This window comes from Falco biarmicus, chromosome 6 (assembly GCF_023638135.1).
Source record: "Falco biarmicus isolate bFalBia1 chromosome 6, bFalBia1.pri, whole genome shotgun sequence".
NCBI classification, from domain to species: Eukaryota; Metazoa; Chordata; class Aves; order Falconiformes; family Falconidae; genus Falco; species Falco biarmicus.
The window spans coordinates 61,751,532-62,039,889 of NC_079293.1; the positions used below are offsets into that span (position 1 = coordinate 61,751,532).

General features: G+C 41.7%; 5 protein-coding genes and 1 long non-coding RNA gene across 10 annotated transcripts; 4 read left to right on the plus strand and 2 right to left on the minus strand.

Moving 5' to 3' along the window:
* Nucleotides 1-8,640: 8,640 nt before the first annotated feature.
* Nucleotides 8,641-36,835, plus strand: GOPC (golgi associated PDZ and coiled-coil motif containing). 3 transcript variants are annotated; one of them, XM_056343076.1, is made up of 11 exons: nucleotides 8,860-8,995; nucleotides 21,377-21,475; nucleotides 22,213-22,380; nucleotides 22,545-22,709; nucleotides 25,278-25,301; nucleotides 28,676-28,851; nucleotides 29,115-29,280; nucleotides 30,553-30,648; nucleotides 31,431-31,595; nucleotides 32,277-32,457; nucleotides 32,986-36,835. In XM_056343076.1, exons 3-11 carry the CDS (start codon nucleotides 22,333-22,335, stop codon nucleotides 33,102-33,104), a joined length of 1,140 nt encoding a protein of 379 aa, XP_056199051.1. In that variant the 5' UTR covers nucleotides 8,860-8,995; nucleotides 21,377-21,475; nucleotides 22,213-22,332; the 3' UTR covers nucleotides 33,105-36,835. The 3 variants fall into 3 exon arrangements, with proteins under 3 accessions (XP_056199049.1, XP_056199050.1, XP_056199051.1); XM_056343074.1 differs by lacking the exons at nucleotides 21,377-21,475; nucleotides 22,213-22,380 and having other exon boundaries at nucleotides 8,641-8,995; XM_056343075.1 differs by lacking the exons at nucleotides 21,377-21,475; nucleotides 22,213-22,380; nucleotides 25,278-25,301 and having other exon boundaries at nucleotides 8,651-8,995.
* Nucleotides 36,836-37,089: 254 nt separating this feature from the next.
* Nucleotides 37,090-39,262, plus strand: LOC130151420 (uncharacterized). The gene is made up of 3 exons (XM_056343668.1): nucleotides 37,090-37,107; nucleotides 38,273-38,763; nucleotides 39,088-39,262. The coding sequence occupies exons 1-3, from the start codon at nucleotides 37,090-37,092 to the stop codon at nucleotides 39,260-39,262; spliced, it is 684 nt and encodes a 227-aa protein (XP_056199643.1).
* A 5,279-nt stretch (nucleotides 39,263-44,541) lies between these two features.
* LOC130151613 (uncharacterized) lies at nucleotides 44,542-48,022 on the plus strand. Its single transcript, XR_008822642.1, has 2 exons — nucleotides 44,542-45,556; nucleotides 46,488-48,022. It is a non-coding gene; the product is annotated as an uncharacterized LOC130151613 (long non-coding RNA).
* On the minus strand, nucleotides 46,453-96,087 carry DCBLD1 (discoidin, CUB and LCCL domain containing 1). 2 transcript variants are annotated; one of them, XM_056344097.1, is made up of 15 exons: nucleotides 95,727-96,087; nucleotides 79,677-79,889; nucleotides 69,300-69,437; nucleotides 68,701-68,752; nucleotides 67,897-67,966; nucleotides 65,941-66,074; nucleotides 61,163-61,203; nucleotides 59,664-59,879; nucleotides 58,810-58,940; nucleotides 56,843-56,990; nucleotides 56,637-56,753; nucleotides 54,621-54,711; nucleotides 53,523-53,572; nucleotides 51,854-51,973; nucleotides 46,453-48,798 (listed from the first exon to the last, which is right to left on the minus strand). In XM_056344097.1, the coding sequence occupies exons 1-15, from the start codon at nucleotides 95,965-95,967 to the stop codon at nucleotides 48,281-48,283; spliced, it is 2,280 nt and encodes a 759-aa protein (XP_056200072.1). In that variant the 5' UTR covers nucleotides 95,968-96,087; the 3' UTR covers nucleotides 46,453-48,280. The 2 variants fall into 2 exon arrangements, with proteins under 2 accessions (XP_056200072.1, XP_056200071.1); XM_056344096.1 differs by having other exon boundaries at nucleotides 67,897-67,969.
* Nucleotides 96,088-113,466: 17,379 nt separating this feature from the next.
* On the plus strand, nucleotides 113,467-185,164 carry ROS1 (ROS proto-oncogene 1, receptor tyrosine kinase). Its single transcript, XM_056344015.1, has 44 exons — nucleotides 113,467-113,589; nucleotides 115,594-115,647; nucleotides 117,334-117,393; nucleotides 118,077-118,103; nucleotides 120,965-121,025; nucleotides 121,730-121,878; nucleotides 123,023-123,161; nucleotides 123,658-123,859; nucleotides 124,519-124,595; nucleotides 126,952-127,074; nucleotides 128,079-128,263; nucleotides 129,439-129,536; nucleotides 130,076-130,587; nucleotides 131,212-131,424; nucleotides 132,288-132,398; nucleotides 132,900-133,081; nucleotides 134,039-134,230; nucleotides 138,213-138,313; nucleotides 139,903-140,117; nucleotides 140,443-140,607; nucleotides 141,202-141,363; nucleotides 142,199-142,461; nucleotides 143,324-143,387; nucleotides 144,049-144,251; nucleotides 144,961-145,172; nucleotides 145,676-145,962; nucleotides 146,895-147,071; nucleotides 149,497-149,714; nucleotides 150,382-150,520; nucleotides 155,573-155,805; nucleotides 158,652-158,828; nucleotides 159,843-160,017; nucleotides 160,499-160,616; nucleotides 162,680-162,867; nucleotides 163,503-163,592; nucleotides 164,300-164,435; nucleotides 164,846-165,008; nucleotides 165,278-165,342; nucleotides 167,972-168,101; nucleotides 169,114-169,211; nucleotides 169,868-170,071; nucleotides 171,172-171,306; nucleotides 176,556-176,719; nucleotides 185,019-185,164. Exons 1-44 carry the CDS (start codon nucleotides 113,467-113,469, stop codon nucleotides 185,162-185,164), a joined length of 6,936 nt encoding a protein of 2,311 aa, XP_056199990.1.
* A 12,997-nt stretch (nucleotides 185,165-198,161) lies between these two features.
* VGLL2 (vestigial like family member 2) lies at nucleotides 198,162-204,133 on the minus strand. Of its 2 annotated transcripts, XM_056344673.1 has the most exons (4): nucleotides 204,053-204,133; nucleotides 201,537-201,828; nucleotides 199,305-199,811; nucleotides 198,162-198,202 (listed from the first exon to the last, which is right to left on the minus strand). In XM_056344673.1, exons 1-4 carry the CDS (start codon nucleotides 204,131-204,133, stop codon nucleotides 198,162-198,164), a joined length of 921 nt encoding a protein of 306 aa, XP_056200648.1. The 2 variants fall into 2 exon arrangements, with proteins under 2 accessions (XP_056200648.1, XP_056200649.1); XM_056344674.1 differs by lacking the exon at nucleotides 199,305-199,811.
* Nucleotides 204,134-288,358: the final 84,225 nt, after the last annotated feature.

Genomic DNA, 288,358 nt, shown 5'->3' on the forward strand with positions numbered 1-288,358 from the left:
AAGCAGCCTGTCAAATTGGCATGTTCAACAAGCTATGCAGAAAAATCCTGCCTGACATATGCCATCATGATCAATTGAGCAAAAATGAGCGGGTAAGCAGGATTAGCAATGGTGCTTTAAAACAAATATTTTAACATACCTTGATCTAGTGTTTGGTACCTGGTTTGTGTCCAGAGTAGAGAGTCAAAGTACCCAGACAAAAGTGTAAACCTGTCTGCACACTGACAGCTACCTGTGGTATATTTCAGCACACCCTGGAACAGTCTTTGATCCATTCTTTCCACTGAGTTTAAATGTCACTAAGATAATACTGCTCAGGACCTTATGTAGAAATCTGTGTTCCTCAGAAATGTCATCAAAAAGCAACTGCTTTTTGTTCAAGGAGGGTCAAAAGAAATGCAGAGCAAACCCTACAGTTTTAAGTTTAGAGCTCTAGAGTACTGCAGAGTCAGTATGAGAATCCCTTTAAGTAAGAGCCGTATCTTGCATCCTTCCCTATTTTGTACATTACAAGTCACTCAGCCGATGTTAGAATTCACAGCTGTAGTTACAAGGTAATGCCACAGCAAGGTGCAATATTCTTGGCTCTTTCCATTTTTGAGCAATACTTATATCCTTGGTCTTTTCAAACTAATGAAGGGAAACTTACTGGATTAATAGTTCATTTATGGGATATTAACAACGACTTAACCAAGATGACAGTATGTATCCATTGACTTCTGATACATGTCTGCTTTCAGCAGCTAGGTATTTTCAAGTGATAGCTATGAAAGACGATCTGTTAAAACCTATTCTGTACAAATTCTGACATGTCTGATGCCTTTGCTTTTGCACAAAACTATGACCTGTAGGTTTTTTATTGATTCTAGGAGACCTGGTGGAAGTGGAACTGATGAAGAGTCGCAGGACTGTATGTGCATAAACCTAGTGGGAAGATGTGAGCACAAAGAAAAAAAGGCTGAATAAACATTCCAGGATCTCTGTTTTGGAAGGAGCACGGCTGCCTATGAGTTGCATAGCTTCACAGGGGGATGTTAAGAATGGCAATCACTGGTGGCCATTTCCTGCCAGCACTTTTTATGCAAACCCTCCATGCCTTTCAATAGGGATTCCTGTGCGGGACTAACGGCATGACATTCCCCTCCATCATTTCTCTGTCAGAAAGAATGAATGATAGTACCTGTAACTTGCCCACACAAGAAGTCCCAGGGACAACATAAGGACATGGACCAGTTAGAGAGTCCAGAGGAGGGCCACAGATGTGATCAGAGGGCTGGAGTAACTCCCCTATGAGAAAGACTGAGAGAGCTGGGGTTGTTCAGCCTGGAGAAGAGAAGGCTCTGGGAAGACCTTACAGCAGCCTCCCAGTACCTAAAGGGGGCCTACAAGAAAGCTGGAGAGAGACTTTTTACAAAAGCAGGTAGTGATAGGACAAAGGGGAATGGCTTTAAGCTGAAAGAGGGTAGATTTATATTTGCTATTAGGAAGGAATTCTTCACTGTGAGGGTGGTGAGGCACAGGCACAGGCTGCCCAGAGAAGCTGTGGATGCCCCATCCCTGGAAGTGTTCCAGGCCAGGCTGGATGGGGCTGTGAGCAACCTGGTCTGGTGGAAGGTGCCCCTGCCTATGGCAGGGGGCTTGGAACTAGATGATCTTTAAGGTCCCTTCTAACCCAACCCATGATTCTGTGATTTTACATGGTATGTGCTTTAACCAACGGTAAACACTTAAAATCAAAACCTGCTAAACCCAGAGTCCGTGACAGACTCTTTTGTGTTGTTGGCATTTAATATGGACACAGGTTACAGAGTGTCATGGCAAAGTGGTAAAATATATTCTACAAATTTGCATAAAACATAAGCTTGAGTTAATGGAAGTTAGAAGGTCTTTCAAGGTTGCTGGTTTTATTTCAGATCTGAAGAAGGGCTCAAAAATGGCTGTAAAGTTTGGTTTGGGTTTTTTTTCCCAAATATATCAGTTAGTATAATAAAAATATCATATTTTTGTACAAGTCATGCCTCACACAAGATTTCAGCATCTACAGTACTGGTTATTTCTTCACCAAAGTCTGAGGATTGAGAAAAGCACAAGTATGTATGTCAAGACATAATTTTTTAACCTAAGATGACATTTAGAAAACCACATAAAAGTAAGGTGACATTAAAATTAGAAGAATGAATGTGCAAAACTCTAGTTATGGAGTGTTTAGAAATGTCTGAGTCAAGACAGCCCATCAAATGTGAAGGTGGATCCCTTGCAACGTACATGAGGGCACAGACCACAAAAGGGAAGATGCAGTCTTATCACAAAGGACATAGAGAAACTGAGTTCTTATAGTCAGGGTGTCCCTTGTCTATGAAAATGAGAAATTGCAGGAAGGGATCAGCTTAGGGTCTGCAGAGGGCATGGGTAGGAACTTGGTCCCTGAGGGATGTCACAAGCACAAGCAGTTTGGCAACTAGGAGTTGCTAAGTGATGGCGTATGCTCTAAAGAATCCTTGGCATATTTAGCTGCCATATGCTATCAAGTGCCTGCCACTGACTAAGTGTGAATTCAAAATTATTTTTGCTGGAGGTTTTCAACTTGGATTTGGACTGTTTTTTTATAGGGACAACAAATGGCATTTGTCTGCTGCAAAGGTTACCTCCAATCAAGCACTCCTCTCCAGAACGGATTGGTCTGCTGAGGGAAACAATAATGATACTGTCTTTAAAAACATTATGCTTCCCTTAATCATCTTGAAATAATCTGAACTGCTTTACAGAAATGTTTCTTAAACAAAGAGCCTCAGAGTATTACACTGAATGAAGAATGTCAACGTAGATGCATTCTAGGCAAAGTAATAATACCTAATTAATATAAAGATTATAAATTTATCAAAAGTGATGTTTTGGTTTATTCATACAAAATAAGACTGCAGGTAGAGTTTCACAAAAACAGTTAAGAGACCTGTCTGAAAAGGATGTCTCAATCTTCTTCATAAGCCAAGAATTTTGTGGAAATATTTTTCATCTGCTTTCATAGTATGTGGAGAATGTGTTTTCTAACTCCAGGCAAGGTCATCTTCGTACAATGGAAACAGCTGCTGGATGACTTAAAGCAGACTTTTCCTCCACACAATAAGGTAGGTTTCCTTTTCTTCCTCCATGCTGGCTACACAGAGGAGATGAAAGTGATAACCCTTTATGAATTTCTCACATTTTGCCTGTCCTTGGCATGTTTGCATTCCAGAAGAACTAGCACAGTGAAATCTGTTGAAAGGAATGAAACTTTCTGAAACAAAAATTCACATAGCAAGGAATTTTAGTCATTGCCAGTTTTATGATAGTGCTGTGAGGGGTGCTAGGCAAGATCAGATACATCTTGGGCAGGCACTCCACAAACAACAAATAAGCAGCACCCACGTGAAGCAGGTCAGTTTAAATATTTACATACACATATGCCACTAGTGCTGCTATAATTGCCTTTTGAAGTATTGTTGCTAACGGCATCCACTTGATGGAGAATTGTTCTTCATTAATAACTGAGCCACACAGAGCAGTGCCCATGAAATCACAGATTATGATATGGTATAATGACAGTTTTCCTAGTAATGATATTCCAAATTAGTCCCAAAAGGAACAAAGAGGGCAGATATGATGGCTGAATCCATTCTCAACCTAGAACTTAAACATACAGGCCTTTTGTATATGAACATTTACGTAAGATCTGTAATTGACCTATGTGAGACTGCGCCTCGTGCACCACCACCTAAAAGTTAAGTGGCAGGGATGGATCATCCAATCAATAGTGGAACCATGACAATTCTGTTTCCAGGGCTTTTTACACACAAAAGTGTTTCAGGTCAGTGGTTAACAACTGTGACCTGTAAGGGAAGCAATCTAGTTCTGGCCCTTCCATTTCCTGTGTCTTTAGCCTTTAGGAGCAGCCTGCTAGTGACTGCACATCCAACGGAACCAGAATGGAGCTTAAATTGCACAAATTGTCTACTCTTCAAATGGCGAGGCACAGTTTCAACAAGTTTAGGACTCTGAAACAGCAGTTTTCTAAATCATACCCACTGTGTGCACAAAAAGAGGGTTTCATTCTTCCACGCTATGAAAGCTGAACGTTTTTGGAATGTGTTTTATTCATTTTAAAAAATTCAACAAAAATCCAAAACGTAAAGTTAAGCATAAGTGTACACATACAAAGTATGAGAATAAGACCACAATAAACACTGTAAAAAAGAAAAGCTTGCCTGAAGAAGTCAGGAATTCAGGAAGTTGTCTTGTGTAAGAAGAAACCAATAAGGAGTGAACGTCCCTTAAAACAGTAGTGAGTGAATTGTTGGACTTACTGCATGGACTGTAAAATGGAGCTAACTATGAACTCTCTAGGACTTCAAGGCAGGAGTCCCCTACTGTAAAAAACTAAAAAGTCTCAGTTTTGTTAGCAGAAATTTTCTGTAATGACAACTGAAAATATATGTTCCTTTAAGTATCAGCGCAGATGGATATCTTCCTCTAACTTGCTTCAGAAAGGCACATTCTATTATAGCTCCTTTTTCAGAACATGAAAATCTTGTTTTATCATCTCAGTTTTCTCCCATAATTTGATACAGCAAGATACTCTTTTTTGTTTTCCTCTTTTGCCCTTTGGTGTCCCCACTTGTGACTGTACAACCACCCATGCAATCAAACCACTCAAGATGCTTCAGCGCTAACTACACAGAAGATGGCCTTGACATGTGCACACACTGCAGCCTGGCATGCACAGCTGGGCAGCTGCAATTACAGAAGTTTCCAGGTGAACTGACACTCGTGCAAACACATGTGTTTATATTGTAAATTCTTTCTGCATAGGCTAGGTTTGTATAGTATCTCATACAACACTTTCCCAGTCTTGGCATGGACACTAGATGCCAAATATACAGCAATGGAGATGTCGATCAAAGTTTTTGAGTTTTTTTCTTTTGATTTAGGTATTACTTTGCTTTGTTTTGTATGAAAATGTGTCCTCCTCATGTTTAAGGTAATCCACTCTTTAAGCACAAAATAAGTTTTCAGATAATTTATCAGGTACTCCAGTAATCAGTTCAAGTATGTAGGTTTAAATTTATGAAGTATTGTTTGTACTCAAATGTACTTAATAGCAGCACAACACACCTCACATTCTCTATACCTTGTCTAAAAGAACTGAAGTTATGTGCATAAATTATATGTGAAGAAATTAGCTGGTGATTAGCTACCACATCAGCTCTACCACACCATAGATAAGGTCAGATGAGCAGATCAGGAAACTTTCAGTGACGTACCTTTAACATTAAAATTATTCAGCGAATTTACATTCTTTTTGATATATAACTTGCTGCAACTATTTGATTGTTATAAATGTCTCCTGGCTGTAGAAGTGATTCTTAGTGCTAGACCAGTTGACTCAAACTACTGCTGTTCTTTAAATGTTAATTATTTTGTTGATGTTATCAGGGTAGAATATACTACAGTTTACTTTAAATCGATTTTATCTAATTGAAGGGCAAAACTACTAACCTTTCTTAGGTTCAATTCCATAATTACTGCACAGCTTGCTTACAGAACAGAGTTACAGTGGTCTGTGGACTTTTGGCAGGCATTTCAAGGGTAACTGGAATTGATCAGAATTTTCTAGGGGATTTACAAGTATGCTTTTGAGATAATTAAATTATTCATGTGTTTACCCTTATATTAGTGATATCTGCTTTTAATTTCAACCCCCCTTTTACACAGTGTTTGTGCTGAGGGATAAATAGTACCTAATGATAACTACATTTACTAAGATACAGTGTCAGAACTGCAGACTTTCTTAATATATAGCATTCCTTCTTTTATCCATAGCCTAGCAAGTATTAGACTGATATTACACTGCAGGTAGGCTTCTAAAAGAATTGTATTTAAGAAGCTAATCTTTGAGTGGAATAAGCAGAGACAAAACCTTGTTTGACTTGTGAAACGTAAGGGAATGCAAAACAAAAGTAGCACTGATAAGAGATGAAAGAATTAAAACTAATGACCACAAAACTCCAATACCACAGTAGATAAAGACAATTTAAGACAGAGCTGGACCAACCCCTAAGCTAAAGGAAAAGGACACTAAAAACCTGATAATATGTGATTCCTTAAAAAGAAGCAGTCATACTTCAATTACATTAAGTATAAGGGTTTTAAAGGCAGTATTTGCTATAGATACGTTAGGTAGTAACTATGGGAAACTTCCTTCTCAAGATAAGCAGGCACTACTGTCCAAATACATGCTAGAGGTATATTAGCAGAAAATTCTAATGTTTGGCTAAGTGATAGATTACTGTTCCTTTTAAAAAAAGGGCAATGAATGTAATGTAATTCCGTAGGTAGCTCTCCATTGTGATATCTACCAGAATCAAAGCCAAAGCTAACATAAAAACTGATAGTCCTGAAACAATTTTATTGTGTGGCTGAACTAATTTAAACAATAATAATAGTTTAGCTTTTGATACAGCAAATACTTTGATTTTCTGTCAGACCCTGTTGTGTAAAAAAGACAGTCAACACGAATGTGGAGAATGAACATTAGAATGAAGGTCAAACAAATGCTGGTCTCACTCAGAAGCACTTGGGTGACTTTAGACACTTAAACCCTTTGCTCAGCTACTATTCTGAATACACCAATTTACTAAGCCAGATTTTTTTCTGTAGCTATATCCAAAGGTGTTTGTAGATTTTGTTTCCATCATAGATGGGCTTAACAGTAAGAGAACCTGTTAGGTGCCCAGTTCATTACTACCTACTTCCAATTACAGTGCAATTTGAAGGGCAAAAGAGCAGGTTTGTAATAACAATCGGTAGGCTTCTTGTTAAGCCTATGATAGCAGAACCAAGAGGAAACATGGCATCTACTGTTAGTGGTGAAGTTTGCTTTTATCCAGCTCTTCTGAAAGCAGAGTTGATGGAAGTACAGTTCTTTCCTGCTTTGACATACCTCTTCACATTCCAGGTGAGCGGTCTAACCATTGAGCTGTAAAATGGTATCTTTCTGTCCCTCTGTGTCCCAATCAATTATTTATGCAGAGTGGAGCAAGGGAAGAAACACACCCCAGGATGCCCTACAGGCCAAGGGCAGGGCGTGCAGGGGTCCTGGTAGCTTACCATTTTCTTGGTCTCCACTCCTCTGCTGACTGGAGGGCCTCTGTGCCTCCCTTCTTGTTGTGCTGGCAGGGTAGTTTGTGGGGCCACATTGTAGGCAGGATTAGGGTCCTGATCTGTGTTAAAATTATCTTTTTCCTCTTTTGAGGTGGGATTACAACTTTGATGCAATGAAGTCAAGCTGTGCTAGATCTCCACAAGACCTGCTAATTAAACTTGCACTGAAATCAACATCAGAATCAATTGCAGCACCCTGGAGAAAGCACCTGTGTAGAGATAGCTCATTCCCTGAAATTTATTGCATTTTCAGAACCAGGATGAGCTAAAAAAAATATGCAAATATCTTTTACATGGGTATAAACTGCATTCATCAGTGCTTCTAGAGATACAAAGGTGCCTGGGGCGCTCCTTTTCATACACGACTTGCAAGTCGTGCACGAGCAATGAACGTGTAACTGCAAATCCCGCTGTGTGGTTTGCACCTGCGCATGTTTGTGCACACAGCAGCAAAGGCTTCTCTTTCCTCTCCTGCTCACGCAGGAGGGGGGAAACACGTACACTACTTAAGTAATATACCCAGCTATTGATACTGCAGCCTCTTGAACCTGAAATACGGAGCTTTCCTGGGAGATACGGACGACCCGGGGCCGGGGCCTGTGAGGGGCGAGCTGTACGGCAGCTGCCAGGCCCAAGCGCCTCCTTCGGGTACCCGGTCACCGACCCGGGCTGGCTCCGGCGGGGACCCCTCAGAGCCAGCAGCCAGCTTCCCCAGGGCGGCCGGCGCGCCGCAGCGCCAAGGCTGAGGTGGAGAAAAGGTTGAGAAACGCCTAACGCCCCGCGGAACGTCCCTCGTAGGGGAACTCTGGTCAGGTCGCGCCAGGCGCCGCGGGCATTTCTGAGGGGCTTTTTTGGAGAGGGCAGGGCGGGAGGAGCCGTCACCGGCAGCCAGAGGGGAAGAGGCGGGTCGCACGCCTCGGCCCTGCCTGCGGAGGCCAAGCGGTGGCCTCACCGGCCGGCGACAACGCTCCCTGGACACGCACCCGTGGCGGCTCCGTGAGGCACGGCGGGAGGGACGGCGCCGAGCGCCGCGGGAGGGCGGGGCCTCTCGCACCCCCTCACGGCCCGGCCCGGCGCACAGCGCCCCCTGGCGGGGCAGGCCGTGAAGCGCGGCGGCCGCGATCGGGAGTTCGGGGCTCGGCCGCTGCTGCCTGGCGCCGCTTGGACTTGTGGCAGGCAGCACGAGCCGCGCGCCGCTGGCCGCCGGGCGACAGCGCGCCGCCTCCGAAGCCGCCTGTCAGCGCTGCCGCGCATGCGCGCCGGGCACACTGCTCTTGCTTCCCTGCGTGGCTGCCCCGGTGGAGCGGCGCTGGGCTCGCTGCTGCCGTTGCTGCCGCCGCTGCCTTGTCCTGCGGGGCGGGAGGGAGCCGCGCAGGGAGCGGGCCGCGGCTGAGGCGGGGCGGAGGCTGAGGCGGGGGGCGCCAGCCGTGCCCTGCCCGGGGGGCTGGGCCGTGTGAGGGGAGGGGGCGGCGGCGGCGGCAGCGGCAGCGGCAGCGGCGGCAGCATGTCGGCGGCGGGCGGCGGTTCCTGCGGGCCGGGCGCCGCGGCCTGCGGCGGGGGAGCGGCCGGCTCGGCCTCGGCGGCGGGCGGCGGGGTGTCCATGTTCCGCTGGCTGGAGGTGCTGGAGAAGGAGTTCGACAAGGCCTTCGTGGACGTGGACCTGCTGCTGGGCGAGATCGACCCCGACCAGGCCGACATCACCTACGAGGGGCGGCAGAAGATGACCAGCCTCAGCTCCTGCTTCGCCCAGCTCTGCCACAAGGCGCAGACCGTGTCGCAGATCAACCACAAGCTGGAGGTGAGGGGACCCCCGGGGGCCCCTGGCCGGAGGTGGGGGCGGGGGGCTTTGCCCTCGGGGTCGCGCTGGCCTGGCGGCGCGGCCCCCGCTGCGCCCGGCGGGAGGGGTGGGGGCGGCTGGCGGGGCCTGTGCCCTGCCCGCGGTGGCCGTGAGCGGCCCGGCCGGGCCCTGCCGCCCCTGGGCGCCGTGCTGGAGCCGCTGGGCAGGGTTAACCCGGCCCCGCGTTCGGGGAGGCAGTGTCCGCCCCGCGGCGCTCGGGTCTGGCCCTGCCGCTCCTCTGGTTTTGGTTATTACAGCGTGGGCACGAGGCGGTGCGTGCCAAAAGAAGTTCTCTTTGATGTTGAAAACAGCAGTCTTGAGCAACAGATGTCGCTGACTGGTCTTCGATTTATGTTAAGTCCCTAGTGAATTTGGAAAGCCCTTTAAAAACGGGACAAAGGCGTAACGATCAGGGTGCTTAAAGCTTATAGTTAGTGGTCAAAATGAGGACATTATTCCGCCTTAGCGGTAAATGAAACAGAAAATGGGTTGGAAATGGACTTTTGACAGGTTCTCTTGTCCCTTCATACTCCGTGGCAGATCAGATGGCTCTCTGCCAGACTTGGTGTCAGAAAATTGATGGCAGAGACGGCACATTCTATCAGACAAATAATAACTATCCTTACTGTTAGGAAGTTTTCTTCCCACCTAATCCAGAATTTCAGTTAGGGTGGGAAGAAAGAAGCATCAGCTGTAGCCAGGCTGGCTGGTGCTGCTCAAGAGGCAGGACTGCTAGTCCTTTTGACTTGTGCGAGAACTGGAGCGCTCTGGAAGGAGATTCTGGGGGACTTTATGGTCAGTTTGTAACTGTCCAACCTGAGTCATCTTTGGTTTAGTAGGTGATGTCATTTGGCTTGTCCTTAACAGTTGTGGATGTTAACCACCCTCTTGTCTTCCTGTTACATATTAGAAGACTTGATGTGTCTTCCCTCATTTAGCTTTCCCCTGGGCTAAACCCCTTCAGTTTCATCAGTATCTCTTGTAGGCCATGCCTTTTTAAGTTTTATTGTTTGTTCTACTAATTTTTAAATATATGGGAGTAAGAGGGAAAATGCTGAGAAACCGTGAAATACACGTGCTTTGTAAGAGCTTCGGTAGACAAGTAAACTACAGAATTCAGTTCTTTCATTCCTTTGTGTTATACTTATTATAATAAAGGAATTTAAGAGTCATCAAATGGTAACCTGTTCTTCTGAAGGTCTGCCTTGCAGTAGGAAGTAAAGTAAGTAAATTGGCTTTGGTTTTAATCAGGTTTCTTCCTGTATGAAGACATTGTTATGCACAATAATCCATAGAGTTTATCAGAGGAACAGGACATTTCAGAGTAGAACCAAGACCTTGTTAAACTAGGAGCTTTTTTGTTGCAGTCTTTAGTTCACCAGCATACTTCCTGTAGCGATGTTTATGGTATTCTTTGTGTTTATGTTGCTATGCTTTCATGTACATTTTAGTATTGGGTATGTATATGTACTATCAGCCTATACAGTAGGCTTTATTATATAGGCGTAGTAAAATAAGATTTATGAGTTTATAGTAGACAATCAGCATTTATTGCGTATTGCACAGGGATGGTGGGTGTTTTGCACAGACTTGTAAAACAGATGAGTTTTCAGGTTATTTTAAGAGAATGAGTCAATGCTTGGTAAATATTTCTTTGAAAAGTTGTTTCAAGCTTAAATACTTTGAAAGGAAATTGTAAAACTTGGATCCTGAAAGGGTTTTGGTATCTTATTAAAATCATCAGGAACACCTAAATAACTGAAGATCTGTGCCTCAGTTTCAAATGAGTTGAAAAGCAAAGGAACACAGTTAGTAGTTATAATAGCATAATTACTGTGTATGTCGAAGTGCATGAAGTAATTGTTTGCTGAAAATGATACTGAGAATCTAGAGTGAGTGCTTTAAAAGTGAATAAAAAGCCTTTTATTTTGTGAAATATTTTTATTACTGGTACTAGTATTAGGCTTCATACCTATAATGGCATTTTTATCTGTCAAACAGACGTTTAGAAGGTTGTAGTATTGTCTTGCAGGCTGTTAATTTTAGGACCTCATGATTATTAGAGTCATAAACATGAAATGAAAACTGCCATTTAAAATCTCCAAAAGATGGAGCTGCTCTGTTGAGAATGAGTGTCTTGTCTTTTTACATGCACAGATGTCTAGTCAAAAGTGTCCAGAATGAAGGATAAAATTCCATATTTTGAAAGAAGTTATGAACATTAATACTTGAATTTATGATGTGATCAGTGATTTTACTTTTTTCATGATGCAAGTTACTGTATTTCATATAACTTAAAATTGCAGTGATTTCTCAATAGCTTACAATTGTAACTTTATAGTGCTTGTGCATTTTGATACAGTGCTTTCATTGCATTCATGAAAGTGTCATTAGTCATAGTTTACTTAAGTACAAACACTTATTCAAACCAGTAAGTTAAATCCATTTTCAGAAATATGTGTTTATTTGGATAAAATAGTACTTTGACTGAATGTGTCAAGTGACTGTTAAAAACTGAGACTTCACTCCTACAGCTGCATTTGTCTGCGGTTGTCTTACTGAACGAGTGATATTATTTCATAAAGGAAAACCAAATCAATAATAATAAAAAATGAATATCATTCTGTTGTTTGTGGGTTCCATTTTCTTGGATTTGTCAGGTCTTACTATAATATTACATACAAGAATAAAGAAATGCAGTTCAGACTTTATCAACTTTATCATGAACGAGTGATATTATTTCATAAAGGAAAACCAAATCAATAACAATAAAAAATGAATATCATTCTGTTGTTTGTGGGTTCCATTTTCTTGGATTTGTCAGGTCTTACTATAATATTACATACAAGAATAAAGAAATGCAGTTCAGACTTTGAGTCTGAACTTTATCAGCTTAATATGCAACCTCAGATTGATACAGTTGCTTTTAAGAGGCACAACTTGAGCTGTTTTGGAGGATGGAAGCTGCTGCTGTAGGACTTTGCTGTGAAAAATGTTTTGGTGGCATTGCTGTATGCCTACTGCTGGAGAGATGAGTCTAGGTAAAATATTATATGAAGGATGTTTCTGAGCAGTGAAACTATTCCAGGAAGATGGTAGTTTCCAAAGAGGGATATATATGTTGCCATTTCAGGGGTAAGTTATTTTTAGAAGGAACCTGAAGGTATGTAGATGCACAATATGCAGATTAATTTACTTTTGCTTTAGGGTTGTGAAAGGTTATAAGCACACTACTGTGCTAATAGCATTTGCAGTCCTAAATTAAACTAATTAAAGAAAAGGGGAGGAGGATTTGTTTTCATATTTTTCCTGCTGGTCACAGTAGGACAGAGGTGAATTATGTAGCTAATCGAAGAGGAAAAAAAGTGTTAGGTGATAGAAGCCACTGTCTTTTCTGAGCTTGGCTTCACTTCAGTATGAACAAATGAAGAAGTGTATCTTGATGGAGGGCAGTAAGGCCTCAGGCTGTTAGAACAAAAGGAGATGACTGCCATTTTAAAGGAGATTTTTTTTGTGATGCTCTGCTCTCAGAAAGCATTATAAATCAGCAGATGCAGGCTGGCAGTCAGTGTGAGGTTTCAGTGGATTTTTAACTGAGAGGAAGTTCGTAGGATTTGTTTTTTCCTGTTTGGCTATCACTTGAGGTCAAAAAATAACATGATGCTGACTGTGACATTGTCTAAACATCCATTGCAAAAAAAAAAAAGAAGTTCTGTATAGTGCAGTTTTGTAGAAGTAAAAAGAAGTAGGTCAATGTGCCAGTGAAAACTGAGCTTGACTTCAACTCTGGCACTTTGACTGCCAATCTGATTCTGTAATTTTAAATGAATAAGCTAGAAAGGAACATCTAATAGAACACACCCTGTGTCTTGGCAGTTGTGTTAGGCCAATGTACATGCTTAAGTTAAGGAAAACATTTAAGTATATGCCTAAGAAGGTAATTGTCTATGTAGTTTTATGTCCTTGATGAACTCGGAATCAGCTGATTTAGAGGGACATGTTCCTATAAGCTGAAATCTTTTGTAACTTCTTGCTGTATCAGCTAAAGCATACATAGTATTATGTAGTTAATCTGAAGATCCCTATTAAAAAAAGAAAACCAAAAAAGCTAACCATAGGTGGCTTTATGTTCATGGTGACTTTTCATATAGTGTGCAAGTCCATCTGATGGAGCACACTACAGAATTATAGTCCTGCTTTTTTGTTTAGCAGTGTTTTTTAAACTAAGGTAGGACCATACACGTTCTTATGAGGGTCTGTTTGGATTTCCCCCCCCCCCCCCCCCCCCTCTCTTCTTTGTCTTTTAGTTAGAAATGCACCTGTTGAAGACCAAGGGATTTCTTTGCCCGTGACAGATGTCTATAAAACTGGGAACATAGTTGCAATAACTTCGTAAGAAAAGCAAACTGTTTATTTTTTTCAAATGTCATAACATTTTCCAGTATTTACTAAGATGTTACTTTGTTTATTACACTGTTAACTGAATACTTTTTCTGGTTTTTTGGAATAGAAATCTGTTGATACTGGGTAGAATGTGGTCTTTGGAAAATAAATTGAATGAGATTTGATCCAGCTAATTTTATATCCTAAAATGTAAGCAATTTTCAGAAATTCAGGAAGTAGAAGTACAAGTTTACACAAACTTTCCAGTTGTCTTGTGTACTAAATTGTCATTAGTTTGATACATATAACTTCTGTCACAATAATTACACATGTTTTGAAGGGGTCACTTAGACTTATTTCATATTTTCTGGTATCAGAAGCCCTGGAATTCTATAGAAGTTTAACTAGCTTGCTTTAGTTTCCATCAGCATGTAGTGAAGTCTTTTCCTTTTCTCTGTCTTCTTTGTTGGGAGCTGCCAAAGAGTAAGTGATAGGGAACCAGTATTTTAGTTTATATTTGTTAGTTTTATTTACTGAATTATGTTGCATAGCTAGTAAAACTTTCAAAATAATGGCAATAATAAAACTACTAATATGACTTCTAAAAACAGATTTGTGTCTTAATAACTAGAAGCATGGGCAGCCTGAAAAAAATGTCTTTGTGAGGCAGAGGGAAATGTAGCACTGGTGAAGTGTAGGAGCAGTGACTTAAAAATCCCAAATGTAATTTGTGCTGCTCTAAGTAGGTGCAAACAGAATGATACACTTGAATACAAAGTAAAATAGTGGCAAGAAACTATGTAAAGCAAAGTGAAAACAATTGGTTGCTGCAGTAAAAGGTCTTTTAATGACAGATGAAAAAGGTCAGTGACTGGCATAAATGTTGGTTGATGTATCAATCTATGTAAATGGAAACCACATTTTTAAGAAGATTACATGTATTATTATTATCTTTTAGTTGTTGGCAGGAGAAGTGTGCGGATAATTACATATCCAGAATGGTCTTCAGCAGAGAAGATAAAGAAATATGAACGTTATTTTGCATTCTTTTTTATTTGCTGACCAGTCTTCTGAATGTTTTGTCAGGACTAGAATGGAATCTGAAAAGTGGAGCAATTAATTTGTAGATGTCTCATGTACTTTGTGCTCTGTATGGGACATATTAAAGGTGGACTAAATTAATACTGCATTTGTACCAAGACAACCTATGTAGCTACGCTACTGTAATGTTTATTTAAGGAGTCAGTAGTCCTAAATTTTGTTATTAACCATGATAAAGACTGTTTTGTTAAAATTAAAGCTTTAACTAAAAACTTAAGTCACATATGTCCTGTATGGAGGTCACAATAATAATGAAATAAAGGCTTTTAATTTCATTGAAAGATTTGTAAGTACAGTCTTTTTAAATAATTTTACAGGCTAGTCATTTTCATCATTGACAAGTGGCAAGCATTCTTTGGTTGTGTTGAAATCAGGGGTGTTTTATCAACAAAAATTGTAGTTTCAAAGTGTATCATTTATTCAGAAACTCATTTTGTACACTTTAGTTTTGCAGGGAGCACAGTGAGATAAATAGGGCTCTGATATGTTTCATGATTTGTCATTCAAACCAGCCCATTAAACTTAATAGGGTTGTGTGAGAAATTACAGCAAATGCTAACAGGCAGCAAGAATCAAATAGTCAAGACTGAGGAAGGGTTGAGTGTTGTCTTTTGGAGAGCTGTAGTCAAAGTGGTGAAGTGACACTGGTGAGATAATGGAGACAATCCTTTCTTCCAGCAATTAGAGAAACCTAATAGGTGAGAATTTTGGATACTTCACATCTAGAAGCTGATACCAAAGTTAGGGTCCCCATAAAAAAATTATTAGTACGTGGGCTGCGGGGCTCCTAACTGTGCACAACAGGCTCTTCTGTTATTGAACCAACATTACTTGAGTATCTGGTGTCTGTGAGCACGTTTAGGCCCCAAGCTGTAGGAGCTGCAGCTGTCGTGTCCTGAAAAATTGTCTGCGATCCTGCAGTTGTGTAATGATATGGGAACACTTAGGAATAATAATTTCATTGTTGGTAAAGCATAATCAGGGTTTTTTTTTAACCTACTTTTAAGTGAGACTTCTGTCTTTAAAAAGATGTCCTCAAAATGTAATGTCATGTAGATAGGCTAGTGTCGAATCTTGATATTTTATTGCTTTCTTTGTGCATATACTGGGGTGGAAGCCACAGAGTAATTGCAGCATTGAAGTGTGCTGTGTTTTATGATCCTAGATCCTTCAGCCTTTAAATCAGAAGGTTAATAGTCCCAATCAAGAGTGAATTTTTAAATACATACAACTATGTTGATAAACTTTCTGGAGTCTAGCATAAATTACATGAGGACACGTTGCTGAAGAAGTGAAACTACTTAATATCTTTATTTGTCTATGCATTTTTATTTGGTCTTGTGGCAAGATTCATAGGGACCTCTCTTGTAAATTTAGCTATTAAAAAATCTATATACTGGAGGTGTTTTGTGGTAACAGAATCAATGCAGCTTGGAAACCTCAATTCTACTTATTTGTGGGGAATGACTTGTTGTAAAGCAAATGTCAAGCACTTTCTCAAGTCACTAAAACCTTCCAATTTAGGCACTCCCCTGTCTTTCCCATGATCTGTGAGTTCCCACGCCACAGCATCATTTGCCTTTTCATCTACCTACAGTTTTGCTTAGTCGGCTGGACAAGAAGCAGTAGCAGAGTCACTAGCTCAGAAGTGTGTCTGTGCTGCCTGGCCACCAGGCTGTTTGCTCCTGTCTCTGGGTAGATGAGCTGAGGTCTGGCTCATCCTGGGCACTAATCTGCCACTTTCTTCTACTAGCAGCTGTTTTGCACAAAACTTGAAGGAACTTTAATCATATGCACCTTTACCCCTCTAACAGATCTGTTTGAATCTCAAAAATCGATTCGATTCAAATCAGCAGGGAAGGCAAAATAGGAAGAAATGTAAATGTACAGATACAATGATGGCACTAGACTTCTATGTTTAGGAAACTAAGAAATGTTGAAATGTTATCAGTTTTGTGGGTTTTTTATTGCTAGTCTGCTGGTTTGCTATTTCTTGGAGTCCTAGCTACTGGCATTTAGAGATGATATGGTGGAAAAAAATAATCTTTCATTTAAAAAAGACAGTTTTCAGACTTTTATGACTTTAGAAGGGCTGGTATGAGAATGAATTAGGTGTAGCCTAAAGGCCTGAAATTAAAGGAAAATGAAAAAAATATTTAAAGAATGTTTACTACTTTTAAAGGCATTTGATGAGTGCTTGGCTTATGACTTTTAGTCACTGGAGGCTGATAATATGGGTATTTTTGCATGTATCTAGTTGTCCTTTGCTGAAAAATCTTTTTTGGTAAGTCCATTATGCTTAGTCTTTTTTTGAGATAGAAATTGATATACCAAAAAGTGCATCATTACAAGCCTTACAAAGCATTCATTACACTTTGCTGAAGGTGTTCAGGTCTTCCTTTCATTTTTGTTTGATATGGTGAATAATGCCACTGCCTTGTCCTAGCGTTATTCAGGCCTATGACCTCATTTTCCAGTTCAGCTCAGCTGTGTTTTATGTCCTCATGTCTGGGCAACAGCTAAGTCTTAGATATTTTTTTATATCTATTAGCTCAAATAAAACTCTTGTCAATACTGCAGACGTTAATTGGAATGATAGCTCAGAAAATGAAAAAGCATTTCCCAGAGCTAAAAACATTGTCATTATTTTACCTGATGGTGCGACCTCTCTGTTTGCCCTCCACCCCCCGGCAACTGGTTTCCTTTTCAGTAGTGAGAGGTAGATTGTTTCCTGTTAGCATGGTAAGTTAGTCACCAGCATCCCACTTCATGAAGTTTTCTCAGTCTCTGTGCTCCCTCTGATGCTTTAGATCTCAGAGGTTGCAATGTTGCCATCTTTTAATGCTGCATTCAAGCAGTGATGGTTATGAGAAATGGTAACTTGTGGTTTTAGCGTGCACTCTGTCTACGTCCTGTTGCATGGTTCTGTACACAAGCACCTCTGTATTCATCCTTCATGTTACGTTTATTCCTAATTTCCTTAGTTTGTTTACATTGTAAGTTGGTTCTGGACAAGGTCCACATTTTTATTCTTTCCTGTGTACAAAGTTAGCATAGGATCTTTGAGTATGGCTGTGAGATCTTGCAGAAATAAATGATTTCTGGTTGGTTATTCTAATACTTGCTTTCCTATGAAAAATGTACAGGTGGATGAATGAGTATTTTTTTCTCAGAGTTCAGACCATCATATGAAAAAAAATAAGATATGATATAAAATAATGGGAAGAGACCTCAGTGGTATTATTTTGTTCAGTGAAACTAGTGAAAAACACTAGTTAAGACTAAGAATTCCATGACACTAAATACAATCAACCCCAACATTTAAGCTGACATTTACTATATTGCCAACATAAAATACATATTTAGCATAAGATCTTTTATAACAAATACAGCTTTTTGATAACTCATTATTGCTTGAACAGGCAAAAAAAAAAAAAAAAGGATGTTATGTCTGGATTGTTTTGCCTAGTTTTTTGTTTTTCTTAGTTTTTGCAATAACATTTTTGAATGCTCTGTGGAGTAACTATGCCTGTTGCTTAGTGCCATGACTTACTTTCTTTTCTCTCCTATGGAAGAAAAAAAGAGTAAATTATAAATTCTTGAGTTATTTCAATTGAAATTTGGTTTTAATTTTCATAGGCTAAAGATCTCTGAAATACAAAATACCAGGTCAATGGCAAAATATGCCCCAAAATGAATAAATATTCAGTTAGCTGTTCAAAACTATTCTTGTGGTATTACCTGTGTATTATATTGTTTGTAAGATAAATATTGAGGTTTACTATTTGATTATTTTGACCAGGATCTTCAGTTTGCTAAAGTTGTAGACTTTTACTTAGAGTTCAGAGGTAGCTTGATTATAGACCAATGTGGTGGTAATCTGAAGCAGTAGCTTTTTTCTGAAATAGCATGTGTTTTCTGGTACTTTGTAGAAGAAAAAAAAACCCAGATGTATGAAATTAACTTTTCGCTCCCCACCTCAGACAGATCAGTCTTAATGGTTTTTTGTGTTTTTTATTCAGAACATTGAGGAGAAAAAAGGTAAACCAAGTAGTATGTCTTGTGTAGTTGACAGTGTATAGATTGTAATTGGGACAGTAAATACAAAGAAATTAACGGTAATGTGTCTAATAATTATTGACAAATTGGAGAACAAGCTTGAATAAGATACTCTAGAAAAAGAAGTGATTCTGTCAGTAATGCAGTTTTTGGTTTTTTGTTTTTTTTTTCTGAGTCTTTTCCATGCTGACTCATGAAGTTTATGGAACTTCTCCAAGTTGTCAGTTAGCAGCCAGAGCTGAACTGAAGCCATTTCTCAGAACACTTCAGGAAAAGTTAGTGATTGTGGTCCATGACAAGAGAGGTGGGAAAAGCGGAGCATTCAAGCAAGAGGCCTGACTTCTTTTAATAACGAAGAGCCTTGGTTATATTCTGGTTGATATCAGTAAGCTTTGGCTTCCCTTGTAAGGCCCAGACCAGGCACTTCCCTTTGCCATTGGCACCAAATTCCAGTGACAGATCTTGGTCTGAGAGAAGTGTCCAAAACTTCAGTGAGTCAGAGAGAAATGAACATATCTCAAAAGGCACTGACCTCGTCAAGACATGTCAGAATAAAAGGAAAAAAAGAGCTGTGCGTATTCAGTCTCTTTCATGTCCTGTCTGCTAGATTCCTCTAGGGCTAGATAAAGGTTTTCATGACTAAATCATACTTCCATGAGCCACACAGTCACGTTCTGCTGCTAACCGTGAGTTGCCTTGGTCATAGACTCTCAAATGAGTTAGCAGAGAGAAACTAAGGTGTTACCTTGCAGTATGATACTTGCTAATGTGTGATAATTACTAGTCTGCACAGTTGTATACTGCCCTAAATATAGAAGAGTTCCTCTTTTGGCTGAATCGGCAAGTTACTATTAAAGGGTGTTTTGAAAGTAAACGTACCACCTTCTCTTCAACCTCTGCCCCTTATTGTTCCCCAATGAAAGTTTCTGTTCTCTGTTTGTTGTTTGGTGGCTCTTCCTAAGCTCTCCTAACCATGAATCTCAATGGTCTCCTGTGGGTGGGTGTTTGTTAATTCTGCTGCTGACTGACCTCTCCGGAAATTCTAGGGCAGTTGCAGGTGACCTTCAAAATACAGGACATCTCTCCTTCAACAGTCTTCTTGGAGAGTGCACTGAAAAAGCTACCAATTAAAGGATTGGTACAGCTGCTTGTGCAGCATTATGTGTCATCACTGTGTTTATGCAAACTGAAACATAATTATACGATCTGGCACTGTTTTTTGTAGAACCCCTGCTTCATGCAGTGAATGGTGCTCTTGGAAGGAATGGCCTTACCAATAGTTCTTGTTTGTGCTTGTCATTTCCTCTGCTGTCTCTGCTCCCTCTCTGGTTTTTACTGAGTAGCTTCCAAAACTGAATGTAGAGCTGTTGAATTTCCATATGATTCCTTTATAACCAAGTGAGGGAATGTGGATAAAAATTGGTGCTAGTAAGAGTAATACAAATAATTAAGTGAGCTGGCCAAGCTGAAAAAGGCAGAACTTCTGTGAGAGGTAACAAATCTTTACATTATTTCACAGAAGCAGATTGCAAGATTTGAAACCAGCCTACTGTGTTTGCTTTTTGGTGTGACTCCTGTATCTGCATCTCTTCCTGAAGATAGATTTATGACTTTTCATAATGTGTAAACACATTACTTCCATGATAGGCACTCACACCATTGCTCATTTTGTTCTCTATTAAAAGAGCAGGATACGAATTTAAATCCTGGGTTATACGCAGAGATTTATTTATTTATTTATTATTAGTTTTACAGTCTCTTTGTGATCCATTTGGAGCATCATTCATGTTGCAAAACTAGTAGCCATCATTCTCACCGCTTTGTAGATTTCACAGGGAAATAACTTTTTTGTTGTTTTTTTTCCTCCGGAACTCTGTTCTGTTTCTTATATGCGATTTTCTACTAGTTGAAACTGGACAATATTAAACTGGTGTAATTTACCTGTTTTGCCACTTTCTGCTTCTCCAGGCATTTTGAATTATGAATGTTTGTGTGTGTGTGTATATATATATATATATATATGTATGTATAAAAAAGCAATAAAAGCCAATACATTAACTGATAGTACCTGTCTGAAAGGAGGAAGGCATTAGTGGTCTTTTTTTAAAAAGTAGAATATCATTGTGCATTATGTAATAGTAACAACTAATAATAAAATAGAAGTAATATTGTTACACATTATGTGAAATTGTGACTGGGTCAAACTGCCTTCATTATTAAGGTCTTAGTTATCTGCTCTGTACTATATCATCACCTCCTTTCACGGGCAATATTTTCTTTTGCTACTTTAGTTTAGACCTATCTGCTTTTGTTTGAGGGTAGATAGTCTATGGGAGAGAGACTTTAGCAGTGGCTGTTTGTTGGTGAGAATAATGTGGTTTTGTAAGTAACCCGTTTATCTAAAATTATATGACTTTCTAGTATGTTAAATATCATTGTACTATAGAAGGCAATTTCTGCCTTAGAGTTCTGTGAGGGTTTACAAATTATTCAAGTCTTTTGTCATTTTGGCAGTTGGAAGGTGAAAATGCGTGCAGCCTTATTCCTTGACAGAAAGTAAATGCTAACCTGATCTGTTGAGGCTTCGTTTAAGCCAGCAGGGAGAGGTGATTTTTCTCTGTTCTGGGGAGTCTGGTCTGAAATCAGCAGAGCTCACTGGCAGGACTTCTCCCACTCTCCCGTCCCGGAGATATCGGGTGATGGGGCATAGCCAAGGGGCTGGAAGGGAGATAATTCTACTTCTTAGCAGCAAGCTGGAGATCGGCTTGATCCATCTCATCAAATTGCGCTCTAATTTAGGTGCTCTGAATCACCTTGGGAAGAGCCTACTTCTGTCTGAATTTTGCTGGAAGGTTAAGGAAGCTGTCCATACAAATTACGTACCTAAGGTTAGGCCCAGTAAGTACTCCCCACTGATAAATCCTTCCTGCCTTTTTTAAAGTTTGGTTGGGTTTTTTTAACTGATACAGAAATTTTAAAGCAGTGATTTACATAGTTGAATGGGGTGAGTGCTGTCTTGCAACTTGATATTCATTGTGAATTTGAACATTAGTATAATGTTGTTAAAATATCTAAAATACCCTGCTTTAGTATGAGGGACATTTTAAAAAAATTAGTGGCTTTTCAATTTGCTTTTTAGTTGCAGATTTTTGGAAGCAAAAATATACTCTGGGAATTTATCTAAAAATTCTCTGAGATAATTTTTTTTTTTTTTGAGGAAATAGTAGCTTTAAAGCTTATATAAATGCAGTTTATCTTACAAAATGCTACTTGAACTTAAGGATAACAAGTAACTTGGTAAACACGTTAGAACTTTTTCTTCTATCCCAGATATAAATACTACATGTAAACTGTATTTAAAATGTTTCAAAACCACTTTTTAAAGAGTTAATAACTATTCCTGGTTTTCTACATAAGCATTTTAGGGGCATGTTAATTCATGGCTTCTGGTTTGCCCACCTCATTTACTATTTCAGTTAAGCTATTGATAATAGACCAATTGTAAATTGGGTTATTTGATTTCAAAACTGCATTAATAATTGTAATTTTACTTTGATACATTTTTTCCCAATAAGATTTAATAATTTTAAAATTTTAAATTGTATTTACGTTGCTATGGTTTTATTCCTACATAGGTTTCATGCCATTGCCCTGTTTTGGAGTGGACAACAGCATCACATGCCACTGTCTGCATGAGGCAGTCAGCTATTGTTACTTTCAGCAGTATGGTTGGTTGATGCTGGGTCTGTGAATGAATGAATTTTGTGGCAGTCAGGGAGAAAAGCCTGCAAATGATCCAGTGCGTAAGTTGGGCTATAGAGGAATTTGTGATAGCCTGTACTCCTCCCTGTATTACACCATGTGTAGTGTATATGTACCAGCAAATGATGTATCTATCTATCTATCTGAGTTCTGATGATCCCATTAATCATTGCTCTAATTACTATGATGGATTATATCTTCACAGGCACAGTTAGTTGACCTGAAGTCTGAACTGACAGAAACACAAGCAGAGAAAGCAGTATTGGAAAAGGAAGTGCATGATCAGCTTTTGCAACTCCATGCTGTTCAACTTCAGCTACATGCCAAAACTGGTCAGAGTGTTGATTCTGGGGCTATTAAGGCAAAACTGGTAAGTATGGGTGACTTGCATGGAGGATTATATTACAGTTTTCCCTCTCCTGGCTAAAGTTCTGCCTTGGCCAGTGTGAATAAGCTGGTTATAAATTCTCACATTAAAACCGTTAGAGTGTGTTAACTTTTTAAAATAACATTTAATATTTTAAAACAATTTAATAGCAACCATTAGTAATAACATAAATAACACCAGAATAATGAATAAGAATTTTAAGAAGTTGTTTCTATGTAAGCTGTTTTTACTGGTTTCTTAAAGTAAAATAAGAAAATAGTTTGATGGTTTATGAAGCTTTTCTGGAGACAGAAGTTGTGAAAGATAATAACTTCTGATATACAAATACAACCAGAGTTTCACGTATCTTAAAAAAAGCCTAAAGTGAAGGAAGTCTATTGCTTTTATTGTAGTTACACTCTGACAAGAGTAAGCATGGGGTTGTTTTGCCATACAGAGAGAGGGTAGATGGCATCACAGACCTCTCTATGTTGTCATTCTTTCTCTTTAAGAATGCTGCAGATGCATCTGTGGTGCTACCCATTGCTACATGCAGCAGACTGTTGTGAAAGAACTCAGTAAACCACTGATAATTTTGTTTGATACGTTTTCAAAAAACTTAGGCATTTACAAAGCCCACCAAAAGTTAGCAGTGATTAATCTGTGGAATTGGTTGACATTGACTGATAACCAGAGTGTAATCTGCCTTGTTATTAGCCGCAGCACAGATTCAGACTCTCATACTAAGACTTTGTAAATTAGAAAAGTACTGTTGTATAGATTTTGGTTTCCAACTGTTGGTATAAATCAAAGTCTAGTTCTCTTGTCTGTTTTTAAAATTGCTTTGCAGGTTCATTAACAAATACCTAGTCTCAACATATGTGGAACATTAGAATAGCTTCCTCTGCTATTTTGTCCTGTTAATTAATGTGTAATAAAACACAGTAATAGACTGTAAGGTTTAAAGGCAATCTAAGGTAATCACTGAATAACAGGAGTAACCCAAATTCTTCCTGTTTCAGATCCAGAAGCTGTAATTGAATTAGAGCTATGTTCCTAAGTCTACATACTTGCATATTCAGTATGAGAGTAACATTTTCTGGATTGTTGGCACATATTTTGTTCTGTATTGAATTATAGCTTAAGCATGAAGAAGTTCCTTTTGAGCTGTTAATAATTTTTGTGGCTCTGTAAATAAGCATTAGTTATGTTTTGTAAATATTAAGCTGCAGGTTCACATGTAGCACATTTTCTAATCCAACACATCACTGTAAGTGTTTTTGGGTCCCTAAATTTTATTAGTGAGACTTAATTTCTTGAGTGACATAAAGAGTAATACTTCTAACCTTTTTGCTTCTCCTTACCTTGTTATGAAAAATTTCTAAAGATACATTAAATCTCTATGCTATTGACAGGAGTCTTTTTCCTACAGGTGACAATAAATACATTTTACTTGCATTGTTTCAGATTTTATCTGTGTCGAAATTTAATTTAGTAACAGCCTAGACCGATACGCTGTCCTTAATTCCATTTAGTTCCTCCTTTTTTATAAACATTTAGCACTAATCTTTGGGGTTTGGTTTACTTTGCCTTTAGGGATTTCATAGGTTTAATGGATAGAAGCTCAGCTTAAACTGTTCTAGATACAGAAAGCTTCAAAGGTCTCGGAAGCTTGAACAGCCAGAACTGAGGCTGCTTAAATGACAGTAAAATGGGAAGTCTGAGTTTTAGGTAAATAAAAATTGTCACGCTGACCTTCTGGCAGTCAGAAAGCCTCTGAGGGCAAAGGAGGACTGTGTTTACAGAATATGTGATGGGGAAATAAAGTTTTGTACTAGTTAACTTCCTCCTTTCTTTGTTAAGGGCAACCGCTTTTCTTTTGTATGTAGACTCTTAGCATAAATGTATACTAAATGTATAAATTTTACAAACTCTAAAATTGTACATAGTGGTGAACTAAGACATTTTTAGATGTTTCTGATTGCTGAGCGGTTGATAAGATCGTGTAGTTTAGGCTGAATCCCTTTTTAGGAGCAGTGTATGTGCTTAGTCCAAGCACGATTAACTGTATGAAGTTGCCTGGTTGAATTTCTTTTTTCTTGAGTTTTACAGTTGACGTTTGTTGGTTTTTTTTGCTATTTCTCCCTGTCTTTTACGTCCCTTTTGTAATACTTTGTTATCCTTTCTGAAAGGAAAAAAAATATCTATTATCTGTACAATAGATGGTGTATTATGGAATGTTCTTTCAGTAATACCTTCAAAATTGCTTTCATGCATTTCACATTATGTTGCTATGCTTTATAAAGATTCTTGGTATTTTAGGAGAAAGTATTGTTTTCAATACTACAATAAGGTTAAAATCTTTAATAAGATTTTTAATAACTTTCACTGCAAAATACCAAATTGCTGCTAAGTACAGTTATAGCAGTGTGCTTGTTCTTTATGCCTTCTAATAAAATAAACAATCTGCTGGTAAATTTCTTTCAGAGTAAGTCATTTATGTTGTTGCATTTTCTTGATGTTCCTATTGCCTGTTTTTCTAATTATGGAACTCTTTTCTTCTGTCTTAAGTCTGTCGTTTCTGTGGATGAAATGGTAAGTATGCTGATTGCCTTTTTTGTTATGTTTAAGCAGTACTTTTGTTTTGTGCAACACCTTACATATATATTGTATATGTATATGTAAACTGGCAAAACAGATCTGGCTTGTTCCTTCTTCCTGTCACTTGGCAAGATACCTTGTAAAGAATTTTCTTTGCATTTTAGTTTTTCTTTTCTAGTTTTGGTGCCCTCTTTCCTAAGTCTGTATGTGTTTTATTTATTATTGTTACAGCTAATTTGGGGTGATTATTGGGGTAATTGGGCAGTTTGACATTCTGATTGTTCTGGCAGTTTCTAAAAATGTTTAGGTGTTACAAAATTTCTAAAGCATAAACACTGTACATACCTATCAATGTAATACGAAGTATTGTGTGTTGTATTTTAAAAAAAAACACCTGTCAACCTTTTATATATATATATATATGAAGAACAGAAAATACATTTTTCTATCTTGCAGAACCTATGCAATACTGTGAACACTAGAAAGTATGAAACTGTTCTGTAACTTCCTCAATTTTTTAAACATTTTTGAGAGTTTTGTTGTATCTCTCTACAGTGGTTCAAAACAAGACATGTTCTTTCAGTACATCATCAGAGATTCCGTGTTGCAAACCTTTTGATTTTTTAATTAGTGTAGTGATCAGTTGGAGCCAGTTCAGAGAAGAATGGCTTCTGAGTGTAATTTTCCACCTTAGTCACAGAACAATAGTCATAGTAATGGAGAAAATAGGAAGAAAACAATTCTATGGGATTACATTGTTCCTTGTATTTTAGGTGTAATGTTTAAAATGCATGACTAAAAGTGATTCCACTTAGAAATGTAACATTTAACTTTCCGTTTAAATATAATTTAAATGACAAACCAAAATCGCAGAAAATCAATGGAAGATTTCAGTCTTGAGAGTTCTTAAGCTGGCTACTTTTGTATAAATACCATGCAGTGTGCTATATGAAATTTGCTAGTGTAATCAAATATCTTTGAACACTTCAGCAAATCACTTTCCTGGGGGAAGTTAGAATTCTTCTCCCCAGTTGTATTTCAGATACGTGGAGGCACTCATGCATCTGTAAAGCTTTTTTCTGAATAGAAGACAGGGCTGGCACATTCTACATTATTGGCAAAGATACTATGAATTTTTAGTTTATCACTTTTTATTCAGTAAATGAAGCATAAAATTATCCAGTGGGGAAGAAAATGAGATTTGGGTGTGAATAATGTACCTTAAATTCTTATGTCTTAAATTCTAGTCTTTGTGTTCTGATATTTGTCAAATAAAAGATGTTCTAAAAGTGAGTACATATAGAAACAGGAGGCCTTATACAATTTAGGGCACTTTGATGCAATATTGGCAATGTTAGAGGAACACCGTACCTGTATACGGACCCTCCAGCAACTGTAAAGTGTTATGTCTGAACTGTGACCCTTCTTACAGCTGAAGTGTGTGGCAGAGCCAACACAGTACGTTGGCACTCCTGAATGCTTGTAATTGCCCTACTGGCAGTGGATGTGAATTAAAATAGCCCAAGACCATCATAATAATAGAGAGAATTGGAATAATTTTAGAAACCTCTATTCTTGAAATGTAGATGGGTCAAAATTCTTGGCTTAAGAATGATCCTGCAGTTCAGAAAGAGATCTGTTGAAGAGTCATCTCACAAGACAACTCCGACTGAAAGGCTAGAGACCAGAAGTGGCTCAGTGTGACATGTTTTCTGACATGCATACGGAGTCAAACCTGGTCTGAAACTGGGTCAATATGGGAATTACAGGAAGTGAAATGCCAGCTATTTCAAGCAATCTTTGTGCTGCTCCTCCTGAGCAGTATGCTAGGCAGTCTTGGCCAACGTGTACGTATCTTTAATGTACTCTATGTATCTAACCTAATACAAATATTTAACAGATAGCAGAGCCCATCAAATTCAGACTTGACTTTCTGGCAAATAGCTATAAATGCTTACATAGACCTGTTATGAAATACCTCTCTTTGGAAGGACCAACCTTGCCTAATTTCTCAAATGTGGTAATATCGGCCATATTCATGGTTTTATATTCAGGCTTGGAATAGTAAATAAGCATATTCACAATTTGGTGACAGATTTGTCTTGCCAGTTCTGTAAAATTTTGTTTCTGTCCTATTGCTTCTTCAGTAGCACTCCCTTGTTTTATTTGTTTAACAATGTAATTAGTACAAGTACAAAGTACAAGGGTTTTTAGGTACTCTAAATGTCTCACAAAATGCATTATGTTGAACTTAGTTTTTACTGCTGTCTCAGTTGACAGCCATTTTGAAAAGGAAACAGTAATAGATCCTGTGGTTCTACTATTTTTCTGTCTTGAGGTGGGATTTTTTTCCCCACTTTGTAAAAGGGATATAAACCACAGGTAGTCAAACATGCTCTTTTTAAAGCAGATTTTGTAGAATAGCAACCTGAGCATACTAATTCCTTTCACTTAAGTGGTCTGAGTATTAGAAGAGGTAAAGGTTTTGCATTTTCTGTACATTTGGGATGGAGCACAGTGGGATTAATTTATATTTCCATAATTCCTTTTTTGGGTGGGGGGTGGGGGGTGGAGAAAAAAAAAAGATACCTTGCTTAAAGTGTGGGTTTAATGTGGGAGGTTTGGGGGTTTTATTGTTGTTTAAAAAAAAAAAACAAACCAGCAAGTATTTTGCACTTATTTTTCTATAAAGTTTGTCAGGGTGGGCATCTTCATGTATAGAATCTCTGGGTTTATTTTTTTGTGGTCTTCAGACTCCTTAATTTGAAGTGTTTTTGGCTGGACATTTCTTGGTTGTTAGCATGAAAATAATTGTAATTTTAAGGACATACAGACTTTCAGAACATTTCTGTGACATCGTACTAAAAATCATATTAAAATAGCTAAAGAATATTGTAAAATTGCAATATTTAGTGGGCTTGTAGTTAATTTTTTATTTTAAGAAATAGTCTTCTCTCTCTTTGTACGAATCTTCCATTTGAACACAGGAAAAAGTAAGGATGATGTTCAGGCTATTTAAATTTTGCTACCTTTGTGTGACAGGGCGAAGCACTGTTGTCAGTTTTCATCCGTGAACTTTGAACCAGTATATGCATTTTGTGCTAAGGAGTTGTAAGCTGGATAAAAATCATGTCTGGAGCATAAAGTTGAATGCAAGACCTCACCTCCCCAGAGGGGAATATGCAAACCACTAGCTGCAGTGCCAGTGTCCCTGCTTTCATTTTTTTTCCTGCATGCATGTCTTGCGTGCAGAAGAGTAATTTCAGATTGTGTGTGCAGAAACAGTAAGTACTGTTTCACCATTAACTTTGATAAAAGCTTTTCAACAATTTTTTGTCTTTTTTTTTTTTTTTTTCTTTTTGTTAAAGGAGAGAGAACTTGAAGCTAACAAGAAGGAAAAAGTGAAAGAAGCTCAGCTGGAAGCTGAGGTGAAATTGCTGAGGAAGGAAAATGAAGCACTTCGTAGACACATAGCTGTGCTTCAGGCTGAGGTTTATGGAGCAAGATTGGCAGCCAAGTATTTAGATAAGGAGCTGGCAGGAAGGTATGTGAAGTCAACCCGTGTCTCATAGCATGAGAAGTTTTTTGTTGTTGTTTTTTTTCCTTTGCAAGCAGGTCCAAAGTTAAGACTAAGTAGGTAAAGTCTCACATTTGCAGTTAATTGAATAAAAGGAAGAAACAAAAATCCTCACAGTTCTTGCACTAGTTGCTGTGTGACTACATGCTTAGCCAGATGAAATGCGTAAGTTGTACAGTGCATTTTTTCAGTTGTAATGCAGCATGTTGTTTTACTCTGTCATTATGTAGGGTCCAGCAGATTCAGTTACTGGGCCGAGATATGAAAGGACCTGCTCATGACAAGCTCTGGAATCAGCTTGAAGCAGAAATACACCTTCACCGTCACAAAACTGTTATTAGAGCTTGTCGAGGTCGGAATGATCTAAAACGACCAATGCAAGCACCACCAGGACACGTAAGTGGAAGAGATGAGCCACTCTTCCATAATTTCCAGCATTTGTGGAAAACAGAAGTTACTTTTTTGCTTTTGTGATTGTTTTTACTTCAATATTGTGTTCTTTCAAATGTCACTTATAGATTTGTTTTGTATGCTGAAGGACAGACAGTTCCATGCTGAATAACATGTCCCCATAAACGATCATGAAAGATGATACAATTCCTTTGACTTGCCTAGGGAGCACTCAGTCCTTCTGAAAACTGAGCCTCTGCTATTTGTGTGTATAAATATGAATTTAACAGCAGAATTTTATTACCTATGTATCAAAATGTGGAGCTAACTAGCTTACAAAAAACAAGAGTAACAACAGTTTAGGATTAGATGGAGCTGAAATTAATTTTTTTAAAAAAATATTTAAAGGCCAGATAAACTGACACTCTGTGAAATAATTGATTTTTTTTTTTTTTCCTCTAAAAGGTATTTTTTAAAATAAAACCTTTAAAAGGCATTTTGCTCTGGGTAGCCTTGGTAGAACTCACCCAGCTTGGCACATGACCTGTTAAATCATGCCAGTGTTCAGTGCATAAACCCAAACATTTTTAAGGAAGTGCTTTACTTTGATCTGTTCTAAATACCTTAGCTGGTCAGGTGGATCTTAACTGATTATGATGCTAATTGCGTATAAAATATCAGTGGACAAATATGTGTATGTGTGATTTTAAGGGTATGCATAATGGCAAAAATGGCTTAACAAAAGCAAAATAAATACCTTGATTTATTTAAGTCTCTCTTTTTAGTTTTGAGTAGAACGGCTTTTGGTGTGTTTTATTCTTATTATAATAAATTTATTTGCTTATTTATAATAATTTATTATAAATAAGCAACCTCTTCCTTGTGACTGTATTACATCCTCTATCATTTGATTAGTTTTAAATTGCCATTTATATCATAAAACTTTTGAGCACTTGTCAGCATTTCTTCATGTAGTCCCTTTATATTTTTAGTACTTGGCTAATTTCCTTCTTTTGAAGTTACGTTCTGTGTTGCACATCACTCGGCACTGAAGTAATTGAAGTAATTATCAGGTGTGCATAGGGAGGAATCTTTTCTGATTTCATACCCTGTCTGTAAAGTGGCACTGAAGTTTGCCCTGCCTGGAGCTAGTCAAAAACTCTGTTGCTGATATTCTGCCTGTATATCATTTAAAAAAAAAAAAAAACAAACACGCAAAATGCATCGCTTTTTGGTTCACACATTTATTTTTGTTATGTCTGGTTTTTATCAAACTAGGATCCTGATGCCTTAAAGAAGAGCCAAGGTGTTGGTCCAATCAGAAAAGTTTTGCTAGTTAAAGAAGATCATGAAGGACTAGGAATTTCAATCACAGTAAATACTTGCATTTATTTTCAATGACACAAAAGAAGCAATTTAAATTTGTGTTTGTACTTTTGTAAAATCTGTAGATCGGCATATGTATTTTTATGAATATCTGAAAAAAAGCATACACAAATCCATAGCTATGGTCATAGAACTTGAAGACTCACTTTGATAGATTAGGAAACAGAACTGGTACTTCATGTAAAAGTTAAGATTTCAGCTTACTTTTAGGATATAGACACTTTGGCAGATTAGCCAGTGGTGAATTTCAAGTGTGGTAAGTCTGTAGAAGGACAGAAGCAATCTGAGAACAAACTTCCAAAGCTTAGCTATTGTGATTTTAGCTTTTTTTGAAAGCATTGGTATTGTCATCTCACACCTAACAAAAGCTGTATTAACTTTTTAGATCAAATTCTTAAAATTCTGACTTACACTTTTATTCTAAATATGAATATTGTTTCTTGCAAGTCAATATGTTGCTTTATATGCTTTTTTAATGAGGTTTTGATGTTGTCTCATCATATGTGTGATATTACACTTTTGGTGTTCTTCGAGATTGTGTCCTTTGAGTATATATTTGAAATTTGTCCGTTCTTTTGTGGGGCAAGAACTAAGGGAAACATCTCATGTGTTGTTCTTAAACATTCTTTTTGTCTGAAGCATGCTTTCTAATTTTCTGTAATAAAAGTTGAAATAAGCATTTCAAGAGCAACTACCAGAATGTAGATTTTATGCCAATGGACATCTTGGTTAATAAAAAACTGCTTTTTTTTTTTTTTTTTTTTAAATAGGGTGGGAAGGAGCATGGTGTTCCAATACTGATCTCTGAAATCCATCCTGGACAACCTGCTGATCGATGTGGAGGTCTGCATGTTGGTGACGCTATTCTGGCAGTAAATGGAGTTAATCTAAGAGATGCCAAGCATAAGGAAGCTGTAACTATTCTTTCCCAACAGGTCAGTTGGGACCTGTTACCTGTAGGCACATTTATAGTGCTTCCTGTATTGTGCCTATTAAATTTTAATGTTTGCACATTAGTGTTAAGCACAACGGTATGCTAAGCTACAGTGATTCCTGAAGCTGTATGACCTTACACTTAATCCTCTTATGTCTTGCAATTTAAGGAGAAAAATGCTGGGTCTGTACTAGTTCAGTTAAACCCATGTATTGGCAATGATTCTCCAGTAAGGCTGATGGAAATCAGCTCATTATATTGCCCCACAGAAATAATTATTTAGTGACATACATTTTATTCTTTTATGACTGAACAGCTCCAGCCAAACAATGTTTCTCATGTACTTTGTGGTCTAGAATCTTCTTCCTGCCTTGCACTTCCCTTTTTCAGGCAGTTAACAGGTGCACTTAGTTTATCAGAAACCTTACTCCTGAGAAGTCACTGTTTGAAATGTATTGGCACTTAACTAAAATTCAGGTAGCTTTAGCAAATCTTAGCTGTAGAGCTGTACTTCTTTAGTCAGTAAAAACTCAGTTCAGACACATATCCAGAATATTCAACATAACTGTAAATGTGTTTACAACAGTAAAATGTTTCTGTTGTAGTAACCAAATTCATCTTGGTCATCCTATTGTGCAGCTGTGCAGTAGTAAGTAAATTTGTGATTTTTGTTGCATTTTAGAGAGGCGAGATTGAATTTGAAGTAGTGTATGTTGCTCCAGAAGTTGATTCAGATGATGAAAATGTAGAATATGAGGATGAGAGTGGACACCGTTATCGTTTATATCTTGATGAACTGGAAGATGGTGCAAATTCAAGTTCTAATAGGAAAGATACAAATGTGGATGTCAAACCCTCACAAGGTAAACCTTCTAAAATGTGTTGTGCGCAGTTTAATTCTGAAGTCTCAATATGCAACCTATTAATGGAAAACACTGTTTTTATAGTCATTGCACAATTAATCTACTGTTATTTCAATTAACCTACTAGTAGGCGGTCAGCTCTTCTGTTTGGTCCCTCACTTACTGCCCTGGTTTAGTTAGATACAACTGAATTAACTGAATTAATTTGTGGGGTGGTTTTTGTGATCACTTTTCACAGAGGTTAAAATTCAAATTTGTTCTTATCTTTCCCTGACTCCGGTCTAGGAGTAGTTATTTCCCCTTAACACTTCATGATGTTGGCTTGAAATAACATCTTTTAGATCAGAGAGCTGGAGAAACAGTTCCTGTTTTCCTGTTGTACTCTGTTCTGCTAAAAAAACTATTAGCTCTTATTTCTTATTTTAGTAGTCATTTCAGCACTCTGTCCAGGTTCTGAAATAAGGCTCACTGATCTTCCTTCCCAAGATTGCTTCTCTCCCTTAAATAAAATCTCTTTTTAACTTGCAGTGTTTGATAAGAAACCAAGTATTGATGGACATGAAAATGGAGACCTGGGGAATTCAGTTGAAGCTCCGTTAGAAGACACTGCACCCAAATTAGCCCGTTCTGCTGAGTCTTTATCCTAAAAACAAAGAAACAAAAAAATCAACTGGACAGACTCCATCTTTGGGAACAATTGATAATCAATATTGACTGCTCCAAGTTGCATATACTAGTGTAGGTTGTAAAAGGATGATTAAATGTCAAAAAGAACTGTATTACTGTTGCCTGGAAAAAAGGCAGTTACCTCAGGGCTTCATTGTGAGCAATTCTAAATGTGGAAAACTGTCTTTTGCGTGACACACAGTAGATACCTAACACATGGCATGTGAAATGAATTTTCTTTTAATAACAAGCACCAAAGCATGGGATTTCTGAAAAGGATAACCTCAATACATTCAATTTTTAATCTCATTGATGTCCCCAGGGAAGCAGAATAAGATGTAGCCAGCTTCATCTTGACCCTGTGATGTTTTAAAGGGACAACTGATCTTTTTTGTTTGTGAAACAAGCTTTAACTCTACAAGGATGAGGGGGGAGAATTGTACCATTGCATCCATGAGGTTTGTACTTAGGATTTTTGAACTGTAACTTTTAAAAGAAAGGATTTTTTTTTCTCAGAATATAAAAACCAGAGCTTTTATTTGAGCAAAGACTGTCAAAACCCAAATGGGACAGTGAAGGATCCTTCAGCCCATGATCGTTTTATGAGTGAGATTTTTGGCAATGTTGTTTTAATGAATTCACTGCGAATTGTTCCATTTGAAACTTGCTCCAAAAGTATTTAAACAGAATATTATGGGTTTTTAAATGCAAAATTATTTGGAAAAATACTCACAATTTTGTGTGCCCTTTGGTATTTTTTTTTCTGAGCATCATCGGTTTAGTGTTCATTCTTGAATGGATACGGTTACTACAGATGCAGAGTGGTTTGAGTTGGTCGTCATTAGCTTGACGTTACGAAATGCTGTGTGCTTTTGATGGGTACTGAACATACTTATTTCACATTAAAATAATCTTTAAAGAAAGTTGAGCGCACAGTACTTTACAGGAGGTGCTCAGAATCATACAGTGTCTGGCCCTATCTCTGTTACGTTATGGCAGTTGTATTAACCTTTAATTGTCTTACTGTTGGAACAAAATGTTACTCCTTTTGTAAGAGCAGTGTATCTTAAAATAGCTTTTAATTGGTGTACATCTAAAGGCCCACGGCATGACTGCAAATGGGAATGCTGAGGATGGTTTCTTGGCCAGTTTCTCACACTCTTGTTTGTAGATCTTCTGGTGAAGTGCAGCAGTCTCCACGTGCAAGCTCTACATTGTAATTGCATTTATTATTTCAGTGTGCCATGCCAGCTTTCCTATTCACTGCTCTGCAGGCGGTTGAATTGTCATGTGAAAAGATAGGATTTTGTACACTGAGAGAGGAACTAATGTGAAAAGACATCTTTGCAAGTGTTACTGTGTAGGATGTACATACATAAGAAAAAAACCTCAAAGGCCTTTAGAGTAACATCAACTAATGTTTTAAATTGTGATGTAGAACACAGTTACTTGTCTCTTGTAGGAGCACTATATATATATGTTTATAGAGAAAGCCTAAAAATGTATATATTTTATTCAAAGATTTTGCTATTTATAAATCCCTTAACTTCGCTATTTACGTGATCATTTTATGTGTGTGTGCGCGCACGCATGAGTTCCACTTACTCAGTGGAATAACATTGTTTAGTTCATTTTTTATAATAGCCTTTATCATACAGCATACTGTTGAAGGTTTTTAAAATAGTCAAAGCTGTACAGTTTTCACCACACAGAAACTAGTATTTAAAAATAAAACTGTGTGAAGAAGAAACAGGTCCCCAGGCATGTTTCTTTTTCTGAAGCTTCAGAAACTTGAGGACACATTGGCGGTGTGTTAGCAGATAAATCCGCTGCCATAACTTTGTATCCAGATTTGTGTTTTTTCCCACAGTTACTCCAGCAGTGTACTCTCAAACTGTCCATGGCCTGGAACACTCGTTGTCCTCTGTCAGAAAGGATAGTTCAAAGCCAAGTAGTAATCATGTCTTTAAAATCACTGCTGTATGAAACCTTGCTGCAGTTCTAAGAAATGAGACTTGTCCAACTAGTCTAGTAGCTTTTTTAAAAGGCATTAAATTTGCCTGTACAGTTTCCCTTTATTTGAGGGAAAGATGAAATTTTTAATTTATTCATTATTCTTTACTTCTTGGCACACCTTATTTTCCACTTAATGCCCTTGATCAGTTGTAGCCTGAAGTGGGAGAATGTTTCTAGAGCTAGGTCCCTAACATTCCTATTCCACCAGTTTCTCATGCTGTGCTCTATTCTTCATCTTCTGGAAGCTGCTGGATCCTTTCTCTGCTCTTACCTTGTCTATTTTTAACCTGTATAGGAGATCAACAGAAGAAACAGTTGCTGGAGAAAATGACTAGGAGTAGACAAATCAGGTAGCAGTAAACGATCACCAGATCTTCTTCCCAGCCGTTTTTATAGTCTTTGTTTAGAAAGCCTTTGAATGGGCGGATTTTGCTCAGATACTGCAGTCTGTCTCCATATACTCCATACTTCCTACCAGCTGATTTAACATACTGGTTTATTGTAGTCATACTGAGATGCTTAGAGATTAACACTTTTTTAATCAAAGTTTTGCGAGTTTGAATTTCCAGATTCATTAGACAAGTGTGTATTTTCCCCTTTGTCAGTAACTGGAAGACTCAGTCCTGCTGATTCCCAGAGGTTGAATGAATTAGACTTGGAAGAATTTCTGAGGAAAGTCAGTGTTCAGGCTTCATTTTTGTTTGGTTTTTTTTAAGTGTAAAACAGTTTACTTGTGTGTGTGTATATATATTTTTACTGTAAATAAATAAAATAATATTCTAAAGAATTTTTGCATTTTTTTTAGTAGATCATTCCTTGCCTATGACAAAAATTCTTCAGTGAGACAATTGTATTTTAAGACGAAGGTGGACTGTTTGTTGGCACCTGGGACCAATGTTAATTAAAAGCATGTAAGTTAAGGAGAGTGCTTTATGGCAATAAATTTAACTCTGATCAAAGGCTGTATGTAGTATTTCCTTTGTAGAAGTGTATTTTCAGCAGTGAAGAGGATTTGTAGCCATCTCAATATAAGTTAATCCACAATTGTATCAAACAAAGTTCAAGTATTTATTGTACCTGTCCAAACATTATTACATCATGAATTACTGTCATTTTGGTAGCAGGTAGAACATTTTGCAAGAAATGTATACACCTAGTTAAGCTGAATATGATATATTTTTATTAGCCTGTAAATAAATATACTCTTCTGCATTGCAGTGATTTCTGCACCTAATTCAGACTGGTATGTAATTTTCTTCTGTTTTTATTTACAAATACAGACATCTAACCCTGTGTGTGATCTTTTTCTGTTAAGCATCTGGACGACACCCAGCCAAAAAGCCAATATGAGGAAAACCGAAGAATGCTGTCTTGGCCAGCAGTAGTTAATAACTATCTTTTTTTTAAAATGTAATTTGCTATAGGACGTGTCTCAAATTTCATTGAGATGCATTTTCTGCTGAATCTTTTTCAATTTAAAAAAATACATATTTGCAGTGTCTGATTGTATAATACCATAAATCTTCCAAAGCTTCTGGCTGAGAAGAGCTATAAAGACCCAGACCTGTGAAAGGATTAAGTCATTTGGGTAAAATTGTGAAAGCTGCCTTTTTTCCTTTTGTTTGTTCGTTTTACACGCATTAGGAATAATAAGTTATAATTTTTAGTCCTGATACTAAAGTCTTTTCAGATTAAGTGTCTGTTTTGTGTTTTAAATTGTATTTCTTAAAAAAAATAATCTCTCGCCTATGCTGGAGTCATTGCCTTGCCTTAGAGCATCGAGTTCATCTGAACGAACAGCGCTCAAATGCAGGGTAATGGTGTGGTGACTGTGGTGGCGGTGTATTTGCGGCAGTGCTTCAGGATTTACTGAGTGTTAAATAGAGAGTAGGAGACTCTGAGGGTAGGGACTGTCTGGATAGACAAGGCTGAGTCATGTTGAGTTAAAAGATGTATAATACACAATTGGTAAGGGCTAACACTGCAAGGACTTATTTTTTTGGCTCTAAAATTTTCACAAGCGTTTAGGTACAGGTGACTTCAGCAGGTGGAAGGAGGAGGGAAAGGAGAGAAGACTTACACTTACTTGAGCTGTCACAAAACAAGCAGAGGATTAGAGCCAGCTATGAAGATGAAAACAGATGAAAAGAGGAGAAAAAAATAATTTTATGTCACATGAGCTCAAGGAAGATCATTCAAAATTTCTTTGTGTCCCCGTGTCTGACTGAAGGACCTCTGGGGCTGCTCCCAGTGACCATGGTCACTGTGAATAGTCCTCTGCATTTTTTCTCAGAGATCCACACATGACAGAAAAGAAGAGGAATGCATCCTGGTTTAGGATGTAAGGAGTCCATTTTTGCTGGTCAAGTCCTCAGTTTAACGACCTGAAAGAGAATTGCCTAAATTATTTCAAGCTTGCCTTTTCTCCAGAGTGTGTCTTTTTCGATGCAACTTGATTTCCAGTTCTTCAGAAGTTTCACAGTTGGAAGGGAACCCAAGAACTGAGAAGTGGCAAACACACTGTCTTTGAAAGAAAAATACTCAATTTCTTTGTTTTTTTTCTTTTCTCAACAAGGCAGTTGTTGCTTCTCATGCTTCAGAGTAGCTTTACCTTACCTGTAACTCTGCCATGGATGTACTTCGGTATCTGCTCCTGATGCCCACATATGTGCAGGGCACAAACAGGGCTTCTAAGCCAAATGATTGAATAAGGCCAAGTGATATTTTTCAAGATTTTTGACTTTTTAGGGGAAAATGGAAGTCATGTGGGTAAATTTTCCACACACTTTAGAGGTGTTTAATTCAACCAGCTGTCAAAAGTATTTGGTGTCTCTTTGCCAGCCTTCTGTTTAGTGTGCCAAGACTTGTTTCTCCCAGCTGTACCAAGGGAAAGCTTCAGAGCTGCCAGCATTGTGAAGGCTCTGCGGGAGGATGCTCTTCCAGTCCCCCTGTGAGAGGTACGTTAGAAGTGCATTGATTCCTAAAAAAGAATCCAGAGAAAGTGGTTAACATTGTGCTGTTTTTTCTTTGTAATGTTCTACTGGAGTAACGATCACTCATGAATTTTTGGGCAATCTGTATTTCTTCAAATCTCCTTTTTGAAATGCAAAAGCCCTGCTCCTCTGTACTGTAGCCTGAGCCATCTCCCTTCATCAGTTCCCCTCCACCTATAGCTTCCCCTCCACCTATAGCTTCCCCTCCACCTATAGCTTCCCCTCCACCTATAGCTTCCCCTCCACCTATAGCTTCCCCTCCACCTATAGCTTCCCCTCCACCTATAGCTTCCCCTCCACCTATAGCTTCCCCTCCACCTATAGCTTCCCCTCCACCTATAGCTTCCCCTCCACCTATAGCTTCCCCTCCACCTATAGCTTCCCCTCCACCTATAGCTTCCCCTCCACCTATAGCTTCCCCTCCACCTATAGCTTCCCCTCCACCTATAGCTTCCCCTCCACCTATAGCTTCCCCTCCACCTATAGCTTCCCCTCCACCTATAGCTTCCCCTCCACCTATAGCTTCCCCTCCACCTATAGCTTCCCCTCCACCTATAGCTTCCCCTCCACCAGTTGTGGGGCTGTTGGATCTCTGCTGCCTGGTTTTCAATGCCTGGGTCTCAAACAGGAGGTTAGGAAAACACAAAAATGGGCAAAGTCAAAAGTACAGGCATTCACAGACATGTTTTGATTGCCCGAAGTCAGGGGTGCTTGGGAGACATCTGGTAACTTTTCTGTTAAATTGCAAGTCATCAAATTGTTAACAAGTGTATCTATAAATCTCTATGAATCCTGTTGATTAAATCTTAATTTTCCTATTAACTGTATAAATATTTACACAAATACTAATTTTGCAAAACGGAATAACCCAGATTGGCATGAAAATATTTTTTCTAATGTTATTTTACTTGCTGTTGTCCAAGTATTTATGTTTGTTGTAATTTTTTTTTTTTAGGGGAACAGAAGCATTAACAGTCTCGCTGCTCACGTATTCAGTCCACTGGGCTTACATTGCTGGAAAGTTCTTTGCCCTGAACGCTTTTCCTTCTGACAAGAAACGGAGTGTTCCTCTTCACGCACTGCTGGAACAACCTGTAGTGAGTTTGCTGCGTGGACCCTTCCTCAGCTAAAGGCAGGGGAAGAAGGCTGCTCCTCTTACGGAGAGCCTTTGGGTTATGTCCATAAAGGCACCAGTTCCTCTTGGTTTAATTTATAATTTGCATGGTGGTTTGTGGTTCTGTGGGAAGCAATTCCCAACGGGTGCTATGACTGAAACCCTACAATGGGTACGCACCTCAGCTTCGGGCTTGGAACTGAGGAACTGACTTTCTGGGATAAATGAGGATTTCTTTTATGGCTGTCAAGTGAGTGTTACTGCATGGTTTCCTATTTATTTGACCTCCCTGTTTGCGTGCCAGTTCAGGTGTTGTGCTAATCTATGGCAGACGTGGGGAGTTGTAAGACAATTCAGGGAGCTAGCAGAATTTTTTCAGATCTATTGTGTTCCTAAAGTGGTTATTTTAAATTCAGGTTGCATATTACTAACTTTGAAACGGATTTTATTTTAAAACACGGCACTTCTATGTACTAAGATTGCTGCATCTTGGTAAGTGTGGTAGTCTTGAGTGATCTGGTTAAACAGGCAAGCGTGCTTTGGGCTATCTCATTTGTATGCTATTTTCAACACCGAAACTTGTCTATTATTTAGTAATTGAAATCTGTGATCAGAATCCTGGTTTTGGTGCTAAGTGTTTGTATTTAGTGCCAAAAGGGGGCAGCAGCCTCCTTCAAATCTTCAGCATTAGCGCCACTCGGAGAAAGAGAACCTATATTGTTTTGTAGGTTGGTTGTTGGTTTGGGGTGTTGTGGTTTTGTTGGTTTTTTTTTTTTTTTAATTTAAAAAATAGAAAGATTTTATTTGTCAGAACAATTTCTAGTTCACATGCAGTTTTAAGATAACAAATATCCAGTCTGGTTTGCATCCCGTAGCAGGTACAGTTGCAGGTGACGTTTGTTGAGAGTAGAAAATGTCCTCTCTTTCAGTGTAGAATATGTGCAAGCACACATAAACATACACACAGCCACAATTTCATACAGCTCTCGATTCATTACTTATTAAAAAATACTTAAATATCCCCATCAATTACTTAACAAATGAGTGCTTTACTCTCTTACAAGCTCACAGCCAAGCAGTGAAATTTTTTCTCTCTGTGAGTGGGTTAAATCTTCCCAAAGGCAGGCACCAAATGCACTGATAAAACATGAAACGAGCTATCAGGCAGGTTTATAAACACTCCTGCCTGCACTTTGCCAGTGCCCTTCAGTCATGATATGCAACCAGCCTTGTGGCATTCCTGGGATCTTTGCTGGAACAGAGGGTGCCCATGTCGTGTCAAACTGTGGCAAGAAGTGCAAAAAAACGGAGGTGATGATTAGGTTTTCCTCTAGTCTAGTTTCAGACAGAAGCTTCTCAGCTGGAGGAAAGAGGACCGTCAGTTCACATTGACCCATCATCATCTTTTCTCTGCTGCTGTTGGTTTCCACTGACCACCCAATGGTAGTGCCGTCTCCAGACCTTGCTTGTTGTCGTTAGCCAGGTGATGAGTGATTTTCTCAGTGAAATGTTCTGTACCTCAGATATTTATGTCCTCTATGCTGATCCTTGTACAGTGACATGAGTGTACTATACGTGGGGGTGGATGGAGTGTGACTTCATCTGCAAAAAGTTACCCATATAAATGAAATACTTATCCTAAAGAGGTATTTTATGAATGCCATCTGCCAGGCATTTGTAAGATAGTAGACAAGTTATTGCAGCATTGTTACCAAAACTGTGGCTTGCTCTGTGTTGGGGATTGTCAAAAAAGACTTGTGCTGCTTTTCATAATGAGGCGCTGAAAGCACGTGGCTATCTGTGGAAGAGAAGTTGCATGAGCCGTCCACAACCTTCCCATGTATAACTCCGGTATTTCCATATAATGGGCATGCTTTATCCAGGTCACCTTATTCAAATTTTATAAAACTGTCTGTCAGAACAGATGGTGTCACTTAAGGATAAAAAGCTTAGCCATAGATGTGAAGAAAAGCTGCCTCTTCAAGTGAGGTCTGCTAGCTCATCTTAGTCTTTATGACCCCTGTCTTCCCTCAGTGCACGACAGAGGACTTCTCGCAGGTTTGCCATAGGCGTTTTCAGAGCCCTTTACATTTTTGGTTGCTCTTGATTTGTTGCTACAGCTCCGGACAAGTGGCAGAATATCTGCCTAAGTTGGCCCATCTGTGAAATGGCTGCCTGGGCCACAGAAATTAAGATGTATAAAATAGGTTTGTAAAGGCTGAAGTTTCTAGTGCATGCTCAAGGTGTGAAATCGCTCAGACCAGAGGCTGGGTGCTGGCTACTATAACTTACTGTCTTTCTGTGGTCTTTTCCTCCCTTCTTTTATGGCCAGCATCACCATCATCTCTGCTACCTGCCACTTCTCCTGGAGGAGGACTTCCGATAAGCTCTCTGTTGTGGGTCAGGCTTCAATTAGTGCTGTATATTTCTGTATTGTTTGTATTAAATTGTTCTTGGTGTTTCTTTTAAGCCTCAAATTTTGGCATTATTTTTTTGCCTACCTTCTAGTAGGCAACGTATGTGTGCTTTTAAAGTCTGTTATTGTTTGTCTTATCTGAGTTGGCTTGGAGAATGTCACAGGTTTTGAATCATTTCTCACTCCTTTTAGTAGCTCATCTCACACTCAGGAGGAAATGCTGGGTATTCAGGGCTACTGTTCCTCTTCAGGTGAGCAGATAATGCAGATCGTGAAGGGAGATTTTCCAGTAAGGTCTGTTAAAAATTCCCTGTCTGGTCAAAATTATGGATTCCTGAGGACAGTTCAGGGTGGTTATTCAGGACACAAAAGCCTTAGTAACAGTACTATGTCATGTATGGTAGCTTATATTTTTTGCTATGCTCAAAAATGTTGTGCTTTTACTTAATCAGGTTGTCTCCTCTCTGGATTTCTCTTTTTAATACCTGTGACTGTATAAAAATAAATGGGACTATAATCTCTTGGATGTCCCATTGCAGCTCAGTAGCTCTGTTGCAAGTGTCTGAACAAATAGTAAATAAACTTAGCCCAGGACAAGAGGTCACTGAATAACCTCTGCCTACTGTGCATGGCAAATGTTTTTCAGGACTTACAGATGCATAATAGAGGCCCAGCCTGAACAAATACAGTGAAGTCTGAGTCAAAAAGTCTCCAGATTCTCATGTCTAGACTATACAATGAAATAGCACAGAAAGTCAGATGCTAGGCGCTCTCCTTATCATGGATAACAGGAGGTTTTCCCCAACTCAGGATGTCTTCCCTCTTGCCTTTATCTAGTTTTAGAAATGCTTTATCTGACGCCTTCTCATGTGTCCTTCATGGATGGTAGGATTGTACCGGGGTGGGGGTGGGGGGGTGTTCGGTAAAAGAGGCCCTCAGGAGAGGTTTCTATTTTAAGTTTGAAAGTGATTGTGCTTAAATGGCACCTTCCCTTCAAATAAGCATGTTCCTTGAAACTTCTTCTGTCTTCAATAATTCATAGACATTGCTGCTGCTGCTTCTTCATCATGTTGTTGGTCTTGTTAACCCCACACAGCTATGGCAGGGTAATTTTCAGTATAGTGTCAACAACACTGACGAGTTTCAAATGAAACGATAAATTCTGCTTTCATTTACCCCATGCTGTCTGTTGCAGCGGAGGTTGGAGTTCAGTGCAAGCTTACATCATAGGTGACATTGGAAAGAAAAGGGCAGTATAGAATTTTTATTATGGAAAATAATAAGGAAAAAAGGACTGCAACAACATAACCTTGGCATTCCTTGGGTCCGGACTGATTACAGGCTAGGGGAGCCCTTAAGACACCCACTCGCTGAGCAAACCTAACCTGGTTTTGGAGAGAGGGTGACCAGAAGCATACTGATGGATTTCTACGAGGTTACTTTTCAGTGAGTGCCCGGCCCCCAGGACTGCTGTGAGACCACTGACTCCTTTCTTAGATGTCACAGAACTCTGTTCATTTTTGTGCTTTTTGTTACTTGCCATCCTGGGCTGAATTAGAATGCCCTGGAGAAAAATTACCTGCTTGCCTTCCCTTTGGCAAAAGCCAAGGCACAGGCAAATAATTGCACTTCATTTAGTTTTTATTAACTACCTCAGTGGTGAATTTATATGCATATTTTTGAAGGTGTTGCTGAAATGCAACACTACTGTTTCAAGGTCAGAGGATGTCAGTGTAACTTAGTGTAAACAGTAGTTTGTTATGGCAATAGTGCTTCCTGGCTATGGCTTTTAGAACCCTCAGAAATAGCGAGTGAGTCCTCATATCAGATGACTGCCACCTGTATTACGTGGATACAAAACAGGGGCTTCCTTGGGATGTCACAACAGAGCTGACTTGGAGGTTTCCCTTAATGCTTCTCTCGTTCAGCAGTGGGTGTGGGTCAGAGGTGTGGGCTCTGCCCCTTGGTGATACTGGTCAGCTGCTTTGCTCTGTGGTGCAGAAGCAGGTTAGATCTCCCAAGCCCTGAAAGGCCTCTGGTGCCTTCTGCAATTTTCTGCACAGCCACAAGATCATTTTCCTCCAGTGCAATGGAATGGAGTCCTGGAGCAGCTCAGCTTCTGGAAATGTGTCCAGAGAGTCTCGATGATGGAGCTGCACTGGGGAGGGTGCAGCGATCCTTGCCGTGTGTCTGCATGGGATAGGAGTCTCCAGCACCATGGGGGAAAAAAATCATGCATGTTTTAGTGATAGTGATCCACCAAACAGGTAAGCACAGTTAGGTATCTGTCCCCGTAACAGGACCTACAGCCTGACATTCCCCTCCTGTGTAGGGAATATTTTGTGCCTCAGACAGGGACCCACTAAAATCTGCCCATGATGTGGAGAACTGCCAAATGGCAGGCAGTGGGAGAAATCTGAAGGAAGTCTTCCTGGGTTTTAGCCGTGCCAGTAATGCAGACAAGCCATGGGATTCACAGTCTACTTCCCATAGCTGGAATCCAACCTCATGGATGGTTTTTTTTTTAGTGACGAAGCAGGGACCCCTCATTTAAAAACCCTCAGGTGCTAGAGACACAGCCATAACAGCTAAGCTAATGTGGCAGCGGTCACAATACCCATCGGATGCAGGGGATGCAGGTTGGCCCTGCTGCTTTTCCTGCCTTCCCCCATCTATGCAGAGACCGCCGCAGCCAGCGGGCTACAGAGATGATTGAACCCATCCTGTGGATGGTGTCTGGAGAGGGAGGTGGGGCCAAGTGCCTGATCCAGAGAAAGACGGTAAAAGAGAGCAGGGGATGCTATGAGTGAGTGAGTCGACATCTGTTGAGATGGGGAAATCTGGGGAAATCCTAATTCCAGTCTGCAAGTCAAGGGCTAATTTTAATCCGTTGCCTGTTGGGTGGAAAGATTCTGGTAGGTACTAAGGTAGGGCTTAATATCTGATGTTAAAACTCTAGCAACTAAAAGAAACAGGGAAATACTTTTCAGGATTACACTTGACAGGGAAAAAAAAAGCTATTATATTGAGTGTTGGAAAGCACTTGACAGAAGAAATAAGAATTTGCTATTTATTTCCCAGTCTGAGGAGGTGAAAGCAAAGAACATTTGTATTTTTGCTGTGGTGTTTAGGGAACTTTTGTTGTAGCTGGGTTTTGTAGGTTTGTGTGTTTGCTGTTTTGTTTTGTGCTTTTTTAAAAATATAAGGCACTGTCTGGAAATACATGCTAAGCTGTCACTTTTTAGATGTCACAGGCTTTTCAGATGTAGGTAGTGTACATCATCTTTTACACTTTCTTACCTCAAGAGCTGACTCCCTTGGCCAAAGACACGCGCAGTTACAGTGTGTGACCCTGTTCCTGGCAAAGGCTTGCAGTCAAATGCAGCAGGGACAGGCAGGCCCTTACTGCTACGACCAGTTAATATTTAACCGTCATGTGAACTCTGGCTTAGCTTTACTGTTCCACTTTACTGGGAGTGCCTGTTCTGGAAAGAAGTTTGATACAGAAATGCTATTGAAAGTCCCCATTGACAGTTCAGAGCCTGTTCTCATCCAACTTCTAGAGACACTGGAGAGACCCAGGCTAACACAGCACTTTCAAACATGTGAATGTCTCAAAATGGTGCACACTTTAACCTTCGCTGTGCAAGGAAGATTTTTTAAAATCTGTGATGTCTGATAAGGCTGCCTGTGTTATACCTGCAGCTGGTTGTGACGGTGAGAACAGGCTGATGTAGACAAGCTGGAGTTTGGTGTACCAGTATGCGAGAAGCCATTCAGAGGATGAGCGTGAGGATAAGCACTGCCATTGGGGAGGTTCAAGCAGTCCCCTTTCCTTCCTACACCAGGATTTAGTATCCCCACCACCACCACCAGGACAGAAGGACTACACAGGTAGGAAGTTCCCTGGCATATCTGCTGCTGGGGTCACTAAAAACTTCCCATTTCCCAGGCTGAGGTGGAGAAGCCCAAGGCTTTTTGTGTTAACTGCCCTCAGCACTTGCTCAGATGTGAACTATGAAGCACCACAGCTGTGACCCTGAGCTGTGAGCAACGGAGCTGTGGTGCTGCCTCTGTCCCTGTCAGCACCAAGACACAGGGAGGATGGAGATGCTTGGAGGTTTATTTTAACCCATCTTTTAGCAGTTTTGCAGGTTTTTTGTTGGGGGGTGGTGATGAAGGCAAGGTGCAAACTGAGACCCAACTTTTCATTGGGCTAAACCAGCTGTCTTAAGATGGGTTTGAACGGCAGCAGAAATGGGCACATGCTACCAGGAACCCTTTGACACTTGTAGCAAGCTGCAGACGTGCAAAGCACGAGGTGGGGGCATGCAAAAAATTTATTATAATACAAGTAATGTCACCTGCTGCCTTGTCCCGTTGCACTGCTGCGTTATTTAGGTGGGGAGTAGCCCTGATTACTGAACACTGCTTGTTTGTAAAGTGGTAAGTCAAGCTAATTAGCTGTGTGGGTGGAGTATTGGTTTCAGGCTCATCAGGAGGGCATCCTCATCCTTTCCTCAATTATATGCATCCAGCAGCAGGGTTGTTTACAGATGTTTGTTCGTGGGTGCTTCTTCTCTAAAGCTTATGGACAGAAAAGCAGGACTAAATGGGGCACTGAGAGAATCTTTCTTTAGCCTGTCACACTGGGCCGGCAAACTGCAGCAGTACAACCGGCACTTCTGCAGGGCGTGAGGAACGTTTCTTTCTCACCCTGCAGGATATGTGATGAGAGTGGGCGTGCAGCGATAATCAAGTCACTGAGTTAAGCAGCAGGCCTGTGTGACTGATTTACAAATACCAGTGTTCTTTATTTACACAGACATGTAAACAACAGAAGGTAAACAACACCACCCAGCTCGGTCTAACAAACAGGCTGCTGCTGTTTCACTTCAGGACCTGAGGTGTTTCAGACATTTCACAGAACCTGTATTGACAGCAAACACAGGAAGGCTACAAGGTTACCTTGACTCTCCTTTGCACGGGAATTGCATGCGCAGTGTGGCAGCGTGAGGGAATGGCACCGCTTGAGGTTGCAAAACAAGCATATGCGAAGAGCCCGCTAAAAGCCTGCCTTAAGGTTGGGTATCACTGGAGTTAGCAGTATTTGTGAGTAGTATCACTGCAGCACGTCTGGACTCTGACAGCACTTTCCAAACAGACCACAAATCTTTGTTGCATCCTTTGCAAATTATCCCCAGTTCACAGGCAAGGAAAAGGAGGGCCTTCGGATAGCTTCCCAGAGCTCAGGTTTTACTGGTCTCATTTCCCAACCCTGTGCTTTAAATATAGCACCATTCTTCCTTCTCAGAAGCATATCACTTCTCAGCATTCTAGGATAAGCTTTCAAATTCAAAGTGACTCTTCAAGTACTGCAAGTAGAAGGGCAGCGGACAGTCCCAGTTGCTACCAGAAGCTGTTTCACTTCAATGACACCTCTGCTGAAAGAGGAGCCAGCTACTGTGCGATACATTGCACCCATCCCTACGCTTCTTCAAGTTTGTCCGAAAACAGAAGTAAGGGTAACATTAGCTGCAAAAGAAAAACTATTTGAAAATAACTGTGCTGATCTGCTGTCTCGCAAATTTAACTGCAACAGTAAGCCACACGGTGTTTTACTTAGTTGAAATATTTCAAATAGAAATGTTACACTAAATGTGTAAACCAGAAAAATACCTAGTGGAAAAATGAAGAATTCAGGAAATTTGCTGCTTTATGCCAAGGAACAAATTTCCTTATAGTTTAGCAGCAAAAGCATCAGCTAGAGCTTGAATGGGATTTAATTCTCAGCCGTAAATTCACATTTTGGTTTCACACACACTCCCTGAAAAAAAACCCAAACCACCAGATTGGCAGGTGTTGGGCTCATGGTTTGGTTTTTGTTTTTTTTCTACTGCAGGGTGATCACCATGGCTTGAACCCAAAACTGGTTTCAGCCTTTCTACCTGTTTCTAACATGAACAGCAAGTTTGACAGGCTCAGCTCGTATGCTAGATCAAATTGAAGCTTGTAAGAATTGCTGCTAAAAAAGCAGCTGGGAAAAGGTGGGTTTTGAGCACGGTATTTAAATGCTCAGCTGCCTTCTCTTGTGCACATTGTTTGTTTCAAACAGTTTTACTTCTTCTACCCTCCCAGTGAGAACTACAGTGATGCCCTATCTTCAGTTATCATAGGAAAGGAGATGAATCACCACAAACATAAGATACAACATTTACAGCTGCCAGTACAACAGCAGGTAAAATAAAGAGGGAGGAGGCCTGTTTTTCTTAAATAGGCATTTCTGCAATCCTTTTGATCCCCCAGGAGAAAAGGAAACTTAAGAAATTCTCCTTAAATAAAAGCTATGTACAAATTGCACACGTTGCAAATAGAGCACTGAGATCAGTTACAGAAAATAAGATGTACAGTCTTCATTGATAACATCTCTCTTGCTATAAACAGTGATAAACAGCATATGCTTTCTTCAGATGTCAGAACCCAGCAAGACTGCAATATTATGTACACAGGGCTTGTTTGCCTTCTGCCTCCCGCAGCAGAGTCCCTCCAAACTCTGTTTTCACTTCAGAAAGCTGTGCAGTGACGTTCCGGCGCACCGCATCGCTCCTGCTCGGCACATCACAAGAGAGCTGTCATTGCTGTCTGGCTTATGGGCTTTAGGCAGTCTCTGGGCGTTGAGTAACCCTCACTTCCGAGGGCACTGGGCTGAGGTTTCTGGTAGTCCATGCTGTAGCTCACAGAGGTCAGAACACCGTTAACTTTGGGTTTGTCATAGTTTATGACACTCTGGGGTGTCTGATAGTCTCCGTTCCTGCTGTCGGTCTTACAGGAACTAGAGAAGCTGCCGGCAGAAAGGGGGTGTTTCTGAGATGAGACAACAGGTACATTGTAGCCGTTCTCAGAGGAGAAATTATTTTCTCTTGCTATGTGCCGCTCTATGATGGGGGTGGCGTATTCGGGCTCTTGGCTGGCCAGGGGCAGAGCATATTCGTGCCGGTTAGCTCTGTGCGGACAGTGATAGTGATTTTCAAACTCTGAACTCCCCCTTCTTCCCTCATCTTTGGCGTCCATGGGCCGAAAAGTAGATCCTTTCCGTGTTACCGTCCCAGTCCCAATCATGAGAGGCTGCTGATAATCTAAAAGGAAGCATGAACTGCTCAGAGTAAGGCACAGATCGGTGATTTTAAGTATATAACACTTATGCATAGATAGGTATTTTACATTGAAAAATGACTCTGCTATTGTATCAAACATGGTTATCAGGAATGTGAGATAGCCTTTCCCCAACGCTGGTCCTGTTGCAGAATGTGGCAAAAGATCTTCCACCAAGGAGCTCCAATCTGCCATCCCTTTTCCTACTCCCTGCCTGCCTTTCCCCACCTACCCATCCAAATAAATCAACATCATTTCTGGAGTGTACTCCAAAGCCCTGAAAAAAAGAGAGAAGTCAACAAAATATTAGCAACAAACCAGACAAAGGACATTGCATGAAGATCCACAAACAAGCTGTTCTCCAAAACAAGTGTTCTGCTTTAGGAATAATTAAAATGCCCGCAGGATTCTTAAACGAGCCTGACCAAGTGCCGGCTTTATTTAAAAGGCATCTCACAGTAAATGACTGACAAGAAGGAAGAAGTTAGGTGGAACGGCAGCCAAGAAAGTCAAGGGAAGTGTGAAAGGCGCTAAGCCAGCTCAGCACTGCTGCAGGCGCACAAAAAGGGATCAACTGTGGGAGGAGAAGCAGCACCAGCGCTGCTGGAGGGACGGGGCAGTCACCCCAGTCAAGGGGGGACAGCAGGGATAGAGCTGGGGATGGGCAAAGGGCCAGGGCAGGAACATGGAGAAAATGTGGCCTCAAGAAGCCCATGTTTGCACCTCTAGTCGAGGCAGATGCCAGGCTGCCGTGTAAGCAAATCTGGACTAAAAGGGTTTTAAAAAAATCCAGTAAAACTATTATGCGAAAATTCAGTGTTCTTAACTTTCTCGCTTTGGTGCTAGTGACAATCTCTTACGGATACATACAGTGGCCTGAACAGCTCTAGTAAATGACACTGCTAAAGTATCATGTTTTGACGCAGGCGTGAAGAAGTTAGCTCAGTTTCTTTTCTGGCATCGTGGTTCATCTGACATGAGCGTCGGATTCTATTCCATATGTCCTGTGAATTTTTTTGGCAGTTCCTGGCTACCTCCCAAACTTCAGCATGTAGGGTGAAGGTGTTATGATATTTCACTAAGTGGTGCAGCTCTCCCCAGCATTGCGCCGCCATCCCCAGCAATCTCCTGTGCTCAAGATGAAGCATCTCAACTTGCTCCTGGCTGCCTTTGGGAACCAGCAGGCAGCTGGGGATTCAAAGGGAGGGAATCTCAAGCAGCACGTCAACCTCTACGCAAGTTGCATGCTCTCTGCAATTACATTATTAAATGGCACATTTCTGGGCTGCATATACATTTTTATTTGATGTTTCTTATTTCTGAGGGGACTGTAGATTAAATGCTGAGGCTGGGGAGCTGCCTGGCCAGGCTGAGAGTTAAGACTTCCCATGAGTGTGGCAGGAGGGTAGGATGGAGAGAGCAGAGGCTCCCTAGACATGGCCAGGGAGCCAGACAACCAGACAACCATGACTTGTGAGCAACCTTCATTCACTCCCTTTCCTTCCTGAAATAAAACTGCTCTATAGGTCTCTGCATATTTACATTGGAAGTTTCTGTAAAGGACTGAAACCATCTTTCAAAGATATCCAGGGTAGCACTGTATGGAATTACAGTAATGTGCTGGTTTGGGCTGGGCTAGAGTTAATTTTCGTCATAGCAGCTAGTATGGGGCTTGTTTTGGGTTTGTGCTGGAAGCAGCATTGATAATTCAGGGATGGTTTAGTTATTGCTGAGCAGTGCTTGCACAGGGCCAAGGCCTTTTCTGCTCCACCCCACCAGAGAGCAGGCTGGGGGGGCAACAAGGAGTTGGGAGGGGACACGTCTGGGACAGCTGACCCCGACTGACCAAATTCCATACCATATGATGTCATGCTCAGCAATAAAAGCTGGGGGAGGAAGGAAGGAGGGGGTACATTTGGAGTGATGGCATTTGTCTTCCCAAGTAACTATTACACATGACGGAGCCCTGCTTTCCTGGGGATGGCTGAACACCTGCCTGACGATGGGAAGTGGCAAAAATGAATTCCTTGTTTTGCTCTGCTTACGTGCGCAGCTTTTGCTTTACCTATTAAACTGTCTTTACCTCAACTCATGGGTTTTCTCACTTTTACATTTCCAATTCTTTCCATCCCACTGTGGGGGAGTGAGCAAGCCAGCTGTGTGGTGCTTAATTGCCGGCTGGGCTTAAACCATGACAAGTAACCATCCATTTGTTTTTTAATTTCTCTGCCAAATGCATTGGAGAAATTCTAAGGTATTTCTAAAGTCTAGAAGCTGGAAACAGCAAATTAAATCTTTCTGGAAGACTGTTGATCACTGATCCCATGAAATGGCTGGTCTTGCTAGCCTTTCCAGACAGACTAGACTAGGCAGGGGTAAGATGTGCTAAGAGGATGAATTAAACCATCATCCCTTTGGGATGCAAATAGTACTGATGTGGGGGTTTGCTCTATCCAAACACCTGGAGCCAAGGTAGCACAGGTTTTTTTCCTTCTCTCTCACCTACCTGCTTCCACTTCAGTGGGCCTCATCTCTGAAATAATTCAGGAAAGCTGCACAGGGATCTCAGCACAACTTCCAGCTGGGCATGAAATCCCACCACAAACCAACTAAGTAATTCTTCTATTTGCTCAGCAGCAAGGGGCATTATATATTTTGTTCCATGTCCAGAAACATTTGTGTTTTGTACTGAAACACAAAAATTAAGTCAGCAAAAGCAAACTATCCTGTTCTAGGCACATTCTTGCACTGCATCCATACCTGAACGCCTTCCACGGTTACCTTCAGCTGTAACTATTTCAGAGTCAGGAACTCTTTGCCCACAACTCCATGAAAAAGTTTCCAAAACAGTAGTCGTTTTTACTCCTAATACATTTAGCTGCTTCACTGTAACATCTGGGATGAACACAGATAAATCTGTTCCTGGGTCTCAGCTTGCATGAGAGCTGGAGCCTGTAACATTGCTGGCCCATCCCTCTCCCTGTTACCTGCTCAGCATGCAGAGAGAAATGCATGCGTGGCAGCAGGAGCAATTGTTACCTGCCATGTCACTGGTGACCAGATCTAGTTTTTGTGGTGTCTCCTTCTCATTATTATAGCTAATGGTAAATTCTGTTGACTGATGTCTGGTGAAGGGCTGCTTGATGTGTTTCCAACAACCTATGATAAAGAAATAAAAATAGAAGGCTTATCAGCAAGTTAAATGCTTACAATCAGAAGACTGACCAGAAAGCTTAGGTTTTGGTGTACTCGTTATAACTATATTAAAGTAGTTAAACAGCAAGACTAAAACATGCTGTTTGTAAAAAAAGCCCCCTAGTTTTGGAGGGTGAAAGGGAAAAAGTGAATCACCAACTGGGATTTCCAAGTAAAAACAAAACTTTATAGAGAATTTTCTTGGCCAGAAGGGCTCAAACTCTGTAGGTGCCTGCACTGATGCCTTAAAGTATATCAGTAAAATACCAACTTTAAATCAGTTACCTGCTTTGCCATTGCTTCTGTGGCAAAAATAATGCTTAAAATATCTTTTTTTCACCAGAGTAGTATGGCTTCCATTTCTTGATATCTGAGCACCTGCACTCATCAATTAATTTGTTCTCACGACATCCTTGTGAGACTGAAGAGAAAAAATCCACAGTGTCAGGCACTTGCCTGGAGCCTACAACAGGAGGTCTGCAGAGAGGTGGGTTCAGCTCCCAGCTTTCCAAGTCCCCAGCCCGGTTCACGAAGGCTTAAGGAGGAGCTTGATTTACGCAGTGCACACACACAACAAATGAACTAACTGGGTAAGAGGCTGTCTCCAATTTCTTGGGATTTGTCCTCATTAGCAAGTGAGAAAGGATTATGATGTGACCTTGAAAAATCATATTAGCAAATATGATGTTAAGTACAAATTAATTTTCTAATGAGGGTGAGCTGCAGTGGGTAACAGCATTCCTTTCACTGACGTCAGCACCTGCCGAGGGATGAAATTTCGGAGCCGAGCTATTGCAAGGCACTTGTCAAGAGACATGTGAATTGCTTAGTGGTTTCTTTTTTTACAAAAAGTCAAGATTCAGAAGGATATTCCTGTACAGAGTTGGCTGGCCAGGAAATACAGCTAAACCCTAACTTCCAAGATGATGGGAGAAAGCATTACTGGGCAAGACAAAGAATATACTTCACTGGGATTTTGCAGGCATCTCCTAAACAGAGCCCTCAAGCCAATCCCCTATTCTGATTTTACACATGAAGTACAATTTGGTATTGTTAGGCTTTATAAATATAGTCCCAACCGGGGAGGGTAGCAAGATGAAAATATTAAAGCCATAAAAAGTTATTAGCCCTTGCTCTCTTAGAGAAAAGCAATCCCCTCTGCTGTGGGGAAAAGGAAAGAAAAGCAGCAATTTTCTGCAAAATAGGTATTTTAGAGGAGGGAAGGAAAAGGAGGGCACCTGGGAGCACTCTTACATGCTAATTTATGCACTCTGTATAATAGATCTTTTGCTAATTGCCTTTCTGTCATAGAAACCAAATTATATTGTTTCTCAGGGCACTGTACTAGAATGACACAAGTGGCACTACCGTTTGCTGTTTCCCTGGTATGAAGAGGTGAATTTGAACCAGGAAATGTGCATGCTATTTCATATGCGTTTCATGCTTAGTTGGACAACCCCTTCCCACTGGCCCAACAGACAGGAGAGGACAAAGTGCGTGATTCTCCACTAACCTGATTTCTGAGCACTGGATAATCCATAAGGAAGTCCTTTGGCTTCTCGCCTGAGAGGAGAGGAAAGCGTTTATAAACATCTGCACTTACACCATTTCAGCTTTATACCTTAGTTCCAGCAGAGACAGCCTTTGTGGTTAGCAGCTGAGGACAATGCTTCACTCCGAGTTCCTGCAGGCTGGTGTCTACTAGAACGTAAGGCATGCAAACCAGCATTTTGACATTTCATTTTTTCCCCATCTATATGCAAGTTTTGAGTGCTGGTGTTCAGATTTCTTGGGTCTGGCACTCATTGATTTGATGTATCCATGCCTCTATGTGTCACTCCAGGTTATGTTTCGGGTCTGCTCTTCTGAATTCTTTGGCTAGGTTATATAGATTTTCTAGGTATCCAGGGCAGAGCTGGGTACCACCAGTGATGAAGCAACACCACCATAGCATTGCTTATACTTCCAGATCCTCATCTGCTGACAGAAGCATTTCCCAGCTCTACATGCAAGTGCAGGTTCATGACTGAACATGTAGCAGGAATCACAGTTAGCAGGGCTTCTGCACGTCCTCTGACGTGTGAAATGAAGGGGCTTACTTTTAGCTGCTTACCAGCATACGTGTGCAACTCCTTACAGCTAGGCTCTGCTTTCAGCCCACTAAGTTAAGTGCTGTGACTTAAGGGACTGGGAAGAAGAAACACAACAGGAAGGAAATAAAAAGAAAATGATCCAGATAGATAGCTCAAATCCTCCCTTCAGTGAATTTTTAGTTGGCTTTGGTGTGGAAACTATTTCATCTTGATGGCTTTACACCTTAGTATTTGTGGGTATATGTAGGCTGAAGAGAACAGCTGGTTACATCGGACTGTAAATTGCAGCGTGCAGTTCTGACCTGCTTTGCCTTTGTTTTTGTCTGACTAGGGTAGATAGATGTACAGTAAGAAATACAATTTTCAGAGACACGACATGAGTTCTGCTTAAAAGGCAGACTGTCAAACAGGATCAATTTCCAGCTCCCTGGTAAAGAGGGTCTGGAAAGAGGGCACGTAGCTGGATGTGCTAGCTAGGTAGTCACAAATGCCTCCTATGACAAGAGCCGGTATCTTACCTGCGTAGGGCTGCACAGATACAGATTCCAGAGAACAGGAACAGACACAGCACGATGAGGACAGGGACAATTATAGCTGTAAGCTTTAAGCCTGCATGAGGGGAAAAAAAGAAAAGGATGAAAGTTTAAAAGGCAAATTACTCTGAGGTTGGTAATTTTTACTACAGAGAATACAGCAAAAGGCAGATAATCTTGCAGGAATGCTCCTTGCAGGAGAGCATGAAAATGTAAAACTATAGAACTGCAAGACCACTCCTCAGCCATACTTGGCAGCCATGCACCTATGTGGAACAGTGTTGAGACAAGAGTTAAATATACTTTCTCCTACACTTAACACCTAAATGTGTCCTTACAAAGAGCACTTCTGTCTTATTACACACTTAGGTAACTTTTACAAAGCCACTTACACTCTGTTTTCAGTTGCTTATAAAAATGCCAAATGAGGCTGCAATTTTACATGCCAAGTATCTGGCTCATGTTGAACTGGTTGAAACACTTCAGTCAAAGTAGTTCAAAAATTTCCAGGAATGGTGCTAGGGAAAAACCTGTTTAGCCTCTGTTAAATTCTAACACAACACGGTTTAGAGCAGGGATTAGAAAATTAGCAGTGGGGTGGCTCTTGTGTCAGGAGTGCACCGTTCACTATTCTAACAAACACCAGTCTGTGAGAATAAGGTGGTACATGTGTCCACAGGGTATTTACAATTTAGCAGATGAAATCTCAGTGGATTTAATTTTCAGTGAATGTGGATACAATTCACCATACTGCTGCACAGATGAACTGAGCTTGCTCTTGGCAAAAGCAATGCAGTTTCAGAAGAGCTTTTGTTCTTACAGTGATTGCTTCTTACAACCAGGTTTTTTAAAAGAGACATTTCTACAGCTATCAGTTACGTTTATGGGTAGCAGTGTTTGGTGTAGTGGGTGTGGTAATTCCTGCCTGGCTACGGGTCCACCAAACAGTCAGTATAAGCAACAAATTTTGTTTGTTTGCTTTTTAAGATCTAAAGATTTAGCTCCACAACATTAAAGGATGAAGACTGCAAATTCAGGGAGAAGTATGCAAATCAAGGTTGTCTGAGCCCCCATGAACACAGGCATTATGGAAAAGTGTTTAATTACATGCACTACTGTATGCTGCTTAGAGCTAGTGACCTGCTCTGGGAGGAGTCATGATTGCATAGAGAGAATCGCAGAACGGCTGGTGTTGGAAGGAACCGCTGGAAACCATCTAGTCCAACCCCCTGCTGAGGCAGGTTCTCCCAGAGCAGGTGGCACAGAGTTGTATCCAGGCAGGTTTTGAATGTCTCCAGAGAAGGAGACTCCACAGCCTCTACGGGCAGCCTGTCCCAGGGCTCTGCCACCCTCAGAGTAAAGATGTTTTTGCTCATATTCAGATGGAACTTTCTGTGCTGCAGTTTGTGCCCGTTGCCCCTTGCCCTGTCACTGGGCACCACTGAAAAGAGCCTGGCACTTTTGTGTGTCCTCTTGATACTTGCCCTTAAGATATATAGATGTAGATGTAGATCCCCTCCCAGACTTCTCCAGGCTAAACAGCCCCAGCTCTCTCAGCCTTTTCTCATAAGGGAAATGCTCCAGTCCCCCAACAATGTTCATAGCCCTCTGCTAGACCCCCTCCAGTAACATTTTTGTGAGACTACTGCCTCACGTACTACCAAAATTATACAATAAAGGAAGAGTGTGAGGAAAAGCTCCTCCAGAAAATGCTGACGAGTGTTCGGTATAGTCCCTTGAGCCACCTGCCAAGCATAGCAAACATGCCAATATGACAGGGAAACCGAACCCTGATGTTTCACACATCAAGGAAAATTAAGGCTTTCAAGCTCTTTCTGTGCCTTAAGGCAAAACCAACCTCCCTCTTCTCCCTGTCATTAACCTTTAATAGAGTCTGAAAGAAAAATTAAAAGTTTTGATTTGTGAAGAAAGTTTAAGTTCACCCAGGCTGGGCTGAAGACATGATGATCCTACAGAAAATGCAGGGCTAGGTAGTGTTACCCAAGTTAGTTTCTTCTGACGGGATGGGCTCCGTAACAGTCCTGTCTTCTTTTCCGAGGGAGGTTTCTGTGCTCTGACTTGGTTTCTGCCACATTGAATGTGTAAACGAACTATTAGCTGCAAAAGAGAAGGGGGCATCAGTGGCACTGTGGTAGCACAGGGGGATTTGGAGGCACCATGCCTGGGGAGCACTGCTTACCCCATACCTTGCATTATTCGACAACCCATCAGCTCAAGCTTCAGTGCTATTCTTTGGTTCCAAGTTTGAGGGATAATTCGCACGTAACGGGCCACTATTGGAGGGATGAAGTTATTCCGTACTATGTCACCAGAGTTGGAGTTGCCTTGGAATACCTGCAACAAAACGTAAGCACATTGTTTGCTCTGTTTTAAAAGTCTCTTTCTTCAAAGTGCTCCTGACATCTGACTTCAAAGATTTTGCATTATCCTAAAATTAATATATTGAAAATCTGAGATACAGCCACAAGATTTTTGGAATTGAGAGTTCTGGAAAGAAATATTTTTTTTTCAGTTCTGACAGATGATTGCATTTTTCTGTTAGCTCTGAGAAGAAAGGCTATCACTCTGTTTCAATTCTGTGTAATTTCTAGTTAATGCATGCTGGTATAATGCAATCATTTTTTATTTAATAGCACTGCAGCACCCTTACTTGGGCAACAGGGGATAAAAATGTAAAAAGAAAAAAATGAAGTGAAATATTTCTAGACATCTTAGTAAAATGGTCATCTTCCTGTATCAAGCTTGAAGAGCGACTATTAAACTATGTAGTTGTGTCTCCTTTTCCCTCCACTTACACAGGATTTTCCAGAATCAGCTAAGCCCATGTGCAGAACAGTAGTCCTTGCAAAATTAGTTCTTGGAGGTGCTTTTGCATGACCTAGGAAAACTTAAAAGCCTGATGAGATAGGGAAGTGAGCTCAGCATTATCTTAGATAAAATGCCAGGCACATGGGGTTCTGATGGGACAGGTTTTGTCACGCACCTTAGCTGAAACTAAGATCATATACAATACTTCCATAAGATTATTTGTATATAACAAGTCATTGTAGAAATCTGAAAACCTGCAGATTTTTAATGGCTGGCCTTCACAGTTCAGCCACGTTGCTTTGTCACTTTTTGGGTCAACACCGCCTCAGTTCAACAGTTAAAAATATTAAACCAGTTGATGTTGCGCAGTGAAATTCCTTGTCATATAAGCTAAGAAAATCAGAGCTAGTAGGAAATCTCTCCACAACTCTACCAAGTTTTTAAAAGCTGCCATCAGGACTGAGGACAAAGTAGAGCATTATCCTGAGGCAAGCCGAAATCATGAGTGAAGGTCTGACTTTGAACCCTGTGGTGGCAGGGAGGGGGGATTTTGCATTTGGGGTTTTTTTTTGTTTGAAAGGAAACAGGAGGTTTTCTGGGGAAAATGTTATCAGACAAACCTGTGTAGCACATCCTTTGTCTGCAGAAACTAGTTGTGCTGCTTTTATCTGTTCATTCTTAAAGTCACTCAGAGCCTGTGAAAGCTGTTGTGTAGACAGGTATTTTGGTGTAAGAGCAGTTACGTTAAGTTCACTTACACCAACTCCTAGCAGATGTAGGCTGTGTGCCCACTTGTGTCACAAGGGCCCCACCAGCGAGGGCAGGGAGCGGTGCAGCTCCTGGTGACTGTAGGGCGGCCAGACAGAGGCTGCGTGTGAGGGTACAGCCCCACCAGCAGCCCTCTGCTTTTACCCCAGTAGGTTGTTTTGCTTGTGGGGGATGGGTTGACCATCCCGGTGCATCCGATGCCGAATCTCATCTTTGCTGGTGCTGTACTGACCACTGCTTCTGCACTGGTACGGTGTCCCTAGTGCAGGCAAATGCTGAGCTGAGCTGAAGACTTGCCCGAACAGCCTGTTGTACAGCTTTAATTACACTGTTCTTTTAAAAGAAGGTACGGATATACACATGCCTCCCTGCGTGTGTCTCACAACTTGGATAGCTTCCTTGTTTCAACAAGCTCACTATCTACTCCATGGCCGTAAATTACACTGGCAAGGACAACCCAAGTCTAGACAAGTCTGAAACTCCTGATCTTTCCTGACAGCGAACGCCTGCCTTTCAAAGTCAAGGCGGCATACACATTATTGCTCTGCATTTTCCTGTCCCTCCCACTTACCCTTACCTTTTCTTCATTGCTCAGAATCCCTTTGTAAGTTCTCCATTTCGAGTTGTTATTTCTGTAGTTCATTGTAAATGTCTTTACGTAAAAGTTCAAATTCAGTGTCGTGGATCCAGAACCAGTAGTCTTAATCCCTTTCAACAAAATGCAAAATAAATTTTCATTTTTTAGGTGTCTGTTATAAAGGAACAATTTCAAATGCAAACACAGAAACCAAAACAATTGGGAGAACTTTGCATTCAGTCTTAATTTATTTTTCAAGCTATGTTGGAACTGAGTTTAAAAGTTGGGTGAAGAATGGGTATCAGTTTTAAATTATGACTTTAAAGCAATGGAATTTTTAATGGAGCCCAAATTAATGACTCTAGAACTAGTAATTGCTTTTTGATATTATGATCCATAACAGCAGTCTTTATATCTCTAGTAGCAACTGTAATTTACATTTTTACAAATAAACCAGGAGTTGGAAATGGGAATTTCTTTCACCTGGGCCAGTTTCAAAGGCTATGACTTTACTGTTTCTTACTGATTCCAGAACTGCACCATTAACAGATCTTATGCAGTCATTTACCAACCATCCAGACTCTACTGGTTCCTGTGTAAGTATTTTGTTCTGAGCCTAACAGCATGTTTACAGATCAGGCATACGTGACAGTTGAGTTCAATCCTGTATCCCTATAGGAAGACCAGTCCTGTAAATAGCCATGACTTTTTAAATAGGAAAATAATAGTCCTCAGTGCAGACCATTTGATTACATTCAACAAAAGAAACACTGCATTAGAGCATTATTAGCTTTTCAGCTGCATTCAGTTTCTTCTCCAGCTGAAACCCCAGCTGCTAATGACCAGTGACATACCTGTTATTCTCTTCTTCTCTCCCAGGTCTATCTCCAACCATTCACGACTGCTGCTGTGGTTAGAGGCCCAAGCTAATCCTGGGACTTGAAGCCAAGCCTTGCTGGGAGACCACTGGAAAAGTTGCCCAAATTCGTTGGTCTCCTCCCAGTAGGAAGATGCAGTAACCTGGCTCTTGGAGAGGAATCCATCTTCTAGACTGAGAGATTTGTTGCAGCCTAGGAGTCCCCACACAGACAGGCAGAAGGAGTTATTTCGCGTTTTCACAGCGTATTTTTATATTAGGCTAGCAACATATGAAGACCACCCACAACAGCAAAGTCAGATGTTGCTTAATCTAGTGCTAGCCTGATGCTCTCCGTTAGCTGTAGTGTTTGCCAGTCAATTCGTAGTGGATGATCCAGTACCAGAGCGCTGCGGTCCCTCTCCTTTACCAGTTTAACTCCTACATACATGACACCTTCCGACTACATCTGCTATTTTTGCCATTTTGGTTTTTAATCTCTGCAGTTTTGTCTCATTCCTGTGAAGATTTCTTGTATTTTAATATAATGTTTCAGAAGGAAAATTTTAATATTTTGAGATTGGCATTAACTAATTTTGCTGTACAAAACATTTCTCAGATGAAGGCACTGTACCGAAGGGAACACTTTACTGTAAATATTGCATGATTCTCACCTGCAATTAGGGCTAGAAAAGTTACTCATTAGAGTAGCTCCTTGATGCTGCTGCCAAGAGGTGATATCATGAAGATAATAGCTGCAGGTAAGTATTACAAACTCCACCAAAGAACCCACAAAATTTCTGCACATCAAGGTTCTTCACAGAAAACGGGCCAGTGGAATAAGGTTTCAATGAAGTTAAAAATAATTCCCTGGCAGTTTCAAAGGCCTTTACGTGCTCTACAGTTTTCAGTGGAATAGTAAATGATTTTATCTCAGATGACTGAAATATAATTCAAATGAACAAGCACAAAATTTCCCCCCCCCCCCCTTTGCTATGTTTCATGCAAATGAACAGCCTGACAGATTAAAGATGCTTTTGCATCTTGGAAAGTCATAAACAAAAACTCGTTCTGTATCAGTGCAATGTAAATATATTTTCATTCCTCCTATGTTTTCGTTCTCCTCTTGTATAATGAAGATGGAATTTATAAATGTCTGAAGAGAAACTGCTTTCATTTTCTGTCACCTAAAGTACATAAAAATGGGATTATCTGATTGCCATTTTTCATATGCTGGCACCAGAAATGTAACAGCAGAATACTATTTCTGTTGCTCGTCTATGTGCGTATGACCTATTCCTATTCTGCTTCTTTCTAGCTTGCTTCACATCCCTTCAATTTTTTTATTCACTTGCCAATTCTAAGAAATTGCTGTCCTAAAATATCTTTCCTAGACACAGCCTGACATTCTCCTGATTACTTTTCAAAACTTTTAGAGAAAACACTTACATAAAAAGGTAAAATTTGGATAGCTAAAAATAAAGCCATTATTCTTACCATTTGAAGTAAATATAAACCGCTTATCTGACAGCGAACCACTGCAAGAAAAGAAAACGGTAATTGAGCCTTTCGGGAGGTGGCCACGGGAATGCCGAGGTGCAGTTGCAGAACCACTGTCTATCTAGCAAAATCTCTGGCCGGATAGCTGCTCGCTGCGCTGGCTGGTTACTGACCCCAGTGAGAGCACTCCTGCGCATCTCTCACCGTGACCGAACCCAGATCAGCTCGTTAATAGTTTGGAGCATTTGCTATGCTTTAAACTGCCTCCCCGTCGCATCAGCCTGCAACTCTCGCCACATGTTTCTCCTTTTCTCCTCTGCATGGGCCCTGTACTGCTGTGGGAATGCTTTCCCCTTCTGCTCCTCTGGCCAGCAACAGAAGAGCGTTCAAAAGAGCCAGGATTGGGAAAGCGAACCCCTGGAGCCTGGAGCCCCCAGTGGTGCGCGGCTCTAGCGCTGTGCCCAGGTCTCCTGTCACCAACAGTACCTTCAATGAGAACAATGTCACCAAAACCAGTGACTTTCTATTAGTCTAAGCCCACATCTAGTGAGAAGCAAATCCAGTCTCAAGCACTGTGAAAGAGTTAACGGTTGCTTGATGGTGACTAAACAATGCCAGCTCTGGCCATTCCTACCAGGGCTACAGGTATATCATAGCCAGACCAAATAAAAACTACTCCTTGTTTTAACACAGATGGGCATCAGTTCTGTTATAACCACAACCAACAGCTCCCATCAGGAATGGTTCTTTTTGCTTCATTAATGGGAGAACATCTATGGCTCCCCTTTTCTTCCTCCTTCTGACACGCCTGCTTTGCTTCAGGAGAAAAAGCATTTCTTGGGCCGCTCCATACAACCCGGCACGATGCAGGGCAAGATAAAATCACCACTGTAAGGGAAAGCTGAGCTTTCCTTGGCCTCCCATGGAGCTGCTTTCTGATTGCCCACGAGATGCCCCTGAGGTTTCATTCCAGAACTGATGACTCTGACTGGTTGCCTATTAAAAACAAAAGCCCAGGTTTTAATGTGAAATTAGTTTGGATTTCTTGAAAATCTGACCCCTTCAACATCGCTTCAATTAGCTGCATGCATCACTTGCCCCTTTGAAAAGCCTTGGCCAGTGTGACTGAGCAGTAAAACAACTTCTGCACTTAAGCATCAAGACAGCTCCCTTTTGGGCTGCCCTTTGTTGTTGGCCAGGAAAATTTCCCCCCAGGTACTGTCTGTGGGCTAACAGCCATGCACACAGCCGTATGTTTCGAGAGCGCTGCAAACAGGGAATAGGAAAGTGGTCCCACGTCAAGGTCAATAAAAACACTGCCTCTTTTTGTCACTGAGGGAAAACTAATGACTACAGGCAAACGAAGCCCTTCAGAGACGACTGAGGGCACTGGGAGGGAGCTGATTTATTTGGGCATGTAGGCGGTAGAGCAGCTAGAAGGAGATACTCAAGCCCTGCCTCCCACATCTTCCCCCCAGGCAACCCTCAGGGGCGATCAGATGCACTCTGCTCTTTTCAAACCAGTTTGACATTACAGCCAAACCAATTTTTTCTTCCTTAGTGAAGCAAAGCAATCTGTTTCAAGAGAAAAGAAGAAAATAAACACCTATCGTGATCAGTAAGACCTACCCAAAACAGAAATCACAGCACTCCTCAAATACTCATTTATGAGATAAAGCTCGGTAATAAAAAAGTCACCCAGATTCCTTTCAAATAGAGGGCTACAATTTTAGCAAAGAAAGGGAGGAGGTCAGCATTTCTAAGGTCTATGAAGCTATGAAATCAAACTGAAACATTTCTGCTGTAATTCTGTAAGTCACCGAAGAGGACAAACTAATTCAGTAAGTGGTAATTCATCAGCTTCCTAATGTGACAGGTGGCATTTGTCACACAAATTTCACTTTGTCCTTTAAGGGGTGGTATTGCCCCATGCGCCTCATTTTTCTGACAACCTTCAGGATCCTGCCTCACCAACAGTACCAGTGGCAGGAGTGCATGGGAGACCTGTGCCAGCAGCTCTGCAAAAAATGGATGCTGCTTCCCATAATAAATTTCTGTTAGCAACAAATATTTTTTTCCCCCCCAGAGTCAGCCTCAAGCAAGCTTTTTACAAGCAGTGCAGGTTAACCCTGAATTTCATCTTTCACAATTCATGAGCATGCCGTTTCTCACATTTTCAAAGACAAATGATTTGACGTGCACAGATGTACAGACACAGCCCAGGGCACATTACAAAGTTAACCCCCCCCCCCCCTCTGTTTGTACTGGGATATCAGAACTGCCCAATAAATCCAGCCACTTGATCTTCATTATAGGATTTGCAGGTGCAGGTCCACGCATGGATCATGAGAACTGAAAACCTCACAGATGCTGGAGTGTCACACGTGCACTGAAAAACGGAGTCTGGGAGGCCAAGGTCAGCTCTTGCGGGCTGGCAAGTGAGCCATAGCTCCCCTGTCACAAAGCAGGTATTGAACAGCTCGATGCACTCCAGCAGCAGCTTCTGATGAGGTCAATTTCAGCTCAAGTCACTAAATAATTTAAATTTTTAGTACTAAAATCTGCTATAAAGGATATTTTAAAAACTTGAGTAAGCTTTTATTTAAGGGCATCTAAAAAGCTCTTAAAGCACTGCTGTCCAAGCACCAATTTTTTATCGCTGGCACTGGCTGTGTCACAGGAATTTCTTGCAGCACATATGTACCACGGGCACAGGGAAGCTGTGCAGCTTTGGAAATACCTCTTCTAAAAGCCTTTTTAAAAACATGAAATGCATTGGTTCATTTGCTTAGTAAACAGGCCCACTGTTTCTAGGAACACTTTTTCATGTTTTGAAATAAAAGGACTGATTTCCCTGCATCCTCCAAATCCCTTCTCCTGGGATAATGGGCTCACACCAGCAGTTCATCTGCTCCTGGGATTGTCCCAGCTGCCAGGAGCAGCAGAAGCATCCTGGGAAGTGCTGCGCTCATGGTCCCATTTTTCTCAAAGTCCATGCCATCTAGTTTCCAGGCATCCAACTCAGTATGAGCCCATTTACCTACGGTTCCCTGTATCAACTGTAGAAAGCCCAAGTTGTCTCCTTGGGGCAATTCAGTTCCTTCAGGATGTACATCATGCTGGAGAAGTGCCTCTGTCTGCCTCGGTATGCAGGAGAGCTAAGGGGGCTGCGCTTCTCGTTAGAATGCTCTCTCAGGGGCCTCACATTAAATGGGCTAAACCCAAGCCATAAAGGCTGGCTTCAGCCTGGAAGTGCACGTCTCAGCTCTCCTTCACATAAATGGGATTTTCCCACTTGATGTAATACAAGTAAGTTTGCATATCTGTGGGTATTTCTATTACTCACATGAAATGCATAGGATATTTTGTCAATAGCAACGTTAAAAGGATGCTTGGCAATTAAGGTGATGGGTTAATTATGCAAACAGTGGTTTTCCCCAGCACATGTACATTTGCTGTCTTACACGCTTCATTCATTGTCCACTAGCTCTTGTACTGTGAAAAAAATACAAATGGGAATCCCAGCTGCCTTTCATTGTAACATTTTATGTGCTACTGTCTAAGTTACTCCTGGGATTCTCAAGGATTGCGAACATACAAACATATGTAAACCATTCTATTACGTCTTTAGATATGGCACAAAATATTTAAATCAAGGTTGCACTAAACTGGCATATGTGATGGAAAGAATTTGTATTTTTGTTTTACAGAGGGGCTCGGTGTCTGAGCTGAGGTCTCAGTCCTGCTTTGCTTGAGACAAGTTTATATTACACATTATATGTCTTTGGCAATTAACTTTCAAGAAAAACAGAAAATACTTAGGCTTTACAGGCCTTTGGCTAGTGGTCTACATGTTACCCAGCTTTGTATACTCCAGTGCTGTTATATATAAAGCATTTCAATCTGGGCTGAAGTTTAAGCACAGCAACAGACCAAATGAAAGCGGTTCTTTTTTTTCCATGAATGAAACCATGATTCTAAAATTGTCAGAAGGGTGTAGGGAAATCATGGGGAAAACAGGAAAAAAGTATAAAAAAGACATGTTCCCTTAGCTCTTGTAGGCTATGGGACTCAGGAGATTTCCCTCCCTACAAAAAAAAAAAAGCCTCATGAAAAACCAGATAACGTTTGAAAATTAAAAAGTATAAACCAACAGGAATGACAGAGGCAGTTGCTGGAAGGACTTAATGTGCTGGATAGAGATTAGAGGATTTATTTCTACCTCAACAACAGTACAATTAAAAGTCAGAAGATAAGTGGTAAATATAACAACCTTGCTATAAATACTCTAAATGAGAAAAACTCTGCACATGTCGAAAACACAACATTTAAGAGGTTGTTCATTAAATCCCCTACGGATCAACAGCATTTTTTATTTATTCATTCTTCCTAGCTTTTTTTTAAACTTTAACATGAATTTATCATGATTTATTAGCACATTGATTAAAGGTGTTTGTTGCAGAACATCATACTTTAATGTATCTGCTAACAAAGTGATTTGCAAATATGTTTTGGAAGGAATAGAAGGCAAAGAAAGAAAATACCACCCTACATGGTACAGAGCCACTGAAAACTTGGAACATTTTCCTATATGCAATGCCAACACCATGTTAATAAAGCTGTAGGAGCAAAGGCCAAAAGCCCCTAGACCCATATCTAACACTTTTTCCTCCCCCAAAAATCATCCGCACCTGCTTCTGCTGATCTGGGCAGTGCACTGTGCCCTGGGGGTCGCTCCCCGAGCCAGCCCTGCCAGCGGTACTCACGGTACTCACTCATGCGAGGGGACACCGTTGGCGACAACGCCTTCGTAGTGGCTGATGCCCTTCTGCTGGGTGACGCTGATCTGACCGCCCAACTCATCCGCGATAACGCCTGCATGTATCGCTGACTTGCACAGCAGCGAGGTCTGAAAGGCAGAAGCCGCCAGAAGCCAAAGCTCAGAGGATCAGTCTGACAAACTGCTAATGCTTTCACTTCCAAGCCACTTTTATACAGGTGTTACAGCTCATAAAATCCAGCAAAGGATCAAGAGGAATAAGAGGCAGGGGAGCGAGAAAGAACAGTAATCTTTTGAAAAAAATAATGTTTCCAAAAGTCACCTTTCCCCCCCCCCCCCACATGAAAAAGCAAATAATCCGCTTCTAAGAAGGTGCTGTAAGATTGTAACCTAGTAAATATTGTGTCACTCCTCAGGAAAACAAAGTCAAAGGCAACGGCAACTCTTCTTTGCAAAGACAAAACAGTAATTACTTGATGGACTGGCCTGAAGGCAGACCTATCTGTTACTGGCCTTAGAATTTTGAGTCACGTTAGGAGATTTGGCTGTGATGACTGGCTACTGCTGGGTTTTAAGTACAGCCCATTTGCCAGTATTTGAGGTGGGATAATGCTGAAAAATACAGGCAGAACAACTTGTATGCCAACTAGGTAGCAATAACATACCACTGGGCTAGGTGAGAGCAGTAAAGTGCCAGTGCAAAGATGCAAAGGAGACATTCCCAGGGGCTACTGGCAGAGACTGGTTTCATTCGGGGCTATGCTACTCAACAGGCTGGGATGCCAAGCTGGGGTGCTAGGCTGTCCCCTTGAAGGAGTGCTGGGAAGTGTGGGGACACAAAGGCAGCAGGTCTCCAGGAGAGCCCTGCAGGTTCTTCCCATCAGAAAAGCTGAATCCCCCTTTAACAAAAATTCCTCAGCGCAGATAAGATCTGCATGAGGTCATGCCATGTGCTGTTTTTCTTTCCTAATCACCCGAATGAAGGGCAGGAATAACTCCAGCTAATTAGAGTGTAATGTGGCGTTTCTTTGTTTTTTCAGCTCTGCCACTTTCCAGGCTGGAGCAGTGTGCTCAGTTAACTGGAAGAACAGGTTAAACATGAACACTAACTTTTTGGAAACTCAGCAACTGCTGTATTTGTGATGGGGAGGGATTTTACTTCAGTGGTATGATTAAACTTATTCCACTGTGAGAGATGTAAAGATTTCACAGGCACCTGGTCTAGTGGAAGGTGTCCTGCCCACAGCAGGGGGGTTGGAACTAGATGATCTCTTAAGGTCCCTTCCAACCCAAACCATTCTAGGATTCTATGATGGGAGGACAGTCCAGGGTGAGGGACAGAGAGAGCAGAGCACTGTGTGGTATGAACTGTGGATAAATGCAAACACTCAGGCAACTTCTCCGCTTTAAAGAACGAGCAGTCAAAACAACCCAAGAGGTTGATAGTTATCAGTGGGATGTGATTAGGCAGTGTATAGTATTTATTTCATCTAACAGCAGATTGCTGGGATACTGCAGGCATGATCTTAAAGAAAACCCGCGTGTTACTGAAATATTTTTCCCTACGAGAGATAAATTTAGAAAAGAAATGCACATGGGCTCCAAACAAGTAAAAACCAAAGTCGCAGAAATATTTAAAATGTCAATGGCCACTGCCTCAAAAGGCAGAAACCCAATGCAGGGTTCTTCCAGAAAGCCAGAAACCACAAGTAGTCAGTAGGTGTATTTGACTGTCAGTGGACTTTGTTCTCACACAATTGATTGGTCTGTTTGAAAAGTGTCTCCGTGTGCTTATATACTGATAACATACTCATATACTGACAATAAAAGGTATACCTAACACAGCTGGGAAGAATTACTGACAAAAATCAAGCAGAAAAGGTGAAACGAAGTTGTGCTATGCTTCTCTCTTCTGTCTTAGAAATTTCCCTTCATTACTCTGTGTACTTACATCTCTGTATCCTTCTCTGATATTCCCAGAAATGTCACCTGCTATGTCCCTGCAGCCAGCAGGACAGTATCTGCTGTAGTGAGAGAAAAGAGGCTTGTTTAAAATATGAACTGTAGTGATGATACACAGAAACAAACTCATACAGAAGAAATGTTCTCAAACCAATAAGTATTCTAGCAGTAAGTTCTAGCTGATGCTCTGTTCATGAGTCTACAAGGTAAACAAATAGGCCCTCGAGTTCCTGAGTGGATTGCACAAATTAGCACACAAAGAACCAGAGAAGTTTTGCAAGGACATTTCTGTTTAATCCTCTTGTTCTAGAAATATTACCACATGAGTTTTCAGCACAGCCCAGATAAGAAGCCTACATGCACATCCAGACACAGCCAGAAAAGCACAATTTATTACCATTTCAAATCCTATCACAAAGTTCAAGGAACCACGAAATTACAGGTTGTCCTCAGATAATCTTGTATCAGCTAGGATGTGATCTGTTCTCAGGAGAAGCACTGATATTTGAGGCTACTTTGAATTTCAAAGTGGAAACTCTTTTTAAATATACGATGTATACGTATGCCCTAATGAGAATTGCTGAGAGCTCTGTAACTCCATGCCCTCATTTTTCTGGGCTGCAGACTTCCATTCTGCACTACTGCTTCCCACAGCCAGGCCTTGCAGTATTACAGCATTGGAGCTCAAAAAAATTCTCCAGAAAACCAGAACGATGACATTTTCTAACAATTGAACCAGATGACAGATAGGGCAAAGCAAGCCAGAATGCTGAGAGCTGCAAACCCTCTTTACCTGTATTCAGCCTTTGTGTAGTGGTTTGCTCGTTCCAAACACGTGATTAGATCTGTGAAAAGTTTACAAATGTCAATCCCCATTGCAGCACATAGAAATATAGACAAATATTTGGCTAAACATGAAATTAGTTTGAAAACCTGTCGGTATAATACTTAAGCAATTTTATTAGAAAGCAACAGAAAGAGGTTTTCCCTCTTTCTTTTCATCTCCTTTTTCTCCCTGTCTGTGCAAAGTTGCACAGACCCCTGGAACATTAAATGCAGGAATCGAATCTTAATGTCTCCTATTCCTTCATCCTATCACTGCGTGGTAGAGGCTGGAGCCCAGAATACAGTGGTGCTTCAAGGAGAAGGTACTGATTTTATCTTTCACTGGGCCTGTGTTGCAAATAGTCTAGGTAAGATTTCAGCAACTATTATATCTGGTTAATGTTACAACTGCTTCTGTACACATGCTATTAATATCATGGTTCATGCTAATCTGGAAATATTTAGGACAAAACATTCTGACTAAAATCTGTGTGTGTAGAGAAGATAGATAATGAAATAGGAAGGACTATGCCACTAATCCTTTACTACTTTGGCATTTCACTTTACCTGGATGATCACTGCTGGCATAGGACAACAGAAAGCCTCGTCCTGACACGTGGGATCCACTCTCAAAGTGAATAGTCGCTTCATTGCTATCCAGAATGATTTCTTTGGGGATGGGCATCACATTACCACAGTAGGGCCCTACAGAGAGAACAAAGATTTCAGAAGTTTAGATGACATAATTAGGCTGGAATATTCTCACAATTAGCAAACAGTTTCATAACACACTCATTCTCCTTCAGTACCAATCCAAATGTTGACAAAAGGGTTTTGGCTTCAGTCCTTTATGGGTACAAGCTCCAAAGTTACCCTGAGAAGGAGTGGCCAGGATCCAGTTGTCTCTCCATGGTAGCAATTCCAGCATCTACTTCTCTCATCACATAAGCCTTAAGAGAATGATTAATGCCCTTCAAGCCTTTGAAGTACAGCATGCTTACAACCAGCAGTAACTCATTACAAAAAAGAACAGAACGTTCAAAAGCAATCCAAGGGCTCTACACAGGGTCTCCTAGATAAATTCTCCAGGCATGAACAGCTCATGCTGCTGTAGCACAGCAGCCACCCAGGAAAGATGAAGATCACAAACAGGGTACCTCGTTTTCAAGGACCTGTGTGCCACAAGCCAAACTGTAGTATAAGGCAGTACCACTTGACTCAGAACCTGTCTTGATTTATTTTCCCTTAAAAACATCATCGTACTATTGAAGTACACAGGTCGAGTCCCTAGAGTTTTAAACAAAAAGAGAGGGGGAGAGAGAGAGGATGATGAAGGGAGCAGGACAGGGAGACAAGAACCTTGAGCTTACACTGAATTAGATAAGGGGTTTATAGCTACAAACTGCAGTATCTTGGAACACTTTGGGACACTCCTTCCTTGTGACAGCAGGCGCGCCCAGGACTCTTAATAATTACCTTTTCTTTTTCAGAAGTCAGTTCCTGAGGGGAGCTTTCTTTTGAGATTGCCACAGTTTTTGCTTTTGCCTCCTGTCACCACACCTGGGTGGCAAACGCTTGTCCCTGGCTGCCCTCAGGAACAGATGACACAGAAAATCCAAAGCAGTCTGGGTAGACTTTTCTGAATTTATGAGGATACTTACAATGTAAACTGCTAAGAAGAGACTTTTGTAAAACATCAAGCTGTTCTGTTTCCCAAGAGAAAAAACAAACAAGACCCTTCACAAGCCCTGAGCCCACCTGTTCTGTTAAGGTTAATGGCAGCTTTTGTGTCCTAAAGGAAATCCTCCAGATGAAAAATGATCACTTGCATTTTTCCTAGATAACCTCATTTTATTGCTGGTGGGTACTTTAGGGCAACATGGAACTGACTTTTGAAGTACAAAAAATTACAGTCACAGCACAACATGAATCTGATGAGTGGTACCCTTCCTAACAGGCTCCTAAGAGCTTCTTCATTTTGCTTGATCCCGTTGGGAGGATCTCTCCTGAATACTTCATTGGCCTTATAACAACTATAAGATCAGCCTACAGAGTAGCCCAGTCGGATCCAACGACAGCCAGTTGTCAGCAGAACTGGACAAACCAAAGGAGGAAGTCTGTCTTTTGGCTTATAAAAATCATACAGCGAAGCCAGGCAGGCAGGGAAACAAGCGACAAGTGTGACATTTCCCTGGAGTACTCGTGTTTGAAAATGACTCATGACTTAGTCAGAGAAAACAATGTCTATAAAAAGGGTTAAACAAATTGCTTAGGAAATGAACTTATCAAAAAGACAGCATCTGACACTGTGTCATACCAGACAACTGCACGAGTGATTTATTTGAGAAGGTCTTTTGTGTCAGATTGCAGTGGGAGAAGTAAAGTGCTAACTTAGATTATTTTTTTTTCAGGAGAGAGAAAAGGGAAGAAGACAGGGAGGCATCACATTTCTTCAAATTAAAACACCTGAGAAAGCTTTAGTCCTTTTCTTCCCTCATGGACTGTCTCTACATATTTTCTCACAAGTGCTCTCTGGCTCTCTCCCTCGCAGCCATTGGCAGTGACCTATCTCCTCTGTAGGTATAATTGAGATGGCTGATTCACTCAACCACACACTGGCTGGATCAGGGCTTATGTGTCTCCTCCAGCAGCAAGTCTACATACGTTCCAGATAATTATACAAAGAAATCACATGTCATGAGCAAAAACAGTAAAATAAAATAGTCTAGACACATAAGAGTTTTATAATCCAAACAAAAGCCAAAAATTCAGAAACAATCAGCTTAAGAAATCAGCCTGCAATGCCTAAAGACAAGTTTCTACTTTTAAGTAATAAATACAAGAAGAGTTACCAGGCTATTACTGCCAAGAGAAGTTCTGGTGCACTGAGAGATTCCCATCAGTAGCTCAAAACTAAGGAGGCCCAGGATTAATTCCTTAAAGGATATAGAAGCAAGAAAGAGCGTACACTTTCTGGTGGAATGGATGAATGAAGGAAGAAATATTTTCCGTAAGTTTATCGCTTTTCTGCATAGACTTGGAAAGAAAAAATAGGGGGACATCTATCATTACTACAAAACATTCACTTGTTCTTTCATTGCAAACTGAGGAAGCCTTGCAAAATATGTCAACACATTTCTTCTCAGTAATTCAGGTAATACCGTATCAGCACTACACTCCCAGGTCTTCAGACTTGCCTGAGGTCTAGCACAGTTTATTTCCATGCTATCAAATACAGAAATGAGAACTGAGAGGTAGGGTTTAGAAAAACATATAAGCGGTATCTCACCCCTCTATTGCTGTTCTCAGAGAAACCAAGGAGACACCCGTTTGCCTTAGAGGTTCTTTACTCCCTGAAAGAACTAGAGACACATGCAGTCTGTATTTAGAAAAAGGTGGTGGTCCACTCTTTTCAGTGCTTATTGTGTTTAAAATGACCAGTATAAGCACCTTTCTGATTTGATTTACCCAGAATATTGTTTTAGGTTTAGCTGCACCTCTCTCCATTTTGCCAAGGTTTTGCTGAGTAGCCTTTTTAACCTTTTAATTCTCTTCCAAGAAATTTGCCAGGAGGACAACTAGTAATGCTTAGAAAATAAAACCAATTCAGGGCCAAGACAATTCTTTGGGTTTAGTTTTGACTGATAAGAGAATTGTACGCTTTCATCTGTTTTCCAATTCTCTTTAAAAAATAATGTCTTTGTTTTTAACCACAGGTACTCTTTCCTATGCACTTCCATACAGCAGTCCTCCATTTCCGCTAATGTAAAGCCAGAGAAAGGATAGTCTCCCAGGCTCCGTGATGTGCCTGAATTAGATGCACTTTCTATATCCACAGCAACACCTAGATTTCTTCTCCACTGACTTACCCATTACCTTGAATGCACATATTGTGAGATTTTATAGACATTAGAAGATTAAAACCAATCAGCATCTGTGCACATCAGACTTCATCTTAAAACTGTATTTACTAGTCAGTATTTTCCACTTGCAATTGAGGTGACAAAACCACTACTTTATCGACTACTTCGAAAACTCACATGTTCCCTTCTTCTCTGTCCATTCCACCTAGGATTTATTGATTTCCCCAGGCTGTCTGTATGAATACTGTACAACCATAGCGGAGAGGAGGGATGATGGAGAAAGCCTTGGTTTGTGTCTGGTATGAAAATGAGAAACTTGTTTATAGGGGTTCTGCTAACTTCTACTGCAGCATTTGGACTTGACTCTGGATAAATATTTAATTCCTGAACCTGGGACTAAGCCAAAAGTTTTTTAAGATCCCTTTTGAGAACTGCCAGATCACGTTATCAGTTTTTCATCTTCTAATGTTAGTTTGAGGTGGGTTGTTTTGCATATTTGGCTTGAAAAACAAGTCATGAATGCTGGTCTCTCTCCCTGCTTCCTGTTAAAGTGACTCGGCTGGAGCTCTGCTGGGGTAAGCAGGCAGGTTTATTTACTAAGAACAAAGAAAAGCATTTGATTTAATAAACAGATGTGCTACATGTCATGGAACTGAGTAGGTATTTTCCATATTTCAGTATTGCTACAACTAGATGCCAGGTCCTTTTCTTCCTTCTGTGTCTCATTAACGAGCTGACCCCACCATGGTTCCGTCTGTTCGCTACAGATTCTTTAATATATATGTTTTTTTTAAATTATGCAGGAGAGCTATTAGGAGCCATGGGATTTCAAATGTACCTAATTTAATATTCTCGATAATTAAACTAACATTTAATGTCGTCCAGAACTTCTGATGTGTTAGTACGGTTTAGGCGGCTTACATGAAATACTTTTATTTTGGAATCACCGCCTCCAAGCAATATTAACATCCTGCAAGATACAGGGTAAATTGTCTCGTGGATATCCTTTGGCTGGTTCCTCTGGAGACTGAAGAGACTATTTTACATGTTGTTTATATTTTAAATGTTAGCAATAGTCTACTGCTTTTGTCTTTTTCCTAATAGTGTTGTTTTGCAAATCTGACGATCTTTACTGCATTGTCTGGTTTTATGAGGTCTAGTTTACTTCTCCTGTCAACCAGGCTCTGGCATACTTCCTGAGATTGCTTTGCTGAATTATGTTCCTTTATTTTTTCTACTTCCCTTATGAAGCACTGTGCCTAGAGGACCCTTCTCTCACACCAGCTGGCAATGCCTACATGCCATTTGTTTCTGTACATCTTAATACTTTCTGCCTCTTCTGTAAGGGTTTTGCTTCCTTTCAAAAGTAATTATTTCCCTCTTTAGCTATTGCATATTCACCTTACTATGCTTGTTCTGCTTTCAAATTCCTCAACTTCATTTGAAATCTGAAGCTTAACATTCACAGAGGTCCTTAAGAACTCAGTTTAGACATCAATGCATGACATCCTCTGTTCAACAGGGAATCTTCTCCCTTTTTTCTGTCTTTACTTGCAGAGTAAGCCATAGCTAGTGAGCTATGTAGCTCGCTACATGGGTGTAGCAATGATCCTATGGATTTACCTCTCCAGGATTATAATTTCCTAACTTTTGTTTGGGGGAAACAATGTTTAAATTGTGATCCTTACAGTCAGTAGCTTTTCTCAAAGAAAGCAATTTGGAAGTACCTCAGTAGCAGGGGAAGGACAGGGGATGCGAGGAACGCAAATTATACTTGCTTCACGTTAAGAGCTAAAAGCTCAGCCAGAGTGCAAGTCTTTCACAAACAGCCCACAAAACAAGCAAGGACCCATTGCATGAAAACATCTGCATTTTTGAAATTCATCCCCATTCCACCTTCACACAAATGCTTCACTTTGATAAGCAGTAATTCTTCCTCTCCCCCTTACTGAGAGGAGAGGTCTTCTCCACTCCAACCCTGCCACGCACATGCGCAGGGATAACCAATGTGACCCTACAAGGACATGCCAGGAGATGAAAAGTGCTGCTCTGTGTCCTTTGCAGAACATGGGGAAGGTGGCGTTTAATACTCAGTAGATAGGAGTTGACAAAAGTAGTCAGCATGAGACAGGCTGGTTATTCAGCGTTTAACTCTGTGCACCACAGTCTGACCTCAGCCTGAGCAGAAAGCATTTCTCATTTAAGGAAAAACAAACATAACTTTCAGTTAACATTTCCAAAGCGTTGCCAAAAACTGTGATAAAGGCACCCAAGTAGCATCAGGCCGGAGAAGTAATTACAATTTAAGAAGGGAGGCTCTGGGCCACCTGCACAGGCTGTAGGTCTGCCTGACCTGCTTGACCTCAGGTGAGACCCCCCACTTCTAACATGGCTGTGGTTTTAGCCAAACCCAAAGACAGGAGCACAGCAACAGTTAAGAATCATTAATAAAGAACTGCAGCTGTTTAACAAAAACCACAGAAAAATACACAATACATTTTATGCAACTAAGAGGAAAAAAAAAGAGTTCATTTGATAAAACAAACACAGACATTCTACGTTGCATAAATCTTTCCAGAGCTGAAACCTTGGGATACTGCAACCACTCAGGCGAAACCTAATGTTAGAAGAGTTCTGACTATTAAGAAACTGCTCAACTTGATCTTCAGCGAGAACTTGTCTGGGCATTTCCCTGGATTTCCTGAAATACCAGAAACAATACTGTAATAACAAGTTTCCTTTGAGGGGCAAAAAAGAAACCTGGACACTCCCTTTATTCAAGCAAGACACTTATTACAATACATAATAAGGAAAGACCAGTTTGATGAATCCCCTCAAGTCATAATGACAGGTAGAAGGCATCCAAAAAGCGCTCAGTTCTCCTGCACACCCACACCTGTGTGCATACAGGCACATGCACACACTCAGTCAGCATCCGTCAGACACTCATGTATCAGTAAATGCTCAATTTGTCTAACAACTCTCAGTGATGGGGTGCAGGGAGGAGGAAGCATTTTCAGTAATTTCTCTATCTATTTGACGCTACTTACAGGCTATAAATTATGCAAGAACAAGGTAACTGCACTAACTCTCCAAATTATTATTAGTCACTCAGCAGATCTGACATCCACCCCAGAGGAACACATCAACCTCCTACTGACTGCAAGTGAATGGAGAAGTAAGTAGGCACTTATCTCTTCTTTCATCTATCTCTCCAGTCAAGACTGATGATCATCTCACCAAATTAAGGGAAAAAATATTAAGCCATTAGTTGGGGAAAGCGAGGGGAAAAAGTAAGAAAGAAGGGTCAAAAGAGGTACAGAAATCTGATAAAGACATTCAAAGAAACTGACTAAAAGCAGGTCCTGTCGAACTTCTAAAACATTTTTATGTTACACCTTCACAAGTAGTGAAAGTTTTGTTCTTGAGGACTACAGGGCCCACATAGTTAATCTTGTTTTCACGTATTCCTTTAATTAAAAAATCAGAAGCTCTTATTCAGAGCTCAGTATTTTTAATATGCTCAGCTAATGCTATTAACTTGAGAAGAAAAGCATTTCAGTAAAGGTTGCACCTTGTCTACACCATGACATCATGCTTTATATTTATTTTTATTCTAGATTTTCCTTCTGTGGGACAAAAACCCTCCATATTTTCATCCAGTGCAAAGCTATGCCTTTGAAACAGAACATAATCATCTATTTATTTCCCCCAGAGACAACACGTGCAAAGCTGTGCTAATATTTAAAGGTTTGTCAGACAAAGGTGATTCAGTTTCAGCAAACCTGGTGTTAGACTACCTTTGCTAACTGATGATTAATATTTTCACATCTAAGTCTGGATACAAAGCTAACAGTTTGAAAGAAAAGGCTTGCTACAGGTTTCTTCCTCCTGTGAACATCAGAGGAATAGTCTGCAGAGTAATAACCCAGAGATACAGTGTTCAGCAACTTTATGTCTCCAGTTTTAGAGCTTCATTAAGATTATATAATGACTTCCTTTTGATTGCAATATTGGAGAAATCTAATTGCAGTGGCTGCTTTCACAGGTCCATCAAAGCTGAGAAGTATCTAAGGTGAGAAGAACTGTAGCATCACATTTGTGTCCCATTGAGCAGGGAGGCTTTAGGAGACAAAACAAGGCTTTTCTAGGAAGGAATTAGATTCATAGTACTATTCTATCAACTTAAAAATTTACGGAATGCTCTGAACTTAAATAAAACTTGCATGTAAGTCACCTAATCCGTAGTCACTGACTTACAAAAGTGAAGAAATCCATGTTATGACTAACATAAATCAATCAATCCATTCATTTATATATGACAGCTTCCCCTTACTACATGGAACATAAATACCCCAAACATGAATTGAGTTACTCCTCGCTGTACTGCGTGAATCCCAGCAGAAGGTTATAACGATGAATGAATCACAGCTAAATGTAAAGACAGCACGTGGGAGAAATCTGAAAGGAAAACAATACTTTGTCATCTGAAGACTTGTTTACACTAATTTTATATTTATGCACATAATCTAGTGTTTTGCCTATGACCAATTTCTAAGCTTCAGATACACTCCTCAACAGATGTTTGTATGCATACCAACATTCTCTTTTGTCTTCTGTAGAGCTGAAGAGATCAGCATGGTATTTAAAACATACTTCCCTTTAGACCTTATTGTCTTATAATTGCAAACCTCTTCTATAAAGAGCAAAGACTGCTTGGCTAATTTGAAACATGAGTAACATTCACACCACCAGCTTTCATACTTGGCTTTTTAGGTTTTCCTTTTTAAACCCAGGTCAAATACAGAAAACATGCAAAGATTAGTTTTTAATTGCACAGATGTTTTCAATGCCTGCAAAATCTTTTCAACTCTCCACTGTCCAGTGAAAGATTTCAATGGCAAAGGTCAATATCTTCGTGGCCAAAGGGAAGATGTCGTCCTGCCTGTAGATGTTCATGAAGAGGGGAGGGTTGCAAAGAGGAGATCTAGGCTCAGAAACAGCTACCTAAAAGGTCATTTAACAGGCTGAATGGACTTCACAGTGCTTACTCACAAAACTTCTTTTGTTTATGTAAATGCATATTAAACCCCAGAGCTATAGCAAGACTATTGAAACAACCGACTTACAGAAGCTCTTATCTCATCTATGAATTCCCATGTGTTTTAAAATACAAGTAATATTATGAATTTATGCATACAGTGCCATTTCCACACTGGTTTTCCATATGGATTTACCTGAATGTAGAGCAGAGACTCTGTAGGTATGCTAGTGGGAAAGTCTACAGCAAGCTGCAGACCACAAAAACCATTACAGATGGTATGCCTGCCTAAGCTATAAAACTTGTTTAATCATATGAGTAAAATCTGCTAATTGTGCAGTTCGTTACTGCGAATGCAAATTTACAGTCCACATGCACCAGACATTACCAGTCAGGTCTGAAAATGGGTGGGGGAATACTTTAAAGAAATTCATTATATGGATTTCATTGCATAACACACAGGTATTTCATGGTTGCAGGCTGAGTAACTGCAGACTGAACTACATGAAGATACCTTCAGGCTGACGTGTAAGGAGCCGGAATTGCCATCAACATCCAAGATTTTTCACTTCAGAAAACAATATATTGATTTATCCTTGTTTCCTAGAAAAGCCTTTGATTACAATTGTCAAGATAGCATCCATAAAAATTGTTCAAAGATACAATAATGCAATACTCATCACCAATCTCTTACTGCCAAGTACAAACTGCTTCAGCTGAACGCAACTCATTACTTACCAATCTGAAACGAAGGAAACAACATAAAAAAACCATCCCAGCACACACAGAGATGTTCCCTATGCTTCAAATCAAGCTCTATGCAAGGCTTAGGCATCAACACGTCACTACCCGCTCTTAGCAAAGGCAATTTCAAAACGTATACTCCCCCATGAGAACAATAATTACCTTTACCTTCCTTTGCAAGCAAGGCTATAATACTTCACCTGATCTTATCTTACCAGATGAGTGATAGGCCTATCATGCTCATGAATGAAAGGCAATCACCCCCTCCTACTACTAAGATATCTTATGAGTCCTCATCTTAGGAGAGCCACACAGTTTATTGAGCCAAGCAATGAGCTGGGTGAGCTGAAAACCTGCAGAGGCTCTATATAGCTCATCTCTTCATCGTCTTTTCCCATTGAATCCATTCTGCTTGTTAAGTCCAGTACAGCACATTCAGCCTCAGCTGACTGAAGGGCTAGAGCCCACTCCCAGCAGGCAAAATTTTATGAACTGTCAATCCATTAGTTTCTTTCTGCAGTGTGGAACTTCTTGCAGCCCTGACTTTAAGTTGGACTTGTGAAAAAGGGTGCACTGACTTGAAAATCAGTTTGACTCTTCTAGAAAGAGCAGATCAAAAGTTTCAGCGACAACTGGCTGAGAAAACTGATTTGAGAATGGCCTCAGGTTCTCCCTGTGGGGGATCCCGTTGTCATTATGACTGTTTTAAGTGCACAGCTGTAGCAGATTACTCACTTATCTTCCTGCGCAAATCTCTCACAGGAGTGCAGACTGGCTGCACATATTTAATGTCTTCGAGTATTAAAGCCTGTATATTAGCAAAGGTTATCAGTGTCTAATAGGTAGCATTAACAAAGGTTACCTCCTCTCTGAGCCCTGAACTGCCTAGGAAATAGAGACGTGCAGGATCATTGGCTCCAGTTTCTCATCTCGCCTCTGTCTAGCCCGTGAGCTACCCGAGAAGGGTACAGGGCCGATACAGATCCACGTACTTGCTCTACCAAAGCTGTGACAGTACGGCTCTGCAGGCCTGAGGGCAGAGCCCCTGCAGTGGATGCGCCAGAAGCAGGCACAAGCCCCGGTGGGCCCCTCCACAGAGCAGCATGGCAGCACCTCCAGCCTTGGCAGAGCAGCACACGGTGCGGTCAGTGGCCTCCCATACTGAGAACAGCACACTTGAATACAAAAAAAGAGGAGGAAAGGACAAAAGCTGACATTTCTTCCATTCTGCTGACCCAGCCTTTACTCACATTTCTACCAGTTCATGCATCAACCACTGCCTTATCTTTTACATACCATGCAATGTTGAAGAGCTCTGGATGGTAAGGTAGCTGGATTCACATTTCTGTGATTCGATATCCAGATCTCCAATTTTTAAGATGAGGCGTTTTCCCGGAGGCACTTGGATTTTCTTTTCACAAAGAGTGTAGTTTGGGTATGTCCCGGGATAGTTCTTGGATGCCAGGGTCCCACTATCCTGATACATCACCATGTGCCCACATCCATCCCCTGCAGCAGGAGAAGAAACAAGGAAGGGAAACAAAACATATTCCTCAATAAAAATGCATAAGAAAATGCTGGTCACATAATCATCTCACGTGCGCTTCCACCTTTTAAAAAAGCATTTTGTTTTACTCCACCTCAGTTATGCTATCGTTGGAACATTGGCAACAAATAAACACAGTCATATTTCTCTTGTAAAGCGGGAGAAAGGAGGGCTGGAAATACTCATGAACTAAGATGTATTTGACAGTCCTGTACAAGCAGAGTCTCTCTGGCTTTCTGTTTTACAGCCAAATCCTACTGAAACTCTGAAGGTGCAATTCCACATGTAATAGGTAGGATGGTTCCTTAAACTGTTTTCTCCCAATTCTTGTTCCACAATTTATTTCCATAGAAAGAACCATCAGAGAGAGGGTAACTGAATCACACATGAAAGCACAGACATGATTTAACTACGTACTGTCACAGACCTGACTCATCTTACTTTCCTGTTGGTTTGCTTGCACCACTTGCACAATACAAAAAGCCCAGGGGGCAAGGCAAAACCACAGGAGGGGCTACAGAAGTGGGACGTGCATTGTTAATGGTACACGGACTGCTTCATGGTAGCATGCCTGGAGATCTAAGTGGTGCCGCTTCCTTGCTCCAGGGGTGAAGGTAGGTGCCCACAAAGTGTGTTTCTGTGGCACTGTGTAGGAGCCAGCTCAGCTTTGGAGCCTTTCCTTGGTGGAGAGGCATTGGAGGAGCAGCTGCAGCAGAACGCATGACAACAGGAAAAGGTACATGGAAATACATGGAGGGATGTGGGGACGGACATGGAAAACAGGAAGCATCCATGGAGGGGAAGGAAGCAAGTATCAGATAAAAGACCTTGACTACTAAATGAAGTAATTTTTGCTGAACTATTTAAAAGTGTACTAGTAACTTAAAATGTATATATTAAAGCTTAAACCATTTCATTCTGCTGAATCTTCCAAATCATGAAAACTATTGCAACAGTGGAACCAGTCCCATAGATACGGGCATATAACAGGCAGTCCTTGGTTTTAGGTCAGTTAGGGCATCGGCACTATTTACATGAGTCTTGTATTCTGTTATCCTTTATCACTGCAAAACCAATGTTAGTTCCAGAAGTGTTAATAAAATAAAGAATCCTGCAGAGCTGGGAATTCACAATATTCACTTTAACTACCCAAAATTTTACCTTTGGGGATATTTTAGTAAAACTGTTTTGGTCTGTGCACTTCAATGACTATCTGAATTTCCTTCCACAATCTCTAGGAGGAACAAATTTAAAGTTTGATAAGATTATTTTAAAATGAACAACTAAAAATGAAGTGTTGATAAAGAAACGTGCCATACCAGGGGTTGGGGGGAAGGTGGCATGCTGTGCAAAGATAAGCTCCAAGCTATCAAACTTCAACTTGCTACTATATAATTACACTGCCATTTCATCCAACTCACTCAACCGCTTTTTCACAAGAAACAGAATTTATTTTGAAGCCTTATCTTTATCACTAGCTTTTTTGCCTACAATTTAATTTTGTCACAGGTTCATGCTTGGAATAGCGGTGAATAGAAGACATAGATCCAAAATCATATCACCATAAAACATATTAATTTTTTTTTCAGAGCTCCTTGTTCGCATACTTTAAGACACATCCATTTTTCAAGTTTTTTATTCAAGCATTATTGATTTCATAATACATAGGAAAATGCTCAGGATGAAAGGCAAACTGGCCTCTTGAGCAAATCATCTTTTAATGGAAACTTTCTACAACAGGAATAAAAATATACAGAGTAATACAGTACACAAGCTATCAACTTTATGAACCCAGAGAGGTGTCCACAAAGATCCAAGCAGTGTAAAACCAGATCATGTGCAGCAGGACACAGGACAACCTTGCTGCCTGTGTAGCCAACTGCTGCGTACTAAAAAAGAACTGCCCGTGGCCTTTAATTTACACTGTGTGTTTCTATCAGTAAGCATTTACTTTAGTTGGACTGATGAAAATAAAGTAACTACAACCCAGAACTTGGTTTGCAACTTACCCTTATTGGGAAAGAAAAGGAAAAAACAAAGGGAAAAGTTACACAACCACAACAAAATGTCATGGGGATGAACTCCTTAAAATGAAAAGTCTAGTGTTGCACAGTCTTCCCTCGCTGGGCTATGTTCTGGCCTGTGTCACATCGGTACAACCCCAAGGACCCATTGTGGTACAAAACTGAAAAGACACTGCTATCATGGTAAGACCCTGACAGCTGTCCAGGTCACAAAGCATTGTATTTCTGCAGAAAGCGTACAGGCAAAACTGGGCACCAGACACCTCAGCCTGCCAATCTCCGTTGAGGTTATACAAGGTCTTGTTCCCAGGGAAACTCCTTTTTTTTTTTTTTTACATCTGCCTTTCAGTCAGTGTTGAAGCGTATTAACACCAGAATACCTTTTGAGCTGAGAAAGCATAAATGCTATTTTCCGACTTTTCACTGATGAAGCATGGTCATTCAAACACTCCAGCTGGTGAGAGGCAAGCACAGCACCATCCTGCCTCGTAACATCCCTTGTTGCCTCTGTTCTGTCTGCCTCAAAGGAAAAGGTCATGACAAAAGCTTGTTCACCACAAGAACCAAAGCAGCGTGCAAAAAGTCAGACCAAGCCCTAGTAACTATTGCTTCTTACAGAGAAGCCTGACTGCAGCTCTAAATTTTTAATTTCTCAGCAAGATTACCACAGCAAAATAAAAATCTTGGACTGAAATTTGCTAGGAAATGCACCCTAGGCAAGGAGTGTGAAGGTATGGAGGGAAGGGGGAATAAAACTCAGGATCTGGTAACTCATTGAAAGAGAGATTTAATGACTAAATGTAATAAAAAATTTAAAAATACAATCCCACTATATATCAAGGGCTCAGAAATGAAGGCAAACTGTAAGGAATTCAAAACGTATCCCTGTTCACAGTTTCAAATGAAAAATGTGAACAATAATACCATTAGTTTGGTTCTTAACATTATTTTCCACATTACATTTTGATTTTCAATAGAGATGTATTGACCAAGCCTCAGATATGTTTCCATTTAAAACACAACTGCTTCCCCTTATGAAAACTATGGTTTAAATACCCGATCTCGCACTCTTTTCTATTGGCACAGCTCTTCTGGCTGGAAATACATGTATTCAGCTGGTCAGTTCAATGCAGGATTTCTGGCTAACACTACATTTTCACTTACTGTTTACTTCTAGGAAACTGCTTTCTATCACCCCATTTGGCAAGAAGCTGGCAGCCTTGCCTTGGACATCCAGGTTTCACCACTTCTCACTGGACAAGAGCAAAGCAAAATCTTTGGAGCACAAGAAAGACAAAACACACTTAGATTTAATAAAATCTCTCCTCAGCACCAAGAGTTACTAAAAGCACATCAAACATGCTTTGTAAACAAAGTTCCCACAGGCATTTGAATAAAGATCAAGATCATGGTCTCTGGATCGCGGGTGCCCACCTGTTGGCCTACGCACAGGTTGCACCAGAGATCACACAGCGCTGGAATGAAGGCTGTTTACCACAGATAAAAATAGCCTCCTACAGCAGAAGGTGGAAATAACTCCCCAAGTAAGAACCACAACCGGCACCTTCTGCCGTTGCAGCGGGCACGCCGCCTGCACCTTGCCCCCTCACACGGTGCTCGCTGAGAGCTGCGCCTGCATGTGAAACCAAACCTGGGAACCTGCCAGAAGACACCAGCACATGTCCCTGTGGGGAGGGCAAGAGGAGGTACCAGGTGGCTGGCAGGCAGCACCATTTCCCATCCTCAGACACATGCATGATGGATGTGCGTAGGACAAGGTGAAGGCGTAGCTCCAAGTAGCTGTGTCTGGGCTGGGTCTGACCATGGCTGCTGGCTCATGGGCACAAGGGCGCCTTCCAGGATCTACCCTGCCCAGGATGGATGTAGGCAATGAAATCGATGCCCACGAATGAGCTCCAGCCCCACACTGTGAGCTGCCCTGGACATAGCCCCAACAGATACTGTGGCTTTAGCAAAATGGAGTTGATCCCAGAAGAAGCAGAGTTAGAGACCTCTGAAAATGATGCTGGTTCCTTCAGGTACCCTCCTGCCACCCAAAATCACCTGGCTAGGCTGACTCTACTCCCACCTCTTCCCAAATCCAGTGCACAGCCAAGCCCTGGCCTCTCACTCCTGTCTCCCAGGCTTTTCCACCCCTTGCTCACACACATAAGGGCACACGTACCCTGCCTTCATCCAAGCACTCAGCACATCACCCTCTGAGTTAGGGAGAAGATTACAGTTTTTCAAATAACTGCTATAAAAAGTTTCCACATGCTGCATCTTTCATGAAACACATTTATACCACTAACTACAAAACAGCTACATAGCATGATATCAAAGTACATTTTCAGAAGCATTGCTACAACATCCTGCCAGCAAACAGCTGCTGCCTTCATCCTTCTGATTCACCCTTACGAAGCAGTTAATAACAGACTTGGACTCACTCCAGCACTAAATACGTGTTACACCTAGGTGTGCTCACACACACAGCCAGAAGCTCCCTGTCCTCTTCCACCCCTCTGCGCAAGCCCTGTCAGGCACCAGCATTTCTCTCTCAGCCTCTCTGGCTACAGGCTCCCACTACTTGCTGCCCCTTGGCTGCTGATCTCTTTCCACTGGGATGAAGACACCCAAAGCAACCTAATTTCCCTCTCCGCCTCCTCTCCCCCAGTTTGACATCCTTTGCATGCCCACCATCATGATGGTGCCCAGGACAGGGTGTTTTCTCCCTACCCTGCGTGGAGGCCAGGGTGCAAAGCTAGTGGGGCACTGCCAGCCTGTCCTTCTTCCTTCCCAACTCCTCCTTCCCTTGAGAGGAGAGAGCAAGAAAACTGAGTTTGTATACCTACATTCTTGATTCAGCCAGAAATCAGCATTTTCTGAAGAGCCACAGCTGCAAATGGACACAGCCGAAGTGAAGAAAATGCCACTGAGTTGAAGGTACGGCTTTGCAAGCTCTGACGAGAAGCCCCACAGGGAGAAGTGAAATTCGCCTCATCTTCCATGTTGCTTTCCCTCAATAACTCCAGCTTATTAAAAGATACAATAATAACTGAGTCAAGAAGGAGTTATGTGCCTGTGTTTAAGAGAAGATTTGAGTTATGCGTAAGAACAGACAAGTATCTAAAAAAGAAAGCAACTCTTTCCAGCCAAACCTGTGCCCTCCCTGCTCATGTGGGATAGGAGAAAAGACCAGGGAAAAACCAAGACTTTTTGCCAGATGCCATCCAAATCCACTGTTGTGGTCTGACAACACTTCAGGTTTTCATACGGCTGCACTAACAGAATCATGCACACTGCGAACACAAACGGTTTGTACCTTCACTGCTCTGAGGTGATGGAGTAAAACCCAGAATTAAGCATTTCATCTCCAATCCCTCCACTGCCAAACCTGCATCAAGAGCATCAGCTCTTCACTGAGCCATCATAATGGGAGAGAGAGAGAGACCACCATGCAACCATGACCTGAACCCGTCATTTCTCCAGAGAACGATGAAGGTGTCAGGCCTCTGCTGCTCCTGGCAATGGGCTCAAGCAGGTAACAAAAACAAAGGGCAACACTGTGGGCCTGAGGCATTACTGAGCAGGTGAGCAACCCCAGTCCCCGTCCCCAGTGGTGCTGGGGTACAGAGCCACGGGCGTCACAGGGAGCAGCAGTGGGGGTGACCACATGCATTTGGGGATTTCACAAACCACAATTTCGGGGCAGATGCCATTTACACCACCTGAGCAGCAGGCTGAGCCCTGTATCTAAAGAAGTATATATATCCAAGGCATTTTTTTTCAGAAGTCCAGCTTTACATTCTTCACAATATTTTGTGGATACAGCAAAAACTGTTTTCAAATAAACCACTGAAAACTAAGGCCAAGTCTATAATCATCTGAAAAAACAGTGACTGCAATCTTCCATGGTCCTTAAATTAGTATTAATATCTTTTCAAGGGAAGAAGTCCCCCACTTTGCAGTATACTTTCAAGTATACTTTGCAAGTATTACTTTGCAAAATGCAAAATAAATAGTGTGCAAACTTCTTCTTTGAACTGCATTTTCATTTGTTTGACTCCATTAGATTCCCAGGAAACATTCTAATCCCTGTGCTGCAGCAATTCCTCAGGACACCCATTTTGCTGCCCAAGCTAACCAAGCAGTGGCTTGGAGGAGGGCTGAGAGAGCAGGAACAGAAAGTAGAACAGCAAAAGAAAGGAACATTGCGGAGTGCTGATATGTTGCCCAAATTATTTACTTACCGGCTTCAAAGGGATGCAAAAGGAGAAGGTCAAACAAACCACAGTGTGTTTTTCCTCCTCTTCACAGACATTATTACTGTAATGTCCCTCTTAAAGCAGGAATGAAAAAGCAGCAAATGATCTCCAATTGGTTCCATAAATCACAAATTCCCACCGTGTGCCCAAGCTGCCACCCCTCCCGCTGCGATTCCGGCTGCGGGCGGAGGCTGGCTTTCCCCAGGGTGTCCCCTGCTGCCAGCCTCAGGAGATGCTCTGCCTCAAAAATATACAAAGTTATTTTGGTAACCACGTTGGATGGCCATCATCAAGTATAGAAAAAAAAATACTCCTAACAACCATTCTAAGTGTCTTAACCAGCAAAGTAGCTTACATCTGTACTACCGTTTTTCAAAGTTAAGAGAGTTCTACAGCAACTGCAAGCACTGCCACATGCCAGTAGCCAGGGAAATCTTTCCAGCTGTGCTGAGCTACATGGCAGTGACTTTGCAGGACTGCCACAACCAACCCAGGCAGCCTTTACTACCCCTGAAACCTCTCACCTTTGCAGAAGTCTGCAAAGACAAAAACCCAGCAAGATCTGAGATTTTATTTATTTAGCTGCTGAAATGCAAAAACAAAGCAGAAATCTCCTTATAAGCAGCTTCTTCCATCAACAGGAAGCCATGTTCCACCAAAGAGGAAACTTCACACCCAGCATTCAGGTTTGCAACCTTAACAAGTAGGAGAGTAAATCTTACTTAAATGAACACAAATGTGAGCCAGAAACTCATATACTGAAACTCTTCCAGTTTCACTGTATCCATAAAGACTGGATTAATTTTGCTGCTTAATCAAATAACTTTCTGGAGAGCAAGCATCTCATCTGCATACACATGTTAGGGACTTAATGTTGGAATGAAACCTAACACTATCTAGCTACATTCACACATGAGACCTCGGTGATATGACAATTCGGATTACCACAGAAATCACAGTGCCAAAAGGAGACAACGGCAGCTACACCCTGGTAGTCCTTTTTCCATTAATTATTTATGAGGAGACAGGATTAAGAACTTGCTGCACTTCATAAAGAACAAGATTCTGTAACACATGAGAGACAAGGTTTACACAAAAATGTAAACAGCATCATACAATTTTCTTGCTTTGCTTCTATTAAATACCCAAATAGTAGCAAACTAGTTTGTCTTTGCTTTTCAGGATCACTATCTAGTTCCATCACAATCTGTGAAAGACAGACAGTACTGGAGTACATGTCAAAAATAAGTATGTTTTAGTCACTGCTTTCAGGACTTAGGCAGTACACCCAAATGTAGTCCTCCACAGAAGTGAGTTTCAGCACTGGAATTTGCTTTTCAGCACTCTAAATACAGCACTCTCGAGCTTGTGGGTGTGAGAAAGCTTCTATGCCTTTTTTACTGCTGCAACAAAAGAGATTTGTAAATTTTTATTTATTTCCTGCATAGCTGCATTTAATATTTGTCAACGCTTTTGTTTATGGAGGTGGCATATTGCTGTGATTGACCACCTCAACACTTTATTGGTCTGTGTGTTTTTGGAAAGAGATATGAGGACAGAGCTATGCATGTATGGAAATTTCAGAGCAATCTTAAGTGCAGAGTCTTCTTTTTGTAAAAGGGAAGTTGATTTTTTGTTTTCTAACAAATACCTGCCTACTTTAAGATACATATCCACATTACAGGCTTCAAGTGCAGAAAAGGCACCAAGTTCATCCCCAAGCACTTGCTGTAACTGCATGCTCAGAGGGAACCTTGAAGGATGGTACATAAACGGGAAGATGCTCATGCTCCTCCACCAGCTGGCCACGTAGAGTAACTCAGGACCCCAGTGATACTTCAGTGCTATAAAGGCTATGCGGAACAAATATTGCAGAGACAGAGGTTTCTTCCCTGTCCTCTGCCTGCAGCATAGCAGGAACATGGGACCGCAGCGGAAGATGGAGACCCCACCCCATGCTGGGCTCCCTGTGGGTTGGGGGACATTGTGGCATTAGGGCATTTTCTCTGATTCTACTGATTTGAGGCAAACATGCAGTTGGATTTTTATTAAGGGCTTTTCAGGCAAAGTAGGAAATGCTAATCTTAACTGAGAGACATATCATATATATGCAAATTGTTTGCTCTACTTTCTCCATCTGTTTTCTTCCAAGGTTTTTCTCTTCACTGTGCTTTACTGGAGATTAACTTACAGTATATTGCACCGAATTTGGACTGTGTGGGAAACATATGCTGCAAGCTCAGGGCCAGACTCGAATATTGGGTTGCACAGGAATAGGAATATTCACAGCAGTGCTAAGGACTGACAAACCCACAGGGACAGGAAATTCAGAGACACCAGGCTAAGGGACAGGCTGAAGCAGAACTGTTCCAGTTACTGTAGCAGGTGGGAAGGCAAGACTTCAGAACAGCTTCAATTTGGGTAGGAGGAAATGGCTGAACACGATAGAATGAAACCACCATCACCCTTTTTATAATATGTAATTCCCTTGTTAGTGTGATACAAGTCAAGCAAGATAAACAGTTATCAGTAACGAAGGGTGATCTCTTTTGAAATCAAACCTGTCCCAGCTTACTTGAACAAGCACACATTCACCGTTTTCGCTCATATGCCAGGGTGGAATACATGGTTTGTTAGTAAGAAAGGACAACAGAAAGCACACCACTTTTCTCAATGCAAATTACACACACACACCCCGTTATCCCCAAGGTATAAATTAACAAATATCTCAAGTGAAAATTAATCAGTTTGTGATTAAAACAATAATTGCTATTTACTAGCCAGATGCAATTTTCTGTTTTGCTTTTTGAGTCAGTCAACCCAGCTTCTAGGAAACTAGCTATTTCCTCCATATATAATATAACAAGTGGTTCCTCACAAGCCCAGTAGAAATGGACCCCAAAATTAACTGAACTAAGACGAAAGTATGGCCAAAAAAGCTACATCAGGCTCCTGATCTCGAGTACTGAAGGCAAGAAATGCCTTTTTTCAGCATTCTCGCGCAACCAGCCTGCCTGATACTTATCATCAAGATATTAACCAGAATGGTACACTCTGAGACTGCATAAACCAGGAAATTTAGTAATCTGTCTGGTTCATTGTGGTTACATATAGTTGCTGTGAAAAATATTTGAATTTTTTTTTAAAAAAAAAAAAGGAAAGCAGTCACACTGTTACTTAAGTACTACAGTGTCAGTTGTAGAACTGTATTTGATCCACAGTGCCGTTTCTGCATGCTCTGTGACATGTTAATATGAGACTGCATAAAAGGTTATTTGCAAATGGATCTGAAAAATAGTACAGAGAAAATGTTTTGTGCTACCCTGTGTATACCACTTACACCGAAACTCCGTAATTTCATTCTATTTGACTGGATTTTTTTGATTAGCAGTTGTATCAAACAATCATGTTCTTAAGTTTTGAAACAGTGTACAGCAGAAAGGTCTGAACAGTTTTTCACTCATCTCAAGAGTAAATACCTCAGTGTAGCTGCTCGATTTAGTTTGATACAATACTATTTTGCTTTCCACCTAGAGAACACAGGGACTTAATTTCATCTAAAAAATCAGTAGATTCATTCTCAAAAACAAGCGTTAGCACTTGTTGAAAATCAGCATGTTTTAAGGTCCGTGAGTTTAGCTATGCCTGTTCTGTCTCTGACTAAATACTAATAGATCAGCAAGTGCTGACTCCTCCTTGGGTTTGAAAATGTTAATGTGACCACCCAAGTACTCACCGCATGTGGCACAATACTTCATATTACAGCTTGTCTATTGAAATTCTGTTTTAAAGCCTTCAGCTCTGTGGCTCCCAAACATTTCAACTTCAACTTCCCTGCACTGTGCTGACACAAGAAACATGGGATAATACCCCCTGGCTTTAGGAGCAAGCTGAGACAACAGGGAGGGCAGCAGCACTGGTGTGCACCTTGGATGTTGCTGCCAAAACCTCCTGGTAGAGGGAGACCCACAGGATGCTTGAATTTATTTCACAGGTTAAAATATATTTTTTCCTTCAGTTTTTCATCTGGAGAACAAAATGGACTTTGTTTGTTACAAGGTCATTTTACAAATGAAGCATAGCTGACTATTAAAGTCAAAGCAACCCACCAACAGAGAACTGGTGTGGCACCAGAGCAAAATACAAGTAGTTTCTGCAGTTACCACAGCTGCAACAACAAGGCCGAGGCACATAACAAAGCCATTCTGTTCGGATGGGTGAAGAAATCCACCCACATTTCCAATGTTTTGAGGTCTCTCCTACTACACCATGGAGAAAAGTTTTGTTTGATTTCTGACAGGACACACAGGCCTTTGTATAGCATGAGGGATCGCACCCAGAATTCTCTATGTGTTTTTGTAATTTGAAATAGAACAAATAAACATAATTTTTATTCAGTAGACATGAACATCTGGAAGATGACATCAACATGATTCCAACTTTAATGTCAAAGCGTTAGACTGAAATTCAATATCGCTGAACAATTTGTGGAGGAAGTGCCAGAAATGAACAACACAAGATTAAAACTGTGATGGAAACAAGGTTTATGCAGCAGCTGAGGGAACAAACAATGTTTTAGAGCTCTACTAAATGCCTGATGAACATTATTGTAATTATAGGAGCAGCCTGAGCCTAGATGTGTGATTCTAAATATCAAAAATAAGATCATGGTCTTCTAGGAGGCCTTAGGTCCAGGTTTCTAGCCTTGTCCTGCCCTGCTTTCCACATTTATTCTCCTGTCCCTCTTTATGGCACTTGAGAACACCTTTACTGAAACTCTGGAGACAAGCAAAGTCAGCACGGCCTGGGCACCCTCATCCTTCCCTCTGCCTACGTGGAAAAGCAGTGCAGAGCTGCCGCACAGGCAGCTGCTGCCACCGGACAGCACCCCATCCCACCAGGGTAACAGAAAAGAGTAAGGTCACGCTGGGACTGGAAACCGTGCTCAGGCAGAAAGCCTCACCACCATCAAACTAAGACTTCACGTCTTGGAAGGAACCCCCTGAGAGGCAAGTCCTGGCTCTGTCAGAAGAAGAGACAAGGAAAGAGAGAGGAGGAAAGACCAAAATGTTTCCTCCTCATAACGCTCTCAGGCTTAATTACACAGGATCAACAATCCTAACCATAACTACTGGCAGCCTCTCTATGTGCAAGCATCCAGCCAACCTCAAAAATGGGGCTTTAGCACTGACAAAATTTTCACAGGCAAAAATCAGTTTAATTAGATAGTTTGTAATTTATTCTGAAAGCTAAAATGAAGATATCTGTACTCCTAAAACTAGTCAAACAACTATCCCTTTTTATTTAAACATCACTATTAGATTGTCCCAGTTTGAAGTTTCCTACTCCCAGTTGTAACGCTAATTAAACCTTTTGGGGAAGTTGTGTGCTCATTCTTATGCGGTGCTATTAACATTTTTTATTGCAGATGGTTGGGATCCAATACCATTCCACTGAATCCAGTCAGAAGGATTTTATTTTGATTTTGTCTGGCTTGTTTTATTTTTAGCAGATGGTGCAAACCCATATGTTGATGAGTACGTGCCACAGGAGGGCATGTGATACAATACAGCCGGCCCCAAACTACAGCGACGTCTATGCTGAGGACTTCAGTGACCATCACTCAGGACCACACTTCTTGGCATGATGTGTCAGCCCTGATGGGCTTTCAAAACTATACTATTTCTGGTACCTAAAATAGCTTTAAGAAGCTACCTCAGGCATCTACACAGCAGTGTAAGCATCCTCAAAGTCAGTGTTTTTCAAACTAATTTTTACTGGGCTACACGTGTAGCTCAAGTGGACTGAAGTGACAGTTTTGATAAATATAAATTCGTGTATTTTGCATATGCAAGTCAACAAATATTTTTCACAAAATAGGTAGGATTCAACAGCCCCGCACATTACATGCATATGCAGGTAACAATTTTCCCAAGGCATCTTTCTCTCCCTCCTTTGTCAGCAAGACTCCCAGTGGCCTCCCTGTCTCTAATTTTGTTTGCAATACATCCCCTGGATAACCTAAAGAGAAGGACATATAACAGGCTTAGAGCTATTTATAACAATGTCTGTGCGACTGAAAACATTGCAGTTTTCATGTGGTGGGTACACGCATTGCTTACGAACTGCAACCAGAAAACTGTTGCCTCCTTCTTTAGTGATTCTAGTCAGCATTCACAAGGCAAGATGGAGGGAGTCAAGGGAGGAAGCAGACATAAGGAAAAATGCAAACAAACGGAAAATTTATCAATCACTTATATTCAGAAACTGGGGGGTGGGTGGGTGTATGTGTGTGTACACGAAAGATTCATCTCTGTCTGCATTTCAAACTGCTGGAAACGGGCATGCAAAGTGGACTAGCACGATCACACCAATATTCTTCAGTATGGGTTTTTACAAGCCCCTGAGAACAAGCATAATCTCTCATAATTACTGCATATGCTGTTGTCATATTAAATAACAGCCTTGCCTCAAAACATTGAAAAGTCTACTGCCCATCAATTCTTCCAACTGGGCGCTGGGCACACCTGTCAACAGACCCAGCAATACTGCAAGCAAACTTCATGTTCAGGTGCTCACTTGCAAAGCCCACATGAACTAGTTCCATTGCTGTACTTTATATGAAGTGAAAATAAATTAGTTTCAGCAAGAGCAGTGGCTTAAAACCTTCTTCTTAATAGAGTAAAAACCCCATTCCTCTTATGCCTTCCTACAAACAGTCAACCCTCAGGTCAGTTTTAAGTCCTACTGGTCAGAAATGTAATAGAAGACTCAAAACTCTGAGAAGACTCGGATTCAACTCTGATTTCTGCTGCCCACAATTACGTGGTTCAAGGTCTTGTTCAATGAGGCCAGAAGAAAAAACAAGAGAACAGTAAAAGGCAAAGATAACATGTTCAGGTTTGCCTCCCTTCTGCCTTGGGTTTGAACTGCTGGAAGGAGATTTTGAGAAGAGATACCAGGTCAGGTATGGCTGCATGAGGTTGGCAGATGGGAAGCAAGGTGTATTTTGTAGTTGTCAGCAAAGAACTGGCAACTGAAACCGCAAGAGAAGTTAAAGATTGGCATACAGCAGAATAAAAAGGGAAAAGAGCCTTTTATTATAAATCCCAAAGCTCTTTATTACTCATGGACAGTCATAGATGTGATATTTGTCCCCAGGTGAAACCTGCTAAGCTTATAAATGTTTTAATTAGAATCTGCTCACTAAATGCTGTCTTTCCTATCATTATTCCATGTTTCATAGGTGTCCTCGAACCACACACACATTTAACACATTTTCAAGAGCAGAAAAAGAGCAGACACTTGGGCTCTGCAGTCACACTCAGATAACGAGCCATGCTATGAAGTAACCAAGCCAAGTGAAAAAAAGAGGCTTTCCCTTAATTTAAAACATAAGTAAGAAAACAGAAGCTGTAACGGCAGCTTCACCCTTGTTCTGTAACATCCCTCCAGAAAAAGTGAAGAGGCAGGTGAGCTGGTCATGAAAAAAGCAGGTTGTACAGACAGCTCATGAGAAGCCAGAAAAATGTACTACTATATTTTTAAAAATGCGTATTTTTAACTCAATATATTTAAACCAGCGCATCTTTCTTTGAACCAGCTGGTGGGAGACACCAGTGGTGACAAGATGCAGAATTAGCTGAAACTCAAGCTTGATTCACTCTGGCACTTTGCGCACTCCATTACAACTTTTAAATGAAGTCAAGAAGCTTGCACAACAGGAAGTTTGTATCCACTTACCCTTATCTCCTTTCTCCACTGGTGTGACTTTAGAACACTTAGCCCCTAATTTATAGGGTAATATCAATAAACAAACAAACAGAATAACTGCTCCCCGAGGGGAAAGGGAAGACAGGGGTCAAAATTCTCTTCTGCTTTCTAGACACTGGACAGACTATCTTGCAAATTTCAGTTTGGTCCAAAGAAAACCAGGCAAAATAGTACTTGTGTTTCCATGCTGTTGGTTTGATAGTAGAAACATTTTTTAACATAGATTCACAAATAGAATTAGAGTTATTTGGGTTGGAAGGCACCTTAAAGATCATGTAGTTCCAACCACCCTGCCATGGGCAGGGACACCTTCCACTAGACCAGGTTGCTCCAAGCCCCATCCAACCTGGCCTTGAACATAAGTGCTTTTACCAATTAATTTGGGAATACAGAACAGGAGTAGGATTCATACTTAATGCTTAGTGCCACTGTATGCACTAAAAGCCCCAGAAATCTCAGCAAACTTAGTATTTCTAACTGACTTTCCAAATGACTTTATCCTTGATGTCATCACGTGCGAGACAAACATTGGTGAAAGAAGAAACAAACAAATAAAAAAACCTGCCAAAACACTGATGAAAAGAGGGGACTGAAGGAATATTTTTTTCTTTGCTACATATGTACTTCCTGGAGCGTATCAAGTTGGAGTCTCAAACGGGGAAACATATTGAGGACAGAATAGCAAAGCTGGCATGATGCTGGCAAGTGGAAGGCGACACAAAACTCATACCAAGTTCTCCCTTCTGTGGAGATCTGTATCAGAAAGCTGCATTAATAGGAAGTTACGGGAAAAACAAGTATAAATCAGCCCAACAAAGTACTTTGTACCACTACCTGGATGCAATGCTAATGCACAGCACTGGGTTCTGGAATTTGTAGCCAAGTTGCCACATTAATACGGGGACTATTAATTTATCTGAACGTGTTATCAAGCTCATTACGGCGCCTAATTTCCAGTGTTAACTACGCTACCAGTAGCTGTCAGCGAACTCTTCTAAGATGGATGCACTGGCCACGCAATGCCACAGCCAAAAGGGGGCAACTCCTCGGCAGCAGAAGGCAGATGTAATTTACACAGGAAGCTTAACCGTGAGCCGCATGAAAACACGGGGTGAGGACAATAGTACCTGGGCCCTAATTTTAGCAAACTGCAGTACCACAAAAGGGCTTACAAGGGCCCCTTGAGATTCCCACGAAACTTTGTGCCGGCACGAGTAAGGGCATTTCTCTTTCTCAGCAGAAGAGCAGACCTGCCGGTATCCAGCTGTGGGCCAAGGGCCGCCGGCCCCGGCCCCGCTGCCGGTGCCCGAGAGGCGACCGCCGCGCACGGGGCTCCCGCCGGGGCCGATGAGGCGCGGCCGGAGCCGGGCGCCCAGGTGGCAGCGGGGACCGCGGGGACCGCCGGAGCCGCTCCCTGCCTCCCGCCCGCAACTTGCCGGAGACTTTTCCTCCACTACTTCTTTGACTTAGAACAACAACAACAAAAAAATCCTAATTAACAAAGGATCAAGAAAGCCGTAGTATACATTTACCGTAAGGCCGGTTACTATGTTAATCTCGCAGCTACTCAGACACGGGGATAAACCCGGCGAGGATTAACCAGGTCAACTATACACAGCCCGAGAGCAGCTCAGGCAACGCTCCCGCAGGGCGACAAGGCGAGGGCGCCGGCACCCCCACCGCCGGTCGCCCCAGCGCGGCGCGGACCCCGGGGTCCCCCCACGCCCCCCGCACTCACCCAGCTTCTCCGCCCGCAGCCAGAGCGGGGCCGAGGCTCCCAGCAGCAGCGAGAGCAGCAGCGAGGGGGCGGCCCGCGCCCCCCCGGCGGGGCCCACGGCTCCGGCTCTCGGCGGGGCGGGCAAGGCACAACTTCCCCACTTCCCTCCGGCTCCTTTCTCTTCCTCTCCTCCTCCTCCTCGCCGGGGCGGCTCCGGGGCCAGCCCGCGCTCCCGCGGCGGGGGGCGGCTGCCCCCCAGCATCCTTCCCCCGGCAGGTGCTTCTGCGGAGGCGGAGAAGGGGCCGTGCGGGGCTGCTAGTGGCCCCGCGCCCCGCCGGTGGCCGGGCTGCAGCGCTGCCGCCTCCCGCCTCCCCAGCCCGGGGCTGGGGGTGGAGAAAGGAAGCGGGAGAAAGGGAAGCGCCACTATTCCCATTGGGCTGCAGCGCGGGGTATCTCCTCCTCCTGCCGTGGACCGAGGGGCCGGCTCGGCCCCTCCGCCCCCTCCCCTCCGCTCCCCGGGTGCTCCTTCTGCCACCCACCGCTGTTCTGGGGGTGCTGCACAGGGGGCGGGGGGGTCCCCCCAACGCGCGCAGCCCCCAGCATTGCCGGCGACCCCCCGAAGTTGGCAGGCCATATATATATATATGCACGCGTGTATACGTATACACACACACGTACATACATATATATATATATTATTAAGCAACAGGATTATTTTGCTGTTGGCATGCTAATTCCCGGGCGGCGCTCCCGCTGCCACAGCGGGGAGGGACGCGGCGGGGGGCGCGGGGACGCGGCGGGGGGTGGACACGAGTGGGGCGGGCACGAGCGGGGCCGGCGGGCACGAGTGGGGTGGGCAGGAGCGGGGCGGTCGGGTACGCAGCCGGACGGGGCGAAGGGGAGCGTCCGGCCCCTGCAGCAGAGCTGCGGTCGTGCTGGGGCTTCCCGCTCCTGTAACCGGCTCCCGGGGTGGTAACTCCGTGCGTGCGTGATGTGTGCGGGGTTTTGTGCGTTAAAGGTCTAGGCTGAGTTAATTATGGCTTTTTTTAAAGGATGTTGTGGGCAGCCCTCTGTCCGGGTGGGGCGGCCTTAGCCACCTGGCTCCGGAGACCTGTGGCACGGGGAGGGACGCAGGTGCATGGAAGGGAAGCGGCTGCAGTGCCAGCAGCCGCAGGAGACTGGCACATTAAACGGGCCCAGCGGTTGCCTTTCCAAAGTGTGCCGGAGACTTCAAAGTAGCCTGAGCCATACAGCCTTTCCAGGGGTGGATTGCTGTGCGGCAGGTGGAGTCGCACTGCTGACACGTCAGAAATACTGGGCTGTTATGCTCAACTGAAGTACGCAATTAACTTGCATGTCCTAGAGACAACTGATAATTGTTAGATTTTATAGTATTTCAGAAAAAGTCAAGTTTAGTAAACCTTTGTTCTGATCATGCTCTTGTTTTGTGTTTGTAAGTGTTAATGTCTGGTTTTTAACTTTTCAGACACCATATGTGTTAAGGCATATTTTTTACCATGTACTCGGTACATTATATTCTTGGTATATGTATTTAACGCAGGTTTTTAGCATTTGAGACTTACCCCTGCTTTGCAAAGGGGTGTTTGAAATCTGGACTGAAATGTTAGATGCGGTGTAAGGCAGAGAGTGTCCGTTCCTGCAGCAGTTTAGCAGTCAGACTAATCCGTGCTGGACCTTGTCAGCAAATGCCAGCATCCTCCTGGCTGAAGGAGGTTGTGGTGGGTCGCTTGCTTCAAAGCTCTGAAAGCTGAGAGACACTTAAAGAGGAGTATGTCCATGTGAATAAAACTGGCCTGTTCCTGTTTGTGTCTTACAGATTGTCAGGAACAAATCCATACAAATGAAGGGGATTATGGAGGGGAAGAGGCGAGAAAGTCACTCTGCAACAGCCTCAAGACTAGACTTAAAAAGAACACAGAACTGGTGAAAATATTGCAGTCATAGAAAATAGCTTTTTTCACTCTGAAAGAGTTGCAGTTATTGAAAAGCAATAAAACAACGTAAGAGTGTGCATTGTTTATATCAGTCTCAGTGGGTAATCAAAGCCAGTCAGTTATACATGGGTTGGTTCTGGGAGTTGTAGCTATTTGCATTCCATCAACTGAGATCTAGAATATATTCTTTAATAACAGGGCCAGGTTTTAGTTCCATTTGTTAAGGGTCATCATAAATATTGGCGGAAAAGTCCTGCAAGTCAATCCCTTACGGAATAGTAACCTGCAAGTAACCTTATGGAGGAGGCAGTGCTGTGATAAACTGGGTCTGGCAATCTTGACCAATTTAATATGCAGAAGCCTCTACCATGGTGTTTGCAGATAACGTTGCTAGTGCTGAGCTCTCAGCAGAACTTGGGTGGTTGGTACTCAGTACAGGCAAGTTAACGGCCTTGGAAGGCCAAAATGTTTTTTGCCTGTCACACATCTATTGGAGAATTGTAAGGAGGAGGAAGGTGGGTTTGCAGACACTGGGAATGGAGGCTTTCTCCTTCTCCTGGGTGTTGGAGGCTTGGCAATGCCCTCTGGGATAGATAGCTAGAGAATAATTCCCTTCACAGGTATTTTTATTCCAATGATTTGTACTAAAAAGATGTCATGCCCTTGAGACTGGGGCTGTAAAATATCTGGGAGCGGTATTAGTTTTCCTTTCATGTTTGGTGGAGTTTACTGTACAGGAGAGCACTGGTGGAAGAAAGGGCAGGCAGGCTGCCTTTTCAGTCTTACCACCCTGGGCTCAGCAGGGTGTCACTTGTCCAAGGCCATGTGTTTTTCGTTGCAAACATGTATAATGCTCAGGTGGAAACTCTGCACTTCTTCCAGAAGGCACGGCTTTCCTATTGACTCCAGTAGGATAATGAATAACACAATCAGTGCAGTAGCTTCTGTATTATTTATTTTGCTATTAAATTCACATTACTTTACCATGCCCTCTCCCTGTCAGTTTTCAATATGCTGTAGGCAAGGAACTTACTGTCAGCTTCCAAGATTAAATAATCATTAAGATGAATGAAGTAGTCTATAGCTCTCAAAGCTGTTATTCAAGGACTTGTGTAACCCCTGTCATATTGCTGCATTGGTTCATGTATACTTTTCCAAATTTCCCTTTGTAAGGAAGAGAATTAAAACCAGCTTTTAAGTAAACACAGTTTTAAAGGCAAGGGCTTTGAGTCAAAGTAAAAGATTAATTCAGAAAGAAGGCATACATCGAGCCTGACTGATAACTTGTGGGGTTGTCACACTTGTGGGGATGTCACACAATGGGAGCTTTGCAACATGAGAACTCCCTGGCAGACTACTTCTGACAACTTAATGCAGCTGATTCTGGTCACTAACACTGATTTAATTTGGAAGTGACAGGATCCACCCAAGGATGTAGACAGGCTACTTTTTAGCGTGAACTCGTGCCCTTCCTTTACAGTTAGTTTTCCAAGTGTACGAGTTAGGAGTATTTTGTGTGTTTAATGCAAATGGTATTAACTGAGGCACCTACAAATAGATAATGTATCTCATCTAGTATTTATTGTATGGTTACCTTTACTGTGCAGCCACGTGCAAATGAGAAATTATGTTTTTACTCCACAGATGTGTAGCCTCAGGATGAACAGCAATACAGGGCTTCAGGACAAAATCAGCTCAAAACACTTTAGAAGGTGCTTGGTCAGTATGGTGGGGACATAACCAGGTTTTATTTATAGATTTGTACAGTCTTACAGCTTCATGGGTTTGCCTTCTACCTGTACTTGTTATATAGTTATGTACTGGTATACAACATGTGCTGAAAGAACTTCTAAGCAGAGCTAAAGCAGGTAATGAGTCCTTGCACGCCTCTTGTAATGTTAAGCTGGTAGTTTGTCTGGGGCAAGGGGCAGAGGAGGAAGGAAAAACACACTGAGGAGTTTACCTAAGCTTATCTTGGAAGCTTGACACTATATGCATACTTTCTTTGAAAAGCATCCTGTGTAAGTGTTCTAGGGAAAAAAAAAAAAAAAAGCCAAAACCCTAATTTATACAAAGAGATTTAAATTTCATCTTATTGCAGCAGCCTTGCTTTTGTGCAGCTAACAGGAAGATTCCTGTTCTTCCTAAGTTGTAAGCACTTTCTTTGCTGCCTGTGTAGAAGGGGGGGGGAATCAGAAGGCACGATGAGGTGGAGAGTACCCAAGGTCACAAAATACAAAGCACAAGAACAATTCTAGACAGTGAGATGTATGTTAATCTCGTCATTTAGCAGAATGATAACTTGCAAGTTGGGAGGTCTTTTAGCAGTCTTTATACATGGGCCAGGTTTTGCATTTGCATTGGTGCAAAGAAAATAGTAGCATGAATTTACAGGATAAAGCTGAGAGCAAAATGCTCTGGTTGCTGATCTCTCTGTACTCAGGTACTACATTATGTCAGAAGCGTATGTGTTGGTTGCATAAAAAAATTAGAATATAAAACATCTAAGGTAAAAGCCTGATGTATCTAGATTCAACATTTGTATATGGTATGTGAGTAACCCTCCTCGTGAAAAATGGTTAGGCTACAGCAAAGTCAGTGCTGCTGTAAGGCTGTGGTATGGCTTAGGAAGTGTAGCAAGTTCCTTGAGACACATCTGAATTATTCTGCATATGTAGAGTATTTAATGGACACGGTATACTGTGTTGTGTTTGTATTGTTGGAAGGCTAAGGCCATGCCCACAGAGCAGTAAAGATGTTTCAGCCTGTATAACACCCCTCGCTGTTAAGGTCTGTCTGCATACCATTAAACCAGCTGGAGACAGACTGATCTCCAGGGTATTCTGACCTCTGGGCTTCTGGATATTCACCTAACTACTGCTGCAAAAAAGTTCGTTGCATTTGTAGCAGATTGTGGCACTGGGCTCTCCTTGTCAGAGCCAGCCACAGTTCTGGTGAGGCTCACATTGGCAACCTCCATCCTTGCTTACTGTTAGCATCCCTCTCCAGGTGTGAAAAAGCACAGGAGTGAAGGAGTTAGTAAAATACCATTTCTACTTTTCAAGTAGTTCTGAGCAAGTAACTAAGAGGCTATCATGACTGAGTACTTCATTAAGGGAGACATGAGGTAAAAATCAGACAGAAAAAAAACCCTACAAACAGAAGAAACGGCTTAACTTGCACTGGCACAGGTCACTGCCCACACTCATTTGAATGAGCTGGAACCATAATACTGGTATTATGCAATTACAGTGGTAGCAAAAATCTCTAGGGGGGAAGAGATCATAATTATTTTTAGACCTTAAGAACACTGAAGAAGAAATTGCAGGCAATAAATTCAGGTAATAATCTCTGGGAGAGGAGATGAAACTGCACCAGGCATCAAGACTTTTGCCTTTTATTTTCAGCAGCAGAGAATGATGGGCCTTGTGTAGGTGGGAGTGGTCGCAGGGCCCTTGCCAGCCCTGGCAGGGGATGCCTGTGGGATAATTGGATGCTAAGAGGATATGCAACCTCATTCACTACAACAGCAACAGTTGGGTGTAACTCTAATGAGAGCCATATAGGGGATGAATGTGCACTTTTCATCACTTTAATTACTGTAACCTATCCAATCATGTCACCTATTATGATGTAATTATGAGATCAAGCTGAAGAATAATCATTTGTCCCACTGCCACATATTTTACAGTTTCTTACAGCTGCTTGGTAGTCTTAGGTCATAATTTTTCTTACCTTCAAGTGAAATCAAATAAAGTTGCTAATCATCTGGATTTTGAAGACAATCAACCAGATGTGACATGCTGCCGTCTTAAATTCTGTCAAGAAATATGGGGCAGAATGTTCCTTTTCATTTAAACATATTGTTTTAGGGTTGCCTTGAAAAATATTATGATCTAGAGATTCATGACACCCTTTGTCAAAACAGATCATACTGTTCTATAACTTACTACTTGGCAGCATCCTTGATCAATTTGTCAGCAACAAAGCTCTGGTTTTGTATAGGTGTTTTAAAGAGTTTCCCTGTTCCTGCAAGGTATGAGCCCTCATACATTTAAATAATAACAACTTTTCCCCCTTAATACATAGGTAGTATGTAATTTTTAACTGTAGTATGTTTTGTTTCATTTCATTTTGCGTTAGGGGAGTTCACAGTTGAATTTGCATAGTCTGCATTTCTTTCCATGAGAAACAAGTAATCTTAATCATTTACTCATGTTTATGGGGCTGCATCCAAGTAGGAGCTAAGAAATTACTTGTGCAAAATATGAAGCAATCCTGTAGTCACTTCCAGGAAAAAACAATTACGTTTGAAACACATGCCTTTTAAATAAAGACAGCAATCTAGTTTTTCTTCCAAAAAAAGTGTGGAATAATGGAATGAATGGAATGAATGCAAGTAAGCAGAGTTTATCATTTCTAATACAGTGAGTGTGGCGCTTATTCTCATGTATATTAGAGAGTTTACATGCTGTTTTATTCATCACTATACCCCTGGCTATAGGAGGAAAAGCTTAGAGAACTGAAAGCAAATACAAGTATGAGCTGCGTCACTGCCTGATTTAACAGAGATCATCCAGCTTACACCAGATCTATCACTTTTTCCTAATTTCAAGTGTTCATGCTATGTTGCAGTTTTCCTGCAGGCTATGATACAAACTTGGGCAGAAAGCCCAAGGAGTTGAAAAGTCAGTCCAGAGATGGCCTTCTTTCCCTTCAGTTGATTTCTTTGAAGAGAGAGGGATGGGAATCATGCTTATTAATTTAGCAATTAGCGATGTGTGGGACTGTGCTTCCTCCCCCCCTCCCTGTGCTCACTTTGTGCGCTACGGAAGTCTGCAATCCTTGGGAGCTTTACAGAAGTAAGCCAGTTATGCATACTGGAAGCATGGCTCATAAATCTGCAATAATCATTATGTACAGAGAAAAAGCTTCTTATGCAACTTTTCCACATAACATCGGGGCATTGCACCAATGAATTACAAGGTCAAATTCTTGTAATTCATAACTGTCACAGCTGAGGATTACAACTGTATATATAGTTTAAGGGTTCACTGTCAATTGCTTTTAAGGGCAGGCTGTTTATTAAATGTAAAAAACTGATCAAATATAATCTGTCTTTACAAAGTCGTTGTAAAGACTGTTGTGACTTTTTAAAAATAATTTCAAAACACTGTGGGCTTAAGTTTGAATATTTTCTCATATTTTAATTACAGTATTCAGTGTATTATTGTGCTTGTTTATGAAATAAAAAAAATTAGAGCCTACCTTAGGTTCCTTGTCAAAGACAACTGGATAACAGAAAGCAAATGAAATCACATCAGTTTTAAACATTCATTCCTCATAACAATGATCAGTGATTGGGATTTCTTATCACTTAAAGTTAGATTTATGTGGACAGTGTCGTTTCTCAAATATTCCTTCCCAAAGTAAGAACTTTTGGCATCCTTCTGTCTACTTCTTTTCATTAAAGATACTATATTCTTAGTTTTGCTAGACATGCACACTGGTGGTTGTTCTTGGCCCCAGGGTTCACAAATGGTCCTAAAGGCCTTTTTTGAAATTTGATATATGTCGTTGAGACCTAGTTAGCTCTGCCTCTTAGACTTAAATTCAGTTTGTATTTTGATCGTTTGCTTTATATCCAATATGGCAGTTGTCCACCAAAATCTGATGTGATTTGCTCTCCTTCCCTTGAGTATGATGGTGTTTTTGGTGCAGGTTGGCAGGCCTGGGCTGACTGCCTATGTAGATTCAGCCCAGGAGTTCATCTGTGGGCTGCTCACCTACACCAGTGGCAGACATTAGAGCTAGGGCCAGGCTCTCAGCAGGTGAGCAGCTCTGCTGCTTAATCTTAATTTCTAGCTCTTGCTGCCTGGGTGTGTTGAGTTCCCCCTCTAAAGGCTCTGCAGTAGATGTGTTTTCTTACCTATTTCTTACACATTTGTTCACCGCAGCTTAAAAGGTTTGAGTGAACCCTTCGTGGCTTCATCTTAAGACATTCCTCCAGTGGATGAACAGCGCTGAGCATCTAGGAACAAGAAAACCTTCAGCTGGCATGACCAACCCTGGCAGAGAATACCTGTGTGTGGCCAAAGTCCCTGCAACAATCCCTGCTACCTAGTCTGGGTTCCTCAGGTGTCCAGGGAAACAGGCAGCTTTACAAAGCAGATGCTGTGGGGCAGCTCGGCTTAGTGCCACACAGGAGGATGCAGGATGCACACCCAGAAACTCAAATGATGAGCACAGTGCTGGTTCAGGCAGCCACAGCTAAGGCTGTGCTGGTGGCTGCTCAAATCAGGGCAAAAATAACCCTGATAATAATTACCTGGTATAGTCCTGCTGTGGAAACATACCTCTTGTCTCTACAGAGGACCTGAGTCTTTGCAGCCTCTGACTTTCGCACACAGCACCCTGCTCATCTGGGAATTATGAGGACTCAGTGCCTTTTCAGGGGTTACCATAGTCTTTTAGGCTCAGACTTCTTCTGTCTACGTTTGAAGTCTGTACCATTTATGCATTTTAATATGGTAACCCAGCACGTCACTTCCACCCATGTATTTGACCTACTGTTTCAAAAAATGCATGATATATTAATCAATCATCAGGATTCATGTTAGCACTATTGAAGTGTTTTCTGACTGACTTTGTAACTTTTACTTGGAAAAGAGAGAGATCAAATGGATTTTGATTCATTATCATGGCACTATCTGATCCTTTTCCCACACTCCCGCCAATATGCCCTCATTACTAGGGATCTATAGAAGCAAAACCTATCCTCTAATCGAGCAGGAGCAGGAAGCCTGGCTGCTCTTCAGCCTCCTCTCAGTTACAAACCACTGTTGAAGCACATGTAGGTCATCCCACATTGTTTTCCGCTGGTTGCAGAGGCTGGCTTTGGTGGACCATGAGCCTTCACTTACTTCCTGACATCTTAAACCTGGTAATTTTTCTTTATGTTCCGTGTTCTGTGTCAGTGTCCTGAGGATTTTTTTGTTGTTGTTGTTTTAATCTGTGGAATTTTATTAATGCAATAAAATAGCAAACACAGGTAAAAGAAACAAAACCAGTGTGACAGATATCACAGTCATGAAACAGTAATAACATTTGCAGATAGCTGTTCTACCAAGTGAAGGCTAGTTTGTTGCTACACAGAAGAAATATTTATAGCTATTTGGTTTTACTGGTCTTATAGAAATACACATATAGGCAATTTCTCATATGTATTATCTTTATTTGAAAAACATCTACAAAAAAGCTGTTTTGATTGGCATACAGACATTGAAGTGCATATGTACTTTCTGGGCCTGGAAACTCTACCAAAGGAAGCATTACTACTTCGTAGTCCTGCTTGGGCAGAGTCTCTGCCTTCAGCTCAGTTCTTGGGCCTAATCTAAAGCACCTTGAAGTTACTGGGGGAGCCTGTGTTGACAGCAGCACCAAGTGCTCCTTTGGGCCTGTACTTTCCGGATTCTGATGCTGTCATGTTTCAAGATATTGCTGTACCCATAGCTCTCCACTCTGCTCAACTTCTGCAGCTTGTGAAGCAACAGAAGAAAGCATATGTCTGCACCTCAGCTGTTCAGTCTTCTCTTAAATTGCTGTTAGGATGGGTATCCACCAGTACACCTGGACTGTGAACACGAATGCCGGGGAGGCTGAAGGATATGGTCTCTTCCGCAGTCTGTGCTGTGGATTACTGCCAAAGGGCACAGTAGCCTTTTTCACACAATAGGCTTTCTCTGGTTTGTAATTTAGTCCATATCCCAAACATTGCTGGAAAATAACAAAAAATTACAGAAGTATCTTCTTAGAAATAGTTATTACAGTTGTTTTAAAATAAGTAATTCTTTCATATCTGTTTTGATCTAGAGATTTTCTCTTTCTGGTGCATTCCTTTCTTCTGTGAGTTCCACTGAGTCCTTTCAGCACTAGAAGAGGCATGTGTGTGCTTGTGTTTGTGCGTGTAAGTAATACTGGAAAAATAATATACTTTCATAAGGCAATATAAATCTTTAATCTTGGGACTGTAAACATATGAACCAGTATGACATCTCTTGTTTAATGCTTCTCCTGTCAGCCTGCTTTTACCTTGAGGTAGTGTTTGTCATTACAGCTTAAGCATGTCATTGTTTTGCAAATCTTTGGGGAGTCCAGATGTGCTCACAATTAAAGGCCAACTCTTATTATTTGGATTATCGTAATGCAGAGAGAGGTCACAGCTCTGTTGTGCAAGATCACATTCAAACACAACATGAGCAGCCGACCCTGCTCCCCAGGCTTCTCTCTATTAAGGGAAAATGATGTGTCCTTAGACCTAAATTTAGTTAACAATAACACATGTTAGAGTGAGGGTTCAAACCCACCGGGTCAAAGGGTCCCTTTCTCAGCCTTACTTCCCCTCTTCCTGGTGCTCACTTGATGTTGTGCTGAGCCAAAGCAACTTCCTGAGCTAGCAGAACATTTTCTTGACAACAAGGTGAATGGCTTCCTGCTGTGTTGGGGGCCTGAATTAGCTCAGTAGAGGATAATAAAAGCACCAGAGCTGGTGCAATGGTGAATGACCATACTTTTACACAGGGCAGTGGAAACTGAATTCTGGAAACATGGGGGGAAGGGGAAAGGAGGGAGGGGAATGTCAGGGCTGCTGTCTTTCACAGAGTGATAAACCCTGTCAGCCTTGGTGTGCACCCTCACCATTAGTGTTCAGGTGTAGCTCTGTGTGCCTTCCCCCTGCTCGCTCTAGCATCTACCTGACTTCTTGGTGAGGAAAACTTCATCAGGAAGGAAACTTCCCTCAGCTGGAAGGAAATTTGCTCAGCAAAAGAAAAGTAAAAGCTGGTTCAACACCCAAATGACCACTTTGCCATGGGTCTGACAGCATGCCAGCACCAGCATGAGGGGCAGCACACACATCTCAGGGCAAGTAATTCTCAGGCTGTTTTAAAGCATTAATTTGAAATCAAATTTCATCTAAATTCAAGTGACTGCTGTTGCAGTCAATGGAGATGTCAAGCTTGGTCTGGTGGCCTAAACAAAGGCACCTCCTGCCTTTTGAGGTGCTTGGATAAACCCTCTGGCTCTCAGCTGCTGGTCCAGAAGGGCAGAGGTCTTCATTGCTGTGGGGTGACACCTGCCTGCCCAGGCAGTGAGGGCACCCTGGGCCTGGCTGTCCCTGCCTGGCCCACCAGGGCTCCCTGACCTGCCCACGGCCCATGTCAGCCTCTGCCCCAGCCACACCACAGCAGAGCTGGTCTCCAGCTCCCACAGCCCTGCCCTGCCTGCTGAGCCATGGGCCCACATCGAGCTCTGTCCCCAAGGAGTGCCGGATGGTGCCCCTGGCTGCCCTGCTTCTAGCTGGGGGTGCGACAGGCCCTGGCTGCTGGGCCCTGCCCTGGGGGGCCCCCGGCTGTGGTGCCTAGGCACCACTAGCCTGGGGTGAACCTCTGGGATACCCTAAAACAGTGTGGGTGTCACCAGCAACCTTTGTTTAGGCAATGGCACCCAGCCCCAAGTTCCCCAGAGCCGAGGAGCAGGCACACGGTCGTGGGGCTCAGCACTGGCCACCTCTCAACAGGGTTGATCCAGATCTGGGGGCTGTGGAGGCATGGTCAGGCCTTCCCCTCTGCCCAGCAGGGTGGGGAAAGGCCACTTCTTAAGTCACAGCAGCTGTTGGTATTCCAGGAGGGCTTGAAACTCTTACAGGAGAAAACCTGAAGACTCAGCTGGGCTGCCTGTGGTGTTGGCACACATTAGTGAGTCGAGACAAAATGTTGGCTTTCTCACAGCATGTACTTTTTTACCCGTTAATGCGGGTGGAAGTGACCTGCTGGGTTACCATCCCCAGGATTTCTCATGTCAGTAGTCCCAGCTAAGTATGGTCTGCCCAGGGGATGTTTCCCTGCCCTTCAAACAAGAAGGGATCAGACATATCTCCAGCTGTTTGCAACCAGCCTGTTTTTGTCTGTTGGAGGCTCAAAAATATTTTAGAAAACTTGCTTAATTTTTTTTTTCGTCCTATGAGTGGCTTTGCTCTTGCTTGTGTGGAGAAAGGGAGCTACTTATTCCTGTGGTACAGCAGCAGTGCCTGTGCCCAGGGACACTGCTTAGCCAAGGAGAGGAGGACAGGAACTTTTAGGGGAGAAAGACTGAAACTCTAGATATTTGTCAAAAGGTTGGTGAGCAGTACATCCAAGCAGCACTCCAGCAGCACACTTTCCCAGGCAGGTGGTTGAAATGGTCAAATCGAGCCTCTGCTAAGTCCTGTCTCCATGGTGGGTACTGTTGCTTCTCTGGCTGTAAGAAAATCCATGCAGATGGGCTGTCTTCTGGATTGCTGGATGAGCAATTTATTTTTATGAAACTACTGGGAGATGAAATGTTCAGGTATTTTGGAATACCATAGAAACCAGGAGGTGTTAGAGGTAAAGCCTTTTATGGAAGATGTTTATGCAGGCTGGGCATCTGACTGTTCTGAAGATCTCTGCAAAGATCATGTAATCTACATTACTGCTGATTCTTTTGTCTTTTCCTCCTGATCTTAGCTTCATAAGGTCTTATACACAGATGTACGTGCTCAGAGCAATAAGTCAGTCCCTCTGCAGTATGCAATCATCTTTCCTTCTGTTCCTCTCTAAAAACCTTCGCACATGATTTCCATGCAGTCCTCTTCAGACATGCTGCATCAGACCATTTTACACTTATACTGTTGCCCTGTGCATGTTGAAATCTAGTTTTCTTCAAATTTCAGGTTAAAAAAAAAATTTGCACATTTGATTAGTAACAAGCAGATGATACCTAATAGATAATACAGTTGAACAAGTCGCTAAAGAGCTTTGCAAATACCTTGCCAACCTATCCTCTTTAAAGCAATACAAAAAGCAATGCAAGCTTTATTTAACAGCCAGGGTTTTATTGTCATTTTGTGCTAGCCCTCTTTCTGCCCTGATGTCATAAAGGATTACACAAACATAGTTTAGTACGCCCTGATAAATTCTTTCTAGATTTTAGCAGCATATTTATAGATTCATGTTACCTTTTAGCATTCCTTATGTTTTCTGCCCAGGTCTAGTTTTCACATCTCTTGCCATTGTTAATCTCCACAGCTCAAATTTGCCTAGTCTGAAATCCATCATTGTACATCGTTTAATGAGACATTTCTCCAGTCATCATTACTGCAGATCAATAGAAACAAATCCCTGTCTCCTGACTGGTTTAGCTAAGTATCTCATGCATGACTGTCTTTCCAATTTGATCCAGTTTAACAGCCTGCTTCTCCCCCCTCCCCAATCCCACTTCTCTAATCTGCAGCGATAGATATAAATCTTGAGCCAGACTCCAGGGGGTTTCTCTTGTACCGTCTTCCCTCTGTTTGTGCAAAGTGCTCCCTGACCGACTGGATGCTATTGCCAGACAAACAGCTGCCTTAGCAGTTGCACTAACAAATAAAAGGGGAGGGAGGCAGGGGCAGTGGAGGGAAGCTTTTTGCCCTTAGGGTCCTTGTACTGAGACAGTCAAAAGCTAATGAGGGCTCATTGCTGGAGGGAAAATGAGAATAATCTGTGATCTTTGGAAAAGAGTGAAAATCCATCACCACTACTGAGTGCTTCACATCAGCCTATCTTTTCAAGGCTACCTCCCCCAAGACAAAGGGGTTAGAAACTCATAAGTAAAAACTGAGATTTTCCTTTTCATTGCTGTGCCCTGTAGGCTGGCTGTGGGATTGACAGTCTCTCCTTTCTCACCTCTCCCAATTTTTCCCTCCATCTACATAGGACTCATGAATGTGGTGTAACTTCAAGGAATTTTTAGTGCTATGTAACTGGACACAAACAGTCCAGATTAGACACAGACATCTGGGGGGTTTGGATGTTCCCTTCCTTGCCTCCTCAGCCACCCCCTTTTCTGTTTTTGAGGTTGTTCCAATTGCTGCTGTGTGATGTGTTTTTTTTGAAGCTACATACAGTGTATTTAAATGGTGGTGCATGGTCAAGTCTTTCATTTAATGAGATTTTAGGTGCCTGACTTGCACATGGGAACAGATAAAAATTAAATTGCTGGAGTGGGTATCACCCTGAGCTTCTTGGCCTACCTTTTTGATGGAGGTTGCTGCCTTTGGGGCGGGGATGATGGCATGGCAAGGTTGCTGGAGCTGCCCTGAAATTTGAGAGCTTTTGCTCTGGGGTATTAAAATAATCTGAAGCTGGCATGAGTTTATGCGTTGGGCTGTAACCTCTGGCAGCCCAGAAGATGCTTCCCAACTGAACTCTTTGGCTGCAGAGGTAACACCTTGTCTCTGTGCATTGGGCTGTATAATAGAGGAGGCTGCCAACGCACCTCGAGGCAACATTTTCAGTCTTCTGCTGTAAGTGCAGCGGAGACCTAAAACTTTGTGTCTTAGTTCATTAGTCTGCTTACATTTTATCATTCATATATACATATGCACAATCATGTGTGTGTCCACATACAGGAAAGATTTGCCTTTATGAATCATGATGATTTCAGGTATAGAGATGTTAATTACTTGCTTTACTGGCAGTAATAAAGTGCATGTTTCTCCCCAAGATATGATAGCCCATATTCATTACTATTAGGGCTGATCATCTGTCTGTATATATTTCTATTGTTCTCAAAGGAGTTTGAAAGATAAATCCGTAGTTTGTGAGGTGCTCTGATAAATACTGCTGTTCATGTAGGGAATTGTAATAAGAGTTTGCTTTTCTCTGTTACTCACTACACTGCTATTTTTCTCCTCATTCATAGTCTTCTCCCTTGCAGATCCTCTCCTTGTGCTGGTCTTCGGGATGAAGGAAATTGTGTTCTGTAAGTAGATCTATGGTATAAAGGACAAGGTTTATTAATGATATCTCACAGAATTTGGATCCCTAGTTCTCTGCCAGGATGCAGTTTTATGGAAGAGATGAACTTACTAAAAGTAATACTTAATGCTCCCTCATTCACAGATTTTACAAACCCTCCTTTTAAAGTCCAGTTTCTAAAGCCCATAAATACTCTCTTTCTTAAGAATTCCTGAAATTCAGGTGAAAAATCCAAAGACTCAGGTGCCTGCTAGTATTTGTTCAGACAGTGTGTTATAAGGAACATAAACGAGAAAGGATATACAGTTCGGTGCTTTTTTCCCCTTTGAAGGTGCTGGTTTATGGGATGTTACAGTGACACCTGGTGGAAAACATTGTTGGAAGGCTAAGAAAAAAATCTGCATTATAAAAGCAGTTGTTCATTTGAATAATGTCTTTAATATTATTATTTTAACTGTCTATATTGCAGTAATGGTTAGAGCTCATTTGTACAATGTATGCTGTACTACACATATATCAGTGTGCAAATGCTCACTTGTGAATTCTTGTGAATTGTCAGCATCAGTAATAGCAAAATGTTCCAGTTATAAAGGGTGAGTTACACATATTTGATAGTAACCAAATTTCCTTGCCCTAAGAGCCAAATGCCAACATTTTCAGATGCATCTTGATTACATTTCTCACCAGGATCTTAACTTGATCCCTCCTTCTCCCGCCCCGCCCCAGCTCTTCTCTATACATCCCCAAACAAGACCCAAAACATTGTAATGATCAATGAGTTACTAAAAAAACCCAATCAACCCCCAAAAAGTGTTGAATAATTCAATGCAATTAAAAGATTTTTTTTTTTTAAAACATTGAACTTAGACGTGTTTGTTTACCTGGGCTATTTATAAGCTAGTAATTCAAATCCATGCCCTTAATCCTAAGTGACCACATAGATCAACTGTTAAACTGTTAGAGTTGTCCCTGGCTGGTTTTGATCCACATCAGCACTAGTGCAAATCATTTCCAGAAACAATTTGGAATATATTGAAAGCTAGGAACCATTCCCCATAGGTATTTCAGTTGTGGCTATCATCTCTTGGAGTATGAGTGATTTTTGAAGTGTGGCTGTGGGTTATTGCATGCCATCTGCTAGGGTATGGGTGTGGGTACATTTAATTTACTAGTATAGACCTACTAGCCCTAGAGACCACATCCTGAGGGTCCTAAATCTCCTAAATATCTATCCAAAGCACAAAGTGCTCTGCCTCAGGAAGAACTTGCAGCCTACATCTGCCTGTCACCAGCTTCCTCTTCAGTTTTGCTGCTCATGTGAACTCTGACAAAGCTTCTTCAGCTGGGGTGAGCTGGATTAGCAAAGAGCTACTATTTAAGTAGTCAGAATAAACTGGCGTATTTTGGCTGGAGCTAAGGAGTTCCCTCTTGAGCAGCTTTGCTGGTAGGCTGGAGTAGGGACTTCTGGAGTGAAGAAGTGTCAAGCAAATGGGGCAGTAACTCCCTCTCACCTGTGTAGCTGAAAGCTAAGCTTACCTTAGATGAGTCTTACTCTCATCTAGGAGTTCCTTTGAGTAGTGATGAGGAGGGTGAGATAATGCACAAAGAACCCCCCAAATGCTTCCCAGGACAAGTGGAAGAAAAGGAAGCCTTTCCTTTCTCTGACCACCTTCGAGCCACATGCTTGGCAATATCCATGTCTCTCGCCAGCTTAACTTATCCTTTCCTCCTGCAATGGTGCTTTTAGCTCCTTTTACCTGCCATGCATGGGAACAGCAGCACAGGGGGCTGTGCTGCAGCCTGAAACAGAGAAAACAGCATCAGGTTAATGCTAACCAGTTCACTTCTGTTGTTGCTGGGTTAGTGTTAACCAGATTCTCAGCCTGGTTTACTGCACGACTGCAGGAATGTTTGCTTGGCGAGTGAGTAGGGCTTGGGAAGGTGTGGTAGAAAAGCAGGTCCCCTCTTTAAGCAGCAATGACAGGATGTGTCAGCTTAAGCTGATCATCAAAATGCTATGTTATTTATAAAATAACACATTTTATTTATAATGCATAATACACATGCACAAAAATGACATAGCATTTGTTTATATCTACATATATATGGGTAAGCTGGATCGATTTCCTACTGCGGTTCACAGAATGATGCTGTGAATAGCTCTGCCAACAACAGAGATGTGCCACAGATGGGGAGCTGGATGTTACTTAAACTTGAATTCCCACTGACCTCTTCAATGTGAGTCTCCTTATGTAGGACTCTTCATCTCTTTCTAAATCAGGTACATGATTTATGCATCAGCTTCAATTTTTTTCCACGATATGGGTGCAAACTTACTAATACAATTGTGACCAGTCATGCAGAGAGCCCCTGGCATGGCTCTGGGTAGTTTGTGTCTATGTTGCACCAGAAGCCAGACGGGTCTGTTGTGAGTAGTATTTTGATGTTGAAATGGAACATTTCGAAACAGTCATTAAAGTAGAGAATTAATTAACATTTTTTTATTGACTGATATGAACTGTAGTGTTCTAACAAGCTTATTCATCATCACAAACAAATTTTCTTAGTGGTATCCACTTGAAAATATTTAGAAATACTTTATCATAGTAGAAATGAGGATTAGAACAGTTTTCTCTCACTCTTTCCCTGTTTCCGCGTTGCTTGGAGCACCTGATTAAAAGCATTGCACTTAGTTTCCATTTTACGTTAATGATATTTATGTAAGGAGATACGCTGACTTTCATTGGTCAACTCTTTTGTTTCAGTGGTTTAATAAGAAACTATGAAATGGATGTTGTGCAATTTCGAGACAAATGCTCCAGGAAGCTGAAAAGTTGTTGAAGGAATGGAGAGTAAGCAAGGATTTTAAAAATATTTAACAAGCTGAAATGCACAAATTTCAGTTGTGTCTCCGTCATCTAGACTAAAAGGAGTTTGTATGGCCAAGTCAAGGAAAGAATCAGTCTGACAGATGAAATTGCTTAAGTTATGAGGAACACTTGCCTGTGGGATCCCCTGCTGAACATACTTGCTGCTTTTTGCTGTGTATGGATTTCTGCAGTGTACTGTACTTTCTCAAAAGATTGTCAAAACTTATGTACAAGTAACCTGGTAAGTTTTGAAAAACTGTACTTAATATTTTGAAACATAGATGGTTGTTAGCACTGTAAGAATTTTCTATTACGAATCAGCTTTTTCAAAATTATTTTTAAAAATGTATCTGAGTAAAAGCAGAGTTTGAGAACTAATGTTTAACATTTGAATTGGTGAAACCAATTTATATATATAAATAAATATATATATATTTTATTTATAAAAATAACCTATATTTATATATATAAAGCACCTATCACCATATTGATAAACATTCTTTGGAACCACTCTTTACAGCAGAGGTAAGAACAGGAGTCAGTCTGTTAGTACCTTAGGACTTTGGTTTCCAACCAATTTTTTTTTTAAAAAAAAAAAGCCACAAGACTGCTGCCAGCCTGCCTGACTGGTGTTTAATAGTGCTGGTAAGGTATAAATATACTGGTAAGGAAGAAATCCCATTAACCAGATTGCATGGGTGTTCGTTTCATACTTTCTTTATATACTTATGTTCCAACACCTCCTGAAATTACTATAAACACTGAAGACCCTGAAGGGTGGAGGAGAGAAACCTTTCTTCTTTCAGTTTATTCACTTTACTTATCAGTTTCTGTCTAGTCTATGACTTTTCTTATATAGATCTAGGAAAACTGTAAATTCACAAGAAATTGGCTGGGAATGTGTGGCTTGCACAATTATCCTGAACTAGTTTCAGCTTCTTTTTGAAGTCGCTTATGCTTTAAATTGTGGATATTTATTTAAGTATTAAAGATGGTGGTTGGATCCTTAATCTTATGGGGGTTTTTTTATGGTTATTATTTTTCCTTCTACTGATGCACAACAAAGATAAGCAGAACCTCTCAAATCCAAACAGTAATTCTTCATGAGACTTTAAGGAGTTACATCCTTGTTTCTATTTGCCTGAAATGTTGATGTTGTTTAGAAGACCATGTACCTTTGCTCTGTAAAAAGGACATTTTGTACCTTGGGGCTAACCAACTATGGAAACCTACTGCAGAGGACTGTCACCAGCTCCATTTTATTTCATACATTTGTCTGTCAGTTCCTTTAAAACTAACTCTTAACTCTTGCACCAGTGAAAGAGTTAATTGCCTTCTCTGATGGAAGCCTATTATGCAATTATAAGTTTAATGGGGATCCTTTAATTTAAGCCTAAATTATTTCAGAATAAGAAATAAGTTGCTCTTCCTTTCAGCTTTGAAAGACAGGTAAATCGCATTCATGTTCAGTGAACATATTATGTAAGGAATTCAGATGAGAAAAACATAATCTTGGAGCCTGAGAGCTGTAAATCTTATTTTTTGCCTCCGGTCTACTTATTGTGTTCACATTTGTTTTGTGACACCTTTGATTCTCACTATTGTCGTGGTGTGCCCAGCGTGCTGAAAATTTCTTCCTGAGAGTTGTTTTATTAAGGGTGCTCTTACCTGTTTGCTGGACAAAACTTAGGACCTAACATTCAGCTTCTCCAAGGCTGTTAGATACATCCTCAAATCATTTGCACTTCACAGGTGGTGACTGGTTTTGCACACTTTGAATGATGTGAAAAAACAGGCACCTTAGCTCAAGAGTACTTTAAAGCAGGAGAGGAAGAGCAGTCACCATATGGCTGCATAAAACCCCTTCAAAAGGAGACCAGACAAAAGGCATTTAGCTTGAAGGAAGGTCTTTCTGCTCCCAAGAGGTCAAAGCCACCTGGCTTTGCAATTAACACCCAACGTATTATGAAGTATTTGTTATTGTCTCAGTGAACCAGAATCAGGAGATGAGAGCCAAATTCCTACCTGAGATAATTTAATTAATGCCAACTGATTCTGTCAATGTTTTTGTTTGACAGTACTCTGAAATTAGTCTCAAGTGAGGAGCTACTGGTGTGTCAACAATAAATTTCTTCAAATAAGGAATCATTAGTTGAAGAAAATTTGTTTTGCAAGAAACAAATGTTTTAATATATTTTAATCAATTAATTGACTTTTTGTAAAATTGTATGTATTTCTCTTATAGGAAGGAGAAGTTGGAATTACTAGCCTTTGTAATGTTAGTGACATCACTGGAGCAGTAAGTAATGGTTTACTTTATTGATTACTGACATTTTATGTTACTGCTATTTGAATAAAATGGGTACAATGATCATATTATCAAAGACTCCATGTAAATATGCACAGTTGCCTGTCTGGTATAAGTCAGTAGGTTGTGTGCTTAGACTTGGCTTGAATTATTGAAGACAGAACTATCTTTTTTGTTTAAAGAAAATGTGTAAAGGCTTTGGATCTCTGCTTTCAGTCATGTTCACATTTGTGATCTACAAATCATAAGTTTTCGAGAAAATGATTCAAAACTAGTGTTCCCTCCAAAATACAAATCATTAAGATTGTTTTATTCAGCTACCTTTGTACAGTTAAGTAGTTTATTTTGTTTTCTCAGTGATTTGATGGGAGAAAACAACATGACAATTGTTGAAAATTTAGAGTTCTGTAGGACTTCAAATGATTGTGTCTATTATGGGGGTGGGTGGTGTCTTTAGCTCAACATGAGCTTTCCATAAGAGCATTCTTGTGAGAACTTTAGCTGATGTTCTTGTAGTGCAGGTTTCGAATACAATTCAAGCTGGTGGTTATACATATTCTTTGAAGAGTAGTGGAGAATTCAGTCATTAATATTTTTCACAGAGGCTAGTGGGAAGCAGCCTCTCAGCACCTGGTGTTTAACAAGGCTGGGTCATTTATGAGGCTGGGACCATAAATGGCTGTGTGTCATGAAAATACATAGCAAGGTTGACTCAGCTATTAGGTTACTGTGTATCTTTGTTCAGTGTTATCAAGTCTTATTGTTTTTTTTTATGAGGCTTTGCAATATTTGATATCAGAGTCTCCTTCTTCCAGAGTTGTTTCCTTCCAGTTTCCTTTTAAAAAGAAAACTGTACATGACCACTAAAAAGTGGACGGGACCGAATAAGCAAGAAAGGTTGAACATCAAATCCAACCCACATAATATTTACTACATCTTTGAAAACTCATGGTTTTAAAGCCACTGTTGGAGGGCAGGGGCCTTGTGTTGAATGGCTTTCCACGGTGCTTGGCTGAGCTGTATACTGCATTCTGTTACTATTCCACGGAGAGCAAGTGGTAAAATAAAGTTCAGAGAGCGGGAGCACTGGCCACGCACATCATGGCTGGCTGGGTGACTTGTTCCCAGAGGAAGAATGAACAAGAACTGTCTTAACCAGGTCTCCTTCTGCCCCTGAAGCTATGCATCAGCCCTTTCCCAAGGCCTATGTAAAGCTGAGCACTCTCCCCAGGTGATTGATAGTCACAATCTGCTTAGGTGTCCTGCAGTCCTTTTGGTGCTCTCAGTACATGCAGGGGTGTCAATGTCTTTACTAGAGCTGAAAAGGTAGTTGAACATCTACTGTTTTGTACAAACCAATCTCAAAGAATTATTTTTCTTTTGCTTTGTATTTGATTTTACATTAAGGAGGGCATTACATAACATAACTTACTGTAGTATATGGGTACCTATGATCTTTGGTATGTTTAATATTTTTGTTACAGAGTTTGAGTGCTGCAAATGCCTATTTTATTGCTAAGGAACCAGGGTGAGAAGGAGCTAAGTGACTTGGTCATGCAGAATGTTTTAGTGTAGCTGGAAATTGAACTGTTTTCTTCACCCTCAGAATTGGAGTATCCCTTCTCTTTAAAAAAGTGCTTTCAAAGTCCTTTTTAAAGCTACCATCTGTCTTTGCAGTGCATGAACGGATGTCAGTTCTGGAATGCCACAGTGCAAATCAGTTGCCCACTGAAATGTGTGAGTATTGCCTTAGCCTTGGCTCTGCTGCACTTGTCTCCAGTCCACCAAGTACCTTATCCAATGGCAGATGTGGGAAACCTAACCAAAGCAGTGTTTCTATGAAAAGATGTAATATCCTTATTTTCTTTCATTGCATTTATAAATTCTCTTTTGGGAAGATATTAGTTCTTGCTATGGGAGTTATCTGTAACATCAAAAGCTTTCATTATGTTTGTCAAAATGTGAGGACATTTTACAGTTCATTAAGCTCAACCATTCACTCATTTTTTCAAAATGTGAGAAAGAACTAGAGCTTTTCAGGAATTTACTGGAGTCTGTCTCAGAGCTGTATGCAGATGTAAATGAAGCACATGGTCTTTACTAGGTAGATTTCTTGCTTTTACTAAACCAGATGGATGAGTATTGGCACTGGTCTGGGACAACTGCCATTACAGTTTTAAACTGCTCTTTTTTCTGGACCTCTTGAACACCTGAAGCTCATTTAACCTTGGCATCATTTTTAATGTTGACTTTCTGGTTTATCAAGTGTGGGTTTGCCTTTTTTCATTATTTGCCGGTGATAAGGTTTTGTAGTGTACTTTCACTGTAAGAAACTTCTAATTACTTGATATTATCTGTTTGAAACACTCTGTGACTCTAGTTATGCTAATCCCATATTTTATTAATTTTCTTCTTGGCAGAACAAGACATACACTAGAGCATGTGAGGTAAGTTAAGTGCTATCAGAGCAATAAAAAAAAATGTGATTTCAGCGGTTATTATGTCCACATAGTGCTAAGAAATACAATGTAGATACACAAACTTATCAATACAGGTATAATTGTTTTGTGCTTCCTAAAGCTAAAGAATGAGTTAAGTACCTGAATCCTTTCTTTCTGGCGTGGTGGCTAAAGATGTGTTTGGATTTAAACCTGCTGTGTAACAAAGAATATTGCTTTAAAGAAAGCAGACTAATCACACCAGTATGGAACACAGAACAGACCTATTTAAACTATGTTCTAGGCTCCTACAGGAGTCTTGTTCTATCCAGTTTTTCATTAATGCCATCAAAGATGATCCAGAGAGAATGCTTATTAAAGCTGGTATGACATCAGTTCGGTGAGAAGTGGAAAAAAGGAGTGGGAGCTAGAAGGCAAAACACACTCTTGGCTGGGTAGAGACTGAATGAGGTAAAATGCAATTCAGTAAGGGGCAATGTGTTGCCCTTTAGAAAAAGATCTCAAATGGGGAGTGCCTGGTCTGTGCTGCAGGTGGACTGGTATTTACAGTGACAGAGGCAACAGAGTGCAGCTAAAAAGACTGTGTCTTTCTGGGGCTCTTTTAGCATGAACATAGAGTGTAGGATGGGATGGGGATAAGACAATTGCGGGATTGTGTTTGGGACTGCTGAGACCTCAGTATGGAAGTTATACCCAGATGGCAGCAACACACTTCAAGCAGGTGATAGAGGAGTTGGAGGGAATCCTGAGTAGAATGCAAATTCATTGGTGAACTGGAAATTCAACTGAATAGACTGATTTTTTTAATGCTTTTAAATCTGCAAAATTGTGACCATGTAAAAGGCATACAAATATGGTAAGTAGGTTTTGGAGTGTAGGAACAGTCCAAGAAATAACCAACTTATTTTTGTAGAAACACAGAATTAGTGTAGGTTTTGGGGTTTTTTTTTTGTTATTGTAGTGTTTTGGGTTTTTTGGTGGTTTTTTTTTTTTTGCTTGTCTGGCCACACAATATGCCAGTTAAATTCACTAACTCTGCAAGGGCTTTTGCAGGATTATCTTTCTACTGGATCAGCCGGCTGACTTGATTCCCCACATGGTCAGGCGAGCACCAGGTCACTGCATGCAGAGGATCAGGTCATTGCAGTCTGCAGGGGAAAGGAGCGGAGTATGAGTGTGTCATTTCCTTTGGCATTGGCTCAGCTGTGTCATGTGGCTACACCTTGGGACCAAAATCTAGCAGTATTGCTCCTGTTAGATTCTACCTCTCACCTAGGAACAGGGGAGTGCCACTAAATTCAGTGGGAATATTCACAAGAAAGGGCAGCAGAATCTGGCTCATACAAGGGCAGTTCTGATCAGTGGAGAATATGTGAGGATTTCTTGTTTTCAGGCACAGCAGATGGCAAATTTCCCTCAAAATTTCTAAGGCTAGGAGCTTTAGTAATCCTCTTACCTCAAGCAAAAATTGGATTTATGGTTCAGACAAAGATCAGAAGAAGAATAACATGAGAAAAAACAAATGGTCAGAAATGTCTGTGTTAAATGAAGCAGAAGGCACTATGAATCAGCACGTAATCAGGGGACACTATCCCCTACAAACTAAACAAATCTTGGTTGTAAATGAAAGCTCCAGTGTACAGTTGATAACTGTCATCTGCTAATATCTGGATCTTTGCCTGCTAACAGTCATGGTAATTCACTTGGGAGTATTTTATTTCTCTGAATAAGAAAACATTGGGAAAACTTTTCAAGTACTTGCACTTGGCACTGAATGCCTAGATGTGAGATAATGTATATAGAAATACACTGCTAAGCAAGTTTTTAAATCCGTCTCAGCTGCAACTGTGTTGTCTGCAATAACATGCCTTATTAGTTTCCATAGGGTGCCAGAAGTATATATCCTAGAATCACAGGAAGAGCAATTAAAAACATTTGCTCGCTTAACATAATGAATTGCTTCTGAATGATCTAAAGGTTACTCATTTGAAAGGTGGCTGCTGTATGAAGCAAACTTCAAGTTTTTATAGGCTGAGTGAACTGGCAAAATACAACGAGCCCAAATAAAATGCCTGTCTAGAAAAGCTCAAACCATCACTTCTCAAAAGTTATGGCTTTCCAGGAGACTCAGTCTTGCATGTAATTTTTATGCTACTGAAATCCACCTGGAAAATGTTACTACCTCTTCTTAAGTTATCTACCTATAAAGCAGGGTAACACTTTATCTATGTTCCCTATCTAAACTGGATTTTCTATTCTCAGGATGTGACTGTGAGGTACCCACTGCTCTGGGGTATTTGTTATATTTACACCTTGTAGACACGACTGTACTAGAAGTAACTACTGACAAGGAACTGTTGATTAGGCATTGCTGCTTTTATAAATTACTAATTTCAACTATTTTGAAAATTCACTGGAAGTACCTTTGTAAGAATGTGCCTCATTCATAGGATACATGAATGAATACATGAAGCAGGAAAGGGTGAAATCCAACATATGGAGCATATCATTAACGAGTTAAAAACCATTACTTCCTAACTCCATGGTTGTCACTGAAGTCTATTTCTAGCTTCAATGTAGCCCCATATTTGTGCTTTCCACAAAGGGACAGTGTGTAAGGAGGAAAACCTTATTCAGTGCCCAGTGAATTGATGGAAGGGCTCTCAGGAAGCTCTTTGGTGTGAGGTTTTGGTACTACTGTTTTTTGGAATGAATGTAATGATTTCCACAGAGTTTGTTTTATTCAAAATGTCCACAGCATTTGTACGTATTTAAAATGTGTCTGCATAATTCTAGGAGGAAGTTTGCCTTTACACAAAACTAACCAGTGAGTTCTGTACCCTACACAGACAGTTTCCTGTAAGTTTGGTTGTAGCCGTGCAGAGGATGCATATGGAGTTGAAGCACAGAGTAAGTCTGAATAGAGTCTTGTCCAATTCAAAAACTGATAAATTGAGTTTTAAGATTATGGTCTAGTTCTATTATCTGGATTTCTTTCAAAAACTAAAAATGTCTGGTCAGAAAATTACCATTTTGCTTTTTTCTTTTAACAAGTACAATGAAGTTAACTCTATCTTATAGTAAAACATTTTTTCCCCTCCCTTTCATGGACATGAGACTTTTTGAATCCAGTCTCAACTGTTTAAGATGATACTTTGTCAAGCACTCATCCTTGACCTGTCTGCTATCTTGAAATCATTGCCAAAAGCTCTCGCAACTTATGTGGGAACAATTGGGCCAATACAGTGCTATTGAAATAGGCCCCTTGAAAATCTCTTCAGAAGTCTCCCATAACCTTCTTTAGGTTTCTAATTAATTTAATCAAAATTTTACTAAGTACCTTTTTTGTATGTAATGTAATTAAAAGTGCATTTATACAAGTGCAATGTTGTAGTCACATTTGCTTGCATTGAACTTGGCCCAGTTCAGGCTTACTTATCAAACTGTCTTTAAAATGTCATGTGATTTATTCAGCAATGTTTTCAATACATTCTTTTCTATGGTTTTATTGGCTTCACAGCTTTCAGTTGTGTGGGGGTAATAGGTTTTTACCCTCAAGGCCCAGAGATTGCCATGAAAAGGTTTTCTTACTGGTGTATTGTCTTTCCCCTCAGACTTCTTGAACAAACCTAGCGCGCCATTTGCCTCTACCATTGGAAGCCACAGTGTCACATTAGGGTGGAAGCCAGCTAACATCTCTGGGGTGAACTATATTATCCAGTGGAAGTTCAATCATCTCCCTGGAGACTGGAGGTACACAGAGGTAAAGAAGGACACTTCCTTATACTTTGAAAGGAAATAGGTTTTTCTCTGCTTTTGATTTTATTTTAGAAAAAACATTGGATAATATGTTAAGCCCATGAAAGAGGTTTGCAAAATCATAAGTAGCATGGAGAAGCTGAGAAGTGGACAATTCTTCCCTAGTGCCTCCAACACAGGAGCTAGGGACCTTGATGGAAACTATCAGGTAGCAGGTTCAAAACTAGCAAATGAAAGCATTTCATCACAGAATGTGTAGTTATGTTTAGCTGCTTCCTGGCACGTGTGGATGTTAAATTACTAAATTTAAACTCCTAAATATTAAAATTGCTAAAATTGCTAAATTTACTAAATGGCATTTGAAAAGTGACTGGACAAATTAATGGAAGAAAAATTGAGTTCTACTAAATATAAATATTGCCATTGTTTCTTGTTGAGCCATGCTTATAAAATGCCAAGACAGTATTTGGGAGCAATATCACTGTCAGCTTTTTTTTATACCTTTCCTAGAGAAATTTTTTTACTTCTGGTCAAAGATGCAATACTTGGCTAGATGGACCTTTGTTCTGACTCAGTATGGTTATTCTTATATTACGTTCTTTTGCGTCAACTATACACTTGTTATCTTGCCATCATTTCTATTAGATCAAATTACAGAGCTTGGCAAGTTGATGTCACAAAGGTAAAGATAATTTGCTAGGCAGGAAGTTCTTGTGAAATAATGGGGAACAATGGCTTCAGACAGTAAATATTAAGGGTAACTAGGAGCCTTTGGATATTAAACCTGTATTATATGTATCAACAGTTTAAAATACGTTGCCCATAATATGCTATTATTTTAGGCTTTTTACCTTATTCTTCAAATTTACTTTTATATTGCATCCATCCTTCTATTAATCTGCTCGTTGTTTAGATTTGGTAGTGTATTCTGAAGAAAACGGAAGAGAAAAAGTTCTAAAAGGATGGCAAATAAAAGTCTATGCTGAAAACAGCACCCAGAATTTCCTTTTATTTAAACTTAGGATGCTGCATTTTTGTATCCTGAAATAGATTTGTTGTTGTATGAGACCTCTTTTTCCCTGATAACATCCTAAACAGTAGCTGCAGATGGAGGAAAAAAAAATTATTGTGCCTGTGCATTAATCTAGGTAGTATCTGAAACTTCATATACTGTCAAAGACCTTCAAGCCTTCACAGAATATGTGTTTCGAGTAGTTTGGATCATTACATCTCAACTGCAGCTCCATTCTCCATCTAGTTCCAGTTACCGGACACATGCTTTTGGAGGTAATGAACTGCACTATTAATTGCATCTTTCAGGACTGTATTAGAAACATGTAGGTTTCCTTGTTCTTTTCACAGAAAACACTGATGCTTAATCTCCAGAATGATGTTTACATTATCTGTTAGGTAGCTGCAGGAGACCAAACTGAAATACTACAGGCTTTTTTTGTATGAACTAGAAGATTTAGGGCTGCTTCCTGCTTTTAGTTTTAAAAACGTGCACAGAAAAGTACATGGTCAAAATTGTGAGGGCACACTGGATATTTTTATGCATAATTATGCACATTAATTTTTCGACTGAAATACATTTTTCAGGACACTAAAAAAAGTTGAACATTGCTGAAATTTTATGCTGTCCTTAATCGTATTTATTAGTATAAATGAATTACAGGTATGAAACCTAAAAAAAAGAAAAACTATTGATGTTATATACAGAGTCAGATGTTTTTGTTTTACAGTATTGATGTTATATATAGTCAGTTATTTCTGTCTCTTGCAGCTCCTGCAACAGCTCCTGTCATTAAAGATATTCAGAGTTCAAGTCCAAACACTGTTGAAGTTAGTTGGTCTCCACCACTTTTTCCAAATGGATTGATTATTGGATATAACTTGCTCCTGACCAGTGAGAATCATGAACTGTTGAGAGCATCAAGAGGGCATAGCTTTCAGTTCTACTCCACTTTCCCAAACAACACTTACAGGTATGAAAGGAAGAGATAATTAACATGGTGAAATGTGCTTTAGTGCTTCTTTCCCAGATGGTACCGGGTATGCCTAAACACCACTTCTGCACAATTACACAGTTTGTTTATGTTTTTGCCAAAAGCAAGAGTACCTTCCTTGAAATAATGGAGTTATTCCAGATGAGTTGGCTGCTTATGTGGAAGTCAAATGGGGAGGAAGGAAAAGCAATTTGATACAGGGCCCGTAGGCTGCATTTTCTTAGCTGCCATTTTTCATTTTTTAAGCTTGTGTGGCATGTTTTCAGTACATTCAGGGAATGATAGAGCAGTCCTCCCTAGTCCTTTAAGCATCTGTAAAAATTCCTTCATTTTTATTAAACACAAAGGCCTGCATTCTGCTTGCACTGGTAAATACTGATCTTCCTTTGAAATTAAATTGAGTTGCTCTTCTGAATCTGAAACCCCATTCTGCATTTTAATTTAGAAGATTCTGTTGTTGTCCCACCTTTGGGGAATTTGGGTTCGGGTTGGTTCATAAATTTCCCAGAGCATTATATTTAAATAGCCATTTTCTGAAAGTCACTTTTTTGGCAGCTGCCCTACTTGATAAAATGTTACTCAGGCAATCTTTCAAAGGAAACCTGCAAACCAAAACCTGTTTCTTTGGTTTACTGTAGGTTCAGGATTGTGGCGGTAAATGAGGTTGGTGCTGGACCCCCTGCCGAAGCCAACATCACAACCTCAGAATCCAAAGGTACAAGAGTAGCAGTGTCCTTATCACTGTCTGTTCCTGGGGACAAAGTCACATTTGCTGGGCTGCCATGTACCTGGCAGAAGAGAATAATATTTAGACTATAAACACCGCATGACAAGGAGTTGTTCACTGAGGAGTCAATAGCATATCAGAGGGAGTCTTGTTTTTTAGTTGTGGACATTATCAAGCTACACCACATGGTAATAACCTGAGACGCTGGTAGACCCAAACAAATTTGGTCTGAGTTGTGTTATAGATGAAAAACTCCTCAGTGGTCCGAGGCAGTGACTGGGAGGAGATGCTTCCATTTTCTAAATGAGACTTTAACAGCTGACAAACAAATCTATTTATTCTAATAATATTAAATACTTCATGTGAAATACTTCTTAAAACATCCTCAGTTATCTCATGTCAAATATGTGAAATCATATCAATTTTTGTTGCTCTTTCATGGCTGTATTTATTTTACTGTATTAATTAATTAATAATTAAAGCAATGATCCATTATAGGTATCACTCAAAGAATTGCAGAAATAGTAATTAATTGCCAGAGAAATGTACATGTTGAAATAGAGCACAAGTGAGAATGAAACCAATGTTATCAAAATGTATCTTCAGAAAGGAAAACAAAAGATGCTGTCCTCCTCCTGAAGAAATCAGTTGTCAACACCTGGAAACTCTCCAACTCTAGCAAACACTTTAAGTCTGTCTCTGAATTGCCAGTCTTCTGCTATTTATTAGAGAAATTGAACTTAAAACTGCTTTGGTTCTTTTTATGACTTCCTTTTTTCTCTAATAGCTCAGACACACTGATACGTTCTTGTCTGGAGGCTCCACAGAGGTTTTGCTCTAGGGTTGGCTGTTCCTGAGCCGTGAACATTTGAACCATTTGTGAAATGTCCAGACTGGTACATCTGACTGTGTTCATTAAGTCAAGGCAATTATCAACCAATCAATTTAAGGCAGAAAACAAACAAACAACTTTAACCCCCACAAAAAAACCCTTTCTGGGGTGGGGAATGATCCCATCTCCCCTTATTAGTCACCATGTAAAACCTCAGTTTATTCCCCTTAAATTGCAGTGGTATATGCTTTCTGTCTGTGCTAACATGAACAGGAGCAAACCTTCCTCATGTATCACATTCAGAAATGGTGTTACTGCACCAGGTACTGAGCTGTGTAGATCTGAGCCCCCGGAAGAGTCAGGAGAAGAATCTGGTCTCTGGGCTGGGTTGCAAGAAAATGTATTGTACTTGTACTGTGCCCTGGAGACATCATCACCGAAATGACTTGTGGTGTGTGCATCATGTGAGAAATACATGCAGCTCAATCTATGCAGATTATCCAGGAGTTATTGAAGACAGCATTTGATCAGTCTTGTGATACCCATATGAGGAAATGACATCTGACAGCAGACAGCTGTTTAAACTTGGGGGGGGGGGGGGGGGGGGCAGGGGGGAAGGAGAGGATTGCTTGGAAACTGAAATTAGCCAAATTCAGGCTTGAAATAATGCAACACTTTTTAAAATGACAGTAACTACATGTGAATCAGTTTAGCAGGAGATGTGCTAGATTTTTGAAAGCAAGACTAGCTGTCTTTCCCAGATCTATGCATAGCCCAGACAGAAGGTATGGATTTACTGCAGAGGCTTCAATGTAAGTTACTCAGGCCTGTATAAGCACAAAGTGAACTTATAGAATCACGGAATCACACAATCATTTATGTGATCAAAGCGCTCCTTCTTGACTTCAAAATCTGTGACTTTATTAGAAAAAAGAATTAAATTTATCAACTTTGAAGCAGATCATATTATCCCATTGTCATCTTTATCTGTGAAAACTACTTGTTCCTTGAAAAAGTCATCGATCAGCATGATGAAATAAATGAAATAAACTTACTTGCCTTGCTCTTCCCCAGCTCTGTGGGACAATATTCTACTTTGACTGGGCTTTTCAAAGAGGCCCAGAGGGGTTAAATATACCGCTTCTGCTGGATCTGGGAGTCACATGGATGCCTTAGTGCCTTCATTTCCTTAGGAATCCCTAGGGCCTCATTTACTCCAGCTTACCCCCTCAGCAGGGACTCACTGCTGTTACAGGAAATGCTGTGGAATTCATGTGGTGCATTCTCACCCTGGCTGAGGAGTCAGAAGGCATTGTAATGGCAAATAACTCCGTCCACTCTCAACAATCAAAGAATTTACTTTTTAGTCTGTCATTGATAGTGTAAAAATACATTCATACATGTACATGTGTGTGCATGTGTATATGCATGTCTATTAATGATGTATCTGAGTTAGTAATGTTCTCTGTGCTGCAGTCATCTATGTTAATTCTGAATTTCTCTGTTTGTTAGTTAAGGAAAAAGCAACATGGCTTCTTCTGTCCAGAAACCAGTCTTTAAGGAAGAGATACACAGAATATTTCCTTGAAGCTGCCCAGTGCCTGCAAAATGGTATTATACAACACAACATTACAGGTAAAATCAGATTGGGCTCTCATTCTCTCAAGTATGGCTTAGACCTCTGTGTTCACCAAGGACAGAATGCACCTCACCTAGCTTGAGTCAGTATCTAGCCTCCCTTTATCATCAATGCGGAGAAATAGGAACTTTCAGGACATGATATGACCTATGTGAAACGACAGGCACTGAGAAGAGATGTTGCACTCCCCAGTGCAACATTTTCTTCACTGAATCTAGGCAGCTACTTCAGAGCTGGAGTTTTACATAGTAGGTATCTAAACTGAGGTAAGATGAAGCCAAAGCAGATGTTTCCCTATTATTAATGACTGTATTTTCTCAACATGAATATGGGGAAGAGGTTCAAACTGGAGAATTGAATAATACCAAGTGTCGAAAGTTACTGGCTGAAGAGTATGCTAGTGTGTTAGCTACTCTGGGGCACAGAGCTCTACAACAAGCCATTTAGTAGCCCAAGTCCCTAGACAATGATGTTATCTGAAATTACTTGCCACTCTAATGTTTCTTACCTACATTGGTGCTGTGTTTGGTCCTTCAAGACAGTGTGGAAATCTGAGTTTCTCTACAGAAGTTCACAGAGCCACAAAGATGCCAGAGAACAAATGTTGCCCCTAACTAAATACCCTTTGATAATATAGGGGTGGCACAGATAATGTCTAGCTTGAATTCTAGAGTGAATGCTGCTTTGTGAGGAGATGCCAGCTGCATCTCTTTGCCGCAGAGAGGGGCAATCAGTGTCAGTTGGTTCACATGTTGCATATTCTCATTCTGTCTGATCACCTTTCTGAAGGGCAGTTGTCTATAATAATGCCACTTACATAGCAAATGGGAAAGTTTCCTTATTATGTGAAAGAAGACTAGAAGCAGAGGCGAGAAACCAGTTAACTTTTCTCCAGTGATGTTGGGTTGCAGACTGAAAAATACTTACTTTTAAGGCAAATAGAAAAAACAACTGAAAAATTGACACTTTTCTTGTATTATCTGTGTACCTATCTTTGTAGGAATTTCTGTGAATGTTTATCAGCAAGTTATCTATTTTTCTGAGGGGAATTCCATCTGGGTGAAAGGAGCTGCAAATATGTCTGATGTATCTGACCTAATGCTCTTTTACTCTGGCTGGGGGAATATTACGTCCATCTCAGTAGACTGGCTTTACCAGAGGATATACTTTGTCATGAAAGAAAAGGTAGTGCTCCAGAGCTCAATTAATCTCTTATTTCATTTGAACTATTACTGTGATTTATTTTACATGAGAAAATCTGTTTTATATATAGATATGTATACACAAAATGTAATTATAGAAATAATTTTTTTAACTTTAATAATATTCGCATATTTCAGAGCTTTAAAAAAGAAGAAAGGCTTGAATATGAGAACATATTTAAAGCAAACAGGCTATATGGAACTGTGGCTTCTTGTCTTATTTTTCTCCTTAGGACATAAAAACCTTTGGTTTTAACTGCTTTGTTTTTAAGAATGACTTCATACTCACCTCATACCCGATATAAGCAACTTTCTGTTACTTGATTCTCCATCTAGCCTGTTCAGTTCCTATTCTCCCTCAGGAAGGTGGTCAGATAACTTTATTATCTGACATTATAATGCTTTTCTTAATTGACAAAAGATGTTCAAGAGGGAAAGTGTTTCATACCAGTGATAACAGCTCAGATTACAACTGTTTCAACTTGAAGTAAAAATGGAGATGGCAACTCTGCACTTGATTCTCTACTTGTAGAACATCAGTTACACTAATGATCAGACTTTGCATGTACCTTTGTAGTCCTCCGGTGCATAAAGGACTAGAAAGTTGCCTTGAATGGTTAGTGGGAGATTTAATATTTTTTTCCCTGCAATCTTCTTGCCATGTCTGATTTTTCGGTTACTGCTCAGGGAACAGGGAGCAGGAAAAGGAGTAGTTATAAAAAGATACAAATGAGCTGTAGGTGAACAGACTGATGGCATGGATTTCTGAATCCATTGCAGATTAGAGAAGTCCCAAGGTATTGCTCACAGGATCAGAAAAGCACATCCTTTTCCCTCTTTCCCCTTCCTTGCCAGATTGTTCTGAAGTACAGCTTGCCTATATTTCCCAAATTGGGCTTTTCTCTCTAGCTTAGAGTTAGTAAGTTAAGAGGAGGATGTCTGACAGACAGATCTTTCATGCTGTCATGGATGCATTTGTTGCATTCATACTTGTGCACAAGTGTTATACTTGGGTGACTGACAACTCAGGAGCCCAGAAGGACCTAGGATTGTGAGAGAGGTATTTCATTGTCTGGTTGAAGGAATCTCAGGTCAGATTGTTTTCTCATTAGCAAACACCCTATAAATGCATCACCAGTTTTTCTTCTCATTACCTAGATATATGTCTGCCATTTAGAGAACTGCACTGCAGCTGAAGATGTCACTCCTCTTTATGTGGCATCCCCTAGGAAGGTTATAGCTGATCCCTATAATGGGTAAGTGTCCTCCTTTAAGCACTTGGTGTCAAAGGTGCTATAAAGTGCCTCTCTAATTTTCTTTACTTCATTGGTCATCTGTAGGCTCCTGTTTCAAACTTGCCTTACCAAAACAAAAGTGCAATTGGCAACAAATAATAAACTACAAAACAATTGGAACAGGAGTGATGCCATGTAGTGTTGTTTTTAGCATTTTCTTCCCTAGGGTGTTAGCAGAGGAGATAAAGTATTTCCAATGCAGAAATTTGGTATTCAGACATTCAGTGCTTTTATGAATATGAAGCTCTATGCATTTTAAATGTCCATGCTTAGCACTTGAGGTATTACAGAAGAATATTCTCCAATAGTCTGCCAGCCAAATCCCCAGAAGGTAAAAAGTGATGTGCTTAATTCTCCCAGGATGTATATTAATAGTGCCAAAAGCATTTTCCTATTGTCTGCATAAAGGCAGGAACATCTCTGAGCTGTTAAAATATGTGTGACTCATCTACAGAGTTCTTGCACTGTAGTTATTTGGGTCTATTTTGCTCCATGGCCAGCTATATTTTCTGTCTCCTGGAAGATGGCATATACAGAGCAAACCTTCCACTCTTTCCTGGCACTGCCTCCACAGCTTCACCAGTAGTGACATCAAGTGGTCTGAAAGACTTCATGATCAACTTCCAATCTAAGAGACTTATTTTCTTCAACAAAACAGAACAGGCCTTTGTGTCAGGTTTTCTTGATGGTTCAGAATTTCACACGCTGCGATCACATATACCACTTAACAACATGGAGAGCTTTGTTTATGAGGATAACACATTTACTGTCACAGATGGCTGCGCAGTTTTCCATGAGGAGGTCTCTACAATGGGGATGTCTAGCTTCAATGAGTATGTTGTGGATTGCAATTTGAAATATCCAGAGTACTTTGGCTTTGGCAACTTGCTTTTCTATGGGACATCAACTCAGCCTTTTCCTATACCAACTCCTCCTCGGCTTGTCATGGTGCTATTTGGATTGGACCAAGCTGTGATCAGCTGGAGACCACCTGAACACACTATTGGAACCAGTAAGTTCAGCTGTTTCTTCCTGAAAGTCCACTGTTTTTCTTTCTAGAGAAATAACTTCCTGGTTTCCCCTTTTCTGATGTTGGGCTTTGGTGATTTCAGTAGCAGATCCTGTTGGAAGATGTGGAATTACCTCAGTCTGAAAAATTTAACTCAAGATTTGCCAGTAAAATAGCTTGTCTGATTACATTTATACAAATTTATGTTGGTAACTCATTTGTCATTTGCAAGGGGCTTTAAGCAAGGATCCATCTTAAGTATGGTCTGAAGTAACAGTAATGTTGGTTGCTGATAGCACACAGGAAATGCATGCCAGAGATGTAATGACTTTTGATCAGTGGCTGTGCTATGGTCTTCATCCTCTGTGCATGTGTCTTTGAACATAAGAAAATTACGTAGCTGGGGAAAATTTTGGTTCTTCCAACTTCATTCTTTATGGGGGATTGAACCACTGCTCTTGGTTGGTCACAGAGCTGGCGAGTGTAAATTTTCAATTTATCCCTTTCCCAATTCCCCTGATACTGGCATTTTTGAAATGAGTCTCCAACATACAGTTTTCTCAAAGAATGTGTATCATCTGTTAGAGCCACCTACTCTGTAATAACATGATTGTTTGCATCTCACAGGTCTATCTGCTTGGCACAGCTGGACCTATGATGTGAAAGTGTCATCTCAGCATCCGTCTGAGGAGGAATGGATTGTTTCAAACATTAGTGACACTAGGCTTACTGTGAAGGAGCTAGCCAGCTTCACAAAATATGAAGTGTCAGTCAGAGCTGTGTCTCCTGGTGGTGAAGGGCCATGGTCGGAGTCATTTATAGGCAAAACTTTAGAAGAAGGTGAGAGTTGCATTGTCACCCAGGAGAAATGAAGAATGAGTTATGCATCCAGCTTTCAATCTGGTGAGACCCAGGCTTTGGGCAAAGACTGAAAAATGAGGAGCACAAAAAGGATAGTCTTAGAAACATTAAAGAATACAGGATAAGTAAATTTGCTTTTAGTTATAGTAGGATTCTCCAACTACAATAATTGTACTGTATACTCTGTATTAATACTACTTATATACATTTTTCTAATGCAAATACACTATTAACCACACTATTTGATACACTATCAAATGAACAGGTGTGAGAGGTGTTATTCCTCTCCTGTGCTCTGTAAAGCACTTTCTATGATGAAGTGGTTTGGGGAGTGCCTTGAGGGTTAATGATGATTTATGAGAAAGTGCAGGCTCACTAAAAGCTGAGAAGGCTAGGTTTGAGCATAGGTAACAGGGGAAATGGATGTGTGCATGATGTCTGAGATCTGTAGATCTTTGGAATGTTTTCTGAAACCTAGTTCACCCATAATAACCTATGTTTGAGGGGAAAACAGCTTTCAGTTTAGGGCACTGGACTGGAACTTGAGATTAGGGGTGACTTTTGCCTGACTTTAGTAGGGCCAGGTCCAAACCTGTAGTGGTTTTAAAGCATCTAATAGGGTTCCAAACCGCCTTACTGTTCTGGATTTAAACATGACCTGAATCTCTGAGTTTCTCAGATTATGATAATCTCATGCTTTTCTTTGCCCATAATTCCTTAGGGCAGGGTCAGCTTTAACTGAACTTCTGTAACTTTAGAGAAATGGGAACCCCTGCTATTGAAATACAAATATTATACATTAGTTTCTTGTTGGTGTGCACAACTGCAGTTTTCTTTATCAGCTGAAGAAGAACCGTATATGTTGGCGGTGGGGGCTGAAGGGCTCTGGAAGCAGCGGTTGGATAGCTACGGGCCAGGAGAACTCCTTTATCCCCATATAAGAAATATTTCAGGTAAATACTAAACAAGTTGCATGTTACTGCTACAGACTTGTCGGCATTGATTAGCTCTCCATAAATTTCAACAGTACTGAAAGACAAGAGCTTTCATTGCAGCAGTCTAGACTTGAATGCGGTGCAGTACAGTGAAGCAGCTTCACTGAGCCTAGCCTTTGTGTCCATCCTTTCTTCTACTGTATGGACCAAACTAATCCTTAGTGAAACCTTACTGACATCACTACAGTTACAGGAGAGCTAAAATCAACTCTCTAAAATAGTTCTGCCTTCAGCATCCCCATATATGTCATACATTTGCAATTATCAGGGCTATAAACGTACTACGTATGTACATTGTATTCCTATAAGGAAATCCCTATTTTCATGTTAACTGAGCCTAACTTCATTTGTATTGATTTTTAAATAACTGAAATGTCTGGCTACTTTTTATTCTTTAAAAAAATGGGTTTTTATTTACACATTTTTGAAATGCTTAATATCTTCCCTTTTTTCATCAAGACCTCGACTGGTATAATGACACACTTTATTGGATTAATTCCATGGGGGAAGTTCAGACCTGGTCATTGAACAAACAAGAGGGTACCACTGAGAATACTTACATATCTGATGTCAGAAATGCAAGGATGTTGGCCTTTGATTGGTTGGGTCAATGCTTGTACTGGGCTGGCAAAGCAAATACGGTAGGTATAGTTGCACTTCTTAAAAGGAAAAAAAAGTTCCTAAAGTAAAAAAGAAAGACTGTAAAACAGTATTTGGGAAGATAATCCTTACTACTTCCAACTTGAGATGAATTTGGACCTTTGCTATTGTAGTGTAGAACAATGAGGCCTTTCTTCCCTGGAGTGATTTTCAGAGTTATACAAAGGTTTGGGGTAAGATGTTCACTAATACTCACTAATGCAGGATACTGAACTCCAGGTGCAAAACAGACAAATCAAACATGCTATCAACAGTTTTGTTGGATTCAACACTGTAAAAATAAGTGAAGATAGTGAAAATGGAGGCTGCCAAGCTGATCTCAACTAAGAAGTAGATGGAATTTATTTTAATCAAATTTGACATGATTTGTTTACACAGAGATTTTCAAGATTGGCCTCTGTATTGTTATATTTTGCAGATCACTGCAGGTAAAAAAATAATTACAGTTGCACTTTGCACACTCTCATATCAGGAACACTGACATGTGAATTATTTAAAAGGTATCTGACTTCAAAACTGCAGTGCTAATTTATGCAGTGCTGTCAAATTATGCCTTCCATTTCTTGTAAGTGCAAAATCAGAAGCTGTTTTAAAAACTGGAGCTAGGAGGCCAGATTTCACACTGCCTTGCACCCTCATTTACACTTGTGAATAGTGAATATGAAGTGGGTGAGAAACTCTGTCAGACAGAAGGCTGCCAAAGCTGGGAAAGCCAAGGGGAAGAGATATTTCAGCTTTTTCTTTTGTTACTTTCTGGCAAATATTAACTAATAATTTTGCCTCGTTATTCATCCTTATACTTCGAACACAAAAGGTTTCAAAGCCTGAGACTTGCATAAGCTTCTGATAAATGGCTGTGGAAATGTCACTTACATGTACTTAATTGATCATGGCTGATGATTTAGGTGTAATGCTAAAAGCAATTCTTTTGTCCCTAGATCTACAGAAAATCACTGCTGGGAGGCCATATGGATGTTGTGGCTCATGTTGTGTTCCTAGTGAAGGATCTAGTAGTGGATTCCATAAATGGCTATTTGTACTGGGCCACAGTGTATTCAGTGGAGAGCACAAGACTGAATGGAGAGGAGTATCTTATGTTACAAGAGCAGCTACAGTTTTCTGGTAAACAGGTGACTGATTTTTTTTATTTTTATTTTTTTTATTTTTATTTTTTTAATTTTTTTTTTGGGGAGGAGAGTGTTCTGGAAGTTCAGTCTTTTAATAGTCAGTGTTCATGGCTGTCAAAATCAACATGTTGTGACCAGAAGAATAACATGCCTTTCTTGCAATATTGTTAAATCATTTTGAGAACAGGGTAAGAATTAAACCATGTAATAGCTGTACCAAAACTTTGGCTTGTCATTTCTAAAGTCAGACCCTTGCAACAAAATATGATATTAAAGATGTCCTTATGGTTGCAATGCTGCTCCTTTCCATATGTGAAAGGCACTTGCTTTTTTCCCAAATGACTTAAATCTAATGGTCAGTTTTGGCTTTCCCATCACAACATGGAGCCAGAGCTTTATAGCATCCTGCCTCCTTTGTGATGTTCCCCAGCTTGTGGGTCCTCAGAGGGCCAGTTTTGGGACTAGATATTTGCCAGGGAGACCGGAGCTGCACTTCAGGCTGCAAAGATTGCTGCTACAGAGACAGGCTTTGCCTATGCTGCTGAGAGGGGGGGGGCAGCAGCTGGTGCGATATTTGTGCTCAGCACAGCTGGCCCCTGCCACTGCCCGCCACAGCTTGCTGCTGTGGCTGCTGCAGTACAGGTGAGGGTACCAGATCTGCCACTGACAATCCCCATCCTGCCTGATCCTGTCCCTTGTGTGGTGGCAGGAATAGCAAGTCCTGTGCTTTGGGGATCTTCGAGGCTTTCCATTGCCAGTTTGCCCCTTCCCTTCCCCGTCTTCTCTTTCTCCCTTGTCTGAGTCAGATGCAGGCCTGGCCTCAGCTTGGCCCCTCTTTCTTTGCTCTGTACTGCTGGGGAGCTCCATAGGGCTGTGAAGAGGCTGCTGCAGAGCAGAGCAGCTCCTCAGGGGAGAAAGAAAGGGGACTTCTTGCAAGAGTGAGTAAAGCTAGTGGACAGTATGGGGAGGGGGGAAAGAGATGGGAGGTTGTTGTTTTAGCTGTATTAGGGTGGATGTATTAGGGTGTTCATGAGGGTTTGGGAAGGAGAGGGAAACTCTAAAGCTAAGTACAGAAGTACTGAAAAATTTTTGTCACTTGTAGGGAGAAATGTCTGTCCTGGAAAGGGTCATTGTATCTTCCAGTACTAGCCTCACACCTCTCTGTGGAAGCTGGCGAGTGTGGACTGTCTTCAAGGGAAGATCTATGCTGTCCAAGCTCAACAGCACACTTAACTTGCCACATATCTTCTGAGTGACCAGTTGCAAAGGACTGACAATTTGCAGTTTACTCTAAGCAGCAAGTGTCACCTTCCTTGCCCTTCTCTTTTTATTCACTACCTGTTTCTCTCAATGACCTCATGCTAACCTCAAACTTCTTGTTCTTGTTTTCAGGAACCTTGGCAGCAATAAGACTGCCTGTCTGCTCCTGTCATTTTTTTTCTGCACCTTTCTTTATGTCAGTGATACCAGCCTTCAGCCATCCACTTATTCACACCTCCTACAAACAATCATCTCCTCTCCTGCTTCTCTGCAGCCCCTAAACTATGTGCTGACTTCCTGAACTCAGCCTTCTGCCATGATGCATACAGGAAAAAAGCCAAGTAAAAATGTCTAGATTGAGAAGTGACCAGTTATAGCTGATAGGTGTTTGTTTATTAATATAAAAACCAAAATAAACCCATCAGAAAAAAAAGAGCAGTACGACATTTTTTAATGGTGGAGTTATCAAACTGGTCATTATTGTCACATATAAACATGAAAATACATGTTTGCACAAGTACTAATATGTATCTTCCTTGCACAATCCTGAATACCTCTTACTTCAATATTAAAACACAGATGTAATAGTTAATTGCTGTTACCCAACAGTCAGAGCATGTTCTCTACATGACTGTTCTTACTGGTATTTACTAGTTGGTTTTCTAACAAAGAATTGCTGTTCAGCTGGTCAGTACAGTATCTTCAGCAGTATATGGCTGTATCTCCTTTTAGCTTGAAACCTGAGTGATAGGAAGAGACTACTATGGAGACGTCAGTTTTCAAATATGAAACAAATCTGAAGGGAGAGCTTTGATAGTCTAATTTCTTTGGCAGGAGCTAAACCCTTTTATGACAGTTATTTTATTTTCCAATCAGCTGTTTAGCTTAGCTGGTGTATATTGGCATAGCTTGATTGATTTTGCCACAGCTACTCTGGTTTATTCTAGTTTAGGATATGGCATAGAATTTCCAATGCACTTAGTAAGTACACTTCTTCAATATACCTGGGACAAATGTAATTTGTAGGGGAGCAGCAAAGTGTGTTACATTCAGGAGGGGCTAGGACCCTCTAGGTGTGGTCTCTTATTATTTCTAGTCAAGGGGTATCTCAAGTAGCTAAATTTATGTTGCATCTTATGATGCTGAGTTACATTGCACGATCACAACTACATATCACGTCCAGAGACTAATACCTCCCATGAAATGTAAAGTTTGTCTATTTTTGAAGCATAACAGAAGGAAGGTGTTAAATTGCTGTTTAACTCGTGAAGATGAACAGTAAAACTATTTCTTTGCCTTTTATTAATGGGGATAGAGGGATCAGGAGAAAGAAAATGGGTACACCTATGGGGAAAATATAATAGTGCCAGAAAAAAAAGCAGGGCAAGAAAAGAAAATCCAAACATTTAAAAAAGCAAGGTAGATTCAGGAAGGTGTAGTTTGGTGTTATGCAAGGGAGGGAGAATAGGTAAATGGGATAAAATATAACATGGTTGACTAAATGTGCACTCAGGCACATACATACTGTGTGATATTTTTAACAGGAAAACCTACAGGAGCAATCACTCAAACCTTGATTTTCTGACATACAATGTCAACAGAAATATGTCAAGAATGTGATTACATAAGGACCAACAGACAACTTAAGTGATATGGCATTTGCTTTCCTGTCATCATCTTCTGCGGTTTATTAATGAAGAGTTGGGGAAAAAAAAAAAAAAAAAGGACTGCTCCACTTACATCCATAATGGAAAATTAAGCTTACAAAAGAATAGCTACAACTAGTGTTTGGACAAGAAGTTTGAGAGCTGCTGGAAAACGTTCAGAGAGGCCCCTAACAACTTGCAAGCTGTGCTAATGACATGACATAGGTTGAACTTGATAACATTTAGCAGACTAATTCGTAGAAGCAAATTCTTTGTTATTCACAGAACAGATTATTAGAAGTCTGAATTCTATTATTGTTGCATATGGTATTGAATCTGTTGTTTACTGCAAAAGCAAGAAAGCTCTGTTTCGAATATTAGGTCCTATTAAAAAAAACAAACAAAAAATCTTGCACCTAGCTTAAATGAGGATGAAATATTGAAGTAATGAACAGCAAGATTGTTTCATTCCTCCCACCCCCCGACTCTTTATTGAAAAATAAATAATTTACCAAAATATAAATGCTTGAATTTCCTGTTTAACCAGATACATCAATAAAATTTTTACATGTATTTTCCATAAGTAACGCAACTCATTAAATATTGCATTCATAAAATCAAAGCTAGAAAACAAAGATGAAAGGTCTGAAGTACTTCTTTCAGAAGGTGTTTCTGACTTTCAGACTGGGTATCCACCACCTGTTTTAGACTAAGAATGTTAAAATACCGGAGGTGTTTTGGGAATTTTGATAGGTAGTTCCACTAATCACTTGATACACTGTTGCCATCATATCTGAAGTGCGCAGATACTCCAGGGATAAACACTGTGACAGGTGCTCATAAAGTGCTATCTAGAAAATCATCAGCTGCTATAAATAGGTGTCCACCAAGGACTTGATGATTTTCTAGTGCTATCTCTTTTTGTGTTAAAATAAATATTCATGATAGTAGTGTTATTTTTGCCAAGAAAGAGCTACTCATGTTGCTATCTAGACAACAGTTATGCCTAAGAGCTTTTACCTCAGAAGTGAAGGTGTGTTCAAATTGCTATTTGGACTTTTGACTTTTTTTTTTCTTAGGTGTTTGGTTTAACTTTGGATTTCACCTATGGTTTTCTTTACTGGCTTGTGCGAGATAGTCTATGCCTGAACCTGTACAGAGTTGCTCTTTGCAAAGAAGGGTAAGTAAACGTGTAGCAGAGGTAAGACAGTCTATGTTTCCTAGTTTTTGTGATATTCTTTAAAAACAAATTTTGTCCAATGCTGGGCACACTAGTTATTGATTTAACATTAAACAAAAAGAAGAGCTAATGATCATAGCTAGCTGATGGCATACTATCTGTTGGGATGGTTGTTAACATGTTTTACAGTGAGAGAAACACAATATGGAAGCTTAACCAAACTGAGGTCATACTCATCAATTTTTAGACTTAGCTTTAGGAAATAATCGCCATTTATTGTCTATTTTATGTTTTGGCATTTGCAATACCTGACAGTTTTCAAGTGCCTGGAGCTGTAACTTGTTCATCTTGCATGGAGCTTAGGACTTGAACTGACACTGCTTTCTTACCTGAGCAGTCAGTACTCAGCAGACATTCCTCTCAATCATCCTAAGAATGCAATGGCACCATTATTCCTGAAGGGCAATTTTTTAAAAAAATAAAACAAAACAAAACCGTGTTTATGGGTCAGCTTTTATATATACTAAGACCTTGAGAAAAATGGTATTTTGTTCTGTAAGTACCAAGTACATGATGAGTGATAGCTCATGAAACTTTTTTCATTTTTGCTCCTTTTCATATGGAGAGTGCGATTAATCTTTTTTTTCAAGTATCATAATAAACTTCTTAAACTTAATTGAACAGTATTTGCATGTGCTCATAATGTTGCAGGCTGGCTTTGTGTGGAATCAGCTGAGTTTTCTGACTGATACTAGACTTGTTATGTTTAATGGTAAACATTTAAGGAATCAAAATATGTTGATTAGTTTTAGCTAGAACATGCAGCTCCAGTGTGAACCAATTGACAGCCATACATCATTGTTCCTGGCATGCCAGAACAGAGAGATTAGAAATAATCCACCCTAATGGACCTGATGGCATGTCAAAGCTTTTCCAAATTTGTTTTGGATAGCATGTGTCTAAGCTGATAGACATTTCTGAGATGGCAAAATGATGCCTTTTACAACACATTTAATCTCTCACCCAGAAGATAAATTTGTTCCAAAAAAGGCCTGTACGTTTTGACTAGAAGTAACATGACAGATTAAATCACCAGTGATCCCAGTGGAGGAAAATGTTAAGAGAGCTTAGTAAATAACAGAAGGTTATCAAGGAAACTAGCAGGCTCAAATTCATCTGAGGACCTGCTGTAACAAAGTAGAATGAATCTCATGTTATGAAGTAGACTCTACTGTTTCAATGCAATTGCTGAGAGAAGGTGGGCTGGTTTTTCAAAATATTCAATTTTCTACATCCGTACATCCGAATATGAAGCCATTTTACGTTTTCTAATGAAATCAAGGGAATTAAGGCTTTGCTTTTTTTTTTTTTTTGGTAAAATTTTGACAGGTCTTTCTGCAATGTGCCATTCTGAAAAGCATTCTGCTTTGGAGAACTTAAAGAAAACTTTTTGAATTGTTTCCCTACCTCCTGCATCAGTATTAAGAATCTAAATGATGCAAAACTTATCAGTGTGTCAAACATTGCATAAATCTTGTTCTCTCTACATGTGTGGTTTCAGTTTTCTGATTTTATATGTGTTTTCACAGTTGTGGTAATGCCATCATCACAGAATTTGCAGCATGGAGTACTTCAGAAATATCTCAGAGTACACTGCAATACTACAGTGGTCGTCTGTTCTGGATTAATAGTCTTCAGTTCATTACAACTCAGGAAGTCAACCAGAGCCTTAGCATTCCCTTCTCACAACCAGCAGAGTTTGCAGCCTTTACCCTTGTTCATACATCACTTAAACCTTTGCCAGGTACGTTATTTTCTTGAGCTAAACCCCTCAAGAAAGGTATTCACTGTCAGCTTGTAATTCTTTGTTCTTAGAATCCTTCAGTCATTTGACAAAAGATAAGAACAACAGCAACTTATTAATAAATATATCAGGCTATAGCTGGATAATGTGCAATTATAAAAGCTGATGGGTATGGCAAAAAAGAATAAATGGTGTTATTATTCATTGTTTCTACCTAATGACAACTTACCAGATAGTTCTTTAACGTTTCAAGTCAGGTTTGAAAAGTCTACCTAATGCTCATATTCTTTACATTATTATTATTTCTTCCTCTTTTCATGGACAGGAAATCTTTCTTTTACACCAAAAGTGATTCCAGATTCAGTGCCAGAGTCTTCCTTCAGGATTAAAGGAAATTCTTCAAGTTTTCACATCACTTGGAGTCCCTCCACAAACGTGGAATGGGGATCTGTCTTTTACTGCGTAGGATCAAAAGCTCTGCAAGTGAGGATATTCATGCAATCCCTCTCTATTACCTCCACGTATTACTGCATCTACTTGCTGATGAATCTGTCTTTAAACAGAAATACAGTTTGTTTCTGCTTTAGCATTTAGAAATTGGTCAAGCAACCAGACTAAACTGTAAATATAAAGCAAGTTGTCCTGTTTATTCATCACTGAGGCCAGCACAGGAGGAATACAGCATACAGTCTTGGCAGTAGCTCTGGGCTAGCTGCTGGGGTGTGAAGTGCCAGGCAAGGAGTTTCCAGTGCTCAAAGATGTGTGAGAAAGCTTTTCACAATAACTCAGAGACAGAATTGCCCTCTGAACTGCCAGTGGGACAGCCTTTGCCTGAATGTGAAATCTAGCCTTCATCCAGACTTTATTTTAGCACCTTTGGTGAGCTTTACTTCAAATTCAAAGGGCAGATTGCTATGCGTTGCTACAGTGCCACAGGAGTTGATGAAATAATGATCATTCACAGGAAGAGAAGCTCTGCCTTGATTTAGTTGACCAGCTTGCTGAGGGGAGTTTTGGAAAACTGAGGGCCTTTCTGAGAGGGAAAAAAATGTTTTATTTTATTCTGGTTTGTTTCATTCACAGTCTTTGGAGAGTGAACGGTGTCTCTATCCCCATAACCTGACAGTGCCATACTACAGAGTTGATTGGCTGGAACCATTTGCACTCTTTGATTTTACTGTCACTCCATACACATACTGGGGCAAGGCACGAACAACATCTGCATCCCTTCGAGCCCCTGAAGGAGGTACTAGAATTTTAAATCCCATTCCTCACCTGTAATGGGTACTGGGACCGGGTCTATGTCAGCAAGTGAAACCCTGGAGAGGAATGAGCAGCTTTCAGGGCTAGTCAGCTGCAGGCAGAGTTGCAAGGACAAGTTCCTGAGTATCTTTGCAATTATCTATTGCACACATAAATGCACATACTTGCATCAATAGAATTTGGAACAGAAAGTGTATGACTATATCTACCATGTGCCTATGACTATGAGCAAGAAAAAGAAATTGAGATCCGTTACAATGACCATCAAAGGCTGCATAACCTTTGTAATAAAGTGTAATAACCACTCCTTAAATTTTTAGTAAATGTTATACACTTTTTACTTCAGTGTTTATTTTTGCTCTCATGCAGGTCAAAGGTAAGTCAGCTAAAATAAAACGTTAAGTGACTGCAGTGCTGAGAGAGAGTTTATAAGCTACCGTAGATTTTGAAGTGGATAGGAGAGGAGGTAAGAGCACGCTCTATGTTGTGAAAATTCTTGTAGCTCCATTGCTACCTACAGGACTAGGCTAAATAGATACGTCCCAGTCTGAGTGCAAGAGTGCATTTGTCTCTGTTTATACAGGGGTTTTTTTGCTAAGTTAAAATCAGATAACCATACACCAATGGAAAACAGAAAGGAATTACCATGAAGTTTTAGATATTCTTCTGTAATTTACACTTCACCAATTGCTAAGTGGCTCTGTCAGCATCAGGGTTATGAAGTTCAGGCTCAAAACTGAAAGAGTTGATTATGAGGTAGAGTTTGTGTTTTAACAGGAGTACTTTGCTTTGTGTTTTTTATCATTTTTCTTATACAGTTCCTTCAGCACCTACAAAGCCTAGAATATATGTGTTACAAAATAACCTACATGAAAGTGATGAGAAAGTCCTTGTGGAGTTCAGGTGGGACAGACCTGAAAGGGACAATGGAGTATTAACACAGTTCAGGGTTTACTATCAACTATTGAGTCAGAGTGGCACTGCTGATGCTTTCATGGAGTGGAACGTGAGCAATGTTAAACCCACCCTGATGCTCTTTTCTCTCGGGGATGTGCTTCCCAGCCTCACAGTAAGGTTTCAGGTATGAAAAATTACTGAGCTTATCCCATGCCAGATGGTAGATATTATCAGTGCAGCCTGATGTGTTTGCCTAGGATACAGTATTGGGCTTGGGGCAAGAACTTGTGGTTTCTGCTTGTGGAACTGCTGATTGACTGACTCACCCTTGTATACTTGGCTTAACCTTTCTATGTAGTGTTGTTCACTGAATAAGGTGGAAAACAATGCTGCAATATTGTACAGATTTGTTAAAGCCCAAAAGAAACTGTTCCAGAAGTCTCCCAAAGCCACTGCTAGAAACTGCAAGTTAAATATAGATTGGGCTGAGCTGGTGGATGACAGGCGATTAAAAAGCCACAGATCAAGAGAAATTCCCCTGCTGGAGAAATGCAAGGACTCACATGGCTTCTATAAAGAGAGACTTCCATATTAAAACTTGTCAAGAGGTCATGTTTTCATTGTAATAAAAGTTTTGGAATGTGTGCTTGAAAGAAAGTTAAAAGTATGAGAGCATGTAACAGACCAGGTACTGATGGAGGAGAATACCATGTTGGTTGCAGCATCAACAAACAGTAGGAATTGCTTCAGCTTGGGGAAGGAGACAAGACTGTCTGGTGTTCTTTGAGCTCTAATTGATAGATGTAGCATGAATTGTCACTCTGTCCACTGCTTAAAATTCTCTTCATTGCCATGGTCCAAGCCTGAATGTAGCCTTTGAACTGACCAGCACAGCCTTAGGTCAATCAGAGCACATGCATATGTTCCTAGCTGTGCAGCCAGGAGATCTGGTTCTGGTTTTGTCTTTAACTATATGACTCTACAGGCTTACAAACACAATCATTTATGCTGCTACTTGACATATTTAACAAACTCCTGTCCCACAGGTGCAAGCCTTCACCTCTGTGGGTCCAGGACCTTTGTCTGATATAGCAGAGAGGAATTCATCAGGTATGGATGATTGAGATGCCATCTCATGGTTTGTGTGTAGTAGCTGCTAAAGTTGACAGTACAGGAATTTGGTAATCTGATAAATAGCCTCTGACACTTTGTGTGACCTTTGTTCCACCCTACAGTAGACACCACAGAGGAAATAATTACAGCTTCTGACGTGAAATGACTAATGCATTTCTTATCATTACACTAAATATCAGGAATCTCAAGCCTTTTCTCAAAACTATGCTAAATTAACTTTTCTAGGGAACCCCAGGGTTGTATGAAACAACAGGTTTTGATCTGTAATCTGCATACTCTAGAGATGATAGAATATTTATACTTGGACTGTGAAAGGTAACCAAGAGAGTTAGACATCTACTAGGGATCATAGGCTATTTCTAGTTGGATTGTTAAAGGTAATTAAGTGAACAAATATGTTTTTACTAGGTTTAAATTTGTTAGATAAGCATCCACAATGCCATTTAAAAAAATCTTAGGACTTTGTGTGTGATGACAACAAAGTATCTCATTATTTTATTTATTTGTTGTGACATGTGACCAAATACGATTTGTGCAGGGCCATCATTTATTTTTATCTTGTACTTGCTTTCCTTATGAATGACTGCTATTGTCTAGAATGCTTTTTGTAAATTCTGCTATGCCCTTTTCCTTCCAGATCTTTTCCCTGTCCCAACTCTTATAACTGTTTCTGCCAATAAGTTGTTTCTTACTGACATTGACAATAATCATACCACATGGGAACTTTCAGCAAAGGCAAATGTAAAGGACATCTGTTATACTGCTAATGATGACAAAATATACTATATCGTAGAAGATTCTCTGTTTCTTTTGAATATACAGACTGCTTCAAAGTTTCAGGTATTCCTTTGTTCATTCCCTTGCTTGAGAGAATCTAGGAGAATATGTGGCCATTATTGTCATTATTTTGGGGCTAATTATGTTTTTGAAGACATCAAAACTACATTTTTGAAACAGAAAAAAGTCACATGGTGATCAAAGCACATTTAATGGCAAAATACAGAACTGGAAGGACACAATTTTCTTAATGACTGCCAGTTCGTATGATATGTAATATAAAAGAGATTAGCTGGATAATTTTCCTTTCTAGCAGTGCAATAAAAATATGTATAATATAATAAAATTTGGACTTCAATTTTTATGTCAGCAATAGCTATTAGAATAAGCCGGAGTATGCCATTGGTATCCTATTAAATCATGTATGATTTTAGTGACATTTGCTTTGTTGATATTTCAACAGATATTTAATTTTAAATTCACACTATTAAATACAATTAATTTATTTCATGTATCAAATGTAATTTAATTTTATTTCATTCTAATTTCAAGAATATGGAAGCAACATGGAAGCAACAATTGATATTTGTGAAACAATAGTTTTCATTTGTATAAAAATATTGGACTCTTCATTCTATGGCATAGAATCTTTATATATTGTCTTCTGCATGCCAAGTAGAAATTATTTTGGAAACAAATATAATTTCATAATGTCAGGTGGGAAAATTCTGCTCTCAAGCAGTTTTAATAATTTTCTAAATTTTTTCTTAAGTTTTTCAGAGATGCATATCTTCACAATGCCACAGCCATCACAGTTGACTGGATTGCAAGACACCTCTTTGTTGCCCTGAAAACACCATGGAATGAAATTCAAATGTTTGTTATTGATCTTGAGGTCAAGATAAAATCTTTAAAACCCTTGAACATACAGTTGGGTAAAAGTAATTCAACTGTATCATCTCTGTTTTCATATCCTTTGTCAAGGTAAGGCATATATTACTTTTTAAAAGCATATTTTTAGTGTGATTTTCATCAAATCATCACTGTTAAGGACCAAAAAGGACTTTTTATAGTACACAAGTGTTTTGCATTGTGTAAATGGAGAAACTATCTGGACATAGTTCTACTTTTATACTGCAAGCTGAGCTTGGACATATCTAATTTCAAGATGTCCGTGTCTGAGTGAAGATTTCAAATGATACTGAAATACTAATGGGTTCTTCTGTTTAAGTGATGCAAATGAAAGTCAGCACCAGACCACAACTTTTTACAGTAACTGTTTTATCCAAAATAAATAATCAGTTATTGTGACCTTCCATTAAAAAATGCCCTTTAAACACCTGGAATCACTATGCAAGTATGCTGCTGTAGTTACTGTGTTCTAAATGTTTGGGATGTTTGTGACTGTAGTCACTACAGGACTGCATTTAGGGCAGATTGCTCAGATGGAAGTTTTTCTACTGTAAGTAATGCATTTTGTTTGATAGCCGCTTGTACTGGATGGAGGAGCTTGATTATGGCTGCCGTATGTTTTATTATGATATTCTGAACGACACCGTGCACCACATTTTGGGATACGTGTCAGCAGAAGAACAGATGAGGAACTACTGCAGCTGTAACGTGGCAGAAGCAGAGCTAGGAAGACCTATGAGTATAGATGTGTCTGACTCCAAGAATCCCCAGCTGCTCTTTATCAGAGGAAGAGGTGAAATATGGGCCTCAGATATGGATGCTTGCCACTGCTGGGAAATTACCAAAATACAAAGTTTTCAAGGTCTGAGTACTCTGTTATGTTTCTAGGTAGTTTGTGATTCTTTCTCTTGCACAAAACAATGTTCATTTCCACAAAATAGTTTTAAAGAAACACTTCTGTTACAAAATTGATTTATCTACAGGCAAGATGGTCAAAATGTGTTCTGTGTTTCTAGTTGTGTACCCTGTTGATACAAAGTAGGAGAAAGAGCAGTGTGAGGATATTTACTGATGCAAATATATATTCTAGTAAAATGTAAATCAAATGGAGATGCTACAGCCTTAAATGCTACTTGCCAACGTATTTCACTTATAGTATTAACACATCATTTTACTAGGGTTTCGTATCAGATACACCTATTACAGTTTACCCCAATGAAAAGGTACAATAACATCTTACACTATGCCTGAAAGTGGCATTGCAGACTTCAACATGTGGGGAGGGTACTTCATGCAGGTAGAGTCTTATATGACAACTTACCTATGTTGCACTTCTTGTAATGATAACACTTAATCTTGGTTGCTCAGTTTTCAGCTGGGTTCTGGAGGAGCGCTGGTAAAGCTGTTCTGTTACCAGAGGAGCTGTCTTAATTGTTCCTGGGAGATGGCAGAGCCCTGCCTGTGTGGTTTTCATCTTGGAAAAATTATGGAAGTTTCTATAGACAAAGGTGTTTTATTTCTGATGTTTCTTAATTGAATTGCAGTTCTCATAATTATGGATAATAAAAAGCCTTCAAATCAACACTTCTAAACTGAAATAACATAGTGTTTCAATGTCATGAGACCTATTGGAAAATATCAGTAATGTCTTTTCCAGGGCGGCCTTTGAAGACATGGTATGACTAAGATACTCACCTATATTGACTCACAGTGAATACAAGCACCCATCTGCTCTTATAAAATTGTGTGCTCAGGGTGTATCCTGAAGCTTAACTATACAATGTTTTCCTACAGGTAGGAAAATTGGGAGCTTGACTGTAGATAAGAAATTTATATACTGGAGCACTGAAGCAAAGGAATACACTGAAATTTGGCTAGCAAATAAAGAAAGTACAAGACACTTCCTTCAGAAGAGAGCAAATAACAAACTGAAGATCTTAGCCTACAGCTCAGCAGCCCAATTGTATCCAGGTAGAGGGGATTTGCATTGTTTTGTAAATGTAGCAAGTTTATTTCAGAGCATGTATTTGAGTTGCAGATCATGCTATGTGTATTTATGTAAAATGTGCTTTATGGATTCAGGTACCTTCTAGAGAGAAACAATTCACTATGCACATTTTTAAAAGGATGAATGTAAGGGCTGGCCTTGTGTTGAATCCCATGGAAGGTTGTGATGATGAATATTGCCTGTGTTTCAAAGGCTCAGGTTGTTAACACCAAACCACGCCTATTTTTAAACTTGCATCAAACCTGGAGATTTAGAAAAGGTTATGCACATAAAGCACAGAAAAAGAGCAAATGTCCACAAAGGATTGTAGCAAGAGTTTGATAATGATCCCTAGTATGATACAGATTTCTGGTTTTGTTCACAAGTTTGCAAAGCTGAAAAAGAATGTCTGCCTTTCCAAAGACAGAGATAAGAACTCTGCTTATGCAAACGATTTATAAAAAAAGTACCTGAGAAGCAATTACAGCTTACGTTATAGTAGACACAGGCTTTACTTAGAACTCCTAATATTTTAAACAAACCATAGTAGAATGGTAATGAAAGAAATAAAAATTAATTTTAATAGAGAGGTAGGATTCATGGTACCTATAGGGATCATCTTTGTAAATGCAGGTGTTTAGGAGACCTACTTGCATGATGAATATATTCAAAATAATTCTTTAACTTCAGTATTGCATAAAAATCTGACAAATATACAAGGTAATATTTTAACAGGATGGATTTACTTGGAACATAGGAATTTTGAATTGTTCTGGACAGCCAGTAGAGTTACCCCTGCCTGCAGCTGCTCTGGCCAGTGCCCAGGCTATTCTTACCAGTACTTTGGGCAAGTTTGTTCCCATGAGGTCTGTGTGGGCTTGGCACTGGTGCAGGAACCTGGTTTGGCTTTGGTACAGAATGTGCCAATCCCTGTCCCCAGGTATAGGGTTTCCTGCAAGCTGGTGCAGCAAAGGACGAACTGAATTTCAGTCCAAAGGGATTATTTCTACCCAGAGATTCCCACAGAGAAATTCTTATTTTCATCGAGTGCTGAAAATATTTGGAGGAACATACAGCCTTGGCATTTGGAGGGGGAGGGCAATGCACAGAATTATTCACACAAGTTTCAGATAAAAGTAAATGAACATACTAAAATAAGAAAAAAATATATTCTTCTCCTGAAGAAATATTGAAAGCAAATGGTATATATGTGAAAAAGTGATGTTTGCAAAGACTAGCTGGGTTGACTGACATGCTTTTTATTGCTTTCGTGATGTGATCAAGGAGTACTGCTGAAGTTTCCTTTCATTTTAACCTATTTAATTGCCATCCAGAGTTGTGATGTCAGTTGATCATTTAACACATCAGAAGTACTCAGTGAAAATTATTGTCCTGTCACAGATTCTGTGAGAGAATGATTTCTCTTCAGGGTTAGGAAGAAGGGGACTGAATATGTAGTGAAGGATTTTCTTGTCAGGGTAAACACATTTCTATGGAACTGCCTGACAGAAACTTTAACTCTGAAAATGACTCAATTCTTTATTCCATCTGGGACTTTTCCCATGGGAGTTTTACTCCTCTAGGTAACTGTAAAATTGACCAAGATTCAATCTTACATTTATTTCTGTTGAACAGACATCTTTATTCTCCTTCCCTTATATGCATAAACCTGACTTTGGCAGGAATGGCAGGATTGCTCATTTAGGGAGAAAGATCTCGACAATGAGGTTAGTTGTTGTGGCCTAAGGGCAAACATTTGTTCTTGTACCATCTTCCCCATGCATGTACCTTAATCTTTTATTTCTTGGCAGCATGTCCATTCAATATATTTTTAATTTGTTTTTAAAAGTACATCAAGTGATGAGGTGTTTTCTTTTGTTGCTTTTTGCTTACTGTCAGAGAGCAGTTTTTTCTTTCCAAAATTGGTCTCCCATTTCCCTGTTGTTACTATGACCTTTACACATAGGAAGCTGGTTGGAAGAAAAGAGATAACATTTAATTGCTAGAGAAAGGTACTCTCTATTTTGCATATCTGTCTTTCCTGTGACAAGCAAGTTTGGACTCATCAGTGTATACTGCCCTTGATAACACAGCAACTACAATCTGGATTTTCAAGGTTTTCAGGTACTTAAAGAAGAACCTACATTCTTTAGGAAATCTACTTTTAGTACATCTCTGTCTTATCAAAGATAAACGAGACTTTACTTTGATGACCACTGTTTTTCTGTCCATGAAAGTAATCAAATATAGTACATTCAGGTGGGATTTTTTTTGTTTCAGTTTGTGAAAGCAGGAAGAATACTTTGTGGTTATGTTTTCTCATAGGAACAGTGGTAGAATCCCATGCAAGTTTGGATTGGTATAGCAGTAATTGATTTTTTTAAATTATTTTTTTTATGTCTTTCCTAGATAAAAGATGCTTGACTCTATTGCCAGACACTGAGAAACCTACTATCCTTGATAAGACTAACACCAGTTTTATGTTAAGCTTGCCATCTGTCACACCACAGCATCTATGCCCCGACATATCACAGCCTACACCAACATACCTGGTATTTCTCCGACAAATGACTAACAACTGCAGGAACTCAAGCTACTGTTTGTCTGCTCGACAGCAAAAAACATTGGTATGGCTCTTTTGGAAGAAAAATGCACATGATACCATATATAAATAGGGAATGCGTTATCATTTCTAGTCATTTTATAAACCATTCTGTAACTTTCTACTGGAGTTTTTCCACTTCTGCATTCCCAACAGTAATTCCCCTTTCTGTCTGGTATTTGTTGAGTGGTAGATCCCTTAGCTTTCCTTTGTGCAAGTACAACTCTATTTTTTAACATGCCTCTGCTAAAATCCTGTTGAAATGAGTCTTCAGTTTCTACTTGTAAAAAGAGCAGTTGTGGTGGATATTAATCTGTTTAAATAACTCTTGAGACTGTCCAGCAACCATATGGCTTGCCTTTATGTGTTTTGTGATAATTGTACTTTCCTTCATAATTTTTTTCTGTTACATTTTACTTTACTCTTCCATTTCCTATTTTAAGTACCAGCCACTGAACAGTGTAGTATTGTAGCCATGCTAATTGCATCTCAGCTTATTTTTTGGTATGTGTTTTCTGTAGTGAGCTATTATGCAAATTATCATTTTAACGTTCTTTTTTAAGCACTAAAATATATTAGAATACAAAAGCACTACTATATTATTTTTAACACTCATTTCATTGACATGATTGATGTGCTATATGAATCTCTTTTCTAAGAATACATGTTTATTATTTGATTTTGAATAACAGGAATTTCAGGGTCCTATAGCTGTCATAGACAATCTACAGCCATTTTCAAGTTATGCCATACAAGCTGCAGTGAAAAACTACTTTTCATATGAAGAAGTGCCTATGGGAAATGAGATGATTGGCAGAACTCTATATGGAGGTTTGTTTCACATTTTGTTCTGATTTTGAACAGAATCCTCATGTCAGTTTTAAGAAGATGCGTGTAAGTTCGGGTTGCAAATCAGAAAGCAGAGAAATTTTCTGCTTAAAATGTAACCTGTGTAGAACTTTAAAAGGTTTTGGCAACCAGACAATGGATCTGTAGAATTCATAAAATATTTATGTATTCTTTAATGCTTTTGTTCACTGACTTTGTAAGGAAAGATAAACTATGGTTAAAAGTGGCTAAACAGTTGCAGTTTCTGCCTTGGACCACATTTTTAGGAAGTTGTATTTGAATGTGTATGTGGTTACATATGTTTAAATATGTGTGTTATTCATTCATATACATAATCATTCATATACATTCAGCATTAAGATTTTCCCCCTTGTCTTGACATTATTCTCATAATTACTGTTTCTTAGGGTAATGCAGGTATGATTTATTGTGAACCAGGCTGAAAAGACAGCACTTCATTTTTACTTCTGTTGGCCTATGTCAATATGTCAATAGCACATTTTCAGTTGGTTTCAAGAATTTTTGTGTGCCCTTCTCAGTCCCTGTCACACTAGAAGAAGAAAGCTGGGAGTAGTGCTCTGAACTTGAACATTCACTGTGTCATTTAGGGCAGAGTGTGGTCTGGTTAGGGATTACCTGAAAGTAAATAAATACATTGGTAAACTTATCTAACTATGGCAGAAGGAAAGTAAGAAACTTTGGTGGGAGTGAATGGGTGAGAGGTATGACTGAAGGCAAGAGGTCAGGATATGATGGCAAGTGTGGTGGGTTGACCCTGGCTGGACACCAGGTGCCCACCAAAGCTGCTCTATCACTCCCCTCCTCAGCTGCACAGGGGAGAGAAAATATAACAAAAGGCTCCTGGGTCTCTTCTTGGGGCATCCACCTGCTCTGGCGTGGGGTCCTCCACAGGCTGCAGGTGGGTACCTGCTCCAGCGTTACCCTCCATGGGCTGAGGGGCACAGCCTGCCTCACCATGGGCTTCACCAGGGGCTGCAGGGGAATCTCTGCTGCAGTGCCTGGGGCACCTCCTGCCTCCTTCTGCACTGACCTGCGTGTCTGCAGAGTGGTTGCTTTCACATGTTCTCACTCCTCTCTTCTGCCACAATTTGTTGCGCAGGTGTTTTTGTTTTTTCCCTTTTAAAATACTCTATCCCATAGGTGCTACCACCATTGCTGATAGGCTTGGCCTTGGCCAGCAGTGGGTCCGTCCTGGAGCCGGCTGGCGTTGGCTCATCAGACATAAGGGAAGCTTCTATCAGAAGCCACCCCTGTAGCCCCCCTCCAACAAAACCTTGCCACACAAACCCAATACAGCAAGGCAGCCAAATGTAATTGTGTTTAAGCAGAGCTACCCCTGTACTCTGTAATGAGGTGTGACCCACTGATGCAATGGGGGAGGACAAGACAAGAACTTGTAAGCAGGGTCTGAGGGAGCAGGTAGCTGCAGCCTAGAAATGGATAACAGGATCACAGCTCACTTTTTGGGAAAGCAGGAGGCATTCACGAAGTGACACACCAAGGCTATATTTGGGGAAAACCTGCATACAGTGTTGTCCTTCAGAGACAAGATGCAGTGTAAGTGAAAGGTGTTTTTTATTTTAAAGGTTTTCTCTTGTGTACAAGTTGCTTTTGGAAAAAAAATAGAAAGAAAGAGAAAAGAAAACATGATCAGGAGCATTCTATATAGTTTGTGATTCAACCTGGTTCTTTATTATTTGAGAGTTGGGCCTGTACTGTAGCATGTCTAGTTTATAAAACAGTTTTCACCTCACATGATACACATGTGCTATATTACCTGGTGATGTAGCTCAAGAAATGTGTCTAGGCTGCACTTTAATGCAGACCCAGGTGCTGGGTCTGTGAGTGCTCCACTGTGAGTGCCAGCATGTCTCCCATCTATCCTTGAAGCCCACATGGCCCAGAAGCTTTCCTCAAATGCTACAAGGGCAAATGAGATTTGTAGGCAGCCCAAGTTCAAGACCTCCTTATTCTTTGAGAGTACTACTAGTCTGAGCTAGATGCCTCCTGTGGTTGGAAATACTTTGATTAGGGCAGGAAGGTGTTTCTGCTCAGTCCCTGCTTCACTCTGCCTGTTGGCAGCTGCCGTCCCAGTCTCCCTGAAGCTCTTGTCATTTCCCAGAAAGAAAAGCATCATCCGACGACACATGCTATGCATTTGCATGTGGTGTCTGCCTTGCAGCCCAACCCAACAGAAGCATCTTGCTCAGCACTTTTTCTTCTTTTCTATGTGTATGTGTGCGCATGCACACTTGTAGCTGTCTTCATGAGGAGCTGCCTTTGTACTGCTCCTCAGATAGTTTCCTCATCGTTGGAGTAATGCCGCTGGACTCACTTGATGGAAACATGGAAAACTATAATGAGCTAGCTATTCCCTGTAGTACACATAGTACCTGCTTGCTCTTCTGTTGTGTCAGATTTGCTTTGCAACTGTGCTCTATTTATTGCACCTGGTGTCACCAACGAGGGTCAGCTTGGTCCACATAAATTCACCACTTGCAGAGGCATCAGGCATCTCTGATAACACCCAAGTCAGCAAGGCAGAACTGCAGCCAAGCCAACATGGCAGCCTGTTTGTGTTTTGCAGGAAAGACTGGGAAAATGGTACCTAGAGATGCTTGCTGGTGAACTCATAGTGATGTGGGAGTGCTATAGTCCCCACTCTCACTAGTTTTCCTGCCTGGATCTTGTCCTGCAGAATGGAAGTGGTCCTCCTTCAAGAGAGGATGAAGGACTGAAATTGAGAGGTGCAGAAGCACCTGGTCCTTGGGTATTTTCTCACTTAACCCAGCTACAGCACGGCTAGCTATAGCTGACATATAGCTGTGCAGATTGCACAACTATGTAGGTATTACTGTGACATGCAGTTGAGGTGCCACAGCAGGAGTCCTAAGGTTTCCCCTTCTTTCCCTTTACCTCTGCTGGGCTTTTGGCTGCTTCAGAAGATGCTGAAGCAACTGGAATTGAAATAAGCACAGCCACCACTGTGGTTTTTTCTTACGTGTCTCAATGTTTCTTTCCCTTACTTATCAACTGTGCCCAAGGAAACATTTTATTCAGAATAGCTGGCAACAAATATATGCCAAGGGGTCCTGAACCCTTTTGTTCTTCTCTTGGGGATGCAGCCTGTGGTTTCTGTAAAAGGCTCATCCGTCGAACATATAACCTCTCTTTAAGATGGACCTCTTTCCTTCTTTCAAATGAAAGTGGAGCAAGAGGTACAGGCACACTGTCACTCTTCTTTTGGGATCCAGACATACTATACTTTGGAAGTTCTCTTCCAACCATGCTGTTTTATTTTTTTCTCTTAACAGTCAGATCTCTTGGCATCTGCAGCATCAAGGAAATAAGCTCTCATCCTGTGTGGATCTCTGAATATTATGAACATATTCCTAAGGACTCTATGGCAAAGAATAAGAAAAGCTAGCCTATGATCAGTAGATTTCAACTCTTTGCATGGGAATCCACATCTGTATTGTAAAATTTGTATGACACACTGATTGAATAAGATTGACTACTATTGGGATGTGGCAAGTATTCATACTGTTGCTTCTTTGTGTGGTGAATGGAACCATCCTGCAGCAACGTACAACCTTTCAGTGATGAAATGTAAAGGCAGCATATGAAATCGGAGACTGGGTTGCTCCACTGAAATGGAATTTTTCAGTCTCAAGTTAAAATGAAACATGAAACTCAGAACGGGCTTTCGAGTTGGGGCAAACCAAAACATCAGGATCAAAATAGAGTCCTAGACAAGAAAGAAAAAGTCAACCTAAAAATCACACCAGCCCCCAAACATTTTTAATATTTACTTGCATCAACACTGAGAGCTTTTCACAAATTGTTACCAAATTTCCAACCACCTCTAAACAGTATATGTGTCCTGGCACTTATGTTCTCAATTTCATGAATGTAACTGCTAGTTTAGATTGTAATCAGATGCTGCTAGAGCTTCTTGAACTATTTCACACCTCTCAAGCTGTGTGAATTCCTTTTGTCTTTCCCTCAATTTTGTAATGAAATTGAAGAAGTTTGGATTAATCTGTACTTTCCAACAAATACTAAGATAAAGGCAAGGAAAAAAACAGGAAGACAGCTTGGAAAAATTAATGCATTGCTCTTGCCACAGAGTGTCACTCTTACTCCACGTCTTAGCTAGTGAAATGAGAAATTTGTCTTCACTAGTCTAGCTTCTGCACATTTCATTTAAATAATCTGCAGTGTTGTTACTAGGGCATAAATTATATCATATATACCCATCATTCTGATATGTTTGGAACACAGATAGTGTAATGACTTGTTAACTTTTTACTATCCGGGCAGTTCAATAGGAAAAAAAATAATATAGAGTTGGGACATGTTATATACTATTTCAAAGTCTGTGATCTCAAAGCTTCAAAGGAAGGGTTGATTTTTCCAGCACAATTAGTGAATAACCAGCTGGCATGAACATCAAACCAGCACCCCAGTTTCTTGCTTATACAGCTCAGGCCATGTATTTTTGAGCAAAATTGTAAATGATGGAAAACAATGCTTAGTTTTGTCTTTTCTTCCTTCCGACTTTTCTGTTCAATAAAGACTTTCCAATTGGAATAGTGCATGGGCACTGGTTCTAGTGTATATCCAAGTAAGTATCATATTAAACTCACATCATCTGAGACCCTTATTAGTAAACTAAGAGAGAACAGAAATTCAGTGATATGGCTATAAATGTAGAGGTATAGGACAGCCGTTGGAGATTTTTTGTCTGCTTGCATGGTAGAATAGCCAAGGAGATACTAAAAAAGTCCTCAAAATATTTTGAACCTGTCTGCAGCTGACTGACTGTACAGGAATATGAGTTTTACATGTGTAGAGTGTCAGTCCTATAAATAGATCATATTCATACACTTATAACCTTTTTTTCCTTCTTCAGTGATATTTCTTGACTTCTCTAAAAAGAAAGCAAACAAACAGGAAAACCTTTAGTAAGATTTGTACTTAAAAGTGGATTGGTTTTTCTTTCTGTTTCAGTACCAGAAGCAGTTGATTCCATTAAGACAGTGGTTTTGTCTGACACCACCATCAGTATATCTTGGAGTGAACCTCTGAAGCCAAATGGACCTCTAGAGTCCATCCGCTATCAAATCTCTGTCTATTTATTGCCTCCTGTCCCAGCAACTCCCTTGAGAAAAAGTGAATTTCCAAATGGGATTCTTTCCTGGTCTGTCAGTGGGCTCCAACCTGGAACAAACAATTTGTTCAAGGTATAGTAACAAGCCGTTTTACCTGTTTTTTCACTAACCTGCAAATCTTTAAGTTGCTCTTCTGTAAAGCTACATGTGTGGTTTGAAAATACAAGTTCAGATCTTGACAGACTTCTTTCAGTCCTTTAGTCTTAAGGAAAATTAAACATCACAGTTTATTCCTACAAGAGTTGCTCAGATTAAAACCTTAGAACTGAGATCTTTTCTATTTAGGAAACACATCACAGATCTCAAGAGTAAATAGGAGTTTCTGCTGCAATCCAGCTGTTACTACCCTGATACTTGATGCAACGTGCTAAGAGAGGGTCAACTGATGGGTATTCTCTATTCTCAAAGGAAGGTGCCTGGAACTGTGACTTACTCATGAAGGACTAGGTGAAGTGCAATAAATAGGGCTATGTGAGTGCAAATTGGTCATGGCCAAAAGATAAAGGCTTTTCTCAGGAAAGCAATGTATCTGAAACTTCCGTAAAAGGGAAACCTCTGTATATTATATCAAAGTCAGACTCAGCCATTTTGCCACTTGTTGCTTTTCTTTTAATAAATAATTTTTCATTTAGGAAAAAAAATATTCTTAGTCCAATAAACCAAAACGGAATTAATAGTTGACCGATTCTGTCTTGCATCAGTCACATTTTAAATAAAAGTATATTATAAATTATATACGCAAGGTTTACAACAAGAACTGACCATTTAACAAATGCAGAGGACTAACAATGCAAGTAGGAGCCTGGCTATTTGGTGGTCTTTGAGGAAAATTTCTGTGGGCAAGAATATTGAAGGTGGTTACAAAACCCCTGATTTTGGATTTCATTGAAATATGATGCTGTCAGTGCTATAGAGTAGTAGTTTCTTCCACTGTCCAGGCAAGTCGTAGACAGAGGAAGATCTAGATTCTCAACTACCTTATTGAAACAGGAAATTTATAGAAATAGGAAGTTTAATCATAGGTCAGCCCCAGGACAGATTGCAGAAACAGCAGAATGGGATATCCATCCATCAGCTGCTGCAATTCATCTGGACTCCCACATTGGCACTGCACAAGTAATTTGGTGGCTTGTATAGTTCTGCTGGGCTATGAACGGTCAGAATAGAGAGGCAGACACATCAGCCCTGCTGCCCCCCCCAGCTGTCACAGACTCAGGCAGCAAGGCCTTTTGGAAAGCCAAGGCAATAGGGGGAGGACCATCCTGAAGCAGAGTCTGTATTATCTGCCTGCACACATGTCATTGCTGTAAGAATGAGCAGAAAAGAGTAACTTAACATGGAGACAAAATCAAGAAGGTGGGGGAACCAAAGGAGTTGAAAGTACTAAGGACTAAAAATGTGTTTGGGAAGGCTCTGTCAGTATGCTGAAGAAGGAGACAAAAGGAAGAACAGGTTGCAGTATCTAGTGCTTTTCTTTTTCTTTAGTTTTTAGGAACAGAGGATCTGTGACTAGATATTTAATGCAACTGCATGAAACCAAAGGTAGCACAACAGATCAGGAGAAGGAAAGATCAGGTTATGTATATTTGTCAGCAGCATCTGATGGCCTTAAACTACATAAGGAGATGGTTAAAAAGTCTGTGAATGTTCACAATTAGCTTCTGTAACTTTTGGAAGAGAGTAAGTCCCATAAAACTAGCAAAAAAAAGTCACACAACTTCAAAAAGGAAAGAATAGACCACTCTGTAAGTTCAGTACCCAAACTTATTTTAAGGGCATATACAGTTTTACCAGGACTATATTAGGACATATCTAGATATTATTCAGATTATATTATGACAAATGGTAAACAGTTGGTATACAAGCATGTAGAGGATAACAGAGGAATAAAAACGTCCAGGATGGATTTGTAAGAATAAAACATACTGTTTCTCCCTTTACAGATGAAAGGTTAAAAGGAAAACAGTAAATGATGTATCTGGACATCAGGGCTATCACCAGATTGATTTTCAAAAGCAACCAAGTAAACATGTCTGCAGAACGCACACTGGGTACATCATAAATACAGTCAAAGGGTGTTTTTTGAAGTTCGTGCATGGGCTGGGAGAACATTTGGCTGATGGCTAGAGGGGATCTATTCTGGTCTTAATTTGGTTTTGTACCTACGTTAATGATTTGGATGGTATAGTGGGGAATACCTATATACACATGTCACAACGCTCTCCAAACAAGCCAGCTGCAGCAAGGTCTTTTACCATCACATACCAACATAGTCTTCATGCCAGTCCCTCTGCTGCCGTCTCCTCATCTCTCCTCACCCAGAGCACACATTCTCTCTGCTTCTTCCTCGGCTGCTCTCTTCATTGGCTCTCAACCACTTAACAAAACCAGCCACAGCTGCACCTTATCTACATCGGCCAACCCACCGCCCCTGAAGCCAGCCCACAGCTGTATATTATCAATGATAATTAACCCAGCTTCATTCCTCTACATACACACCTACCTATAAGTATGTAAGTATGTATTGGTCATATTTGATTGTGGTATAGTGGAAGGCAGTGTAGTAAGGCACCTCTTTGTCTTGTGTTTTTGTGATTCTAAAACACTGCCTAGCATGTGGTGTGACATCTGCATGTCTGTGTAAGAGTGTGCGGCATTAAGAAAGGTCTAGAAAGAGAAGAGTTTTAGTAGAGTGATGAAACAACAAACTAAGGAAAGTCACTGAGGAGCGGGACTCTAAGCCATGAAGTTCCAGCCTGCAGATGTGTAATGCTGAAGATGTAATCTTTCTACACCTATATCTATATTGCCTGAATATTGTCTTGTTCAAAAACAGCTGGTTTTCCAAACACTTTGAGTTATTAAAGCCAACTTTCCAACTGATATGGTACTGTATTGTTCATCCATTTCCTTACTAGGTTCTTGCTTTTCATCCTGACGAGAACTGGTTTTCTGAAAGTGTCTCTGTTACTGCAAAAACTTTTGAGACTCCACCTGCACCTGTCAACATAGTCCCCAGAAATACCAGTTTCCAGCTAGAATGGAAACCTCCTCTGCACGTCAATGAAACCAGCTTCTGGTTTGAGCTGTGTAAGGTAAAAATACCCCTTACTTTTTTTCCACATCAAAGCAAATTTAACCCACTCTGTCCTGGTGTGCAGAGACAGGGTGGCAGGGTGTATATGAAGAGTCTCAGTGGAAAATTTAGGCATGGTGACATCAGTCTTAGTGGCTCAAAAGGGGCAGGATGGAGGCAGTGTTTGCCAGGAACAAGGGGGAGTACAGCTGTAGCATTTAATACTCTGTAGTGCCAAAGGACATCCTGGATGACCCCACCAGAATTCCTCCCGGGTCTCCTGTTTCAGTGGAGTCTTTTCTCACTGCCCTCCTCCAGTCTGGCTTGTAGCTACAAATTCTGTGTCTGCCCTGCCCAAGAAAGAGAAGAAAAGAGTTTTCAGCATTAAATACTAGCTACAACCTAGTATCTGAATTTTATTTTCCTGTGATAGAAGACAGGAGTAAATGCTGGAGCCAAAAAAATGCCCAGTAGTGCAGACTGTGTAAGTGCTGCAGTGACAGCAGCATGGATGGAAGCTTCGGATTGTAATGCCTGGACCACTGGACACAGAAAATGTCATGTGCTAAACTGGATCACATAGATTCCTTAATATAGATAATTGGATTCATTAGGCCTACACCAAACATTTCCCTGCCCTGAAACAAATGTCATAGCACAATTCTACCAAACCACCTCCTTTCAATCGCATCATGGCAAGCTGAATGCATGGGAACATCACAGTAATCCAGAAATACAAGCTGTACAGAGATAAGCAACAGGAAGGCTCCTTTTGGCTGTGTAAAGGGGTCACTTAATCTGTTGTCCTTTGTGGCTGCCAAGACTTATAAGTCTTCTGAAAACAAATTAAAAACGTAGGTTTTGTGTCCTTGGTCTCCAAGAGGACAAAATGCTGTGATTGAACCAGCATGTGCATAATCTGTCCCTGATGATATTAAAAAGTGGCAAAGTAGTTAATCTACCCAGGAACAGAATGGTGAGACACTTTAAGCAGAGCAAGAAAGCTGACCATGATAATATTTTATTTTTCTAGTGGCAAACAACAAGTGACTGGTTTTCTCCTGCAAGCACTACATGTACAGCAGATCTTGTTTACACGTGCAATCTCACAGGAACTCTTCCTGCAACCAACTACTTTGTAAGAGTAACAGTAGTTTATGTTACAGGAGTGAAAAGCACTTCCTCTTCAACAAGCTTTAAAACCACAGGTAAGCACTTAATGTAGGGTAACAAGATTTTAAGACTATTTTCAGGATGTGAATATTCAAATACAATATTTTGTAAAATTTAGCAGGCAATTTTCTTATACTAAGAGCCAGTAGTTGTGTGTGTTTGAAAAATAAATAGCACAATACCATATTTGCAAAAGTAATAGGGAGAAAGAAATGAGATTCACTTCCAAGTGGAGCAGAAGAAAGAGTGAGGGAAACTGAAACGAAATGCCTATATGCATGTGTACTCATAACTACTAGTGAAAGGGTATATGTGAATGAAAATTTTGAAATTTGTTCATTGCAAAGAGAAGGCCAAAGATTCATTCTTCGTGGGAATTTCTGATGTAGGTCTTCCACCTTTCTGTATGTCTAAACACCCATGGTGCACATCTAAGTTTTTCTCTGTGCCTGTTAGACCTTTGTCTTGCTTTAAACACATTCTATGGGTTCTGTTTCTTCCCTCATTTGTCCTAAGCTGGTGTTCCTGGTAAGCCAGGAGTTCCAATAAGAGCAGAAGATGCTAAAAACTCTGTACAGTGGGAAAAGGCTGATGACAATGGAAGCAACCTGACCTACTACATCTTAGAAAGCAGGTAAGCTATGCATGCAGACGCTTCTCACAGGGAGCAGCCCAGAACAAATCCCTGTCTGCAGGGACTTTCCATTGGGCTCTGATGGGAACAGTGAAATATCTATGATGCAAATGGCCCTTCTCATGGGATGTCTTTCTTGGGTAAACTAAGTAGCTATCATTTCCAGAAATTCCTGTAAAACTTAGAAGAAAATACACATTAATGAGTATTCCAGACCATTTATTTGGATGTATGTTAGTGAATTAGAAGAAGATCTGGAGATATTTTCAAATCACAGATTTCAAGCATGCAGTATGTATTTCTGGCTAAAATATATGTAGAAATATCCTAGTGTTCGGAGGACTTTTGAAAAATCATTATAAAGTTGCCAGAAAAAAATCGTAAGGTACTCCCACCGACATGGGATGACTACATAATTTTTAAAGTGCTCTGTCATCACATACAGATTGCCTAGACTATACATGTCACACTCACTAAGCATCTGTACAGTGCCAATTCACCCTTACCCCTGCACTGGCATTGGAAGGCCTGAATGGACAGGTCAGAGTACATTGCTGTGTGCAGTGACTTTGAAATTTCTCATTTTGTGACCATGACTCTGGAGGGGTCTGTTTCAGGCAGTTAGTGCATGGCTTGATTAATGCATTATCTAAAAATGAGGAGAGTCCATCTTCTGAGATATTCCTATGACATTGTTTGAAATCAGGATTGGTGGAGGGAAGCAATTTTTTAAACTCAGCTATTACTCCTTTTTCCTCAGTTAAGTCTGTCCTTATGAAAGCTAAAGGCTGACAGCACTGTGGAGCTGGGCATACTTTACCTGTATAAGTTTTCACCCAGACATATTTTCCTGGTGCTGTAAGCTTCCTCCATACAGTCCTGTGAGCGTACAGCAGCACTGACCTGTATGCTATGAGACCACAATAATTTTGATATGCCGACAGCCAGTTTGTACCTGGGTTGCTCTGGATGACTAAAGAAAGGACAGTCCCTTGGCCTGTGCCAGGGTTGTGCATTAGCCACTGTGTTCTCCAGGGTCCAGCTTCTTATTCATCTCCAGAATCACAATGCATTAGTGAGGTGAGGTTTTTAAAATAAAATAAGCTTTTCTACTGCAGTCTGACTCTGCATATGCTGATGTTTTTGACTGAATTTCACTTTGAGCCTCATGGTCCTTTTATACCAGATAGAAAAATGTTAGGTCAGTTGCATAGCGTTCTAAAAAATATTTACATAGCCCTTTGAAACAACCCCTGTTTTTCATACAGCTCTGGTAGGGACATGTACACACCAAGGACATGAACACAGTTTTTCCATGTCTTTCTGGTTTAGAAGAGTTTGACCTTTTTTCTGCGTTAAAGAATGTTGGGAGAATGATCGACGTGCTTATGAAGGTCATTTCACGTGAAATATTAGTGTCTTGTGTGACATGAAATGATATTTCAGATATGGCCTTTCAAGTTTAAATACATGGTCCTCTTTTGGTTGGTGAATAATCAGCTCTGAATTTATTGTGAGCCATCAATCTCAGTCCAATGGGGAAAGGAAGAAATATACCCAGCAGTCAGCAGATGCTACGGGAAACTGGCTAGCTAAAGAATTGGGTCTTCACTGCCAATGACCTGCTTCCTGTTTAGCTTGTGAAATCTGATGCACAAGAGCCACTGAATTACTCTGGGCCCAGGAAAGCGAAAACCTCTGACAGGACACAAAAATAAATGGTTTTTTTTTTCTTCTGAAAGCTAAATAAGAAAGTTTTGAAATCTTGGCTGTGAGGTGTATGTTGAAACGGGTGAAGGAGTGCTGGAGCTTTTTGTGTCTAAAAGGTTCTAGCATTCAATGTCCAATGCCAAGCTAAAGCTGTGTGATTCCTAACATTGCTGAAGTGGCATGGTACAATTTTCTGCTCCCTATCCAAAATCCCACAACCAGATTGAGCTTTCATGCAGGCAGAGAGGTGTTGTGAAGGCTGTGGAACTGAAGTGAAGAAAGCGGGGGGAAGCAGTCAACTGCCCACCCTGTGTTAGTGACATAGTGGTGTTATTTTGCTGTGCCTGTTGCAGGAAGCAGTCTGACAACACCAGCAAAGTCAAGTCCTCATGGGAGGTGGTTTACAATGGCTCCTGTGCCAGTGTTTGCACATGGAAGGCTGAGAACTTAGAAGGAACTTTCCAGTTCAGAGCAGCAGCTGCAAATGTGCTGGGACTTGGTGAATACAGTGACACAAGCAAGGATATAATTTTGGGTGAAGGTATATCTTGTACTTTCTTACTATGTTAATCAAGCTTTTTATTCAGAATAATTATAGCAATTTATGAAAAGACCTGCTGTTTTAATAATGATGTTGCTGCACACAAGTAAAGTAATGTGTCTAAGAGGTAATAAACAGTGACATTTATATGGTGACCCCAGCTGCAGGTGCTTATCCAGACTCTTTTGTATGGAACAGTAGACCCGAAATTTGCTTCTGTGCATTCATACCGGTTTGTCTCTGTGGCCCTGCACTGTGCATTATGGTATGAATCTTGAAATAAAGGCAAGCTCCCACACTGGGTAAGGATGTGAGGTTTACTTTTTGCCTTCAGCCAGAACATTAGACCTACACTCTATGGGTGTTTTTGAAAATCCCACCTTGAGTGGATCAAACAATTCAGCATTTTCTCTGTCCGTGTACACAGTAGGTCATCACCACAGGAATGGCCAAGAGCTGGGGGAGGAGGATTACTCGGACGAAATGCAGACATCTACATACAGCCTACAAGAGAGCTTTGGGCAGAGGAAGACATTTACACATCAGGCAGCTCGAGGGTTCTAGTTTGCTCAGCTCCGTAGGATTGATATAATTTGTATACTGTCATTGATCAATTCTCCTCTTCTATTTAACAGATACTATGATCTCCCCAAACACCATCATTGCCATTGCTGCTATGATCGGAGTTGTGCTGGGCTTGACTGTGGTGATGCTATTTGGTTTTGGTAACTGGCTGAGGTTTTTGCATATCCTTGGTTTGCCAAGTCTCAGTAATCACAGTTCAGATGGCAGGAGATGATAGGCCTCTGGGTTTAAGGAAATGCTGAAGAGTCCCCAGGGTGGGAGCTGGCAGGACTTTGCATATTTTCATCCTTTGAGGCTCTAGAGATGGCTGGTTATGTTTTCAGTGTCAAGGACAGGATATTCACTCCATCCTCAGGCATTTCTCCCTGTGCAGGGAGAGCACAGGAATGCTGAAGAAACTGACATTCCTGTGTATCCTTATAAGAACTTGTACCTTGTAATTCTCAAGTTACGTACTTTGCTTATTCACCAAAGGGTTCCTTTTTCCCCCCCTCTTAAACTTTGTCCCTAAAGAAAGGATGTAGAGATTACCCTGAGATGTAGCTGTCTATGTGATGGTCCTGCCCTCTCACTCCTTATCTTCTCCCTGGGATACGTCAGCAGCCCTTCGAACTTGGGTCTTGCCACATACAGAAGTGAATGCTTGACTGATTTGTCAGTTGTAGAAGCAGTTCTCTGTGTTTTGTGGGAAAAACATGGTGGCCAGATGGAAATCTCTTGCTTACACAAGCTGCTGGGTGTGGGGGGGAGGCATCAGTTTAACAGAATAACAAGGAACCTGTAGCCTTTCAGCCTGCTTGCGATGGTCTCAGAGTGAAGTATCTGACGGTCTGCTTTTCTGTTCCAGTATGGCACCAAAGAGGGAAATCCAGAAAACAAGCCTTGCCTAGACAGACGGTATTTATCAAGGAAGATAAAGAATTAGCTCAACTCAGAGGGACAGCTGAGACAGTGGGACTAGCCAATGCCTGTTATGCTGTAAGGTATGTCCTTGGGGCAAATGCATTTTCAGGACAAAAGCATCTTAGAAGGCTTCCCTGGACTGGTTTTCATCAATGCACTCATCCCTGACACCTCAAGGTGGACTTAAGGGCTGCATCTGCGCTGCAGGGCAGGTCTGCTCTGAAGTCCACCCTGCCATGCTGGCTCTCTGCGCCCTGGCTTGCATTGCCCCAGCTCACCCTGCATGCTAACGCTGGCAAGAAACACAAGTGCGCAGGGAAGGAAGAGGACCTGGTGTTTTCCAATAGCTTCCAAAACATCCAGGCTTCACCCAAGCTCTCCTTAAATGTACCTGATAAGACAAATAGTAACAGATTCTTTTAAGGAAGAATTTTAATAACATTTCAACCATTCTTAGTATGAACAAGTGACCAGCGTTGCTGTTTTCTAGCACTCTTCCGTCTCAAGCAGAGATTGAATCATTGCCAGCCTTCCCTCGGCACAAACTGAACTTGCAAAAATTGTTAGGAAGTGGAGCATTTGGAGAGGTGTATGAAGGGACTGTAGTAGATATCGTGGCAGATGGAAGTGGAGAATCCAAAGTAGCAGTCAAGGTAATTACAGCTATTTCTCTGGCAACAGAATGGGATGGGCAGAGAGATTTGGCTCAGAAGTTATACCACAGAAACAGGTGCTGACAGAGTTGGGTATTTCCTTGCAGTATTTCTTGCAAGTCAGTTAAAGCTGAGCCTATCTCCTTGTAATGATTGCTGGAAAATAATGTGTATTTAAGGTCATGTCTATGTCTGATCGCTTTAGTTAAGCTATGTGATCATGGTGATGGTGACCTAAGTGTTTTACACTTTTCCTTTCTGTTGAATAGACTTTGAAGAAGGGTGCAACAGACCACGAGAAGAGTGAATTCTTGAAGGAGGCACACTTAATGAGGTAGGGACAGCTCTGCCACTGGGCACTGTTTGAAGCCACTAGCATGTGAGGGTGATGGCCTTCAAGAGGAATGAAAGCAACACTTCCCTCTAAGCAAATTACTGTGGTATTTTTGAGGTGTTCTCCTGTTTCTGCTAAAAAAATAAATTAATCCCTATGAATCTTATGAAAATAAAGCTATACATCTGGTTAACAAAATTTAAGATACAGAGCGCCGGTTCAGTATGCTCACATCATGGATTTATTTGTGTTTGGACTGATGTATTTCAGTATCTTTGCTCCCCTAAAAATAAGTTACCTGTAAAAGACAATTGGGCATCACTTGGCTAATCTCATTTTCCCAGATATATCAAAACAAGCTGATACCTTGAAGTTTCAATTTACTGTAGAAACTGTTTTTAAAAAATGTGCATACTTACCACTAGAGGCTGCCACATACCTCTTCTATCGAGGTAGACTTTAACAATGCATCTCTCACCGGTACCGGTGTGAGGATTTCACAGAAAGGTCTGTGTGTCAGCTAGAAATCTGGTTTTCCAGAGTCTCCACAGAAACAAGTAGAAGTTCAGCTGGTAACATGAGACTGAGAGTGTGCTTTTGGTTTCAGATGCACTTCTGCACTTCTCCGACTTTTATTTCACGAGTGCAGGATTAGAATCATCTTTTGAAAAATGAAGGATTTTATATCCTGTACAGAAAACATAGTGTTATTAAATTTGAAATTGATTTTCACAGCATTCTTTTTTTGTGTTTACATATTTTTTTTAAAATATCTTGCATTTTTTACCTAACTTTTTCTACACTTTATACATTGAACGAGGTAAGAAGCTTGTGAAAACCAAAATGGAACCATGTAATTAAAGTGTAAATTGATGAAAAAGAGTAAGTGTTGTGCATAAACTTCCTACAATCTCTCTTCAGTCTACCTAGCAGTCATAAACCCAGTTAAGGTCTCTTTTCTGTGAAGTATGGAAATTATATGTAACCATGGTTAGTCTCTGAAGCTTTCCCAGTTCTGCTTTCTTGTTGTAGCTAATAATCCAAAACCAGAATTACTGGAAAAATATATAATTGGAAATTCTTATGTTTAAATGTAAACAATGATGTGGGTCCATATATATCCACTAATACAATGAGACATAGAAATAAAGAGAATAGAAAAGTTTAAACATTATATAATCCCAGTAGTCATTAAACAATAATAAAAAATTATATGTTTTCTATTCTTTAAATCTTGCATTTTTTAAATGTGAAGAAAGAATTATTTAGTGCCCTCATGGTGACCTTAGTGATTTTTCTTGATGTTCATCATCAAATGAAACCAAGGGCAGAAATGAAAAATAAGTGTTCCTGATTGTTTACAAACCCTGTTATTAGATATTTAAATGCAACTTTTATTTTGCTTGCCTTTTTGGATGTTCATTAAAATTTGAATTGTACTGTTATGCATACTGTCCCAGTTAAGCAAGGACTATTTGTTTCTTTTAGTATTGCTATGCAGCAATGGGGAAATTGAATGGCCTGTATTTCAAAAAGTAATTTGATATAGGTTATTGATGAGACATTTGTGTACAAATATATGTAGCAAATTCTTGGGTGGATCCCATCACTTGGGAAGTCAGGAATGACAGCTCAGTGGAGAAAGGATTGCTGAACTATAAGGAAAGTGCCAGGTGCTCCTTCCCCTCTTTTGTTCTTGAGAGTGCCAAAGTTTGTCTGATTGAGAGGTATGTGCTAGGGGCTAAGTGGAAACGTCGAATTCAAAATCACACTTTGCTAGAGTCTTTGCCCACGCCTAAGATTATGTGAACTGAAAGACTTTAGAAGGAAAATGTCCCTCTTTTATTTGTTTGTTTACACTGGTGCATTTAACAGCATTTTGGACAGCACCAGTTCCCACAGTAGAGTCAAGTTTCTCTGAGTGCTGGTGCAAGTCCTTTCACACAGCAGTGTGAAGGGAAAACCATTTTCTAACACAAGAAATGTGATTGTAGAAACACAGGCACTCACACAGGCAATAAATATTCTTCATTCTATGAAAAGCACTAGATCTGAGAGTGCTAATTGCTCTGTGGTAATCCCCATCTTTTTGGACACACGCAATTACTAGCATATCTGCAAGTATTCCTGATGTATATTTTTTTTCTTTTAAAAATGTACTGTGAGAAACAGTTCTCTGAATTGTGAGAATATGTCGCACCTTGTGCTTTTACCTTTCTCTGTGCATTTCTCTGAATCATCAGTTCTACTGTGAATATAGTAGTAAAAGTACACTATTAAAATAATGTACACAGCTTTAATGTACAGGTGGCAATTCATGTATTCCTGGATGAGTTTGCCACGTTTCTTTGCTTCCTGGAAATATGATGAAGTGTGCTTTTAATACGCATGTGTGCATTAGAGTGCCCATCAAAATGCAGTGTAAGCCTGTGTTTTGAAAGGATGGCCCTGAACTCTCCCTGTGACTGAGCAAATCCAGGCACTGTGAGTTACTAAATCATGTTGTTGGTAGAGGCAGGATTGTAAAGACCAGACTACTCATTCATTGCTTGCAGCTATGTGCGCTTTATTAGCTATCAACCAACTGGATGCTCCATATGTAATCTTACAGTTGTTTGCTTCTGTTTAGTAAATTTGATCACCCCCACATTCTGAAGTTACTTGGTGTGTGCCTGTTAAATGAACCTCAGTACCTTATACTGGAGCTGATGGAAGGAGGGGATCTACTTAGCTATTTACGAGGAGCCAGAAAGCAAAAGGTATGGTAAAGACCATGAGACTTGTATTTTTAACATGTAACTGCCCACAGTTTCTCAGTTTTTCCTTTTCTCAAAGGCCATGGTGATGTTCAGCTGTTTCTGTACCTGCAAGGTCTGACCTGGCTTTGCCCTAACACCCTCAGACCTCAATGTTGAGTGCTGACCTTGCATTCAGAGTTGCTGTGAATGTCATTAGACCACTGACCAAAACTGTGTTTTCAGTTGTGAGATGTCTTCTGAGTTTCTCACTATGGATACCATGATCAGTCCTTTGAAAAGTGATCATAAATAATGATGGTCATGTACCTGGCCTATTGGGCCTCACAGGATTTTTTTTTGGTCTTTGAATAGCAGCAATATCCTTAATGTGCTAGGCACAGTCCAGGCATGTAAGAAGATGCTGTTCCTTGCCTGTATCCTCAAATTCATTAGAAGGAAAGAGGAGAAAAGAATAAAGAGTACATGTCTTTAACTAAGTAAATTTTTTCTGTAGTTAGCATGCAGATTAAGAGTATAGATGGTAGGACTGTAGGTCAAAAGGACCCAACACTGAAATTTTATAGCATTATAGCAATTGTCTAGTTCATTTATGTGATCAGATCAAATCTACAGTCAGTATTGAACTCTACTGAAATGTATATACATGTATTGTACTAGGATAATATATGATACTGATTAATACAGCAGCAAGCTAACCTGATCTGACAGTAGGAGGAAATTTTCAGGTCCCATTCCTTCCACTGTGATGAAGAAACAATTCTGAAAGTCTCGGGATAGCCTTAGTCCCCAGTCAAAGAACAGTGTTCACCTGCCTTGCAGCGCAGTGATTTGGCAGTTTACCCTGCATTTGCCCTGTTGACATACAGAGACTTTGCACCTGTGCTTCACATGTTTTGGAAATATCTTACTCATTTCAAATGAGGAAACAATACCATATTTGCATAGGGAGGTTGTCATTCTGAGTTTGTAGAGCTGAAAGACATGCCTAACCTTCTGTCTTTGTTTCCTGTAGCTCCAGGGTCCCTTACTGACAGTGACTGACCTCTTGGATATGTGTTTGGATATTTGCAAAGGCTGTGTCTATTTAGAGAAAATGCATTTTATACACAGGTACAGAACTTATTTCCTTAGTCTTCCAAGGTTTACCCACAGTATCAGGACTAATTATCTTGCCTGGGAAAAAATGCCTAGAAAGATGTCACAGTGTAATAGGGAAGGTGAGAGAACTGTGGTAAAATTTAGTTTTATGCTTTTCTGCTAAAAATCACCTACAGTTCTCTCACAAAATGGTGGGCTACTCTACAGTCTGAAGCCAGGACTCAGTGCACCCTAGGCAAGAATTATCCCATGCAACAAAAAGAAGGGCAAGTGGAGAGATTCATTTACTGTCTTATAGGTAGATATATATATATATACATATACTGCTAATAGGTAGATAGCGAGGACACAGAGCCAGACTTTCCTCAGAGGTACACAGGGAAGAGATGAGAAACAATAGGCACAAGTTACAGGAATGGAAGTTAGGTAATATTGTTCACAACGTGCAGGATCAATCACTGGAATAGGTCGTCCAGAGGGGCTGTGTCGTCCCCAGTCTTGAAGATACACAAAACTTAGCTGGATGAGGCCCTAAGCTACTGGATTGGACCTCAGGGTTGGCACTGCTCTGAAGAGAGGGCTGAACCAGATGACCTGCAGAGATCCCTTCTGACCTGAATTATTCTGCAATGCTGACTCCATCCTCCTGTTTCTGTCTTACAAATCAGGGACCTGGCTGCTCGCAACTGTCTTGTGTCTGAGAAGGAATATGAGAGCTCCTCCCGGATAGTAAAGATTGGAGATTTTGGACTTGCCAGGGATATCTATAAAAATGATTATTACAGGAAAAGAGGAGAAGGTCTACTCCCTATCAGATGGATGGCTCCTGAAAGCCTCATTGATGGTGTCTTTACAAATCGCTCTGATGTCTGGTGAGTTATAGCAGCCACACAGCTGTGGGAATAATCATGCTGAACCTCACAGCAAGAAAATATTGGTTTACAGGAGGAATGATGAAGTTGCATATTGCCATCTCTAATAATTTTAAAGCTAAAGCAGATTTCCTCCTAAGTGGTATTTTAATGAGCTAATGAAGTTTGGCACCACGACAGTACCTGCTATGGATATATTTCTTAATGCCTTGAGCTCTAGCTTTGGATTCTGGCTGGAAAGAGCTAGTGTCACTCAATCAAACAATTTTGTGTTAGGACCACAATGTGGTTCTTGCTTGATTGGGCAGTGAATTGACTGCCTGCATGCTTTTCCATTTTGTTTTCCGTTAGGTTAATTGCCATTTCCTTCCTACAGCCAAATACTTTCCCCTTACCATTTCACCCTCTTCTGGTGTCTTCTTTATTTTGAAGCCCTATTTTCTCAGCATCGTTGCAGAAGGTCATAGTACTTTGCCATGGAGGTTTACTTAGAGTCTGTATTTGGGCGGGTTTGAGTTTATGGTGAAGAAGCAGAGACTCACTGTCAGGATGCAAAAACAAACCAAACCAGATCCATTAAACCTGGGATCCACCCAAGTTTAGATTTCAGTAGCCATAGGTACTCATGGTGGGTTATAGCCCACCCCAAGTCCTTACCCACAGCAGCCCATCCATTTCACCACAACTCTTAAATCTATCTAAGCAAGGTCTTCAGTGCTCTGTGCCAAACCAATTGAGGTGCTGATTGCTTTGTGAGTGGTGCTTAGGAAAACTTGTCTTTCTCCATTTCCAGCACCTCTAGAGATTTCTAAGCACTTGTTTAAGTGAGGACATGCTCAAGCAGAGTGTTGCCCAGGGAAGCTGTGGCTATATTTGGTCTTCTAAGCTGCATGTCAGTGAGTCTGGGAAAGTGTGTCAGTTCTACACATTTATTTTAGCTATTCCAGAGGCTGGCTTAAGGACATATGGATTGTTTTACAACAAATAAAAGCTTCTTACTCCTAATTTTTCTAACCGAGTCTTGCTCTTAGGCTAGAGACATTTTAAATGTTGATAGGCAGATTATTCATGATAACTGTGGTTTTGTCTGTGTTTCTTAGGGCTTTCGGAGTCTTAGTGTGGGAAACATTAACTTTGGGTCAACAACCATATCCAGGTTTCTCCAATACAGAAGTTTTACACCATGTACGATCAGGAGGAAGGCTAGAATCTCCAAACAATTGTCCTGATGACCTGTAAGTTATTTTTGTTTAAATATATAAGAAGGAAGAGACTTATTGCCAGGTGGACATAATTTTGAATGCTACTTATACCCAAGCAGAGTTCAACATCCTCCATTTTTTTCCCAATAAAACATCTAGCACTTGTAGCTGCCAACCCGCTACTAATTAATCCAGGGAATGCAGCCTGTGAGTAATAACTTGTGTTGAAGTTGATACATGTATAGTGGTCTTTTAAGCAGGATTTCAGAGACAATATAAAGTCAGTATTGGGCATAAATCTGGTAGTAATGTAGTAACAGGCTGCGAGTGGCTGATGGTGTGGCTTAAAAGTTAAGATGGCTTTAAGAAAGAATTTACTGTTCCCTGAACACCATGTGCCTGCAACAGCAGATACAACTGGCTCTTTCAATGTATCTGCAGGAATTAGGCTAATGTCAGAACATATGTGGAAAATAAGCTGTGCTCTCTTGGCAAATAAAAGTCTTACAAAAGCCAATAAGAAAAGCTGAAACAGTACAGCAAAAGGGAAGTCTACACTTCTGGTTAGTCTTTAGCTGAGCTGGATGAACAAAGCTTTCACAATTCCCATTTGTCTTGACCACAAAATTCATGTTTAATTGTAAAATTCTTCAATTAAAATAATAAAATAAATACATATAGTGTGTCAAACCCATACTGGCCAGAGGTGTATAAAGGAGGAAGTTGAACCTGAGCCAAACAATCACTCAATATTGTCTAATTTCATGTCCTGTATCACCCACTCTGCATAAGCAGCCACAGCAATGCACTTGACAGCTGGTCCTGCAAATGGAAGAAGAGGCTACTTAAAATGCACAGTTCTTACTCATGGGGCTGAGGAAATGGCTTGAGAATAATACTGTGATTGGCAAGCCCAGATCTTTGTGATAGGTCTCATATCAATAACCATGCTCTGAGTTCCAGAGAGGGTGATTATTTATCATTATGTAGGTATAGCTGAAACACCATATTAGCAACAAAAAACCCTAAAGTTTAGCACTTGGAAGAACTGAAGAGATTAGGATTTTGAGAACAGAGTGAAAACTGGAAGTCACAGGCAAATGAGATCCCAAAGCAATTTCAGTTTCAACATTTTCTGCTGTAAATTTTTCTCAAAAAATTCCTGGCAGCTATCCTATGGGTAGAAAAGCAGAGGAGCTAATGCTTATCCATGTACTAGTTTGATATTCAAGCTCACACACAAAGGCTCATAATTAGCCTTCAAAACAAGTGACCAGATCTTCAGAAGAATCAAGAAAACTTTGCTTGAAATAATTTCTAGGGTCCCCAATATTAAATTTAGCATAGCAGGTAGGGCTTAAATGCTAGTCTGCCTGTTGTAACTTGTAGGATCAGGGCCTAATAGCAGTAACATAGTTTTTGAAAGCCAAGGGGCTGAATGAGCTCGTGGACTCTTGTACCATCTTTTATCTCATTTGGTGAACACTCAGCACCTGCATGCAGCTTCTGTCAGTAACATAAATAGCTTTTTGCTACTTTGCTAGGTCATTAATGGCATGCTGGGATTCTTGACATTCCTGCTTCCCTCCTTGTAGTTTTGAACCTGCATCAGGACATCAGCAGTCAGTAATTGTCTCCTCTGCACTTTGACTTGCTCATTGTCATTTGACAAAACAAACCATCACTGATAGGAAGAGAGTTCAAAGGCCAAACTACTTCAGCTGAGAAGTGTTTAGGAGTCTGTGGTAGGCTTACACTGCAAGGGCAAGCAGGACTGACACAGAAACCTTGGGGTGTAAAAGCCCTAAGGAAGTGGGATTGGAGGTTTTTTTTTTTCTGGCAGCAGGGAGAATTTCTCCCCTTCACCTCTAGAAGATGTTACTCCAGGGAGTAATCATCTACTTTCCCCCAAAGAAGTGTGGATATGTAAAGCTTGATAATGAATTGGTAAAGCGGCTTGGGGATCTATAAATGAGCCACATTCATTGAAATATGAATTAGATGTACAGATGGCACTACTTTTGCAGTCAGAGATCCATATCTGGCACAGCTATCTGGGTGTGAGGCTTGTATGGAAGAGCATGCCAAGGTTTGGACTGAACTGAGCTAATTTAACATAGATCCTCAAAGGTTGCAGATTACAGCCAGGAGAATTTGTACAAACATGGTGCCACTTGCTGACTTGAAGCTACAGTTTCACCAAATGTTCATTCCCATGCAAAGTTACACAACTGAGTTTGATGAAGAAACTAGTTTGGTAACTAAGAACTTTGGCTGTTTGGTTCTGGGAATGCCCCCCTGGAGGGATTTGGAGGGTGGGAGAGAAGAGATCACTCAGAATGCATCAGATGAAAGCAGGGGCTCTTCTACACCCCAACACATTTTCTCCTTTTCTAAGAAAATCCCCACATCAATTGTATTTTCCATGTCATGGGAGAGAAAACTGGTAATGTCCTGTAGCTCCTGTGCATTAAAGCACAGCCTCCAATATTAAGTACTGAATATTAGCTCTTTGGTTTTCCAGGCTCTCACATTCTTATTTGCCCCACATATGCAGCCCTATTGGACATATGGTTACCAGTTGTCCCACCCAGGTAAAACACAGTTGCGAAGCCCAGGTGTGTACATGAAGGTGTACAGGCTAGTTCTTAAACCTAACATAAGCCTTTAGTTGATGTTGTGTTTGGATCTGTTATTTTTTATCTCTTCCTGAATGGCTTTCCCCATGAAGTACAGGAATCCTCTGAGTCTCTTCCTCATGCTGAAGCAATGCACTATTTGCTACCCCATGTTTGGCACCCCCAAAATATGGGAATGTGCTCAAGCTGTCATTCATCTTGCCATATTAACCTGGCTTTCACCATCTTGACTGGTCTCGTGCTGATGCATTTCTGTGCTACTGAAAGTTTATGCCATTTGACTTCAAACTTTGTATGTCACAATATGCCTTGAGAGCTAAATATTATGCCACAAATAGCTGTCCATGCAAAATTTGCAGATATATTCTGAAAGACCGTTAAAGTTTTTGTAATTAGAAACCTAAAGCCTATCTGAATTAAATACTTTGTGAACAATATCAGTTCTATCTGGTATTAATATTTTAAGCCAACCAGCAAGTAATCTGATTTAGGAAATATGAATATGGAATATAATTAAAATGAGAAAACTCCAGTTCTGAATGTTTTGGCAGCAACGAATATCCCCACTTAATAACAAAACTGAATGACTTTATAAAGCAGATTGTCCAATAAGAAATTAATTATTTAGAAAGGTAGAGATTGGTCTCAGGAATACAAAAATATTCAGAATCCACATTTGTCATGTTCTTGCTTCATAAATGAAAAGACATTAGGTTTAGGTCATATATAAGAAAGACATTTTTACAGTGGGGGTGGTGAGACACTCAACAGGTTGCCCAGAGAAGCTGTGGATGCCCCATCCCTGGAAGTGTTCAAAGTCAGACTGGATGGGGCTGTGAGCCACCTGATCTAGTGAAAGGTGTCCCTGCCCATGACAGGGGGGTTGGAATAGATGATCTTTAAAGGTCCCTTCCAACCTGAACTGTTTTATGAGTCTATGACATATCATTTCCTGTTTCTTTCTCCCTCTGCTTGCCTATGGCTGTCTGTTTCTTCCTTTCCATTAGAAGAGCAGCGTACTTAGTCCACTCCTCATTGCACAAGGCTCGGCTTATGAAAACCCAGGTGCTAACCTAGTGGAGAATGGCACCTGAACTCATGTTTTTTCTTCAATATCCTACCAACCAGCATTACTAGAAAGCAGATTGTTTAGCTGCCAGCATCCAAGGCTGGCTTTTGAAGTCAATGTGATAGACACTTTGCTGGCAGCAGAAGGAAAACCATAGTTATTTCACCTCAGTTTAGGTACTATTCAGTACTTTTCCATCTGTATTTCCAGTGTCATCAATAACCAGTACACCTACCTGAAGGTAAGATGAAGTGTTTCAGAGCATTAGGAAGTCACTACCACTTTTTAAAACAGATTTTCAAGACTTCATTGGATCCTTTTGAAAAAACAAAATCACTGTGTCAAGCTCCACAACCACATGATACAGGTTAATGAAAAGTGGATCTGAAACAATTTTTCTACTCACATTTCTTACCCAACACCAATACTTTAATGAAAAATGTCATTGAAAAATCAGAAGTCAAGAAATTTCTCCGGCCTGTCATCAAGGGCTTTATAAAATACCCAATTGTGGTGAAGGACAGCAGTCTCTTTTTTAAGATGGATAAGCAAGGATCTGAGCAAGCCAATTCATTTCACATAACTCAGTAACGCCTGGTATCACATAGCAGCAGGTCTGGGAGGTTGTTTGTCAGGGGAGGATTTGAACTTAGGGCTTAGAGGTGAATACTCCACATTCCAGTAGCAGCTTCCTGAACCAGCCTTTCACTGGCTGCTCAAACGCTGCTCTCTGGTTTTGAGGCTAAGACCTTTCTCCGCTCCCAACACTTAACATGTCCAGGTGCTGGATGTGTTTTGGTTTTTAGCCTGGCTCCCCCTGGCTTTTGTAGGATTTGGGTTTGTGTAGCCTAGACTCCTGTTGAGTAAGCAATATAAATCAGCCCTATCCTTTAGACAAACAGGAGGGGCAGCTTTCCGCTGAATGCCACAGATAGTGTTGTACAAGGTGGGCTAGGATCCCTGCACCCAGAGGAAACTCAGACCGTTTTTGCCTTTGATGGGAAAACTTACTCCTATTTATTTTGGTCTGGAGGCAGAAGTCTAAATTAGCCCTCTCTGTTCTGGAGGGTTTGCCTTGAACTTCCCCTAAATTTGAGGTAGCATGAGTTGAAGGAGGATTAAATAAACTGATAGCATCACATTCATTTCTGGGTTTAGATATCCCGCCCCCCCCCCCCCCCCCCCTTTTTTTTTTTCTTAATTCTGTAAGAGAATTACCTCCTGTAAGAGAATTCTGCTCTCTCAGAAAATACTGGTGACTTCTTCTGCGAAAGCACTTATTAACGTGTCTTCTTTGCTTCTTCTTCTTTTTTTTTTTTTAATAGCTGCTCCCCAATCTCAAAAATATTCATTTTTGAAAAATTAAAAGCATTCGTAGTGAGTATTCCTGACAACTGATCTTTAATCTGCTTTTCCTTCCCTCAGCAGCTGATGATAGATAATATTTGTACCGCATATAAAGTTTTCAGAAGTTGAAAATCTAGGCCAAAATTGCTTGTGAGATGATTTAATAAGTGTTGAGATGGATGATTCTATTATCTTTAATGTTTGCATTGTAACAATTTTTTTTCCAGATGTGATTTGATGACAAGTTGCTGGGCCCAAGAACCTCACCAGAGACCTACTTTCTCTAATATTCAGGACAAACTGCAAGAGATAAGACAATCTCCACTGCCCTTCATCCACTACCTTGAAGACAAAGAGGCAGCAACTGGAGTTATCAACCAAGCTTTTGAAGGTGAGTCTGGGCCAGCACCTGCTGTCCCAATGACCTCCTACCCAAGAACAAAGTGGGATTCAGCAGGTTTTTTCATTGCATTTATCACCACCTCAAATTCTCTGCCTATAAAATGGGAACAGCAAAGATTTACCTCTCATAATGAACTTGTAAAGATTAATTAGGTGCCATTAGGTACAATGTGTTAGGTAAAGCACATACAAGATAGCCAAGCAAAAGGACCCCTATGAGATTGCAACTGAGCCTGCCTCACAAAGACATCCAGCATGCATCTAGATTTTTGATACTTCTTGACCCTGTTCCACTAAAGTAAATGCTTAAGTTCTATGTGCAGCCAGGAGAGCTTTGGAAGGCTTCTGAATGGAAATGTGTTCCAATGTCAAAGGCATCTACTCCCTCTCCATTAAGCAAACATGGCAGTTAGGCAATTACTTTAGGAGTCCTGATTCGGTAGTTGTCTGAAAGTAAGGTATAAATTAGGTCCCTAAGTAAGGCAGCCTGTACCCCAGTCCAAACTGTGACAGCTCCAGCCAGGAGTTGCATCGTGCCTGTGCTCTGCACACTGTGAACGAAGAAAACTAGGTGATATTAAGGAGGATATACTTAAGACATGGGACGTAACAGAACCCAATTACATAAAAACATTATTAAGGTTGTGAAGACAGGAATTAAAAAAAAAAAGGTGATGCTAAATTTGAAGTTGTCTGTGCAACTGTGATTCAAATAATCTAAATGTGGAATTGAGCATCCTGACTGGGCCAGAACAAAAAGCTTTTCACATCCGGCAGTAATTCCTGACTGGCTAAACCTTGAGAAAAATTGCAGTCTTAGTAAACAATGTCATCTGAAAATCTGCAAAAGTAAAGTTTTTATCAGTTGAAATATTTTACTTTGATTTCACAAAATATTTTGATTTTTTAATTTAACCTGTTTGCATTCTATGGTTTTCTAATGAAAAATATTTCCTGTCAAAATAATTACTCTGTAATGTACATTACATTCAGGGAATATGTTGGTGACAATCACTTTTTAAAGCAGACTCCGTTAAGCCTGTTTATAACCTAGTTGGTAAAATCTGGCCCTCTGTGTTAAGCAGGACAATTTATTGCAGACAGGGCTTTGGCAATAGCTCTCAGAGCCAGCCTATTTTGCTCAGCACAGTCTCCCTGAGCTTTACTTACCCTTTTCTCCACCAGCTGCCCTGTTCCCTCTTGTGGCTTCCCCCATGCTTCCCTTTCCACAGGCTCTGCCCAGCTGTTGTTGCCACAGACCCACTGCTGAATCTGCATTGGGTTGGGAAGGCAAAGCAACTGTTTCCATGCTTCCAGTTTCCATCCTTCAGTTCTCAAAACTCCTCCTTAACTTCTCAGGCTCATTTGGTGATTTTCATAGAGGAAATGCCCATCAGGAAACAGTATAGCTTGAATTTTATTCATCTACATGTCATCCTTTCATTTAAATGTGTTTTAAAAGACTAAACACTTGATAACCTCTTTACAGGTCTCTACAATGCACATATTCATTTCCCTGTATATTCATAGTTTGCCTGTAGGTTATCTCCCTCTTTCCCCAGTTACAGCCTTTATAAGCCTGTTGTTAAAATGTTATGCTGCGTACTTGACTGAAGGCCTAGAGTCCTGGTGATGGCTTAATGTTGCTGGATTATCTGATCAGGGACATGTGCATGTCAGTTTTCTGTAGCTCTCCAGCCTTAAATTAATTCAACAGTTTTTCTGCCTGCAATGTAAATCTCGTGCAGTGGAGTTCAGTGAAACACAGGCTCCAGAAATGCAATTGATTTAAGCAAGAGCCAACCATTTGGGTTCTAGTCAAGCTTCCAGACTAAAATGCACGCTCAGGGCATGGAATATGCCTTAGCCTGTGATTTATAAAACACTGTATAATGAGTAATTCTTTTAATTTGCATTTATTTTTAGCTGGGACTAAGTTAAGTACTTCTTGTGTTTGTAGTAGTAGTACAAAGATGACAGCTGAAGCAAATAACCCAAAAGACTGTTCCATAATGGATTGTCCTGGACAACATTTTCCAAAAACGTTACGCTGTCATTGGCCTTTGTGTGTAATGAAACTCCTGTCATAAGCCTCCTGCCAAGAAATGCTTGCTCTGACCAGGAGACTTGGTTCCAAAAGAGAGAGCCAAATGTCAAGCAAAGTGAAATGACAGGCCTCAAAATAACTGTTATACTTAGCCCTACATGGAATCATACATCTTCCAAATCTTTTTGAGCCTTACCTACTTGTAGGTAGCCACACCTTTAGCAGGTCTATACATGCTGTCGGTGCTGTTTCATAGGTGGGAGAGCTGGAAAGTGTTAGATTTTCTCAACAAAATGAATGTTGGTGCAGTATGACACACAGATTGCAAGTGGGGGTGAACTAATACAGACAGTATGTTGGTGGTCTGGACAGCATGTTAACAGGGTAGTGTGGGGATGGCAAAAGGGACATGAGCTTTGTTATTGCAAGAGTTACCCTTCTAAAGGAGGCATCAAGTGGCAATAAACATGCTTCAGCAATACCAGCAGCTCCTGGCACTGCCGCTTCAGAAGGGAGGGAAGCAAACTCAGGACCAGGCATCGGTCTACCAGTTTAGAGTTTTTCCTTCTTGCTCTTACAGGCTTTCCCAGGACATTGATCGTGGGCAATAAGCAGCATTAACAACATTTTTTTGAGTGAAGGAAGCACTATCCAGCTGGAGGACTGAGGCATCAGTGGGAGTTTTATTTCCGATGGGAACTGATTGAGCAGAGGCCCCACCACCGGAGTTCCCATTCATTGTTGAAAGATAAGCTGTCCTTTCCCCTTTCAAGAAGTTTCAAGAAGCACAAATGAAATGTCATGAATCACCGTGTTAACAGGACAGCCCTCCATTGCTGTAAAAATAATGTCCATCTATTTTCAGATGTAACTTTTTACATTTGCACGTACAAGACAGCACTATATTTTTTCAGGTCCCAAGTGTGCCCCTTTACAGATGGAAACACCTGTTTGTTTTGGCAAACATCTTTGCCGACATCAGACAGCTGGGCATTAAGCAGCTGGAGCAGCTCCTTGCTTTTATGACCCAGGAGGACTATTCTTATCAGGGCTGCTCCCCACAAATGCTTATAGACCTATAAGGAAAAAATTAATTGCTCAGAAGCTGTGTCGGAGCACCATGCTCTTACTGCTAGAAGTGGCTCCTTTGGTGAGAGGAGATGCAGGGCAGTTGGAGGGAGCCTGAGGAAATCCAGGGTAAAAGACTAAAGACCAAAGGGAAACATATTTGGCCTCAAAACCATCATTTTTAAATCCATAAGCTTGAAAAATGTGGGAAGAAAAAACAGAATTTTGCAATATTTCCTTCTCTCACTTTTCTTACAAAGCCAGCCTCTCAGTTATTTACTTTTTTCAGTAATTAAGGCACTTGCTAAAAATACCACATAGGTTTTTTTAAAATCTTTCTGAAAAACTTCGCACTGAGGGGATTTGATTTTAATATGTGGAATCCATGATTTCACCATGAATTATATGTTTATGCTGTCTTTAGCTGAGTAGTACTGGTTTGCTGTTCCCTGTGTAAAAATCATCAGTTTATTTTCCTAAATCCAGCTGCCTTTTAAAAACTGTTCTGCGCACCTTTCTGAACTTAATCACTTGGACAAACGGAAGCTTCTCTAAAGCAGATGTGTTGATAAGAGACATTTTTAAAACCTTGTATCTAGGCTCCTTTGTATTTTTCTGAAATTCAGTAATCCTCTTCCCCACTTAGCTTAGTGAGTGGCTGACCCAAAGCCAGCAGAGGTCAGAAAAAAGGCTTCTTCCGAAACAGTGAGTGGTTACAACACTGCGGGAAAAGGTGGACTTGATGGTGTGATCATTTCTTATTTGTCCCCTAGACAAAATGCTGTTCAATTCCAGAGAGTGAGCATGAGCCACATGATACTGCAAGGAAAGTCATGCTAATACTCTGCCTTGGACTGAGGTATAAAAATCAGATGATATGATGTCATAAGAGCTGACATTTGTGTAGTATGGGTGTATAGATATAAGCAACTAAGACTTAGGCGCTGTGTTTACACTGGCTGTCCAAGCTGTTTGGCAGTCACCAGAGTTGTAGACACGTTCAGGGGATGTTATTGTATAAAGGTAGGGATGTGCAATAAACCTGTCCACAATGCAACTCATTCCTGTTCTCTCTGCATTGACTGTAAAGGCTGCCTAGGGAAGGAACTTGCATTGGACATGTAAGATCTGGGTAATTAAAACTTAGTAAAATGAATCCTGCTTTGTGACCTGGAGAAGGGGGATGCTTTCTTGTTTATATATCCTTAATGTATTGCAGCAAATGTGGAAGTGGCCTTTTTGGTGCTCTTATAAGTGATAACAAACAAGATAATAAACAGGTTTATATCTGTATTTCCCAAGACAGCTTCTTGCATACAGAAGTTTCAATTCACAGATCTCTGAAAAGTCTAGTAAAAAATAAAAACAAAGACAAGCAGTCAATGCTTCAAGTAGTTTAGTGCATTGGAAATGCAGGATGAACAAAATTCTTGCTTTTAGCACCTTTAGCATCTGAGAGCATAGCAAAGCTCAGTGAGTCACTGTCAAACCATGCAAGATCATATGCTTCATTAGACAGGAAACACAGATATATCTCCACTGATATATAATCCAGAGTGGAGTATTAAAACGGATATATATTTGTTCTATTTATATCCTTACTGGCAATGTGCAGAAACTGAAACAGCAGCTCCAGCTCCAGGTGGCCAGCAGGTATCAGGAAAGTACTCCCTGCACAGGAACTACCTCCTGGAGCTAGCCAGCATAGCTGAGGTGTGGAAGTCAGGGTTCAATAGCCACTTTTTTCACTCCTAACAAAGACAGGTCACCAAGTGCTTCTTTTGAACATTCACTGTGGGGTACATCTTTCAGCCATGTAAGTCAGCCAGTCTCTTGTTTACTACAACACATGTTGTGTGGCAGGGACAAAGGGCAGAGTATGTATGAGAAAGACAAGAGAATATTAAAGGAAAAAAGCAAATGTGGCTGCACTTCAAAATACCTTACCATATTGAAGGTGCTAAGCATCGTATGGGATTATGTTACCTAGACTTAGTAACATCTCAGGCTGGCTACTTAGCTGGTGTAAATCAGCGGCATCCCACTGGTTTCTATGGAGCTTTGTTAATTTGCACTAGCTGAGGATCTGGCCCTGAAATATATGTGATAGAAGATCCGCATCTCTAGATCAGTTTGTTCAGTCTCTACCAATCAGCTTTTCTACTGACACTTTTTTTTTCTTATATGTTGTCACCTTCTGAACTTAAACACCAAAAAAACCCCGTCTGCTTATCAGGACATCACAAAAATTTGCACCCTTCCAGGCAGGACTTCAAAACATGTTGTGAGCCTACACAGCCTACTGAGCAGGCAAGGAAAGACACTGCAGGATCCGTGGGCCAGCTCGGCACCGTGGCAGGAAGCAGCAGACTGAGATGCTGAGATTGGGAAGGGGGAAGCACAGATTTTATCAGGTTAGGATCCGTCTCCTCAGAGGAGGCTAAGCAAACAAACTCCATCCCTCATTAGTATGAGTCAGGCGATCATAGTTTCTTATGTGAATTAATGCTGGGCTCTCTAAAGTAAGCTTCTGCCTACCCCTGGAGAGATGCATTGTAATTCATTTACCTGCAGTTTGGCCCAGTTATTGTGCTTTAAGCGCACCACTGCTAGGAAATGCGTCCAGCAAGGTCAAAGCTACATGCGTTTAGGACCTGAGAGACAGGTATCTATGCAAGTACAGTGCTGAGCTCTGAACATGCCATTTTAGTTATTGGAAGCAGTCTACCTGAGTCAGCACAGAGTTCAGTGGGAACCTGCTTCTCAGCAAAGTACCGCTTCAGCCCATACAAAGCTCTGGACTGCCAGAATTAGCTCGCCTCATGCCCTGAGGTAGGTTCTTTAAAGTAAATGTTGGTAACTACACTATGCAGCAGTTCGCAGTGTAGAGAACTCCTCAGAATTTAAGTGTTTGGAGTTGACTCCCCAGCACGACTTCAGATTCCATGAAGGTGTTCCTTAGACGCCTCCTCTCAGGGTGTTTTGTTGGCTCAGCCAGGCTTTGCTTGTGAAATCTGAGGGGATCACATCACATGGTTTATCCTGCATTTACTCACGTATAACCCAGCATGACTATACATCAATCAACTAATTTTAGCAATGTTAAAATTGAAGAGAAAAGAATGATATCTCATTAATATACTGACCTGCCTCCCCACTCCAGCTTCTCTCTATCTTCCCTCTAATTTGTAACATTTTTTTGGAAAGGACTTCCAAAGATTATTCAGAATTCTCTGCATTGGCTTATGGTTTCCCAGGGTGTTCGTGATGCTTCTAGCTCTCAGATTTCTGGAGTAATTTCACAACATATAGTGACTTTTTCCCTTAGTACCTCATTTTCAGTATCTTCTGTCTCCATTGTTTAACTAAGTGAGAAAAAATTATTTGCTTGCTTTGCTGACTTCCATGAGAAGCAAGCATTGTACTACATAGCTTGACATCTTGGCATGGATTTTTTGGTTTGTACAGCAGAATGGTGCTAAGCTTTCATAGGTGCCGAACACTGCGCCAAGAGATGGCACAACAGTGAAAGGGCACTTGTAGTCAAAAGTCTCATTGTGAAAATGGCAATGTAGCTTATATGTGTCATGTCATAGGAGAAAGGTCATCAGCATTATGTTCTTCATCTTTGGATAAGATAAGAATATTCTGCAAAAATAGCCTTTCTTGCTTATTTTGTTCTCAAAGCTCAAAAAGTCAAACCAAGGCAAGTTGTTTGATTTTTTTATCTCTTTTTCTCTATAATGAGAAACGCAGAGACACATAGGCTGAGAAAGGATTATAATATTTTATATATTCAGTAGTTCTTCAGACCTATTGGGGAAAGAATTAGTAATGTATCTATATATCTGGTAAAAATATCTCAGTGACCTCATACTCACATTTGTGTAAACATCACCTCATCAGTTCCAGATACTTATACAGGAAACAAATCTGAATGCTCCTCTAGCGTTCTATACTTAGGCAGGTCAGCCGGCGTATGTCTGGTCTGTAAATACCCAGTTTTACTTGGGTCCTTATTTTAAGGTTTCTCTCTTAAGAGTTTGCTGCAAACATGCCCTCAGCATTTGCCAGTGCGCCTTTCCCAAAGCAACTTGCCCCTGAGGGTTCCCATTAAAAGCTTTATTAAACAAAAAACAAATACAAAGAGCAGCCGTACTGGTTGGTAAAGGCTTAGTCGGGATTGGATTACTAAATATTGCCATAATAGTCCTGAACGGACAAAGTGAGTATCAAATGATTTTTCGTAGCTGTCAGTCACTGTGGTATGTGACCACAGTTTGCTCCATGCCTCAATCCCCATCTTGCTGATAGGTTTCTAAAAATCAAAATTCTCCTTCAGACTTTTCCTGATAATCTTTCTTAATGGACTCTAGCATGTGGAACAGACTTCTGACTTCATAGCTCAGGGGAGTGTGTGATTATAGTGACATAACAAGTTGTATGTTGCCTGGTGCAACAGGACAAAGCTTGTGATTCTTTTGGACAAATAACCCTGAATTTCACATGCTTAATTTTCCAGTTGTGAAGTAAAATAAGGAGGGACAGTAATAAAAGAGGGTACATGGTACAAAAATAAATGCAGAAAATATCAACAGTTATGACCTGAGCCTTCAGTTAATAATTTTTACATTTTTTTAAAAGACATATCCCCTGCATTAGATTTCAGGCAAATCTGTATATATGAACAGAATCAAATTAGGGAAAACATATAAAGTTTTTCAAACTGGGAAAACCACTCTGGATGACCAAGTTCAAGCTTCTAGAAAAACAGAATATTACAAGTTCTTTAGAGAGACAGTATATAATGATTTAGTACATAGAAAACTGCCTGTGTTACAGGAGTCTTTAGCAGTATTATTACAGGGTTACACAAAGGTAGAGATTAAAATCACTTTGGGTTTATGCAAGCTATCTGTACTACCAAAAGAAGCAAGTCATGTATTCATAACTGTATTGCTGCCTGTTGGTATGAACGGTGACGACCAACCTTCCCTAAGTGATTTGCTTAAAGCTACAATCCACACAGGCAATAGCAGAAAATAAATCTGATTCATCAGTCACTCTTTGTGCGGTCAATAGACCAACTTTCTCCAACAGCTGTCTGATTTTGTTTGCTATCTAACATTATATGTGTATCACTGGTCTGTTGTTTTTTTGTTTTTAAATGCAGATAGTGATGTTCCTTGTGCAGATTCGGATAGTATTCTTTCAGCCATGCTAATGGAAACAAGGAATCAAGAGGGCTTAAATTATTTGGTATTAGTCAAAGAAGGCAACCAAGATCAAGGAAGTATCAACTCTGCTGAACTTAGTTAAGTCTCATTCCCTCTCTTTGAAAGAAAGAGGGAGAGAAGAGAAAAAACTACCAAAGAAGACAAGCCAAGGAAAATATTCTGGATATCATCATACTTACAGAGATGCCTTTAAAAAAACAGCAACTCCCTAAAATACTAAAACTACCAGATAATATCATAAGGTACTGAATGATGTGTAGCAGAATAAGACAACAATTATGTTTCTTTTGATTTTCTACATGTTATGGTTTGGGTGTTTTACAGGAGATAGTTTAAGGAAATAAAACATGTAATTAGACAGCAAGTGATTTTACTGTGGTGTTTGTTAAATTTATACAATCTTATATGCCCCAGACACAGGCAGTCTTTCCAAAAGGGAAGAACTAATATACTGCTTCAAAGAAGGGACCAACTCATTCATGAAAGGAAAAAACAGTTGAAATCTAGCTTCATGGTGCACAAACAAGATTTTTCTAATCAAAAAACTAACATAAGTTCTTGTTGTATTTTTATGAACTCCAAGTCAGAAAGAAGGGTGACTGGGTTGTCCACTGCTGGGGATAGTCTATTTCACTATTTAATTTAAACAAGTACTTGCAATCATCTTTAATGTTAAGTTGCACAGCGATTGATCTGTGAATCTGGACAGTCCTGTTTTCTTACATTTCTTTTCCTTTCCCTTTCATCATCCTTGCTTATTTTTTATTAGACTGTATGAAGGCAGAAGCTTTTCCTCTATGTGTTTGGAGATCAAGTCAAAGTATATAATAAAATTATATATAAATCATTTCTGAATAAAAGACACCAATAAGCTTTTTGGAACATTTAATCAAAAACAATAGTCTGCAAATTATGCAGAGCTATTCACTGACATCTGTCAGGAAGCTAGAAACATGCTCTGGTTTAATGCAAATATTTGATAATAGGGGACACTGAAGAGTAGTAAAAGCACTATCTGATGTCAGAATGTATAAATTTTTAAGATGCAACTCCGCTGAAATCAAGCTTCAAAAGTTCCTTAAATGGAGATCCAACACAGACAAACAAGAAATTTGGCTTTTAACTTTTACTCAAGCGAAATAGAAATCAAGAGCTTTTGATTTAGGATTCTTCAAAGTTTCTGACAAAGCTTATTCACATAGTTTACAATTACATGAATATTTTTTCTTCATCTGCAAATCAGTGTAAAAGCCAGATTTGCTAATAACAACAATTGCAGCACTTCGCTATGCTCACTAGACCATGAATGTCAGACAAATAAATAAATAGTTTCCTTCCTCTTCAAGTGCTGCTCGATTGATTGTACAGCCACTCCTTCCATTTCAATAACATAAACATGAGCAGTGTTTACTAACCAGTAGCATGTGCTAGCCAGAAACCAGGAGGATCCCAGTTCTATGGTCACCACACCTGGATGACTTCATACATCAAGAAGACTGCTCAGTCAGCCAGCCACAAAGGTTTTGAAAACCAGCAGCATTTCATATGATATCTTTTTCTTTAGCAGGAAAAGCCTTCGATACTGCCACGATTTTGTCTAGGCAAAACGTTTCACAGGCCTCATGATTGCATCTGTGATGTGATAACCCAAGTTGATTCAGATTTGTGTAGGTCCGAGTTGGAAAGAATCATGCAAGAGCCTATCCAACATGGGTAAACTGGGTTAGAGGGCCAGGTGAGCATCAGCCACAGACAGCAATCAGAAGTAACACCCCTGAGATCTTGAAGTAGCCACAAATACCCAAAGCAGCAGAGAAAGGACAGAGGGGAAGGTAAGTTTTGTTTTGTCCACATTTCCTAAGTGTTGCAAGACAAGACTAGTTTTAATGGAGGATTTATCACAGCATGATGACGAAGAAAACGTCAATTTTCATGCATTGCCAATAAATGAACTCTCAAGATATTGACCAGTGGTCTATGTCTTTTGCACTTAATAGTATGAAAAATGTATTGGACTGGGTAAACCACAAATCTCTCAGTCCAAATCTAAGGGTCCTGATCTGTAAATTGCTGAATTCAGTGGAAGACACAGTACCAAACCTTCCCCGTAAGTGCAGTGATCTGAGGCACGGCTCAGTGATACAATGTCAGCTCTGAGCATGGCCCTCCCCATCACTCCGTTCTCCCTCCCTCATTTCCCTGCCTTAGAGGAATAAGTACGCAAACGCAACTGTTCCACTGAGTTGTGGTAAAGCTGAATTTAATGTGTGCAAACTTGCCTCACTTGTATCCACTCATAATGCTACTTGCAAAGAGTTTCTTAATCCCTCATGTTTCTGTATCACACTTCCTTACACATGTTCATCTTTTCGCCTTCCCTATCTTGTTGAAGCGATGCTTCCTCTTTTCATTCAAACTCTTCATGATTCAAATTTTAGTCATAAACTCGTACTTGCTATCAGGAGGACACCGCTCACCTTGAAGCAGCCAGCCCCTAATAACAGTTTTCATAGCTACTTTTAAAGACAGCAGGGAAGATACATAAGAGTGACAAGAATGAAAGACCTTTTTGGCACATTCTTGGGCAGGAAAATGGGTGCTACCCGGCCTGTATTTGTCTGGGATAGTTGGTACCTCCTCCCGTGGCAAATCAAGGGAAAGAGTCAAGAAAGCTTTAAGTTCAAGTGTCTTGACTTTCAAGGCTATATGTTTTTAAATAAGTGTAAATGGGTTCCAGGGTGATAATGTCATTTCAAGGAAATATTACTTTGGGGGGGGGAAAGACTCTTGACATATCAGGAAGGTTGAGATAAGGGTACTAGTGAAGCAGTCATCATGATCACACTTGTGTAACAAACTGCTGAGAGACTCATCCTCAAGTGCAGAGGCAATAACATACACTTTTACCTTCTTCATTTAAAGTGTACAGGGAGATGAGTCTAGGGTGTGATAACCATGTAGTAAGATGAATTCTTTCTAGATTCCCTTGTAAACCAGAGGAAGCCACCTAAATAAGATGAGAAACCTGTCCTGGGAAAATTCCCCTCTGCAAGAGCTGGAGGAACTAGAAAGTGAAGTCTGAAGTCCCAGTCATAAATGCATAGGGGTTCCTGTCAGCAATTCCAAAAGCTGCTTAACAAAACCCTCATTCTCCAGCCAGTATAAAACAGATAGACCCAAGCTACAACAAGGTCTTTTACCATCTCATATCAGCATACACTTCATACAGTCCCTCTACTGCCTTCTCCTTGTCTCACCTCATCCAAGACGTGTGTTCTCTCTGCTCTTCCTCTCCCTCCTTCTTCCTCAGCTGCTCTCTTCATTGGCTGCCCAACCACTTAACTTAACCAGCCGCAGCTGCACCTCATTTACATCGGCCAGCCCGCTGCCCCTGAAGCCAGCCCACAGCTGTATATTATCAATGATAATTAACCCAGCTTCATTCCTCTACAGACCCACTTTTCACCTGCTGTAAATCAGATTAAATATGTTAAGCTATGCTGATGTACAGCAGTGGAGAAACTGCTTCCAAGTCTTCAGCTTCTCAAGATTTGGCCTGAGACAGGTAGACCTATGCCCAGTCAGTTCCCGAACAACAGATGGCTAACCTCCCTAAGCCTCCTCCTTTCCATTTTATTGCTGAGCATGACATTACATGGCATGGAGTATCTCTTTGGTTAGTTTGAGTGATCTGCCTGGTTGTGTCCTCTACCCAACCCCTGATGCACCCCAAGTCTATTCACTGGGGCGGGCAGAGTGAGAAGCAGAGAAGGCTTTGATGCTGTGCAAGCACTTTTCAGCAATATTGTTTTGGTTACAAACCCAAAACATAGCACAAGACGAGCTGCTATGAAGAAAATAAACTCCAACTCAGTACAGCCTGTAACCTGCGCTGGGAAGAGTAGATGTGCCCCCGGGCACTGATCAGGGGATGCCCTAGGTGAGTCTCTGGGTTGCAGCCGGTTACTGTCTCAGGCTCTTCCTTCTTCCTTGATGCCAGCACAGACACTTGGCGAGATCACTGAGCTACGATAGTGAGCATGCTTCAGGATGTGATACCATACACAGCCCGCTAGTGCTGGGCTCTCAAATGGCAATGACTGAACTTTGAGCTGTGCTTGGACAGACATGGACATACTGTGTGGCTTTAGTTGGCTTATTTAATCTCTCAGCTGCAGACTTGACATCCATATGAATGGATGAAAAATATTTACTGCTACCTATGAATAGTATTTACTACAACATAACACAAATGCTGTGGTGATTAATTAAAGTTTGTAAATTATTTTGTAAATGTGAAGGGCCAGGGCAGATGTTACTTATGTACTAAGGCAGCATTTTCAACTGCATCAATTCTAGGTCTGCTGTCTCAGTTTCCTTGGTCTACAGTAGGTGGTAACACCTGACCATCAGCGCATTCCCATTTTTCAGGGTTGCTTGCAAGGGCTTTTGAGCCAGTACATACTGATGACCAGATCTATCTAAAAGCTGTGTACCTCATGCTTCCATTCGGGACCACGATCAAGATCCTACAAGAAAAAAAAATGCTTTATGACAAAAATATTGAGTCTTGACTGGGTCAAAGATAAAGTTATGGAAAGTTTGCATGTTTCTGCTGCTGAGAGATATGCCAGGCTTCAGTAGGATCACTTGCTTATCCCCATGTGCCACAGGAGTGCTCAGCAGTTTGCCATGAACTATGGGAATGTGGCTGTCAAGAGCTCTGAAGGGAAAACTTACACAGCTTGAAAAGAGCATTTTTTTGAGATATGAAAGGCAAAAGACACATTTCCTTTTATCACGTAGGACTGAAAAATATGGGGTGTCAAGATGATTCCTTTGCCTTTTTTATACTTAACGTTCATGTCTCGTCTTCTCTGGGAGATTTTGTTGTCAGTCATTCAGTGGCATCAGCCCAAGATTCAGAGAACTTAAAAATGACCACCAGAAAGGCAAAAGGTTTATGCAGCTACAAGGCTGATGCAAGTGTTTTCTATTAGTCTTTGTCACCTGAAAAAACTAGTAAGTGGTGGGGTCAAGAAAGGCAAGATCTGAGTTTACCACAACCTGACTTATCTTAGAAGCTCAAGCCAGGGCCCAGGGCTGAAAGTGAAGTTGTTGTTCCTCACCTTTCCTGGTACCCTAGATAATACAGACTAGTAACATCCTCCAGATCACAAGGTCCCTCAGAATTTCCTTCCCTCACCACTTGCATGGAAGGGCACAAATATCCTTACAGCAGGGCCACTGCACCTTTTCTTGCCACAGCTGTTATCAGCAGAGAAAGTTTTACTATCTATTTGAATTTAGTAATGTCTCCAGGGTTTTTTTTCTTTTTTTTTCTTCTTTTTCTTTGACATCTGCAGCATGCTGTCTATGATGGTTTGAGTCCTCAAGTGTGGTTTTACTGAGCACAACCAGGTGAAACTGATCCTCTGTGATTCAGGTTTAGGACTATGCATTTTAATAACTGTGAAGGCAGCTTTCCTCTAGATTCAAATTTACCTCTTTCTGCACAAAGCTGATCTTAATTCAGCTGTAACAGACCTGAAAATTGTCATTACAGAAAAGAATGTCTGTAAAATAGCCCTGACATGTCTGTTAATGATTAAAAAGTTCTAATTATCTTTCGTTTCTTTTAACTGATTCTTCAAAGTTTTTCTTACACAAACACACTGGAGTGAGTTGCAGGAGCTTGCATACCAGGTGGATTTTTTAAACGATCATGGCTCTATTTATAATGACACTTGGCACCTCTAACTGACATTATGTTTTAACTCTAATAAATAGCCAGAAACCCAGTGCACCAAAGCCAACTGACGATGCCAAAATATTATCATAATTGCCAGTGACATTACTGATACTGCCGTGTAAGATAACCTTTTTTATAACGTGTTAACTTCTTGTTCAGATGATGTCTTCCCTTTGGAGGATGTTCATCAGTGCTTTCTATCTTTTGCAGTAAAAATGGAGCTGTAAAATAGACACTCTCTGTTCGGATACCAATCCCTTTTGTAACGCTGTTGACATAGCTGGATCTTCTTTTTCCTGTTTTTTTCCTCTCCTATCTTTCCTGACAGTACAAGTCACCCAGTGTTCATTAGAGATGAGGCCACTGAAATGCCTCTGTTGTCCTGTGCAGTACAGTAAGCAACTACAGCTGCCTTTTCATCCATCTTGTAGGAAAATCAGTGGAGTTTCAATATCATTTTGTAGCACCAAAACCTTATGACTCTGATCAATCCCTGGTGTATTTCTGCTCAGATATCCAATTTTCACACCTTTCCAAGAGGGCTGACCATGTGTATATTCTTGGTAATTTCCAGTCACAAATGTATTTAGCTTTCTCTTACAGAGAAACAGGAGAGGCAAAACTCTGGGAGTCACAGAATTAACCTTTTATGAGAGTATCTTCTCTCACATCTTTGTATTTCTTCAGTCTGACATCACCACATCTCCAAGGATAGAAACCTACTCACACAGTGCAGCAGAAGGTTCAAGTAGAACCTTCCAGCTTTATGCTTTCCTCAGTTTGTCTGCTGACATAGCCTTTGTTACCTTAACAGGTATAACTCCACAATTTTTGAGTCTGCTGCTTAAGGCACGAAGAATTATCCTCTGCTTGAATCTACTAAAACAAAATTGGTGGCCATGGTAAACCACAGTCAGCTGGCAAACACATCCTCTTGCCTACTGCACTCAGAGATGGCACGTGGCTTTAGTGGTGGCATCACCAGGTTAGATGCTGTCATTTCTTTTCACAGAAGCAATCTGAGAAGGGACTGTTTCTCCTACACCTTGCCAGCATTCAAGGTTGGCATTAAATAATTAATACAGGCATCAAAAATGAGGGGGAAATGACATGTTTAGAAAGATCTTTAGAAGTCTTTGTACACTTAATCATCTGGTCTTGCAGCAGAAAGTTTAGATGGTCACTAAGGGTTAGGTGAGGTGTCACCAGCAAAAGGGTTTGACGTTACTGTAGCTCAGGTGTCTTGCCTGCCTGCAGTAGTCATACTTCCACCAAAATCAAGCTTTTCCACTCCTCACTTTTGGGTTGCTCCTCATTTTTTTTAAGATCTTTCTCCAGGGAATGCTTTCTAAAAAGCCGACCTGTCTCCATATAGAAATGAATTTCTGGGGATAAGCATTACTAAAAATTTCTTCAGCATTCTTTGATTCAATTTCATATTATATGATGAGTGAAATACTTGATCTTGATATCAGAAAAGGTGGTGACAAATTGAGCAGAGCTGCAAGTGCCCTATTGCTACTGTGTCTGCACAGTTGTGTTTTGACTCAGATCATAGACTCCTGCAACTTCAAAGTATACGTTTCTGGGGCATAAGAAGCAAAGAAAGGAAATGTGAGCAATAAAATGGCTTTTAGAAAACAGGTCTATATGCAAAGAGGTTGGACTGTGATTAAAAGCTTAGGACTGCTACTCTAAGGACTATGCAAATACAAATATTGCAAATTCTTATCTGATTTATATATTTTTTTTAGCATTGCAAGAGTGGCAAGTTAAGTGGCAAAGCAAAATCATGAAGCACCCTGGGAAATACACTCCCAAAGAGGGTAAATAAAACCAAATATAAGCACCCTCTTAAACACAGGATTTACATTTTCTTAGCAGAATAAACTCTCTGCCTTGTCTCTCTGTGCTCTCACTGAAGTGGAGGTCATGGCTAGTGACAACTGGGAGCTGTTTCTGGAGGCTCTCTTGCCTTTTTAGGTTATGAGGGTCTCTGTGTGTTTAGGATAATATGATTGACGGCTCCACTCCGGCCCCAATTAGCACCCTATAATTTATTAGCTTCTGCTTTCAGATTATGCGCTAACTTCACAAATATTTCAACCACGGAAACAGCAGCTATCAAGTGTCTCTTCCCTGTTCCAGCTCACTGGGACTGCAGTTAAATACAAGGAGGGAGCTGTGCAGGTCTGTCAAGACAGAATAATCATTTGTGTCTGTGTGCAACAGGGGCTGTTGCAGCTCTTTAGGACTCAGCTTGTGGAAAAAAGGGGTTGTTCCACTGGATCGGGGATTAGGACTTGGTTCCTACCACAGGGGTATGGTGCAGGATTAAGGCCAATGGGCTTTGTCTTCTGGGGAGGGTCTATGTTTGTCCTATACTTTTTATCATAGAAATGCTGATGCTTCAACTGCATACAAACAGCACTGATAGGAAAGCGTGTGTCCCTCCCGATGCTGTTCCTCTGTTCCTCATTGCTGCGGCATGGAGCCAGAGTAGCAAGTGCAGGAGGAAAGAGACTGGTTGAGGCAGGAGAACAGATTGGGGGTGAGATGCAGTCAGAGCTGGGGCCAGAAGTTGAGGAGAGAAGTCAGTGAGGTGTGGTGAATGAGGGGGGCATCACACAGCCATACCCAGGCCAGGTGGGGCAGGAGAAAATGTGCCATGCAGTGGGGAGATGGGGCACCCTCATTAATGTCCAGTATTGCATCACCTAAAGGGACAGGTCTTCTGTTTTGTATTTATCCTGCCTTTATCATGAATGTAACATGTAAATAAGCAACTGATATGTGCCTAAAGAAACGCTCCAGTCCTCAGTCAGCTTGTGTTTCTGCGGGCTGCAGCTGAGCATGGCAAAGGAAGGTGCCTGTGCATGAAAGTAGGGCCCAGGGGTGCACACCCCTGCAAGCTGCACCCTTCACGGGCTCCTCCAGCACCTTCCCCTTCTCCTGCAGGACCTGATGTAGAGAGGGCAGGGACAGGAGGACAGGGACATGGCACCCTGGTGCCTCTGTGTTATAATTTGCACTCACAGGTTTGATGCATGTTATTCACAGATTATGCCTGGCTAAGGAGGCAGTAGAAGGTGCACTGCAAAGGTAACTCCTTCTGTGTTATTAGAGATGGACATGCAAAGGGGGACTCTGCTAGCCTGAGCTACTTGTCAGTACAGTCAGTTTAGAGAACAGCATTACCCTGCAGGGAACTAAATCAACAACATAGTTCCCAAGGCTGTAGCCCCAAAGCCTGGAGGCTGACAGAAGTAAAGCTTTTTCTCTTCCTTCTTTTATTTCTTTTCTTTCTTTTCCTTTTTTTTCCTTTTCATTTTCCTTTTCCTTCTTCTTTTTATTTTTCCTTTTCCCCCCTTTTTTATTTTTAATAATCCCTTGTTTGTATTTCCTTGTGCAAAATTGCCTAGTTTGCAAAATCAGTACCTCACTCCTCCAAATAATCACATCTCTCTCCTTCCCCTGCTGCAACTGCTCCTCTGGGTGGCAGGCCCGGGAAGCCAGCCAGGACACCACAATCCCCCAGAGGAGCTGGTTTGCCCTTCTGTAATCAAAAGGGCACATTAATTACAACCCTTGCCCAGAAAAAGATGCACGAGAACTGCCAGTCAGAGAACCCTGGTGCATCCAAAGCCACCAGCAGCATTTTCCTCCCTTCCAGGAAGGGACCAACCTTTAAGCCCCTGCTAGAGCTTGTCATGAACCTAAATAAGACTTCAAAGGGAAGGTGAGAAGGGACTGCAGTCCCTCCTGACCCAAGGAGGGGACAGGGCAGATACATTTCCCCAGACACGGGCAGCACACAGTCCAGGGGAGGCGCAGGGGATTACTCAGACTCTCTTTCACCTGCTCTCTCTCCTCCCCGCCTTCTCCTTTGCTGGGGGCTCCTATGGAAAACCCGCTGGAAAAGAAGGTGGGAAGTAAGCAACGCTGGCCTAAAGCTCTCCAACATTAGACTGCAAGTTCAAGGGCATGTATATATGTGTTTAACAGTTCTGCGCTGTATTCTTGCAAATGCAGATACACTGAAGCAAAACCCTCATGAAAATAAAGTGGAGACTACGAACACAAATACTATATCCCATCCCCACTTCCATCCTTCCCTTGACAGATCATTGTTAACTTCAGAGTTCATAAAAATGATATTACTTCATGCTTTGCTAATTTTCAGTTATTTTCAGAATGGGAAATGAATGTCTGCAGTGAATATGCCCAGAGCTCACTTTGCAAACTCCTGCAAACTGTTCTCACTTGGCAGCAGTGGATGCTTTGGCTATGCCCAGCACCGCCACGCTCTGCAGCAGATCCTGTCCCTCTGCCTCCTTCCCTGGATTCTGCATGAACGGGTAGGGAGCTCTTGCTGGTTCATCTGTCCCAGCCAGGCTAGTCTGTTCCTTGGGTGTGTAGCGAAAGAGCACAAGCTGGTGCTGACCTCTGCACGCCACTTGGAAAGGGGCAGCAGGAGGATCTGCTCTTCAGGCTGCAGGGCTTACAGCCCTGCTCTTCCACGTGTGACAAGCATGTGACAGATAGGACATACATAACATCTAAGAAGGGTTTCTATTATATTTTCAGGTTTTCTGCAAGCGTTCATGATTAAGCAATTAATAAACTATGATGCAAAGAGGAATAAAGCAGACTTGTGAAATGACACCGCAGTTATTTGTACTGTTACTGCATTGGAAGCTGTGGCTCCAGCTCTGCAAAGACCCTTGGCATGAGTCTTAAAGGTAGGTGCTGTGAGCAGTCTCCCTGGAGTCAGAATAACACAAAGTGAGCAAAACTCTGCAAGGATTTGCCAAAATAGAGCATGTACACTTTCTGACTGCAGTCCATCTGGAGTAGGAGCATTTTAAAAGTTGTTTGCACATCTAACACCTTGAGCCACAATCCTGACTTTTGTGTTTGGATGTTTTCATAATAGAACAATAAAAAAAGAGTACCTGAAGAACAAATGTTGAAACCAGTATTCATGTATTCATAGCATAAATTCTCATGCTTGAAAATGTTCACAGTCAAAATTAATTGCAAATGCCAATGAGGTAAATGACTGGTTTATGCTTACATGAGTATTTCCAAACGTATTTGGGCTGTATTGCCCAGCCCTCCTTATTATGAATTGCAGAGGAGGGGGAAAAAAGAAAGAAAAAAGAAACAATTGTGGTGAAGCAGAACCAATGATAAAGCCAGATTAATAATTTTTTAAAAAAACCTTTACAAACAGCCTAAAAAACCCCCACAGGCAAATGCTCACAAAACAATCCTGCTATCTCCAAGCCTCTGCAGCAATAAAGTTAAAGGCCGTTTTTAGTTACTTTTCTCCTGCAAAGTGCTGCTGCCTTCGTTCTTGATGCCTCAGGACATTTTTGGTTTAACCATAAATTCTGGAGTCCTTCCCTTGCCCTTTACAGCTTTCCTGGGCTCTGGCTAATTGGAAACTGAGGGCAAAATGCTCAGGGCTACGTCTAGCCAAAGGAATCATGGCAAGTCACCTCCTGCCATTTGCCGAGCTCTGGCCGGGGATGCTCTGCACACATTGCTCCTTGCCAGCTTCTCACAGTATTTACTCACACTGCTTTATTATACTCTTACTATTAGGTTTCCTATTCTTTCCCAGAAATTGCGTTATTGCCAAGCTGAAACCTTGGACAAGTAAGTTTGGGTTATTCATAACTCCATTTCTGATACATGGTGAACATTATGCCAGATTATGTGAGAGTGTTGGAAGGTAAAAACTCTCATCACAGCACAAAAGTCCATTTTCTACTGCTTCTCCTAACGTCAAGGGGGTAATGTTAGGACTTTCCTTTTACACGCATTGAACTTTGTCAGCCTTCAAAGATGTTACATTAAGAAAAAACAGAAAAAACCCAGAACACAGTAGTGTTTGGATCAGATGTTTTATCTGTAAAAAAGTCAGCTTTTAGATATAGGGGGAAATTGCCATTTCTGCACTGTTTCATTAATTATTCACCACCCTGTAATAGCATTTTAATTTACCAGTGCAATAGCGATGCTAAATGCTACTGTCCCCTCTTCTATCAGTTTCATGAAGAAACATCCGTTATTATGGAGCAGCCCCCTTACTTTAACCCATTTTACAGATACACCATACATGAAAATGTAGCACTGCAACAGTCTTGCATTTTCTTATCTTCTGTATTCATTGCTCTATTTTTTACTCACTAAGAAAGTATTTTCAACTGCTAGGGTTTCTATTTATCTTTAATGCAAAGTAATAAAATAACTCACTTCATCCACACGACAGGTATTTTTCCTATTTCCTCCTGAAGTTTCCAGTTTGCCTCATTTCTCTTATTTAGCTTTAATTCTTCATAAAAGCACACAGGGTGAAAGAAGGAAATATCTTTAATGCAGCTTTCCTACTGTAAAATAGATATTCCCCCTTTCAAAAAAACAAAACAACTATTAAAGTGACAAAACGACAGCAACAAGTAGACAAAGAGAAATGTTAGAGGCAACTCAGACCTATTGTCCATCACGTGCCTTTGCTTCTGGTGTTCCCCCTAAAGGCTGTCGGACTGAGGACGAGCCACTCTTCATGGGTTTCCTTCCTCCCCCTGCTTTAAGAGGGTTTTACTTTCACCAGAAATTCTCTTGTAAAAAAAAACAAACAAAAAAACCCAACAAAAACAAAAACAAAAAACCACAACCAAACAACTGTTATATATCCAATGCAAAAGTGGTGCCAAACTCTGAGAAGTGCCACCTTGGTTTTGCCTTTCCGGGGTTGGAGCAGTTGTGCGTGGAACAGCTGCACCTCTGTAAGCCCAGGGCAGGTGGCCCCGGCCAGACACTTGCCACTCACAACCGCAAAGCTGAAAATTCTGACCAGTTCCTTGATGGTCCGAAATGTTTGTGGGTTCCAGTTTCTTCTCCTTTACTTTTCTGTAATGTAAAGTAAAAATCCAGTTCAAAACTTCTAAGGAGCTTTCCCATGTTTGCATTCAAGAAATAATTTTTGCTGCCATAAAAAAAATATTCACACCACTAAAAAAAAACCCCCGTGATCTCCTTTGCCCCCTGTACGAAGGCCAGTGGTTTTACACCACCATCCATGACGCTATTTGACTCTTTTAGAGTAGTCTGACTGCAGTTCTGGGTGTGGGGTCTGCTTAAATAGAAGTTCAATGTCTTTGGCTCTCCTCTTGCCACAGAAGGATTTTTCTCTCCAAAATAAGTTTAGAGTACCGTCTTTGCAATGCCAGGTGCTTTTAAGTCCTGTTCCGAGCTGCAGGGCCACGGTGGGCTTGGAAAAGGGCAAGGGGGATCTGAGAGTCTTTGAGTCAGCACATCAGCTCAGAAGGGATCCACCACAGAAGGAGTAACGGCGAGCTGCAAACCAAGATCAGAAGCTGTTACAAACTGACCCGAGTTCAGCTCCGAATGCCACCATGCCTAACAGGCAGAGATCTACAGGGGAGAGCCAGGGGAAGAAGAGTGAAGGACAGCTCTAAAACCAGTATAGATCCTTGCTTTTATCCTGAGGCTGCAAACCTGAGAACGGAGAGAAGAAAAAAAGGGAAGAAGAAAAATAGGTACAGGCATTTAAGGATAGAGAAAGACAAACTGCATTTCTGCCAGCTGAGATCAGAGAATCCGTCTAAAGCACGGGCTCCCCAGAGGCCATGAAGCACGAAGAAGAGCCTGAGCTAGACTGGAGATGTCTCTCCTGCCTAAAGTGAGGCCACCGTAAGGAGCCATTTGTGGCTGTGATGACTTCAGCATGGAGAACTGTCACCAGAGCAGGCTTTCCTTGCCCCCACAGCTACTGACTCAGGAACTGACACTGCTGGCTATGCCTGTGTCACCTTTTTGTCACTGCTATGGCCACACAGCCTTACTTTCAGGCACCCCACCACGCACAGGTTACCACTACCAGGGTAAAACATTGCCCTTTTTGCTCAGCAAAAATGCAATTGTGCTTTCCTCTCAAAAACTGGGAAGACAAAATAAAGAAGGAGAGGAGGTAGTTCACGAACCCGTGTGGGGTCTAGAAATGACCTGCTCTGCTGTGGCAGCCCACACTCCTGCCCTCAGGGCAGCCGGTGGAGGGAGCCAAGCAGTGACCTTTGGGGCAGCCCCGTCCTGCTCCCGGCTCTCGCTGCTCAAGGCAAGAGCAGGGCCAGGGTCAGGACAGAAGTACCTCAAAGCAATCTGTACCCTGGCATTTCTGCAGGTGCCAGAAATGCAAAGGATGATGTGGGTGCTGATGTGTCGCCCTGTCCCATCCTCCCTCTCCCCTTCCTTAGAAGGTGCCCTCTCCAAAAAGGGCACCCAGGGCAAAGCTCAAGGGTCTCCCATGGGGCTTCCACCCCCAATTTACTCCCTCACAGCAGCAACCAGCTGCCCGGCCATGGGGGGGTCCTTCCCTAATACTATGGATGGTGTGGAGGCAGAGGTGAGGCTGAGGGAGGGATGAAGGGCAGCTCTTTACCTGTGTCCACGTTGAGGCTGAGGCTCTGTGCCATGTCCCCGGCTGCACTGGGGAAGGATCCCGGCGTTGTCCAGGCCGCGGCTGCACCTGCCTCACTCTTGCCCAGTTCACAGGGGGGGCTGACTGGCGTGGGTACGGAGGCAGGGGTGAGGCGGTGGGGGCGGACGGAGGCAGTGGGCACCAGGAGTGAGCCATAGCGGGGGTCGAAGTGGGGCCCGTAGACCTCGTGCATGGTGGCGGGGCGGGGGTAAGCAGTGCTCTGTGTCCCGATGTAGGGGTGGTGGTGGTGGTGGTGGTGGGCATGGTGCCAGGGCTCGGGGCCACCCTGGTGCAGGTGGCCGTGCAGAGAGGCAGGTGTGTAGGGGTCGGCGGTGGCAGCAAACGGCAGATCGCTGTGGGTGGCAGCTGCCAGGGGGCTGCTGAGGGTGGCTGGGACGGAGGAGGGCTGGTACGTGCTGTTCCAGAAGGACGGTGGAAAGATACGCTGGCTCATCGGAAAGGAGCCATCTGGGTGAAGGGAGTGGGAGAGAAAGGCAACAATGAGCAAACCCAGAGAGCCCTGATCTCCTTTCCCTAGGGCTCTGCCCCTCCCCAATTCCCCCAAACCAGCCCTTGAATTCCCTTTATCCCCCCCAAACTGCAAAACACAAGAACTTGCTCCCAACAAGTACAGATTCCTCTACAGCTAAACATCCAAAACACCTAGCCCAGGGCTTATCCATGAAACTGGAACTATTTGCTCCAGGTTTCTCGTAGTATGTATGCGGGGGAGAGGCTATTACCTAAGGTGAGGGAAACATCTTTTCCTCTGTAGTGGAAACTGAGTGAGAGCTACGACACACTGCAGTGATTTCCGGGGTTGGATTTTTCTTGTTTGTTTTAGTAGTAATCTCCCCCTCTAAGCATTTATGCCCAACACCTCAGAGGATGCCCGACCCTACCAGGAGAGCAGCTGCTGCCTCAGTGCAGTTTCAAAGTGGGCAGGAACAGTGCGAGATGCAACTAAGGAACAGCTTGAATTTTCTAAATATCTGGGGGAAATTCCCCATCTATTACACTGGACTTAAGCCAGTTCCTTGGGTATATTGTTAACGTATTTGGGAAGCACTCTGCAGATCTTCGGAGGCTGGCAGGGCAAAGGACAAGGACCCTACATCTTCTTTGACCAGTAAGCAATGTGTGAGAGGGGTTAGTGATTATTAATAGCACAGATACATGCTATGCATTATTAATTGGGAATGCACACTGTTCCCAAGGCAAATAAGAACATGCTCCTGATATGTTTGCCAGGGAGGTACATCAGCTCCACACCCTGGCATTACTCGGGAGAAGAGGAAGTTGTTCATAAAAAGCAAAGAACTCTCCTCTCCTGCCATCAGTTCTAATGCTGAATATCTTTCACCTGTGAAATATTTAAGCTACTATTTCATTCTCAGAAACTACTGACAGAAATTCATGGAGGGGCTGAGAAACCAGCCTTGGCTGATGGGGTGGCCCCATGAGGGAGAGTCCCCAAAACTGCCCCAAGAGGAGTGCCTGCCCTAACTCTCCAGCGGGCAGAGGGTGGGGAAGGTTATTCCCCTCTGCCCTGGGTGCCCCCACGAGCCCATCCAGGGTGAACTGGGCACAGCTATGGAGACCTACGCATCAGCCGTGGCCGTGGCCTTGCTGGCACAGGGCCACTGCTCTGGGCAGGTCTGAAAGCCCTCATTTTCAGAAATTTAGGCTCCCTGTCTGTGCTCCAGCAGCAAGCAGGCTGGTGGTACATGTAGGGCGAGACACAGCGACACACACAATCTAGTTTTTAGCGTTGGGAAGCTGGCGAGACAGCTCCCACACCTGCCTTTTGCTTCGTTCCCATCATGGATTACGACCGCGCTAAACTGAAAGCTGCCCCGACAGGGTCAGCCCGGGAGGCGCTGGGGGTCCCTCGGCGGCCGCTTTGCTTGCAGCCCCCGCCAGGCAGATCTGGGGCGGTGTAAAGGCGATCCCTGTCCCCCAGCCGCCTGCCGGGACGCTCCCCCGGGCCACCGCAGCCCGGCGTGAGCTGAAGGGCTTTTTCCTTTTCTTTTTTCCCCTAAAAGCGCCAACCCGCTCGGGGCTCCCGGCCCGGGGCAGCCGGGCACCCGCGGCCGGCAGAGGGGAGGAGGGAGAGGGGATGTGCGGCCGGGTCGAGGGCGGGGTGCCTGCCCGGGGGGGACCCCGCGCCCCCCGCGCCCCCTGCGCGCTCACCCCGCCAGGAGCCGGCGTTCCGCGCCGCCTTCGCGCTGCCGAGCGAGAAGCTGCTGGGCTGGCTGAGCGCCCGGCTGAAGTGCTCGTCCACTACGGCGCTGATGTCCCCCTGGAAGTAGGTGAAGAGGACGCAGCGGGAGTTGATGTACTCGGCCTCGGGGGGTCGCTCCTTCTCGGGGCTGCAGTCCTCCTCCTTGATGCTGGCCGCGGGGTGGCTGGAGAAGGAGCTGCTGGCGCTGGCGCTGCTGCCGCTCTCCGGGGCTTCTTGCATTTTGGAGAAAAAGGAGAGTTTCTGGAGGGAAGGTGGGGGGAAGTAAGGAAAGAAAGAAAGAAAATAGAGCCGGTCATGCAGCGCAGCAAGGTGCGCTGGCCCTCCCGGTGGCAGCCGGGATGCAGCACCGAGCCCGCTCCCGCGATCTTTCCGAGAGGATGCAAAAGCCTGGTCCTCGGCCGCCCGCCGCCCCCCCAGCAGCACCCCCCACCCCGCAGCTGCATTTCTGCCCCACCTGGGGGAGGCAGCGAAGGGGCTGCAAATAGGGCTGGGGGCCCAAAGCCCAGAGATGCCGACAGGGATGGAGCGTCAGTGCGGGGCAGGCGCTGCCGGGCGGGCGGTTACAGGCGCGGCTCCCCAGCACGAGGTCCCGCACAAGAAGGGACTTTGCGGGGGGGGACGGGACGGGACGACGGGGGGATGGCGGTCGCCGAGGCGCTGCATCGCGGGGGACGAGGCAGGGGGCGTAGGCAGCGGGGTGCCGGAGGAGCCGCTCGCCAAGATCTGCCCCAAAGAGCGTCCTGCAACCCACAGCGGCGTGGGTGGGAGGGCTGGCAGCCCCCAACACATTTCAGGGAAAAAAAAAAAAAGCATTTCCCCGGCCAGCAAGAAGCTCCAGGTATTTCCTACAAGATTATTCTGTTTTTACTGGATTCCTCTGGGTGGGAAAACAACGGGCACCGAGAAGTTCGCGGGATGTTTCCCATCTTTATCCGCATTAGCGTGTCCGCAAGCTGCTGGGAGTGTCTTAGAAATAAGCGATGGGACGCGGAGCCCGGGCTCGGCCGCGGGCAGCGCCGTGGGACGGGCGGCGGGGAAGCACCCAGGCGACAGGTCCGAGCCTGGGGCCAAGGCACACGAGACATTTAATAATGTCACTCCTTCGTGACGACCGCCTTTCCACTTGGCTCCCGGCTCGGCCATTGAGGTAATGGTCATCCCCCCAAATAATGTCACGCAGCCGCGTGCGGGAGGCGGGGGGGCTGATGAGGGGAGCGGCAAGGTGGGGGAAGACATCATCCGCTATTTGTAACAGGTATGCCGGCCCCGCTGCCAGGCGCTGGAGGTGGCCCACGAGCCACCACGCCGCGGGCTGCGCCGAGCGGGGCCGCTTGCCCCGGCACCGGCCTTGCAGGGCGGGGGCTGCCCCCGGGCCGGGGCCGCGCCTGGCTCTATCCATCCCTTTCTCTGGGATATCCTCCCGTTCTGCTGGGGAGGAAAGAAGTAATCTCTGGAAGGAGTAAGGGGGAGGGAGAAAAGAGAGAGAAGCCCAGAGGGCGAAAGAGAAAGCGGTGTGCGGCAGGTGCAGCCACGGGGAAAGGAGCCCTGACCCACGCGGGACAGTGCGGCCGGGGGTGGGGGTGGGGGGTTGCCCGCGTGCCGCGAGAGGTCCCCGCGGCCGGCGGGACCGTTTTATCGAAATTCGGGGGTTAATGGATACCGGCGGTAGCCCGGTCGCAGCTGCACGCAGCGCAGCGGCGGAACGCAGCTCCCGACCGCCAAGTGTCCGCGGATCTCGCAGGCGACCGTCGCCGCCGGGATCGCGGGGGACTGGCGGGTGTCCCGCCGCCGAGAGCGCCCAGGGAGCGGGGAGCATCCCCGCAGCCCTGCCGCACCGCAGCCTTGCCCCGCTTTGGGGCCGGGGCTTCCTCCCCCACCGCCACACCGGGGAAAGCCCGCAGCCTCCCGGCACTGTCGCCTCCCGCAGCTCCCGGGGGTAACCCCCAGCACCCCTCCGAGGCGGCTGGTCAAGTACCTGCCCGAAGCGGCTCCGGCGGCGCCCGGGATGCCGGTGCGCTGGGGCTGAGCGATGCCCCGGGCAAGCCGTGCCCCGCCACTCCCGGCCGGCATCGCTGCCCCGGGCCGCCGCGCCCGGAGGGAGCCCGTCCCGGCAAAGAGGGAAGGACGGGGACAAGAAATTAAAAAAAGAAAAAAAAAAAAAAAAGGAAAAAAGTCCCTAAAAAGCCATCGCAAGGTTAAGCCCGCGCTTTCGCTCCCGAGGCATCCCGCAGCCCGTCGGTCGCCGCCGGGGTACGTACCCTGCCGAGCCCCGCGCCAAGGTGGGATGCGGTTCTGCTCCGCTCACCATCGCAGGCTCCCAGATCTCCCCCCCCTCCCCCCCCACCCCCCCCTTTCCCCTCCCCTTCTCCTTTTCCCTTTTCCTTTTGGTAAGGCCCCAGACGGCCGTCCTCCAGACGACACCCCTCCCACCCTCTGCCTCTTCACCGCTGCCCCCCGCGCGTACCTGGTGATAGCGGCTGTAGGCTGCTGCGAAGTAGGGCTGCGGAGGACCGTAGACTTGGTACATAACATCCAAACAGCTCATGGCTGGCCGCGGCCGAGAATTATTTTTTTTCTCATCAACTCGTGTTCTGCAAAGTGGAGCAGTGCTTCGCGGGAGGGAGGTTCCCGGGGGTTAAGAGCCACCACTCATTGGTGGGAGGAGTGAGGGGGGATGAGACCGCGTTGGGCTGGGATGACACCCCCCTCCCTGCCCTCTTTCCGTGCTCCCTCCCTCCCTCCCTCCCTCCCTCCCTATAGCGCGGCTCCCTCCTGAGGAGGCGCCGGGGCCGGAGGGGCTCTGCGGCCGCCAGGGGAGTTTCGTCCCCGGGCCCGGCGGGCGGCGGGGGTAGGGGGAGCCGGGGAGAGCCCCTTCTGCAGCCGGTGCCGCCTGGGAGCGGGGCGGGGGCGCGGGAGGACCCTCCGGCGCCCGCGGGTGAGGGGCAGCCGGGCGGCGGCGGGGGGTCTCGCCCAGCGGGGCAGCCCCTCTCCGCTGCTTTTCATTTCATCGCATTTGTTGCATTTCTTGCGCTGACCGTGCCGGGCGCTGCCCCGCCGCCGGCGCCGGGCCGCCCTGAGGACGGGTCCCCCCGCGGCCTCCGGTGAGGGGCACCCCGCCGCCCCCCGCCTCGTCGAGCCCCGCCACCGACCGAGGCGAAGCGGAGCTCCGGGAAAGGCGGGGGTCTGGGTCAGACCCCCGCAAATCCCACCGAGTCCGGCCTCCGCCGGGAAATGCCGCCTCCGAAGTTACGGGAACTGAAAGGTCTGGTGAAACGAAGGAGGAAAAATCAGTTGCTCCCGAGGAGGGATCTCCCCAGAATTTTCGAATCGTTACAATTCCCGGGAATGGAAATGCTTTTGCATTTAATAGAAACTAAAACAACGCCGACGGCAAAGGCACGTGAAAAGATCAAATTATCGTGCAGGTAAACTGGGTTTGCTCCCTAGGTTTCTGCTGAGTACCACACACAGAGGCGTAATTAGGTGGATGTATCTTAACTGCTGATTTTGACGGACACGCATAGGAGGTAGATTAGTTTCTAACAGAGATGAAAGTTCTCATTTCAGTATCGACTCTTTGAAACGTTCAGCTTCATGGTATGGGTCACAACTTCTCTGAAAAGAGACTGGGTTTAAGTTATGTTTTAAGCATTTGTAGTAAAGGAAATTATTTTTTTTTACAGAAAATATGATGGAAAGAATATTACTTGGTTTTCAAATGCTGATTTTTTACAAAACTATGGGGAAAAAATCTGAAAAGAACTGACATTTTGAATTTTAAAGACCTGGAAATCTTTAAATTCATTTCAGCAGAAAATCTTCATAATCAAAGATCAGTATTTAACTCTACTTTGTTTCCTCCAAAATGTAATTTTCATATTCCAAGTGCTAGGAATTGTTCTGAATGCCTGTCTTTCACCAAAATCATATTTCAGTGCCTAATGAGCATAAGTTTCAATTTTTTCTGCACCAGGTGCAAGGTTTCAACTTCATATTTAAACAATTATTTTTTTCTCCCTCTTCTAGTTTGGTAAATTTGTTTTTCATACTGCAATGCAGCCTGGAACACTGTGGCTGCAGGGTTCAGCCACAGCACTGCTTCTTCCCCCATCAGAACAAATTTTATGTTGGTGGTCAAGAAGAAAATAAGGGGAAGAGCCATTAGTATCAGGCCTTAAAAAAAGAAATGTATCTCATACTCTATCATTTTATTTCTCCTGATCAGCAAGCAAATAGCTGCGGTACAGGGAAGGACCCACCCTGTGGCTGGCATCCAAAATCAGGCAGCCAGCTAAGGAATGCCCCTCCGCTCCTTGGAGTGGGAGACTGAGGGACCTCACTTGGGACGATGGGATCTCGCTTCTGTGTGTCCCCACTCCCGAGAGATGGGGAGCTTTCCCACCACACAGAGGTCCATGCCTATTTCAAAGGTAACAGTATGCTGGGTGACATACAAAAAAAAGCCCATTTCTCAGAAGGTGAGTCTGTCTGAACACGTGCTCCAAAGACCCAGCATGCTTTCCTGCTGTTCCTACTAGCTCTTGGCCAACAGCTTTGCGCAATAGTGAAGGTAGGACCTGACACTGGTCAAGGCTGAGCATTTGCTTCTTATGAAGAAAAACCCAAAGAAATGTGTGCCACTGGGTGCTGTGATGCGGCAGATGGTCCAGCTTGTGTCCCCTGGAGAATCTCTCCTTGAGGGCTGAATTTAGGGGCTTTACTCCATACTCAAGCGTATGTTAGGGGAATCGGGTCTGAAGCAGCTTGGTAAGAATTCAGTTGCTTTTATAAATAGCTATTTGACTGTAAAACTGTCCAGTGTAAGACACAAGCAAACTTTAGTGCCTTAATGCAGAGCAATACAAACATTCATGCAAAAGGGCTGGTATTGCCTTCTTGGTGCACTCTGTGAAATCAGTCCTGGTATAGGAAATTATACTGAAAACCAATGGTCAGAAATTATATTCACTAATGATCTCACTGTGTCTTTACAATTCTATATAAATATTTTTTTCTTGGTGCTAACTAAAGGATTTTAGGTGGTTGAATCGCACAAGGAACTGCAAAGGCTTGGAAAAAGCAGCTGAGGTATCTCAGAGAGAAAATTATGACAGGAATGAAGGAAAACACACCTTTGGGAAGGACATGGATTAAGAATTGGGTGTGTACCATTAAAACACTGGCATGGACTTACTCCTATGGTCGTACACTTGTAATGTTTCACAGCAGGAATGCAAAAAGAAAATCTTGCTGTTAGGAGTAAAGAATGAAGGGTTCTGATAAACAGCAAGATGCAGAACCTTGCAATGTTTACCTTGGAAAACATTCCTATAAAAGAAATCAATCTTCTAGCCAAGCTGGAACCTTTCACAAAAGAATTGGGTATTGCTGTGAATGGCTCACTGGACAAGCAAACAGCTCATCAAACAAAACATCAACATTCAGAGATTGGGACAAAAAGTCACAGAAACATGAGAGCATTGACCACATTTGTTGCTCACCTTCCCTGGAAAGCCTACATCCAGTGCCAGCCTGCCAGCAGCCGCTGTGCAAAAGTTTGAGCAGTGAACACCATGTTCAATAAAAGGATAAAGCATTTATTAGCTAGAAGGGAGATTTCTGTTTTTTCAATCTGACCACATATATCCTTCATGCTGTTAATAACATATTTTTTCAGAAGCTCAGGGAGACTTTTGCTGGTTCCAGAAAGGCATGCTCTTCCAACTGGAAGATATCATGAGGTGGATGAAGAGTCCAGCCCCTTGCTGCAGCCGTTTGCTGCTGTGCTTAGCTGCCTTCCAGCTTGAGTTGGGCTGGCGTCAGCTTCCTTCCAGCTGTTGGTTCATGTAATGCCTTACTTCACTTAGCTAAACAGTCCTTTTGTATGGCAGTATTTTCTCTTATGAAACTTACTTTATTCCACATAATATTTTTGACCTCTGCCAAAATAGATGGAACTCCTTAATTTTCTACAGCAATTTCTCCAGCCCTCAGGTAACATTTGTACCTTTTTTCTTTGCACCTTGTGCAATTTTTCAACATTGTTTTAAAAATACTGACACAAGAACTTAATGTTATTCTAACATCTCTCTTGCTGAAGGTATACACAAAGTGATGTAACTTCTTAGCAACCGATGCTTACTGCTGTTGTTTTTCTTTTTTGCCACAACACAATTTTAAAGACACATCATGCTGACGTGCTTTTCCACTGTGATCATCTCAGTAGTTTCAGTAGCACTACTACAAGTCTGAAAAAAACCTTGGACTGTTTGGTGATGCGGAGCTGATGGTACAGGGATGTTTCTGGCATTTCTCCTGAGCTCTTACATAGCTGACTGAGATTACAAGTAACCAGGCTGAAAGCTTTGGTGATCCCACACAAGCCTATGACACCTGCTGACAACCCCTCTTAGAGTCATCCTTTCCAGGACACTTTCCATCACCTGCCTTCCTTGGTCCTAGATGTGCAATGTTGCAAACAGCTCCATTCGTGTGCTGTTTGCTCTTGAGAGTGCCAAGAGACTTAGCAACAGACATAGGTCTTTCCAAATGTCCCACTTACCACCTTAATCATCAGTCTTCTTGTCACTATGTTGCCTGCAAAATTTATTGGTGTGATTTTATATCAACTTTCAAGTCACCAATGCACATCTTGCACATTTCATGAAGTAGCTAATATGAATATTCCTATATAGTGTTCATATACTACACTCCTATATAGCAGTATTCATACTAAAGATGTTCTGTTGACTCCAGTTGCTTGCAATTTTTGTCCATTTGCTGCGTGCATCATTTATATTGTGCAGTGCCTCCTCTATGAGATGATAACTTTGATTTCACTACACTTCCTATTTCTGCTTTCTATTTTATTCTGTAATGCCTCAGTCTGTAGAATTCAGCACATACTTAGCTTCCAGTTGAATGCACTACTTGTGGGCTTACATGGGTCAAATTTGACTGAAACAAATTGCCGTTCTTATCTTTCAGTCTTTGTGCTCCATCTCCCTAAAACATTTCCAGTTTTTTTAGGGCTTGGCAACTGTTACCATGGTGTTCCCAAGGATGTTTTTGAGGTGCAGCCTCTGGGTCTGTATTGATGCAGAAGACTTTAGGCTCAAGAGCTGCTGGCTTGGTTTTCATGGGCACTGAATTAACTGAAATTAAAGATAAAAATCAGTATGGTAAAATAGCAAGACACATATCACTGACTTCTTTGTCTCCACTGTCCTGAGGAACCCAGTTTTTTGTTTTTAATTTTTGTTTTTGCTTGGTTTTCATTTTCAAACTCAGAGACTTTGAATAGTTAATTTTAATCTTCCTTTGAGGATGTGCTAATTTTTTTTCCTTTTTTTTTTTTCCTTTCCCCGTGGCTCAAAGAATTAACTGTTAGCTGCTAATTAACCACATGTACAAATACTATTTGGTGTGCGCTTGTGTATGTGACAAGACGTCTGCTCTAGTGACACGCTCGGCAGCAGCTGGAATGTACACGGTGATTTTTACTCCATGATGTATTTACAGGGGAGCTGCAGCTCTGCTCAGGGTGCAGCATCTGGTGTGTGTCACTCACCCGTCCTACCCAACCCTTACGGGCCGAGGGCATCACCTGTCTCTCCTCTACTGATCGCGGCAGATGAAGAGATCATTATGCAGGGCTGGAAGGGAAATCTAGAGCTGTCATGAGGGAATATATTAACATGTGTGAGAACACACTGAACACATTGAATTTAGGGCTTGATTTTGTAAAATGAAAGGTCATGGAAGTTTTTTCACGGATCAGCACAGGAATAAGCTTAGTTTTGCCCTCAGAGGTAGACCTAGCAGCTTTTCTGACGCGTGTATTGTGGCACATTCAGATCTGAGCTGAATCGCTGGGCACCTCTTTCCCCCGCTTGGCACTGAACCACCAGAAGGTGAATCTGGTTTGATCTGAGATTCATTCACCAAGACACTCTGCAGATATTTTTGCATTTGTATGTAAGATATATAATACATATATCTGTGCTCGGGACAGAGAGGCAATTTCAGCCAAAATGTTCCCTAACGGTTCCCCCCAAGCACAAACCATATTTTTTCTCTTTTATTGCACTTTTTTTTATTGCTGTGAGGTAAAAGTAGAAACAGGCTGTATTTGAGCTCTGTTGAACTTTCTTAAGCACCAGCCCAATTAATACAGGCACTAAACTCTTGTTGCAATTGTGATATGTAGATCCTCTGCAATATCCAGTCTCAGTGATTCTGACGGCACAGTCATACATTTGCATGTTTTGTTTTGAAAATGAAAGTGTTTTTATGTGAAGGCCTTAATTCCTGTATATGTTTTAATTTTAGATGTGTCTTTGCACTTTTGTAGATAATATTTCAAGCAGAGGGAGGTAGGTGGCAGAGAAAGACTGCAGCTTGAGAGAGTAAGTGGCTCAATGCAAGGAAACAAGACGATCAGGTTCTCAACAGAGCACAAATGGGTAAGGTGTATGCTTTTTTATCTGTACAGACTTTCATATAAAACTGACAATATGAGGCTGGGATGAGGAAAAAAAAGACTATTTTTTTTCCATGATTAAGTCTTACTCAAGTGGAAGCATGTATTGCTCAGAGTGGGCAATGTTATGTAATACTGGGGGGCTCACTGGTTCGCTTCTGGTTTATTCAATGTGCATTTGGCTAAGCCTTGAGAAAATGTCACTAGAAAAAGATAACAGAGTATATTTTAAGCGAGGTAAGTGCAAAATAAAGTAAAAACAAAATTCATAGCAAAATACTGGAGGTGGAGCCATGGTACAGGGAATTGTGTTCTTGTTGCCTGGAATTGCCCCAAATAGCGGAGCTCCTTTGTTGAGTGTAAATAGATGTGATGGCAGGGGCTGGAAAATATCCTGACTTTCTGAAACTGAACAAAGCCCAAATTTAAACTATTTTATGGCCATACTTAATAGACAGATTAGTCCTGATGGTTTAAAAGCCAACCCCATCTTTAGAAATCAAGTTGGAAAACTGAACAAGAACGAAAGAGGAAAAGAGCAAGAAAGGAATAAAGGAAGATGCTGCCACCGCAGATATACACTGTGTGAGAGAGAAGGAGACAAAAGAAAATGTCATTTGTTTTTCATAATAATACATATTTAATGTAGCCCACTCCACTGCAAACCAGTGTATACATAGCCATATCGTAGCCCAGCTGGAAACTGCCTTAATTTCATATTAGTATCTATGTAGATTCATCTCATTCAATATGGAAGGATAACAGAACAGCACACAGATGAATTATTTGTAATAAAAATGCTCCAGACTCTATTGAGGACATATGTAACCTATGCCCCATGCCCCTGCTTGAACACAAAGAAGCTAGAATAGAGATGAAATTATGAAATCCCATACAATATACACACCTTCAAAGGGAAATCACAAAGTGCCTATCAGGGATCATGTGTGGGTCTTCACACAAGATGGCTGTACATTTTAAAGAAGGAGCTTTTCTCATGCTGAGGTAGGCACTGTTCTGAATTGCAAAGAGTTTTACTTGTACATATAAATCAGTCAGTGGGCTGGCAGAGGAGGTAAGAGCCATCAACTTAAAGAACATAAGCCATTTCATACTTCTTCCATGATTATATTTTCTTCCTTAAAGAAGGTTGGCATGCATTAAAGGACTTCTGGTCTACTGAGTTAAACTGATGGAGATACCATCCTCACAAATCAAGTTTTTGAAATGCAGATTTGTTTCTATATCTCAAGGTAGGAAAATAAAATTTTCAATTCAGAAAAATAACCTGTTGAGGAAAACCTTAAAAATTACTTTTAAGTTTCTGTTGAGGTTCTGTATTAGCTGGTAAGAGCAAAGACCACAGGGTGATAAATAATTGGTGGCGTTGCTTCACAAGAAATGAATAGGCAGGACTTCATTTAGGCTCAAAATCTGGCATAACTTTTTGAATAAAAGTTTTCAGAAATTGATTTTTAACTCACCAACAGTTCACTGACCAGATGGGAGGATGGTTTATTGTAGAGGAGAGTATGAAAGCTGAAGAGCTAGCCAAATGCCCAGTGGAATGGGAAGGGAGATCAAAGCTATTTCTGTGTCCCTGGCTGTTGAAATAATAAAACTGCTGCATTAAACAAACTGGCTTGTCCACCATTAAGGGCTTAATTTTTGTTATACTGCCTATCACTGGTCACAGGGACAATTTTACCAGTCTGCGTGACTCTTCTCCTGATCTGCTCCTCTACTCCTGACCTGTGAGTAGTCTGGGACTTGGCTTTACTGGTTTTGCTGTGCAGGGATGCTGCTGCCTCCGGGAGCCCTGGTGCACCTTCCTGAGGCAGGCTGGTAGCTGTTCGCGAGGCAGCTGAAGCAGGGGCTGAGGGCGATTTCCAGGATAATCAGAAGCAGGCAAGAAAAAGCTGTTGGGAAAAGCATGCCACCATCTCCACACTCCAGAGGATGAGGGGGAGCCTTGGGAATCCTTTATGGCTCCTTCCTCTCCCACACACCCTGTGCTGTGTCCCAGCCTCCTGCACACCCAAGGACAGCAGCATGTCTTTCAGTATGCCGTGTCTTTCCAGCCGGCACGTGCCAAGCCATATTTCAGACTCTCGCCTTCCAACACCAAGCAAACTCCACAGTCCTCGCATTCCCGCAGCACAGGACACCCTGCTCCTGCCCTTTCCCGTACGGAGCACAGCTTGCGGTCATGCTCCAGGGGAAACCACATGCAGATTAATGGGTGTTGTGCTCTCTTTCAGATGAGCATCTCTCCTGGGGGAGCAGAACTTTAATTATTCAGCAAAACACGTCCAGGTGCCATGCTCCACTGACCTGCAAGTGCTGTTACGCTGTTTAAAGCCAGTGTTGGAGAAGATGCCATAACCTCTTTGCCCCTGTGCTTTCTCTTGCCTTGTAGTCTGCATACGCAAAATTATGGGTGCAATGCTTTTTTTCTGCTTGCAGACAGTTTGGGGAGTGTGTCCTGCTCTTCACTGGAGCTTCAAAGGTTGGCCACCAGTTCTTTTTTATGTTACTTTTGTGCATTGCACTGGCATAGTGTCAAAAATCAGTCGCCCCATAGAAATGGGGTAGTGTTCATCAGTTCAGTGTTCTCCAGTTTGCCCAGCCCAGGGATCCTTCCTGCAGCTCACTGGAAAATGCACATCCGTCCTTCAGTCCCAGCAACATCCTAAAAGCAACTGCCCCGTGGCACTCTTCTGTACACTACTGTTATTTGAGAAAAGCAAGATGACTCCCGCTCCATGAATTGTATCAGTGTTAATCTCCTAAATCAGTGATGCTGCCTCACAGCTTTTACGTAGATGAGAGAAAGCTGGCACAAGGGTAAAATGAACTTTCGGAAGGGTATTCAGGGCATCCTGAGACTGCATGTTTTAATCCAAGTAGTTGTACATGCTTTAGTGAGAACCGTGCTTTCTTCCGCATCTGGGAGAGGACATACTAAAGGAGTGATTCTGCACATACAAGAAACACTAAGCAGAAAAAAATACTCCACCATCCTCACTGACTTTGTAAAAAGGCAACTGTCTCTAAGTCAACACTTTTTTTTTCAACTCTGATTCTCTGTACTCACCATTTTTCCTAAATTATGTCAGTTACAAGTTTCTTTATCAACACAGTATCATTCCTTTTGGTTTTCAGAAATAATAAGTATTTAAAATATGTATAAAAGCATGCACAAAACAGATACATGTCTTTCACACTGAAAATCCCCAAATGCTTTGGAAGTTGTAGTTTATCTGTCTGCTAGGTTGTTCCTGCCAAGATTATTTATCCATTTAATATCTATTTATTTTTATATATTTCTATTGTCTATCTACCTACCTGCTCGCTTATTATACAAATTTCTCACAATTATCAGACACCTAAGCAGAGACAATTTCAAAGGGATTTCATGGAAAAGGAAGGCTGAATAGCCAATATCTAGAAGCCAAGCCTTCATATCTAGAAGGTATGACTGGGGAACATCTAAACCAAGAAGTGGAAAGAGCATTCTGTCTTACCAGCGTTGGGCAGCTTGAAGGCTAATATGCAGCAGATTCATGGACAAAATTCATCTCCAGTCTCTTTTAGAGACCCATAATATTTCCATCTTCGGTGGAAACATTTGGCTCAAACCTAAATCATTAATTTTGCACAGCTCTACTGAGTTAATATATTTCTCCCCTATTTTTTTGAATTTATTTTCAAGAAGGACTGGATATCTATATTGTAAACATTAACATCTTTAAAAACCCTAGCACAGGTTAATTGGTGTTCAGCTATACAATAAACACTATAGCTGATCATGATGTAGTTCTGTTGTAGTTGGTAGTTTTGACAGGGCTTTCCCTAATACTGTTGCTTTCTAGTGCTGATCCCTCTGTCATGGGGAGGGGAGCTTTCATCTTATGCCACCCTCCTCTACCAGAGTCATCCTTTCCACCCTTTTTTCCGGAGTCAGCTGAAGTCTCAGCCCCTGGAGACCCCAGTATGGTTCCTTCAGTTTTCATGCTGAGATCTCACTGCGTGTTCCTTCAGCAGGTGGGCCTGGGTTGGATTGGGACGTTTTCCTGAACTTGCACCCTCCTCTCAGCCCTGCCAGTGTAAGCAGCATTCCTGGCGTGGATGGCCAGCTGCCTGTTACCGCCTGCTTTGACACCATGCTATGTAAACCTACTCAGGGCATGTCTTGTTGTTGTGGGAAAAATGCTTCTAACAGCCTGCTCCCACCTGCACTGAGGTTTCCAGCTTCACAGACTCATTGACCCACAGTGAGCAACAGTTGGGAAAACAAGAAAATGGTTTGCTATAGGCAGGGAAGGGAGAAGGAAAAGAATGGAGGAATAGATATGGTTTTCAGAACAGAAGTTTTCAGAAGCACGGTGAATGAGGATGGGTGCTATGGGCCAACAGCACGTGCAGTAAGAATGAGCCTGCAGGAGCACTTGTTATATACACAGCTCTTCCAAAAAACTGTTTTATAGATTGATTTATATGTATTGACTGCTTTTCACCAATCGACTTACAATATACGCACATTTGGCTTTTCTGCATAAATGGGGTTTGTGACTGCTCAAAACGTTACACCACTGCTATACCAGCCAGTTGGGATGTAATACCAGATAAACATATTCTGACACACTGTCACAAATGGACAGTTTGTTGTGAGTAAGACAGTAAAAATAATTAAAAAGTGTATGCCTGTATGTATATACAAATATACATGCACAAACATGTATACATATATCATCTACAGGTAGATATGCGCACACATATTCTTTTTCATTCTCTGGCAAATGTAATGGAAGTCTGGAGATGAACATTGTCAGCAACCAACAAAGTGTTCACTAAAAACTGGGAAAAGGTTGCTTTTTTTAGAGAATGATAAAACCTAGTATTCAGTTGAAGAACTGCCTCAACATAAAGCATATAGCTGACTGGGAGATGATGCTTCTCTGAAACCAGAAGATGCCAGAAGCAGGTCCTTCTTCCTCTCCTGGGTGTCATGGAAAGTGGCTTTCCCCAGAGAGCCCCTGCAACGGAACACTTCCCCAGCCTCAGACTGCAGCTGCTCCTGCATCAGGTACCACTGGGTTATAAACAGGGATTGGAGACGTTGGTGAAACCAATGGGAAAAAAACCCCAAAGCACTGTTAGCGGTGTTTGGTGAAAGTGCAACAACTGCCCACACTTCGGAGGAAAGCTAGTCTCTGTTTTCTACAAATTAATTCAAACGTCCATGTCACAAAAAGTACACTCCCAAATCCACTGTCAGTTGTCTATGTTATTTCAATATCCAAAGCAAATGGGGCTGGCAATATTTTGAGCAAATAGGAAAATACTTAGCAAATACAGAAATATTTTGGAAAAAATATTCTATCTCCATTTCACTTCTGGAAAACTCTTCCACTGGTCAACCTCACCTGTGCTAGAAGGTTACATCTGTTAGTGAGTGAAGTTCTTGGAAATAAATTCTTAGTGCATATGGTACAACCTTAATCTAAAAATGAACTGTTGATTGAGGCAGGCACAGAGCAGCATTAGGAAAAAAATGGGATTCATTAGGAAGGGGATAACTTAGAATTAATGCAGTGGAAGGTCATACAGCTATAAAAATAGCTTTTAGCCAGTTCCCCTTTCTACACTTTTCTGGATCTGCCTCTTTGCCTCTGGTGGAGTGCGGCATGAACAGACCCCCCTGACACAAATAGGGCATGATGTGGGGCTGCCCTCAGGGAACTGTTCCTCTGGCTGAGCTTGCTGGAGAGAATATCTTTGGTTTACAGCCTCTCATGGGTTTTGGTAGCGATCTTGATTTGATCTCAAGTGGTTCTCATGGTGGGAAAATCACCAGCTCCAAAGAATAACTACATTTTTGCAAAACTCCCTGGTCCAAAACAGGCTTTGGTTGGGTAAAGGATCTGTTCCAATCATGTAGTACAGCATCTCCAAATACTCCTGCGTCAGCTGGGAGCTGTGGAACATAATCCCATCAGATTTGGGTGTGCAGTGGAGACAGACCTACCGAGGATGGGTAGGGAGTACACTGTCTGGGCTGTAATCAGGCCTTGTTACATACTTTAAAAAAACCCAAGGACAAGAGGATTTCTGTTTCATTACTAGTTTGGGAGATGTTGGGAGTGAAACACTTTTGACTCTTCGCTTTTGCCATTGGGACAATATCTAGAGCAAAAAGCAAAAAAAAATATCTAGAATTAATTAAATTCTAGATACCATCCAGTGGTTTATAAACTCCTGGTCCTAGCAGCCTGAATGCAGACACAGAGCAGAAAGCAATCCTGTAGCCCTGGCCTTACCCTCAGTGAGCAGTCTTGTCCACCGACTCCCAAAAGGCTATTTTAGAAAGAAATGCTTGAAACAAGATGTAGAAATAGGGATCTCTGTAAAATGTACTTTTAAAGACGGTCTTGTATACATTGGTTTCATGTTATATAATGGCATGTCAGACATGCTCTGCCCCCATCCGAGGGCTGAGCCCTTTTCGCTCAGCGCGGTATGGAGCACACACAGTCCTGGGCTGGTAACAACTCCATGCTTCGCATGGACGGCATATTTTGGAAGACATTGAGAGACTGGATTCAAAACAAATATAGAGAAAATAAGGAAGCCATAATGTGTAAAAGACTATTTCACGCACGTCCACATTATAGACAGACAAAATATTCTTGTGAGAAAAACAGCAGAGCGCCGGGAGGAAGGAAAGTGCAGTTTGGTGGGGTGGACAAAGAGCTAGCTCAGGCGAGCCTGGCTGAACACCGGTTACCAGGCTATAAAAAATGGACATGGCAAATGTACTGCATTTGCTAAAGGCTCCATGAAACTCCAGGGAAAACAGGGCGTTCACAGAGTGGCTCCGCCAACAGCGAGAAAGTTTCATTATTATTAGTCATATGCTGAGGATGTCAAGGAATTTTAAAGCCGCACTCTTTGCATTTTTAGAGGTTATTAATGAAATAGCATAGCAAGGTGAATTACATTAAAATATTTTTCTAACCATTCCAGAAATCTTGGTCCAAGTTGGCATAGGGGGGCTGGCAAGTGGTGAACTTTTGACCGAAGCTCGGATTGCCGGGAGACACATCCTCCTTGTTAGTTTCGGGTGACAGTTCACTGTACTAGAGGGATCCACTTGTGTGTAAAGAGGCGAGTGGGGGAGGAAGATTTAGCGCTGCATTTTCACAGGGGCAAGAAATTCCATCCAGCTCAAATGTGTTTTGGCCTTCTGCCCAGCTCCTTGTCAAACACATGACCATCACTTGGCTTCCTATTTCTGGCCCGAATCTGGATCCTGGGGATAAGTGAGCCCCATTAGTGGTTAAAATCAGGCAGCTGAGCTGTGACAACACATACTGACTCTCCAACAGAGGGTAGACATATTTAAAAACCAAAAAAGAGCTAGAAGCACCAAGATTTAACGTCAGCGCCATGTAATTCATCAGTTTGGGTTCATCTAATTTGGATAGCAGCTGATCTACTTCATGGAGAGGACTTAGCAGGATTTTCTGGCTTCCTTCTGACCAAAGACTTCCTATAATGATTGCTGCAGATAAGATTATGTTATTAGTTTTTTCATGACAGAAATCCATAGCCCTGGCTTCTCACTCTGTCATGATGTAGTTGCATGATGGATGACTTCTCCTGACCTGAGAATGACAGACCAGGGCATCTGGTTTCCACAGGGCTCTACTTAATTAAGTTTATTTCCAACTGAAACAGCAGCAGACTAGCTGGTTAATAAATATACATTTTGGATTGCTCAGTAATCAGAAGTTTCCATTTGCCAAAACTGCCAAGTCAGTCAAAATGCTTGTGCATGTATGGATGACTTTCTTGGGTGCAGCACTCCAATAGCCATTACTCTTGTTTCTGCTCCTATCCGGACTGCCTCCGCATGCTTGGCCACTGACACCACCCATGGCAGCCTGCCTGGCAAGGTCCCACACAGCTCTGTGGGCATTACCGTACTTGCCCTCCTTGAATCCATTCATGAAAGACCGTTATCTGTCCTTGAAATCCCTTCCTAAGCATTTTCTACATGTTGAGATATACCCAAGAATTCAGCTAGGGAATGTCAAGCTGGGTCAGCAGGCTATTGTAGTGGTTAATGTTTTAATACATTATAGAGAGTTTAGGAAGTGAACATGCATTTCCACATAGGCACTATATACCCTTCCTCATCACCCCTGGCATCTGTGTTGCTCGCTAACGACTCTGAACCGAGGAGTTTGACGGTGATGCCTTGCAAACCAATCCTTTCTGTTGTGTAATGAGTCCTCGCATTGCACAACTATCCACCCAAGTCAGCCTTTTAAACCTTTTAACAGGTGAATTTAGTACAACCTCCTCTCCCCTCCCCTCCCTCCCTCTTCTCCTTTCTCCTTTTACTTTCTTTTAATTTCCTTTTCCCTAATGAATATTTGCACAGTATTAACTGTGAAGGGGATGTATGAAATTACATGCCCTATACTTCCCAAGGCAATCCTTACTGCTGCCTTCTTCCAGGCTCCTGAAAAGCCCTGACTTTCTCTACAACACCAGAAAGAGTCAATGGGAAGTAGAATGAGATTCTCTGCAAACAAAATCCCAGTATTTACAGGATCATCTCTGTTTCTCTGCTGAAACATTCTCCCTAAGGAAAAAACCTACAAGCCTGTGTAAAATTTTAAGTCTTATCGCCCTCTCGATGACCTGAGAGCTGCATAGCGGTATCTGCTAGTTGTGTCAGTGAGCAGAAGCACACCCGGCTGCAACTGCCTTCCTGGATATGGGATACGAAATACCCCTCTACAGGAAATGGTACCCCTTCACACAGCAAAGAGACTCAGAGAGCTCTCTGCGATACTGGGCACAGGCAATGTCCCATCAGATCTCTGCTGTCTGCATACAGAAATAACTGACTTCTAAGGGAACTAATCCCCAAGCTGCTTAAAGATGTCTATTTTACATTAAAAACAAGACTGAAGTTTTACCCTGAGAAAAACACGGTAGATAATGCAGGCTAGAGTAACGTATTCATTGTAGAAAATTCTCCTAAGGACACAGCCCGAGATACGTAGCTCTACCAGAAATTTCCAAGAGGTCTTCAGATATAGCACAAAGCAAGATACTTGAAGTTAGTAAGAAATACACTTACTAAACAACAGAGCAGTAAGAAATGTGCCTGCTGTGCTTTTGCATGTCTGTCGCTATTAACAGTCTGGTATTTTAAATGCTTCCAGTCTAATGAAAGCTTTTGAAGCCAAAGGAAGTGCATCTGATACGTGTGGGCTGATGACTTTGTGGGTATAAGCTGGGCTGCAGAGGCAGAGAAACTCCAGGTGCCAACTCAGGTGCAACAGCGTGTGCTGTCCTTTGGAGGGGAGGATGCTGAGGCAGATCCACATCAGATGCCTCAGCACAGCATTCCCAGACCTGCCCTGGGCTCAGGGCACACTGAGGGGCAGTCGGCTCCGGGTCTCCACACAACGTGGTGCCCATGCTAACTAAGCCTGGGCAGAGCCAGAGGGGGGGACCTGGGGACTGAAGCACTAGCCTCAACTCCAAGGTAGTAATTAATCTTTTTGATCATCTGGAGTATTTCTGCCTTCTGTTACCTGGCACCATGGAGAGCTGTCTGTGCCTGTTGGCACCTGAATTTAGCCATCACTGGGCATGTGTGTGCATGTGGGTGTTTTAATACACTACCACTGCAGTCAGGTTGATCAATGTGGTCCAGGCAGAGAAAATGGCACATGGGGTTGGTTACTGAAACTAATTAAAAACCCACTGGACCTTCAGATCTGGTGTAACAACCTCCTCTCTTCTTTGTCTTTTCAGTGCTTTTCGTCCTCAGTTAGCAGGGTCTCAGCTGGCTTTTCTGCTGTGCTTCGGTGTCTGCTGTGCCTGACCCACAATATGCCAGCAAATCCCCTGCCCTTGCAGGGTGCCAGCAGCTGCCAGTCAAGAGAGAAGATCAAGAACATTCCAGGCAAGTCAGAGCCGACCTGTCCAGCTGGCAAGGTGGCTGTCACCAAAGGGAACAGGGTTAGAGGAGATGCTGGAGTTAGACCTGGCTCATGATTATACATACATCCTCATTAATGAGATGTTAACTCTTAAGATTTAAATTTTTTGCTTGTTATCTTTCAGTTAAGTTATATAAAATGTTTTAATAGCAGAATCTAGTTTCAAAAAGTGTGTAAAAATCCGGCTTTAACACTAACCCCTTTAGTTAAAAGATGCAAGGTCTGCATCTCTTAATGTACTCTTCTTTGAATCAATTAAAATGCATATTACTTCTCTCAGCTTTGAACATTTGACTCTCTCTTCAAGAAAAGTAATGTGTTTGCACTTTAACATAAATTTAAAGACTGACCTTCCAGGTGCCACTCCAATGGCTTCTGCTTGTTTGGAATGATAAGCTATTACAAGAGGTGCTACAGATTCCTCTCTCCTGGAAAAGTAGCTTAGGATATTTAATTGTTCATTAAACTATCGCTTCAACAGCTTTCTCAAAATAGAACCCCCTAGTTCTGGCTTTTATATGAAAGCAAACTTTCTACTTAATTTTGTCACTGCTGTTATTCTGCTCAATCAAAGAGAAAAGGTAGTATTCGAGAACTGGTTTGTATGTGCTCTTCTGTGAACTTGATGAAGGAGAGCTAATGTTCATTTGGCTTAAGACCATGGAAAAGCAAGGATGCAGAGAGATCATCAACATCTGGGGGAGGCCAGAAGATTGATTCCTCCTTAAATACTCAAGCCCCTGCATTACCTATTTAAGTTGAGCTGCTAAATAATTTCAAATACATAAGGTTTAATTGCATAGGAGTGCTTTCTGTTCAAGTTTTTTTTAATATCCATTCTTGTTGCTCTTGGTTCTCACCTTCCTTGCTTGCTATTGCCAGTTGACCTGAGCAGTCTTGGCCCAGCTGCTAGTTCCTGCCACCTCCAAGTTGCTTATTGCTTCCTTTTGACAGTGCACTTCCTATAGCAAGAGTTTAATGGAGAGTGATGTTGCTGTCAGTGAATCAAGCAGCGTGCTGATTGTGGCTTTCTGAAAAAGTGTGTCAGTGTAGATGGCAAAATTGTCATTAAGAAGCTGTTATGCAGATATGAAGAGCCTGTGGTCTGAGCCTGGTCACACAGAGCTATTCGTCTCAGTCTCCACAGTAGTAATAAATGTCATCTATATACAGAAGCTACTCACATATCTCTTTTGGCTGACATTATTGATGCTTGTTTTTTTGGATACATGTATTGACTAATTGCAACTGCCAGTGTTTTAAGAGTCAGATCAAATAATAAAAGCTGGTAGTGACTAAGTGACACTCTGAACTCCCAAGGCCTGGGAAATATAGAAGAATTATTTCCATTGGTTTGGTAGAACACTATTGGATTTATCATGGAGACAATATTCCAAAAATGTGCTTGCTCTCTATATTTGTACCTGTAAACATGCCATTAACAGCACCCTTCCCTTAAAACAACCCTTCACTGTATCCTTCTTAAGAAAAAGAGCTGGTGGAATGGAGGAAAGAAAAGAAAAGCAAGAAGTTTAATATGGCACCTTGCAGACTGCTGTGAAATATTATCATAGTTCAATTCCTGCCTAAATCTTGTGCAAGTGGGAGCTCCTTAATCCATCCTTGACCTTGCCCACTTGGCGAGGAACTGTTCCCAAGAGGCGTCCAGTTCAGGTTGACCAAAGGAGCTTCCTCTCCACGGTCAGAACTGTTGGTGAACTTTTCTGGTTCTTTTCCCACACTGCCACCCTGAAATTTTAATGTCACTTTTTTGGTTCTTCCAAAATCAACTTAATAGATAGATAGCTAAAAAGTATTTCCAAACTGATGAACAAAACATTTCTTTTGGAAAACAAGTACCAGCCTGTGGGGTGAAAGGTGTGGGCTATCCATGAGCTTAGCAGGGCAATGCAGGCTTTTTGAAGGAATACTAGAGCAATGCATCTTTGATACTAGAGAGCAGGTTTAGATGAATGAAGAACTGAAACATTCCAAATTCTGGTGAGCAGGGAGGTTAGTCTGGAGGTAATCAGGTCCTTGGCTGTGTTTTATCTTAGGGGAGACTTTGTTTCTTCACTCCTTTTCCCTTAGGCTACACACATGCATATACACTACATATGCTATGTTTTACGTAAGCTTTGCTTTTTGATTCATTTTCTTCTGTTACAGAAGCCATCAAGTCAGTATCTTGACCACATTCATTTCCTATTTCAATAATAGTCTCCACGGTTTTCCTTGTTTGTTGCTCATAAGGACTAAATGTGTCTCACAAAGGCATTGTAACCACCACATCATGCAAACCATGTCTCTTGCTCTAAGCGTCCAGGCGATACAGGCATCTTGTTCAGCCTCATGTAACTGCTCTTCAAGAGCAACTGTAAGTGCTAACCCATTTTGCTGACAGAGGTATAATCAATTAGCACTCACCTGACCCAGAGTAGAACACATGTTCATTCACTTGACATTTAATAACTTGTTATCCAACACCTTGCTTGTGTCCTCCTAGGCATCCTGTCTATTCTAAGCATCCTGCGTTACTAAGACCATGTGCATGTCATGTTCATATAGTCCTGACTTCTAACATTTTCTCTGCCAGCCCCATGCAGCATCCCCATTCTTAACCCCCTCCTCTGTACTACTTGCTTACCCTGAACATGACTTCTGAGTCCCTGCACATGACCTTCTTTTTTCCAGCTCTTTGCTGCAACACAGTGTATCTGATGAGATATTTGGCAGGCAGTATTTTCAATAGCACTTGTCTTGCATTCTCCAGACTACAATGAGTATGAGGCAGTTGTGTGTCAGGTAGACACCGAAATGAGTCCACTGTCACCGTGACATGACTGTCCACATCACTTCTGATCCACAGGACTGCATTCAGTGAAAGGCAGAGGCTTGGTGTCTGCTTATTAATACAGACCAGACCTTTTGTTAGCTGAAAAAAGGGACGGTATGATCTCTTTCTCATAACATGCTGCAGCTAGCAGTAGTGCATCAGTATTGCTTGTGAATTTTTGAGTAGTACAGATGGAGAGACTTTATCCATTTGTTAATTTCTGCCTCCTTTTCTCTTGCCGTGAGACTGACAGCACTTGGGTTGCTCTTCCAGAAGGTTAGGTGTGGCATGAAACAGGAGAAAAAAGGAGACATGGCTGATGGAGAGAGCCAATGTGTCTTCCCTCAGCTGTTTCAGGGGCTCTTCTTGGTCCTGTGGCTATACCTCCAGGTGACATTCCTTTCTAGCCTGCAGTCCAGGGAGCACATCCTTTCCTTCCCACCTGAACCGGTGGAGTAAGGGAGCTCCACCTCCCCATTTGCAATGGGTTTGTCTGTTCCTAAAATAGGCAGTCTTGATCCTGTCCTTATCTTCTACACATTGCCACTGAGAAGTTACGACCACCATTTAATCCTGGGATATAGCCTCATCTTCAAATTTGAGGCTTTTTCTGGAAAAACGTTCTTTCCTCATCTATCTAGTAAATGAAGCAATTAAAATCACAAGTTTGGGGCTTTTTTATTATTCACCCTGTTCTTCCATTGGGCCTCATGTAGGCTCTTCACAGCACCAAGGCTTACTGCCAAGGAGGGGAACTGCAGTCCAAGTTTGCACATGTAACTCTGGGCTTACTCTAACAACATCTTTGTTTTTCAAACATATGCTCTAAGCTGGCAGATGTTATTTAGTTACCCTCATTCAAGCACCTGACTCAGGCTTGCAGCCTGGAAAAAGTAACCTCATGTTAGGCTTTGTGGATTGCCTAAGAACCTGATATTCCTAAACTCCCACTGCAACCGTCCCAGTGAGATCTCATGGTGGTGACATATACTTATTGCCATATAAAGAGGGAACACAGAACAAGAATTGAACATGGCCAAGGTGGCCGTGCTTCTGCGATGTGAAAGAGAAGCTAAGGAATGGCACAGTCCTCCTATAGACATTAGAGGGGACTCCTCCCTGCCATTTATCATGACATAACTTTCCTGTGGGGATTATAGCATTTGTTGATAAGGAAAGGTAATAGTAGGAAATTATCTGGTACATTTTGATATGTCTAAGTGATATTGAGCAGGTGGAAACATGAACAAAAGCTTCCATCTGCAAAAACAGCAGTCCCATGCTTGTCTTCTATTGACTTTATTATTTATATTCTGCAAGGACATTGAGTAGAAATGTCACATCTAGGCCAGTGCTGAGAAAGTCGAGCCAACCAGCTGGGCAAAGGACAGGATACTCGACCAGTTAAAGAGGAGGAGTAGGGGTAATGTGTTAGGGAAAGTTTCAAGACAAACAAGAAGGTACAGGAGTGGAGATCATGAGGCAAATATATGAGGAAAGAATGGTAGGTGTTTCTGGTTTACCCTGGAAAAGGCAAAGATAATGACCCTCAGCGAATTTAGGGAGCGTGGAAGCTGCCAGTGTAATTAATATAAGACATGAAATTGAACCTATGGGTTAATTCACAGCTCCTACATGAGCGAATGCAGCATGGCACCTCCCATACTCAGCATGTCCACTACCAAGAGTGAATATGAGACTGCAGTTATGTTTTTACATCCTCCTCAGCAATCTTTTTGGTTTCAGCCTCTGATTGAAGTTAGGACAGGGTACAGAATACACAAACAGACATTCCCAGGCCTGGAAGGGAATGGTTCTGGGAACTTGTTTTGGTTGCAACAGTTTCAATAGTGGTGTCTACAGTAGGCTTTGCAACTGAGCAGTATGTTTACTGTTCATGTCATTGAGTGCTGATATATCATAGAATCATGGAATGGTTTGGGTTGGAAGGGACCTTAAAGATCATCTAGTTCCAACCCCCTACCATAGGCAGGGTCACCTACCACTAGACCAGGTTTCTCAAAGCCACATCCAACCTATCAGTGAAGCCCAAACAAGACAAGGCCACCATTTTGTTCAGCAAATATGCTGGCATAAAGTGACTTACACCTTTCCCTGTTTAACCTTGTAAGTGACATTGTCACTGCAAAGCAAATATACCATCTTGCTTTGTAAATCCCAAGAAAAATTCGCTCCCATTCTAATCTGTTTGAACATAAAGCAGAAATGAGGACTGCTGGAAACAGTGTAATTGAGCTACAACTTCTCCTTCTTGCTCAAAGAAACAGGAGGAATACAAAATGATTCAGGTAAATCTAGAAAACTTATCAATGACTGGACAGCAAGCTGACCATGAGCCAGCAGTGTGCCCTGGTGGCCAAGAAGGCCAGTGGGCTCCTGGGGTGCATTAAGAGAAGCATGGCCAACAGGTTGAGGGAGGTCATCCACCCCCTTTCCTCTGCCCTGCTGAGGCCGAGGCTGCATACAGAGTGCTGTGTCCAGTGCTGGGCTGCCCAGTTCAAGAGAGGCAGGGAACTGCTGGAGAGGGTCCAGCAAAGGGCTACAAAGATGGTGAGGGGACTGGAGCATCTTCCTTATGGGGAAAGGCTGAGAGAGCTGGGGCTGTCTAGCCTGGAGAAGAGAAGACTGGGAAGGGATCTTATCAATGTTGACAAATATCTACAGGGCGAGTGTCAAGAGGACACACAAAAGTTCCAGGCTCTTTTCAGTGGTGCCCAGTGACAGGGCAAGGGGCAACGGGCACAAATGGAAACACAGAAAGTTCCATCTGAATATGAGGAAAAACTTCTTTACCCTGAGGGTGACAGAGCCCTGGGACAGGCTGCCTGGAGAGGCTGTGGGGTCTCCTTCTCTGGAGACATTCAAAACCGGCCTGGACATGATCCTGTGCAACCTGCTCTGGGAGAACCTGCTTTAGCAGGAGGTTGGACGGGATGGTCTTCAGAGGTCCCTTCCAAACCCCAACCATTCTGTGTGACTGCTTTATGATAGGAAGAGTACCTCATCCTGGATGTTCCTGAAATCCTGCTGCTACATATGTTGCTTTGTTTTCATAAATCCAGAGTATACCTCTGTTGCATATTATCACAAAGTGGTCTTCTCTGATCTATGGATTCATGTCATGAAGCTGGGTGCTGACAACCTCGATACTACAAAATAGCAAGCTCAGTTATTTCAGGTCCGTTTTCCAGGCGGATCATGTATATTCTTTTAATACTTTATATTCAGGCATAGTTGTCACCCATTAATACAAAATGAGTATTTTTTTCCCAGACGAGAGCTTCATTTTATCTTAAAACTTCAACATTGTAAGTTTTCATTTAATTAGACTTGAAAATTAGTTTGATTAGGAAAACAAAACTAATCTGTTTGAGCATGTGGAATAACTGGCTTCTCCACGTGGAATGACAGCACTGACCTGGTGATACAGTGCTATGATGGAAAAAAAACCCCTGCTTCACAGCAATAGAAAAAGTTCTTTCCCCTTCAGAAGGTTGGGTGTCAGCTGTTTTCCTGCAAGCAGTCTGTAGCTACATTTCCAGCAGAGTATTTTCCAGTACTCAGTAGTGTTGGTGTGCAATGCAAAACCATCACGGGAAAAGCTGACATCAAGCAGGGACTAGACCTGGTAGTGGGGAAACAGCCTTTATCTCTCTTTCAGAGTGAGATACAGGAATAGCAAACATCCCCTGAGACTGGTGGTCTGTTTACTTCTGTCCCAGAATTCCCAATAATGTCCCCAGGGATGCACAAGATCTTAGATAGTTCTTCACGTCAAGTGGCCACAGTTGAATACTGTTAGTAGATTTGGGACAGTGATACATTTTCACATGTAGACAAAAGGTCCCACTCCAAATCATACTGGAGCACTAGCTCTCCTGGTCGTCAGTCTAATTCTACAGTTTTTTAGTTTTGCCCAGTCCTGGAAATGTTCTCCTACAATATCAAAAGTGGTGGAAATGAAAAACATTTAATCTTGCATCTAATTAACATAATATAACAAACATATCAGTCCTTGGAAGTAAACGTTTGACATGAATTTTTCTCTCTTAACAGCAAACTGTCTTGTGATGTGTGCAATGTAGAACTTTTCCTATAATTACAATCTCCTGCTTCTCCAGAGGACAGGGTATTAACTTTCTCTCTGCAGACTCTGACTGCATGGCCTGGTGCCACACCACAATTTATTCACCCTATTGAAGTTCACTGTGTTTTAAATGCATAAAATCCTAATCATATCTTTACACAAGTATGCACATAAACCGAACCACAGTTTGTCTGGCATTGCTAACATAAGGCGACACATCTTTTTGTGCTTCCAATGTGCACCCAATATACTACGGGTATGTGTTTCACTGTGAAAGTGAAACTAGACAGAATGTCATTTAAAGAATAAAGTGAGGTGACATCACTCCATTTGCCTACTAAATTAGAAGTTTACTCATTGCCCCTTCATGTCTCAGCTGACCTGATTTGGATTTTAACCAGCGAGTAAACAAGCCCTATTAACAACACTATTCAACACCACTTCTAGAAAGATGCCAATATGTTTATAGTTAAACAGTGTTTTAGACCATCAGCACCCAGTCATTAATTTTAAAACTGACCTTTTGCATTTGCCACAGGGATGAGCCCGGTAAGTCAAAGGACGAGGAAAAATCTTATAAAAAAGAAGAAAGACAGCTGCCAAGGGTGCGATCAGATCAACTTCAGAGTAAGTGTGTGGAACAGAGTGGCATTTGCAAAGGCACTGAAGCTCTCCCATGGCATCAGGCTGGTGGTGGTGACAGAGCCATCTGTCCTGTCTTTTTTGCCCTTTCCTGTCTGCCATTAATTTTCCACAAAGGCTCCGAGCGACAGTCCCCTCATAGTGACCATACTTGGAAACAAGGTGTATGACAGGCAGGGGGAGAATGGCAATAATCTCTAAGAGCCCCCGTGTTACGGCTTGGGAAAAAATAGCTGAGAGTTTGCAAAGTAGCGAAGAAGAAGTGAAAACCGAGAAGATCTGCTGACAGGAGGATTCAGCAGGCACGCACCCCCTCGTTACGCGCGCCTTTGAATTGTGGTGCAGGAGCGGAGGCGTGCTCTCCTTGTGCACGCGCTGCCGACAGTAAACAAGTGAGTATTTCTGGAGCAGCTGCCTGTGTAAGAAGAGAGGTGCCTGTTGCTGTCCTGCAAAGTTACAGTTTTATGGAAGCGTGTGTCTTATGCTTGTGAAACTCTCATTTATTGCACTAATCATGCCAGACCTTCATTCAGCAAATCATTCCTCGGGGCCGAAGCCCATGTTGAAAGTTAAGATATCTTGCTGAGCTGGATCTTTAACAAGTAAGATCACATGCCATACTTCGCCTTTTAAAATGAACAACCATCAGCATGACCTCAACCACAGTATACACAGAAATTAATATAGTTTGCTTTATGTTCAGATTGGTGCTATTCTTAGCAGCTGGCAAGTCTAGACATGTTTTGCAGAGTTTGATTACACAAATTCCAGTTCAGAGATACTATGCTAAAATTCAGTTCTACACCCCGTATATTCAGTTACCATGTTTCTCATCGGACTGTCCAAGTGTCTCACAGTATTGCTTCATTCAATGCAATTAACACTTATCCCACTTTTATTCTCTCATCTTTTCCTCCACAAAGATATGTGCAGTGGAGCGGTTTTGCTTTCATATCTTGAAAGTAATATGTGCGCACACACCCACGTGCACGCACTGCTGCATGGCCCAGCCTGCACGAAGTGAGCGGTGTACTTGGAGCGGAGACTACCTCATGTAGTGCTGGTTGGTGGTTACTGAGGGAGGCTGCACGGGCTGACTCCTGTGGAAGATCTCACTCCTGTTATTGCTGAAACACTTACTGTATCCAAAGACTGAACCCTGCAGCCTCTGCCAATAGGCTTCCTCCAAACTGATTTTGAGACAGAAATGCCTTACTGCCTCTTGAAGATTTTGACTGCACACCTCACTGCAGGTGACATCCATGGAGAGGGTGAGGACTGGATGTTTAGTAGAAGACTGTGACTGTACCCGTTAACGGAAACTTCCCCAGCCTTTTCTCACATTTCACACTACTGTTCTTAGGACACAGTATGATAAATTAGCTCATATGATGAGCTCACATTTTTATTTCATGTTATTTCTGTTATACTGGAGATGTACTAGTGATTTGGCAGGAGCAAAGGGACCTGCAGAGACATGTCTCCAAGTGACTTGTGGAGATATTCATGACAGCCGATGAGGCCTAATACTTCTCAGAATTGGTGACTTTACTCTTGTTTTCTTCCTTTCTATCAAGAAAAGGAGGAAGATATGTAAATTATATTATCCTGAAAATGCCTGGTTTGATTTCTTTGATTCTTTGATTTCTCTTTCATTTCATCTCTGAGATAGCCTCTGCTTTATGAAGTTGGGCACATCTCTCTCTCATATCAAGTATGTTCCAATGTTATGTGAGCAACTGAACCATGATATAATTATAACAAATGCTCAAAATAACTTATTTGCTCTACAGTTTATTTCATATATTTTTTAGGCCCTAGGTACTTTCTTCTGGCTTCTGGTTTGAGCTAGAGCTACAAAGTTTCTGGAAGTGTTGACGCCCAGGGAAGCAACATTCCTCCCCAAGGCTTTTCAGGTTTTCTTGTAGTTGTTTATTTTCTAGTAACTAAAGTTTGAGAAGTCAGTGTGGGCTACTCACTTGTGTCCAAAATGAAATTTTCTTAACTTTAAGAAAGTTAATTACACTGTTTGGGTAGAAAAACAGGTGTATGTCTCTAGTGGAAACAGTGGAAATCTTGGTGTTCAATCCTGGATGGTTTAAGTATACAAGGAATGCAAACTTCACAAGAAAAGTAATGTCTATTAGCTGCTTGCCTAGCTACATCACCTCTTCCTAAAAACTCTGTGCTTATGTATGTGTTCTTTGGGTTTGAATAACAAAAATAGAGCTAATACTCAGCTTTACCCCATGAACATATATGCGGAGAAATTTCTGTATTGCTAACGCTGTCCAATATTAAGTCATTTGACCTAAGGAAAACAGGAATTTTAATAATGCAAAGCTGCAAGTTTTCCAGTGAAGTAACATGTGAAAGGTTTAATTTTTATAGAGGGAACATTGATTGCTTAATGTTCAGCAGCTACATTCTTTGAGAAAATACTCTAGAGGTTCACTTACTGTTCCTTCTAAGAGAAAGTATCCCCTCTGCATGGAAAATACTTCCTTTTAATTTCTCCAAAGCTTTACAAATTTTTGCACAGCCATCCACAGAAAAAAAAATATCAAGAAAACAGCTTCGTATTCTGAAGTTTCTGGGTTTTCTCCCAGATCTTCAGACCTTCAAGCAGTCTGCAGGGTCCCAGCAGGAGTGCTGTTCCTCCTGTATGGTTATCGGCAGAGAGTATTTTGCTGGTTGGAGTGTGTGACACTGTACAAGAAGGCAAAGACAAATGGTGTTACCTTGCCTCTTCCCCTTCACTCAGCTGGAAGCTGCTGTGGAAGTACTCCTGTACTCTGAAGAAACGGTGACCGTGCTTGGCTAACGCTCAGGTTTCACTCAGTTGAGAGCTTGTTTTGCATCATCCTTATACTTCTGGGCCTGCTCAAAGTCTAGATCTGAATTCAAGCCTTGGGAGTGTTGACATGTGCAGTATTCTTCACAGATGACATCTGGGGATGCCACTGACTAGGCAGCCAGTGTCCAATGAGGAGAATTAAACTGCAGGTGACTGTTCTGCTTATGATAAGATAGGCTGTACTTTGAACCCCCTTCAAACTTTTTTACAGATTATGTGAGAGAGGTTCAGACTGGAATAAGATCCAGGTAATCTAGGTTACTCAGGACATACTCTGGCCAAGAGCTGTTGAATATGACATTATAATCATTGCTTGGCTACTAACATGTGAGATGTTTTTATCTTCCTCCACTTACCTCATTAGTGTTAGTGTTAGTATTAGTATTAGTGTTAGTGTTAGTATTAGTATTAGTGTTAGTGTTAATGTCAGTATTAGTATTAGTATTAGTATTAGTATTATCTTTCTGTTGAAGGGGAAGAACCCATGGCCAGTTAGAACATATACAAACACCCTGCCCCAGAATGAGTGACTATGATGAAGGGTCTGGGGCCACCATCAAGGGCTTTGCTGTCATGGGGTGACCTGCAACCACTGACCATGTATGGCCACAAAGGCTTGGGCTGTGTCTTGTGTTTTGGGGCAGTTTGTTCAACAGAGAAGAGAACATTTGACATCCACCTGTGTCTTTGGGGACTCCTAGCCTTCTCCTTGGATTGAAATCTACCTTCAGTAAGTCAAATCTGGATGGGGATATCTCATCCTTCTTTTCTCCAGCCTACTGCCTGGAAAAATCCCAGAGCCCAGCACCCTCTCAGAGGTGTGGGGCTGCAGGGGTTGGAAACTCCTCGTGGGTGGAAATTGTGTCACAGTGTAGGACACCCTGGGGCTGCTGGTGGGTTTCATGTCCAACTGTCAGCCAGGGCCAAAGGAGAATCCTGTGTCATCTCGCCAGGAACGGGGATGGGCTGGGAATGGAGTAACCGCCAGAGAGGCCACTTGTGACTGAGTGGGTTCTGCTTGTCCCATGAGATCTCACTGGTGGCTAGGAACTCTGGTGGCCACACAGCTTTGTAGGTCACCTTGGAAAATTGTTTGCTAGAAAAAATTAAACTGGAATTTACTTTTTTGCCTGTGCTACGGTGGGCTGCCCTTTGAACCACCTTTCAGCTTTTTGGAAATGGGGCAGCAGTGGCTAGTGCTATGCGACTCAGCATTATTTGATTTCAGGAGTGAGAGGGTCTTCCAGACAATTCACACAGCTTTGCAATGGAAAATTTCATTTTTCCTGCTGATGCAATAACTTTTCAAATCAATGACTATTCCGCACATACCTACATCAAAGTAATATACATGCAAACTGTATTTTTTTATTATTAATATTTTCAGGATGGGGAGAGGATAACCAACATACATGAAAAAATAGGAATTACTACCTGAGAGTATTGAAAGCTCTGGAATATCTTACAGCACAGCACATTGGAGACAAATGCCAGAAATGAGAAAACTGGTAGTTTACATGAAACATTTAGTTAAGTACAATCTGACAAGAACTAAAAGTGGGTCTGCTTTGTTACCATTTACCTTGCTGTGTCAGGGCCATGTTGATCTACAGCTTGGTCTTGAACTGGGGGATATGATGAATTTAAAATATGAGTCCCTACAGCTGAAGCTGAAGAGCTGCTTTGACATATTTCTATCCACTGTGAAATGGGCCCACACAGAGCAACTGATTACACAGATACTAAACTTTATTTCAATATTAGATGCTCTTTAATATTCTGTATTTTTAATGGCCTGTATGTTGCCTCAAACTGTGCTGTCACATGTGCAATGAAAGGTACTTACAAACAAATACACCAAAATCAGGGCTACTCGTTGTCAGAAATTTCTGCTTGGTGCTGGTGCTAGACCACATCTGCCAGTGTGCAAGTGAGATGTCCAGAGGCACAGAAATGGCCAGGGAGACTAAGGCAGTTTGGGGTTTATATGGTTATATGGACAAGCATAGGCATGTTGCTCCTCCTATTCTAGACTATGTTCAACCATGACATGGAGTGAGCCATCTTGATTATCTGAATGGATTCTTAACATCCTAAAGAGTCTAAATTGTTTTGAGTGACTCTTGTCAAAGATGGAAAATGAATGTTTACAGGAAACCTCTAAAGTGTGCTCTCTGGAGAGCATAATACTTGCATTTACTCTTCACCAAAACTGCCCACTAAAATCAAAGACATGGAGAGTTCAGAGAGTTCCTGTGGCAGGACTTCTCACATGACTTTTGTCAGACTAAGAGTCTGGGGTAGTTTTGACCCAAAGAGTGTTTGTAAAATTCATTCGTTAACCAGTTTCACTGAACTAGATACGTTTGACGGAACCCTGTTGCTTGACAGTAATCTGTAGGAGTCCATTTCAGTAGAATGAGAGCAGCAGAGTAGCAGAGAGAGAGTGAAAGCACCCAGGAGGGTGAAAGTGCACAGTTAGAGGATGAAGTTACATTTTCATAAAAAGAATGGAAACCTGTGGTCCAGAACATCCATGATCATACCCTGCTTAGTGCCTGAGCTGGCTGTTAGAAGGAGAAAGCTCGAAGAACCCTTATGGCTTGAGACACCAAGAAATTATATTACATGTGTGGATAATGCATGCAGGCTTATAGCGCAGGAGCTATCTTCTACAAGGGGCGGGGTGGATTTGACAAGTGAACTGAAAAGAGATTTAGAGATCCTGGATGGATACAGTGATGCACAAATAGAAGTTCATAAGGACATTGCTTCATGGTTATGTAATGGAATCGGTAGCTGTCTATAATTGTCCAGCCGAACTACTTAAATGAACTGAATAACTAATTGAACCTGTCTCGTGTTATAAACTTTTTTCATCTGGGCTTTTTTTCAGTGATCCCTGCAATGTCATGGTGGCTAATTTTAGCTGCCGTTTTCCCCTTGCAGGTATTTACCAATATGGTGCCCTCAGCCTGTTATAGTACAGGAAACTGGGGCTGCAGGATGTTTCTCCAGGCTGAATGTTATCCTGTCAGTGAGATCAAACTATAAGTAGCTGCACTAATCTGCCTATCATCAGAAATAGCCAAAGAAAAATGCACAAATGTAAACATAAAAGGAACTCTCATAATTTGCATACTTGTCATAGTTCACCATAAATCAGCCTAAATGCCATCGGGCTTGTTCTTTTTGACATGATCTTGAGGCTAGCTTCACTTGTTGACATCTTGTCTTCTCACAAGATACTGTATATTAGTAAAGTTAATTGACTAATCATTTTCATCACTGGGAGTGGAAGTAAATAATTCCATCTATTTCTACCTAGGCTTCTGTTTACGGTCCGAGGGTGCCAAGCATTCAGACTAAATGAAAATATACCCTCTAGTAACCATGCATGGCATCCCCCATAACAAGCTGCAGAAACTCTCCAAAGCATTGCTGTTATGTTGTGGGGAATCCTGAGAATCTTAGGCTTAACTCACCATGCCGGCCAGCCTCCCACAGGGCTGGCCAGGCGGAGGCTGGGACGGCGGTGGGATGCATCTGGGCAGACCCATGTTAAAGCACCGGCATCTGTCATTTTTAGGGAAAGGGGCAGGTCTGCAAGTAATGAATTAGCGGTGGCTGGGAATGTGCATGAGACGATGTAGTAGCACGTGCTTCACCTAGATGAGAGGAGCAGGAGGGTTATCTAATAGCTAATGTTCTCCACCTTTTGACTGTCCCTGCACAATCAGCCATAAATATTTTTGCTCCTTTGACCAGTTTGTCCTAATGGTGGGGAAGGGAAGTTTGCTGCTGCTTTCTCCTTCAATATCTTCACCATCTGGTGAATTAAAGAGAAATTGGTTGTGAATTAAACTTTGGCTGTACTTGTGGTTTCAGTGACAAGACTTTGGTGGGGGTGAGAGTTGGTAGTCCTGAATTTTTGCTTTAATTTGGTTTCCTAGGTGATGTCAGGGCAAGTTAGCAGGTTGCTAGCTCCTTGTTTGTCCCACAGGAATACAAGACTGGTTTTTTTTGCAGCTGCATCTCAGAATTAGTTAGGGATTGTTTGATATCTCCAGACTGCCTGTATGGTGTGCTGTGTTCTGTTTCTTTCTTTGTGCAAAATCTTACTTTGTCTAGAAAAGTGTCTCAGGTTTTCTTTGGGCACTGTATGTTTAAAAGATACAGCCTGGACACTGTCACTGATTCCTACCACTCTACTCGTTTGTATGACTTGCTCCAGAAACTTTTCCCTTCACGTCTTCCCTTCCTCTTTGGAGGAAAGTAGAGTCCTGTGCTGGATGATGTATTTCCCTGCTTACTTTGGTCCTGATTCTTTCTGCCATCAAGAGTATCATTTAGTGCTGGGGATTTCTGCCATGCACAGCCACCTGGTTTGAGACCACCAACTAGTTTTCCCTGCTAGGCTGCAGCCACGAGAGGCAGCAACTGCTGAGTGCTGCCGCGGAGGCTGGCCTTGCTCACCCCAGGATTTACAGGTGAAAGGCTTGCCATGAAATGCTGAGACCAGAACAGTTCATTCCCTGCCAGACCTTGCAAACCTGGCTGTTGTCAACAGCTTTGACCTGCTCTCTTCTGTAACCAAATTAAACCCTACCTTTTCTACTCATTAGATCACAAGAAGTGATGACAGCTAATTGCTTCTGCACAAAATGAACTTTAAAGAACAGCTTTCTTAGATTTTAAAAGCTGAATGCGATTGAGAAAAGGACCTAACCACATGCCTAAGTATCCCTGTATTCATCTGCACTTAAAGAACGGCTTTCTTGAATAAGTAAAGACCTAAACATTTAGTTAAGTTCTTCTAACAATGAAGATCTTAGTAGACAGAGCCAGGGAACTTGCAGCTTTGTGCCCTGAATGTTTAAAATGTATTTCAGAAAAAAAAGGCCACTTTAATTGAAAGAAATAATAAGTAATTCCAGTGTGTGTTATCTCTACCTCACATCTATAGCACGTTCCCATTTCCAAAAAGCTCTCATACTAATTCCCCAAATGAAGTTCTGTTGACAGCTTTGTGTGTTTAACTTATGGATGGTCTTTGTGAGATCTTTGCTACTTTTCTTCTCATGTTAGCATGTGAAAAATTGTTGTCACTATATCAAAACACAGTCTTGTATGCAAGTCATATTTGCTTCGGAGCAAGTTGTCCTCTGAGGAGCAAGGTTGCGTAAAAGGTGTGGGGGAGGGAGCAAAATGTAACATTTAATGGTAAGTCCATTCAGACCCTCTAGCAACTGGAACTAATGGGAACAGACAGGGTTGTGAAATATAAGCCTGTAAGATCTCCACTGAGAGATATCCATTCCACTTGGTCCTCCCAGGCCTTACTTCCCAGAGGTGCTGAGTTCTTTTCTTTAAATCAGTTCAGACTTTTATGAATACAAGCAGTACTGCAGTGATTTCTCTTTAAAGTTATTTCTTGAAAACCAAGAAATCTTTTTTCCAGATAGAGAAAGAGTTTATAGCAGCATATTAGGCTCTTGGCTTTCTGAAGTAGTTTCGATAGATTTAGATTAGATATTAGGAAGAAATTCTTTACTGTGAGGGTGGCAAGACACTGGAACAGGTTGCCCAGAGCATCTGTGGATGCCCCATCCCTGGAAGTGTTCCAGGCCAGGCTGGATGGGGCTGTGAGCAACCTGGTCTAGTGGAAGGTGTCCCTGCCCATGGCAGGAGTGTTGGAACTGGATGATCTTTAAGGTCCCTTCCATTCAAACTGTTCTATGATTCTCTGTTACTTCTTTTTCTACCCAATGCAGTGAATGGGTCGCTGACTGTGATTTGATTCCCACAGAAAAAAAAAAGAACTTTTTATTTATGATTCCTTAATGAAATGAATTTTAGTAAGAGAAGTGTGTTGCATTAGAATTGGTATCAGTTTACCTTTACACAATCCTTAGGGATATAGCAGGTGTTAATGTAGTAACAGCATCTTGGCCAGAGCTTTCTGCTGAAGGACAGCACAGATTATCATAGTGGATGAAAGAGGATATTTTAATGAAGGAAACTATCTGAAAATGAGCATATACTGCAGGTTTCTGAGTCTAATTTTGAACTTTTGTGTATTGGATACTGAACAGTACATCATCTGAACTCTTCAAACACCTATGAACATCTGAACTATGAACGTCTGAACACTTTATATACGGGGGAAACTAAGCAGAGATGCTTCTGTATGTTCTTCCTGGTCAGAAGTCAAATTTTGAGTCCAATGTAATCCATAATCTTTAATAATTAGAAATATCCTTCATTACTTTTCTAGCACCAGAGTAACTTTGGGTGAAGCTCAGTGTGAACACCCACTGCAATAGTGCCAGCCTCATTCAGGTTACTGAGTATCCTGTGGATTTGGACATAAAGGATCCTGAATGGGCTGAAAAGGCACAAAGTAGCCTCAGAAAGGAGACAGGACAAAGGAATTCCTCTGGCTGGCAAAAAGAATATCTTTTGACTTCAGAGAGGTGAAGGGAAAGGAGATGGGCTGGCGGGAAAAGGACAGTCCATTGATGCACCCATGAAGAACTGCAGATGATGAGTGAAGACTAAGGAGACGTGCAGGCTTCTGGGATGCCATGAGGATTTAGTCAATTGGATCCCATGCTTGCCTCTGGGTAATGAGGCATTCCAGGCCAACTGCTTTGCATGGATCAGGTTTATTATTTTCTTGGCCATCCAGCTGGCTGGAAAACGGCTGGCATAGTAGTGAGAAAGTCTTCTGGACCTAGTTGGGTGTACAGCACCTTTGATGTTTATGTTGTACTCTTCTCCTAATTATGCCTGAGCTGGAAATATCCCTGATTGCAAGGATTAGGGAAAAAAAAGAAAAAAAAGGGAAAAAACGTAGTAGGCCAGCAAAGGAATTTTCATGATGAAAAACACTTCCATAAGTTTGTTCTTCCGTGGCTAAGATGCTTCAGTGACTGTGAAAGCAAGCAGGGAACTGGGTATACTGGGAAGTCTTAAGTCTGAGGGCACTGCAGGCTGTGCTGGGGAAACTGGAAGCATTTATAGCTGTGGTGCCAAGGAGAACACTCACAATCTGCACTAGGGTCAAAAACAGTGTTACTGTTTCATTGAATGCATTTATAGCTAGGTAAGATGTTTAAGAACAAGATGGGAAATTTCCTCCAAATCAGAGGTAGTACTGTCCTTGACTCTCCACTAATGTGCTCAGCCAATGGAAGAGAAGGATAAGCATGGACTCCTGTACATTTTCATGTTTATACAACAAGCTTTAATCAATACGCCCACAGGTTATGCACATTATATCAGCATATAGTTAGAAAATGGCATACAGCTGTACAATAATTTAGATACTCCTCTGCCTGGCATAATCTTTAAATTACAGTAGTGTTTCCACTAAAAAAGATCGTACTTCTGTGAGCATCTTTGCTTGAAAATATTGTGCCCTTTCAAAATGAAAGTTCCTGTTCTTTGTGTAGTGAATGTATAAAATTGCTAAAACACATACTTCCCCCTACAAAGAGGAATCCCTTCTTTCACGCAAAATTTAGTGCCATCCTAACGAGGGTGTCAGGATCATAATGAAAGCTTTTATGCCACTGCAACAATAATGTCCTGCATATAATTAATTATTGAGAAGTGAAATGTGTGGGTGATGTCAGCCTGGAAATATCTAATCACAATGTCTGCTGGTAGGTTACCTTCAGACATGTAACCTACTTAACCTATAACATAATGAGGATAACTGTAAAGCTTCAAGTAGCTTCCCAGCAACTCTGGCTATTGTTTGGAGATTATTTGTGTTTGACTAGTCTGGTACAAAACTCCAACATGCAATGCTCTCACCTGCCTGGATGGTTTACTGTTGACTCATAAATGTGATTAGCTGTAGCAAAAATGAGTTATTATGTGTATGCACTATTAGTTAATTTGCCCAAAACTTATTTTTGGCTGCTTAAGAAAGGAGTCCAAACCAAATTTCACATCCCTGCCACCTCTCTTCCTGGACATGAGATAAAGAAGGTCTCACTGAGTACTGGAAGTGCTGAGTTCAGTCCTGCTCTACTTACTTAATGACTCAACAGGTAAATTCCAGAGCTGTGCCTGGAGAGACTCTGTGTGCCAACTGCCCCAAGAGGTATTTGTGGGTGGTTTTCTTGGCTATTAATCAGTATTGTGAGAACTAGTTAACTGACTCCTCCTTTGTATATTTTCATTGACATGAACTTACCAAATTTTCCCCATTTACAAAATTCTTAATGGTTAGATTCACCTCTTGCTAAGTAATTTAGCAGCACAAGTCTAGAGAAAGTCAAGGACACTTGTCCTTCCACTTTACTTAAGGATATAGGGTCTATTCAGTGCACATACAGGGGAAAACTACACATCTATCTGTAAGTCAAATATTACAACTTAATAACCATTCATATTGCTTTTATTCAATATTTGGACATGGGTAATACCAGACCAGGTGACATTATTAATGGGCAGATGGATATTATCTGGGGAAGTCATTTGTGCTTGGTAAAATATCATCACGTAGCCTTGGACTGGTAGGTATTAGGTACAACATTTGATCTTCCTGTGTCTAGACTGTCACTACCACCAAACAGAGAGGGAGCTGAGACTTCAATAGTCTCTGTATGTCTTGTTTAATTCTATTTGTTGCTGTAGGGTCAAAAACACTTGCCAGGAATTGTTTCAGCTGAGCTACCAAATGCCAACTTAGTTTCCTTCTTCTGAATGTAACACGCACAGAGCAAGTGACTAAAGCAATTGGCAAAGGCCATTAAAAAAAAAAAAAGTTCTTCTGGGACAGTTACTATGAAAAGTATCTGCTGATAGGACTAAACTGGCAAATTACAGAGTTTACATGGTCACCACTTTGTAGACTCTACTGTTGCTCTGTGGCAGCCTATAAAAGCTCTTTGACATGCCTGGGGATGCCATTTTTCCAGGGTCAATTTTTTCTCATTTACCTGTCCAGAAATTACAGCCATTTGGTTGCTCAATATAATTCTCACTTATATTGTAGCAGAGAAAACACCAAAGAGGGTTGCACCCACTTAGAACAACTGCACGGGCACTGTGGCTTTCTCAAACCTAGTCTGCAGCACACTGGTTAAGAAGGGATCTATTGTATTGGAAAGGTGTTTATGGTCAAAATGAATGAAATAGGTTATGGATAATTAGAGTGACCATATTACTGGAAAAGAAACAGGGAACAAGCTCCTAATTCCATTTGAAGCTAATTAGGTGGCCTGTCACTTTGATAAGATGTTTGGGCTCACAGAATCTGCTTTGTTGAGGGTATTTCTTCTTTAATTGGCCTGTCAATTACAATTTGCCATGAAATGCTGCAAACTGCTTACAGCCTGTTTTCAGTCTGTCTTACAAAATGGGTCCAAGAAACATGGTTTTCTTTTCCTCTTTTGGACCAAAAAAAGCACATAAAAATGCAAACTAGTTGTTTTTCTCCTGCTTTTTGACTGTTTTTGCTGTTCACTTTGGTGCCTTCAGGACTGAGCTACTGAAGTCTTCCATGACTGCAAAGGTAGGAGTTATGCTCATGATGTAAACTGCGGTGGAAAAATTAGGTGTAAATTGAACACGGTACATGGAACACAGTGTTTCTCTTTCCTAGGGCACTGAGAATGCTAAAACTGAATGAGAGAAGCAGCAGAATAGATGCCTTACTGGAACAAGACATATTTGAGATCATTAAGGGTTAGCTGAGAAACTGAAAATTAGCAAGTACTTTTTAGAGGGAGCATGGAAATATTCAAGCGTGAAATAGCAATCTATTGACCTGTGGTAACTTGATGTCTTGATTTAGGTAACTGCTTTAGAAGCCTGACGAACAACTTAATGCCAGCAATACTGGACTTTTTATGGTAGTTCGCTTGTTACTCACATGAGGGACGGTCACCATGTGATAAAACATTAACAGCTGACTCAAAGGCACACTTGATCAAAGCAAAAGCAAGTGTTTCCCATGTTGGTATTATTTTTTCTGCTTTCCTGGCTGAGAAAAATGGTTTGGCTAAATGCAAGGGTGCTATATGCTCTTGCTGAGGGGCAGTTTTCCTTTAGGAAGCAAAAACCAAGAAGAATTTGCTGTGAACTTACACTGCTGACAAAGCCAACAGTACTAACCAGTACATTAACTTAATTCTCAGGTTCCTGGGCACATGGTGTCTGTATTCTCACAGAACTGCAGTAGCCAGTATCTAGTCCCTGTTCTTGCCCTTTCCCTTTGCACCATTCAGGTGATATGAAAGAGTTATTTAAAAAGAAATTTCTATAGGGAAATCACCCTTTTTCTGTCTCCATTGGCAGGCTGAGCTGGAGAGAATAGGAGCAGCAGTAAGTGCTTTTCAACTTTGTGTGGAATTAAATGGATGCCATAAACCCAGGAACAAGTGTGTTATGGATGTGGACATCACAACCTGTATCATTGTTGGCATCTAGTAACTCTCATAATCATCTGAACTTCTCGAGGTTTCTGGCTAAGCCAAATCCTGTTTCTCTCCTCTTATGAATTGCAGCAAAATGCTTGGCAGTCCTGGGTTAACGGTTGGACTTGATGATGTTAAAGGTCTTTTCCAACATAAATGATTCTATGATTCTAAAATGTCCTAATCTTAGGAGGTGTGAAGCGTGTTTTGCAAAACAACATGTGTTTGAATGCACTCAGCCCTGTCTCAGATCCGAATGGAGAACAGCCTGCTTTAAGATTTTTTTCCAAAGTTTGGATTAGGTAGAGAAATAGTAATTTCCTCTCTGGATTTCCTCTCCTTTCTTCCTCAGGCCAGGTTCTATTAACACATATTCAGCAACTTTCCTCTGCCGCAAAATGTTTATATGTTTGTGGCCTTTGCTTCATTTTCAGACTGGAATAGTTCAACTGAAAGAGATCCGCAATGATCATCTAGTCCAACAGCCATTTTAGGTTTTTACCGTGACTTGGATTTGAAATGAGGTGGCTGCAGCTGCAAGGCAGAGTAATGACCACTCCACAATCACAACCGCCCGGTGTCTGCTGCCACCACCATACACGGACGCTGAAAGCGTGCCTCTTATTCTGATTCTATGCCTAGTGGTGTGACTTCAAGTTTGATTTGAGTAGGAGAATTAAAAACGCTATATAAAATGATGACTCAAAAAGCTGCGCATTCATCAACCCCTTGAATAGCTGTTTACGCTCCTACTTTTACTATAAATTGGTACCTCATGGCTTCTTTGTATAAGACAGTGAGCTAGTCTAGCAGGATGACCTAGTTATTTTTAAAGCCCGCTTATGTCAATGCTCTCTGTCCTGTGACCATGTTGGCCACCATTATTTCGGGGTGAGGTCAGTCTTTTTCTTTGCTCGGGCCGCTTGCCAGTTTCTCAACACCTGCCTTGAAAGTGACAGCTCTATGGGTGTCCTCATAAATTAAAAATCATGTGCCTCTGCCCTGATGCCTTGGGACAGGCACAAAGTTAGAAACCGTCCTGTAACCCAAGCCCCAGAGCTGCTGCATGGGACAGCTGAGCAGCAGGCAGCGAGCCACAGCAGCGGGGGGCCGGCTGCGCTGCAGACCCCGGGCAGCACCCAGGCTGGCGCGGTGGAAACCACGCGTCGGTGCCAGCGGGCATGTGGCTGTGCCTGGTGAGAGCCAGGGCTGGCCCCCAAGTAGGGGTCTTCCCACTTTCCACAGGGAAGGGTGGAGAAAGCGAGTGGCTAGCAAGGGGGTGCTGTGGGTTTTGTGCAGCACCTCTGCCCTCACGTGCCCAGGACAAACTGGAGTGGCAGGGACGGGCAGCAGGGCTCTCGGCACTGAATGGGCAATCCTGTGCACAGTTGTCACTATCCTTTTCCACCTCCCAGCTCTGGCATACAGTTGACCACAGCACTAATTCAGTGATTTGTTTTCCTCCTTCCAGTGTGTGCCGCAGACACTCAGCCAGCATACACATGCTCCAGAGCCTGACACAGCCCTAAAGCTTGAATTCAGCCAAAGGCTTCGGCGCTCCTCTTCTCCCCAGACCCAGCTGCTCAGTCTACCCTGCTCTCACCACCCGCACCGTGCAGGTTACTTCCACCCACAGGGAAACTGTTAAACCAGTCAGACAAGCTGCAACACCCCACTGCCCTAATCTGTCTGCTCCTTCCCCAGATGCGTGCTGTCCCCCTCTTTCCCAGGATCCATGCCCAGTAGTGCCCCAGGTCTGGGGAGCAGCACCTGCTGTACCAGAGTGCCATGGTCCTCTCAGCTCCATAACTGCAGATGCTGGACGCAATTGCTAATGTGATCCTTGATGGACTGGTACGCTGTGAGCTTCCGGCACATGATCTCCCACTATGAAAAAGCAATGCAAGCACTGAATGCAACAGAGGCTGGTCAGGCGTCCTTTTCAACCCACCTGTATGCTGCCTATAAAGATACAAGCAAAACATGTTACCCTGTTGGCCCAGGATCCTTAGCTGGATGACTAAACTGCAGCAAAGTGGAACCCTGAATTATTTTAAATGATCCATGAGGTGTATTTTAACAGAGACTGCTTTTTCTCTTTCTTCTAGCTAGTGGGCATCTTTTATGTTCCTTTTGATGACTGGGTAGGATGTATGGTTGATGCTCTTGCCCATTCACCAGTAAGAGAAGCCTGCAGAGGCATGCTGGTCTGAGCTGCCTGTAAGCATGCACCACCTTGCCTTTATTTGATTTTAGATCCATGTGAAAATAAATTGTACTTCCTGACAGGTGTGCTTCTGAATATTATGAATATTGATTTCCAAGGAAAACAATTAGTTGGGACTGATGAATAGGCTGCAAAACAAATTTATTTGTGCTGTGAAATAACGAGGTTACATCTCTTTTTTTTTTTTTTTTTTTTTGGGGGGGGGGGGAAGGGCAGACACAGATTAGCTCTCAAACTGGCCAATCAGGAGGTGGATGAGTGAGACTCCAAAGATAATCTGCTCTAAGTTTTCTAACGCTGGTTACTCCAGTTCCTGCATGTGATTTATCAAAGAAGATATTGTATGGGGTTTTCACCCTGGATCTGGCACGAATGATATTTTTCCTTCTAGAGGGTGGTATCTTCTCAGAAAAAAAAAAATATCTGTGACCTCCAGCCAACTCAGGGTAAACTTAGTAGGGATTTCCCAATCTGATTTTGCTTTTTGCAGTTCCCAGGCACACTGTCACCACAGTAATGAAAAAGCATCTCAGTGTAAAACCATGCCATCGTGAAGGAACTATTAATCAGAATGACAAGAGGTAGTGCTTGGAGCAGTCATAACCCAGTGTTTCTGCAATACAGACTGAACACTTTAGTGTTAAGTCCTATTCAGTACTTCCCGTACTGTATCTCAAAATAAATGCATAAGCATCTATTGGAGTGCTGCTGGTAGTGCTGCACTGTGTACTGTGGCAAGTCTCTGTTGGTATGTATGATCTTTGAGCTCCTTTCAGTTATTCTTCAGTTCTTTTCCTCTTCCTCTCCCAGTCCCAATAGCAACTGCCAGCACTGAGGACTCAAAGTCCCTTTTTCCAGCTGGAAGCAGCAACAACAGTGATGAGAGTATGGGCATACATGGTTTGAGGTCTGCCTTAAAAACATGTTACCCCATCCTTGCATCTGGTGACATCTTATAAGTAGATGGAACAATGCAGATAAAACCGTAGTTTCATTATGATCAATTTCCATGATACAGGACATAAACACATACACATGCAAACCCTGAAAAAGTTTTCTTTAGGTGGTATTATCAACAGGTACAGGGAGATTTTTTCCTAAATCTGGAAGAAAATACATCCAAGTGATTTCCTGCTCATAACAGGGAAAAATGAATTTGTTCCTGGAATTAGGATTTGAAATTTGAATCTGATGATGACAAAGGATGCACACTCCTGTTTTAGCAGGGGAAAAATAAAAAGTATGAGAAGTTGAAGCTCACCCTAAAGGCTGAATGTCTAGTTTGTTCTGTCCAGTTCCAGCTCTCTCCTCCTAATACCTCTTTCTTACTGTTTCAGGGAAAGGATAGGTAGAGTTTGTCACTTCTCTGGTCTGAGTTTTCCTTGGATGTGAGGGACTTCCGTGAAGTAACTGTAGGGATGGCAGGGGAGGAGATCCCTAGTAGGGTATGACAATTAAGGGACTATACATGCACACAGGTTGCTGTATACAGATTTGAAAGGCCGGGTCTTGGTGTTTTATGTTGAACTTTAGGCCATTTATCTTATCTAACCTTCAGTGATGCAAAAGCCCATGTTCAGCTATGTCTTTAAAGAAAAGAAAAATTTGCCATTGCTATTATTTGCAGTAAAACAAAGAAAAAAGGGAAGCTGTTATGGGTCAGGGTCCTTGAAGTGATCCGTGTCAGCAAAGGGATTGAGAATAGAAGTGAAACAGGAGGAGCATCTCTAGGGAAGGAAGGCTGCTCCACCACCAGCAGAGCAGGGGCAAGCTCCTGACTCTGCAGCATTGTCCTCCTACCTGTCCCACATAGCGCAGCACTGGGTGGCATGCTGAGCAGGGAACGTGCCTCCTCTCCCCTGGGTCTGGTGGTGACAGCAGCTCCTGGCCCCCAACCAGGGTGGCTGTGGCTGGGGAGGGGGCGTTCAGAGGTCTGAGAGGCACCCAGCGGCCCAACATCTTCTCCTGGCTCCTGGGGCAGGGCGGGGGACAGAGGACAGGGACAGAGCACCTGTTTCTGTACAGATGTATTTTTCTGTGGGAAAAGTGGGAATGTCTGTATAGGAAAAAGTGAGGGAATAGACTGAAACTGTCTGTAGAGGTAGTCTGGCAATTTATATATTTGCATGTGGGAAAAGCTAAGTGTGTGTTCTACACAAAAGATGTCAATTCCCTTGCTTGTATGAAAGTGAATGTCATTGGTTTTGTTCTCTACCCTGGGGCTACATCACCTTTCAAGATCTCTTTTAGCACTATTCTGACTTCCCTAGCAGTCACAAAGTAGACTCTAGCACCTTGGTCCATCAGGATAAACATGTGCAAACTTTATTCTGTAAATGTTTTTGCATTCAAATATTTTAACTTAAATAATTGGTTTTGTTAAGTTCCTCTGTAATTTCCTCCTTAGAGTCAGTATTATCAGACACAGCACATAATTTGGAAATGTCTGGAGATGACTCTCCCCAACATTGCAGCTTGGACTAGATGATCTCCAGAGGTTCCTTCTAATCCTGACTATTCTGTAATCCCATGATTTTGTGGTGAGAAGAAGTTGATCTGTGGCTTCTTCTGGAGTCTGTCAGCAGTCCTCACAGTGGGAATAAAAAAGTAATGTCAGGTATTTGCTCATGCTCTTGAGCAAGAGGCAGGCTGGTAGCAATGTGGGACCTGTTCGTGGAAATAACACAGGATCATTAAGTTTCCCAAAGAAATGTGCACCACATTTTGTTTCTGGTTTTGGTTGCTTTTGTTTGTTTTTTTTTAAATATATTTGAAGAGATATGCAACGGTCACTGGCAACAAAGCATCTCCCAGTCATTGACCTCCCATGAAAACTCCAGGCATTTTCTACCACAATCCAACAAACAGAACTGAACAATAAAAAGGATTCCAGAATGAGTTTAAAAATATTTTTACTTGTCGAATCACTGCACAGTTCAAAGTGTTTGGTATCCAGGTCTTGTCTGAAGCAAGTGATAAAAGCACCTTTCATCCCTATAAAAACTGAAGGGCTGCTTTAAGTGCTGTGAAAGCAAGTTCGGCACCTCTTGATGTCGATTTGGTTATATGTAGGTGGATCTGTTTACACTTAATACAATCAATGCCTTAATACACTTCAAGGCCAAGACGATTCAAAAGCAGCACTTGCTGAAAGCTTTCTCTCCTTCAGCTTGTTCCTTTAAACTTAGCACCTCATTGGAAAGCATGACAGTAAGTTTTCTACCACAGCAATATTTGAATAAGGGCCAATAACCTGTATCAAGATGATATGAAGGATACCCAGTGCTCCCTGTTCACGAGGTCTTAATTACGGGACAAATTTAATGCCTATTTGATTTCAAATGCTGTGCTTTACCTGGTTTGTGCAGCGGGGATGCTGGCACATTCATTCACTGTTTCCACATATGTGTTACCTAACCACCATGCTGAGAATAGCAAAATTTTTTGGGCACTGGAGTGCTGTGGAAATGCAAAACATCTTAGGGGTAATAACAAATAAAAGGAAGAACATCTCATTGATTCGCAGATTTCTGTCAAAGTTATGCTAGACCCACCTTGTCAACTTCAGTGGAGTTGACCTAGACATCTCCACTTGAATATTTCCACATTTGGCTGAGAAGAAACAAGAATATGTTGTCTGCTTCCCCCTAATAGTAGCTTCCACAATGAGGTCTGGGTGGGGGAGCAAGCTAAAGTATCCACGGCAAAGAAAGGCAGTGTGCCGTGCTTTCAAGGTACCAGCTGCACAGGAGCCATCAGGGCTCCACGTAACAGGGCACACTGATGCAGCTTATCTCTCCCTTTGGGGGATCAAATTTGCTAAGTGCTTAATGGCAGTGAAGTTCTCTTGGTGACCAGGCTGGTATTGCCTTTCCTACGCAGACTGTTAAAGTGCACAGACTATTATTCCCCTACTCAATTAACTGCTAAGGAGACAGAAGAAATATGTGCCTGGAGGAGAAAATGAAGCCATCTTTATTTGCTGGCTAATCAAAATCCAATGGCTTTTGAAGACAGTGTGAAATGATCATTAATTAGGAGGGATACCTAAATTTGGAGTTCAAAGAACCTTGTACAAGCCAAGAAAAAAAGGCCTGGAGGACAGAGCTTGTTCCCCTGGGGTTGATGAGGCCTTTGTGGACTTAGCCAGCAGGAGCTAGCCTGTATCTGAACTGGACCTGGCCTCACACACATCTCCAGTTCCCAGAGACAAATGCATCTGCAAGCCAGAGATTCAGTGTATTATGGAATATGAGTCCCAAAGAGCAAGAGGTTAATTTGGTAATAGGTTCAGTGTGTAGCAGAAGGTCCTTAAATGAGGGTGGGTTGAGACCACTGCTGACCGCTCCTTCCTCTCTCATGCTCCAACATCAAAGAAGCCATCATAATGCCAGGTGACAATCCAAGCTGAATGCCGTGCACACCCCCCATACCCCACCCCGTCCCCCCTCCCCTGTCCCCCACTGCTCTCCTTGGGGTATATGAACTAGCGTACACGCAAGTTGAGAAAACATCTAAATGACAGGGAGTCTCATCTGTGGCCACCGCTGAGCGCACACCCAGGGCTGTGTCCGTGGATGAGCTCTGAAGTTTTGCTTATGACGAGGTCCCCGTGAAATGTCCAGGGTTGTGGAAAGGGCAGGGGAAGCACTGTAGGGGTGGGTTGACACCCAGGGCTAGGGGGAAACAAACCACATGGCTCCTGCCCAAAACCTGCCACGTGGTTCACAGCAGCACAGCCAGCAGCTGCCCTGATAGACGTCCCAGCACTGAGGCTAAGCATGGCAAAGGCACCTGGGTGGAAAGGAGCAGGGAAGAGAGGTGGTGTAGGTGTGGTCTGGAGAAAGGAGAACTGCAAAGAGGTAGGTACATGGCAGCATGTGAGCCCCATGCCCTGTGGAGCAAGACCTGCCCAGCTGCATACATTTTTCCGTTGTTTTCTTATTAGCCTTTACCCCAGAAGGGAGATGGTCACAATGGCTTCTACTGACACAGGTCTTACTCCTCCATGTCAGTTGTTTGTCCTGCCAGGGTCTCTGACAGGGCAACTCTGTGTCTCTGTGGTGACCTGAGCACAGCCACTGTGGTGAACCAGGTGGGGTGTACTTAGAAATCATTTAAAATGAGTAAATAAGGCAGTAAAAATAAAACTGGAATCATTTCCAAACTAACAAAAGCCTGAAAGTCTGCAGGTCTCATAATGGTCGGTGCCCTTAACTTGCAATAGACCTTTGCTTTGTTTTCACTAAACAGAAAGCTGATTACAAAATATACTGCTAGTTGTGTACAGAAGAATACATCTAGGATTCATATATTCCTCCTTCAAAGGATATATATACAAAGCCTAATACTTGAGGGTATTATAAAGGTGAAAGGATATTCTGCAAACACATAAAAGCAATAAAGCACTACTGCCTGTTTTTTCAGAGCAATATTACTGCTATCCTTTGTGAGTAGAAATCTGTCTTCAGGCTCAAGTCAGAGCTGGACCATGTTTTTGAGAAGAAGAAATTTTTCCAGCAATGTGCCCATTTATTAAAATAACTATGAGGTAACCCAGCTAGCTACAGGGAAACCTGAGGAAAACAGAAGAGAGCAAAACTAGAACAATTTAGAAAATAAAAAACAATTTTCTCAGGGTCAGGGGGCTGGGGTATATCTCTCCTGGGAAAGAAACACTTTACTATGTGTAGATCTGACCCCAACAACTATCTTAAAGATTAGCCTGAAAGATAGTGCTCTGGAACGGCACGCAGAGAACCCCATGTGATAATTTCCTGGAATTTCTGGATCGACACAGATAAGAGCTGCATGTTGACATATGTGAATTGATGTGACCTTTTGCATGCAAGCTGATCAGACTGTGATCAGCAAAAAACCATGTTCAGAAGCACTTAATAAAGGACTCAATGAGTTAAATTTGGGCAAAAAAAAAAAATTTAAGGACTTCAGTTCTACATAGATCAACTTGGTATTTGCAGACTCCATCACAGAAGGACTGTTTCCTGGTCAATTTTATTGTTTTATTTCTACATGCTAAATCATATTAAATAGAGTATACTGGTCATGAACCTTCAAGAAAGCAGCATCTGCAGTTCCAAGAAGTAAAAGCACGTGAAAGAATTAGTCTTCTCTACAGCTATGCCGTACTTTGCACTTTCGCCTTGCAAATGACTTAATTTATGGATTAAAACCAGAAATGAGGAAATACAGACAAGATAAATAACATTTTCAGATGCCATGGTTTTGAAGAATACACATAAATAAATAAATATTTATAAATCCTTTGTAGTCAACCTACGTTATTTATAGAGGGAAGTCTGGGAACAGGGACAGAAATCTTGTTAAGCCAAAAAATGGAGTTTTGCCATGGATTTTAATAAAGCCAGACACAGGCTTTGCTATGTCTTCTTTCCAGTACTATGCTACTGCCCATGACAGTCACAAGTTCTAACAACAACTTGCATTACAGCAATTATGTAATTCAGTGTGAATGAAGACAAAATGTTTGTGGGAGAAAGGCTATTCAGACCTCCGTGTCTGTATGGAGATGTTTAGTGTCCTGGTATGGAAGTGCTGGGCAAGCATATGGCCAAAACCTGAATGCTGACAGCTCATGCAAAGCACAGTAAGATCCCCTGCTATGGAATAAAATCACTTTCTCTGAAATAACTCTCCAGATTTGTCACTCTGAACATACACATGGACAGCCTTCCCACCAGAGACTATCTACTCACAAGTGTGGCTGAATTTAATTTATCACAGTGAATATATTTTCTGAGACCGAACTATAGCTTCATAGAATAAATTTAGTTTGGCAAAAGTTATCCAATCTAGTTCACTGCTCAAGACAGGGCTTGATCTGAAGTTAGAACAGGTTGCTCCAGGCTTTATCAAGCCATATTTTCAAGGACGGAGATTCACCAGCTCTTCTGGATATGTGTTTCAGTGCTTGTTATAAAAGATATTTTCCTCATCTCCAGTCAGCACTTCTATTGCTGCAGCTTGGGAACCATTGCCTCTTGTCCTTTCATTTATACTTCTGGCTTTATCATCTCTGTAATCCCCTGTAGATACACCAGTAGAAGACTGCTACTAGATTCACCTTCTCGCTTTGTCCTTTCCAGTCTAGAAAAACACATCTGCATCAGGTTTTCCTTTTATATTGGGTACTCCACACCCCTAACTGTTCTGCTAGTCCTTTGCTGGACTTGCTCCAGACTGACCATACTGCTCCTATACTGGCAGACAGGTGCAAAACTGGATACAGATGCCAGGGCTGTGAGAGTATTCTCACTCTTGCAAGCTGGGCTACTGGGGCTCAGGACCAGCATCCTCCTGGAGACTTTGGGCAGAGTCTGCCAGACAGTGCTGCGGGGACACTGTGGCTAGGGATGGCATCCCATTCTGTTCCCAGGGAGGTACCTGATGCCCAGGGCTGGTGCTGCCCCCACCTGCCCCCAGGCTGCCCTGCTCCTGGCTGGGATGGTGGGACAGCTCTGGCTACCACGTCTTGCCCTTGCCACCCTGGGAGAATCCCCACTGCTCATGGTCCCTGGGGAGCTCCCATTCTCTGGAGGTCCGTGACATCCAAATGTGGCCTCACAAAAGTAGAGCAGAAGGGAATAATCCCTTCCCTCAGCCCACCACTTAAATTCCCACTATCCACCATGATCACTGCTGTTCAGTGGCTAGTCCTCTGAGCCACTTTGTCTCCAGCCTTCTTTTAGGAGACCAGCCTTACAAAGCCTCTCTGGTAAAATGGAGGTTATAGCGGTGCCCATTTTCCACCATTTCTATACAATGGCAATAGCAAGGTGTATTTAGGGACACAACTTACTTTAAACATCCTGTTTTTAATTACCAAGGTGCTAAAGAGAACGTGTAAAGCACTTGATAATAACACACACGTTAAAGACCTGCTGGAGCATTTATTAGAAGAGCATTTCTTTCTTAACACGTCAATGTATATAGGGAGGATGGCTTTCCTGTTTCTTTTAAAAAGAAAAATATTAGGCTTTGATTCTCTGGTTTCTTTTCATCTTCTTCTAGCTTAAAAAGCTTCTGGGAAGAAATAAAAGAAGATAGAATAGCAAAGAAATCACAAAAGGAAGATATCAATAAGAAGCATCACTGACTATTCTCTAAGCAGTTTCCAAGCAACTTTTAATGGAAGGTCAGGCACAAGCAAGATAAAGGGAGAAAAAACCAAGACATTATTTCATACAATAAAGTGACTGTGAATGCTGCCGGTTACAGAGGAAATAGATTGGCCAGCCTGAGCACTTATTTATGTTTTTCTGTGAATACAAATGAAAATCCTGTATAAAGGGCACTATCAAATTTGAGCGGGAGTATTAATTCCAGCAATAGGTTTTCATTACTCCTCCGAGAGGCTTTCATCACTGAATATGAGATATTGACTCTGTGGTAATAATAACGGTCCTGTTGGACTCCCTCAGCTCCTTCTCTCTGATGATCTATAATACTTATTGTCTTTAATTAATCATGTCTCACATTTGCAGCTCCAAGTATATTCGGTGTGAGTCATGCGGATGGAGCAACGAAGGCATAGAGAGGTGGAGTGACTTTACCAGAATTGCTGTAGCTGTCCACAGACACCCTAACGCAGAGGCTGTAATGACCAGAGGTGCACCTCTGGCCAAGAAGAGGCAATCATATGTGCAGACAACCCTAGCTACCAGCACTGCTGGCTTCCTACAGCAGCTCCCAGTGGAAAGAGATAGAGGCTGTATCTGATGTGCTAATATCTGTATGTGTAAGTTCTTTCTTCATCCAGCATCTGACAGCCTTAGACAGCTGACAGCTGAAATGGTCTTTTTGAACCTGAATGCCGTGGCAGGCAGTCTGAGCACAACATTTTGGTCCCAAAGTCACAGAACACAAAGCATCCCTCTGTACTCTGTGACCTGTATCATGGTCAAGGAGCACAGAGCGATGCTTCATGTTCTGTGACTTTGGGGAAGTGGGGAAGAAAACCCCTTGGAAGGAATCCAGATGTTGATCTGGAGGCCTGAAAATTGAAGAAGCCCAATTATTAGTTACCTGGAGAACGCTGGCCCATTGAGTAGTGACAGCAAGCGCTAAACAAAACCTTTCTCTTTCAGTTTCAGTCTTGGAGCAAAAAATTAATCTGACAAGCTGATAAAGTTTGGTTTGGTAAAGCTTTGCTCCTCGAGGCTGGATTTTCTGATGTCTGCACCAGGATGATGCTACAGTCTGTCTCTCCATGTGGCACTGACAGTTAGTTCTCCCTCCCCATCCATCCTGTCTTCAGGTTAAAAAAAAATAGGCAAGTAAAAGAACTGCCTGAATTTAAATTTTCAACCAGAGAAAATATTTTTGTGAGGAGTTACTTATGATGAGGTTCTGAGTCAGAATCCTATATGCTCAGGGGCCTGAACAAGAGCGTCAAGAGCCATTTAGGCACTGGGATGTCCCCAGCCTTGATCCTGTGTTTAATCTGCTTGCTCCAAAGTAGCTAGGATGTGCCAGATTCACATACCACCTATATCTAGGCAACTGAAATCTGCCATTTCCCTCCCAGCACTGTTAGTTAATACTGTCAGACCACAAAGGTTTTTTGTTATTTGGGAATAAGGTTCACACACATGCATGCGCGTGCACGCGCACACACACACGAAAGAGGGAGGCTGTGATGAATTACTAAACCTGAACATGAGTCTTTCGGAAGCATGTCTCTGCACATACTCTTACGTATGCTTTCCAGAGCTGCGGCGTAATGCTGAGGTCACTCCTCTCACTCTGGTACTTGCTTGCCAGGCACAGCAGGTTCATCATCCAGCTCACTGGGATCCTGAAGCTGAGAGAAGTCACATTATGCCCTAGCAATACACAAGAGCTAGTGGACAGATAGTCCTGTATTTAAAGTGTGAGACTTGAGTACAAGTTTACAGCTTTGGTGCCCGTACTACATTGTGTGCAGACAAATCGATTACAGATACTAAAGTGAAGAGACCAGCTTCTTAACATGATTTGAGCTACTGAAACCTGCTCAGCTTTTACTTTTGATTTCTGATCATGTACATAAGAAGACTTTCTGGAGGGCACAAGAAGCAATCTCAGAATTCATCCCATAATATGCTATGGGTTGATTATAGTGCATTTCCCATGCTCTAAAAATAGGCTGAGTGAGGATTTGAAGGACAGTTTTTGATAAACAAATCTGTTCCTGTGTTCTGAAAATGTGTTCTCAATGAAACTGTCTTTTAGGATCAGGGGTAATCGATGAACCAGGATGCTGATGTCTGACAACATACGCTTATGGAAGAAGCAGATCTAGTTCAGCAGATCATTGTCTGTAAAATACACTCAGGTATATCTGAAAAATGCTGTGAAAATCTGAGTATTCTTTACAGCACTTCTATTAGACATGATTTTTTATCTTTTATTTAAATCACAGTCCTTTCCAAATTATAAGCAAACTGTATTTATATTACAAGCATCCCAAGCTTCTGCCTGCAAAGGACACCAGTGAGAGCTAATTACATCCTAACTGAACATGCTGAATTCAGTCTGAAGCAGAGCAGAGATTTTTCACAAGATGTGCCCAGCAGCAGACGTGACAACAAATTATTAAGGGTGCAATAACATATTAGACCGGTGTAGCTCTGTCTATGGTAAGCCTTGAAATAAGACTTTAGCCAGTATTATTTGTTCTACATATAGACTGATACAGGGATCAGCAACTGAGCTTCCCTGTGTTGTCTTCTCCCAGTGCACTAGACCTGCTTTGTGGTCCAGACCCGCTCAACTGAACTCGCCTCCTGGGCTGAAGTCAGTGATGCCAGCTCTAGGCCAGAAGATGGGTGTGAGAGGAGATTTCTGCCTCAGAGTGGGTTGACCCTGGTTTTATCTGGGCTGCTCTGCTGTCTCCTGCAGAAGCCTGGTGCCCAGCTCTGAGCATGTGGGCTATGCTGTGGATAATCAGCTGAGAAGTGGTTTGGCAGGGCAGCGCTTGTCTCAGTCAGCTGTTTGTGGTGGGTGTCTCTTCTAATACAAAAGGTTAAAAGAATTCCAGTATTTTACTTATAAAGCTCTTGTTTTCTTTGCTTGCTTTTAATTTAGGATTGTGAAAACTTCTTCAGTCATGATGGGAAAATAACATCTTAAGGCCCATGCAATTGCATTTATCTTAATTTAAATTAGTTTATGGAAGTTATTGTCCATAATCGTGCACAATGTAAGGCAGCATTCCTCATTTTTGCTCACTACACTTTTTCCTGCTTTTATTATCTAATTTCTTCTTTACCTGCCTTTATGTTTGGGGTGTGACTTTGAGAATTGCTTAATTATTTTTTTTTATAGTAATGATCTGCACAGCAGTCAGCAGCTGGGCATCTTAGTGGGACCACTGTATGTGCATGTTCCACAGAACTACTTGCTCCCTTGTTTCTGAAGCCAATTTAAAGTTCTCATCTCCATGAAAAATCTTTTGAGTATTTTAGAAACTGTCTCAGCTGCAGAGTTTCTTTTGAGTCAGCAAAGCTAATAGGACCTAATAAAACCCCTTGTAGCTAAGGAAAAAGCATGACTGAATGAAGTCTCTGAGTGGAATTAACTATCAGAAGGAATGAGTTTAAACCCAGTCTAAGTTGTTTTTGGAGCAGCTGAAAACATTTTAAAAACAATCTTCTTGCAATAACCAAATACAAGAAATTACAGCAATAATAACAGGAAATCTGGGGCTTTCAACTCATCCTCCGCAACAGGCTTTTAAGAAAACATTAGTAATGGAATAAGAGGTAAGGTAATAACATGGCTATAAAGGCAAAAGACTGCAGGTAGGAGCAAAGAGATCCATCTTTCTAACTGTTGGTTTCAGGGCAGTGCCCTCTCAAACAGCAGCATTTGGAGACGAGCTGTTTTAAATAGGATTTAAAACATCAGTAACTGACAGATCAATCTTTTATTTCCTAACCTGTCTTCTCCTGCCCAAGTTCAAATCTTGTCTTCTCTCTTCTATAACATTTAATGGCAGTTTAGTCAACATTTCAGGATTATCTAGCTAAAAAATTACTCTTTGTTTTTACTTTCTACACCTTTTCCCAGAGCTGTACCAACATACCATCCTGTGGTCAGAACTGATCTCAGCCTTACACTTCTCCTAGCTTTTGGCAGAGGGGTGAATGAGAGACATCTTACCCCAAGCCTTCTGGGGGATACTGTGCCCACCCTGACTCCAGGACCATGTTCTTCCTCCCTCTCTTATGCTCTTTGTGCTTTGGTGCAAGTATGTCATGCAGTTCAGTGAGTCATGCTGCTTCAAGACAAACCTAATGTTTCTGGAAGATTTAGTTTTAGTCTGGGTTGCTTCCCTGAAGAACCTCACTGTGAAGTTTCATGGGCTTTAGTGTCAATACCTGGGGAGAAAACAGTCTGGACTTCAGCTGGGTTAAGGTGCTACAGAAGGGTACCTTAAGTTATTACATTTTTCTGTATGATTTATCCAAAATGTAGCCTTCCCTGTCCACCATACAACTTTTGTAACTGCAAAATTATCTTCCCTGGTCTTGATGAAACATCGTCCTGTCTCATTAGTGTTGCTGCAAAGACCATTTTCTCATCTGTCACATTCCCTGGATGACCCTTCACCAATTCCCCATTTTTCTGCTGTACTAAACACTTCAAACTCTGGGTCCTTCCTGGGCTTTTTATCCTGACTTAACAATTCTTAATCACTTTCAAAATACCAGCTTTCTTCTCTAGTTGTGCCGTACTGCTATTGTAGGCTCAATTTCAAGATGCTCTTGCTCATGCAGCTATCCACGTAGGGAAGCTCGCACATATCCATGTTATTATACTCCCTGAGACCCTTTCTTAAGATCCATGAGTCTGTGATACCTACCAACAGGGGAAAAAAAAGATTACAAATAGCTGGTGTGCTCAGGCTGTAGACTGCTGTGTCAGCCAAAGTTGTATTACTGTACCTCTTCTCATACTCGTATCTTTTTCTATACTTATTTTATGTTGATGCAATATCTAACAGAGTAGCATACTGGTCCAGATTTCTCACTTTGGGTGGGGAAGGAGTTTAATGCTCCGTTTTTATTGAGCATTCCATCTTTACTAGTTGTGAAGGTTGCCCGTATGCTGATACACTCAGTCCAAAGTTCAAAACGGAAGGCAATATACATTGGCAAAAATGAGTGAAACAGCTCATTCATGTTGCTAGATTCAAATGGATATCTGGACAAATGTCATTTTTTTACAAGGTTGTTTATCACAAACTAAATAGTATAAACTACAATATGAAAAGTGGCAATAAATGGAAAGAAAAATAAAAAAAAAGAAAAAGAAAAAAGAAAAAAGTAAAGGTATGAAGAGATGAGGAGCTTCATTGTTCCACAGGTGAAGTTGCCCAAAGGGACAGATTTTCAATAGGGATTCAAGACCATATCTCCAAGTGACCCATATCTGCCACTGGAGCCAGGTCTTTGAAAATGTTTCCACGGTTTTCCCATGTCTTATGGCCTGATGTTCCAAATGCTTTTGAATATTTTTCCATTTATGCATGTGTTCCTAATGAAATCTGGGATGTTTTGAAAATCTGGGTACAAATTTGTAAGCTGAGTGCTTAAAAATACATAGTAGCACATATCTGCTAAGACAAAGTGTTGTTTGAATTCACTTGGGAGTTTCACCAACTAGGACTTTAAAGATGAATGTGAATGAAATTAAACTAAATATAATAAAACTTTCAGAAGGACTTTGTGGCTTGGCAGAGTTCAACGCAGGTTGAAGAAACCCATTTCTCTGCTCCAATGCCTGTTTTAATGAAGCCATTTTGTATATAATGATGTGATGATATGTTACCGTGGATGTAGCACTAAATATAGCGTGAGAATATGTGTGCTATTTGACGTGATCATACAGGGGTGTGTAGTGGGGGCTGCACTTGCTGTATGTGTAGTACCCTATTTATAACAGACCTATAGGATGGATTTACTGTACTAGAAGTGAGCATTTGAACTGAAGACTTGTAAGGACATGGTGACAGAGATAAACAAACGAGAATATCTAACGTGTCAAAAGGAATACTGAATTCATGAGATGTACACAAAATTCTATACTGACAAAAAGCATCTCTGGCCTGATTTCAATTTTACATGTAAACTTAGTGGGCAATAATAAATATGGCCTTGATCTTGCAATTTATGGTGAGTGGGGTCTTTGCACCCACAAACATGTCAAGTGAAATCAAATAATTCCTCAGTGCATAGGCTGTGTTCATGTGGTGAATTACAGAATTACGGGCTAGTGCTGGTAGTGCCATTGGGAGCCACGTGTCAATGAATCAAGGCTTGGTCTCTGTTTTCTGGTAGGAAAAGATGTTTTCCAAGAGACTACTTCTCTCTCCCTTCCTTCAGAATGCTTGAACACACTTTGTTGCAGCTTTGATCAATTTTCTTGACCCTGTGACTTCCATGTAACCAGATAGAGAAGCTGAGCATCTACTTTTTCACCTATGACTGAAGAGAAATTATCTTTTTCCTGGCTTTTGCACAGACAACTTTTATACTGCTATACTGCACTTTTCTTTGACTTTATCTCCAGTGCTAACATCCCTGAGGTATAAACTTCCTTCACAAAGAATTTAAGTTTGGCCATAGGCCGTTGGTTTTGAACACTGAACCTATTTGAAGTACGTGTATGACTTGCAGATTGATCTTGGAGGCTGACAAAGGATGTGTTGAGGAATTTCATTTCCCTGTAGCAGTCAGTAGAAGTAAACGACTTGGTTGATTTGTCACAAGTTAAAATTTTTTGGCTTACCTGGGAAGCTGAAACACCACAAAATCAGAAAATGAAAGCTACACACAAGTCTGACTTCTTCATCTGTATGTGTTTCTGAAACAAGTCATTACAAGTGTAAATGTGAACAGAACTTGAGGAAAGCAGCGAATACATAGTTACAGTGTTTTGAGAGATTGGCTGCACATGTAACAGTACAGAATTTTGCTTTTAATTGCATCATCCCTTCAAAGATTATAAGGATTTTCTTGGCTTCCAGGAGCAGCAAAGTGCACAGGGATGTACCATCTGCCTTGTGCAAAGAAATCTCTTTCTAGCATCTTTTCTGAGGTCATAATGTTTTGATCCAACATCCTTTGATTCCTAAAGGAAGGAGTTCAGCAGGGGTCCTCAAACTACAGCCCGTGGGCCGGATACGGCCCCCCAGGGTCCTAAATCCATCCCCCGGTATTTACAGATCCCCCCGCCCCCCCCCCACCGGGGGTTGGGGGGAAACCAAGCAGCCGCAGATGGCTGCCTGCCACTGCATCCGCACGCCGGCCCCCTGGTTAAAAAGCTTGAGGACCCCTGGAGTACAGGGTTAAAGTGGTTGATGTCTGCATGCCCTCTTCTACTGGTAGTCTGGATGGAGACACACCTGTGGCAATCCTTTAGGGTTCAACCTAAGCTCCCTTAGCTGCTGAATGCAGTAACTGGTTTTGAGTCTGACCCAGCCATTGGAACAAGGTGAGGACGATGTCCTTGGGAGCACATGATGGAGACTCTGTGATTTGCACAGTACCTCTCTTTCCCCAGTAAACCTCATTGTCTAGTCCAAGGTCCATCACACGAGGAGAACTCAGCATTTAAGAGCCCTGCTCTGAGCTACAGCCTCTTGCTGTGTCTACTTTAAGCCTGACCCTGACCAAGGGACATTGCTTCTTAAGACTGGTACTGACTTAACTCTAAGTTTCTTAGTTACTCTCTCCCATTTACACCACGCAGATCCTGTTAACAGACATGAACAATGACTTAGCATGTGTTTAGAGATCCCTGTTGTCATAGTTTTGTGCCCTTAAAGAAATCCTTCTGTAAGAATTCAGGTAAACTAAGGAGTCTCCCTGAGTCCTTCCTTGCAAGGCTCATGAGTTCCTTTTATCAACTCCAGCATGAGAACCCAGGTCTGTTACAGCTGCTGGAGACTGTCAACAAACAGTGACTGAGGGAAACCTATATGCTCACCAGCCCTACAGTGGTGTAGGGTGTTTTTAGCTGAAGGCTCATGACCTTTGAGTGAAGTCATGCAGGGAAATGCAGCCTGGACCTGTGTGATGGATTCAGCCACTGGCATAAAGGCTGCACCTCCACACCCAGCAGTGTGGGAACACTGCAACATTTGTTCCTGCACAAGTGAGAAGGAACACTTCATTTATTTTTATGACATCTGTCCTTTATATATTGATGTCTTATGTAAGATACCAGCACTGTAGGTGATCTAGAGCCTATACACTGTGTTACTATTACAGTTCCAGTTTTCCTGAATCCAAAAGCCCTGAAAGCCTAAAGACGGTATTTTCAGGACAAGCCTATTCACAGTTCAAGGGGGGCTGTCAAATGAGGTTTCTAGTGCTGGATTGCCAGTAAGAAGAACTGAACATTCTTGTGGAAGCCTGGCCCCAAATGTGCTAAGCAAAGTGCAACCAGGCTTGCAGCACTTCTGAAAGTCCAGCATTCAGGCCTCACAGGAAAATTGAGTCAAAGGTTGGAGTGGGACCCAGGATTTGTGTCCAGATTTCTCTGGCGCAGGATGAACATTCCTGTTTACTCAAGAGAAATACGCCATGTTCAGGTCCAAGTGTAAAGGAAAACTTGGTCAGTGCAGAGTTACCAAAACTATAGTTTGGGAATGATGCTGGACTAAAATACCACTCTTCGCATGAGATTTAATGACTGCCAGTAGTCAAGGTAAGGCCCGTTTGAAGCTTTTTTTTAATGGATTTTATTTAGTCAAGCCAAAGCATTTTCATCAGGAAGATGGAGAACTTTTTGAACAAGAGATGGAAATTTATTTTCTAATATAGGCATAGGAATATACCTGTCCCTCATACTTGGACTTGCCCACATACTTGGACTGCCAGAAGACAAAATCCCCTTAGCCATAGGCATACAAGTGTCTGACAGCTCTCCTTTTCTGCAGAAGGTCTGGATTTTGGTCTGAGAGGCACTGTGACAGCCATGTACAAGCCAAGGTGGGGGACAGTAGCTGGGAGCAATGTCTGGAGGAGATCATGATGAGTGTCCCAGCCCTGGGTTCAGCCTAACCAAACCCAGGTGCAAGTGTGGTGAGAACTGCTCCAAATCTGGACAACCTTGACCAGAAACACTTTTGAAAGCACTTTCAGAGTTTGAAATGTTTTGTCTAGCTCTGAGAGCAGTCTCTGCACTGGGGGGAGTGGGAGGACAACTGTCCCCTGGTATCATCCAGCTAATGGGGTGATGGTCTGCAACTAGCTCTGTCCTGCTACAAGCCTGCACATGACTGGAGATGACTCAGCTTCACAAAACTGGACTTGCACAGGAATTTTTCCATTTTCTGGGGCATAGGCCCTCCCAAACTTTTCCTCAGAATTAGGTTTTGACTTAATGTGTGGCTGGGCCTCTTGACATGACCGAGTTCTACTATTGTGAAGGTGGGGGAGGGGGCGGGGGTAGGCGTTTTTTTTTTCGTAAATGATGTTTTGACCTCTTTGGCCTGTCATCTCCTGCACTACGGAGGAGAGCAGAGACCTAAACCATGAATGAAACTCTGAATAAAAAACACTACTATTTCAATTAAAAAAATATATTACAAGAGCTAATTGCATGACTTAACATTTGAAAACTTTGCATTCCTCCTCTGCCTTGGAGAGTAAAAGGGGTTATTATCGTTTCCAGGCCAGATGTTTCAGTTTATTGAGCCTGTTTGATCCCTGCACCTGTCTAAGACCAGCAGTTGCTGGATTAGTGTAAGGAGCTGAATTAAAAAATCTGGACAACTGTTACTGAACAAGTGAATGGTGTGAAAATGAGCAGGCTTTTGGTATAAAGGATTTACTGTTTGTGACACAAGGCAGTACACATCATTTATAGTGCGAAATGAGCACGCAGCGTTCATTCTGCATATCCATGTGCTGGAATATACATTACAAAGTGACAATTACAGGAACTTCCAGTGAGGAAAAGAAAGGAATGGGGGGAGTGAGGAAACCAGGGGACACATTACACCATCCATCTGTGAGACAGCCGTTCAGTTACAAGGAATTATATATTATTTCTGGTGGATTACACTGATTATAAAAAGAAGAATTTGGTTCCTGCCCCCACAGCGAACACTGCTGTGCATCCTGAAGGAAGCAATGGCTTTTCACTTGCCCCTTTGCTGTGCTGTGGCTCTTCCCTTTGCTTCCTGCTCCCTCAAACATAACCAGCAGATACATTTTCTTTCCTCATGTTTTTTTCTGTTTTGACTAAAATACATTGTGTCGTGGGACTTACAGAAGTTGTTTCAGTTCTCAGTTCTTTTCGATACAGCCGCAAGCACGGTCAGCCCTGGTGGGTCAGAGACCGAGATCCATCTTGCTTGGTAACCTGTCTCTGACAGCTGAGATTAAGTGGATGGCTAGTGTTCATACATCTTTACAGCTTAAAATCCCTCAAAACAAATATGCCTCAAACACACACTCTAGAGGATGAACTGCAGGAAGTAGCTTGTTGGAAAGCTGTTTCACAAACTGCCATTGACTTCTGCCGGTGAAGGTATAAATCTTGCTGGTTCATATTATCACTGATTTACTGCTTATATATTGTGGAGCATGAAGACCAGGGTTAGACATAGGTGTGAAAGTGACAGTTACATGAAGATAAATGGTTCCCCTGCTGTGTGAGGTGTGTCTTGGATCATTTATTGTGCTCTACACAAAGATCACTTCTGTCCCTGCTTCCCTCACCACCAACACCCAGCCTTGCTTATTAAATGTGCTCTTTCCATTTAGAAAAAGTCACGTGTGCATTCAAATGCTCAGCACGAGGTTGTTCCTGCATCTGCAAAGGTCATGCCTAAAACTGATGAGATTAAGGACTGTGGATGCTGCTTTAGAGGTAGAAGCACAGCAAAATAAAGTCACTCATCCAGCATCAAACAGCTCAATCTATAGTAAGAAGTGAAACCAAACATCCTGTGTGACAGCTCAGGGAGTTAAGAAGTTCATCCACCCTCCGGCTTTTTCAACATTTTCAGTGCCTTACTTATCTGTATGCACTGACCATGTATTTGTGCAAATAAGCAGACCTAAGCGACTATGGCTTGAGCAAGGACATTCTTCTCTGTCTAAATGCAAAGGTAGGCTTAGTCCACATTCACCAAGAACCCTTTCTATACCCAGACAGAAGACAGCTTCAGAGAGTGGTATGATAAAGGCAAGAACTGCATCCTCCCAGCACCTTCTTAGATGTTGCAGAGGAGCTGACCCATTGCACAGGCAGGTTGCTGAGCATAGACCCTGATGTGGTGACAGTGCAGACGTTCTCTGCATTTGGAAGACACTTGTGGAGAAATCTTAGAAATCAATTATTTCCAGATTTCAAAAGGTATGTTTGCGTGCCCTCTATCTCATTGCCATATTTTACAGACGTATGTTCCTAAACTCCATGACTTCCAGTGGACTAGTGCCTAAAAACCTGTAAAACTCTGGCTTCTGATTAATTATGACAATCAGAAAACAAGAACAGCACACCCCAAAATGTCCCAAAATGTTGATTCAGCTGGACAACTGCAGTTTAGTTCTACTTCTTGTAATACTTCACACACATAGTGCTAGTAAAATGACAGAAGTTTAATATCATACAGTTTCAGCATCTTCATATAAAGTCTTTAGAGAATAAGGAAAAACCTACCGATTTTTCATTCAGATTATTGACAGTGCACTTTATTGATTACTTGTTAATGTGCTTATTAATCACTGTTTTTAAATAGAGATATAGTTACAAGTTTTAGCTAGAAAATGGAGAAAGTACAATTTTTTTGTGCAGTTTTGTTTTGGTTTTTCTTCTAAAGTAATAGCTATTTTTAAAGTGTTTAACTTGTGCAATACACACACAAATACATATACATGCATGTAGCTTTTCTGTGTATTCAATCCTGTATGTGAAAGATTACTTTCTTTTTTCCTGCCTCTGTATTCTAATGAAGAATATGCTACTAGGAAACCGATTTCACATGTTATTGTTTTTTTCCATTGGAAAATTTATGTTCTTATTAAAGATCTTTTTAAAAGTTTAATTGTTTTTTGGTCATGATAGCCAAGGTAAAAGAACCATATATACAAATGGGATGTGGCTAGCTAAGTTAAACTTTGGTGTAATTGTCCTAAAACTGGCTGTTGCATGCAAAATGAATGGAACCACTGAAACTTACTGAATTATTTTTTAAAAAAATATTAAAATGCTATATGAAGTAAAATTAATTTCTTAAGTGTCCTACTAATTTCAGTCCTGTCAAGTCTTCATGCAGCAGTACTTCCGGAATGTTGAGCCATAATAACCAAGCTGGGAGCTTTTCTGTTTGGTCTCACCAGAAGGCTGAAAACATCTGTCCCAGTACAAGATGCACAGCAAGCACTCTGTTAGACTGGTGCTTCCACAGTCACCTCTGAGTTCCACAAAACAATTTATCAGCAATGCTCTAGGTTTCTGAACTCATCCAGAGTATATCACCAGCATGAAAAATGCTTTCATGTGGCACCACTAACTTGTAGATTGGCGTGTCTTTCAATTACAATGTAGCTACTTTAATTTCTCTGACTCCAGAACAGCTCAGGCAGTGCAGCTACTCTGAGCCCCTGGAAATAATGACATACACATTCCTCTTGTTGGATCAAACCTTTGTGCTCTGTCCTCTCTATGAAGAAGCTGCTGAATACCTGCAAGGTGGGGGTCAATTGCATGAGGGTGCTTGCTAATAAAAGTATTTGGTAATACCAAAATGTTCCATGTTATTTGTATGAGGACACAAGAGGCAGTCAGCTGCACGTAACGTGGAGGAGAAATGGAAATTCATGACTGGCTTATTTGGTCATGATGGCTGTAAGTGGCCTTTGCTGCTGTATTAGCTGATGTCCAACATCAAGCACAAGATGCAGTAGGGAAAAATGGTTTCTAACTCTAGTTACAGGCTCTGCAGTGAAAGGTGAATAGAGCTTGAACACGGCAAGGCTCCCAGGGTCCTGCTCAAATTGGGCACTTCCTTGAAAAGGGCTATGTGGGTACAAAATTCTCACATACCCTGCTACAGGGGGAGAGAGCTGCATGAGGCTGTTGTGAAACATGTAGTGTCTTTGTCAATATGAACTTATTTCAACTTAAAACCACTCATACAGCTTCAGAGCACTGAGCACTCTGAGGGAAAGCTGAGTGACATGGTGTCTTTGAAGGTGCAGCAGTATCACTGGCAAGGTATCGATAGACAAAACATTGAACTCACCTGGCCTGTCTTGTATGTCATCCAGCCCAGTTTTAGGCACCCAGCCTGAGTGAAAATCCACTGCTTTTGTCAATCCATGGCTAATCCAGGCAGAAGAAGAGGGGGAGCTGCAGAAACACCATTTCCCTTGTATGGGTAGGATTAGAGGTGCCAATTTTGACATTCTACATATTCTTAAAATTCTTGTGCTGTCTGTAAATGAAAAAAAAAAAAGAAAAAGAAAAAGAAAAAGAAAAAGAAAAAGAAAAAGAAAAAGAAAAAGAAAAAGAAAAAGAAAAAGAAAAAGAAAAAGAAAAAGAAAAAGAAAAAGAAAAAGAAAAAGAAAAAGAAAAAGAAAAAGAAAAAGAAAAAGAAAACAAAAACAAACCTAAGGGACTGTATTGTGTGTGCTGAACCTGAGCTACGAACCTTCAAGCCAGAGACCTATTTTGTCACTTTGCACTCGCAATTTAAATTCACACTAATCCTTCCAATGCAGAAGAAAAGAAAAAGAAAGAAAGAAAGAAAGAAAGAAAGAAAGAAAGAAAGAAAGAAAGAAAGAAAGAAAGAAAGAAAGAAAGAAAGAAAGAAAGAAAGAAAGAAAGAAAGAAAGAAAGAAAGAAAGAAAGAAAGAAAGAAAGAAAGAAAGAAAGAAAGAAAGAAAGAAAGAAAGAAAGAAAGAAAGAAAGAAAGAAAGAAAGAAAGAAAGGGCTAATGCCAAAATCCTCCTGTTTATAGGATTACTCAATGGTAAGAAAATGGCTTGGATCCCTGTGCTGGGGAGTAGGTGGGAAGAGCGAGGCCCCTTCCCAGAGAAGAAAGGGGGTGCAGATACAGAACATGGGGCATCAGGTTTTCTGCCAGATGGTGAGATGGTGGTAGAGAAATATTGACAATATTACTATGAATTGAAAAATTAGGAAGTGGCCAAACAAATAACGCATTCTGATGGCTCTGTTTTATTGTGCTTTCTGAAACTTGAGGTTTTTAAAGATTTTGATATTGCAGATCTGCCTTTCTATGAAAATTTTGGTCTGTGTTGCAATAACTTTGCAAGATCATCTTTGGAGCCAGCTATTTTCTTTTCTAAAAGTATTTTGACCTGATGCTTACTTACCCAGCTGAAGTGCACTGACAGCTGCTTTCTGTGCTGAGGGGATACGCTGTAACTAACCTGCTATTTTTGTGATTCCCATGGTGCAGCTCCTAAGGTTAACATGCTTATTTTTGCAACATGAGAGGGAGAGCTGAGGCACAAGAACATTCAAGCCCTGGTACACAAAAGCACCTACAAAGAAGAAAGAGTAAGCCATCAAACCTCCGTGAGACCAAGGGGTCAGAAGTACTCTCTGTATCTGCACTGAGGCTCTGCCACTGTTTAGCAAGGACTATCAGGTTAATGGGGTCAGTCAGAGAGAAAATCAGCTCTTGCTTTTCAGCCTGGTGAGGCAGTCCTTCCACAGGGAGACAGTCCTGTGCTTCGGCCCTTGGCCCTGAAGTGCATATCCATTTTTCATCAAGAGTGTTGTCAGTAGGAATAGGAGGTCAGAGCGGATCTCTCTCCTCTCCTACTTTGATCTCGAGTGAATGCACTTACCTGGTTATGGAGTCATGCTCCTGCTTGCATGAGAGGGGTCTTGCTGACCCTTTGAGCTGCTGGCTGAGTCCCTCAGGGACAATGAAGGCTAGATGCAGTCCTGCAGAGCATGGAGGCTAGACACTGAGGGTTTGAACCTTCTTAAGGGCCTCCCATTCCCTGACTCAATGCTCTGCACTGTTATTTAGGAGAACAAATTGCCAGCTCCCGTCAAAGAAGATGCACCTTCTGCGACAAGATATAGGGCTATGAAACTATGGGTTATGTAAAGGCCTTAAGCTGTGCAAGGCAGCAGAAATTCAGAGACAGATTTGCTCATTAGTGTGGCTTGTTCCTGTTCTCTGGTATCAAACTCCCTGGGTCTCATGGGGCACATGACATCTACTTCCAGACCCCTAGGGCTGGGACCCCATGTAGGGCTGACCTCATGCAACTTCTCTGAGAATGCACAGGAAATCTGTGCCACGTAAAGGGCCTAAAATAAGGTCTCCCACAGCCAAAAGCTAGTTCTCCAGTCCTACTCTGCTCTTGCATCTGAGGAGGGGAAACACAGGAAAAAACTGGCACTGCAAGGTAATGGGTAATCCACAGGGGCATTGAGCAAAATCTCTGCAGGGCATAGCAAGTCACTGTCAAACTTATCAACAGTGGGTAATAACACCACTCCCAGCTGTCTGTAATGGATCACAGCCACACTGTGGCTCATAAACCTTAATCACAAATAAATTATACTATGTACTTTTCATAAATGAGGGTAACTCATTAATGTCCCTGAAATTAAGAGAAACAGGTAGACACAAATATTCACTGTGGGATGCTTCCACAGTAAGAAACATAACGGAATTGTTTTTGTGGCCAAAACATGTATTTTAATGTAGAAGGAGCAACAAACAGCTGCTGTCATAACAGAGCAGATGCCATTAACTAAAAAGCAACATAGAAAGCACTTTTGACTTTTACTTGCTAAATGTAATCTAACATTTACCCACCACAAGCCAGAGGTCAATGTCTCTTCCCTTCTAGAAAATGCTGGCTATGGAGGAAAACTAAGGAATAGTGTTATTCCTTTGAACAGTGCTTCCATTAGCAGAAATACTGCTATTTCCAAGTGGCTTTGCCATTGAAGCACACGGCCACTGTGCTTAAAGAGTTTTAGATCTTTTAAAGCAACAACAATAACCCCTCTTAAGCCAAAAAGCCTTCTAGAACTTAAGCATTTTAGACAAAACTGAAAAGAAGTTTGTGGCATCACAAAATGACTGAGCTTTGCCTTAAACTTTAGGCTGGGAATGAAAAACACTTTTGTTCCCCCCTCTGGGCTTATATTCACTTTGCATTGAAGTATCCATTCTTCATTTACTCTTAAAACTAAAGTAGAAACACTGATATTTTCTCTATTGGTTACTAGTAAGTGGATGGGTTATTGTGGCTGCATTTTTGGAAAATCCAGCAAAATAGCCACCATCTATGTTGCTGCCAACCCTGGATGTTGCTTTCTGCTTTTTGGGCATAGGACAGAGCTGAATTAGGGATCCCTGTGTTTCACCTCCTTCATCCTCACCAAAGATTTGCTACAACTGCTGAGCCAGTCTTTCCATTAGTCTGCACACTGTCTTGGACTTCAAACTAAACAGAAAGAATATTAAGCACTAATAGATCAAAGGTAATATTTTGCACATCCCTTGCAAATGATAAAATTGTCCTTGGGAAAACACAACCATATGTATTATCTGGAATATGTGCTTGCATCCCTATCTGAAAATTTCTGCTAAGAGCTCTTAGACAAAGTAAAATATTTCTCCCTTTTATTTTCCTTTTTTTTTTTTTTTAAGAATTGCCACTTGTGAGACTGTATTTGTCACTGAACCAGGGAATTAGGTCCTCTTTTCCTCAATAACTTTTGAAAAATTATTATCAAAGGTTATTATAGTCACTTCTGTTCATGTACGTATTTTGTAAAAGCAGTAGCAGAAAAACAAAAACATGAACACCAAGTTAAGATGTTCTAAAGCTGAAAAATGGCAAGTATTTAATTTCATGGCAAACATCATATGCTGTTTAGGAGAATCAGTGTGTAAATGTGTCCTTTATGCTGTTCACAGAAGCCCTTCCTCTGTATAATAAGGACCGTATTTATGACAAAAACATTGTGGCAGAAATCAGAGTGATTCTAAGCCAAGGTAAAGGTACTTCGTAGGTTGTAAATAGCTGTATTGGAAGATACATCATTGTAGCTGTACTTTGATTCGGTCTTTCCTTTGAGAAGAAATCCTATTCACTTTTTAGTGTTTTGATATAGTCAACCTCATTTGGAGGTATTCAGTGTTTTTTGTATGGGAAACCATCTAGCAGGAGCTACTCAGCTCTTTATGAATAGAAACTCAATTTCTTAAGTATAATAGAGCTGTTCATTGGGTCTGTCCTTGTGTTCTATCGTTGAAATTCAAAATATATGTTCATAAACAAGAAGTGACATTATTGAGTCCACATCCAAAAGGATAGAAACCTAAACATTTCTTTATGAAGGTAAAATGAGGTGGCATGTAACAAAAAGAAGAGGGTTTTTTTGTAGCGTAGCGTAGCTAGATACAACAAGCAATGTGGGGTCTATAGTGTAACAGCTCTAAGAAATACACTACAGACTTTGATGACAGTTTTTTCTGGAGTATTCTTCATATGGTGCTGAATATCTGAGCAAGGCTGTCGACCTCAGAGCATCTAAACAGTATTTTTTGTTCTGAAAAGAGTGAATGAGATGAAAGAATAATTTTTAAATTTGGTCAGTACCTCTTCATGACTGTAAGTCAGGGTAATTCTGAGTTGGGTGCTTGCAAAGGAGCTGGTCTGGCTCAGCCTGGGGAGTTTTTCACTGGCTTCAGGAAAAAAAAATACTTGCTAAGGCATCAAGACTTCAGCTGTGTACAATGAAAAGAATCTTTTTTGCTAACTCCCTTAGTTCCAGTAAGGGTGAGCCTAATTGTTAAAATAGGGTTAATTCTAAAATCCCTGCAGGCAATGATTCCAAAGACTTATTCTGAAGAGAAGCTTCAGTGGTTTGGGTTTAGGGACAGAAGCACAATCACAGGGAACTGGGGGAAATGCCAGGCTGTTTCCTGTTGTCCCCTCTCCCCTGGGGTCTTAGTGTCCCTTTCTCTGTTATTCTAACAGAAGCTTAAAGTGCCACCATGGGGCTTCTCCTGAGCTCCACAGAGATTTCAGGGTCTGCTGGATCCCAAGGCTCACTGCAGTAACAACCTGCACCCATGGGACCAGCCATCCCATGTACAGTCCTGCGTGGTAGGACAGATGTATCGCCAAGCCTTTTGAAGCATATGCTGGTGCCTGTGCATGTTGTCCACATACTGCTGTTGCTGCTGGTGAAGATGTGCTGGGTGCCACCAGGGAGCAGGGCTACAAGCTCTGCTGTAACCTAACTGGGTTTCACAGAATCAAGGAACAGCTGAGGTAGTACGGCCCCTCTGGAGATCATTCAGTCTACTCTCCTTGCTCTAGGTGACCTAGGCCAGGTTGTCCAGGACTGTTTCCAGGAAGGTTTTTAGTATCTCCAAGGTCAGAAGCTCCACAATGTCTCTAGGCAACCTGTAACCTATAGAGTTTGTCATTGGGTACTCAACACGTCCAACATTCTTGATCTGTAATGATTGTCTTCACTTGATGGGGAGGCACCCACTTGTGCTGGTCTAAATAAAGGTAGTGCAGGAGACTGTTCCCATCAGCCCCCAGCAGTTCCTCTGCAAGGTCCATGGCAGGCAGCAGCCCCAGGGGTGCCGTATGGGTTCCCCCGTGCTGCCAGTCATGAAGCTACTGGTTCAGGCTTCTGGATCTGTACCTTACAGTCGAGGTGGACACCTGCCAGTGTGCTTGAGATCTCTTCCATTGTTTAACTGCACCATTGTTGATCTTGCTTATAGGTACCAGCATCCACTGCCTAGTGAAAAGCCCCCAGTGAGATGTAGAGGGTGAAGGCCACGCAGCTGATGGGCAGTGACCACTGACAGCCACTAGCTCTGGGCAAGTCCGGGGCTGTGGCCTCCCATGAGAGTCCCAGTAAGCATGTCAGACCCACTGGGCTACTAAGAGCACCAAAGTGAAAGACAACATGTGATAATATGGGCATAATGGTGAGGAAAAACTTCCTAGGGCAAGCTGCGCTGGGAGAAGGGCTGGTCTGCTGGGACACCAAGAAACAGCAGCTGATCATTACCAGGGCCCGCGCAGTCACTTGTTACCTCTCTGTATGAGGGTTGCCGGGGGCGGGGGGGGGGCAAGGTAGGTAACGATACGTGGATTTTTGGAGAACTATGCTCCCAAGAATTTTGCTCAAACTGTAGCAACCAACAGTGTCTTAAACATGAGGACAAAGCTTCAAAAAGCTTTTTCCATATTAAAATACACTGTAGAAACTTTAAGCCAGCAGGATAAGGCATCTGATTTCTCAGTAGGGCCTCCATCCTGAACCCTTTACTCATGTGGGTGGGTTGGGCTCTCAGCAAAATGGCAGGCACGTTTGAAGATCTCTCTCTGAAGTTCTGAATGCGAGTGTCCCTGAGAGCTGTCAAGAGCTGGGTTCCTGAAAACTTCTGGAAAAAGACTTTGGCACATAGGCATAAGGTTTTTCTCACTAAAATCAACATGCATAGTTGTTTAAATTACAGTTTTAACTAAAGCATAACATGCTTTCAAAACTATAACCATTCTTCCTCTATTTCAAAATATCAGTTTAGGAAGTAAACTAAAATGGAAGTATTTCATTACTCTTTTCCTTCTAAGCTTCTTTTTAATCATATATTTTTTTGTTCTCTGTTTCTTGTGACAGAGACCTGGTTTGCTCATTTGTTCTGTTCTCACAGTGCAACTTGAGCTGTGTTCAGTGTTATGTTACTTCCTTCCTGGACCAAGAAACCTCTATCATGCCCAATTTACACTCTTTGCTTTCACTACACACTGTGTCAGCATTCCAGGCTGCAGTTAACGGTGACTAAATAAGACAGAAATGCCTGAAATCCACTAGTGATCCTGCCTGAAGCGCAGAAGCTGACAGCTTCTCTGCTACTTGCTCTGTATGAGTTCAACCTGCTTGCACTCTTTGCTCACATGCAAAAGTTGTTTTTTTCCTAAGAAAAACCCAATAATTCTTAGCGTGGAAAATAGCCCTTCAGTTTTGTTTAACAATTTTTAAAACTTCACTGGCACACGACCACAGCTTTTTTCCTTCCATTGGCATGACATTACCGAGGTGTACAAAGCACATGCTTTGAATGAGTTCAATTGTTTGCAGATCAGAGCTTGACTTTGGCTCCTTCTGGTGTTTGGCACTCTCTGTCTATATGTCTACAGTGGAGAGCTACTAATTGTCATGTCAAAACGGCCAAATTCTACTGGGACAAAAAAAGAAGAAGAGATAGATAAATCAATATGAAAATAAGTAGTCAAAAGTTAGGGTTGAGTGAGATCTTTCCCCAAACTATATTCCAGCCTTTCATGAAATTTACTAGATTTTGAGTGCATGTTGTCAAACCACTTTTAGCCTATTTCGCTAAAATGTAGGATTTCAGTAAGTAAACTCTTCCTGGTCTGTATGTGTGGCTGTTGTCTGTTTCAAAACCATCAGAATGAAGAACAGAGACCTCCATGATATTAAACTCCTGTCTTGAGAAAGCTCATGACACTGAACTCCTAAATCTTGAGAAAGCTATCAGATAAGTGTAGAAAGCACAACAAGATTAGTACTTTCCCCAAAGGGAAACGTTGTAATTTGAGCTCAACCACATTACTCGGGAGCAGAAAATCTGTGCAAGGCAGCCACAGAAAACCTCTCTGCATGACTTCTGCTGCTCATGGGATTACCCACTTAAACTCCTGGTAGTGTTGCGTTTGCTATCTCCACCAACCTCTACTTCCACTGCAGGTGTTGCTTTCTAACAAACTCTTTCCTTTGCTCTCCTGCCGGCCCTTAGAGCACACATGGAGGAGCTGCTCTGTCTGCAGCAGTTATGAATGTAGCAGCTGATTGGAGAGCCACTGTGGGCTTGATAACCTGCAGACTGATACTCACAAACATGTCTGTTGTGGCCACCAAGCCTATGGTATCATTCTGATAAATTCGTTTGATAAGTATGAAAGCCCTCTTTTAACTTCTACTACCCACCCTTATTGAAGTGTATACTCTATTAGCCAGTGGAACCATAAGGTTCCTCCCCTAGAGAGCATGACTTCAAACCCAGAAATCCATCCTGCGCTGTCTGGGATATTGTCTGGAGCAAAGACGGGCCACAACAAATGTGCATTTCAGTTTGCTTGCTCCAGGGTGACCACTTGCAAGACAGCAAACACAGAGATCAGGCAGATAATCAATGCTTACTTTAGTGAGTGGGGTCTTTGGATGCCACAGGGTTGTGGAGAGGATGCACATTCTCCTGCAGAGCAGGATGCTGGTGGAAGGCTTCAAGGCAGGATCTCTGTAGCAGGACTTCCTCCTGTGATCAGAAACAGAGATAAGGGTGAAACTCTAGCTAAAAAGTCTCTTCTCAAAAGGAAGATTTAATGGTTTCTGAATGATCATGTATCCGTCTAATGCGTTTAGCCTGTGGCAGGGGAAAAAAAAAAAAAAGAGGTTAGGAAATCCGGGACTGATCTTAAAACTACTATGAAGCAAACCTCAGTACATAAATAACTAAGCAGAAGGTTCATTCTCTCCAAAAACATTGAGAGAAAACAACAGGGTTGGAAAGGAATTTATCTGTTTGTTTAGCAAATTAACATAATAACTGGAAAACCCACCTAATTTAGGAAAAACTAAATAGAGATCAGGATTTGGGGTTTTGTTGGTTTGGGTTTGGTTGGGTTTTTTTGGGTTTTTTTGCTTCCCCTTTAGGTCTTTTCTCAAGGTAGTACTAAATTACAGACAGCACAGAGTATGTAATGCCTGAACAGTACATAGTTCATGCAAGCGAAACTTGTGCCTTGTCACAATATCGATATGAGTGTTTTATTAAGGAGCACTCAGACACTGCCTTTGCAACAGTGTACACAAGACCATTAACTGGAGTGAAAAGGACAGGACAAGTATGCCATGAACAGACAGTTCATCTGGCATCATCTGACAACGATACACATTTCCAGCATTCAAAAACATTAGTGCTATAAACAGAAAAGTTGAGAAAGATGGACAGAAAAAAAAGCAAAAATGACTTTTGGGAACCATTTTTCAAGTACCTCTGACACGCTGAAATATTTCTCATTTCTCAGCAGTAAGCCTGAATGTCTGCACTTTGTTGGTTGCATCAACACATTTCTTGTGAGGCACTTCATTGCCATCTGTGGTCTTTCTGACTTTATTTATTTTCGTAGCTTCTTAAATATGCAAACTATGAGGTACCCAAGCTCTAAGAAACAGAGATGTGGGGCACATGTTAAAGTATGTTCATGTGGATTTGCACTGACTCCAGTGCAACCCCTTTTTTTCCTCACTTTGATGACAACAGTCAGTGACTGAAAAATCAGTCTCAAACGGGACAGATTCCAACTGTGAACCTTGTTCCTCACCTCCAGCTTTTGACCAGCCCCCATAGAAGATACTGTGAATGATGGGTTCCTGTGCTGTTTTGTGTAGCATTTGTTCACACACCTCCTGAAACTGGAAGCAGGGAAGAGTGAAATACAAATAAATATGTATATACCTCAATGACAGGTGAACAGTTCTCTCCCCGCTTCTTTCAGAGACCTGCTCATCCTGCAGTGTAGAGCACTTTTACATGAGAATGCTTTTGAAAACTGGCCTCCAAGATCTGTTCTGAGCAAATGGAGAACAACTGGTACAATTTAAAACAACATTATTAGCTCAAGAGCTCATACTGCAAGATTGTAGCTCACATTCTGGAAAAAAACAAAGGCAAACCCTGCCAGGAGGTGTTCTCACACCATGTCCCTGTTCCTCCCTCCCCCTCTCTTTCAGCCATTTCTAAGAGGCTTCAAATAATGATTTTGTCATTGCTGTGGGTTAGTGAGCACAGTTCCCCTTCTCTTCTTGCCATTAGGGTCTTTCATGTCTTATTATCGAGGTGTCTAATCTTTCTGCCCTTTGTTGAGCATTGCAAGCCTTGTTGCAGCTGTTCTGCATGAGTTTAATCTAACTCACTAGATGTGTGGATGAGACTCTCCAAATGCTTGTGTTCTGCTTAGATGTTATCACGAAAACATAGCAGCCTTGACCTTTCACATAACTTAGCTAGCCATGAATGGCGGCAAGCCCTGTCCCCCAGCCACATAAATTTCGTGCCTGTTCATCAGCTGCTGTGATGCAGAAGAGCATTTTATCTCCCTTCCTTTTGACATCTTAATTTGGTTACAGGGATTTCCTAGGTGATGTTCTTCCTAGATTTTCATCTGGAGCTTTTGGCTGCTGGCAGGTAATAGCAGAGTACAGCCTGGACACTTTCATTAGTAGAACATGAGCTAATTAACACTTTTAATGGGTTTAATGGATTGCACCAGAGTCTTATAGAAACAATGCTTCTTATCTAGTTAGCAATAATTGGGAACACAAACCAGTAGATTTGTGAAGAAAACCTGTTCTTCCTTGTAATTGCATTAAATCTGCTGATGTCTGAGCTGGAGCAGTACCTATGTGAATCCATTTATGAAAGCTGCTACACCTTCCATTTGATTTTGTCTCTGTTTTCATATATGTTTATACTTGTCACAGTGAGAGTACCTACATGTTGCTGTTTCTGCTACTGTGTAGTTCCCATTTCATTTTGGTACCGTTTACCGTTCGTAACGAGATCCTAAGAGATGACACAGCTTTATGATGAAGGGTTACCTTCTATTTCTTAATCCCTTGTTATGCAGTGTTACATGTATTAGATGGTTTACATATTAGATGTTAATTAAAGGGGAGCAGATGGAATCTGTCAGCATCAGAAAGGCTGCGTGTTTGGGTTTCTGAGCCAGCAAAAGCAATGCACTGGTTTGCCAGGAAGGCAGCCTGCTGAATAAAACTGTCGTGTGTCAATGGACAATCAGAACTGCAATTTCTTTGCAATTTGGCTACAATGTGATTGATTAATAACAGACTTGCTGAGCAGCAGAGGTTGCTTATATCAGTATATCCTTGATGGCAAAATAGCTTTGATGCAGAATGTTCTGCAAAAACCTAGCACTTCTGATTTTATTCACTACTCTTCTTCCACCTTCCTGCAAATAGATTTATTTCTGTGCAGCAAAAAAGCATCACAGTGGGTTTTTTCTGCTGGTGGTGCTTCAAAATTTCTGTGTATTTCTCACGTGCAAACAAACCTCTCAGTTTTCTAAGTGTGCAGAGTAAATTGAAGGGTGGGGTCTGAAGCTGCTAGTGTACACGCAGCTTCTGGTGGGAAGGGGCTCAGTGTCTATGCTTCCAGGCTCAGCCTTTTGCTTACTAAGTCTCATCTCTAATCAGAAACATGCTTGAGCATGGAAGTAAACCAGCAAAGAATTTGGTCCCTGTGCTGGTGGTGAGTGTCACTGGCTAGTGAGTTGCAATGTTATTTATTTTTTTGTCTTTTGAGTCTCTTCTTAGTGGTGTATATTGTGATACAGCTGCAAGGGGGATGCTGTGTGACAGCTGTGCTGGTACATGCAATGACACAAACATTCACCCCCTTGAAAATAAGATTCGAATCTACTTCTTCAGAGAAAGCCCTAAGTAGTCTTCAGAGTATTCAATGTGAAGATGAGCAGAGGAAAGATCAGAAGCAAGTGGAAATAATGATTAGGGAGGGGATGGGAGAAAAGGAAAGAAAAAGTAGTCGCAACTGTAGGGGTTATTTATCAATATCATACTGCTGGGTTTGACTTTCAACAACTCCTAGCTCTGTTCTTGCCCCGAGGTGTGGAGCCTCAGTTCACCTAAACCACATTTTTGTATCAGGCTTTCCTGCCCGCCAGCTTAGGACCTGACAAGAGAGAGATGAAACAAATATACCATATGAGGGAACAAAAGGAAAAAATGGGAAAAGGAGGAAGAAGGCTGTCAAATGAGGATGTGGCATGCTTGTGTACAGAGCCCTTTGGTGGCTTCCAGCTTTTCACATCCTTACACAAAGCAGCCATCTTCTGATGGTGGGATGCAGCCATAGGGTTGTGTGCATCCATGTGTTTGCAAAATGCCTGGGGAGAATGGGGTGAACTCATGGCTTCCACAACGCTTCAAGTGCATGACTGGACATCACCTCCCCAAAATAAAAACAGGTGCAGAAACAACATCACAGTGCATAGCAGCTTAGACACTGACAGGTATGTCCTGGTAAATGTGTTTATGTTGTGGGGGCTAACATCTGCAAAGCAATTATCTCAGCTGAAGTGGAGATAATTAACTAAGAAATAAGTGAAAAGAAAATATATTTTCTGAGATCTGATGACACTGCAGAACTGCAGTCTTCTACACTATTTGAAATGCGTTTTTGTGTTAAAAGGAAGGGCCAGATCTTGATTCTTCTGGAAAACCCTTTAAAAATAACTGACTGCTTTCTCTGGGGTGACTAAGCAAGGCTGTATGTAAGCAGCTTTCAAGGCCACATGCTGCTGTTATATCCTGTCTTGTGCTAGGGCAGTGGCCAGGCTTTCCAACCCATTAAACCAGGCACTGGCAAACAGAATGTGTCCCTGGTTCAGAGTGAACTGGGTTTTTAAAATCAATATAGCATTTGGTACTGTATCAGATACCTGGGATAAATCCAACTTATACTTTCAGAAAATAGTTGCATTTATGGCCCAAATGTGTAATCTTAGTGCTTTTTATGTTTAAGAAAACTGAAGTTCCACAAAACGTGCTGATTATCTTCAACCATATTTTCGTAGCTTGTAGTTTCCTAGTCTTGGTAGACTTGAACATACTTCTTTCATGATACTCTTGAGCAGACTTTCATTATTTTGCTCAGGATTGACACCAGGTAACTGGCACAAGTTTCCCTAGATCAACTGCTTTAGTCATTTCTCCTCTCTCTTTTTTTTTTTTTTTTTTTCCAAAAAAGAAAAGGTCAGGTTTCTACCCTTTGTTATCTTCTTAGGTTTTGTTATCTTCTTATTACTGAGTGCTTAAAAATAAATTCTGGTCTGAAGAGCTCCTTAACTTATCCTTCAGGATTTTGGATGCAAGTTTGAACCTGATGGTTTTGAAAAGAAGTAATTTTAGCAAATGTTTTCCTTGTGTTCTTTTTTCCCCAAACAATAAGCTGCTTGTTCCATTCACAGCTCCATATAGAATTATTTGTTCTAAAGGTGGCACAGCAGTCTGTCTTAAACCTCTTTATTTTTTCTGTACCCCATTTCTAATAATAACATCTATATTAACCTGATGTCTGTGTGGATTTATCTATTGTACAAGTTTTTTTAATGGCTTATCTTCAGTTTTAATGAAATGGCTACTGATATTTTAGTTATTCCTTTCATTCCTTTGAATGGAAATTGTGTATTACATTTTATAGCTGAAAGTGTTCCTTTTCTTCCCTCTGTATAACTGTTGTCATTTTTTAAAAACTGTATCAAATGTTCATATCTATTTTTAACTAGGACAGATTTTCCTAAGCATATTTTTCTTTCCTTAATATTTGTGGAAATGTACTTACTGGTCATCCATTCCTCAAACAATTCCCACTTAAAATTGATTTCCAAGTGTGCTAGCAACCACTAAAAACTTTTGGAAGATTCATGTTTCAGGTATGCCAATCTCTGCTTTAGCCTGCTCCCATCACATAAAGGAACATTACATCATGATAATCTCACCTTGGCAAATCTGTTTTCTTTATATTTTATCTTTAAGTCAGTGATTAATACTTTGACCATCAGAGAGAAGGCAGATACTGAATTATCCTGTAAGGCATAGTGTGGTAAAAAAATGCTCTTGCTTATTCCTTTTACAAAAGCTATAGGAGCTTCATTGCTAGCATCATAAAATATCCATTAGAAGTCCCTCTTGCAGCACACCATTCTCCAGTTCTAACAAATAAATGAATTCATCTTGTAATTTTGACATTCAAGGTGCAATCTGTGCTACCAGTAGCCATCAATTTTCTTCTGTGAGCTTACCCAGTTCAGAGAAGGGTTTTATGCCATTTGAGCTTGGTTTTGATGCATGAGGGAGACACAGTAAAGCTGGATCCAGCACTCAGCAGGTGAGAAACAGAAGCAGCTTACTGAGCATGTGGGGGCTGACTGAGGAGGGCCTGTTCATCTACTGACTGTATAATCACAGTTCTGAACCAGATGGGCTGAAGTTGGAATGAATCTTTCATTTAGGTTGGAAAAGACCTTTAAGATCATCAAGTCCAACCATTAACCCAGGACTGCCAAGCCCACCACTAAACTATGTCACTAAGTGCCACATCTAAGCATTTTTAAATACCTCCAGGGATGGCGATTTCACCATCTCCCTGGCAGCCTGTTCCAATGATTGACAGCCCTTTCAGTGAAGAAGTTTTTCCTGATATCCAATCTCAGCCTCCCCTGGCACAACTTGAGGCCATTTCCTCTTGTCCTATCACTTGTTACCTGGGAGAAGAGACCTACCCCCACCTTGCTACACCCTCCTCTCAAGTGGTTGTAGAGAGCTACACAGCAACTCCCCTGAGCCTCCTTTTCTCCAGGCCAAACCCCAGTTCCCTCAGCCACTCCTCATAAGACTTGCTCTCTGGACCCTTCACCAGCTTCATTGCCCTTCTCTGGACACACTCCAGCAACTCAATGTCTTTCTTGCAATGTGAGGCCCAAAACCTCACACATCAGTGCTGAGTACAGGGGGACAGTCACTTCCCTAGTCCTCCTGGTCACACTGTTTCTGATACAAGCCAGGATGCTGTTGGCCTTATAGACCACCTGGCTCGTGTTCATCCAACTGTTGACCAACACCCCCAGTTTCTGCCAGGCAGCTTTCCAGCCACCCTTCCCCAAGGCTGTAGCGCTGCGTGGGGTTGTTGTGACCCAGGTGCAGGGCCCAGCACTCAGCCCTGTTGAACCTCATACAACTGGCCTTGGCCCATCAGTCCAGCCTGCCCAGGTCCCTCTGCAGAGCCTTCCTGCCCTCAGGCAGATCAACACTCCCCCTCCAGCTTGGTGTCACCTGCAAATTTACTGAGAGTGCACCCAATCACCTCATCAAGATTGTCAATATAAATATTAAACCGGACTGGCCCCAGTACTGAGCCCTGGGGAACACCACCTATGACTAGTCACCAGGCAGATGTAACTCCATTCATCACCACTCTTTGGGCTCAGCCAATCAGCCAGCTTTTTACCCAGCACAGAGTACACCTATCCAAGCCATAACCAGCCAGTTTCTCCAAGAGAATTCTGTGGGAGATGATTCCAAAGGCTGTACTAAGGTCCAGGTAGACAATATTCGCAGCTTTTCCCTCATGCATTAAGCGAGTCATGTTGTCATAGAAGGAGATCAGGTTTGTTAAGCAGGACCTGCCTTTCATAAACCCACGCTGGCTGGGCTTGATCCCCCAGCTGTCCTGCACATGCCACATGATGTCACTCAGGATGATCTGCTACATAAACTCCCCTGGCACCAAGGTCAGGCTTACAGGCCTGTAGTTTCCTGGATCCTCCTTCCTGCCCTTCTTGTAGATGGTTATCACATTGGCTAACCTCCAGTCTTATGGGACCTCTCCAGTTTGCCAGGACTGTTGATAAATGATGGAAAGCAGCTTGTCAAGCTCCTCTGCCAGCTCCATCAGTACCCTCAGGTGGATCCCATCCAGCTCCATAGACTTGAGCATGTCTAAGTGGAGCAGTAGGTCGCTAACCATTTCCTCCTGGACTGCAGCAACTTCATTCTGCTCCTCTTCATCCCTGCCCTCCAGCTCAGGGGGCTGAGTACCCAGAGTGAAGCTGGTCTTGCTATTAAAGACTGAGGCAAAGAAAACATTAAATACCTCAGCCTTTTCCTCATTCTTTGTGGCAGTGTTCCCTGTGGCATCCAAGAAAGGGTGCAGATTATCCTTGGCTCTTCTTCTGTTCCTAATGTATATGTAAAAACATTTTTTGTTATCTTTTATGACAGTGGGCAGCCTGAGTTCCAGCTGGGCTTTCACCTCTCTAACCTTTGCCCTGCATAAACTTGCAACATCCTCACAGTCTTGCCTACCGCTTCTTCCAAAGGTGGTAAAGTCTCCTTTTTTCCCTGAGCTCCAGCCAAAGCGTTCTGTTCAGCCAGGCCAGTATTCTCTTCTGACGGCTCATCTTTTGGCACATGGGGACAGCTTGCTCCTGCATCTTTAAGACTACCTTCTTGAAGAATGTCCAGCCTTCCTGGACCCCTTGGCACTTCAGAACTATCTCCCAAGGGACTATGTCAGCCAGGCTCTTAAAACAGGCCAAAGTCTGCCCGCTGGAAGTCCAAGGTAGCAGCTCTGCTGAGACCCCTCCTTACTTCTCTGAGAATTGAAAACTAACATCTCATGATGGCTATGCCCAAGACGCCCTCCAACTACCACATCACCCACCACTCCTTCCCCATTTGTAAACAGCAGGTCTGGAGGGGCATCTCCCCTGGCTGGACCGCTGACCATCTGGGTCAGGCAGTTATCTTCCACACGCTCCAGGAACCTCCCAGACTGTTTGCTCTCTTCTGTGTTGTATTTCCAGTAGACATCTGATAGGTTGAAATCTCCCATAAGAGCAGGGGCCAGTGAACTTGGGACTTCTCCCAGATGCTTGTAAGAATGTTTCATCTGTCTCTTCATCCTGGTTAGGTGGTCTCCCAGACTCCCACAAGATTATCCACTTTGTTGGCTATCTCCCTGTTTCTTACCCATAAACACTGAACCATACTCACCATCATTCAGTTCCAGGCAGTTGAAACACTCCCTAACATACAGAGCTATCCCACCACCTCTCCTTCCTTGCCTATCCCTTCTGAAGAGTTTGTAGCCATCCACTGCAGCACTCCAGTCATGCGAGTTATCACACCATGTTTCCATGATGGTGATTATGTCACAGTTTTCCTGCTGCACGATGGCTTCCAGCTCATCCTGTTTGTTGCCCATGCTTTGGGCATTGGCACAGATGCACTTCAGCTGTGCTATGGATCTCACCTCCAACCCTGGCGTGCCACCCCCAGGCTCATCTCTAACGAGCTTTTGTCTATTCTCTCCCCTCTTCTAATCTAGTTTAAAGCTGTCTCAATGAGCTCTGCTAACTCCTGACCTAGGATACTCTTCCCTCTTTGAGACAGGTGAAGCCCATCTGTTGCAGCAGGCCTGGTGCCATGTAAACTGACCCATGATCAAAACCCCCCAAAATTAGCCAATTTAGCTTTCCATTGACTTCATCTCAGAGCATGGACCCAGAGCTGCTTCTGAGGATGTGACACTGGCTAGGTGTTTCTCATTGAAATATGTTACCTTAATTTCTCGCGAAGAGTTTCACATTAATTTTCGTTTGCTGCACAGATAGGTTAAAAACATGTGTTTTCCTCCTGAGATTAATGTATAATGACATCTATCCAAAGAATGCTTAAGTATTCACACTTCAGAGAAACTGACCTTTAAGACACACTTAGTGAAAGTAAGCTAAAATCAGTATTGCATTCATGTTACCAAGGACACTTGTAATCATCTTCTTAATTGTCCTTGACAATCTTATCATTAAAGATCTTGGCATTAATTAACTATATAATGTCCCTTGCTTGATAAAATCAGCCTTGCTGGCACAATAGGCATTGTATTCCCCAGGCATTCTTTGCAAGGACTGTATCTATAGCAGGGATTGTTCATGCTACTAATGCTGCCTGGATGACACACAAACATTTGGAGCACTTAATTGTCTGAGAAGTGAGCTGAATGAAGGCAGTGGTGACGCTGTAAAATATGTTCCAACTCAGTGTTTCTTAAGGGAGCTTTTATGCCAAGACTAGTATCAGTGTTTAATTGACAGCCTCTTCACTTAGTTAATTACTTGGGCTATTGTAGCAGAAAAGAGAGAAATGGACAAAGGCATTTGTGATATCAATCACTAGCAATACAGAAACAAATATGTGAGCACTGTGAAGACCAACAGGAAAAATACTGAGTTTCATCTTTCTCCTGTTGGAGTATGATCTTTCAGCATTTTCAAAGGAAAACCTGAATCACCATAATAACATTGGTGGTTCAAAGGTGGCCAGGTTCAATGCTTTTAAAATTTTCAGATGACTGTTAGGAAAGATTACAAGTTGAAGGCTGAAAGTTCAACCTGTGTGTTGTGTATCAAAACACAGTCAGAGAGAAATTACATGTAATTCCATATCTGCACACACAGAGTATACATATAATTAACAATACAACCCCACCTTCATAAACTGGAAAAATCTTCAAATAATGAAAGAATTGAAAGACCTTGAAATACAATACCTAGCTGAACTATACTCAGGGTATCTCAGACATCAGAAAGATTTTTTTGTAACATATGGTTACAGTGCTTACGCAACCACCACTTTCCATTTTTAAAAGTGGGCAAGCTAAAATTTTGAATGTGGCCTGTAAATCTCTCATGCTGACTCTGGTTATGCTTAAAATGTGAGCACGCGCAAGATCTTTCAAATGCACACACGGACATAGAGCAGTCCTGTGGAGAATACTTTCCAGAAAGGCACAGTCACAGCCACCTTGGTGTCTCACCCCAAGCTCTTGGGTGTTCACGCAGTACACACCCCCAGCTGTGCCACCCGCAGATACCAGCCACAAGCACACAGCTGCTGAAGGGAAGCAGTTTCTTGCATGGTCCTGTACAGCGCTGAGGCCTTCAGTCCACGGAAAAGCAAATTTCTCCTTCAGTTCTGTAGTCCTGCAATGGGTGAGTTAGGGACATTGCCCATAAACTGAGAGAGCTGACAAGCCGGTCAGGTTTGGCTGCAGTGATCTTGGAACACTGTGTTGGCTCCCTACCAATGGCCATGGCAGAAATCTTCATAACTGCCAGTGAAAAAAATCCTGTCCTCCCCTCTAAGCAGAGATATAGGAGGCAAGCCTAGAAATACTGCTTACATAGCAGGATGCCTGTGCCTTTTCTGGTTCTTTGTTCTGTGGTGTTCCATAACCTATTTCCAACCCAAATGTTGTGTATCACCACCAAAAAAACAACGGACTTAAGCACTGAGGTGCAAAGGGCTGTGAAACCTCCTCCCTTCACCAGCGCCACTGTACCTCCACAAGGAACCATCGGGGCATGATGAAACTTTATAAACGTGCGCTTTAAAATCACTTTGGACCATCCACAACAGATTGGGGATCCAGTGCTGGCCCACCAAAGCAAAGAAGATTTTAACAAAGCTAGAAAACCTTTAAATCATACCAAAATAAATTATCGTTAGCAATTTTAACTGGAGACTCTGGCATGAATACCACTGCTGTGTTCAGCAGCAGCTCAGTCCCCTGAAGTGTCTTCTATTTCCAAGCACAAAGTAATCAGTTGCTGGTATCATATTATAACGGGTAGCTCTGGGGTGCAGTTTCACTATCAACTTACGCTATGAGCTGCTGATGGAGGAAGAGGTCAGCCCTCCTCCGCTCTGGTCCAGGTTACACGTCCCTCCCTGTTCACCAGTGCCCAGCTGCTGCATGGCCAGGCTGAGCCACCTCTGCTGGCTGCTCTGACTGGAGGCCGGCAGTGAAGAAGAGCAAGCAGTTGATGGCTGAAGTGATGTGGCTTACTAAAATGATACACGGGACAGAGCAGGATACACAGAAAGGGGATCAGGAGCAACAAAACTGTCCTTCTGGGGGAGAGCCAGCATCTAGATTGGCCTCAGCACATCATGAATCCATGCGTTTGTGGTATAGGTGATATGTCTGAATGCACAGAGGCTCAACCAGAAGTTTACAAAAGTGTTCAGTTAGAAGAATCGTGGTTAACTTTGAGCAGAGACCTTTTGACTCAATGTGCCTGTTAGAATGGTTTTGTCTGTTAGCATTTTACCCATCAAGCTTCCTCAGATGCAGATTTTAATATGGAAATTACATTGCTTGTGAAAATGAGCAGACCTTTAGTGTATACTGCCTCCCTTGCTGATCCTTCTGGAAAGTCATCATTCCCCACTAAGGAAAATGGGAGCAGGTGCTGGGAAGAAGGAGACTAAGCACCATTACTGCTTCCACTGGGTCTGAACAGGTTGCAGAGATCTGCAAGTATTACCTATGACTCTCTGAAATGCTCATGCCCTGTAAAGCATCAGGTCATGCAATTTTTCCATAGAAAGCATTAATTTGCTTTTTTCCTCTCTGTTAGAATAATTCAAATTCCTAGATTCAAACAATTTTTTTCTTATCTCGCTCTGTTTTTACTTTGCACCTTTCTTTTTTTCCTAGAGATTTCCCTTCACCTCTTGTTAACCATTTTGCAGAACAGATTTCACAAAACGATTCCAAGGCAAATACAAAAGGGTTGCAAAAGTTTGAATTCTCCAGAACTACCTTCCAGACTCCCAGAAAGAGTTTGAGTTAGTGTGAGAGTTTACTTTTCTCTCTTATTCCCATTTTTCGGGAGGGAAATATGAGCGTTGGTGAATACACTGGGGAAAGCCCACAGCTGAATAGATGGGAAGACTTAGGTGACAAGTCAAATTCAGCAACGCAGTCAAAAGATTACTTCAAAGCTTCTGTATTTGGATCTGAACAAGGACTGAACAGAGGTCCCGAAGGCCAGTGGTGCTTCGACTTGCTGTAAGCTGAAATATGCCTTCCAGTGCATTCAGGGGCAGGGCTATATTTCACAGTTTTGGATACAGTTCACAAGCTTCCATCACCATCAGCCCCTGCCAGAATATAACTGAGGCCAGCTTCCTGTTATTTCAGGTCACTGTCATTTCATCTGCCTTTAGACGTTACATTTTCATAACTTTGAGGAATGCTATATTTGCTATCTCAACGGTTAAGCTTTTGCCCTGACTGCTTATTTTGGAAGTCATCAGATGTGTCATAAAAGTATATCAAACAGATGGGATTTGGTGGACGGGCTAAAATCAAAGACTGGGTCTATAAGGATGTGCCTTTAAATGATTGCACCTGACCTGTAGGGGTAAGCACAGCCAATCTAACATCTTGTTGTGCATCAAGTTCATTCAGATGGTTTGTGATGCTGTAGTATATAAAGAAACCACTTCTCCTGCCTTTCCTCTTATTATTATTTTATTAGCCTTGTAAAAGTTCGAAGACTCAACAATAAACAAAGTATGTTGAAATTACATGCACCCAGGAAAGAAATAAACTTTGAAAGAATGAGTTGAAGGTAAGAATAAGCTGGTTTCTGGAACGGGTGTTCAGGCAAACAAGCCATGATGAGGGGGTCCAAGTCTTGGCTACTTGTTGTCCCTGTAGACACAATTTCTTGTAGAGCAGTATGGTCATTTCTGTCCAAAAGCTTGACTGGGTAGCTAACTGCAGCTAGGCATTAATTGCCTTGATGCCCACTGACACAGGGAACTCCTGTATGAAAATATCTTATTGCTCTGTGAGTCAAATTATCCCAGACCTTCTGCTTGTTCTTACTGTAGAGGTAAACAAAATGAAGGTCTGGAAAGAAAACAACTTGTGACTCACAGGGAAAAGGTGACAGAATGATAAGTATGGCACACTTGGCTGCTGCCTTCACCAAAAATCTTTCCTTTACTTAGTGCTTCACAAGCAGTAGCTGTCCCTGTGTCCTTTTCTTTAGTTCTTCATTCTTCATCTTGCAGAACTTCTGCTGTTATTTTCTCTGGCCATTTACTAGAGCCTTGGAATGACTGAAAAAATGAATACAGGGGAAAGACTAGACTAGAAAAAATAAACTTTATGGAAAAGCGCATCTGTTATTCTCTGGAATAATCTTCACAGGCAGACTCTTCAAATGGGGTATGTCAAACAGAACCAGTCCCTGGTCAAGAGCAGTCCAGAAATGGCTGGAGGAAGATTTTAAGAGGGTTTTTTTCATCTTGTCTAGTCCTGTTTACAGGCTGGTGTCAGCTGAGGCAGTTGCAACGGTGGTCAAGATTGCATAGCCAGCACCTGGATCTTAGAGTTAGTTTCCCACAAGACTGGTCAATACATGGGAACAGGTATTTTTGGCTTGCTAGCTGTAATTTTAAACACAGCAACACAGGCATGTGTTTAGCAGATTCGTCCTGAAACCTTATAAAGCCTAGACTTTTTTAAAACATGAAATGTACAAATTGCTGAATATGGTAAAGTCTCCAAAAGAGTACTGGAACTACCTTCTTTGTATTCTAAATTCCTTAAACTGCCCTTCCATAAAATGTTGAAGACATTAATTAAAATTATTGATCATTACCAGGTAAAACATACACAATGACCTATTTTAATTTCAGATTATGTGTGTCATAATACCATAGAACAGTTTGATGCAAGACAGCTCTTTGGGCAGGCACTGCTGCAAGATGAGACTTGGCTAAAATAATAAATTTTAAAAATAATTTTTAATTAAAAATTGAAACAATAATTTATCACTTGTGCATTGAAGCCACAGCAGGTACCCACAAGATACTATATGCTGTCTATTTATGAAAAGGACTGTTAGTGTAAGCACCAACACATAGCAGCACGCAACAAGCCTGGGGCACTGGCAGAGGGAGCAGCAAGGGAGAAGGTGTATAGAAGTGCAGCCTTCATTCCATTTACTTCTGATAGCTATTCTTTGCTAGTTGGATGCTAGTTGGATGGTATGACTACCTCTCTGTGTAAGAGATCTTCTGATGTCCAATGCACACACTGGCTCCATAGCCAGTGTACATGTGCAACCACAACACTCCACCTACAGTACAAGTAAATGGTCTGCTATGCAGGTGACTTGAGAGCCACAGTGTAGGGATCGGTGCGCTTATCAAGAGGGAGACTTTTCAAAAGTGCAAAGGACAACAGAGCTTTCAGCTCCCCCTGATGCTTTTAAAAGTCTTCCACAACCCCAGTGCTTTGGAGTGAAGACGTGTCTGCCAGGTTTTGTGCAGTTGCCTGCTCCTTTGCCTTTGCAATGAGCTAAGCAGTTGCAAGGCCAGAAGTTGGGATACTGCATAACTCTGTCAGCTTGCTGTTGAGCATGGTCTGATAAGCCCTGCTGAGAGGTAGCATCTGCTGCCTCTGTTTCAGTTTAGCGCTAACAGAGGTACACCTGCTGACCTATATCTGGCTGGCTTGGGACCTGAGATGAATGACTCTCAGTGTCTGAAGGTATCCATCTCAAAGGAGGATTTTATGCAGTGCAAATCAACATTATTAATTCTTTTCTAAGGTATTGGGTTGTCTCTCTCACGCTTAGTAATACTAAAAAGTAATTTAGAAAGCTCTATGAGAAAAATGTTTTCATTCAATCTGACATGCCGTAGAACCCGTAGATGTCCCCAGTTACCACATGATAATCTAGGATGGAAAGTGCTCATGCCTCTAAACCCAGCAGCTTCAAACAGGACCAATATAAAGTAGCAGAGACTATTAACTATCTTCTGAAGGCCAAATGTTTACAAATGATAGCTGTAAGTGAATGTCATCTACTTCAAGGCAAGCCGAAAGCTTGAATGTCTGCCAAAGGTGAGCAAAGCCAAGTGACATGACTTGGCTCTCCCTTCCAGAGCCTTGACAGGGGCCAAGGGAGCTTGCTGTACGCATATGGCAAAGCATATAAATTAAATGTTTTTTGATGATGGCCACCAGAAAGCAGTGTCAGCAGAGCCTGGCTCTGCTCTAGTCCTGCCTCACAGGCTGCAGCAAGCAGCGCAGGGTGAAGGGCAGAAATAGCTGGACTATGTCTGAATCCACTCACTTGTACTGCAGGTCATGAGTCCCCTTTGGTATGGTGAGGGATAAGAACAGAAAAATCTTCCTTTTTCAGTCCAGGCTTTTAATTTTGCCAACTCCTGGCAACTAGCCATAGAAGAAAACACTGTGACTTTTTTCACTTGTTGCTTTGTTTTCAAAGGAGCAGTTTCCAGTGCAATCAAGACTTGTGAGGACAAGAAAAATGAGGTATTAGCATTGGCTGTTGTCAATAACTAGTCACCAGCAGCAATATTTAACATTTCACACCACAAATCTGTTTGAATCAGAGACAAGCCTAAATCCCATGGAACAGGAGTTATGATCTTCCTGGGATTAATAAGCACACTCTGTTAATATACATCCTAACTTTTGGAATCTGTAGCTTTAATAATATTTATACAAAAAGGAGTCTAAATAACACTGCTAATTTGAAACTAATGGCAGCTGGATGTACCATAATTTATCTCTAAGTTATAGCTGAGCATAAGATTCACAGTG

Bases quoted from the DNA above. Each gene is read 5' to 3' on its own strand.
- GOPC (XM_056343074.1), top strand. From the start codon at position 8,702: ATGTCGGCGGCGGGCGGCGGTTCCTGCGGGCCGGGCGCCGCGGCCTGC. The intron at 22,710-25,277 runs GTAAGTATGGGT...TTCTGTCTTAAG, and splicing joins GGGCTATTAAGGCAAAACTG to TCTGTCGTTTCTGTGGATGA. The intron at 32,458-32,985 runs GTAAACCTTCTA...TTTAACTTGCAG, and splicing joins GGATGTCAAACCCTCACAAG to TGTTTGATAAGAAACCAAGT.
- LOC130151420 (XM_056343668.1), top strand. The intron at 38,764-39,087 runs GTTAGGAAAACA...TTTTTTTTTTAG, and splicing joins GCCTGGGTCTCAAACAGGAG to GGGAACAGAAGCATTAACAG.
- DCBLD1 (XM_056344096.1), bottom strand. From the start codon at position 95,967: ATGCTGGGGGGCAGCCGCCCCCCGCCGCGGGAGCGCGGGCTGGCCCCG. The intron at 68,753-69,299 runs GTAAAGTGAAAT...AACTTTTCACAG, and splicing joins TGCCAGCAGTGATCATCCAG to ATCTAATCACGTGTTTGGAA. The intron at 54,712-56,636 runs GTAACACTACCT...CCCCTCATGCAG, and splicing joins GTCAGAAGAAACTAACTTGG to GCTTAAAGCTTACAGCTATA.
- ROS1 (XM_056344015.1), top strand. From the start codon at position 113,467: ATGAGGAACACTTGCCTGTGGGATCCCCTGCTGAACATACTTGCTGCT. The intron at 134,231-138,212 runs GTGACTGATTTT...TTTTTTTCTTAG, and splicing joins TACAGTTTTCTGGTAAACAG to GTGTTTGGTTTAACTTTGGA. The intron at 150,521-155,572 runs GTTTGTTTCACA...TTTCTGTTTCAG, and splicing joins TGGCAGAACTCTATATGGAG to TACCAGAAGCAGTTGATTCC.
- VGLL2 (XM_056344673.1), bottom strand. From the start codon at position 204,133: ATGAGCTGTTTGGATGTTATGTACCAAGTCTACGGTCCTCCGCAGCCC. The intron at 201,829-204,052 runs GTACGCGCGGGG...CCTTCCCTCCAG, and splicing joins CCTACAGCCGCTATCACCAG to AAACTCTCCTTTTTCTCCAA. The intron at 199,812-201,536 runs GTGAGCGCGCAG...CCCTTCACCCAG, and splicing joins GAACGCCGGCTCCTGGCGGG to ATGGCTCCTTTCCGATGAGC.